The following is a 288,358-nucleotide window of genomic DNA, read 5'->3' on the forward strand; positions in this document are numbered from 1 at the left end:
TAAGTTTACAGGGAAAAAAGCTGCTGCTGCTGCTAAGTCACTTCAGTCGTGTCCGACTCTGTGCGACCCCATAGACGACAGCCCACCAGGCTCCCCCATCCCTGGGATTCTCCAGGCAAGAACACTGGAGTGGGTTGCCGTTTCCTTCTCCAATGCATGAAAGTGAAAACTGAAAGTGAAGTCGCTCAGTCGTGTCCGACACTTCAGGACCCCATGGACTGCAGCCTACCAGGCTCCTCCATCCATGGGATTTTCCAGGCAAGAATACTGGAGTGGGGTGCCATTGCCTTCTCCGGGGAAAAAAGCTAGTAAATCTTAAATTCACCTTTTATTCAAATTAAGTACTAATATTTGTCAATTTATAAAATGCATTTACATACTCTTTACAATATTATCTTTCCCCTAAATTTTTTTCATGTGTTGATTTGCATGAATCAATCTAATCTGTATACTTTTCCATTTTAGTGATTATATAATCTATTGGATTGTAAGAGCATCATGTGTTTATCTTGTTTCTTATTGTTTTCAGTTTTCCACTATAATTGAAAGTGCTAATATGAACACTTTTGTTTAAATATAGCCCCAACCTTTGAAGTTATTTCCTTGTAGCTTATTCTCCAGTATAGAATTATCAGGTCAGAAAAATATGAGTAATGATAGGTATTGTAAGTTATGTTTTCTCTGTGTGCTGGACACTGTTTTAGGTATTTCGGATATTACCAGATTTATCCTAAAGACGACCCTATGAGGTAGTTATTATTTTTATTATATTTTACCTACAGGCAGACTGGACTGAGAAAACTTGAGTGACTTACCCATGGTAATACAGAAAACAAGTGAAAAAATAGAAAAAAACAGAGCCAGAATTGAACCAGTTCCATATGGCTCCAAAGACCACGCTCATTCCAAAACACTTAGCAGTTCTCAAATGTTGTGACCTCAGGACCCCTTTCCACACTCTTAAAAAATCTTGAGTATTGTTAAATTGACTAATTGTGGTGATCATTTTGCAATGAACCCAAATTCCCTGACCAAGTTGAACACCTTGAGACTATGCTCAAAGGTACTGTGGGTAGGTGGTGTGGGCTTGTATATACAAGCTTGGAGATCAAACATGGCTGGACGTGACCCCTGCTTCACCTTAGGAAATAAATGCTATTCAGAGATGTGACCTGGTTGGAGTCCAAGATCACCAGATGTGAGGGGCAGATAAAGGGATGTTGTACATGTGAAACTAATATGATGTAACATCAATTATGTCTCAATTTTTTAAAAATTATTGAAGGGGGGGGCAAAAAAGAACAAATTTTCCAAATGGTGGAACATTTCCTTATGTAATATTTAAAAAATACATCCATTGTGCTTATGTGGATCTCTTTAGAATTAAATGTCATTTTCTTTCATGTCTCATAATGAAACAAGCTGACAATCACTGCTGATCTACACTACAGAACAGGATTAGTTTATATGGTATTGAGAAATTTTAAAAGCTTGAGTTAGGAAACATAAAGGTTTTACTGCTATGTGAAAACATAAACATCTTAAATAAAAATAAACAGCTTATGACAAATATTCATGTAAATATAGGCATGTGTGTGTGTGCTCAGTTGTGTCCCACTCTTTGCAACCCTGTGGACTGTAGCCCACCAGGCTTCTCTGTCCACGGTATTTCCTAGGCAAGGATACTGGAGTGGGTTGCCATATCCTACTCCAGGGGATCTTCCCCATTTGGGGATTGAACTCAAGCAAATCTTTGGCATCTCCTCAATTGGCAGGCAGATTCTTTACCACTGTGTCACCTGGGAAGCCCAAATATAGACATACGTCAGAGATATTGTGGGTTAGGGTTTCAGACCATTGAAATAAAGTGAATAGCAAAGCAAGTCACACAAATTTTTGGCTTCCCAGCACACATAAAAGTTATGTTTAAACTGTAATGTAGTCTATTAAGTGTGCAATAGCATTATGTCTAAAAAAACAAAGTACATACCCTAATTAGAAATACTTTATTGCTCAAGGATATATTGTACAATGCAGAGAATACAGCCAATATTTTATAACAACTATAACTTTTAAAAATTGCACCTTTAAATATTGCTCACCTGTAACTTATGTAATTATTGGTGTTGTTTAGTTGCTCAATCGTGTTCAACTCTTTTGCGACCTCATGGACTGTAGCCTGCCAGGCTCCTCTGTCCCTGGGGTTTCCTAGGCAAGAATACTGGAGTGGGTTCCCAGTTCTTTCTCCAGGGTATCTTCCTACCCAGAGGTCAAACTCACATCTCCTGTACTGCTGGCAGATTCTTTACTGTGAACCACTAGGGAAACCCCAACTTATATAATATTGTACATCAACTACACTTTAATATATATACTTTATTGCTGAAAAATAAAAATACATCACCATGGATCTCATTTTAAAAATTTTTACAGAGGAATTCCCTGACGATTCAATGGTTAGGACTTGGTGCTCTCACTGTTGAGGCCCTGGGTTCACTTCCTGGTCAAGGAACTGAGATCCCACAAGTTGTGCAATGTGGCCAAAAGAAAAAGAAAAAAAAAATCTTTCAGAATTAGCTCATGATGGTGGACAACATTTTTCAAATTCTAATACTCACTTGAAAGTTTGAAATTTATCATTGACAACAAACACTGTCTGGTGTTTTCCTTGAAGAAGCATGGCCACTGGGCATGGCCACCGCACAGGGTAGTAAACATTTGTTGCTCTATTTTGTTGCCCAGCATCTGAACCCTCTTATAAATATAAGTACTCTTTCATTTTATGAGTCTTTTGGGCAATCTTGCCACCTCCTATGAAAGTCAAGGAATAAGTACCCTGTGACCTTGAACCCTGCACATAATCTGGGAATAGCCAAATGTACATGCCTACCTGAGACTTTAGACCTTGAGCAAGTAATTTAAGATGAAGAGATTGTATTGGCTTGTTAGTTCAGCAGCAGTGGAGTATAGTGATAATAAAGGTGGTGGCATCCATGCCAAATACTTGTGTCTAGCCTGCAGGTTACCCTGCCCATTTCCAGGCTCCCCTCCATTTTGTAAGTCTCCATCACATCATTCGAAAAATTGTTTTTGTTATCCTCTTTAAAATAGTCAAATTTGTTTGAAAAGAATCATGGCTGATTCAGAAGTCTGAAATCTGACATTCGCCCTGATATAGCAATTGCCTTGTACACTGAAGACACTGACTGTGGGGTACAAGAACTCTTCAAGAGAAGAGAATTGCATGAGCAAAGGTGTTGGGGTGGAAAATTCACTCATTTAATCTTTCAGGGTGTATTTGCTGATTTTCCACTTTAGGTAAGACACCATTTGAGATACTGTGGATACAGTAGTGGACGACATGAGACATTATTAATAATTGGTTAGGGAAAGGGGGTGAAAAAAAAGGGTTGAAATGACAATTATATTACAGAAATGAAATTGGCAAGGCTTTGTTACTGACTGGATCTAGACAGTGAGGATAGCGAAGGGTTTTGCACCCAAATGACCAGGAAGACAGCGGTGTCTTTAGCATAAGGAGAACAGAGGAAGACAATTGCGTGGGGAAGATGACCATTTCCACTGTAGATTTAGTGAGTTTAAGGTTAAAAGCCTGGCTTGGAGAATCTTGAGCATGACTTTACTAGCGTGTGAGATGAGTGCAATTGTGCGGTAGTTTGAGCATTCTTTGGCATTGCCTTTCTTTGGGATTGGAATGAAGACTGACCTTTTCCAGTCCTGTGGCCACTGCTGAGTTTTCCAAATTTGCTGGCATGTTGAGTGCAGCACTTTCACAGCATCATCTTTCAAGATTTGAAATAGCTCAACTGGAATTCCACCACCTCCACTAGCTTTGTTCGTAGTGATGCTTTCTAAGGCCCACTTGACCTCACATTCCAAGATGTCTGGCTCTAGGTCAGTGATCACGTTATCGTGATTATCTTGGTCGTGAAGATCTTTTTTGTACAGTTCTTCTGTGTATTCTTGCCACCTCTTCTTAATATCTTCTGCTTCTGTTAGGTCCATACCATTTCTGTCCTTTATCGAGCCCATCTTTGCATGAAATGTTCCCTTGGAATCTCTAATTTTCTTGAAGAGATCTCTTGTTTTTCCTATTCTGTTGTTTTCCTCTATTTCTTTGCATTGATCGCTGAGGAAGGCTTTCTTATCTCTCCTTGCTATTCTTTGGAACTCTGCATTCAGATGCTTATATCTTTCCTTTTCTCCTTTGCTTTTCGCTTCTCTTCTTTTCACAGCTATTTGTAAGGCCTCCTCAGACAGCCATTTTGCTTTTTTGCATTTCTTTTCCATGGGGATGGTCTTGGTCCCTGTCTGCTGTACAGTGTCACGAACCTCCGTCCAGAGTTAATCAGGCACTCTATCTATCAGATCTAGTCCCTTAAATCTATTTCTCACTTCCACCAGATGTTCAAGCAGGTTTTAGAAAAGGCAGAGGCACCAGAGATCAAATTGCCAACATCCGCTGGATCATGGAGAAAGCAAGAGAGTTCCAGAAAAACACCTATTTCTGCTTCATTGACTATGCCAAAGCCTTTGACTGTGTGGATCACAGTAAACTGTGGAAAATTCTGAAAGAGATGGGAATCCCAGACCACCTGACCTGCCTCTTGAGAAACCTGTATGCAGGTCAGGAAGCAACAGTTAGAACTGGACATGGAACAACAGACTGGTTCCAAATAGGAAAAGGAGTACGTCAAGGCTGTATATTGTCACCTTGCTTATTTAACTTATATGCAGAGTACATCATGAGGAACGCTGGGCTGGAAGAAGCACAAGCTGGAATCAAGATTGCTGGGAGAAATATCAATAACCTCAGATATGCAGAAAGTGAAGAGGAACTCAAAAGCGTCTTGATGAAAGTGAAAGAGGAGAGTGAAAAGGTTGGCTTGAAGCTCAACATTCAGAAAATGAAGATCATGGCATCTGATCCCATCACTTCATGGGAAATAGATGGAAAAACAGTGGAAACAGTGTCAGACTTTATTTTTTTGGGCTCCAGAATCACTGCAGATGCTGATGGCAGCCAGGAAATAAAAAGACGCTTACCCCTTGGAAGGAAAGTTATGACCAACCTAGATAGCATATTAAAAAGCAGAGACAATACTTTGCCAACCAAGATCCGTCTAGTCAAGGCTATGGTTTTTCCCGTGGTCATGTATGGATGTGAGAGTTGGACTGTGAAGAAAGCTGATCGTCGAAGAATTGATGCTTTTGAACTGTGGTGTTGGAGAAGACTCTTGAGAGTCCCTTGGACTGCAAGGAGATCCAACCAGTCCATTCTAAAGGAGATCAATCCTGGGTGTTCATTGGAAGGACTGATGCTAAAGCTGAAACTGCAATACTTTGGCCACCTCATGCGACGAGTTGACTCACTGGAAAAGACTCTGATGCTGGGAAAGGTTGGGGGCGGGAGGAGAAGGGGACGACAGAGAATGAGATGGCTGGATGGCATCACTGACTCTGTGGACATGAGTTTGAGTGAACTCCGGGAGTTGGTGATGGACAGGGAGGCTTGGCGTGCTGTGATTCATGGGGTCGCAAAGAGTCAGACACGACTGAGCGACTGAACTGAACTGAACTGAAGGTTAAAAGGGGCAACTTGCTGCAGAAATCTCGGAGGCAGTCAGAAACGAGGGGCTGAAACTTGAGAGACCTGTAGGATGGAAGATGGGAGTAGAGATTTTGGAGTCATGTTCTTAGAGGTAAGAGAGAGCAAAGCAGTGGAGAAATGGCCATTGTGGAGGGATACGTGTTGTCTGAGTGTGTGAGGATACCGTACAGACTAGGAATACAGCGAGATGACTTATGTACAAAAATAACCATCGCATCATGCACAAATGGGAGTGCCTTAAGAGAAGCACGGATGGTCGTACAGGACCTTGTAAGAGAGAGATTGCTTCCAACTGAGAAGTTCAGGAAAGGCTTTGTTGAAGATGGATATATAAACTGTATCCTCTGATATGTAGGATTCGAACTTGAGGAGCCTTCAAACTTCTAGCCACTGGGTGGGAAGGAATGGGTGCTCAGTTCAGAGGGAATATTGTGAGCAGACGTGGCAAGAAAGGGCACGGTGCTTGTGGAAAGAACAGTGTAGAGTGCTAGAATGAGGGCTCTGAGGGTACCAGTCACTCCAAAGTCCTGTGTCCCGTGAGTTTCGCAGAAGCTGGAGCATTCTCTCCTCTCACTGTCATTTCTAGTCACTTATTTTCCAGAACAATTGGTATTTTTTTCTCTGATAACTTTTATTCATGCCTATGCAAAATATTTTTTATTTCTACTTGAGAATTTTCATCATTGCTGCATTTATTATAAGCCTGAAGAGTGTGATTTCATTTAAACGTGATGGATGAGGAGGGGCATCTTAGGTTTATTTGGCAAGTGAAACTCTCCACAGATTACGGAAAACATTCCCTCCAACTGAGGAAGACTTTCTCAGAGGAAGTCTTTCTTTATGAGGAAGACTTTCATGAGACTGAACTTTGTCTAACGTAAGAGCAACCTGTTCCTTGTGGCTTTGCTCCGGGGTTTTTTTTTTTGACCTTTGGTTGCTTTTACTTTTGTTTTTGTTTTGGGAGTTTGTTTTTTTTTTTTGTAAAGTGCTCCTTTGGTTTAAACCTTTTATTAATATTTTGTTTGGCTTTACAGATAATTGGTTCCTTTGTCTTCTCATGTCTATGCGTACTGCAGTCTACTTGTGCTGACTTGTGGACTGTATGTTTTATCATAATTACCAGTAGGGACATTTTGTTATTGTCGTTCAGCAGCTCAGTCGGGTCCAACTCTTTTGCAACTGCAGGGACTATAGCCCGCCTGTCCAAAGGATTTCCCAGGCAAGGATACTGGAGTGGGTTGCCATTTCCTTCTCCAGAGGATCTTCCCAACCCACGGATCGAACCCGCATCTCCTGTACTGCAGGTGGATTCTTTACCATTGAGCTACCAGGGAAGCCCAGTAGGGACATTGCAATTATAGTATTTTGCCTGCTGGCAAATACATTTCGTTTTCTAGAGTCAATGACCATTATTTCTAATTATATTCACTTATTCCCAAATGAACAGATGTCTCTTTAAAATTAGCTGAATTTTGAATACTGACTCCTTTTACTCTAAGAATTGTGAAGTTTTACTGCTGCTGCTGCTGCTAAGTCACTTCAGTCGTGTCCGACTCTGTGTGACTCCATAGACGGAAGCCCACCAGGCTCCCCCGTCCCTGGGACTCTCCAGGCAAGAACACTGGAGTGGGTTGCCATTTCCTTCTCCAATGTGTGAAAGTGAAAAGTGAAAGTGAAGTTGCTCAGTCATGTCCGACTCTTAGCAACCCCATGGACTGCAGCCTACCAGGCTCCTCCATCCATGGGATTTTCTAAGCAAGAGTACTGGAGTGGCTTGCCATTGCTTTCTCCGGTGAAGTTTTACTAATTCTTAGATAATATGAGATTTTTAAATACTATAAGTAGTATAGTATTATTATTTTGGTTGCATTTTAAAAACTGATTTGATACTGCTAACATACATAACATTTTTCTATACCTTATAAAAACTTAATTATATAAGTTGCTTACCTAAAAAAATTAATCCTGAGATTTTTCAGTAGCAATTTAATTCCTCAACTTTAGAGCTATTTTATTATTTTGCTATAAATAAGGTGTTCTAAATGGATGTTAACTAGTTGATTCAGAAACTCCGGCTGGTATCTGCTCTAAAGAAGTTTGGGGGAGGAGGGATTCCCTGGTGGTCCAGTTGTTAGAAGTTTGATGCCATGGGCCCAGGTTCAATCCCTGGTCAAGGAACTAAAACCCCACAGGCTGCATGGCATGGCCAAAAAAAAAAAAGTTCAGAGGATGTGAAAGAACCCCATGATTGTATGATATTTAACTTGAAAAGGGGATGGCATTTTTTAGGCTTAGATGGTTATCTATAAATTCGCTCTACATAAATTTGCATAGCAACACCTCCAAAGATGCTCAAAGGCACCACCATCTTTCTTTTGGGCTTTTTAAAAAGCTGTTTAATCCATCTCCTTGCTTCCACTTTTCATCTAGAAGCCATCATCTACAGAGCAGTCAGAGAGATCTTTAAAACATATAAATCAGAGAATATCACCTCTCTGATTAAACAAAAACGATAGAACATTCCAATGGCTTCCCATCACACTTAGAATAATATCCAAATCCTTAACCAGGCCTACACTGATTTGGTCTCATCTCCCTTCCCTGCTTCCCAATCACTGTGTTCTCTCTACATTGATTGCCCTTATTCATGTGCTAGGTGTTTATCCTGGTTCCCTCTATCAAGAAAGCTCTCTGTACTCACTAATCCTTGCCTAGCTTACTTCCTGACTTCATTCAAGACTCAGTTCAAATGTCATCGTTACAAAGATGCCTTTCATAAGTCTCTTTATACCAATTTTTATTACATTCCCTGTTTTATTTTTCTTCACACACCTAAAGCTAGCTTGTTATGTTGTGTTATGTATTTATCACTCTTCTCCATTAGAGTTTTCACTTCATTCAGACAGGACCTTTCTCTATCTTATCTCTATTGACCAGAGAAGGGCTTAACAGAAAGTAGTCACCCAACCACCATTTAGTGAATAAACAAATGAATGAAAAAACTAGAACTGAAAACATTTTCAAGGACCCTTTACCCCACCCCAAGTATTATAATTTTGATAAAAGCCCTGAATATTTGTTCCTAAGACTGCCACTCAAAGTCTCACAGACTGGGTGGCTAATGGTAAATTTTATGTTATGCTGTATACACTGGGTGGCTTAAAACAGGAGAAATCTATTCTCTCACAGTTCTGGGGACCAGAAGTCCAGAATCAAGGTGTCTGCAGAGCTGGTTCCTTCTAGTGCTCTGAGGAAGAATCTCTTTCATGTCTCCATACTAGGATGTTCCACGTCATCTGCCTAGGAATTCCTGGTGACAGCCAGTACCCCTCAGCATTCCTAGACTTGTAGAGGCATCTGTCCAGCCTCTGCCTCCATCTCACACAACTTTCTCCTTGTATCTGTGCCATTACATAACTGTCTTTTTTTTAATATGTATTTATATATTTGTCTGTACCAGGTCTTAGATCCAGTATATGAGATCTTCAGTTTATGGCATGTGGGATTCAGCTCCCCAACCAGAGATGGAATCCTGTCTCCTGCATTAGGAGTGCAGAGTTTGAACCACTGGACCACCAGGGAAGTCCCAACACATGGCTGTTTTCTTATAAAAACACCAGTAATAATGGATTAAGGGCCCATCCTAATTCATTATGACCTCATTTTAATTTAAATTTAACTGTATCTGTAATGACCTTGGGGATTCCTGGGTGGTGCAGTGGTAAAAATCTGCCTGCCAGTGCAGGAGACACAGGAAACAAAGGTTCGATCCCTGGGTCGGGAAGATCCCTTGGAGAAGGAAATGACAACCCATTCCAGTATTCTTGCCTGGAACATCTCATGGACAGAGAAGCCTGGCGGGCTACAGTCCCTGGGGTCACACAGAGTTGGACACAACTGAGCATGTATTGACCTAATTTCCCAATAAGATCACATTTTTGAGTTATTGGAGGTTACGATTCAATGTATTTTTTGAAGGAGAGGGGCAAAGAGGAGGGAGGAGCTGGAGAAACATTTTAGTTGGAGAAACATTTAGTAATTAATTTTCAAATCCACTTTAAAAGTTTGTGTGGCCAGTCACTCAGTTGTATTCACCTCTTTTGTGACCCCATGGACTGCAGCCTGCCAGCCTGCAGGAGGAGGCTTGCTGGGACTCTCCAGGCAAGACTACAGGAGCAGGTTGCCATTTCCTAGTCCAGGAGATCTTCCCAACCCAGGGATTGAATTTGTGTCTCCTGTGTCTCCTCCACTGGCAAGTGGATTCTTTACCACTTGAGTCACCTGGGAAGCCCCCAAAGAGTTTGCTGTTCTGAATAATATTCACTCCATTCAACATTTTACATTATTATTGTATGGGGTGTGAAGGAAAGGGACCTATTCTTTATAACTATTTTCCTTCAGAGATAGCAAGAGAGAATGGTAATATTTTAAAAAACAGAAAGTTAATCTCAGGGAGGCATACTCTTAAATATTTATATTGTAACTAGAGACCAAAATTTGTGCTTCACATTTGCCAGTGCTCCCACATCCCTTAATTGAACAGATGGGTTTTATACTGTGCCCTTAAAAAAAACCAAAAACCCCCAGCTAACTTGATTAGTTTTTTTTTTTTTTAACCTCAAGTGTGGACATGAACTTAGAAGAATTGGCCTTCTGTGAAACATCTCCTTCTCCAATTCAGGTACACAGAAGTTGAGGAACACAATTGTATTAGTTTCCTTCAGTTCAGTTCAGTTCAGTTCAGTTCAGTCGCTCAGTCATGTCCAACTCTTAGCGACCCCATGAACCACAGTACGCCAGGCCTCCCTGTCCATCACCAACTGCCGGAGTTCACTCAAACTCATGTCCATCGAGTCGGTGATGCCATCCAGCCACCTCATTCTCTGTCGTCCCCGTCTCCTCCTGCCCCCAACCTTTCCCAGCATCAGAGTCTTTTCCAGTGAGTCAACTTGTCGCATGAGGTGGCCAAAGTATTGCAGTTTCAGCTTTAGCATCAGTCCTTCCAATGAACACCCAGGATTGATCTCCTCTAGAATGGACTGGTTGGATCTCCTTGCAGTCCAAGGGACTCTCAAGAGTCTTCTCCAACACCACAGTTCAAAAGCATCAATTCTTCGGCAATCAGCTTTCTACACAGTCCAACTCTCACATCCATACATGACCACGGGAAAAACCATAGCCTTGACTAGACGGACCTTGGTTGGCAAAGTAATGTCTCTGCTTTTTAATATGCTATCCAGGCTGGTCATAAATTTCCTTCAAAGGAGTAAGCCTTAGGCTTCGATAAACTGTGTGACAAATTACCATAAACTGGGTGACTTAGAAAAGCAGAAACATATTCTTTCATAGTTTTGGGAGCTTGAAGTTCAAAATCAAGATGTTGGCGAAGCCGTGCTCCCTCTGAAGTCTCTGAAAGAAAATTTGTCTCATTCCTCTCTCTTAGCTTTTGGTGGTCGTTGGCAGTTCTCGGTGTTTCTTGGCTTGTAGATTTAACACTCCAATCTCCATGTCTGTCTTCACATGTCTTTCTTCCCTGTGGGCCTCCAAATCCTCCTCTTCTTATAAGGACACCAGTTGTCAGGAATCAGGCCCACCCTAATCCTGTATGACATTATCTTAACTAGATTACATATGCAAAGACTCTATTTCCAAATAAGTTCATGCATGCTAAGTTGCTTCAGTTCAGTTCAGTTCAGTTGCTCAGTCATGTCTGACTCTTTGCGACCCCATGGGCTGCAGCATGCCAGGCTTCCTGTCCATCACCAACTAAAACTCATGTCCATTGAGTCGGTGATGCCATTCAACCATCTCATCCTCTGTCATCCCCTTCTCCTCCCACCTTCAATCTTTCCCAGCCTCAGGGTCTTTTCCAATGAGTCATTTCTTTGTATCAGGTGGCCAAGGTATTAGAGTTTCAGCTTCTGCATCAATCCTTCCACTGAATATTCAAGACTGATTTCTTTTAGGATGGACTGGTTGGATCTCCTTGCAGTCCAAGGGACTCTCAAGAGTCTTCTCCAACACCACAGTTCAAAAGCATCAATTCTTCAGTGCTCAGCTTTCTTTACAGTCCAACTCTCACATCCATACATGACTACTGGAAAAAACCACAGCTTTGACTAGACAGACCTTTGTTGGCAAAGTAATGTCTCTGCTTTTTAATATGCTGTCTAGGTTCAGTGATCAATGCAAAGAAATAGAGGAAAACAACAGAATAGGAAAAACAAGAGATCTCTTCAAGAAAATTAGAGATTCCAAGGGAACATTTCATGCAAAGATGGGCTCAATAAAGGACAGAAATGGTAGGGACCTAACAGAAGCAGAAGATATTAAGAAGAGGTGACAAGAATACACAGAAGAACTGTACAAAAAAGATCTTCATGGCCCAGATAATCACGATAATGTGATCACTCACCTAGAGCCAGACATCTTGGAATGTGAAGTCAAGTGGGCCTTAGAAAGCATCACTATGAACAAAGCTAGTGGAGGTGATGGAATTCCAGTTGAGCTATTTCAAATCCTGAAAGATGATGCTGTGAAAGTGCTGCACTCAATATGCCAGCAAATTTGGAAAACTCAGCAGTGGCCACAGGACTGGAAAAGGTCAATCTTCATTCAAATCCCAAAGAAAGACAATACCAAAGAATGCTCAAACTACCACACAATTGCACTCATCTCACACGCTAGTAAAGTCATGCTCAAAATTCTCCAAGCCAGGCTTCAGCAATATGTGAACCGTGAACTCCCAGATGTTCAAGCAGGTTTTAGAAAAGGCAGAGTCACCAGAGATCAAATTGCCAACATCCGCTGGATCATGGAGAAAACAAGAGAGTTCTAGAAAAACATCTATTTCTGCTTCATTGACTATGCCAAAGCCTTTGACTGTGTGGATCGCAATAAACTGTAGAAAATTCTGAAAGAGATGGGAATACCAGACTACCTGACCTGCCTCTTGAGAAACCTGTATGCAGGTCAGGAAGCAACAGTTAGAACTGGACATGGAACAACAGACTGGTTCCAAATAGGAAAAGGAGTACGTCAAGGTTGTATATTTCACCCTGCTTATTTAACTTATATGCAGAGTACATCATGAGGAACGCTGGGCTGGAAGAAGCACAAGCTGGAATCAAGATTGCCGGGAGAAATATCAATAACCTCAGATATGCAGATGACACCACCCTTATGGCAGAAAGTGAAGAGGAACTCAAAAGCCTCTTGATGAAAGTGAAAGAGGAGAGTGAAAAGGTTGGCTTGAAGCTCAACATTCAGAAAACAAAGATCATGGCATCTGGTCCCATCACTTCATGGGAAATAGATGGGGAAACAGTGGAAACAGTGTCAGACTTTATTTTTTGGGCTCCAAAATCACTGCAGATGCTGATTGCAGCCATGAAATTAAAAGACGCTTACTCCTTGGAAGGAAAGTTATGACCAACCTAGATAGCATATTAAAAAGCAGACAACAAAGGTCCGTCTAGTCAAGGCTATGGTTTTTCCCATGGTCATGTATGGATGTGAGAGTTGGACTGTGAAGAAAGCTGATTGCCGAAGAATTGATGCTTTTGAACTGTGGTGTTGGAGAAGACTCTTGAGAGTCCCTTGGACTGCAAGGAGATCCAACCAGTCCATTCTAAAGGAGATCAATCCTGGGTGTTCATTGGAAGGACTGATGCTAAAGCTGAAACTCCAATCCTTTGGCCACCTCATGCGACGAGTTGACTCACTGGAAAAGACTCTGATGCTGGGAATGATTGGGGGTGGGAGGAGAAGGGGACAACAGAGAATGAGATGGCTGGATGGCATCACTGACTTGATGGACATGAGTTTGAGTGAACTCCGGGAGTTGGTGATGGACAGGGAGGCCTAGCTGTGATTCATGGTGTCACAAAGAGTCAGACATGACTGAGCTACTGAACTGAACTGAGGTTGGTCATAACTTTTCATCCAAGGAGCAAGCTTCTTTTTAATTTCATGGCTGCAGTCACCATTTGCAGTGATTTTGGAGCCCCCCCCCAAAGCAAAGTCTCCAACTGTTTCCATTGTTTCCCCATTTATTTGCCATGAAATGATGGGACCAGATGTCAAGATCTTAGTTTTCTGAATGCTGAGCTTTAAGTCAACTTTCTCACTCTCCTCTTTCACTTTCATCAAGAGGCTCTTTAGTTCTTCTTCACTTTCTGCCATAAGGGTGGTGTCATCTGCATATCTGAGGTTATTGATATTTCTCCCGGCAATCTTGATTCCAGCTTGTGCTTCATCCAGCCCAGCATTTCTCATGATGTATTCTGCATATAAGTTAAATAATCAGGGTGACAGTATACAGCCTTGACGTACTCCTTTTCCGATTTGGAACCAGTCTGTTCTTTCTGAGAAGGCAATTGCAACCCACTCCAGTACTCTTGCCTGGAAAATCCCATGGACAGAGGAGCCTGGGAGGCTGCAGTCCATGGGGTCGCAAAGAGTCAGACATGACTGAGCGACTTCACTTTCACTTTTCCCTTTCATGCATTGGAGAAGGAAATGGCAACCCACTCCAGTGTTCTTGCCTGGAGAATCCCAGGGATGGTGGGGCCTGGTGGGCTGCCATCTCTGGGGTCGCACAGAGTCGGACACGACTGAAGCGACTTAGCAGTAGCAGCAGCTATTGTTCTATGTCCAGTTCTAACTGTTGCTTCTTGACCTGCATACAGATTTCTCAAGAGGCAGGTCAGGTGGTCTGGTATTCAGTAAGTTGCTTCAGTTGTGTCTAACACTTTGCTACCCCATGGTCTGTAGCCCACCAGGCTCCTCTGTCCACAAGATTTCTCAGGCAAGAATACAGAGTGGGTTGCCATTTCCTTCTCTAGGGGATATTCCTGACCCAGGAATCAAACTTGGGTCTCTTACATCTCCTGCATTGGCCAGCAGGTTCTTTACCACTAGCGCAACCTTGGAAGCCCCAGGAAGGTCATAAGTACCAGGAGTTAGGGCTTCACATCTCTTTAGGGGAACATAGTTGAACTCACTATAATTATTTTAATTTTTAATGAGAAAAATAACGCATAGTTTCTAGAGTTCAGTAGTTCTACTATATTATAATAAACCTAGGAGCATACTGTTCCATCTCAGTATTCTACCAATTCCTGTTCTACTGAGGCAAGAATGTTTACTGTTTTAGATTGCTCCTTACAATATTTTAATATCTTAAATATTTAAATATTGTTAAAAATTGACATATTTTAATATTTTAAATTGCTCCTTACAGGCTTCCCTGGTGGCTCTGACTATAAAGAATCTACCTGCAATGTAGGAGACCCATCTCTGGGTCAGGAAGATCCCCTCGAGAAGGGAATGATTACCCACTCCAATATTCTTGCCTGGAGAATCCAATGGACAGAGAAACCTGCAGGCTATAGTTCATGGGGTCACAAAGAGTCAGAGATGACTGAGCGACTGACAGGCACCTACAATATTTAGCTCCCTGTTATTAGCTCACATCTCAATTTTAGATATTGTCTATTAATATTCTACTGTGAAAGATGAAAATTTATCTTTCTAATACCACCCAGATAAACACAATTCATCCCCTCCCATCCATCAGTGTAGTTATAACACCATATTTTTGTTAAGTCAGTATTCAGGGCCTATATTACTGTGAATATGTAACTATTATTTATAGAGGAGCCATATAGTATATGATGATTAAATCTTTATTCTCATACATTTTTTCCCTTGGTGTTAATAATTGTATTTTTCTTTTGCTTAGTGTTCTATGTAGTATTAATAAATTTATTCCAGAACTCTGCCAGAGCTTCTCTTGTCGTGTTCAGCCTCTTCAGGTCATCTCTTAGTTTCACTTTTATCTCAGAGCCCCTATACTCCTGCTCCTACATGGCCTGGTTTCTCTCTCGGCTCTCTCTTTGGGCTTCCCTGGTGGCTCAGATGGCAAAGAATCTGCCTGCAACTTGGGGAGACCCAGGTTTGATCCCTGGATCAGGAAGATACCCTGGAGAAGGGCTTGACTACCCACTCCAGTATCCTTGCCTGGAGAATCCCATGGACAGAGGAGTGTGGCGGGCTATAGTCCATGGGGTCAGAAAGAGTCGGACATGACTGAGCTACTAACACTTCACTTCAACACTTTCTCTTTGTTGAGATGGTCCTTTGTATATGACCTGCTTTTATTTTCATTCCCTGGAAGATTTTAAAATTTTATTTTTGTCCCCATTATATGAAATGTCACGATATACCTTGGTGTTGGTCTTTATCCATTCTTCTAGCTACAAATTTGGCTGCTTCCATCTGGAAATTCAGTTCAGGTAGATTTTCCTGAATTATTTCTTCCCTGTAATTTTCTCAATCATTTCTTCCTGACCATTTTTATTTTGGATGCTAAATATCCTGGATTGGGACTTCCATATTAATATCTTTTCTTACACTGTCTATGTCTTTTTTAAAAATGTATTTATTTTGGGCTGTCCTGGGTCTTTGTTGCTGCACTCAGGCTTTCTCTAGTTGTGGTGAGTGGGGGCTACTCTCTCCATTTGCGCTGCTGAGGGCTTGCCATTGCTGTGGCTTCTCTTGTTGTGGAGCACAGGCTCCAGGGGCACACGGGTGTTAGTAGTTTTGGCTTGTGGGCTCTAGAACCCGGGTTCATTTGTTGTGTTCATTTGTGAACACAGGCTCAGTTGCCCTGTGGCATGTGGGATCCTCCCGGACCAGGGAGCGAATCAGTGTCCCTTGCATTGCCAGGCAGATTCTTAACCACTGGACCACCAGGGAAGCCCCCATTAGCTCTTTAATTTTTTGTTTTACTTTTGGGAACCAGTGAACCTGTGAAGTTGCTCAGTCATGTCTGATTCTTTGTGACCCCATGGACTGTAGCCTACCAGGCTCCTCCAGCCATGGAATTTTCCAGGCAAGAGTACTGGAGTGGGTTGCCATTTCCTTCTCCAGGGGATCTTCTCGACCCAGGGATTAAATTCAGGTCTCCCGCTTTACAGGCAGATGCTTTACCATCTGAGCCACCAGGGAAGCTACTTTTGGGAAGATATCTTCAGTTTCTAAAACATCCATTAAATATTTAATTTTTCCTATTATAGTTTTTAATTTTAAAAATTATTCCAGTTTTTCTTTTATATCATATTTTTGTATATTATAAATCCTCATCTCTCTGGTGATATTATTGGGGTTTTTTTTGGAAAAAGGAGTCTCTATTGTTTCTGTTTCCTCTTGTTTGTTCATTTTTCATTTCATTCTCTCATTTTATGGGATTTATTTAAATTTTGATTGTGCTTGATTGTTCTTTCATATTTAAGAATGAGACACTGATATGTTATTTCTAACTCTACTTACACAGGAAGGATTTATCTTAGATTTATGTGCTGACCTACTTATTTTACTGGAAGACTCCAAACTGATAGAACCTGTAAAATTTTGCCTTCAATAGGTTCACTTTTCTTTTTCTCTAAAAAAAAAAAAAAAAATTGTTTGTTTGTTTACTTATTTATTTTGGCTGCAGTGGATCTTAGTTGCAGCACTTGGGATCTTTAGCTGTGGCATGCAAACTCTTAGTTGCAGCATGAGGGATCTAGTTCCCTGACCAGGAGTCAAACCCAGCCCCCCTGCATCTGGAACACATATTCTGAATCACTAGACCACCAGGGAAGTCCCAGATAGGTCCGATTTTCTAAAAGAGGAATCTCCCAACCCCTTGCCTCAAGGATATAAACTTAGCTGTCAACAAGTAGGCAGAGTCTCATTTATCCCACCACTTTTCATATGTCACTGTAACCCCACTCTCAGCTCTGCCTATGAACCCAAGTCCAGAAACTGTTTGGTTCAATTTATCTGCAAAGGCTGAGATAGTTGGCTGTTATTATTATTGTGTACAGATCATGATATACAGATCATGCTGATGGTTTATAACTACACTTTCCACTTTCTATAGGATTTTTTAAGAAAAATTTGGATCATAGATTTTATTTTTGTTTATTTATTGGCTGCACATGGGCTTTCTCTAGCTAGTGAGGGCTACTCTCTAGTTGCAGTGCATGGGCTTTACATTGCAGTGACTTCTCTTGTTGCAGAGCATGGGCTCTAGGGCTCACAGGCTTCAGTAGTTGCAGTGTGTGGGCTTAGTTGCCCCTTGACATGTGACTTTATTTTTATTTTTTTTTAATTATAAAAGTATGATAACACACTTATAGGAGACTTGCAAAATATAGAACAAGGTTGCATGTAGTTCCACTATATACTGCAATTATCTTTTAAGTAGATAAATTAAGATTTTTAGTTGGAGTCTCAATATCAAGCTCTCAAAAATCAATAGAATGAATATAGAAACAGAAGGATATAGTAGACCTGAAAAGTACTGTGAACCAATTTGACATAATTAAGATTTATATAATTTTCACACAACAGTAGGATATAAATTCTATTCAAGTTCCCACAGACTGTAAACTAGGAGACACTGGAACATATCCAGGGACATAAAACGAGGAAGGCGCACATAAATATAAGCTTGTGGGCTGATGGCCATCAGTCCTGTTACTACTATTAATACTTTGCCTCCTGTTTCTCAGCTTTCATAGAAGGCATCATGGGGAGCCCCCTATCTCCTACTGAGTGATAGAAGAAAAATATTTCACTTGGGATTGACTTACAAGTAGTTCTGTATTCTATGGTGCAGAAACGTGGATAGCTATAGCGCTATGATCACTCTTTGGGGATGGTCCTGAAGGTGGTGAAGAGAAATACTCCCAGTGGGAGAACTTGGAGCAGTGTACCTGGTTGTTCATTTTTTTTCCCCTGAAGAGAGAGAGCTAGATATACAGATCATACTGATGGGCAGTGTCTGACTGATAGGCTGTATGGTCTGAAATTTAGGAATATAATTAGACAATTGATTACAAGGAGGCCTGGGAAAGGGGTGTATGCATAGTGGATGGACTGGATGAGCAGGGTGTGAATATATTTGTGTCTCATGGGCTTCCAAAGAGGAATCTCATCAGAGGATAAGCATAATGATGGGAAATTCTGTGTACGTCAGTTACCCTTTTGCTTCATCCAACCCTGTTCCTGCCCAACAGACTCATGAACAACATGACCATGGTGGCAGGATGAGGGTTCGATGTGGGTTTAGCAGGATCAATTCCTACTTGACAAGGCCAGTCTGGCTACAGCAACTGCTAAGTGCTCCAGTTGCCAACAACAGAGTGTAAGACAAAGCTTTCATTTCCTGGAGGTACCACTTAGCCATCGAGTACATTGCACTGAGCCACTTCCATTATGGACGAAGCGGTCTTTGAATAGATACTTATTCTGAAAATGAATTTCCTCCCCTGATGGCAATACTTCTATCAAAACTGCTACATATGGACGTAACACAATTATGCTATTCCACACAGTATTACTTCTAACCAAGAAAACTCATTTTACAGAAAATAAAGCAATGGGTTCATGCTCATAGAATTTACTGGTCTTAATATGTTGCCTATTACCCTGAAGTAGCTGACTTAATAGGATGATCAAATGGCCTTTCTCTTTCTTGTGATAAAAATTTACAATTTTAAGCATTTTAAAATGTACAATGCAGTGGCATTAAGTACAGTTACAATGCTGTGCAACCGTCACCACTATCTAGCTCCAGAACTTTTTCATTACCCCAAAAGGAAACCCTATACCCGTTAGTCAGTCTCCCCATTCCTCCCTCTCTCCAGCCCCTGGCAAGTACTTATTAGCTTTCTGTCTCCATGGTTTGCCTGTTCTGGATAGCTCATATAAATGAAGTCGTACAATACTTAGCATTTCGTATCTGGCTTCCTTCACTTAGCATGTTTTAAGGTTCATTGGAATGGCCTTTTGAAGACTCAATAAGGTTCCGACTGGGTGGCAGCACTTCCTGTGGCTAGGATAATATTCTCCAGGTCTTGGCATATGTTCTAAATCAAAATGTATATCCATGATCCGGGAATCAAGGAGTGGGACTGGGAGTGGGAAGTTACTTTCAAGAAGTTACTTTTACCCCTAGTGCAAAATTTTGCTTTCCATTCCTGCAACTTTGGGCTCTCCTGGTCCAGAGGTCTTCATTCTCAAGGAAGAATGTTTGCATCGGGGTATACAGCAAGAGAAGTGGAGACTGCCCCTTGGCCATTTGGGGATCCTGGGGCTAGTTAACCAACAGGCGAAGAAACCTCATACTACTGCCTGGGGTGACTGACCCTGACTACTAAGCAGATTTTGAGTTGTTGCTACACAATGGGAGAAAGAAGGAATATGGCTGGAATGCAGGAGACTCTTTGGGATGTCTCTTAGTATTTAGTACTCCAATGCTCTGTGTTATGGCAATGGAAAACTACAACCCAAGAATACTTTTAGATAGAATTAGAACCTCTGATGGCCAGATCCTTTAGGAATGAAGGTTTGGTCACCCCAAACAAGGCCAGGAATCATTTTCAGCTGAGATTCTTGCTGAAGGCAAAGGGGATATGAGACAGGTAATGGGAGAAAATAGTTATACATAGTAATTATGATCATGTTGTCAGTTGCAGATACAAGGACTTTAAAAGTTCTGAGCATTTTTCCTAATTTTGATGTGAATTTGTGTATTTATTAACCAATTATTTTCTTTTCTCTCATTCCCTTCAGTTCAGTTCAGTTGCTCAGTCATGTTAGACTCTTTGCAACCCCATGGACCACAGCATGCCAGGCCTCCCTGTCCGTCACCAACTCCTGGAGTTTATTCAAACTCATGTCCATTTAGTCAGTGGTGCCATTCAACCATCTCATCCTCTGTCATCCCCTTCTCCTCCTGCCTTCAACCTTTCCTAGCATCAGGGTCTTTTCCAATGAGTCAGCTCTTTGCATCAGGTGGCTGAAATTTGGAGTTTCAGCTTCAACATCAGTCCTTCCAATGAACACTCAGGACTGATTTCCCTTAGGATGGACTGGTTGGATCTCCTTGCAGTCCAAGGGACTCTCAAGAGTCTTCTCCAGCACCACAGTTCAAAAGCATCAATTCTTTGGCACTCGGCTTTCTTTATAGTCCAACTCTCACATCCATACATGACCACTGGAAAAACCATAGCCTTGACTAGACGGACCTTGGTTGGCAAAGTAATGTCTCTGCTTTTTAATATGCTGTCTAGGTGGGTCATAACTTTTCTTCCAAGGAGTAAGCATCTTTTTATTTCATGGCTACAGTCACCATCTGCATTGATTTTGGAGCCCCCCCAAAATAAATTCAGCCACTGTTTCCCCATCTATTTGCCATGAAGTGATGGGACTGGATGCCATGATCTTAGTTTTCTGAATGTTGAGCTTTAAGCCAACTTTCTCACTCTCCTCTTTCACTTTCATCAAGAGGCTCTTTAGTTCTTCACTTTCTGCCATAAGGGTAGTGTCATCTGCATATCTGAGGTTATTGCTGTTTCTCCTGGCAGTCTTGATTCCAGCTTGTGCTTCATCCAGCCCAGTGTTACTCATGATGTACTCTGCATAAAAGTTAAATAAGTAGGGTGACAATATACGGCCTTGACGTTCTCCTTTTCCTATATGGAACCAGTCTGTTGTTCCATGTCCAGTTCTAACTGTTGCTTCCTGACCTGCATACAGATTTCTCAAGAGGCAAGTCGGGTGGCCTGGTATTCCCATCTCTTTGAGAATTTTCCAGTTTATTGTGATCCACACAGTCAAAGGCTTTGGCATAGTCAATAAAGCAGAAATAGATGTTTTTCTGGAACTCTCTTGCTTTCTCCATGATCCAGTGGATGTTGCCAATTTGATCTCTGGTTCCTCTGCCTTTTCTAAAACCAGCTTGAACATCTGGCAGTTCACTACCTAGGCCACCTCTCCATCATGACCTCAGGCCCCCTACCCTCACTCCATTTTAGGGACAGGCTGATGCCCCTCCCCCTCTCACCCAGGGAGCTAGCAAGGGGATCTGTTGCTAGTTTTCACTCCCTCCCGCAGTAGCATGAGGCCCAATAAAGCCTTACTTGAACTTTCCATCTGGCTCCTATCCATGAGTCCAAGGACGTCGGTTGGTTAAAGTTGCGCTAAAGGGAAGCTTCCACTTAGTGAAGACAAAAAAAAAATCCATGAAACCACACTGGAAGTGATGTCTTTTTAATAGTAGAAAGCGGACAAGTTGAAAAATACCCACAAAGACGTAGAAAGTTTTAAGTGATACACAAGAAACAGATGTCGTGGAAAGATGATAAAGTTTTGCAGACTTCTGTTGATTTATGGAATCATGAGTGTATGATATCTGATCTCATCCGAACGGGCTATGCAGTACGTTCAAAGACCTGCCACCTTGCCAGTGGCTGGTCATAGCACGTAAGTGGAAGGGTGGGTCCCCTGAGAGCAGAGCCCAAGCAATTTTGCCAACCGGGGAGAGCTGGTTTAGGCTAATGTCCTAGAGGCTGGAATGCACTTGAAACAAAGGGTTGCAGCTGAAAAGCTTTCATGGTTTGGGGAGAAACGTGACAAAATAAACCTGCACTCTACAACTCAGGTCAAGAGTTTTTTTCCTCCTGCCTTCTAATCGAAGCCAAGAAACAAAAACACGTTTGGTAAAAGAGCGTGAGCCTCTTTCCCCCCTTTGTCTTCTCATTTTCATTCTTCTCTTTTCTGTTTTTCCAGTGCATACTCTCACTTCTTCTTTCTCAGTCTCGGGTGTTTTCCCTCCAACCCGTCGCCCCCTCCTCACGCCCGCTTTACTGGGCTCTGCTCTCCGCCCCTCCACCCGGGACGGCCCCGGGGCCCGCACCTGCCAGGGGCGCGCTCGACCCCGACCCTCCCGCGGTGCTGGCAGTGACGTAGAGGGGAGTCCGGGGCCCCCGCGGCCCGCCGAGTCACTGCCGCAGCGGCCCCCAACGAACCCCAAGGGTGGGAATTCAAGGAGGGAAGCACGGCGGAGACCCCGCGGTCAGGGCTGAGCGCTGCGACTGGGCCGCGTGCTTGGGGTTTCCGAAGCGAAAAGGCCGGAATCGCGCCTCTCGCGTAGGCGGAGCCCACCCCACAACCTCAGCGCGCCCCAACGCCAGAGTTTAGCGATAAGGGGGAATGTCCCCACAGCGTGGGGCCTCGTGCGCACGCGCCTGGGCCGGGGTGGTGGATGCTGCAGGACCAGGACGGGTCGGGGAGGAGGGCAGCGGGAGGGGAGGGCGAGTGAGCCCCGAGGTGCGGCCCCGGGGGAGGGCGGCTCAACCCCACCGCCGCTAACCCGGCTCCCGGGCGCTGCGGCGGCGCGGGGCCTGCGGCGCGGCGTCGTGACGTCACGCTGGCGGCGGCCGTGGTTGGCGCAGGGTCCGCGGCTGCAAAGTGTGAATTACGCCGGGCTCGCGCCGGCGGCGGAGTGAAGTCAGGCTCCGGGGGAGGGGAGGGGAGGGGGCAGGACCGCGGCCGGAGCTGCTGCCTGCATCCGAGCCCCGCGCGCGCAGGCTCTCGCTGCTGACTCCAGCTGTGTGTTCTTGCACCGCTTTGCTCCGTTTTTGCTCCGCTCCTGCTCCGCTGCCCCCCCCAGCCCCCGCCCCGGACCCTCTCCTCTGGGCCGAACAGCCTGGGGACGCCGGGGTTCCCCCTCCGACTTGGCGGGTGCTGCCGTCGCTTGCACCCCGGGAGCCGGGCGCGCGCTGGTCTTCGTTTAACTGTCGCCGCGGCCGCCGCAGCGCCTTCCCGCCGGCGGCCCCGGCGGAGTCTTGGGGTGGGGGAGGCGTGAGCGCGGCTTCCCGGCCCGGGGTCGGCGCCCGCCCGCCCCGCCCCCGCCTCGGCCCGGCGCCCCGGAGCCGCGGCCCCTTCCCAGCGCAGGGGCCGGCGGCCGCGGCAGGGCGGGCGCCGCGCGGGGGCAGGGCGGGCGTATTCAATGGAAGTATGTTACCAGCTGCCGGTGCTGCCTCTGGACAGGCCGGTCCCCCAGCACGTCCTCAGCCGCCGAGGAGCCATCAGCTTCAGCTCCAGCTCCGCGCTCTTCGGCTGTCCCAATCCCCGGCAGCTCTCCCAGGTAAACGCCGCCGCCGGGGGCCCCACACTTGGGGGCTGCTCTTTTGTTCACCTCTTTCCACCTGGCTGCACCTCCGCGACCCCTACTCCTCGCCGTTCACCCCCCGACCAGCACTACCCGTTGTTTGGGGATGTCTAGGCTGACCCCCCCTCGATTCGAGAGGCTTTTCTTTGATCGTCGGGACTCAAGCCTCACCCCATCCCCGACCCCGGCCTGCTCGAGGCTGGACCCGGGTGGGCTCTGGGAGCCCCTTCGTACCCTCCCCAGGCGCGCTCCACTCTGTGCTCAGAGGCTTAAGGGTCTGGAATGACTTCAGTCGTCTTCCTTTTCTCGACGTCTCAGTCTGGAAGTTGGGCCTCTTTCTTCCTTACTTGTCCTGGGCACACCTGGCCACCCCTCACCCCTACACACCTGTGCTGCGTTTGCGCCTCCCGCGCGCCCCGCAGTGCTGGGATGGTCCTGCAGTTCTCCGAACAATAGGCCGATTCTCAGTTGCTCGTCTCCCTACTTATTCGATTCTGTGGATGGATCCTAAGTGAGGTCAGAGAAACAAGTATTCAGAGTGCCTCCTCAAAGCTTCGGTTTCCGGACAGTTGATAGCCAGGAATCAGTTTTGTTTTTAATTTGATAAGATTTTTAAGAGAAAGACTACTGATGGAGCACTCACAGGAAGACTTTGTTTTGAATGGTCCAGTACCAGTTGCTCCTGAGAATTTCGGTTTTTTGTTATTTTTTTCCCCTAGTGATGCTGTTGGCACAGCCTCTTATTTCTGGCTGATTTTGACTGCCAGATTTAAAACAGGGAGGACAAAAGAATTTTGTTTACATTTGAACTGATTGCCCTCCATTTCTGCTGCCAGAACGTTACATGTTCATGACCACATTTTAAGTCACATGTGTTTATTTTTCTTGTTGAGTAATATTAGCTTCTTTTATGGGAGCGTATCTCCCCCCCCACCCCCCGCCCCCCAGATATATTGTAAATAACTTGAGCCCGGTCTGTATTTCTTTTTGTTTTTTACTGGTACAGTGGATAGCACCCGATAGAGATTTCTTAGAGTAGGTGTGTCCAGTACATATTTGTCATTTGCTTCTTTGCCTAAATAGTTTGGAGAGAGAGAGCAGAAACCTATATTTGGGTTTCTCTGAATTGTTTTTATTTAAAATCAGACTTCTTTCACAGGACAAAGTGGTATGCTAATGAGGTCAGAGTCAACTTGTAAAGATTACTGTAAGTGACATTTAAAAATAATTTTATGTAGTTATTTTGAAAGAGGTCCATGTAGTTATTTTGAAAGAGGTCCATGTAGTTATTTTGAAAGAGGTCTTTACAGTACTGCTTAAAGCATTTTCAGGTTCCAAATTTAAAATTGAAAAGATACTGATGGATTAAAAAGGTTTTTAATGGTAGTAACTTTTTTTCCTTTCTTTCTCATATCAGCAGCGCATGACTAATACTCATTTCCGGTTCAGTCTAAATATTATAATGAAGGCAGTCAGTTATCACTTGTAAAATTATAAAAGGTGAATAAGGTTAGTTGTGCTCCCCAAGGAGAAAATGAATGATATCGGAGATTCCAAGGGAATAAATAAAGTAAGGCTGATGCCAGGGGTTTTACCTGTTGCTTTAATTAATCCTCAGAGACCAATTTTAAGAACCATTCCTTCTTAACTCATTTTCTAGCTTTAGATATAAATGGGTAATGGAATTTTAAAATTGATTGTGGCAGATAAAGCAAATATTGGATAGTTACACTGTAATGCCATGCCATGCTTAGTCGCTCAGTCATCTCTGACTCTTTGGCACCCTTTGGACTATAATCTGCCAGGCTCCTCTGTTCATAGGATTCTCCAGGCAACAATACTGGAGTGGGTTGCATTTTTCCTTCTCCAGGGGATCTTCCCGACCTAGGATCCAACCTGTGTGTCTTGCATTGCATGCATATTGTTTTACCTTCTGAATCATTCGGGAAGATGGCTATACTTTTAAAACTTTAAAAAAAAAAAAATTGTTTATACCCCAAAGTGACATGTATAGAAACTTCTGGTTTTCCTGAATTTTCAACTTAGCGATGCTCAACATTAAAATGACATTAAACTTACCATGGTGCTGAGTGGGTATGTTTATCATTTTCAAATTTTTTAATAATCATTTAATACTAAAACATACATCATAGTGATTTGTTTTGGGCCAATGGGAATTTGTAATAGACTGAAAAAGAGACAAATCTTGGAATCTTATTCAGAGCTCCTGAAGTAAATATTTGGTTAAATCAAAAGCTTCGTTTACGATTGCATCTTGAGTTTCTAAGTCTAGAGCTACAGGAATTATAAGAAGTTTAGGTGGTTTTGTAGTTTCATTGAAAAGACTTAAGGAAACCTGTTTTTGTTTTTTTCCCCCTTAGGTACTAAGTAGAAGTCATTTATTTTAGAGTACTTCTATTTTAAACTACTAGAAATCTTTTCATTTTTCAATTTTTACTTTAATATTGGAGCCCAGTTCATAGTAGGGACTTAGTAAATACTGGCTGAATGAGTGAATGGCTAATGAAGTTATCACTGACTGAGCCTCAGTTGAAAATAGGAAATCAACGTAAAGACTTTTATCCAGGTCTAGCAGTAACTCTTTTATCCAAAACTTGCTTTGGAGTTTGTAACTGTTGACTTTTTAACCGATTCAGGAAATCAGAAGACTCTGAGTAGCCAAAGGAGATTTGGAGATCCTCTGAGTTCTGAAACTCCTTTTCCAAGTAAGGGCACATTTGCAGGGGGCTTGGAGGCTTCTGGAGTCAGGTTTACACTGAGAGCAGCAGAAGTCGACAACTGACGCACCAGAAGCTCAAGACTGCAAGAAACACTCTTCAAAACCAGCAGCTTTTGAAAAGTTTGGCATCTTGAGTGTCTCCAGCACAATCATGTTTTTGACATTAGTCAAAATAGTATTTAATAGAATCTGTTTTTAAAAGTTTAAAGGTTGATACTGTTTAAAACAAACAAAACCTCCAGTTTGTGTTGGTGCTTAAATGGGCAAGCATGAGTTATCTGGAAAGTTCATTTATGTGGAGCACCAGCTCTCCCAAGGATGCCAAGTAAATGAAGCATTAACTTTTTGTTTTAAAACAGGTCATGTACTACTTTCTCGAATGGTTGATAATGAGTTTTCAAATATTTGAAAAATAAGGATAATGATTTTTTTATTTTTTGCCATTTTGGGGATATGTGTTTTTGTTAGCCGAGTTTAAACATTTCTCTCGCAGAATACTTTTGTTATTTGGAAGACAAAAATGTGAGAACAGAAATTATCTTGTTCACCCTGTGGCCACAGTGCTTTTCGTAGGTAGGTGCTTATTAAGTGTGGAAGTTGAGTTAGTATATTGGTAGCATGCCAAAACACCGCACGTGGGATTATTTCAGTCAGATTTTCTATGCACTGGAAACGAATCTTATTTGGGTGAGAAATCTGAGGTTTAGTTTTTTTTTTAATGATCATAAATCTATGGTATGTATTATTATTGAACAAAATTTGGGGCTCTAATGTGCAAACATATGTTTTTAGTAGTGTAATAAGCTAAATTTGGTTTCTAATTTAGCATCTGTATCTTTTTTATAGACTTAATTTTTTTAGAGCAGTTCTGTGTTCATGGCACAATTAAGTAGAATATGGAGAGATTTCCCATGTACCCCTCCCCTATTATCAGTATCTCCCACCTGTGAGATATTTTAACATTTGGTACAACTGCTGAACCTACCTCTGCACATCATTTATCACCCAGAGGTGCATCCTTTGCCATAGGGTTCATTATTGGTATCTTTTTTTTTTTTTTAATCCAGAAACTATTCCACAAATATTTACTGAACACCTTCTGTGAATGTGTTAGGTACTGAGAAAATGAAAAGAATTAGTTAAAAAAAAAATCATTTGTGAGACTGCCAGCCTCACCAGGTTTTTCTTTTTGAAGCCTTGCCGTCCTTATTCATAAACGTTTTTAACTTGTAGGCATAGTGTACATATCTGTCATCCTCAGCAGTGTTCTTGGTATAGGAAAGATTATCAGAGTCCTGTGTGTGCCAGAGCAGTTCAGAGCCCCTTGGAAAACAGTTGATTCCTCCTTGAAGAAGCTTACAGGATTTTGGTGAGGAAAATGAAATGGTTATATGTGATATACTTGTTGTAGTGGCTTTATCAAGGTGTCATGAGACTGTCAGAAGATAAGCTTCTCTTGGTAGTTTAAGCCTTAGGGTAAGGTTAAGAAGATGTTTCTAGGTAAATGGGTGCATCTCACACGCTAGTAAAATCATGCTCAAAATTCTCCAAGCCAGGCTTCAGCAATATGTGAACCATGAACTCCCAGATGTTCAAGCAGGTTTTAGAAAAGGCAGAGGCACCAGAGATCAAATTGCCAACATCCGCTGGATCATGGAGAAAGCAAGAGAGTTCCAGAAAAACATCTATTTCTGCTTCATTGACTATGCCAAAGCCTTTGACTGTGTCGATCACAATAAACTGTAGAAAATTCTGAAAGAGATGGGAATACCAGACCACCTGACTTGCCTCTTAAGAAACCTGTATGCAGGTCAGGAAGCAACAGTCAGAACTGGACATGGAACAACAGACTGGTTCCAAATAGGAAAAGGAGTACGTCAAGGCTGTATATTGTCACCTTGCTTATTTAACTTATATGCAGAGTACATCATGAGGAACGCTGGACTGGAAGAAGCACAAGCTGGAATCAAGATTGCTGGGAGAAATATCAGTAACCTCAGATATGCAGATGACACTACCCTTATGGCAGAAAGTGAAGAGGAACTCAAAAGCCTCTTGATGAAAGTGAAAGAGGAGAGTGAAAAGGTTGGCTTGAAGCTCAACATTCAGAAAACAAAGATCATGGCATCTGGTCCCATCACTTCATGGGAAATAGATGGAGAAACAGTGTCAGACTTTATTTTTTTGGGCTCCAAAATCACTGTGAATGCTGATTGCAGCCATGAAATTAAAAGATGCTTACTCCTTGGAAGGAAAGTTATGACCAACCTTGATAGTATATTAAAAAGCAGAGACATTACTTTGCCAACCAAGGTCCGTCTAGTCAAGGCTATGGTTTTTCCCGTGGGTCATGTATGGATGTGAGAGTTGGACTGTGAAGAAAGCTGATCGCCGAAGAATTGATGCTTTTGAACTGTGGTGTTGGAGAAGACTCTTGAGAGCCCCTTATACTGCAAGGAGATCCAACCAGTCCATTCTAAAGGAGATCAATCCTGGGTGTTCATTGGAAGGACTGATGCTAAAGCTGAAACTGCAATACTTTGGCCACCTCATGCGACGAGTTGACTCACTGGAAAAGACTGATGCTGGGAAGGATTGCGAGGTGGGAGGAGAAGGAGACGACGGAGAATGAGATGGCTGGATGGCGTCACTGACTTGATGGACATGAGTTTGAGTGAATTCCGGGAGTTGGTGATGGACAGGGAGGCCTGGCGTGTTGTGATTCATGGGGTCGCGGAGAGTTGGACACAACTGAGCGACTGAACTGACTGAAGGGAGGAGGAGAGACATGACACAGGCAGCTAAGTGGATTAATAGACTATCAGAAGTTTTTGTGATGATGGAGATGTTCTCTGTAGTATCTAATAGTTACCTGTCATATATCAGGGCTTCCCAGGTGGTGCTAATGGTAAAGAATCCACCTGCCAATGCAGGAGATGTGGGTTTGATCCCTGTGTCGGGAATATCCCCTGGAGAAGGAAATGGCAACCCACTCCAGTATTCTTACCTGGAAAATTCCATGGGAAGAGGAGCCTGGTGGAGTACAATCCGTGGGATCACAGTGAGTTGGACATGACTGAGCAACTGAGCACACACACAGAGCCAAGCATAGAGCTAGATGAGCACTTGAAATGTGGCTAGTTTTGACTGTGGAATTGAATTTTCAGTTGAGTTTTGTTTAAATAGCTGCATGTGGCTAGTGGCTCAGGTATGGGCAGGTGTGGTGTGTAGTTGTAGTTAGTGGTGGTTAGTGGTGATGTGATGTTGATCTGTCAGTAGCTCGTTCTCTGGATGCCAAATATAAGAACTCCTTACGGGCTGTTGCTGTTCTCTGCAAAACTTCATTTAGTACCTTCATGCAAGTTTGATCAAGTCTTTAGAGTGAAATCACTTGATTGGGTCAGGAGGTAGGAAAGCTTTTTGATTTTCTCGAATCTTCACTTTTATGGTTTAAAGATGAATGAGCATATCTCTTTCCAATTGTATAGTATGCAGTTGTGATACTATATGTTAGATAAGCATTTAAAATATTTTATGAACACTTATGTAAATGCTTTACTGCTTCAGTAGATGTGCTGTGGTACACTAAGTTTGTTTTCACTTGCAGTAAGCAAGAGTACACCTTCTGATATGTTTTTGCACATTTGCATTTCCTCTTTTGTGACATTTCCTTTGCTTCAGTTCAGTTCAGTCACTCAGTCGTGTCCGACTCTTTATGACCCCATAGACTGCAGCACACCAGGCTTCCCTGTCCATCACCAACTCCCGGAGCTTGCTCAAACTCAGTGTTCATCGAGTCAATGATGCCGTCCAACCATCTCATCCTTCGTCGTCCCCTTCTCCTGCCTTCAGTCTTTCCCAGCATCAAGGTTTTTTCAATTGAGTCAACTCTTCACATCAGTTGGCCAAAGTATTGGAGATTCAGCTTCACCATCAGTCCTTCCAATGAACACCCAGGACTGATCTCCTTTAGGATGGACTGGTTGGATCTCCTTGCAGTCCAAGAGACTCTCAAGAATCTTCTCCAACCCACAGTTCAAAAGCATCAATTCTTCGGTGATCAGTTTTCTTCACAGTCCAACTCTCACATCCATACATGACCACTGGGAAAACCACAGCTTTGACTAGATGGACCTCTGTTGGCAAAGTAATGTCTCTACTTTTTAATATGCTGTCTAGGTTGGTCATAACTTTTCTTCCAAGGAGGAAGCATCTTTTAATTTCATGGCTGCAATCACCATCTGCAGTGATTTTTGGAGCCCCCCAAAATAAAGTCCCTCCTTTGCATATCCTGTGCTTATTTATGGCTGCTGTTATCTACCTAACAGTTGGTAAAGGTGCACTGTTTCAGATATTAGCATAGCTGCAAGGCTCTTCACAAGCCTGTGTTCAGAAGCCAGTGGGGAGGATGGTGGAGGGGGAAGGGAGGGTCGTGTAGCCAGTGGTGAACCAGGGAGTGATTCTGTTTCTGAGACCTTCTTCCCTGCCCACTGCCAAGACACTCCTCTGGTAGGAACCTTGGTTTCATTGTTCTGTTTGCAGAAAGGGTTCATAATTTGACTTAAATTCAGTGCTTCCATGTTTGGGCTTTTACTTCAAAATAAACATATGTGTGTATATATATATATATATATATATTTACACTACAAATACATGCTCACACATAATATTAATGTAAATTTATAGTGTATTTGGACTGTAGTTTTGATTGAGGATTAAGGTGTTGAAATTGCTGGTTTATATGTTGTCATCAGGAGCATGTATCATCTGTGGGATGTGAAAGTTTGAGAGATTTTAGACCTTTGTCCAGATTTTGTGGCTTTGTTGCATTGCCTAGAGTTCTGTCATTTGTATATTCTGTATACTCAAAAATTCTTTTTTAAACACGGGAGCCCTGCTAGAGGTAAAATATTAAGCCCTTTACAGGAGTTAGGAAGATTAGGGGGCTCACTTTAGGTGGAAACAGGGAGGGGTGTGTACCATGCATTCTTTTTGAAGCAGTTTGATAAGACTTCTGCTAACACTTCCTTCCCTCCTCCCTCCCTCCTTCCCTTCATTCTTTTCAAAAAGGGTTAGAGCAGTTTTAGAGAATTGAATTCTTTTCTGAGGATGGATACAGAGACAAGCTCGGAAGAGGAGAGCTGAAGAAAGGGAAATAGACAAAGTTTAGCTTGACTCAGTTTTTGTCTATGATCGTTAATAGTTATAGAGACCCTAGGAAGTTTGAGATGATGAAGAGCCCTCATTGCATGCAGATACTCTTATGAATTTTTTTGTCTGTACTGCAGACTGTGTATCACATTTGCTGTGTTTCTGTAAAATCTTAATTTTTTAGAAATCTCCTGACTCATTGTTTTCACTCAGTATCTTTAGTCAAAGTTCTGGACCTTCTTACATTCCCTTTGACCGCTCCAGTTAACTTGAGCAATTAATTTTTATTCTTCTAATTAAAATTCAAAACCTATTTTTTGATGGCTACACATTGTTCATATTTTATCATTTGAATTGAGAGAAAATTCAGTGTTTATTCTCTTCCACATTTAAATGGTCTGTTTTTGCCTGAAATTAAGGTAAATTTTTACGTTGTTGACAAATACACCTTTCAAAAGATCATTCATAAATAAATGGTACTTTTGTATGGTTGCATTCAGGTATAAATGTTCATGTGATCAGGATATGGGGAAAGGAATAAAAATCATATTTGTAGATGAGCCTTCTAAGCATGCCAGGCTTCATTTTGTCTGCTGGCAGGAAACCTTCTGAAGGGACCAGTGCCACTGATCCTGTGATGGACACGAATCTCTCTTGCTTCTAATTTTGAATGGGAATTTAGGATTCTTGCTCCATGCCTCCACCTGCTGGTAGGGATTGGTGCTTCGTTTTCAGAAGATGGCTAGAGGGAGAAGGCCAAGAACAAAGGCAGGGAGGGCATAGTTTGGGAAAGAAAAATTGTTAATCAGATGACTGAATTTTGGCCATACCTACTCTTGTTTCTCGGAGTTTTGAGTAGACCAAACTCTGGCTCAAGATCATGTAAAGTACTCAGCAAGCAACATTTAATAAAGAGGCAGTAATCTCTGTTTAATATTAATTATAATTATTTGTTTTCACTTATTGAGTACCTCCTATATGCCAGATACTGTAATTGATGTTTTTTAATCATTATAAAAGATTGCTTTATGAGATAATTGGCAGTACTCCCATTTTTACTGACGAGTGAGTAAAAACTGAGCTTAGAGATGTTAAATCCCATAGTACATAGTTCAGTACTTGCACTTGGCTTGCTTGAAGCATCAGGCAAGATGTTAGAGAAGAGCCTTTCACGTTCCAGAGTCTTACTTTCAAACTGGTCTGCCTCATTGGTGAAGGTGAGTGGAACATCGTTAGACTTCTAGGTTTATGGGTTATAGATTTTGTTGACTCACAGATCTGTATAAAGAAAACATTTGATGATTTGAGACAATTGTTTGAAATGATAACCTTCAGTATGGTCTTCTCAACTCATATATGGAATATTTTGTCCTGGACGCCACGTTCTAGGGGGACAAGATTTAGCCAAGTCATACTGTGAAGACAGTGACTAGGGTGGTGAGGTGATTTGAAGCTGTATCGTTTGATATGTGACGGAGGAAATGGAAGACATTTAGTCTGGAAAAGAAAAGACTCAGAAGGGGGTGGGAATGGAGGTGGGTAGTGGCTGTTGAGATGTGATGGAGCATTGCAGTCTTCTAGTATTTGAATGATTGCCATGTGAATGAGAAGAAAAGGATTAATTTAGATTTTGCTTTGGTTGTATGTTCTCAATTGCAATGCCTTTTTCTTACTTTGTGAGGTTAGTTGCTAATATACAGGAGGAGACCCAAGCTTAAAGTTCTCTTGTCCAAGGCAACACAACCAGGTATTGAAAATAAATTCACCTCTGGGTCATTCTGACCCTTATAAGTCCATGCATTCTCTTCTACTTCCTCTTATTATATGGGAAAAAAAAATGTTACCTCAGAGGGTAGATAAGGAGCAATAGATAGAAACAATAGAAATAGAAAGGGCGCTCTTATATTTAACCATACTAGTAATAAAAGAAATGCATGTTAAAAGAATGATACTGATTTTTGTTTTCACTTTGACAACTTTTTAAAAAGTAAGTGTATAGCTTGAGGATTGTACTCATGCAGGTTGCTAGTAGGAGTCTAAATTGTTTTAAGTTTTCTGAAAAGTAATTGGACAATTGAATACAATTTATACTTTTGCCTGATAATTTCCTTTTCGGAATATGTACTGAGCAAATAACTAGAAATTTAGATAAAGGTTAGTGATCTTCAGGGATATTCATCATGTTATTTATCACTGAAAAGTTAAAAACCTAATTTACAATTGGTTAAATTATAGTATTTCTTCTTGTGAGTATGTGATATTTTTTACATTGTGTGACTACTAAAATGCATTGAATTTAAAGTATATATGGCAGAAAGTGAAGAGGAACTCAAAGGCCTCTTGATGAAAGTGAAAGTGGAGAGTGAAAAGGTTGGCTTGAAGCTCAACATTCAGAAAACGAAGATCATGGCATCTGGTCCCATCACTTCATGGAAAGTAGATGGGGAAACAGTGGAAACAGTGTCAGACTTTACTTTTTGGGCTCCAAAATCACTGCAGATGCTGATTGCAGCCATGAAATTAAAAGACGCTTGCTCCTTGGAAGGAAAGTTATGACCAGCCTAGATAGCATATTAAAAAGCAGAGACATTACTTTTCCAACCAAGGTCCGTCTAGTCAAGGCTATGGTTTTTCCCGTGGGTCATGTATGGATGTGAGAGTTGGACTGTGAAGAAAGCTGATCGCCGAAGAATTGATGCTTTTGAACTGTGGTGCTGGAGAAGACTCTTGAGTGTCCCTTGGACTGCAAGGAGATCCAACCAGTCCATTCTAGAGGAGATCAATCCTGGGTGTTCATTGGAAGGCCTGATGCTAAAGCTGAAACTGCAATACTTTGGCCACCTCATGTGAAGAGTTGACTCACTGGAAAAGACTCTGATGCTAGGAGGGATTGGGGGTGGGAGGAAATGGGGACGACAGAGAATGAGATGGCTGGATGGCATCACTGACTCGATGGACTTGAGTTTGAGTGAACTCCAGGAGTTGGTGATGGACAGGGAGGCCTGGCGTGCTGTGATTCATGGGGTCGCAAAGAGTCGGACATGACTGAGCAACTGAACTGAACAGTATAGTTTACAAATGGCTAAATAAATTTTAGTATTTCCCATTATTTCTGTATTACGTACCTACTTAAATACTTGGAAGAATTTGTAGATCATTTAATTGCATGAAAAATTGCTTATAGCAACATTAAGCTAGCAAACAAAACCTCAACGTTTTTTTAAAAAACTTTGTTTAAAAATAAATCACAAAACATAAACATTCACACACATTGTATGCTTGCAAGAGAGCTGGGGTTGGGGGGTGTGGAGCCAGTGTATATCCCAAAATGCTAATTGAAGCTATCTCTGGATGGTGAGATTATAAGTAACCTAACTTTTTGTTTAGAAGTTTATGTAATTTTACATGTTCTTTTAGCATGAATCTCTTTTTTTAAAGTTTATTTTTAATTGAAGGATAGTTGCTTTACAATGTTGTGTTGGTTTCTGCCATACATCAACATATACCAGCCATAGGTGTGTTTATGTCCCCTCCCTCTTGAACCTTCCTTCCACCTCCTACCCGGTCCCACCCCATCTAGGTCATCATGTTTGAAGTTCCTGCATCGTACAAATCTCCTTTTTAACTACAGTTATCCTGGAAAAAGTTAAATAAGTTGTATTTGGACTGGATCTATGATCGAGATGTCCAGAGAAGAACACCTCATGAACACTGCCTCGTGAGATTATAAATTCCCAAAAGATACTGGATGAAGTTCTTGTGTAGGGGTTTGACTTTTCTGATTCCCGCCGACTTCTTGATTCTGTGATTCTTTGGTAACTCAGTTGTGTGATTGACAGGTATATAGCTCTGGTAATGATAAAGTGGTTTCACTCTCCTTGGGAGGTGTTGGGAAGTACATTTAAGTATAGTTGTTGTTTTAAAGAAGAGCTATTTTTGATGACAGCCTTTGAGATTTTGAGCAGAGGTAGTGGTGGAAGGAATTAGAGTTAGGAGTTAGATCCTAGGACCTGATTGAGAGGTTAAAAACAAAAACTTTGCACCTTTTAAATTTGGGAGACCAAGTAGTTAGATCATGAGGCTAGTAACAAAAATACAAAAGAAGAGGCAGATTTTGTTTTTCTTCTTTTCCTCTTTTGTGTATGTGTGTGGAGGACTGGGCAAGGGTGGTGGAGTGCATTTTATGTTCACATTAAATATGTTGAGTTCAAGTGTTTGGAGAGCCATCCAGGTGAGGATGTCTAATAGGCAGTATCTTAGGATGAAGGTTAAGACTAACAACATATTTTGATTTTTACCACAAGGGTTTTCAAACCTTTTTTTGCTCACATCCCTTTGAAAAACTTGAAAAAACAAAAGACTGGCTCCCTTTTTACTCATCTAGAACTTTTCTTCTAAGTGTCAGTATTTGTTAGTGATGTAGATTTTGGCGTATTACTTAAACCACAGTATGAGCAATTTCTTAATTTCAAGTCAGAATTTTTATATTCTTTATTTTCCCCTTTGAGCTCATTTCTATTTGTTTCTGCTTATCCTTAAAATGCTTTCAAGTATAAAAGAATAATTATCAGTCACAGTATACTTTTCTACAACAAAAGCAAATCCATTCATTAATTTAACAGATGGAAATAGAAAATATTTTAGCAGTGTCACCATTTCTTCTGAGTTCTATGCAAAAACAATTATAATTTAAAACATTTGAAATTTTCTGTGTCTGTAAGGCTATGTCAAATTTATTTTGGCTTGAGTTGATACAATGATAGCCAGTAGACACTCAAAATAACATGTGAGTTATAAAATTTATAAGTATTAAATAGTAAACATTTAATGGGAAATGCAAATTTATTTTAATCATTTTATTAATATATTTTATCTATTTATAAAATTAGAAAAGATGAGGCTCTCCATTGATTTTCTTCTTTCTTACTTTAATAGTGGAAATATTGAGAAGTCTCGTTTATAGATTTAGCAAATGGACTTGATCTTCTTTCCATTTTCATGATAGTAGGAGCTGGTGACCCCTTGACTTGGGGGAAAAAAAAAATTGATACACAGTCCGGACAGCGATTAACCTTTTCACCATGAATGCTTTAAACTCTCCTTTGGGCTCCTCAGCTGTTGTCAGGCCCCAGCTCCGCAGGAAGTTTTAGGAAGTGTTGAGTTACCTCTGGTAGAAGAGGAGAGATGAAAGGGGAGAGGAGGTAAATGAAAAGTGTCAGTAGGATGGTTCCAGAACATTGTATATTTGGAAGCTGAGAACCTAGAAATCGGCGCCCTTGAAATGCCCCATGCCTCGGTGCTCCTCAGGATGTGTGTGCACGACCCGGCGTGTTAGCCGCTGTGTACTCTGTTTCACCACATTACCTTGATGCTGTATTTACTGTTCTCCATAGGAATACACAAGCTAATAATTTATTATATCGATAGGTTGGTCAGAAACGAGTTACTGGCATATAGTAGGTATTCAAAATGGTGTATTAAAATGGAGTTACAGTGGTGGTTTGATGTATGGAGGAATGCATTACATTGTTCATGGAAAAATGAAGGGAGTTTGGAGGCAGATAGTCTACAAAAAACATTTTGCCCGTTTCAGAGCTGAGAAGGTAAGTTTTCTGCTATAATATTTATGACTTGGAATCATAGAACATCAAAGTGAGAGGAGTCAGGGCAAGTCAGCCCCCAGCATCCAGCTGAGTAACTGGAACCAAGGGGTTAAGGACATGCTGGGCAATGTGAAGTCTCTTCAGCTGAACACCCTGATTTTGGCTACTCCGTTTTTGCTTGAACACGTTTGGAATAGAAGACTATTGCTTTTTAAGGCAATCCATTGCAGTGTTGAAAGATGTGATGGGTTGAATAGAGTCCACCGGAAATTCGTGTCTGTGTGGAAACTCAGAACGTGATCTTATTTGGAATGAGGAACTTTGTAGATGTGGTGAAGATGAGGTCATATGGGTTAGGGGACTGGAGTCTAAGAAGAGGCAAGGACCCAGAGAGCCTCTGACACACAAGAAAGAGAGCCATGAAGAGTGAGCAGAGACTGAACTCACGGCAGCTATGGGCCAGGAACTGCAGTGCCGGCCGGGCCACATGGGAAGCCACTACAGTGCTTGGGAGTGCTCCTCCCTCAAGCCTTCATTTATTCAGAGGAGCACAGCCCTGCCCACACCACCTTGATTTCAGACTGAGAATAAATATCTGTTATTGGAAGGCACTGTGTTGGTGGTCCTTTGTTACAGCAGCCCTAGGTAACTAATACAGCTTTGAATGTTTTAAAATGTGTTTGTTCCTTCTTGGAATCGTCAGGAGTTAATGGAGCACTTTTACTCTGCCAGGTACTTGGCTCGGTTTATCAAAGATAAATAAGACATGCTTCCTGCCTCCATTCTTAGAGTTTGTCCATCAGGAAAGACAGCTGTGTAAGGACATGATTGCAGTACTTGATTAGGATTGTGTGAAGTTCAAGGGTGGCACAGTGAAGCTGGGAGGACCATGGAAGGTTTAACAGGAGACCTTTATGCTTGCTTAGAAAGAAAGAGCTGAAACTCCACCTGTGTGGGAATTCTGTTTGATTCTGCCACTGCGAATGCTGTCAGTCCTACTAGTTCAAGGTATGTAGTATCCTGTTGCTAGAATTCTCTCTGGCCAGATCAGTCAAAAAATTTTTTTTTGGCTGCTCCTCTCGGCTTGCAGGATCTCCCTTCCCTGACCAGGGATTGAACCCAGGTCTCCACAGTGAAAGCGTCGAATCCTAACCACTGGACCACCAGGGGACGTCTCAGAGTAATTTTAAAAATGCAACCAGACCATGCTACTCTGCTGAAAAATCCCTGTTTCATGGTTTCTGTCACAGTGAAAATAAAATCCAAACTCCTTTTCATCATACAGCCCCATGAGATCTTAATCCCTCCTAACTTCAGTCTTGTTTCCTTGTGCAGTGGAAGAGTCTTCTTGCTGTCTGTGAACAGCGTCAGGTTTCTTCCCATCTTTGACCTTGCACCTACTCTGCCCCCAGACCCAAGGTCTTCTGTGCCTCTTCTTCCTTCAAGTCTCAGCTCACCCTCTGCAGAAGGGCCTTCCCTGACCACCCTATTTAAAAAGCACCCCTCCCCCATCTGTCTTATTACCTTGTTTTATTTATGGCACAGACCCACTAATTGGATTTGTCTACTTCTGTCTGGCTTCCACCCGGGCCTTACTTTCCATCCCTACCACCACAGAAGGTGTGGTCAGGAAGCATGAACCTTGTTCACACTATTGCCTGCTGTGTCCTTCCTATACAACACATAGGAAGTGTTCACTACAGAAGAAGGAAGACAGACTTCCTGCGCAGAGTCATGCTCATCATGTCATGTCATACATCAGCACGACTGTCTTTGGGATGAATCCCAAACCATACTCTTATATTGACAATTTCATTTTATAGTGCCAGACTTTTCCCTCCCCCACCCCCCAAAGTTCCAGCTTCTTTTTTATACCTTTTCTGAGCTGCCCTCTGTGGTATTGGAGCTATCTTAATCTCTAAGATTATGTAATCTTTTTTAAGATTGCATTGAGATTTAGAAAAATTACCCAGGGCAGCATAGCTGTAAACAGTGTTTCTAGGATTTGGATTTAGATCTCTTTCTGAGAGTGCCTTTCTGATTGTGCTTCTCTGAGTTTTTTTCGGTGAGTGGGAAGGGAAAATCCAGAATTAAAATAGGAGCCCTGTCCATTTGGACTGGGAATAGCAAACATAAGAGAGAGTTGGGTGATATTTGTTAAGAGGAATTCTAAAAAGTCACTTGAATTTTTTTTTTTTGGACCAAAGTTAATACACACTTGTTCTAAAGAAGAAAAGAAGCATCGTCTATAGTCTACCATCCAGAGATAACTGCTGTTAACATTTTAGACATTTTTATCCCATGTTTTTCTGTGCAGAAATAAAAGAATGTGCTATACACAGCTTTCTCTACATTTGGGGTTTCCTTAGGTTGGTTTTTATAGAACTGGGATTACTGGTTCAAAGAGTGTGAACACTTGAATACAATTTTTAATTTCTACATTGCTTTTCTAAAGCAACCATTTCAGTACTTTGGAGACTGACCAAAGGCCAATTGCATGAAACTTTGGAAAGTGTCATGCCGTTAAACTTGGAGTGAGAAAAATGAAAATCTGTGGAATTCTTGATTGGAGCTCCTCCCATTTCACCCCACTGTGTCCTGGCTTGCTTGGCATGAGGTTCTGCCAGCAGGAAGCAGGGCATACAGACTTCAGCTTGAAGAGGGTCAGCTCTTTGGAGTGATGGGTGATGTGCAGTGACGTTGTCTGTGGATGCGGATTTTCGGAAGTGTAGGGGAGGACCTGTGGTGAGCTCAAAGAGCCTGCAACTGCGGTGCTGTTTGGGGTAAACATGTTGCTGGATAAGGCGGATCATAAACACGGGAAAGACCTGAGAATGTCCTGAAGTTACATGCATGCTCCTGGGAGATATGAAAGGGCCCTGAGGAAAGGAAACCTGGGGCAAACTGGAACACAGACTTAACATCACACAAGCTCCCCTACCCATGCATGTACCCGTCAGCAGAGGAGGGAACCTCACTGGCTTGAGTTGAGTATGAAAGGGCCCTGAGGAAAGGAAACCTGGGGCAAACTGGAACACAGACTTAACATCACACAAGCTCCCCTACCCATGCATGTACCCGTCAGCAGAGGAGGGAACCTCACTGGCTTGAGTTGAGTATAACCTCTGTCCTGTCACAGGCTGACCATGAAGTTATGCAAAGCTACAGGCCCTGGGAAGTCAGGCTTGAAAATATAAAGATCTGTTTAAAACAAGACTGAGCAGAGACCTCAGTGATGCCATACCTCAGGGAGCCAGAGTTCACATATTTAGCCCAGGCATGATACCAGACAGAAAAGTAAAAAACAGCAACAATACCTGTAATGTGAAAAGAATCAGAGTCCAGAGTTGCTACTGCTGCTGCTAAGTAACTTCACTCGTGTCCGACTCTGTGTGACCCCATAGACGGCAGCCCACCAGGCTTCCCCGTCCCTGGGATTCTCCAGGCAAGAACACTGGAGTGGGTTGCCATTTCCTTCTCCAATGTATGAAAGTGAAAAGTGAAAGTGAAGTCGCTCAGTCATGTCTGACTCGTAGCGACCCCACGGACTACAGCCTACCAGGCTCCTCTGTCCATGGGATTTTCCAGGCAAGAGTACTGGAGTGGCTTGCCATTGCCTTCTCCGCCAGAGTTGCTACATTATATAAAATCCCAAGACTTAGCAATAGCACAATTACAAGCCATGGAAGAAAACAGAAAGTGTAACTAGTGCATGGGGGAAAAAAAACAGCAGCCCCCAAAATTGTGTCTGAATGTTCCCAAATGTTAGATTTAGTAGACTTCAACTATTGTAACTATGTTAAAAGGACCAAAGGAAACCGTATTTAAATATTTAAAGGAAAATATGACAATAGTACATCAACAAATGGAGATTCTCCAACAAATGGAGTGTAAAAATTATTTAAAAAAACAAACAAAAAGAAGCCTGTCCTTAATATGATGTGAAGATCTATAACCTGAGTCCAATCATGAGAAAACAGAGTGAAACTTGGGATCATGCTTACATGAGCACCTGACTGGTACTCTTGAAAACTGTCAAAGTCATGAGAAACAAATTATTACAGATTAGAGGAGACTAAGGAGACATAATGGCTAAATGCAATATGGTATTCTGCATTAGATCCTGTAACAGAAAAAAGACATTTGAGGGAAAACTGGTGAAATCTGAGTAAAGTCCACAGTTTTGCATCCATGTTACTTTCTTTTGATAAGTGTATCATGATTATATAAGACATTTAGGAGAAGCTAGGTGAAGCATATACAAGAGCTCTCTGTACTGTTTTTGCAACTTCTTTGCGAATAAATCTAGATGTATTCCAAAGTGAAACGTTGAAATGGAAATTCTAGACTTGAAGACTACAATACCCGAAATGAAAAATTCACCAGAGGTGCTCAGCAGCAGTTTTGGGATGCTAGTAAAAAGAGTCAGTGAATTTGAAGACAGACCAACAGATAGGATTCAGTCTGAAAAAGAGGAAAATGTACAGAGCCTCAGACTCGAGCATAAAACATATGTGTAATGGGAGTCTCAGAAGGAGAGAGAAAGGTGCAGAAAACAGCATTTTGGGAAACTTCCCAAATTTGACGAAGAGCTTTCCACATCCAGGAGCTCCGTGAATCTTGGTAGGATAAGTACAAAGAGACCTGGGCCTAGATGCAGCATAGACGATCTGTTGAAAGACAACACGGAAACCGTGAGAGCAGCACGACAAAAAGAATTCAGTTACCATCAGTGGCTGCCTTCTCCTCAGAAGCTCTGGAGGCAGTGGGGTGACATGCCTGAAGGGCTGGAAGAAAAAAAGCTGCTTGTGAATAATTCTACATTTAGCAAAGCTGTCATTCAGAAATGAGGGTGAAATAAATATGTTCCTATGCAGAGACAGAGAAATTTGTAGCAAGCAGACTGGCCTTAAAAGAAATACGAGAAGTTCTTAAGGTTGTCAGGAAGTGACACCAGATGGTAAATCAGATCCACAGGATAAGATGAAGACACTGGAAATCTAAATATGAAGGTTAATGTAAAAACTTTAAATATATTTTCCCCATTTCTTAACTTCTAAAGAAGGCATTAGATTAGATCTAAAATCAAGCTTAGTATCTGTAACATTTCATCCCCCAACCCCACCTCCACCACGTTATAATTCATCCTCAGTTCAGTTCAGTCATGTCCGACTCTGCGACCCCATGGACTGCAGCACAGCAGGCCTCCCTATCCATCACCAACTTGCCGAATTTACTCAAACTCATGTCCATTGAGTCGGTGATGCCATCCAGCCATCTCATCCTCTGTCGTCCCCTTCTCCTCCCGCCTTCAATCTTTCCCAACATCAGGGTCTTTTCAAATGAGTCAGTTCTTCTCATGAGGTGGCCAAAGTATTGAAGTTTCAGCTTCAGCATCAGTCCATCCAATGCATATTCAGGACTGACTTCCTTTAGGATGGACTGATTAGATCTCCTTGCAGTCCAAGGTACTCTCAAGAGTCTTCTCCAACACCACAGTTTAAAAGCATCAATTCTTCGGCGCTCAGCTTTCTTTATAGTCCAACTCTAACATCCATACATGACTACTGGAAAAACTATAGCTTTGACTAAATGGACCTTTGTTGGCAAGGTAATGTCTCTACTTTTTAATATGCTGTCTAGGTCGGTCATAACTTTCTTCCAAAGAGTAAGCATCTTTTAATTTCATGGCTGCAATCACCATCTGCAGTGATTTTGGAGCCCCCCCCCAAATAAAGTCTGTCACTGTTTCCACAGTTTCCCCATCTATTTGCCATGAAGTGATGGGACTGGATGCCATGGTCTTAGTTTTCTGAATGTTGAGTTTTAAGCCAACTTTTTCACTCTCCTCTTTCACTTTCATCAAGAGGTACTTTAGTTCCTCTTCACTTTCTGCCATAAGGGTGGTGTCATCTGCATATCTGAGGTTATTGATATTTCTCCTGGCAATCTTGATTCCAGCTTGTGCTTCATCCAGCCCAGTGTTACTCATGATGTACTCTGCATAAAAGTTAAATAAACAGGGTGACAATATACAGTCTTGATGTACTGCTTTCCCTGTTTGGAACCAGTTTGTTGTTCCATGTCCAGTTTTAACTGTTGCTTCCTGACCTGCATACAGGTTTCTCAAGAGGCAGGTCAGGTGGTCTGGTATTCCCATCTCTTTCAGAATTTTCCACAGTTTATTGTAATCCACACAGTCAAAGGCTTTGGCATAGTCAATGAAGCAGAAATAGATGTTTTTCTGGAACTCTCTTGCTTTTTTGATGATCCAGTGGATGTTGGCAGTTTGATCTCTGGTTCCTCTGCCTTTTCTAAATCCAACTTGAACATCTGGAAGTTAAATAAGCAGGGTGACAATATACAGCCTTGACATACCCCTTTCCTGTTTGGAACCAGTCTGTCATTCCATGTCCAGTTCTTTAACTCATTCATCCTAGCTGTACACAAATTGTTTCAGGCTGTTTGCCTTTTGGTCCTTACCATCTCAACTTTGCTGACAAAGATCCATCTAGTCAAAGCTGTGGTTTTTCCAGTAGTCATGTATGGGTGTAAGAGTTGGACTATAAAGAAAGCTGAGCACCCAAGAATTGATGCTTTTGAACTGTGGTGTTGGAGAAGACTCTTGAGAGTCCTTTGGAGTGCAATGAGATCCAACCAGTCAATCCTAAAGGAATATGCGTTGGAAGGACTGATGCTGAAGCTGAAACTCCATTTCTTTGGCCACCTGATGTGAAGAACTGACTCATTGGAAAAAGACCCTGAGTCTGGGAAAGATTGAAGGCAGGAGGAGAAGGGGACCACAGAGGATGAGGTGGTTGGATGGCATCACTGACTCGATGGATATGAGTTTGAGCAAGCTCCAGGAGTTGGTGATGGACAGGAAGCCTGGCGTGCTATAGTCCATGGGGTCGAAAAGAGTCGGACAATGACTGAGCGACTGAACTAGACTGATCTCAAAATTTTTGGTTTCAGGACCACTTTCCACTCTTAACAAAATGGGTAAAGATGCTAAAGAGGTTTTTTTAACTATGGGTTTTATCTACTGATATTTTTTTTGTATTACAAAGTAGAAAAATTCAAGTACTATTCATTTAACAATAACAGTAATACCAATTGTGTGTTAACATAATGTTTTTTATTTGTGGGGGGTGCCTTCCCTCATAGGAAATGGCAACCCATTCCAGTGTTCTTGCCTGGAGAATCCCAGGAATGGGGGAGCCTGGTGGGCTGCTGTCTATGGGGTCGCACAGAGTCGTACACAACTGAAGCGACTTAGCAGCAGCAGCAGCAGCAGCAGCCTTCCCTCATAGCTCAGTTGGTAAAGAATCTGCCTGCAGTGCAGGAGATCCCAGTTCGATTCCTGGATTCCTGGGTCAAGAAGGTCCGCTGGGGAAGGGACAGGCTACCACTCCAGTGTTCTTGGGCTTCCTTTGTGGCTCAGCTGGTAAAGAATCTGCCTGCGATGTGGGAGACTGCATTCGATCCCTGGGTTGGGAAGATCCCCTGGAGAAGGTTAAGACTACCCATTCCAGTATTCTGGCCTGGAGAAGTCCAGGAGTCCTGGAGTCACAAAGAGTCGGACGCGACTGAGTGACTGAACTGAACTGGTCTCAGAGTTTTTGGCTTCAGGACTACACTAATGAAATTGGTGAAGATGCTGAGCTCAGTTCAGTTCAGTCGCCCAGTCACGGTGTGATCACTCACCTAGAGCCAGACATCCTGGAGTGTGAAGTCAAGTGGGCCTCAGAAAGCATCACTGTGAACAAAGCTAGTGGAGGTGATGGAATTCCAGTTGAGCTATTTCAAATCCTGAAGATGCCAAAGAGCTTTTTTTTTAAATATGGATTTTATCTACTGATAATTTTTGTATTACAAAGTAGAAAAATTCAAATACTATTCACTTTAAAATAACAGTAATACCAATTGTGTTAACAAAATGTTTTTTAATGAAAAAAAATTCTGTATCTTCCAAAGCACAAAAGTTAATGAGTGTCATTGACTTACACTTTTCAGATCTCATTAGTTTTGGCTTAATGGAAGACAGTCTGCTTGGAACTTGTTTCAGTGTGTTGCTTTGGCTGAAGTATATGAAGAAAATCCGGCCCTGCTAGTTGGAAAAGAGTTGTGTTATAGTCGCCTTTCCTTTTAATGGTGGATATTTTTCTTTGATGTGATGCCAGAACTCAAGAAGTGGTAGTTTCTGAGAAGTTAGTTGCAATGTAGAATCTAAAACATATTGGTGAATTTTTTGATTCATTGTTAAACTTTGTTCCTTCAAAGCTCATTGTTCCTGTTTATCTCTCAAAGATAATGGAATAAAAAGTTTGCTGTCCGAAGTAATATATATTTGGGGAAAAAAACTATTAGGGTAATCAAGTATTGCGTAAGAATATCTTTTGAAAGGCTTTTCATTAACCAACTTTTGAGATTTCTAAATTTAATGCCTTCAGTAAGTTAGGACTTAGTTTAAACTCCTGGAAACTGGAATTACAGATTTTTCTGTATCATTACTAGGTACTTAATTTATAGCTTAGTTACAGCATCATCCATATGGCGCTAGTGGTAAAGAACCCTCTTGCCAGTGCAGGAGACATAAGAGACTCGGGCTGATCCCTGGGTTGGAAAGATCCCCTGGAGGAGGGCATGGCAACCCACTCCTGTATTCTTGCCTGGAGAATCCCATGGACAGAGGAGCCTGGCAGGCTACAGTCCGTGGGGTCGCAAAGAGTCGGACAAACTGAGCGACTCAGCACCCACACACAGCATACCCTTAGTGTCCTCATCACCATCATTATTGTAAAAGTAATACTTCTTTGTGGTGAAATTTAAAAATTCAGAAGGGTATTGAATGCAGTTAAGGAAACCTCTCCTTCCCAGTTCCCCAGAGATAAGTAGTGTTTGTAGTTTCTTAAAGGTTTTTTTTTTATTGCAACTTTGTTCACATACACATCTGGGTACATTTTATAGGTATATATATATAAATCTTTTTTAAGCACATGAAATCATAATAAGCATTATTCTATAAATACATAAATCTTGAGCATCTTTATATGAGTATAATAGGTATGTCATTCTCTTAGTGATTCCTTAGTGTCTATGTTCAATTCAGTTGCTCAGTCGTGTCCAACTCTTGTGAGCTCTTGGACTGCAGCACACCAGGCCTCCCTGTCCGTCACCAACTCCGGAGTTTACTCAAACTCATGTCCATCGAGTCAGTGATGGCCATCCAATCATCTCATCCTCGTCGTCCCCTTCTCCTCCTGCCTTCAGTCTTTCCCAGCATCAGGGTCTTGTATTTCCAGTGAATCAGTTATTCGCATCAGGTGGCCAGAGTATTGGAGTTTCAGCTTCAGCATCAGTTCTTCCAATGAATATTCAAGACTGATTTCCATTAGGATTCAGTGGTTTGATTTCCTTGCAGTCCAAGGGACTCTCAAGAGTCTTCTCCAACACCACAGTTCAAAAATACAAGTTCTTTGGTGCCCAGCTTTATGGTCCAACTCTCACATCTATACATGACTACTGGAAAAACCGTAGTTTTGACTAGATGGACCTTTGTCAGCAAAGTGTTATCTCTGCTTTTTAATATGCTGTCTAGGTTGGTCATAGCTTTTCTTCCAAGGAGCAAGCATCTTTAAATTTCATGGCTGCAGTCTCCATCTGCAGTGATTTTGGAGCCCCCCAAAATAAAGTCTGTCACTGTTTCCATTGTTTCCCCATCTGTTTGCCATGAAGTGTTGGGACTGGATTCCATGATCTTAGTGATTTGGATGTTGAGCCAACTTTTTCACTCTTCTCTTTCACTTTCATCAAGAGGTTCTTTAATTCTTCTTCACTTTCTGCCATAAGGGTGTTGTCATCTGCATATCTGCTGCTGCTGCTGCTAAGTCGCTTCAGTCATGTCCGACTCCGTGCAACCCCATAGATGGCAGACAACCAGGCTCCTCCGTCCCTGGGATTCTCCAGGCAAGAATACTGGAGTGGGATGCCATTTCCTTCTCCAATGCATGCATGCATGCTAAGTCACCTCAGTATTATCTGAGGTTATTGATATTTCTCCCGACAATCTTGATATCAGCTTGTGCCTTATCCAGCTTGGCCTTTCACATGATGTACTCTGCATGTAAGTTAAATAAACAGGGTGACAATATATGGCCTTGATGTACTCCTTTTTCAACTTGGAACCAGTCTGTGGTTTCATGTCCAGTTCTGACTGTTGCTTCTTGACCTGCATACAGATTTCTCAGGAGGCAGATAAGGTGGTCTGGTATTCCCGTCTCTTGAAAAATTTTCCCTAGTTTGTTGTGATCCACGCAGTCAAAGGCTTTGGCCTAGTCAATAAAGCAGATATTTTTCTTGAACTCTCTTGCTTTTTCTGTGATCAAACAGATGCTGGCAATTTGATCTGTTTTCTTTGCATAGATGTCTAGTATCTGTTACTAGATTGGTTGTTGGAAAAAAAATTTACCACTTTAAAAATTTATTCTCACTTAAATATTGCTCCGGGTCCATTATTGATATTTTTATTGGTCAAATACAATAAAATCAGTTGCAAACAAATTGCATATCTTGCAAAAAAGTATGCAGGTTTTCATGAAATTCATGTGTGTGACATTAAAGAATTCAAAGCTATTGATGGCCAACTGAAGGTCAAAGATAACACACTATTATAGATGTTTTTAAGGAAGCCTATTTGCAGTGACTTTTGATGCAAATAATTAAAGAGAGAACCTTAGGAAAAATGGATGAAGCCATTCAGTATTTTTGGAAAAGATGATCATCATGATTTGAGGAAGAAAACATAAAGGATATGTTACACATTTTTGTTGAAAAGGTTGCACTAAACAATTTTCAATACTTGATTCTTTTTTTATTCTTAGAATTTGTGCATAGTTAAAATTATAACCTAAATTTTGTTTTTATTTTTTTATTTTGCAAGTCAAAATCTTAGAAGTCAGTTATAATTTTTAATATTTACAATAATATTTTGGTTCTTAGTTTCACTAAGTGGTCTTTTCCCAGTATCAGTCATCTCTGGAAAACTGGGAACTCATGAGTTCATTGCATGAATATTCTTTAACTTTTATGTCCCTGTTGATTAAGATATTTAGGTTAGGAAATTTGCTGGGTCAGGAAGATCCCCTGGAGTGGGAAATGGCAACGCACTCCAGTAGTTTTGCTTGGGAAATCCCACAGACAGAGGAGTCTGGCGAGCTACAGTCCATAGAGGCCACAAAGAGTTGACACAACCGAGCATTTACATGTGTACGATTCCCTGGCAGGCCAGTGGTATCACTGCCAGGGCCTGGGTTCAATCCCTGATTGGGGAGCTAAGATCCCGCAAGCCACATGGTGTGGCCAAAAAAAAAAAAATTTTAGGCTAATAGTATTTTTGTTTGTGTGTCTCTTATAAACAGTGCTACAGTGAATATCCTACGCATGTATTTTCACACTCCCATGTGAGTGTATCCATGGTGTACATTTCTCGAAGTGGAAGAACTAGGGTCAAAATCTACATACATTTACAATTCTGTTAGCTCCAAAAGGGTTGCATCAATTGACATTCTTTCTGCAAAACTGTCTGTATACTTCACAGTGTGTTCCTTGTTGTTCATATCTTTTCTTAAATTAACGCAGAGTTTGTGCAGTGAGTTCAAATAGTGAGAGATGTGGTGTTACTGAAATCTGTTTAGTTCCTAAGACTTGGATGGCCAGAGTAGGGACAGTCTGTACAGTGAGGGGGCCATTTGAAAACTGATTGGGTGCTGGTTCCTGAGTTAGATGATGAGAGTTTGAATAACGCAGAATACCTGCGTTTCTTTCTTCTGTCATCGCCACATCCTCACTGGCACTGAGCAGTTGTTATAAATGTTTTTAATCGTCGACAGTGTGCTGGGTTAAAACGGTATCTACGTAGGTATGTTTTGCTTCTCTAGTTGTAAGTGATACTATGCACATTTTTATTTTAATGGCATTTATGTTTTTAAATAGCATGTAAAATGTCTTGTTGTATCATAAAAGTAGTGTCCCAGCATTAGGGAAGTAAATTCTTATTATAATGTTACTAGTATTTAGTCTCTTTTGACTTTTTATGGTAATTCTTTGTGTGTGGTAATTTAGTGAAGTGTATCATTTCACCCCTTTTTAAGGCTTCTGTCATACTTAGAGTCTTATCTGCTATGCCTCAAGATAACAGAGCTTTCTTGTATTCTTCCATAGTCTTTTACATTGGTAATTCTACTTCCACAGTTTGTTTTTCATGTTTTGATCTTTGCTCCTTCTGGAATTTATTGTGGTGTAAGAAATCAGGCACAAATCTAGCTTTTTTCCTTTACTTACTATCCAGTTTCCCCCAAACCATTTGTTAAATAGACAACTTTCCCCCCATGTATTTGAAATGCCACCTTTATCATGAGTGAAATTCTGGTATCTATTTGGTATATTGCTGTGCCCTATTCTCTCTTGAGTGAGCGGTCTGTTGATGTGCCAGGATTAAACTGTTGTGTTTATTATAGCTTAATAATACTTTAAAATATACGAGAGGACTGTTGTCCCCTCTTTTTTCCCCTACCTGGTTGGGCATGCATGTTTATTATTCCAGAAGTATTTATCATTAGTCAAAAACTCCCCTCCCCTCTCATACCCATAAAATATCCTGTTGGTATGTTTTACTGGGATTGTTCAAATTTGTTGTGTGGGCAAACTGCCATTCTTAGAATTCATCCAAACAACATGGTTAGAGCAGTGCCTATCATAGAGTAAGGAGTCAGAAGAGACAAGCTGCTGGGTCTTCTTTTTGCACCAACTCAGGAGGCTGACCTTTGTGGATTTCTTCAACGGGCTGTCTCTTGCCTCTGGCTTCTTGTTGGATGTGGGAGGGTTGACAGCAGATGGGCGGTGGGAGGAGGGAGAGGTCAAGGGTATATTTCTTAGCGCTGTTTGTCTCCTGAAGGTTCACCTTCTACCTGGTGTTTCCTCACCTATGGTGAGAGTCCTTGCTAGGATCTAGAAGTAACAGCTTCCAGCTACCGCCAGCTTCTGAGAGCTTCACCATGCCCAGACCTTAGTAAATATTTCTTTCTTCTCAGTTACTCCTTGAAGTGTATCATCAGTTTCCTGCCTGGAGCCTGACTGATAAAACTGCCCTCATTCCAATACTGAGCTTCATTCCAGTACTGAGTCTTTCTATTCCAGTCTTTTTTGAGATGCCTAAATAGAGATGAAAATTTTCTTTGCAGAGTCCTTTATCATTTTTGTTGTTCATTCCCGGGTTTACTTCTGTTCAGTTGCAGTTGTCATTGGAATCTTTTCTCTCATTGTGTTTTCTGTTTGTAAATTGTTCAGTTGCTTAGTTGTGTCTGACTCTTTGTGACCCCGTGGACTGCAGCACACCAGGCTTCCCTGTCCTTCACCATCTCCTGGAGTTTGCTCAAACTCATGTCCATTGAGTCGGTGATGTCATCCAGCCATCTTATCCTCTGTCACCCGCTTCTCCTCCTGCCGTCAATCTTTCCCAGCATCAGGGACTTTTCCAGTGAGTTGGCTTTTCGCATCAGGTTGCCAAAGTATTGGAGCTTCAGCTCCAGTCCGTCCAGTGAATATCCAGAATTGATTTCCTTTGGGATTGACTGGTTTGATCTTGCTGTCTGAGTAGACCAACTATTGATTTTTGTATTAATTTTGTCATCAGCTGCATACTGAATTTTCTTACTTTTTCTAATGGTTTTCCAGTACCTTGTTTATTTCATAATCACCTGCAAGTAATGCAGTATTTGCAAATAATGATAATTTTGCCCTTTTATCTTTACTTCATTGGGAGTATTTATTTGGGAACGGTTGTTTCTTTTATTTGTAAGCATTTGGGGCATCTGTTTGAGATGCGTAAGGTTTTTCACCTTTGACCCACTAATTTGGTGAATTATCCTAGTAAGTTCTAAAATTAGCTGTTACATTCCTAGAATGATTCTTACTTGGTTAAGGTATATTATTCCTTTAATGGTCCTACTTGCTAGTGTTTTGTTTAGGACTTTTGCAGCACTATACAGGAAATGATCTATAGCTTTCTCTCCCGTCCAATATTGTGTTGTGGTAACAGTACCCTATTGATAGCATTCTTATATTTTTTGAGGCAAGTCAAACACAGTAAGGCAGCAAGGAAAAGAGATTTTTTTTAATACAAAGCTTTTTAAAGCAGTGAGGAAGTTAACTTGTTACCAGGGAAACTAGCATCATACATTGTTAGCTATAACTGCTGTCTTTTGTATCAGAGTGGAACATAATACAGTTATGTATTAAAATGTGTCTGTAATGAAGTGGTGACATATAATACCGTCTTTCTCCTAATAGTTATTTTGTCTACCTTGTCTCAACCTGTGAAGAGAGATGGGAAGGTATTAGCCCCATTTGACAAGTGCAAAGGTTTAGATTCAGAGAGTTTTGCTGCTTGCCAGATCCTAGGGATAATAAGGTTGACCTCTAGCAACCAAATCTTTTGACACTTGACCTGTTCTCCTTTACTTCATTATCTTTAAGAATAGAATCAATGCAGTTTCATGGATCATATCACATGCATATTTCAAAATAGAGATTTTGGTTCAGATTTTATTTTCAAAGGATTATGTGAATTCAGCCACTCTTCTTATAATGCATATTGTAATTCAGTTTCTGCCTGCAACATCTTCTTGAGTGTCAGAGAACAGGGTTATGACTTTGTGCTATAGATAGTAGCACAGAATCACCCAGTTTAAAAACTGGAACTCTTTTCCTGCCTGCAGAGGATTGTATAGGCTCTACCTGGATACAAATGAAATAAAAAATAGTGTCTTCTCCTGTTCATGAACAAAAAAAACCTAAATTTCTTCCTTTTAAAAGGATGAGTTGTATTTTTCATCATTACTAAGGTAATACATGTTCGTGATGGAAATTTTAGGGGAAAAATAATCAGGCAAAAATAAACTCTACCACCCAGAGATGACAGCGTGAACATATTGGTGTTGAGCTGAGCTTTCCTGATAGCTCAGTTGGTAAAGAATATAACTGCAATGCAGGAGACCCCAGTCTGATTCCTGGGTCAGGAAGATCTGCTGGAGAAGGGATAGGGTACCTACTCCAGTATTCTTGGGCTTCCCTTGTGGCTAAGCTGGTAAAGAATCTGCCTGCAATGCGGGAGACCTGGGTTTGATCCCTGGGTTGGGAAAATCCCCTGGAGAAGGGAACGGCTACCCATTCCAGTATTCTGGCCTGGAGAATTCCGTGGACTACAGTCCATGGGATTGCAAAGAATCAGATACAACGGAGGGACTTTCGCTTCACTCAACAATCCTATTATCTATCCAAATATATTCTTTCTTTCTGGCTTTTACTGTGCATAATGTTTTATAATCTTTTAAAATTTACATTATCAGTAATTTTTCATTTGGAATATTTTATGGCAATATTTCAGGTACTTGAGATTTTTTTCTGAATAGTCTTATTAAAAACCCAAATATGTACAGTATTCTATTGGTAAACTTGGTAAATACTCATTTATAGTTTTATCATGGGAATGAAAAGGTTGATTTGATGAACAGAAAAATTTTTAATTGAGTTGTATCCAGAGGTGTGTTGGGAAGGGCTTAAAATGACTGGATCTCTGAGGGAAAAGTAACCCTGAGTTGTGTTGTGTGCCAGTTTCTGCCAGTGTACTTCCCTTACCATGGCTGATTATGACGCTGTCAACATAAGGTCAGTGAACAAATTATTGGGACAAGTGCACAGTTTGGTGCCTGGAGCTGCTGTGCACAGGCTCCCTCTCCCCACTCATTATACAGCTAGTTCTTAGTTGCAGGTAGCCAAAAACGAATTCCAGTTTCTGCAAACAAAAGCCTTAGCAAGAAGACTCAAGAGTGGCTCCAGGTTTAGTTGATTGATCAGCTCAGTATTGCCATTCCTGACCCAGGCGCTTTTTCTGTCTTTCCATTTTACTCTCTCTTTGGTATGATGCTGTATCCCTGCTGTGGCTGCACAGTTCTCTGTATCCAGACAGGACAACTTCCCGAGGAAGAAAGGGGCTGTCTTCCGTTTTATATCATGCTAAGTGCAAAGAAGCCCATCGCGTGAAACTTCCCACTGCAAACTTTGCATCACACCTGACTGCTTCACATGGCCATTTCTAACTCAGTCCCTGGCAAGAGAGATGGGCCCATCCTGATTTGGTGTGGACCAGTCAGAGCCCCTGTCCGGGTCTGAGGCTGCCCACACTCCTCTGATGCTCATGGCTGTCTACACACCTGAACAAAATGTTGCTTTAGAAAGGAAAGAAGGAGGGGTGGCTATTGAATATACAGCCAACATGTTGTCTACACAAGGTTGTGGATGACACTTCCAGTCAAATTTTCAGCTTCAGTATATATTTGTCTATTTTATTTTGATTGTGTAGTAAAAGTTTTCATTCATCAAGAGAAATTGTTAATAGTATTCTTCTTGGCTCATTCTATGAGTCCAATATTACCCTGATACCAGAACCCCACAAAGATAGTTGATCCTAATAACTTAGAATCAGAGACCTAATCTTAGAAACTGAAACTTTCACCATTAGAAGAAAACATAGGGTGAATCTTTATGCCCTTGGATTTGAAGAGGATTCTTTGGTGTGAAAAACATGAGCAACAGAAGAAAAAAATAGATTGGAGTTCATCAGAGTTGAGAACTTTTATACTTCAAAGTACACTCTCAGGAAAGTGAAGACTACCCACATAATGGAAGAAAATAATTGCACATCACATACCTAATAAGTCATATCTAGGATATAAAAGGACCTCATACAGCTCAATAATAAAAAGACAACACAATTAAAAAATGGACCAAAGGTCTGAATAGTCATTTCTCCTAAGAAGATTTACAAATGGCCAATAAGGACATGGAAGATGGTCCAACATCTTTTCCATCAGGGAATAGAAGTCAAGACCACAATGGGACATGACTTAAAAAATCAAGATAGTAAGTCTTAGCAAGGATGTGGAGAAATCAGAACCCTCATACAGTACTGGTGGGAATGTGAAATGGTGCAGTCACTTGGGAAATCTGTTTGGCAGTTCCTCAAACCCAAAGTGCAGAGTTGTGCTACAACCTGACCTAAGAGGGGAAAACAGGGCCACCCAAGAATCTGTACATGAATGTTTATAGCAGCATTATTAAATTGATAGCCATAATAGCCCAAATGTTCATTAGCTGATAGACTAAAGTGTTATATCCATAATCAGTTCAGTCCAGTTGCTCAGTCATGTCCGATTCTTTGCGACCCCATGGACTGCAGCATACCAGGCTGTTCATCACCAACTCCCAGAGCTTACTCAAACTCATGTCCATTGAGTCAGTAATGCCATCCAACCATCTCATCCCTCTGGCGTTCCCATCTCCTCCCGCCTTCAATCTTTCCCAGCATCAGCATCAGGGCCTTTTCCATGAGTCAGTTCTTCACATCAGGTGGCCAAAGTATTGGAGTTTCAGCATCAGCTTCCAATGAATATTCAGGACTGATTTCCATAATGGAGAAATATTATTCAACAATAAAAAAGATAAATTTCTGCTATGTGGTGCATCTTGGGTGAATCTTGAAAACATGCTGAGACAGAAAATAAGCCAGACACATTGAGCGGGATTCCACTTATATAAAATATTCAGGAAATGTGTTTCAATCAGGATAAAAAGATAGGTGGTTGCAGTGGGCTGGGGGAGGGAGAATGGGGACTAACTTCTTACAGCTGGGGATTCCTTTGGAGTGATGAAAATACTATTAACACTGGTGATGGGTGCATGAATTTGTCACTACACTATTGTAAAAACCATTGCATTGTATATTCAGATGGGGGAATTACATGATTTGTGAGCTGTAGCTCAAGAAAGCTGTTAAAAAAAATGTTAGTAGTATTTTATTTAAAGCTTCCCTTGCAGTTTCAGAATATTTTAAAATTAATGATCTGGAATTTTGAAGGAAAAATATTCGGAAATGTTTGCTTCAATGTAGAAGTCAGTCATAATATCTAAAGTTCTGTCTATCTTGTTGGTCATAAAGTCAGAAAAGTACGCCACAGTCACATCAAGCATTAAAAATTATAATATACAACCCCGGTGTGTTCTTGCATATTCATCTGTTAGTATAAAACTGCTTCATTTTAATGACAATATATGCTGAGCAGATGCATCTGAACTTTGCCTTGCATTTATTTGTGGAGCTTAGTTGCTTTGGTAGATCTAGCACAGTTTTACATGAGGAACCACACACAGGAGCAAATGAGAAAAAAGAAGGTTAATTCAGACTTTGCTAATCAATAGTACATATATGAAACAGATACATAAAGATGCCAGAGCTAGGAGTGCTGAAAGAGTTAAAAATATTAAATGTTCAAATATATGTATATTTTGAGAAATGACTCACATACCATGAAATTCACTCTTTTAAAATATGCAGCATGTTTTTTTCATATATCCACAAAGTTGTGGAATATTGCTCACCTTCACTACTAATTTCTGAACACTTTTTATCACCTAAAAGAGAAACCAGAGTCTCACTCATTTCTCCCCTCCCCAGTCGCTGCAGCTAGTCATCTACTTTCTGTCTGTGTGTATTTACATATAGAATATGTGCATTGTTTTTACTACAAATTTCAAGTAGTTAAAAGTATCTAGGAATTAAATCTTTTTGAAAATAGAACACTTATGTTGTATATCACTCACTGTAAAAGACTGTGGCTATTTCATATTTCACTTTAATAATTAACCAATCAATCCATTATGGTAGCTTCCTTAAAGATTATTTCCTAGAAGTGGTATGACTTATTAAAATGTTAGGTGTGGTTTAAAGCCTTCTAATAAACATTGCCAAACTACCCTCCAGAAAGTGTGTAATAATTTACACTCAGAAAGTAATGTAAGAATCACGTAAGTTGTGAAGTATACTAATGCCTTTCAATTAAGCATTTACTTGTCAAATTTTGAAAATCGTTTTCTGCTCAACACTTTAGAAACTTTTCAATGAACAGGAGTCATAATTTTTATATCAGTTATACTTGAAACATTGTCTTAAATTAGCAATGCAACTATATAGTACCATCTACTATTCCGAGTTCAAAACTAGAAATTCTCTAAATTCATCTTATTAATCAGTTGCAGATTGACTGAACTTTATATAACTGGCTCTTAGTTGTTCATACAATAAATCTTTAAGCTGTATTAAATTACCTATTTCAGTTCTTTTTAAATTTTTTTAAGCTTCCTCAGTAAATCTTGAAATTTGGCTGATAAAAATTTCTGACTTTTATTTTTCTCTTTACACAACCACACTGGAGGTGTTAAAACTGACATGACTTTCCCAAGTGGGAGGGAATGTATTCTAGATGGAGGAAGTGAATTGGGTACAGGTGTGGCCGTGGCCACATCCAGGCTCTGATCAGGAAAACGTGAGCAGATTACTTGGAGCAAGTATAGGGTGAAAAATGAGATAATGAGGTTAAATTTGTGCCATAAAAGACAAATATTAACTGATTTGCTATGTCTTCTTGGTAATAAAAATATCCTCCTACAGGGTAGGGAAGGGTGGATGATAAGGTGCTGTATGTGCAGCTTGGTGAGGGGGCTAAATACTTAGTGCTCGTGGGAGTGTCCCCCTTTTAACCTTGCCCGTATGTGTTTTTCTTATCAGTTTTTCTCATATCACCTTTACCTCCTCAGTTTTATCAGTTTTTTGGGTTTTTCTAGGTGATGTGGTGGTATATTGAATGGGACATACCTCTTTTAGAAGTGGGTGTCTTTGGGGTAGGGGGAGGGGAGGGGCATGCACGCACACACACCTGACCTCATGGTCCTCTGACAGATAGTTCCCAAAGATTGTGGCAGATCCCAGGAGAACGTGGGATTTTGGCAAGGGGTTCTTGAACCCACATGTATTTGAAATAGTAAATTTAAAATGTCATATATTTGTTGTTTTTGTTTACTCTCTTAAGTCGTGTCTGACTCTCTTCATGGGATTTCCCAGGCAAGAATACTGGAGAGGGGTATGGACTTCCCCAGTGGCTCAGTGGTAAAGAATCCACCTGCAGGAGACACGTGTTCCATCTCTGGATCAGGAAGATCCCTTGAAGGAGGAAATGGCAACCCACTCCACAGAGGAGTGGGCTACACAGTCCATGGGGTCACAAAAGCGTCATGACTTAGCTATTAAATTGTTTTTCCAATATAAGTAGATATACCTGTGATTAAATTCATTTCAACATAGCTGCAGTGTACATTGGGGTGCATATGTCTTTTTGAATTATTGTTTTCTTCAGGTATATGCCAGGTGTGGGATTGCTGGATCATGTATATGGTAGCCCTATTTTTAGTTTTTTCAATAACCTCCATACTGTTCTTAGTGGCTGTACCATTTTACATTCCCACCGACAGTGTAAGAGTTCCTTTTCTCTGCACCCTCTCCAGCATTTATTGTTTGCAGATTTTTTGATAATAGCCATTCTCACTGTGTAAGGTGATACCTTACTGTAGCTTTGATTCGCATTTCTGTAATAGTGTGATGTTGGGTATCTTTCCATGTGCCTTTTAGCCACAGTTAGAAGAAGGAAAGAAATGGTAAAGATGAGAGCACAGGGATTTTCCTGGCAGTCTAGTAGCTAACAGTCTGTGTTTCCTATGCAGAGGGTGTGAGTTTGATCCCTGGTCAGGAATCTGATGTCCTATATGTTGCATGGCATGGCTTTAAAAAAGAGAGAGAGAAAAAATAATAGCAAAGATAATGAAACTAAAAGCTGGTTCTTTGAGAAGATAAACTGATAAACCCTTAGCCAGACTCATCAAGAAAAAAAAGGACAGGACTCCAATCAGTAAAATTAGAAATGAAAACGGAGAAATCACAGCGGACAACACAGAAATACAAAGGATCCTAAGAGATGACTACAAGTAACTCTATGACAGTAAAATGGACAGTCTAGAAGTAATGGGCAAATTCTTAGGTACAGCCTTCCAAGACTGAACCAGGAACCGATAGAAAATATGAATAGACCAATCACAAGTAGTGAGATTGAAGTCGTGATTAAAAATCTTCCAACAAACAAAAGTCCAGGACCAGATGGCTTCACAGGCAGATTCTGTCAAACCTTTAGAGAAGAGTTAATGCCTACCTTTCTGAAACTCATCCCAGAAGTTGCAGAGGAAAGACTATACCCACGCTCATTCTGTGGGACCGCCATCACCCTGATAACCAAAGCCAGACAAAGTATCACAAAAAAAATTGCAGGCTACATCAGTGAACACAGATGCAGAAATCCTCAAAATATTGGTACTAGCAAACCGAATCCAGCAACACATTAAAAGGATCACATACTGTGATCAAATAGGATTTATCCCAGGGATACAAGGATTTTCCAGTATCCTCAATCAGTATGATACAGTACGTCACCAAATGGAAGAATAGAAACAGAGGTTTTTAGAGTGTGACTTGTAGCAAAACTGAACAATAAGGTTTGAACCCATGAGCACATGATCCAGAGTCTCTGCTCTCCTGGTCCAGCTTTAAGAAAATATAGGTTGGCATGAATTTCAAACTTAAGAGAATCCAAACTTTGAGGGAAATTAGATGAAAAAAATTTTTTTTGCCTATGTGTTTTTGAAATTGCTAAAATACACCTAAGATAAAACTTATTATTTTAACCACTTTTAGATGTACAATTCAGTGACGTTGAGTATATTTACCAGTGTGGGGCAAACATCACCTCTCCCGATTTGCCCAGCTTTCTCATTGGCCACACAGAGCTGGGTACCTGTTAAACGGTGATTGCTGGTCCCCTCTTTCCCAGCTGCTAGGAACCTCTATTCTACTTTTTGTCTCTATAGATAAAATTCCTTTTTAGTGAGACAGTTTCGTTGATGTTAGATAGTATAAATTAAGTTTTCTGTTTCTTTATAGAATGTTGATAATGAATGCATTTCTTCAAGAAGTATGATATACTTTGCCATAAATTAAAAGTTATTTTTGACTTTTTAATTCTTTGTCTGTTGTTTTTAACCAGAACATTGTAATTACATATGCTAACTACAGAAGCCTTTGTGTTCTTTTGATTTTATTAAATGTAAACAAATGGTATTAATGTAAGAGAAAATATTTCTTTTTTATTTTTAATTAATTAATTTATTTTTTATTGAAGGATAATTGCTTTACAGAATTTTGTTGTGTTCTGTCCAAACTCAACCTGAATCAGCCATAGGTATACATGTAATGTGTTTACTCCTGCTCATTGTATTCATTAGCAGTGTTTATTCAGAGGTGCTCTCGACTCTGGGCAGACCATGGACTTTACGCTTTTTGTTGTTCCATGTATTCAGGAGGCTGTGAGAAACCCAGAGTTCAGGTTCACTCACTTTACTTTGGCCTAAATGCTTGTTCCACGTACTCTGGAGGTTGTGAGAAACCCAGAGTTCAGGTTCACCCACTTTCAGTTCAGTTCAGTCGCTCAGTTGTGTCCGACTCTCCACGACCCCATGAATCACAGCACGCCAGGCCTCCCTGTCCATCACCAACTCCCGGAGTTCACTCAAACTCATGTCCACTTACTTTGGCCTAAATGCTAGAGCCAGCGTCAGTACTCTGCCTCTCTTTGTGCCTTCCTGCCTTTACTTAGTTTTTGCCCAGATATTCTTTATTACCAGCTCATGAATTTATTTCTGTAGATATTTTCTAGCATTTTCCGTTGTGTTCAGTGATAGAGTCCACTCTCTAAAGCAGTCCGTTGTTGAAGATGGAAGAAGTCTCAGAGGCTGAAGCCGATTCATTACTGCCACTGAGTAAATAATAATAGAAATTGGAACACAGGTTTTGTCTTAATTCACTGTTATTTATTCTTGGCTCCTTGTTCTAAATCAGTGTCTGTTACAGGACTGGATGGAAGAATTTTTAATATTATCCACTGTATCTCGCTTTCATTTTATAAAGGAACTAAGAGAGCCTGGATTGGAGGAAGGGTCTGAAACAAAAGTTCCTTCGCTAGCCTAGGAAGAAGCTATAAGCCCTGCCAGGGATGCAGTTAGAAATTTGTTGAGTGATGGCCTCCTTGTCACTTGCTTCTCGTATTACACTTAAAGCTGTTTCTTATTGGCTTTAATATGATATGAGGAAATGTGATTTGTATTCATGTGTGAAAGGAAAAAAAAAAAACTACATGGGGGTGTTGCTGGTTAGTTTGAATAGTTAACCATTTGCAAGTTTTGGTCTTTTGCCCTCATAGGCCTTTCCCGTTTGTAAGTCTAAAGATTTTGGTGTTAACTGTCTTATCTTTTCTCCTTGAGTAATCTGGTGATTCACTGTGGCTCAGATGGTAAAGAATCCTCCTGCAATGTGGGATACTTGGGTTGGGAAGACCCCTGGAGAAGGGAACAGCTACCCACTCCAGTATTCTGGCCTGGAGAATTCTATTGACTGTATAGTCCATGGGGTTGCAAAGAGTCGGAGACGACTGAGCGACTTTCACTTTCAGTCCTACTCACTACATGGTCTTCTTTTGGGGGGGATGCAATTATATCTATTATTATTTTTCTAACCTTTTCTTTTCCGTTGGAGTATAGCCAGTTAACATCGTTGTGATAGTTTCAGGTGAACGGTGAAGGAACTCAGCCATACACATACATGTATCCATTCTCCCCCAAACTCACTTCCCATCCAGGCTACCACAAAACATCGAGCAGCGTTCCATGTGCTATGTAGTGGGTCCTTGTTGCTTATCCATTTTTAAAATGGATAATAGCAGTGTGTACATGTTTGTCCCCAACTCCCTAACTGTTCCTTCCCCTCATCCTTACTCCTGGCAGCCATAAATTTGTTCTCTGACTCACCACATGGTCTTGAGTGATTACTCCCAGATCCCTTCTCTAGGTCAACAGAAGCCAGACTCCTAGATGGACACTTGTCCCTGGGGCACTGAGCCTTCTCCTGAAACACAGCAAATTAGTCCCCTGAGTCCTGTCACCTTTCTTCATTCCCATGGGTCATCCCTAATCTTGGCCATCATCTTATTCTGGATTTAGGCATCAGCCTTCTTACAGAGCTCCTGAAGACTGGTCTTCCACTGTATTAATCAGTTCCATCCCTTGGCATCAAAGTATTATTTTTTTCCCAAAATATGGTTATGCATCACTCTCCTAAAGCACACACATACTCTTAAATAGTGCTTCCCACGTAGTGCTAGTGGTAAAGAACTTGCCTGCCAATGCAGGAGACATAAGAGACATGGGTCTGATCTCTGGATTGGGAAGATCCCCATTTTTTCCAGGCAAAAATGCTAGAGTAGGTTGCCATTTCCTACTCCAAGGGGGTCTTCCTGACCCAGGGATTGAACCTGAGTCTCCTGCATTGACAGGTGGATTCTTTACCACTGAGCCACCAGGGAAGCCCATTTCACACTTAATAGACCAGAGTAAATAAACATAACTTTTTTATATACTGGGAAACAAAAGACTTCGGGGTGACTTGCTTTATTGTGGCTTTTGCTTTATTGCAGTGATCTATAACTGAACATTTACTGTCTCTTTGGGATGCTTATATTATGAATAAAGCTATGAACGTTCATGTTCAGATCATTTTGGGGGCATATGTTGCATTTACAGAGTTCTGATTGCTTCACATCCCAACGCTAGATGTTGTCAGCCTTTTTAATTTTAGCCGTTTTTGTTGGGTGTTTAATGGTATCTTATGATTTTGATTTTCATCTCTCCAGTGATTAAACACGATGAGCATCTCCCCATGTGTTTATCAGCTATTTATGTATCTTCCCATTGTATATATCTTCCCATTGTGAACTTGTCTGTTCAAGTCATTAGCCTGTGTTTTAAATTGAATTATTTTTCATTAAGATGAGTTTTTAGTATAATCTGGATCAAATCCTTGGTCAGATTTTTGTATTGCAAATATTTGAGTCAGTGGTTTGCTTTTTCATATCTTAACACTATCTTTGAAGGGAAGTTTTTAATTGTAATTAAGCATAGCTAAAATTTTTGTAACTAGTATTTTTGTATCTGGAAATCTTTAGTTAACCCCAAATCTTGAACATATTCTCATACTTTTTCTTAGAAATTTTGTTTTAGCCTTTATGTTTAGATATAAAGACCTGTGTTAATTTTTGGTATAGCAGGAGATTGCATGTTGGGATTTTTTAAGTTTATATAGTTTTTCCAGTGCCATCTGTTGAAAAGATTATACTTGCCCTTGAATTACTTTGGCACCTTTGTTGAGTATTGATTAATCACACAAGTGTGAGTCTGTTTCTGAATTCTCTATTCAGTTCTGATGCTCTACATCTGCCTTTATGTAAAAGCCACATTGTCTGGTTTACTGTAGTTTTAAAATAAGTCTTGAAATCAGGTAATGTAAGTCCTCCAATCTTCTTTATTCTTTTCAAAGATATTTAGACTCTCCTAGATCTTTTGTGCTTCCATAGAGATTTTAGAATTTCTTTTTTAAAGAAAGCATGCTGGAATTTTAATTGCAGTTGTGTTGGATTTATAGATTAATTTGAGAAAAATTGGAAATGACATCAAGCCTTCCATAAACATATATATTACTTTCCTAGGACTGCCAAGGCAAAGTATTACAAACTGTATGACTGAAAGAAACAGAAATTTATTCTCGTAGTCAGAAATTAAGGTGTCAGCAGGGGCATGCTCTCTGTGAAGGCTCTGGGAAAGGAATCCTTCCTTGTCTCCTCTAGCTTCGGGTGATTGCTGGCCATCCTTGGCATTTCTTGGCTTGTAGATCCAGTACTGTATAATCTCTGCCTCCCTGTGCACCTGATCTTCTCCTTTGTGCACATGATCTTCTCCTTTTGTATCTCCGTCCACATTTCTCTCTGCTTATGAGAACATGAATTATATTGGCTGTAGAGTCTGCTCTAACCCAGCATACCATTATTTTAACTTGATTACATATACAAGGAACCAAGTAAAGCCACACTTATGGGTACCAGGTTATGACCTTGGCAGCTCTCTTGGGGAAAACACAGTTTAGTATTATAACAACATGATACATTTCTCCATTTATTTAGGTCTTTAATTTCTCTGAAAAAGGTTTTATAATTTTCATTGTACAGATCTTGCTCATATTCTATAAAGTTTGTCTTCAGGTATTTCATGTTTGTGGGTACTATTGGAAATGCTATTTTTAAAATTCCATTTTTCAACCATTTTTTACTAATATATAAAAATGCACTTGACTTTTGCATATCAAATCTGTGTCCTGTAATGTTGCTATATTTTATGAATTTCAGTAATTCTTTTGTAGAGTCTTTAGGATTTTCTATATAGATAATTATGTTGTCTGCAAATAAAAGACAGTTTTTCTTCTTCCTTTCCAGTTTGGATGCCACATGTTTCTTTTTCTTGCCTTAATGCATGGGCTCTGACTGAAAATACCCTATTAAAGATATAGAGCAGACATCCTTGCCTTGTTCGTGATCTTAGGGCAAAAGCATGTAGTTTTTTTATTTTTAAATATGAGGTGGCTATAGGTTTTTTATAGATGTCCTTTGTCAGATGAGAGAGTGTCCTTTTATTCCTAGTAAAGAGTGTTTAGCATAAATGAGTGTTGAATTTTGTTACCAATTGAAATATAATTTGATTTTTTTATTCTAATATGTTGAATTACATTTACTGTTTTTTTAACAATAAACCAGTTTGAGTCCTGAGATAATATCCATGTAATCATAATGCATTTCCTTTTTATATATTATTGGATTTGATTTACAATTATTTTCTTACAGATCTTTGTGTCTTTGTTTATGAGTTATTTGGTCCATGATTTCCTTTTGTAATGTCTTTGTCTGGTTTGGACATCAGTTGTTTTTAGTAATTTTATTGTAATGTGTCTTGGTGTGGTTTTCTTGTGTTTCTCCTATTTGGGATTCATTGAGCTTCTTTGACATCTGGATTAATAGTTGTCATCAAATGTGGAAGATGTTTTAGAAGTATTTTTTAGTTGATCTCTTCTATAGCATTTCTTCTGCTGTTAAGCCCAACTGAATTTTTAACTTAGGTGTATTTTTCAGCTATCCCTTTTTTTTTAAGTTTCCATTTCTTTTTTCATAATGTACGTGTTTTCTTTTAAATAATTGTATATATTCACAGTAACGTTTTTAAAGTCCTTATCTACTAATTCCATCATCTTATTCATTTCTGAGTTGTTTTTATTGATACCCCCTACCCTGTGTGGGATCATGTTTTCTTGTTTATTCCCCTTATTTATAATATCTCACTTATTATCTTTAAAAGAGTGTTGGGTTTTGATCTGGTAAGCAGTCTAGTTACTTGTGGATCAGCCTGATCCTTTTCGGCATATTTAAGCTTTGTTAGTGTGGTTCCAGAACACTGCTGTCCAGGATAACTTTTTGTGTTGATGACTTTCAGTTGCCCTTCTCCTATGCAAGGCCATTTTTTGGGGTCTCTATGGGCAATGGCAACCCACTCCAGTACTCTTGCCTGGAAAATCCCATGGGCGGAGGAGCCTGGTAGGCTGCAGTCCATGGGGTCGCTAAGAGTCAGACACGACTGAGCAACTTCACTTTCACTTTTCACTTTCATGCATTGAAGAAGGAAATGGCAACCCACTCCAGTGTTCTTGCCTGGAGAAACCCAGGGACGGCGGAGCCTGGTGGGCTGCCGTCTGTGGAGTCGCACAGATTCGGACACGACTGAAGCAACTTAGCAGCAGCGTGGGACACTCCAGGTATCCTGTGAGAGCTCTTCACCATGGTTGGTTGGGTCCAAATGTCTCCCAGCTCCTCTGAGTTGTTCTTTCCGTGGAACTGTTCTTTTCCAAGCCCCATGGAAGCTCGTCCTACACATGCATAGCTTGGTATTAGGCCACAGACTCGAGGAGACCCCCTTTCAGACTTCTGGAGCCCGTTATCTTCACAGCTCTTCCTGTCCGGTACTCAGCTCTGCAAAAGCCAGTGTTGGACCCTCCCTGTGTTCTCAACTTTGTGAGACTTCTGGCTCTGCATGGTTACCCTGCTCTGCTTTGGGGTTTGGTAACTGCTTTCAAGAAAGCTGGGCAATTGTAGGATTCACCTAGTTTTTACCCCCTTGTCTCAGGGATCAAAGTCCTGTACTTCTTGCTCTCCAACATCTGAAAGCAGTATTTCATACAGAAAACCCAGCTCTCTAGTTCCTGATGGGAGTGCTCGTCCACTGTCAGCTGTCCTGTCATTTATTGAACCATGTTTAATATTCTTAGTTGGCCATGACTTTGCTTGCCTCTGATATTTGTACCTACTGCTTTCTCTATGCTTGGAACTCTTTCCCCTGCTGCTTGAATGACACTCACGAAATCATTGAAGTGTCGGATTACATGTCACTTTCCCCCGGTGGTCTTTCTGGCCACTACCAAATCCTGGATTAATGTCGTATTTGGTACTCATAGTTTAAGTACTCCTTTTGGTACCCATACTCATCTTACATTTGCTTGTAATTGTAGTTATTTGTTATTATGGTCATTTGTAGTCCCCACAAAACTCTGATTCACTTGAAGGCAAGGACTGTGTCCAGTTGTGTTGTATCCTTCGTGGCCAGCACTGTGGGACTCTCAGGATCTCTTCTGTGTCCTGTTCTGGCCTTTGCACTACTGTATGTGGAGATGAAGTAGGACTCAGTGTGCCTCAGGTATGCTTTAGAAATGTTTTATGCCTCTACTCCTATTGGTTTGGAGAGGGGAACAATTATTGACAGCTGCCATCCTTATTCAGAAGTTTCCTTTTAAAATTTCTGACCAATCTCTGTAGAGATCAGTAGTTTTTCTTTTTAGTATTTTGAACAGTTTTTTTTTTGTTTGTTTGTTTTATTTATTTTTGTGTTGCATCTTCATTTCTGCAGGGGCTTTTCTCTAGTTATGGAAGCAGGGCGTATTCTCTAGTTGTCGTGCTTGGATTTCTCTTTGCAGTGGCTCCTTTTGTTGTGGAGCATGGGCTCTGGGGCACGTGGGATTCAGTAGTTGCGGCTCGTGGGCTCTAGAGCACAGGCTCAATAGTTGTGACACACAGGCCTAGTTGCTGCGCGGCATGTGGGATCTTCCCAGGCCGGGGATCGAACCCGTGTCTCCTGCATTGACGGGCAGATTCTTTACCATTGAGCCACCAAGGAAGCTCTCTTTTTTAGTATTTATGTTGCAAATGTTTTGATACACATTTACCCACAAGTAGTGCTCCACTGGTAATATTATTTTTAGAGGTGAAGTTTTATTTTCTGTACCTGCAAATAGCTCTCATTTTAAAATTATCTTTTGAGATCAATACCAGTAACCACTTAATTGTTCTCGTAGCTTTGAGGGAATCACTATGGCTAGGTCTGTGGGGTGTGGTAAGGGATGTAGTTCCCATTGAAGAGCCTTTAATAACAGTAGCTTTCTTAGAAAGGCTTCTTTGAAAATGAAATTGAGTCAGGTGGCACTCCTGGTAAAGAACCCACCTGCCAATGCAGGAGACATAAGAGATGAGGGTTCAGTCCCTGGGTTGCAAAGATCCCCTGGAGAAGGACACAGCAACTCACTCCAGTATCTTTCCCTGGAGAATCCTCATGGAAGATAAGTCTGGCGGGCTACAGTCCATAGCATTGCAAAGAGTTGTACACAACTGAAGCGACCGAGCACACACGGTATTATGGAATCTTAATTGGCAGAGACCTTGAAGGTCATTTGTTCTTTTTGCCCGAAGTCTCCTTTACAGAGGCTAGTTTGAGGTAGTTTCTTTCAATTTCCATTATTCTGATGGCAGAAAGTTCTTAGAGACTATAGAAGGTTCTTAGAAAGTAATATTGAATCAATATTTCCACAAACTTCTGCGCATTGGGTCTGCTTCCACCTTTTATGATTTCATAGGCTGAAGCTAAATTCTTTAGCTTATTTTATCTCATAGCAGTTTACACCCTGTTTTTATTTCTTTGCCTAAAGCATCTCAGTTTATGCAACTATTGCTTATACATTATCCTAGGGAGTCAGCTCTTCGCATCAGGTGGCCAAAGTATTAGAGCTTCAGCATCAGTCCTTCCAGTGAATATTCAGGGTTGATTGCCTTTAGGATTGACTGGTTTGATGTCCTTGCTGTCCAAGGTACTCTCGAGTCTTCTCTGGCACCACAGTTTGAAAGCATCAATTCTTCAGCACTCAGCTTTCTTTATAGTCCAACTCTCAAATCTGTACATGACTACTGGAAAAACCATAGCTTTTACTATATGAACCTTTCTTGGCAAAGTGATGTCTCTGCTTCTTAATACACTAAGTTTGTCATATCCTTATGTGCTTTTAAAAATGTTACATATGAATGCATCTTCCAGTGTAATACTCAGAACTGAACTCAGTCTTATAAATGTGGCTTGTATTGAGACGAGAGGAGCATCCTTGATTTGGATACTATTAATATCTGACTCTTAGAGGAGGGCATGGCATACCACTCCAGTATTCTTGCCTGGAGAATCCCATGGATGGAGGAGCTTGGCACGCTACAGTCCATAGGGTCACAAAGAGTCGGACACAACTCAAGCTACTGAACATAATATCTGACCCTCAGTACTTCCTAAGATTGCCTTTACTTACTGCCTCCTATTAGAGTTTAAATATTCTGACTTTTTTTTTCAAAGGAAACTGTTTTCAACTCTGTTTTCACTGTTCTATATGCATGCAGTTTATCTTACATAAAAACACACACTCCATTCTCTTCAGGTTACTTTGTAATTAAATGTGGTTTACTCTTTGTTTTATGTGCAGATTTGATATACATTAGTCCGATCTGCTTCCTAATAACAAAACAAAGTCAGGGGACTTCCCTGGGGGTTCAGTGGCTGAGACCCCAAGGTCCCAATGCATGGGGCCCAGGTTCGATCCCTGTTCAGGGAGCTGGATCCCACATGTTGCTGTGAAGACTGAAGATCCCTCGTGCTGCAGCTAAGACCCAGTGTAGCCAGATGAATATATAGATAAATGAAATTTTAAAAAAAGAGAGAGTGATGTACTCACAGTGTGTATGGAAGAACCGTGCCCTTTAAAAAAAAAAAAAAAGAACTCTGGTTAAGTTTGCCCAGTCAGCTAGGAGTCAGCCTAACTGTGCTCTGCTTTCTTCTTACGGATGCATCCAGAGACTGTGCAGCCTTGTGGATATGAAGGTGGCTGATGTCTGTGACATGCTTTTATACTAGCAACTGAAGTCCAAATTCTACAGTTGTAGGAGCCACACCTTTGGGGTTTTTTTCCTTCTGGTAATTGTGGCCATTTCCACTTTTCCATAATTTTTTTTCCAACAAAAGTTCTCACGTTTATTACTGAGCCAAAGCATTAGTGCAGAAACACTGACACAAAGAGACAATGCATTTTCCCAATAAAACACATCCAGCTGTTAGGATGGTAGCAGTGTTCCCAGTGCAGTTGCCCTTGACTCAGATTCCATACATGTGCCACCTGTTGTACGAGGCTTCCTATAGACCCAACTTGGTTCTCCTCCGGCGTCTTCTCTTGGAGTTGTACCTGATTTTAGTACCAGTTTTCGTTCGAATCCATTGGGGAATAGGACTATTCTGCTTTTTGTTTTTTGGCCGGGAATCAGTTGATCCTGGAAATCTTGTGAGAAAATGTGGTGAGGAGCAGGATTCCCATAATTTTAAAAAATACTACAAACAACGGTTCAATAAGCAAATCTCATTTCTTTTCATATCATAAGATGTAGTTTCCTGGACCAGAAGACTTGAATGTTTGTAAACCGTCAGGGTGTTTTTATTACTTCCTTCATACTAGGACTAATCATGTATTCATTGCCATTAAATACTTAGATGACAAATATATAATAGAAAGCTTAATTCAGAGTGCTAACAAAGGTCTTAACTGATAGAAGTCCCATGTCACCATAGTTTTAAAATAATTTTTGTTACTTATCAAGGCTTAATTTTTCATCAGTTTCATAGATCTTGAAATTCATAACGTTTGAAAAATAATCAGCTCTGATGTGAGGTTTTTAGTAGAAGAAATATCAGTTAAAAAAAGCTCACCCTGATTTATTATTTGTTATTAAAATTGGCTGGAATTCAAAATGATAAGGGCACAGTTGGAAATTGTGACTATTGCATTCACATTTTTTCTACTATAAATTCGGTTATGGTTTCAACAGACACTACATTCGTATCAGGAACTCTGGGATAGACTATTCCTGTCAACATGATTCCAAAATTATAGACACTGATGTCAATGCAGATGAGGTTAGCCTAATTTGGTCAAGAGAAGGACATGCTGAGTCTCTGTATGGATAGCTAAAGGCTATTGCCAAGATTGACAGGTGTCCTGTGAGTGGCAGAGAGCCCCAGGGGTAAAATTTGTACTTGGATTACTTCTCTAAGACACAGTGATCAAAGTTGTACCTTTTCCTTCCATTGACTGTACTCCTAAAATAGTGAGATTTGCTTTTAATACTGTGACTATTCAGATAGTTTATAAGCCCCAGAAAGGTAAAGGATTTTATACTTTTTTTTTTCTTATGGTATCAAATTCTGTTTTCAAAAGCTTAACTGTATCCTGTGCATGAATTTTTCTAGTATAGTCAAGTGACCCTTTTTTGTTACCCTGTCATGTTTCACTCAGGCTTTGAGACAGGTGAGAAATGTTAATATAAAAGAATACATTTGTTATTATTGTAAAAGAGGCAACTATTTCTTTAGGGGATAATAATTTATATTTGGAGAGATTAATTTTTAAGATAATTTTCTAATAAATAATATAATATCATAGATGAGTATTAATAAAATTTGATAACAGCTTTTGTTTCTATTTCATCTTATTGAAATTTCTTTATTATTAAGAGAAGCTTTATAATTTGTCAAGATAAATTAGTAGTATTTACTATCTCAAAATAAAAAGTTTTGAAGCCGTTAGATTCATGCCATTAAAGAAAGGTAAATATACTGAGAAAAAACTGTATTGCCTGAGGTTTTTGTGAGATTTGTATGATGTACATGTGTCATCAGCAATGAAGGAGCTATGATTTTAGGCATAAACACAGTAGCTATTTCTATTGAAATTTTTTTGACCATGTGGCAAGATATGTGGGATGCTAGTTTCCTGACCAGGGATCGAACCTGCACCCCCTACATTGGAGGCACAGAGCCTTAACAACTGGACCACCAGAGAAGTCTCTGCTGTTTCTATTCAAATAGGAAATTTCCTGACCTGGGAGGATTGTGTCTTGATTATCTCTGTATTTCAGCGTCAGATGTGTAGTGGAAATTGAAGAAGGGGATGCTGGGGAACCACTGTAGGGAGCCAGCCTGTTGACTGGTGTGAAAAATTACCCTGGCCCTCCTAGGACTCAGAAAAGCATCTCTGGGTGCTGGGCAGGCACTGCATGTGTTCCCCTCCTGGACCATGTCGTTTCCGTTAAGCCCAGAATTGGGGTGTAGCTGGAGAGGTTAGGTCATTACCATGGTTAGGCCTTACTGATTTAATTTGGACTTGACACTTCATGGGAAATAGATGGGGAAACAGTGGAAACAGTGTCAGACTTTATTTTTGGGGGCTCCAAAATCACTGCAGATGGTGATTGCAGCCATGAAATTAAAAGATGTTTACTCCTTGGAAGGAAAGTTATGACCAACCTAGATGGCATATTAAAAAGCAGAGACATTACTTTGCCAATAAAGGTCTGTCTAGTCAAGGCTATGGTTTTTCCAGTGGTCATGTATGGATGTGAGAGTTGGACTGTGAAGAAAGCTGAGTGCCGAAGAATTGATGCTTTTGAACTGTGGTGTTGGAGAAGACTCTTGAGAGTCCCTTGGACTGCAAGGAGATCCACCCAGTCCATCCTAAAGGAGATCAGTCCTGGGTGTTCATTGGAAGGACTGATGCTGAAGCTGACACTCCAGTCCTTTGGCCACCTGATGTGAAGAGTTGACTCATTGGAAAAGACCCTGATGCTGGAAGGGATTGGGGGCAGGAGGAGAAGGGGACGACAGAGAATGAGATGGCTGGATGGCATCACCGACTCTATGGACATGAGTTTGAGTGAACTCCGGGAGTTGGTGATGGACAGGGAGGCCTGGCGTGTGATTCATGTTCTCGCAGAGTCGGACACAACTGAGCGACTGAACTGAACTGAAGTGTTTCTGAGAGCCTGCTTTGAGCAAGGTCTTCTTGCACAGATGTTGCTTAACTCCTGTGAAGGGCGGCGAGTAAGGTGGTGACTTGCCCAGGTTCACTCAACTCTTGGCAGCACATCTGGGAAGCAAACCCAGGCTCTTGACTCCAGACCCAGTGGAGTTTGGAGACGGTGGAATAATCTCAATGGAAGTTCCTTTCAATGAGAGAAGTTTTAGAACTGCCTTTCTTTTTCTCCCCTCCGTGTCTCAGTTCTGATCTTCCTCTTCCATTGTTCCATCCTTCCCTTTTAGACAAGACGCAAGTGCAGGTTGTTGACCTCACCGTTAACCTAGAAGACATACATCAAAATGTTGAAGTACTGTGTCAAAAATAGCGGTATCATATTTGCTTCTTAGAACTCAGCTTTTTGAGCAGCTGATTGGCAGGGCACGGTGAGGATAAGAAGTGTTTCTGGGCTGAGCGTGGGGGTAGCAGGCTCATTTGGTATATGTGAATGATGACCACCAGCAGTTCTCCTGGGAACGGGGCTGACTCCACTCAGCTGCTCTGTCCTTGTACTGGGCATCCTTTGAGAGTGCTGGCTGGACCCTTACTGCCCAAAGAGTAACCTGAGACCCTGACAGTCTCATGTCACACCTAGTTTCATGACTAAAAAAGTTGTCTCCGTGTGTGCAAGGATTAGCATCACAGCTTGTTCAGAAGAAAGAAGATATATATATATATATATATATAAGGTGTAATGAGAAATACATGGCCGTGTTTCATGTATAGGTTAAATTTAGAAAAATTTTGATTTGGACCTGTAATTTGAATTTATGCCTTGTTTTAACAAGTCAAGAATTAACTTTTTTTTTTTTAATGCCCTCTTTGTACTGAGGATTGGATAATGAAAACAGCACTGACATTTGAACTATTGGGGCTGTTTTCAGATATTTTAGAACGATCATGTGGGTCCCATCACCAGGCAGATGACTTTGTCTCGCTGGTGAACCATGGTCCCTGACGCAGTCCTGTTTTGAGTGTTTCCCAGCCTATCTACCTCTCTCCCCTTCCCCGCCCCCAGCCAGAGCTGTGATCCCCTCTTATCCCACCGAGCTGCACTTGACCAAAACCTCCGAAGTGTCCAGCAGGTTGGGATTAACTTTTAGAATGAAGACAAAAGAATCTCCCCTCTGGCCATCCCTTGACTTGCGTTCCAGCCTCGTCTGCTCTTCTTCCCGAATCTTCTGCTTGGTTTTGTCATGCATTGTCACATCCACACAGATCACCTTCCCATCCTTTTCACGTTCTTGCCCCTTCAGTTCAGCTTGGGGATATTTCAGGGCCCCTGGGAAGAAGCTCCTCACTTCCTAACCAGGTCAGACCCAAGCATCGTTGGCAATTCCCACTTCAGCCCATCACACTTATTTCAGTTGCAGTGTTGTGCTTATTTACAGTCTGATTCGTGTAGATTCTGATTAAACTGAAAGCGTCAGGAGGGCAGGAGCCAGCATCTGTTTCCACTTGGATACCCCTGGCATCTCACCAAGGGCCTGGTCCCTAATTGCTGCTTAAGAAATACGTGCATGAAAGTTTCATGAAAGGCTTTTCCTCTCATGCTGGCTGCTATGAGAGATCACAAAGATGGACAGAGGCCCACTTTGCTGTCACCGAGCCCCCGACTCATAGCCGAGAGAAGAGTGAGTCATGGAGCACAAGTATTATCATAGACGCTAGATTGCAATTAGGGCTTGGAAGTAATGTACTTGGTTGAAAACATGCAGATAGGCTGGCCTTTGTCAGTAAATCCAGAATGCGTGAATTATTATGTTATATAGCACAACATTGTCTATGAAAGCCCCTAACATTCATAAAGTAATCCTAGCTCCAAAGGAAAGAAAAAGTTGAACACATTCAGTACTAAAAGTTGAAAAGGGAGAATAAAATGCGTTAATATTTTTAAACGCCAGGACAAGTCTACCTGTGGAGCTGGTCTTTATGGAAGAAATGAGTACTTTTTTAGTGCTGCCAGACATTTGGGGGAAGGTTATTTGAAAGCAGTGCCGATGTTAAGGTTGTAGACGAACTTGGGGCCAGCCAGAGACCTGGTTTGCCTACGTTGTGTGGGACTGTTAGGTCGGCTGTCATGAAGGTTTTCCCTCTCCTCTTGCCCACGTCACTGACTCTCCCACCCCAGCCCTGGGCTGTGGCATTAACCACGCGCCGGTAGGAAGGCCGGCTGGCAGCGTGCTCTCAGAGTCATGTGACCCTTGTTTGAAGGCAGCTGTGTGAGGTTCAGGGCGGGCACTCCCCTCTCTTCTGCTTCGGGACAGCTGGTTATTGTCAGGTCTGACGAGTCTCCCTTGCTCTTTGCTCGCTGGGTGAGGAGGGAGGTTATGCGGCAGGGCTTTTCCTAGACCCAACGGGAATTACACTGATCTGGTGTCTGGCCTTGGTTCTCATCAAGTGGATCGCCTCTAAGGTAGGCCATCTTTATTTTTAGGATGGTGACATGAATCTTCAGTTTATACATTGGTAGGAATGGACTAGTTAGTGGAGTTCCTTCTCCTTTTGCTTCAGTTTTTGTTTCTCTGATTACAGGAGCTCTGCGGTTTTACCTGTCAGCTTCATTTTCATGTTATCGTCACGTTACTGTGTGTCATTTTCATTTTTCTCCCACCTTTTCCTCCTGAAGGGCTTTTTATGGATCATTTCTTGGTATCGAAGTAACTTTGCTCAGGATCATGCCTTTAAAGAAGTCTGGTTATTTTTTTCTCTCTTTTTTTTTTAACTAGTTAATGTCATGTCTATTTACTGTGCTAGGGTGATTAAGATGAAGTTATCCAAAAACTAGAGTGCCACTGGGCTGACAAACAAACTGGTCTTCGTTGCCATTAAAAATCAAGTTTTTATGCTTAAAGAAGTTCAGCTTCTAAGGTTATAAAATTACTGAACAGGTTAGGCTTTTGGTGTACGATATTTTAAACATTCTCTTCTGGAGATACCGAATTTATGTTAGTTATAAATTCAAAGTATACTTACTGGGGATTTCTAAGCAATTGTAAACTTTTTAAAAAAACTAAATACCACTTTCTAGCCTGTTCTCACTTAAGGTCTTGTTGCTACTGAAATATATGCCTTAGTTATAGTGAAAAAAGTAAGATTATTGTATTATGTATCTGTTGATCTTAAATTTGGATTCCAAAGACCAGGCTTAAGAAATGCTTGATAGAATGCTAGTCATTTGGTATCTGATTGAGAGTCTAAAGTAGGAAATACATAAGATTATACTACTTAAAATTATTTTGTCTGTACTTGTGTAAAAATGATTATATCTTTAACCCACCATGCAGCTTTTTTCTTCCTTTATTAAGAAAACTGAAAAGTATGAATGTAAACTTAAAATGTTTAAGACCAATACCATTTGCTAGTAAGCAACACAAAAACTTCTATAAAGTTAAATGTCTTTTTCAAGCAAGGTTTTAATCCCTGATAAGGTAGTGTTTTCACATTTAAGCATACTGTTTTAGGCATAGTTGTGTCTTTCTTGAAGCAGTCCTATTTTCTTACTGAACAGGACTGAAGAAATCTCTTAAAGAAAAACAATAGGCTCGGATCTTTTTAATCTTTGTCTTTTGTAAATTAATTTTGTCACACAGACACCAATTTACTCATTGTTTTTAAAGGATTAGCTTGCCAAGTTACTGAATGAAGGTCAAGTTAATAATGGATTAGTTGAATTGTAGATTTTTTTAAAGATACTTTTTACTTTGTTATAATAATAAAAAATTTATTAAAGTTTTTAAGCAACAGACTGCTGTTATTTTCAATGTGTAACTTTTAGAAGTATATAGTGAAGAAGAACTGGAAGATAGTGTTCAATGGATGGATGTGGGTCTGGGATAGTCACTCAGATAGGAAAGCTTTTCTGGCTTATGTAAGATGAATTGCTGTTGTTTGGTCACTAAGTTGTGTCCAACTCTTTGCAACCCCATGGACTTCAGCATGCCAGGCTTCCCTGTCCTTCACCAGCCCCCAGAGTTTGCTCAGATTTATGTCCACTGAGTCAGTGATACCATCTAACCATCTCATCTCATCGTCCGTCACCCACTTCTCCTGTCCTCAGTCTTTCCCATCATCAGGGTCTTTTCTAATGAGTCGGCTCTTCCCATCCAGGTGTAAGATGAAAACACTCTGAAAAAGCTCACTTTACTGTGTCAGAGAAAGCTTTCAGAACTTTGGGCTTCTTTATCTTTTGTATTGTGTTACCATTTTTTGTAATGTGACCCAGAAATGTATTCAGGGCTACTGTGTTTAGGCCCTGTGACGGAGCATATAATGATGGAGCGTATAGAACCTATACCTCTAGAGGTCTTGTTCAGTAAAGAGATTTTGTCTGAAAGCACCTGGAGCATTCCCTGGCACAGAGTAGGAGCACAGCAGAGAGTTAATGTGTCATTACTTTACTGTGTAAGGGAAATGCACACGCTTTTGCACAATAGGTTACTTTAGTGGGAAAGTTGAACAAGATAAAAACCACAGCACTTAAAATATCTTTCATGCTTGTGTTCAGTCCCTCAGTTGTGTCCAACTCTTTGTAACCTCATGAACTGTAGCCCACCAGGCTCCTCTGTCCATGGGATTCTCCAGGCAAGAATACTGGAGTGGATTGCCATTCCTTTCTCCAAGGGCTCTTCCCAACTCAGGGATCAAACACACGTCTCCTGCATTGGCAGGCCAATTCTCTATCCCTGAGCCACCTGGAAAGTCCCGTTAAAACACATCATCCTTGGGAATTCGCTGGAAGTTCAGTGGTTAGGAGTTCTCACAGTCACTGCTGGGGCCCTGGGTTCAATCCCTGGTCAGGAAACTGAAGTCCCACAAGACTCGCAACATTCCCTGCCCCCCAAAAAAAGCACACTACACAACATGTCTGTCTTTAAAAGTTACATCTTAACTAATATTGGGAACAACTTTTACGCCTTTTATCATCTACCTTCTAAGTCAGATCTTTTATGGATGAGCAGTTCACCCTGATTCAAGGCGAGTTCCTAGTCGGGCACTTAGAACTCCTGCTTTTGTGGCTGTAGATTCTTTGGAACCTTACTGTTTAACTTGTTTGTGCTGCTGCTGTCAGTTTCTGATTAGCTCAGCCGCGCCCGTGTTTTGACCTATACTAGTTTGCTTTACAGGCTGTTCCCAGGATGGCTAAATTAGAAAAGTCACGAGTAGGAGCGTCTCAGTTATTTCCATTCACTGGTGAGGTGAGCGGGAATGTGGATGATAGCTCACAGTGTTTTATGACTGACAGCGTGACTTGGGATTTTGGTTCAATTTGTTTTACTATCTTTATTAAAAAATAGAATTTTACAACTATATGGTTTATAAAATGATTATCTTTTAAAAAGATATATGTTAAGCCTGAGCTGCAGTCTTGGTATATAAAGCACATATAATTATTATTTTTTTAATTGGGCCTTCAGTATATGTAGGTCTTTTTAAAATATATTTTTATTTATTTATTTTGACCATGCTGTGTGGCATATGGGGTGGGATATTAGTTCCCCCCAACCGGAGATCAAAGCCTTGCCCCCTGCAGTGAAAGCTGGGAGTCTTAACCACTGGATGGTCAGGGAGGTCCCTATAATTATTTTTTAAAATAACACTTAACATGGAAATCACATTTTTATAATTCATAATGCATTTTTCCAAAAGGAGTTCCTAGATTGCTTAGTGAAACAAATTTGATATTCATTTTAAGCTTCATCTGTGAGGCAAGTAAATGAGTAAATTATCACTCAGAATGTATTCGATGATGGTTCACATTTTTAAGTCCATTCTTAAAAAATTTCCTTTTGTCACATTTAGATTTATTTCATAAGAGTTATGTCTTATGGTTTAGGGTAGAATTTTAAGTATTTACGGACCAGACTTACTTAAATTAGTAATAAATCAAATTAAATGAATACTTTGCACATCCTTAAGTAATTTGTTAAAATATATTTAAAATTAAGTTCTACCCGTTTTGCCAAGTTTTAAAAATGATTAAGATAGACTCTACCATTTTAATATCTAAACTGGTGCCTCTATAAATAAGTCTAAAGTGAATACCTTAAAATAAGTTTAGTATGTCATAGTTATAATCTAGATTATGTTCATTACCCAGTTTTTCTGAAGAAGGGAATAGCAACCCACTCCAGTATGCTTGCCTGGGAAATCCCCTAAACAGAGGAGCCTGGTGGCCTACAGTCCCTTGGGGACACAAAAGAATTGGACACGACTTAGCCACTAAACAGATCAGTTTTTCACTTACACTGTTTTAACAGCTGGTATTAGTCTTTATCAGTCCTTAGAGTGATGAGATTTTACCTCTCTAATTAGTGGCTCTTTTAGTAAATACCCTTCCCTACACTTGAAAAAAAAGGCAAAGTCCTGAAGAGGACTGTTAGAGATAACAGGTTACAATTTGTTTTAACAAGCTGTTTACTCAAGTTTTATTGGATATGAGTGGGTTGATAGGTTCTGACCATGACAGACTATTACACAATCATACCTGTGGTTTCGTGAATCTGATTTGGCCGGTTCAGTTCAGTTCAGTTCAGTTGCTCTTTGCAACCCCATGAATCACAGCACACCAGGCCTCCCTGTCCATCACCAACTCCAAGAGTTCACTCAAACTCATGTCCACAGAGTCGGTGATGCCATCCAGCCATCTTATTCTCTGTTGTCCCCTTCTCCTCCTGCTCCCAATCCCTCCCAGCATCAGAGTCTTTTCCAGTGAGTCAACTCGTCGCATGAGGTGGCCAAAGTATTGGAGTTTCAGCTTTAGCATCAGTCCTTCCAATGCACACCCAGGACTGATCTCCTTTAGAATGGACTGGTTGGATCTCCTTGCAGTCCAAGGGACTCTCAAGAGTCTTCTCCAGCACCACAGTTCAAAAGCATCAATTCTTCGGCGATCAGCTTTCTTCACAGTCCAACTCTCACATCCATACATGACCACTGGAAAAACCATAACCTTGACTAGACGGACCTTGGTTGGCAAAGTAATGTCTCTGCTTTTTAATATACTATCTAGGTGGGTCATCGGAGAAGGCAATGGCAAGCCACTCCAGTACTGTTGCCTAGAAAATCCCATGGACGGAGGAGCCTGGTGGGCTGCAGTCCATGGGACCTCGAAGAGTCGGACGCAACTGAGCGACTTCACTTTCACTTTTCACTTTCACACATTGGAGAAGGAAATGGCAACCCACTCCAGTGTTCTTGCCTGGAGAATCCCAGGGACGGGGGAGCCTGGTGGGCTGCCGTCTATGGGGTCGCACAGAGTCGGACACGACTGAAGTGACTTAGCAGCAGCAGGTGGGTCATAACTTTCCTTCCAAGGAGTAAGCGTCTTTTAATTTCATGGCTGCAATCATCATCCACAGTGATTTTGGAGCCCCTGAAAAATAAAGTCTGACACTGTTCTCACTGTTTCCCCATCTTTGTGCTCTTCATACTACTAGATTTTCCTCTTTTATGGTGGTATTAAGGGGAGGCTTGAAATCTAATAAGCTAAATATCTTGGGGTGGGGATGTGAACAGCAGGTGTGAGTTATACCTTATAATACCAAGTAATTACAATGACTGTTTGCTCCCGAATAAGTAGTTTATGATGAGACACTGCAGGAAGCTTAGGGTCTTCTGTTGGTGGAAGACACTTTAACTTGGTTAACCATGATGCTGCCAGGGATGTGTTCTCTATGATTTAGTCCCTTAAAATTTGAGATCATCCACTTCTTTGTAGGTTTATTTGTAGTAGATTCTTACTGTATTTTTTATTTGATTTATTCTGTGAATATATAATAATTATGTGCAAACATGCTCAGTCGTATCTGACTCTTTGAGACCCCTTGAATTCAGGCTCCTTTGTCCAGGGGATTTCCCAGGCAAGAATACTGGCGTTGGGTTGCCATTCCCTTCTCTAGGAGGTTGGAGATCTTCTCAACCAGGGATCATACGCGGATCTCCTGCATTGGCAGGTGAATTCTTTACCACTGAGTCACCTGAGAAGCCCACATGCTACAAAATTCAAAAGATATTCATCGGTAATTTCTCCTCCTATCTTTGTGTCCTTCAGCCTCCTTGGAGGCAGCCAGTGTCAAAAATTAGAATTTTATTTTTGCTTGTAACTTGTGTTCCTTTTATATTTCATGAACTGTTGGAAGTTTTTGCTTGTTTGTTTACATCTTCATTAAATCATGCATGACTTTAATTGATGTTTTTCTCTTAAATAATAGGGCTTCTCAGGTGGCGCTAGTGGTAAAGAACCCGCCTGCCAATGCAGGAGTCATAAGAGACGCTGGTTTGATCCCCGGGTTGGGCACAGCCCCTGGAGAAGGGCGTGGCAACCCACTCCAGTATTGCCTGGAGAATTCCGTGGACAGAGGAACCTGGCAGGCTACAGTCCATGGGGTGGAGAAAAGTCGGACACAGCTGAAGTGACTGAGCATGCATGCGTTAAGGGGATAAAACCAATGATTTGGGGAACTGTTTCCTTGGTGGATCAGATGATAAAGAATCTGCCTCATTTCAGGAGACCTGGGTTTGATACCTGGGTCTAGAAGATCCCCTGGAGTAGGGGTGACAATCCCACTCCACTATTCTTGCCTGGAGAATCCCATGGACAGAGGAGCCCGGTGTGTCTATGGGGTTGCAAGAAGTTGGACACCACTGAGCAACTAATACTTTCCATGCTAAATCCAAATGAGGGTTTTAAATGCAATAAAATTTCTTTATAATAATAGTAAAAAGCATGGTTATTTTTCCTTGAGATTTTTAGGTATATCTTAAAGAGCTGTAAATTTCATGCCAGAGTTTAGTGAGGACAGAATATCATTAATCTAATATGTTAAAATACCATCTCATTTCCTTAACATGTATTTCTTTCATTAATGAAGTCAAGCATCTTTTCTTGTGTTTATTCCTTTATTATTTCTTTTCCTTGAGTAATATATTTATGTCCTGCCTGTTTTTATACACTGTTATTCATTATTTGCTAACTGATTTGTGAGGCTTTTTTATTTTTTCCTTTTATTTTTAGCTTAGCAGGGAAAAATCAGCCCTTTGTCGTAACTGTTCAACTTAATTTTCGTGATTTGGGGTTTGTCTTTTGCCTATTATATATTTTGCCTTGCATATTTTAACTTTTTGTGGTCAAATTGATTTGTTTTTCATGACTTCTGGATTTTATAGAACAATTAGGTCTTTCCTATTAAAGATTTTTTTAGTGTTATTATTTAAATTAAAAATTTTTTATTGACATATGACTGATTTACAGTGTTGTGTTTATTTCAGATGTACAGCAAAGTGTTTCATTATAGGTCCTTGTTGTTATTTAAAATTTTTTAAAATACAGTAGTGTTTTCCTCTAATACTTTCATGCTTTTTTTTTTTAACATTAAAATTTTTGTTCCATGTGTAATTTATTTTGGAGTAGATAGAAAGGTAATAATACAGCTTTATGTTTTACAAATAGTAAATTAGATAACTAATATTTTCCCCACAGATTTTTAAATCCTTTAGCATAAATAAAATTACTGTATATTATTGGATTTGATTATAGATTCTCTATTAAGAATTTGCTTGCCTGTTTATTCAGCTAATATTATTGATTTCTTTCAGTGTGCTAGGCACTATTCTAAATGCTGGGATTTATTCTATATCCAGGGATACAGCGTTGAACAAAGTCCCTGCCCCCGCAGAGATTAGATTCTAGCAGGAGGCTCGGTTAATTTTATCTTCTAGATGTTTAATTTGTCTTCATCTCAGTTGTTATTCATCAGTTTGCTCATCAAATTTATTCATCAACTTAATCTGTAAAAAGTTATTCACTAACTTATTTACAATAAATACACTCAATCATGAATTTACCAGGTATTTATTTAGCATCTACTAAATAATAGTAGTTTTAGAGGCTAAGCCTACAGCAGTGAATAAGTCAGACAGGGTTCCAGCTCTTGTGGCACTTTTGTTTTGAAACAAGTAAACAAGAATAGGTTGGCCAAGTGCTGGATGGCGGGTGAAGGTTAGGGGGACCTCTACCTTCAGGAGTAGTGAGGGGGTCTCTCAGGTGACCTTAGGTTTGGTAGCCTGGGGATGGCTCTCTGAAGAGATGACCTTTCATCTGGAACCTGAGAGAGAGGAAGGAAACGGTGCTGCTGTGGTCCTGTACAGAACAGCACGTAGCACAGCTGTGTGTTTGGTGTGGTTGAGGGGATGCAAGGAGGCCAGGGTGGCTGGGTTTCTCTGGTAAACAGAGAGTTGTGGTAGAACTGAGGGGTAGGCAGGTCATGGAGAGCTTGGTCTGTGGACTCCATTTGAAGTATTTGGGGGCCATTAGAGGACTTTGAGCAGTAGCTGGAAGCAAGTTCACTCTTGCTGCTTGTGTGTGAGGGTCTGGGGGTCAAGGGATGTAGCAGGAAAGGCAGGCAGCAGCCCATCAAGGAGCCCCAGTGAGAAATGCTGTGTCTGAGACAGAACAAGGAAAGGAGATTGAGGAGGGGAGACGACTGTGGACGTGGAGTTGGCAGAACTTGCTGAGGGTGTTTCAGCTCTTACAAAGGTTTTTTTTTTTTCCTTTTTGTAATTATATTTAAAATATTTGCAATACTGGCTATTTTTATAATAACTATATTGATGTATAATTCACATTCCATACAATTCACCCATTTAAAGTATACAGTTCCCAATTCCATGATTTTCAGTGTGTTCACAGAGTTGTTCTGTCATTACCGTGGTTTCTTTGAGAACATTCTCATCATTGCAGATTGAAGCTCTGTACCCATTAGCATTCACTTCCATTTCCCACCACCGCTCCCAACTCTTGGCAGCCACCAGTCTATTTCTAATTCTGTGGATTTGCCTATTTGGGATATTTCACATAAATGGAACCATAGGCTCTGTGGTCCCTCATGACTAGCTCCTTTCAGTCGACATTGTTTTCAAGGCTCAACCATGATGTAGCATGCATCAGTACTTCAGTCATTTCTGCAACTGAGTAACACCGAATGATATCTTGTATGGCTGTACCACAGTTTGTTTACACGTTCATTAGTTGGTGGATATTTGGATTATTTGCCCTCCGGGGCTGTTAGGAATAATGTTGCTTTTTATATCTGTTTATTTTTAAGCTCAAAATGTATTTTTAAATCTGTTCTCTTTCAGTGGCACTCCATTTTTTTTTTTTTTTTTTGGTGTAATAGATGGCAGCGTCTTCTCACATTTCTTTGAGTACACTCATTAACTTTTTTAATGAGTCTTGCTAGCTTCTGGGCCATTTGGTTTTTCATGTTGTTTCATTGATTTCTAGCTAAAGGGTTTGTTCACATGTCTGATGATTCTCATTTTCTTATTCATTCGTGTTTAATTGAAAAGAAGAGTGAGGTCATTGAACTGTATCTCTCTGTTAGTTCTGGCTAACTGCAGAAACTCTGTGCTCAGGTGGGCTTGTATGATCTCTGACATTAAATTTCCGTCTGCCTATCCACTTTGATGGTCATGCTTTATCACATTATAATTTGTCTGCATCACAACTATAGATATCAAGAGCAAATTCCATTTTTTTTTAATGGAAAATAGGACACGTATTGCAGTACAGTTCAGTCAGTCAGTCATGTCTGACTCTTTGGCACCCCATGGACTGCAGCACACCAGGCCTCCCTGTCCGTCTCCAACTCCTGGAGTTTTCCCAAATGCATGTCCATCAAGTCAGTGATACCATCCAGCCATCTCATCTTCTGTTGTTCCCTTTTCCTTCTGCCTTCAATCTTTCCCAGCATCAGGGTCTTTTCACGTTCTTTGCATCATGTGGCCAGAGTATTGGAGTCTGAGCTTCAGCATTAGTCCTTCCAATGAATATTCAGGACTGATTTCCTTTAGGATGGATTGGATGGATCTTCTTGCAGTCCAGGGGACCCTCAAGAGTCTTCTCCAACACCACAGTTCAAAAGCATCAATTCCTTATAGTTCAACTCTCACATCCATACATGACTACTGGAAAAACCATAGCTTTGAATAGACGGACCTTTGTTGGCAAAGTAATGTCTCTGCTTTTTAATATGCTGTCTAGGTTGGTCATAGCTTTTCTTCCAAGGAGCAAGCGTGTTAATTTCGTGGCTGCCGTCACCATCTGCAGTGATTTTGGAGCCCCAAAAAATAGAATCTGTCACTGTTTCCACTGTCTCCCCATCTATTTCCCATGGAGTGATGGGACCAGATGCCATGATCTTAGTTTTCTGAATGTTGAGTTTAAAGCCAACATTTTCATTCTCCTCTTTCACTTTGATCAAGAGGCTTTTGAGTTCCTCTTCACTTTCTGCCATAAGGGTGGTGTCATCTGCATATCTGAGGTTATTGCTGGATATTTCTCCCAGCAATCTTTATTCCAGCTTGTGCTTCTTCCAGCCCAGCGTTCCTCATGATGTACTCTGCATATAAGTTAAATAAGCAGGGTGATAATGTACAGCCTTGACATATTCCTTTTCCTATTTGGAACCAGTCTGTTGTTCCATGTCCAGTTCTAACTGTTGCTTCTTGACCTGAGTACAAATTTCTCAAGATGCAGGTCAGGTGGTCTGGTATTCTCATCTCTTGAAGAATTTTCCAGATTTTGTTGTGGTCCACACAGTCAAAGGCTTTGGCATAGTCAGTAAAGCAGAAGTAGATGTTTTTCTGGAACTCTCTTGCTTTTTCGATGGTCCAGTGGATGTTGGCAATTTGATGTCTGGTTCCTCTGCCTTTTCTAAATCCAGCGTGAACATCTGGAAGTTCACGGTTCACGTACTGTTGAAGCCTAGCTTGGAGAATTTTGAGCATTACTTTACTAGCGTGTGAGATGAGTGCAATTGTGCGGTAGTTTGAGCATTCTTTGGGATTGAAATGAAGACTGATCTTTTCCAGTCCTGTGGCCACTGCTGAGTTTTCCAAATTTGCTGGCATATTGAGTGCAGCACTTTCATGGCATCATCTTTTAGGATTTGAAATAGCTCACCTGAAATTCCATCACCTCCACTAGCTTTGTTCATAGTGATGCTTCCTAAGGCCCTCTTGACTTTGCATTCCAGGAACATGTATTTGGTACCCAACAAATGCAAGTCAGATATACAGTTACACAAAATAAGCATTAAGATAAGCAAATACTTCACTCAGACTTTTGAAACATATTACTTGTGAGTATATCTTACTAACGGGCTTCATTGATAGCTCAGTTGGTAAAGAATCCACCTGCAGTGCAGGAGAGCCCAGTTCGATTCCTGGGTTCGGAAGATCTGCTAGAGAAGGGATAGGCTACCCACTCCAGTGTTGTTGGGCTTCCCTTTTGGCTCAGCTGGAAAAGAATCCGCCTGCAGTGCAGGAGACCTGGGTTTGATCCCTGGATTGGGAAGAACCCTGGAGAAGAGAAAGGCTACCCACTCCAGTATTCTGACCTGGAAAATTCCATGGACTGTATAGTCCATGGGGTTGCAAAAAGTTGGACATGACTGAGCGACTTTAATGTCTTCAGTTCAGTTCAGTTCAGTCGCTCAGTCGTGTCCGACTCTCCGCGACCCCATGAATCACAGCACGCCAGGCCTCCCTGTCCATCACCAACTCCCGGAGTTCACTCAAACTCATGTCCACAGAGTTGGTGATGCCATCCAGCCATCTCATTCTCGGTCGTCCCCTTCTCCTCCCGCCCCCAACCTTTCCCAGCATCAGAGTCTTTTCCAGTGAGTCAACTCGTCGCATGAGATGGCCAAAGTATTGCAGTTTCAGCTTTAGCATCAGACCTTCCAATGAACACCCAGGATCGATCTCCCTTAGAATGAACTGGTTGGATCTCCTTGCAGTATAAGGGACTCTCAAGAGTCTTCTTACTAACATGAAAATGAAATCCAATGAATAGATATGCAATAGACACTGTAAACAGTGGGCCAAAGTTTTGAACGCACCAAAAAGAAAATATGTACCTTGAAAAGTGATCACTTTTGGCCTGAACACAGAGGATTGAAACTGCCTACCCTGATTTACCTACATTTGTTAGTCTGCTTGGACTACTCTAACATATGCCACTGATGGGGTGGCTTAAAGAACAGAAACTCAGAGTGGGGAGGCAAGGTCAGAATTTATTGAAAAGTTCTGGACACTGGAAGTCTGAGACAAAGGTGTCAGCAGGACTGGCAAATGCCATATTTAATTTCATATTGTGTATCCCAGCTTCTCTTCCAAGTGCATCACAGAAAATAGCAAATACGTATATGTTGAATTGAACTGGTCATCACATACTAAATTGTCTGCATTAAAATGTGTGTGTTTTTTCTTCTAGAGGCGTGGAGCTATCTCCTATGACAGCTCGGATCAGACTGCTCTGTACATTCGTATGCTAGGTAAGAATTCTTTATTTTGCATTTTGTTATCCAGTGACTAAGTTGTGTCCAACTCTGCAACCCCATGAACTACAGCATGCCAGGCTTCCCTGTCCTTCACTGTCTCCTTTAGTTTCTCAAATTCATGTGCATTGAGTCAGTGATGCTGTCTAACCATCTCATCCTCTGTCACCCACCCACTTCTCCTCCCTTCAGTCTTTCCCAGCATCAGAGCCTTTTCCGGTGAGTGGGCTCTTCGCATCAGGTGGCCAAGGTATTGGAACTTCAGCTTCAGCATCAGTCCTTCCAGTGAATATTCAGGATTGATTTCCTTTAGGATTGACTGGTTTGATATCCTTTCTGTCCAAAGGATTCTCAAGAGTCTTCTTTAGCACTGCTAATCAAAAAATCAAGTTTGCACTCAGTTCAGTTAGTATAAGTTAATTTTGTTATTTACTGTTACTCAGGACTGAGATATCTTTCATTAGGTAGCTTTTCATCACTGTTTGCAGCATAAATGTCTGTTACTTTGAAGTTGACTCTAGAAACCAAAATTAATGTGATGTGAAAAAGAGGGGCATCTTAAGAGTTATAGGTAATTAAGAAATCTCTAGCTTTATAACTGAGGCTCTGTTACCAGTACACAGTTTTAAGGTGCATCCTGATGATTCTTCATGAAAAATCTTAGATCTGCAGAGTTGCTAAATACTAAACAGATGTCCACTGTAACATGAAAAGAGACGAGACCATGAAAAATACCTGATCTCATAGTGCTGTCACTGGGTGTGTTTTCTCAGTTGGCTGGTGAGAAGGCTGTGTGTCTTCTCCTAGTCTAGGTTCTTAAATCTTTAGTGTATTACTCAAGTCCAGAGGGTAAATGAATTTGATGTGTGTGTGTATACTTTTCTTTCTCACTCCCTCTCTTTGCCAGATTTTCTCCCTTCATCCACACACTCTTCGATCCCTTGTACTTTAGTTCATAATATTAAAAATGTACTATTAAGAGTCCAGGGACTTCCCTGGTGGTCTAGTGGTTAAGATTCCATGTTGCCAATGCAGGGGGGATGTAAGTTCAATCCCTGGTGCAGGAGCTAAGATGCCACATGCTACATGGAGTGGCCAAAAAATTTTCAGTAAATAAATAATCTGTTTTAAAAGATTCCAGTGGGCACCTTTCCTCATCTTTTCTTACTGTCTTTTCTGTTCTCATGCTCAGAATTCCTTGCTCAGTTTCTGCAATATTGAATCATCCTTATTCTTCGACTGCTTCTGGGATGACTTTTATTTTCCCCCCATTTCACTAACTCCTTCTCCTCCTAAGCCCACGTGTTCTCCAACACCCCCGTTTGTGTCATCTTCCCTTTTTTCCCTCCTTAATTTACTTCGAGTAGCATATCTGCCTAGTACTCTAGCACATATTTCCCCCAGGAATATGGAGCCTTTTCTTCCTTGCCATCTCCATCTCTCTGCAGAGATGTCCGCATTCTGCTCTTCTTAAAGCAAAGCTTAGACTCCTGTCTTCTTCACTCTGTAGAATATCTCCACGTGGATGTGCCAGGGGCACCTCACATTTAACAGATCTGTTAAAATACTTCTATTCCCCAAGTCTGTGCATTTGATATTCTTTTACCATCTCGGAAAAAGGAACTTGAATCTTCTCTTGTCAGATCAGTAACCTTGGCATCGTTCTTTTTTTCTTTTTAAATTTATTTTTAATTGGAGAATAATTGCTTTACAGTGTTGTGTTGGATTCTGCTGTACAATTCGTGATTCAGCCATAAGTGTACATATAACGCCTCCCTCTGGAGCCTTCCTCCCAACCCCACCCCCAGCCCTCTAGGTCGTCACGGAGCACCGAGCTGAGCTCCCTGTGCTGTAATGCAGCTTCCCATGAGCTCTCTGCTTGCCACGTGGCAGTGTGTGTATGTCAGTCCTGCTTTCTGAGTTTGTTTCACCCTCTCCTTCCCCCACTGTGTCCACAAGTCCATTCGCTACGTCTGCATCCCTATTCCTGCCCTGTGAATAGGTTATTCAGTACCATTTTTCTAGATTCCATATATATGCGTTGACGTTCAGTGTTTGTTTTTTCTTTCTGACACAGTTCACTCTGTGTGACGGATTCTAGGTTCATCGGCATCAGCCTTGACTTGTTTCTCACTTAGTCTGTGTCTGCTTCATCAGCAAATCCTCTTGACTGATCCCTTCAAAGTACATCCAGAATTTCACCACGCCAGTGCTGTTACCATCCCATCCTGAACCACACTCACGCAGTCTTTTATTGGTAGCTGTCGTCACATTGTTGTACATAAGATCTCCAGAACTTACCATGTGTAATCGAAACTTTATTTTATCCTCGACCAGCATCTGCCCATAATCACTTCCCCCCAGGCCACAGCTGTTGCCTCGATGAATGCACTCACATTCCTCCCTGGCCCTCCCTCCCTACCTGTGTCTCTACTTGACTCTCTGTACAACCGGTAAACCTTTTCACTCCTCTGTTCTGAATCTTCCAGTAGTTTTCATCCTTAGAGTGACAGCCAAAGCTATTATAATGGCCCATGAAGGTCCAGCATGATCTAGCCCGACTGTTTCTCTGACCCCACCTTCTGTCACTTTCCTTCGTTTGCCTCATTCCAGCCATGCTGGCCTCTCTGCTTGATTTTGAACATGCCAAGCGAGCTCCCATCTCAGGATATTCATGCTTGCTCTTCCTTACATCTAGAACCCTCTCTGCCCAGGTGGCCATGAGGCTCGCTGCTTCCCTGCCTTGAGGTCCCTGCTCGGATACTCTCTTTTCACTGAGGTCTCTAACCACATCATGACTAGCTTCCCAACCCGGCCACCCTCACTTCCCTCCCTTTTCATTTTTCCTTGCTTTCCTTTCTCCATTTTACTATGACCGTCTTCCATAGAGTGAAATTATTTATTTGCTTTATCATTGGTCTCACTGCATGACAGGACACGCTTCGTGGAGACAGGGACTTTGTGTATTTTGCTCACTGCTCTGTTTCATGACGTGTAGCAAGTGCTCAGTAAACATTTGATCCAGAGTGAAGGCATTGCCACCTGAGAGAAGTGATTGATCATTGTAGGACAGACTCACAGTGGCTGACCGGCCCCTTGAAATGAAGCATAAGCAGGAAGGTGTTCCGGGCAGGTGGAATTGCAAGCAGGTGTAGGCACTGAAGACCTAAAGGTTATGAACTTGGAGGCTGTGGAAGTGTAATGGGGAAGTTCCTGCCTTTGGAGCTCACAGAGTTAGTTTTCGATCTCGACTCTGCTTTATACCAGCTTTGTGGCCTGTATGTGCTCTTTAACATCTAGAAATCTCAGTTACTGGATCTGAAAATGGGGGTTAAGATTCCTATCTCTTGGGACTTCCCTGCTGGTCCAGTGGCCAAGACTCTGTAACCCCAATGTAGGGGATTTGATCTCTGGTCAGGGAACTATTAATAGATCCCACATGCTGCAACTGAGACCTGTTGCAACCAAATAAATAAATATTAAAAGGAAAAAGACTCCTATCTGTCAGAGTTGCTTAGAGAATTAAATAAAAGGATGTCTTCAAAGTGCAGAAAGAGTACCTGGCACAAGACTGCAGTGGTTATGTTACTGTGGATCCAGGAGTCACTCGGGTACAAGAGTCACATACTGAGCTTATCAACAACAAAGTTTACAACCGAAGACCTTGACTATACCCACTTCCAGTGAGAAAAGAGGTTGATCAAATTAAACGTCTCAGGCGAAATATTTAACGTTTTAATTTTCTATACCTTTCAAAAAATGTAAGCTGCTCGAGAATAGGTAATACATTTTCTATTTCTTTATATCCCATATAGCCTATAGTATAGTGCTCTCCAGAGTAGACACTTGGTAAATATTTGCTTCTCACTGTGGCTTTTTAAAGTTTCCCTGCTCAGGATTTTTTTAACTCCATGGGAGTAATAAGATATGAGTTTGGATTATCATATAGTTGAGTCATCTTTCAGAAGGTGACACTAAAATAAAGTTTATAATTACTGTAGGGGAGGTTAAAAAAAAAAAACTGTTTATCCAGCCTTACAACTCAGTGCTGAAAATTTGTAAACCCCTTCAAATAAATCAGCTCTTCACTACCTATTCCATTTATATCATTAGTAGGCTATTCCTTATGAGTATGATACCACCGAGACCTTTGTTGCGTGTGGGAGCTTCTTCCTGAATAACAGCTGTCTCAACTTTCGTTTTTTCCCTGATTCTGTTTAGGAGATGTACGTGTAAGGAGTCGAGCAGGATTTGAATCAGAAAGACGAGGTTCTCATCCATATATTGATTTCCGTATTTTTCACGGTAAGTGTTGGCAGATATACTATTTCTCTCAGACTTCCAGTAAACTTCGGGTCTTCATAAAATGATGTAGTTTTCTGGAATGCAAGAAAAAACATGTTCAAAATGTTTTCAAAACATTAGGTCATGATAAATGACACTTTATTCCTAAATAATGTTCATAAATGTTTAGAGGCAGGTAGAGTTGGAAATTTTAAAAATATGAAAGCTGATAATATTCTAATTTAAATATGAAATTACTTTGGTACATTCTTTTCTTTTTAAAAGTTGCATTTTCAAAACAGTTTCATTCTAAATGTTTTGTCTTCACTACAGTAGATAAAATGTTTCTGTGCAAATGATATGTTATAAAGGTATTTCATCGCAAGAAGGTGTATCCTTTGAATTTATTTTAAAAAATACATATAACCTTGAAAGATGTTTTTGAAAACATTGTTTGGTTGCAGCGCATGATGAAGAAAAAGGAAAAGAAAGAACTTGTAAGACCCTTGAATATTACATATTAAATCTGTTTTTGGAGGAGTTCCACTTTTGGTAACACTGGATAGATCATTCGTAGTAACACTCCAATTAAAAACATTAAGAAAACTGGACAGAATATAAAAGACTATGTATTTGAGTATGTGAGAGTACCATCGAGGCAGGGATGAGCCTGGCATTTCAGCTGACTTTTCCCCTAGTGGCATCTGCTGATGCTGGGAAAGTGAGTGAGAAGCTGAGCAGAGCTTTTTGTTGGACACCTGAAGCTAGAAAAACAAAAACATGTTTATAGCTCACCGGGGCTGGCGGATTGTCCTGGTAAACTCTCTGTGCTTAAGTTAGAAATTCCAAGTGCTGTGTGTTAGAAATAAGTCTCAGCTTTAAAGTATCTCAGTCAGTGATTAGATTAAGGTGATCTGTGGTTTTTTTTTTAGAGCCTCTAAGTCACCTGCCAGAAGTCAATGTTAAACCTCTTTGGAGGAAGGAGACTCTTGGATTTGGCTTGGGAATATTTTATTGAGAATTTTTGCATTTATGTGCATGAGAGAGAATGGTCTGTAGTTTTCTTTTCTATATATAATGTCTCTTTAGAGTGAGTTAGGAAGTGTTGCCTCTGCTTCTAGCCTCTGAAAGGGATTGTCAAGAATTGGTATATTTTTTCCTTAAATAATTCACCAGTAAAACCCATCTAGGCCTCGTGTTTTCTGTTTTGGAAGGTTACTGATTAATGATTCAGATTCTTTAGTATTAATAGATATAAGCCTTTTCAGATTGGCTAATTCTTCCTCTGTGAGTTTTGTGGGATTAACCTGGTCAGGCTCCTGGAGGTAAATCTCACAAGCTTCTTCCTGTACTCAGCCCATGCCTATATTTCCCTGAAGATTTTAATTCTCAGGGAACCCTCCAGAAGCTCACCAGTTATGTTCAGGTACCTGTGCCCCAGCACTGGCTCCCAAGGAGGTTTCTGTTTGCGAGTCTCTGCACCAATAAGTTATCTCTGTTCACCCGTCTCTCCCACCTTGGGGCAGTGAGTCGGATCCCACCTCTTCAGCGGATCCTGGAAGAGTTGTTGACTTTTCAGTCTATTCAGCTTCTTGTGTGTTGTTAGGACAGAATGGCAACTTCTCAGCTCCTTCTATGCAGTTCTAGAAACCAGAAATCCTATCATGTTACTTTTAAATGAAACGATACAGTAAGTATTTTGAATTTCTGTTCTAGTTCCTATCATGGAAAATATCACTGGATATAATTGTCATAAACTAAAGCTCTCTGGGGCAGTTAGTAATTTTAAGAGTGTAAAAGAGTTCCGGGATCAACATGTTGTAGAACATTACAGTTACCTCTCTAAAAGCATGACGTCCTGAGGTTTTACAGCAAATTATTCAAGATCTTTAAAAGACTGATTATTGGCTTCCTTGGTGGCTCAGATGGTAAAGAATCTGCCTGCCATTGCAGGAGACACAGGTTTGATCCCTGGGTCAGGAAGATTCCCTGAGAAGGAACTGACAACCCACTCCAATATTCTTGCCTGGAGAATTCCATGGACAGAGGAGCCTGGTGGGCTACGGTCCATGTGGTCACAAAGAGTTGGACACAACTTAGGGACTAAACAACAATTAGTTTCACAGCTCTTTAAATTCTTTCAGATTAAAAAAAGGAATCATTCAGAGTTATTTCTGTGTAGAGCAAATACAGTATTCAAGAGGCACATATAATACTCTGTAAATATCTACAAAAAAATCTTTGGAAACAAATATTAGTAGAAAGAATATGAATAGCATAAACGAATACTCCAAGCTTAGGTGGTTTCTCTGGGAAAGGAAGAGTACTTTTTCTTTGTAACAGTACATTAGAACTTGGTAACATTGGTTGCCTCCAGGAGGGAAACCGGGGTGGCTTGAGGACATGAGAAAGAAAATTTTTGTTGTCCACCCTTTTGAATTCTGGTTCATGTGAACATATTACCCACTGAAACGTTTAGATAAAATTCTTTGTCAATATTGTAATATTACAAAAATTGGCTCTGAGTAAGAATATCAGTAAAATGGTGAAGTCTACATATTGACCTAAGGAAAAACGCAGTTGCATTGTGAGTCCCTAGGCTACCCCTTGTCTTTAACTGAATTTAGTGAAATAGAGGATTTGAATATTGTAATTGTTAAAAGGTGTTGGAAATCTTAAATAGACATAACGGGACTTTTTGGTGGGAGAGGAAAGTTAGAAATGGTCACATAGTTGGAAGTAATCTTTCATGGAATTAAAATAGGATGTTTATCTTCTAAGTCACTATGAAACCAGGAGCAAAGAATGTAAAATCTAAAGACAAAAATATGATCAAAAATATCAGTGATTGCAGTAAAGGTAAATGGATGAAATAAATACTCCTTCTCAGAGATAAAGATGCCCAGATTGGGTGAAAAATGAAACCTAGTGACAAGAAATGGTCAGAGGCAATGTGAAGCAGTGCCAGACTTGAGGAGGTTCCTCAGGTTTGGGGACCTGGGCCTGCACCCTGACCTCCTGATGTGGAGCCTCTGTGGTCTGGCATCTCAGAGGAGTCCACACAGCTTCCGAGGACTGAGGATTCTCTTCCTGACCCCATCGTGACAAATGTCCTAGACTCTGGGCCACAGTTGAAAATTGTCACTGTGAAACTGATCCTGTAGTTATTTCAAAACAGGAGTGTCTCTCTAAGCCAAGATGATCATTTAATTTGGAGGGGTTTTTAAGATGGAGAAAAGTGAGTCATTCTTTCCTGCTGGTATAGTAGGCTCTATTTATCACACCACTCAGAATTCTGAAAATAAAAAGTTTTAATCTGGCGTATTTTGTGAAGTGTGATCTTTAAAAGATTTCTTAGTACGTAAGAAACGGTGTTTGGGTTTACCATATCAAGGTGCATTCTCTTCTAGCTATTTAGCCGGTTAGGGAACAATTACAGGCTCCAAGTTAACAAGTGGAACCTCAGTAATAATTTTATTACATAGATATCACATAATCTGCCTTGAGTTTCTGTGGTTTGGATTATCCTTTGTCATAAATCATTATTTTTGTTTTCATGAGGCCTGTAAATAGATTTTCACAATAGAATTTGCCATGAGCATTATCACGCAGTGAGTTCTGACTTTGAATCTTTCTAGAAGTGTATAAGGAGGCAAAAGAAGAAAATTAGCTGAACATGGAAATACATTAAATACAGAAGCAGTGTTCAGCCTCACTCTTAAAAGACAAATTCCTGTCAGATGTATCAAGTTAAGCAGATGAGCTACTAACGTGCTAGTGATAGAAGTTCACATTATTACAAACTATGCATCAACAATTTTAAACATGTTTTTTGCTCTTTGATTTCAACACTAGAAATGTATGCAAAGGGAATAATCTTATACAAATGTGAATGTAGGTGCGAAGACATTCATGTTGGTCTTATTTACAATAGGAGCATGTATTAATTAGGTTGTGGTGTTACTCACTGAAGTATTTGAGGGTAAACACCAGAATATTTAAAACCTACCCTCAGATGTCCAGAATAGAACCAGGTCACATACCACACAATGCATGTGCAAACATGCGCACACACACGCATGCACATACATAGTACAAAATGGTAAAACAGGTGAAATAAAGTGTTAACAATGGCAAATCTGAGTAAAGAGATATGTGATAAAGAGTATTCCTTGTACTATTTGGCTTTGTAACTTTTTGTGATCTCCAAACAAAAAGCTTTAAAAGCATTATAGTTAAATTGTGCATTTATGAAGAATCAGGGGTTTATACTCAGAATACAAATTTATTAACCAATATTAGATCAGATTGGTGGATGTTATAAAGAAGGGAGAGAGATCAGACTTTGGGAGGACATTTTGAAACTACCCTGTATTCGTGATTACAGAGGGTGGAGGGATTTTTATGAACATGAATCCTCTTTGCTAGAAGTGTTTTCCCAAATAACCTGGTGTGTTGTAAATCTGCAGTCAGGGTTAGTCTGTTGCAGGTTTTGATCTGTTGAAGATCAGTTTGTTGCATATTCTGCTTTAGAAGTTAAATCTTCCCTCAACTAATGGATGTATCCTATGGAAGCTTTCATTCTTAGCTAGGTTTTGTTGTTTGGGGAGATTTGTTTGGTTGGTTGTGTCTTGCTCTCTAATGCTTTAAGTAGACTGCTCATGCTAGCTCCTTTGTGAACTTATCAGGTGTTATTATCTTGATTCTATGGGACAAGAAAACAAAAAATTTTCCCAGGTATCATTGCTCACTAAAGAAATTTTATCAAGCCTTCTTTTACCTCTGTTGTGTTCTTATTACCTTATAGTGCAAAAGATAACGTCTGTCATACACATTTGCATGGTTTGAGAAAGGGATTTTTTCATGTGGGGAGGCCATTGTTGCCTTATTTTGGGGTGCTCAGACACACTCCTTGAGGTGCTGCCGTGTGCTAACACTTTCTCTGCTGGGTGTTGGTGATTGAGTCGCCATGTCATGTCTGACTCTTGAGACCCTACGGACTGTAGCGCCAGGCTCCTCCGTCCATGGCAAGAGTGCTGGAGTGGGTTACCATCTCCTTCTCTAGGGGATCTTCCTGACCCAGGAATCAAACCCAGGTCTCCTGCATTACAGGCAGATTCTTTACCAACTGAGCTACAAGGAAAGCCCTCCAATTTTGCAATTTAGACAGAACTTATATATCAGTGGGAATTACATGATGGGTTGTGTTTACTAAGAAATTTGGAAGATCTTAACTTATTAAAGATACTGCTGAAATTTTCAGATGCTCACATTAGTCAGAAATTTTTATTCAGCCCAAAAAGAGATGTAAGATTGCTTACTGATTGAGAGCAGTTTCTGGTGATGCTATTTAAAAGTGTCAGAACAACCCAAGAGTATTCACAGTATGCTAATCACTAATTACTTGTTTAGATAGCAAAGAGCTAACATTGGTGCTTCTTACGTAATCTCTTTGTCCCTTGTCTGTCCCCCAAAGCTACACATGGAATCCTGTAATGACGCTGAAACCTGTAGGATTATTAGCAGATAAAGCAGTTGACTTTTCTAATTGTGTGATCATTTTATAATATACACCTTTTTTTTTAAAGGCTTGGTGCACTTTCTCAATAGGCAACTGATCAGTTTCTGGCAAATATTTCAGCTTGGGTGTTAGCATTGACACTTCTTTGACAGCTACTGAAAAACTGTGACATTCATCCCATTCTTAGAAGATCCCCAACCTTCAGACCTGCTGTGTCTTAGGAATTAGTTCCACTTAGGTCCAGATTTCTGGTCCTCTGGCATTTATAAACTGATTCTTGATGTCCCTCATTCAACTAATTTTTAAACTGTGTAGTCTCCTTACCTTATGTTGTGAAGACTGACGGTTTTGAAGCACCTGATTATAATGAGCAATATGTACAAAAAGAAAAATGGGGCGGAAAAAGTAATGGGGGGAGAGAAGAAGGCTGAGGAGAGAGAAATTGATTGATTGGCGAGAGCAAGAGAGTGGCAAAGATGTTAGGCTGGTGGCTGAGTGGTGTGAGCTGAAGGGCCCCGAGCTGGCTCTGCCTGATGCAGCTTCTCCGCTCCTGGGCGTCACAGCGCATCACCAGGCTTTCAAGGAGCCTCCCTTCTGTCAGCGTCCTTCTTTCGAGTAAGTTGGCTTTAGTGATCAGCTTTCTGTAGGCTGGATTAAGAGCCCTAAATATGCCTACAAATATTTTTCTATGTCCAATTGACAGTACACCTGGTCTCTTGAAATATAATATTTTGGACTCTGAAATTAGTTGGACTTAATGGGTTCCATGTTGAGTTTTTTCAAAATTCATGTTTGTTCTAAATTTAATGTCCCTACATTTAATAAATTATTTTTAGTTACGCATTCTCTTTAGCTTCTATAGTAACAAATTTGAATCTCTTTAAACATAAAAGAATTATGATAATTTTGCTCCACATGTGCACTTAGAAAATCTAAGATCTTTCTTTGAAAGATTCCGACATCATTATTAAATAGTAACCGAAGCTGTCAGCTTGACAGTTCCCTCTTGTCATGGAATTCACCAAAGCTCATTGACGTCCTCCAGACTGGAAGCCCTGCTCTCTCTGCCAACATTGGGCAAGATGTAATATGTTTCTTTCATGTCCACAGAAATGCAGTTTTCCGTTTTCTTTTAGCTCCTGACACATGGTACTGTTCCATTCTATGTAAATGTGTTTTGCCCATTATCGTGAGTCTTTGTGTTCACTTTAGCACTTTATTCCACCGCATACCAAGGGAACCTTTCAAGGTATTTACATCATAGCCTCAAAGGCTTTTAGCCTTACTCATCGTTTTATTTCTGTTTTTTGGCAACCTATGGCTCATTTTGGTTGTTCAGTCGCTCAGTCGTGTCCAACTCTGTGACCTCACAAACCGCAACATACCAGGCTTCCCTTCATTATCTCACGGAGTTTGCTCAAACTCATGTCCACTGAGTCAATGATGCCATCCAACCATCACATCCTCTGTCACCCCCTTCTCCTTCTGCCCTCATTCTTTCCCAGGATCAGGGTCTTTTCCAATGAGTCAGCTCTTTGCATCAGGTGGCCAAAGTATTAGAGCTTCAGCTTCAGCATCAGTCCTTCCAATGAACATTGAGGGTCGATTTCCTTTAGGATTGACTGGTTTGATGTCTTTGCAGTCCAAGGGACTCTCAGGAGTCTTCTCCAGCACCACAGTTTGAGAGCATCATTTCTTTGGTGCTCAGTCTTCTTCATGGTTCGTTATAAAGATTGAATATAACTTGTTGCATCAAGTTGACTAAACTGGGTGTCTTCTACCAGTTAGACTTTATAAGGCCTGGTTTGTGTTTCTCCAAGTCTGCTCTGTGTCAGCCATAAACCGCATGCAGGCAGGCCAGTGCCCTTGCGTTGAATCAGATGTCTCACGTTGTCTTTATTGTGGTGACCTACAGTGACAACAGACAAAACTCCTTAAATGTTGCCTTAGAGCCTCATGTGCATTTGGGTTGTTTTTTATCTTCCTAACAGGGCCCTGTTAGACTTGGGTACCTTTTTTTTTTTTAGGTACCTTTTTGATACTTAGTGATACGAACAGAAAGAACATCTGTTTCTGTGTTTATTTTGAGCTTAAAAGCTTATGTCATACTGATTTTATTGTCTTGGATTATCTTAAGTCTTTAGTATACAGGAGAAGGCAATGGCAAGCCACTCCAGTACTATTGCCTAGAAAATCCCATGGATGGAGGAGCCTGGTGGGCTGCAGTCCGTGGGGTCGCTAAGGGTCGGACACGACTGAGAGACTTCACTTTCACTTTTCACTTTCACACATTGGAGAAGGAAATGGCAACCCACTCCGGTGTTCTTGCCTGGAGAATCCCAGGGATGGGGGAGCCTGGTGGGCTTCCGTCTATGGGGTCACACAGAGTCGGACACGACTGAAGTGACTCAGCAGCAGCAGCAGCAGCAACTCCCACGCAAACGCAGACCCTTTTTACCGCTTCTTCCCTTTAAGAATGGAAGTTGTTGCATGGCGTTTCCCTCAGCTATGATAAGGAAGCCTGACTTTGCTGCAGTCCATGGAGTTCCAAAGAGTCAGACACGGCTTAATGACTAAGCAAGGACTTTGTTGTTGTTACATTGTTTTTCTTACTCTCTTTCATACTGTACTATCTGGTCGTTACTTTCCTATTTACAAGGAAATAGGAAATTTGAAATTACATTTGAAATTTAAAATTACAAATATAGTTTCTCCTATTATATATCTTTTAACAGTATTTGTTCAACCTGCAAAGATGGCTGTTCCATCATTTGTAAATAAACTGAGGTTCGGTTCGGTAACTTCAATAACATTCCTGATGTCACAAAACTAGTAGAAGTGGCAGACCTGGGATTCAAACCCAGATGTATGACTCCAGAGCTCGTGTGTTTATTCGCCTTGCTGCACTGCCGCTCAGTATCAGTACAGGCTACTCCTTAAAGACCATCATGCTCAGCACCTCGCTGCTTTTCCCCCTTTATCCATGCATGCTGAATGTAAAAATTCTTCCAAGAAAACTTGAATTTAGAACTAAATGTATTTATTCTAAATGTATGTAACTAAATGTATTTATTCAGTATTTAACAGTAGGCTTCCTGATATGGCTCCTATTCTTTGTTAAGGAAAATTAGAGATTAGAACATAGAATATCTTAATTTTTTTTTACTCAATTATCATTCAGTATGACCTTGCTTTAGTCTAGAGTTAAAACCTTGCAGCACTGAATTTTTTAAACAATCTCCAAGGGGAACTCCTGCTAACATCCATCTAAATGATTGTCATGGTGTTAAGGTAGCAGATAATAGTGACTGCAGGGCACCCTCTTGTAGATGATTAAAGCAGGTAGTGATCAAGTCTCAAAATCCAAAAGCATTTTCTGTGAAAAATCTCTTTTGTCTAATAACTAAATGCCGGTGATGTTTCTGCTGTGCTATTTGTTTGACAGAGAAGAGGGTCTGTGGGAGTCCTGGGCATGATACTGCTCAGGGTATGTCGATTTTCCAGCTCGTCTGTTTCCTTAACCTATTGCCTAGATTTCTTTTTTCACTTCACTTTCTAGTATGAAGGAGAAAAGCAAGAGAAAAACATGGCTTCTGAATTTACTGCTGTCCCACGTTTCATTGCTGGCTCTGAGAAGCCAAGGGTGGGTGACTGGAAGTAACGCCCATAATCATTAAGTAACAAGGCTCACTTAGTTTTGGTGAAGGCTGATTAGTTCGTTTGTGGTCACACAGTGAGGTAATGTGATATTTTAAAAGAGAACCAGCAGCGCCAACCGTTCTTAATAGTAACTTGATTAAGTCACTGAGCCCCGTCGGCTTTCTAAGCTGGACTGGAATGTAGGTAACCATGTAAACTAGAACAAGCCTAGGACTTAAATAGTCCCAGCCTGGTGGAAGCTGGGCTTTAATAAAGACACCTTTAACCTGTTGTCTGTTATGCTGTGAAATAAATAATGGCATGTCTCATGTCGCAAAATGAGTTCATGAGAATATTGGCAATAGGGTCAGATTTTATGTAATATGGTGTGAGGTGAGCTTTTTTAGTAATTGTCTGAATGGGAGTACTAGTTAAGTTCTCATGATCACTGTCTTTAAAAAAAAAAAAAAATATGTATATATATATATAATTTTTTCTTCTGCATTTGTTTTTGTCCACACTGCACATGTATATATATGATATATATATTATATATATAATAATACAATATATATTTTTTCTTTTGCATTTTTGTCCATGCCGCACATGTATATGTATTATATATATAATAATATAATATATATATAATAATATAATATATATATTTTTTTCTTTTGCATTTGTTTTTGCCCACGCCGCACATGCGGCTTGCAGGATCTTAGTTTCCTGGCCAGGGATTTAACCCCTCACCCTGCATTGGGAGCGTGCCGTCTTAGCCACTGGACCACCAGGGAAACCCCTGATCACTCATTCTTGTCCGCAGTTCCCCGTGTGTCCTCTTCTTTCCATTCCTCATTCAGCTTGATATCTTCTCCTTAGTGGCCTCCACTTGCTTGTTCCAATATAGAGACTTTATTGTTTCTCATTATGGGGAATCGGTGTGTGTGAGTGGAGGAAGGATAGGGCGGGTGAAGCAAACCTGAAGAAACTGAACTTTTCCACCTTAAAATGATCTCATCATGCTTCATCCTTGAGTGATAGTATCTGATTCCCTCTTCTTCCATCATACTTTGGAAGCTGTCCTAGGACAATTCTGGAAATTTCTCTATCATTTTCTTTTAGAAAACCTGTTCTCCACTGCACTGTGCTCCCGTGTGCTTGTTTTACTTCTGAGGGTCTGTTCTAAGGGAATCAGGATGGGTGCCAAGATTTAGTCACAAGAATGCTTATTACAGAATTGCTGGTAAGAAATGTGAAAGTTAGGAACAGCAAAAAGATTTAGTAAATGATGATGATTTCCATACTTTCTATTTGGCTAGGAAAAATGATAGCACATGTAAATTCCATTTACTGACTTGAAGAGATAGTCATGAATTTTTAAGTTAAACTGTGACCTGTGTGGGATAAAAGAGAAACTTTATGTATGTGTGTATATGGGAAATAGTTCATTGAAAACTGCCTTGAGGGCCAGACCATTGATAGCTGTTGTTTCTGGGCTACTAAGCCTTCCTGTGCAGCTTGTCCCCATTCTCAAACCCAGGTTGAGGAGAGGAGGAGGCTTAGGGCAGCTCCTCCCAGAAGGGACTGGGAAAAACATACCTTTTAAAAGAAAGTGACGGTGTGCCTCAAAATAACAGGGTTGGAAGCTCCAGGGGTTGATCTCTCCATCAAAACAACCGCTGTAAAGGGGGGAGGGCAGAATTCACTATTTCAGGACTCCAGGCGCTGGCTGGCCACTGACAGCGACTGCTTGCTGAGGGAGGGGCTGCTGCTCTTCAGTGTGTTGGGCACAGACCCGTGATCGTCACTCACTCCTCGGCCCCTCAGCCTGTGGGAACTCTGTTCCGGTCATGGCTTGGTGAAGCCAGGGTAGGGAGTGGGGATCTAGTCCTGCGAAAATTTGGAGTTGCAACTTTAAGTCAGTCTGGCAGATTCCGAGGCATGGGCACTGATGTTTGCCTGGGTTTCATCCATTTTTAGCTGCAGAGGCTTTGGCCAGCAGCATCTACCACAAGAGTTAAGGAATCAGTACTGCTGTCACCCCCTGGCCTTTGGAGCCAGACATTTAAGGAAATCTGTGCTGGGTCACCAACTGACTTCAGTGATACTGTAATAGGAGCTTCAGTGACCACACACAACAAGGAATAAACAAAGTCAAGTAGATATGCAAAGGCCAGTTTGGAAAAATCACAAAACAGTTGGCTTCAGCCCACAACAAGTAAAAATAAACAGTCCTGGAAGAGTGAGAGATTAGATTTCCAGTTCCCCAAGTATAATTCACACAATGTCCAGTTCTCAGTGAAAATCTATAGAACATAAAAAGAAATTGGAAACTATGACCCATACATATGACAAAAGAATGTCACAGCAGCCACCCTGAGGAAGCCCACACCTGGGAACAGCTAATCAAAGAGGTTAACTCAACTGTCTTTAATGCTCAATGAGCTAAAGCAAACCAAGGCAGAGAATGAGAGGAAATCAGGAAGGCGCTGTGTGAACAAAATCTGAATCTCAATAAATAGGAATTATAAAAAAGAACCCAACAAGTTCTAGAGCTGATAAGTATGATAACTGAAATGAGAAATTCACTAGAGGGATTCAGCAGCAGATTTGAGTGAGCAGAAGAATAGATCAGCAAACTTGAAGATAAGAACATTGAAATAATCCAAACTGAGAAGCAGAAAGGAAAAGGAATGAAGAAAAATTATCAGAGCGCAAGAAACCCGTTGAGGAGTCCTCATGTGTACCGCATGTGACTCAAAGGAGGCCCAGCAGGAGAAAGATGAGAGAGGGCGGAAAAAACTAAATGTGGAAAACTTCCTGCAGCTGATGGAGACTGGATATACACATCGAAGAAGCTCAGTGAACTCAAAGGAGGGTGAACATGTGGTGCACATCAACAGTGGAGTGTTACTCAGCCATAGAAAAGATCAAAACAGGGCCATTTGCAGATACATGGATAGACCTAGAGACTGTCATACGGAATGAAATTAAGTCAGAAAGAGAAAAATAAATATTGTATAAAACGCTTAAATGTGGAATCTAGAAAAACGGTACAGATGAGTTTATTTGCAAGGCAGAAATAGAGACAGATGTAGAGAACAAAGTTATGGATGGAAGGGTGGAAGTGGGGGGATGAATTGGGAGTTTGGGATTGATAAATATATATACACACACACTATTGATACTATGTGTAAAGGGCTTCCCTGGTGGCTCACTGAAAAATCTGCCTGCAATGTGGGAGACCCGGGTTCAATCCCTGGGTTGGGAAGAATGCTTGGAGAAGGGAATGGCACCCCATTCCAGTATTTGTGCCTGGAGAATTCCATGGACAGAAGAGCCTGGTGGGCTACAGTCCATGAGGTTGCCAAGAGTCGGACACAACTGAGTGACTCACACACTGTGTATAAAATAGGTAACTAATGAAAACCTGTTGCATAGGTCAGGGAACTCTACTCAATATTCTGTGGCGACCTAAATGGGAAGGAAATCTAAAAAAGGGGATATATGTGTATATATAACTGATTCACTTTGCTGTACAGCAGAAACTAAACACAACATTGTAAAGCAACTATAGTCTGATAAAAATAAGAAAACAAAACGCCAAATTGTTGAAACCCAAAGACAAAGATAACTGGGGAAGCCATGGTAAAAGGATCTGAATATTTAATTCCAGAGCTGAACTAAAATGAAAATGGGGGTTGGAATGAAAAGGGGGGGACAGCACTCTGACAACTAACAGACATTGGAAGAGGAAAAGGGAAAGAAGAGGGGATAGAGAATGTAATAACAACATTAAAAGGTGACATCTAAGGTAGCAGACAAAACAAGTCACAGAAACATAAGTATACTTAGTAAAACAGAGGTATTTTTTAATTTGTGGAGTTGTAGCAATGTCCTTCAGTAGAGGATTAGATAAATAGATTATGGTCTATCCATATGGTGGAATACTTTACAGCCTCAAAATGAGGACTGTCTCTGTGTACTGATAGGGAAAGAGCTTACAGAAAAATTTGAAGACAAGGTACAAAACAGAAGTGTGATAAGCTACCATTTACTTAAAAGAAGTAGAGACGTGGTATATAACAGTGTTTCCATATGTTTGATCCAAAAACTCAGGAAGCGTACCCACAAAACTTTTCAGATAAAAAATGATCATTTTAGGGGAGAGTCTGGCAGTTGATTGGATTGGGAACGGGCTAGGGGTAAGGTTTTATTGCTGTGTTCTTTTCTCCCTCCCTCTTTCCCTCCTTGATTTTTATTTTTAAAACATGAGTGCAGGACATTTGAAAAAATGTAATGAGAAAAAAGTACCACTCCTTCTCCCAATCCAGTCCTATATTAAGTCTCAGGCAAAGCTTTGAGGTAGTTTGCATTGCTATCTCTGCAAAGTCTCGTGGAATTTTCTGTTCTTTCTAGAACGTAATCTTAGGTATAGGCTCCCTGTCCACTCAGTTCAGTTGCTCAGTCGTGTCCAACTCTTTGCGACCCCATGAATCACAGGATTCCAGGCCTCCCTGTCCATCACCAGCTCCCAGAGTTCACTCAAACTCATGTCCATCGAGTCGATGATGCCATCCAGCCATCTCATCCTCTGTTGTCCCCTTCTCCTGCCCCCAATCCCAGAGTCTTTTCCATTGAGTCGACTCGTCGCATGAGGTGGCCAAAGTATTGGAGTTTCAGCTTTAGCATCAGTCCTTCCAGTGAATACCCAGGACTGATCTCCCTTAGGATGGACTGGTTGGATCTCCTTGCAGCCCAAGGGACTCTCAAGAGTCTTCTCCAGCACCACAGTTCAAAAGCATCAATTCTTCAGTGATCAGCTTTCTTCACAGTTCAACTGTAACATCCATACATGACCACTGGAAAAAACCATAGCCTTGACTAGATGGACCTCTGTTGACAAAGTAATGTCTCTGCTTTTTAATATGGTATCTAGGTTGCTAGGTGAACAAAATTCTTTTCCCTGGATGATTTGCCATTTGGACAGCTACTCCGGCCTTTCTTAGATTGTCTGTGAAATAATCAGTAATTGTTAGAGCTGGTTTTGTCATTAAGTGAAGGTCTTGTTTCTTACCCTGTTGTAAATATTACTTGCGGGCCTGGTCTTGCTGGAATGCATTGGGCTTCTATGATGAGTGAGCTTTTCCCCTTGAGCTAATATCTAATATTCATGCTCAATATGGTCAAAACAGAATTCTTGATAATGAGTCCCAACTTCACGGCTCTGTAGGAAAAAAAGGACATGAATTAGTTATTAGTTAGTTTTCTGGGTTTTTTTTGTTTTTGTGTTTTCCAGTTAAGGGAAGTGAGACATCAAGAAGTTGTGACTTGTGAGAAGTCACCTAGAAAATAGGAGTAAAGGCAGGGAGAGGTCCAGCCATGGTCTCAGAGTGCTGACTCCTGGGCGATGCCTTCTGTCTTTACATTGATGGTGCAGATCCCAGCGTGTTGTTGCACACAGTTAGCACAGTGTTGGAGAAGGCAATGGCACCCCACTCCAGTACTCTTGCCTGGAAAATCCCATGGGCAGAGGAGCCTGGTAGGCTGCAGTCCATGGGGTCACTAAGAGTCGGACATGACGGAGCAACCTCCCTTTCACTTTTCACTTTCATGCATTGGAGAAGGAAATGGCAACCCACTCCAGTGTTCTTGCCTGGAGAATCCCGGGGACGGGGGAGCCTGGTGGGCTTCCATCTATGGGGTCGCACAGAGTCGGACACGACTGAAGCAACTTAACAGCAGCAGCAGCACAGTGTGAATTGAACCCTTCCAAGGAGCCTCATTCAATTTTTGGACCTTATGTAATTATCCTCCCAAAGAGACTCTCAAGTTTACTTCAAGGATGGGTTAGTTTGGACGTGTAATTTGGGAGCAGTGATCCTTCTGTCAGTGTCTGGATGCAGAGTGATTGCAGTGATGAAACTGTTACCTTCTCTGTGTGATTTAAGATACTGAATAGAAGGGAATGCTCATGAAGTCATGCTTATGACCTTGAACTCTTTTAGATTACTTGTGCATAATCAATAGAATATGTGTCTAATGCAGCATTTTTTAGACGTTTTCTTAAATGTATTGGCTCTAATGCGTTAATTATATGGCATTTCTACGTTGGTTTCTGGGGTTATATTTGTAAAATGGGGATGATAATCTTTACCATCTTCACAGGATTGTTGTAATTGCTAAACGGGATCACAGATGTGAACGTACTCTTGTAAAACTGTAAAGTGCCTTGTAAATACAGAGGTGGCAGTACTAGTATTAATTAGATCTCATCTGGTCCCCATATGTTCGTGTCATCCCACTCTGTCCCTTCCAGGTCCAGTCTTTTCTAGGAGTAACGTTAGAAGGGTCGCATTAGATACTTGTATTTCTGTATGTTAGCTTTTTCCCATATGTCTTTCTTTTTGTACATAATTCCGTCTAAATAAGGACAATTTTGAATGATGGTGTATGCAGAATTTTGTCATAAACTGTCAGTAAACCATCTGGTAAAAAAATAAACCACATGGTAGATTTGAAGTAAGAAATTTGTGAGTAATACTGTGGACACAGGATTTGTAAGCAGATCTGTGTTTTAAAATCTAGTCACCCTGTATTGACTGTGTGACCTTATATATAATCTCGTATAGATTCAGTGCTTTCATGTAGAAAGTAGAAGATGATAATAGTCATTTTTTGACACTGTAGAGGGCTAAATGAGATACTTTTTTTAAGCACATGGAACATTTTCTGAACTTAAACTAACCTCATTCCTCAAACATTAGCCACTTGATATTTAATAGTGTTTCCATTTTGGTTCCAATCCTTTTTATGTAAGTCATGTTGATAAAGATCAAAAGGTAACTCCACAATTGTTCTAGATACTCTTTATTTTAGAATCACTGAGATGAAAAATGAAAAAACCACATAACTGTGTGTTGTTTCTGGCTGATATGAGTATATGGGAACCTCAGAACTCATCAGTTACTTCACAAACAGTATGCACTTATTCAGGGAGGGCATCGCGGCCCACTCCAGCATTATCGCCTGGAGAACCCCGTGGACAGAGGAGCTTGGTGGGCTACAGTCCGTAGGGTCACAGAGAGCTGGACGTGAGTGAAGCGACTTAGCATGTGCACACACGCAGTTACTCCTTCATTCCTTCAGTGCACGCTATGCATGCCTCCGTGGCACTGTTACTAGGCTTTGAAATACAGAGGTGAGAAAGTAGTTTGTGCCTGTACTGGAGGTCATCGCTCGTTGAAGTAGACAGAGAAATAAGCAGTCTTGTCCAGTATCAGAAGTAGTCTGACTGGTGTCTGCCCAGGTAGCCTTGAGAACCCAGAGGAGGTGCCCTCATGTCTCCTGGCTGTTGGGGAGGTGCATGTAGCTGCCCAGGTGTGCTTCCCAGGGAAGGTGTCACGGGAGTCGAGTCTGGAGAGAGCCAGCACCTGGAAAATGAGGCCTTTCCATCGAGGACAAGGAGACGGAATTTACTTTGAAATGCTGACAGACCAACGAACACTTTTATTTAGAGCAACATGGACAGGTTTGGAACTTGGAATGATTACCGAGAGGCATTCCTCCCTCCTAAGCAGCGGCGTCAACATCAGTTTTATCACCATCTTCACTGGCACCATTTCTTTGAAACCTGTTCTATATCTGACCCGTGTCTATATTATCTCATTTAATCCAACACTGTTTGAATGAGATATCATTGCCATTATTTTATAGATGAGAGAACACTGGGTAAGAGAGGTTGATAGAGTTAGTGATGGGACACACACTAGAGAATGTGTTTGATTGCCTGTCACTCGGCCTTTGCAGAGTTAATGGAAGTTAAAATGAGAGATGCTGACTTGTTGATCCTTAGCCTTCATTTGCATGTTTTATATTGTGAACATTTCGCTGAATTTAATTGGTTTCTAGAATTTGAAGACTTCATTCTCTACATGATAGCTTTTAACCAAAGTCTGTTATTTCGTCTGGTGCCCCAGAAACTTTGGTTCCTTCTCACACTGCAGAGAAACATGACGGTTAGACTCATGGAAAGAAGACATGTCAGTGTCCAAACTACGTTATTCTCCATTCTGTCTCCTTTGCCTCTAAATAAAGTTGTCATAAAGAAATCTGAAATGATACCTCGTTAGGATTTGAGATGCTTGAGTTCTAAGTCTCATGTGTAACTGGGGACCTGGTTTCTCAATGTGAAGGATGATTTGTCTTGCTGCTCCGTAGTGTTTGTATAGTGTATTGAAGCAATAGAGTGAGAGGTGATCATTCTTGGAAGTTTAAAAAAAGAAAAAACTGATGATTAATCCAACCACCCTCCTGATTATGTTTCTAAGTGCTGATAAAATTGGTCATTTATCCATTCTTAGCTGTTTAATTGAAAATCAAATAAAGTACCTCTTCTTTCCTAGAAATGTGGCATGACAGTTGACCAATTTTAAGAAATATTTGCCTGTAACTAGAATGGGCTCTTAATAGGTTATGTGCAGTTTTGACTTTCTCTACTCACCTTTTTTACTTCTTTCATTTCAGCTCAATCTGAAATTGAAGTTTCTGTGTCTGCAAGGAATATCAGAAGGTTACTAAGTTTCCAGCGGTATCTTAGATCTTCACGCTTTTTTCGTGGTACTACTGTTTCAAATTCTCTGAACATTTTAGATGATGATTATAATGGACAAGCCAAGGTGTGTATAGCTTTCTTCAAGAAAACATTGATTCATACATAAGTTTAACGAAGCCTTGTTTCTCTCATATGGTACTGATTTTATATAGCCTTTTTTTGGTATGTGAAATCAGTTGAACTCAATTTTTATTATAGGTTTTTCCTTTAGAGCAGCTGTTCATCTTATGATTAAGTTATTACAGAGCACGGAACTAAAATAATGAAAAGGTTTTTGTGCATTATAGCATTACAGCATTTATTGTAACAGCAGGTAGATCAATGGCACATTAAACTAAGGTCACAAGGTCACAGGGATCCTAATGCTGGAAAGAATATTATGGATTGTCTGATGTGATTTCTCTATACTGTAGTTAAGAAGGGACTTGGTTGCTCTCTTCCAGTTGTTTAAAAGTAAACTCAGCACAGGGAGTCTCATGACTTTCAGTCACACTTTTCATAATCTCTTGTATGAGTGAGATATTTGGAAGATTTAAATGTTTTTTTTAAATTTGGTGATTGTGAGCATTGTTTTTTTTATACATAGTTTAAAAGAAATATCTTAATGGAGGTGGAAATTGGCCGAGGTTGTTTTTTTTACTAAATGAGGATTTTTTAATAATCTCACATTTCTAACATTTGTAAAAGTATTCTTTGACTTAATACTTACGGGTTAGATGTTGTAGGTTTGTGTAGATGGGGCCAGGGTACCCAGTCTACGATTACATTAAAGTGAAAACATTTGCTTCCCTGTTTGATAAAACAAATCAATGGAAAAGCACTGATACTTTCTTTAAATTTAAAAAAGTTCACAAGTTCTGCTTTTTCAAATGAGAATATTGGTCTGTGTGTCATTGGTTGCTAGGACTATTATCTCTCCTGGTAATACCTAGTATTGCTTATGCTGATTTAGCCATATATGTATATATGACAGTGAACTTTTGGGTACAAAATACAAATTTTTTCTTGAAAATAAAGTCCACTAAATTTTCAGGTTACAAAGACATGGTGTAAAAATATCTGTTTGATTTTTAGGGTTGTTGTGGGGCTTATTTCCTTGGCAGAAATAACCATCAACCTAAAAATTATGTAGTAAATGCTATGGACTATTTTATTAGGATATTTAAAGAATATTAATAAATAAATTGGGAATGTGTTTTAAGAAGACAAATAACAAATAATTTAAGTATAGTGTATACTACAGGTGTCTGGTACCTGGATTCCAGAGTCCGATCGCCTGACTTAAGACCCAGCTCTGTGACTCTCTCCTCGCTGAGCCAAGTTAATGACTCTTTCCCTCTTTTCCCATCTATAAATGAGGGTTGAAAACAATGCCTACATGACAGTGTTGGTGTGAATAGTAAGAATGTGTCAAAAATAAGGCATTTTTAATAGTACCTGGAATGTAGCAAGTATTCAACTATTACAACTTCTGTTAGATTTTTAAAATCTAGTTTCTAGACCATTCAGTGTGTGAACTACACTTCTGTGATGGGTATTGGAATTCATGAGAGCATAAAAATAAGTCAAAAGGAACACCAGCCTTACCTATACATTTATCAATTGAGAAAACATTAATTGTTTTTCAAATGGAATCTATCCCTTTGGACATATTTTGGAGTTGTTTGGAAAGGTCATGGTTAAGGAGAGTGTTAATTAGCATTTCTTAAAGTTGACCCCTTTCTGTTTTTGTTAGCTTCGTTATGGACTATCTACAAAAGACAGAGAAAGTTACTGAGATTAAATTACAGTAGGAATGTTTGGTTTTCATTTCAGTGTATGCTGGAAAAAGTTGGAAATTGGAATTTTGATATCTTTCTATTTGATAGACTAACAAATGGTAAGTGAAGACTTTGACTTACTCTAATGTATTCTCAGGGTTGCTGCATTGATGGGATTGCCGCTGCTTTCATTTATGGAGTATAGGCGCCCTCTGCTGGCTGAGGGAGCATCATTTTGTTCCTTCTTCAGTGACTGATCTGCAAGCCTAGAGCATCCATCTAAAATTTTACTTTTTGATTATCACTCTTAGTAGTAATCAAAAGTAATCACTGTCATCGTCACTTGGGTATCTCTAATTAAACCTACTTCTGTTCATCAGAGGCTTCTCAGCTGGTTCAGTTGGTAAAGAATTCACTTGCCGATGCAAGAGACGTGGTTTCGATCCCTGAATCAAGAAGATTCCCCTGGAGGAGGGCATGGCAACCCACTCCAGTATTCTTGCCTGGAGAATCCCATGGACAGAGGAGCCTGGCGGGCCACAGTCCACAGGGCCGCAGAGTAAAACACAACTGAGCACATACTTCTATTCTTCTTTTCTCTTGCTATTAATAACCCAGTGTGAACATTACTATCTCATGGTTCTTGACGTTTCCTTTTTGGGTTTTTATGTGCTGTAGCCATGTACGGTGACATCCTCCAATCTTGTATTCCAGTTTTGATAGCCCGAGATGTGTGGTAGATTGACGCCCTTTGCAGAGATGGCTTTTCTTCTCGCTCTGGTTCTCAGGCTCTCTTTCTCTACACACTTTAGAGAGATGGTGTGTTCTGACACTGCTTCTCCCTGGCAGGGTGGGGTGGGGGAGAGCTTGGAGCTAATCACTATCTATGGAAAGTATGAGTACATTGGGAAAAAAAAAAAAAGGTGATTCTGATTTGTTTACCTCTCTCTGAGTTTTGTTTTCCTTTGGCTGAAAGTGAAAAAAGTGTTGGCTGCTCAGTCATGTCCGACTCGTTGAGGGGACCCCATGGACTGTAGCCCACCAGGCTCCTCTGTCCAGGGGATTCTCCAGGCCAGAATACTATGGTGGGTAGCTATGCCCTCCTCCAGGGGATCTTCCCAACCCAGGGATTGAACCCAGGTCTCCTGCATTGCAGGAAGATTCTTTTCTTTAACAGCTGAGCCAAGGTTCATTTTTCTTTATTATCTTTGGGCACAGGAACAAAATTCTCTTTGGGAATCATGTTTCGTTTAGTATGAGATTTTTGACGTAAAAAATTGGTGGTACCTATATAGTCCAACTAGACTTTGTCCCTTTTGCCTTTTAAATAAATGAAGCAAAGTGGGAAGTTCACTGAGAGGAAGTTCTCACTGTTGAGAATGAAATAAATACGTGGCTCCCTGCTATACTTTGAAACTACCTTTTCCCCCCCTAATTTTACGTTGGAATAAAGTTCCTTTTTACAAGGAAACCAAATATGGAAACCATCTTGAGAATAGCATGGGCCCAACTCAAGGGACGTGATTTTGAGGAAACTCTGGGAGATGGTGAAGGACAGGGAAGCCTGGTGTGCTGCAGTCCATGGGGTCACAGAGTCAGACACGACTGAGCGACTGAACAATAACGAAGAAGCTTTTTAGTATCACATCATCGTTCCCTCTGAGCTGTGTGGGCCAGGCATAGTGAGGACAACTTTGTGATCACGTTCTAGTTGTCTGTGTCTGTCATCAGAAAATAAACTAGACCATCCTCGGCACGAGTGTGAGGACAGGAAAGGTCACCTCGGCGGTGGAACCTCCCTCCCACTTCCCCGCCGTCTGTTTCTCTTCTTCTGTCTTCCTGTTCTCTCTCTCTGCCGTCTGGTGACCAGTCTCTTCCCCTCCCAGGCCCCCACTCGGGCCTGTCCTCATAGAAAGGACTCTAATCGCATTTACACAGCTGTCCCTCCATGTGGCCTTCCCTCTTTGAAAATATAGGTGCCTCAGCTTCTTCCAGATCTGGGAAACTCTCCTTTCCTAACGCAACACAAATATTCCTTTAGTCCTTATCTCAGGATAAATATAGATAATACAGTGCCGCCCTTAACACCTTCAAGGTCTAACCTCACATAACACTTACCAGCTCATAGCCTATTCTTAGTCCCCTGGACACTTTGTCACTTACATAAATAGTTGATTGTTTTTCCCTAGATTTTATTTTTAAAAAGAATGTATCCTGCCAACCAGGGGGCGTGGCGATGGAAGTGGAATGAGGGTGGCAGAGTAAGATGGGCAGAAGTTCTAGTCACTGGTCCACGTGAGTTAATAACTTAGGTAGCACTTGGCTTGCCTGTAGGCTTCCCTTGTGGCTCAGATGGTAAAGAATCTTCCTGCAGTTCAGGAGACCCGGATTTGATCCCTGAGTTGGGAAGATCCCCTGGAGAAGGAAATGGCTACCCACTCCAGTATTCTTGCCTGGAGAATCTCATGGACAGAGGAGCCCGGTGGGTTCCAGTTCATGGGGTTGCAAAGAGTCAGACACGACTGAGCAACTAACACCAGCTCTTCTTTAATCATCTCACCTCTTTTTTGTGGAAAAGGTGGCCAGATGATTTCTTCTTAGAGTTGTTAGGGGTTAGTGGAAACCATCCGTGGTTAGCTGCCCAGTTGTTCCTTTACAGATGGTGACCTATTAATACATATTCAGTTCACTGCTGCTGCTGCTGCTAAGTTGCTTCAGTCGTGTCCGACTCTGTGCGACCCCATAGATGGCAGCCTACCAGGCTCCCCCATCCCTGGGATTCTCCAGGCAAGAACACTGGAGTGGGTTGCCATTTCCTTCTTCAATGCATGAAAGGGAAAAGTGAAAGTCAAGTCGCTCAGTCAAATCCGACTCTTTGCGACCCCATGGACTGCAGCCTACCAGGCTCCTCCGTCCACGGGATTTTCCAGGCAAGAGTACTGGAGTGGGGTGCCATTGCCTTCTCCAATTCAGTTCACTACAGTCACCCAAAAGTTAAGGAATTCTATACAGGAAGAAAGATTATTGGGAAACAAGTGGGCAGAAGAAAGTTCCTTTTTAACTTGCATTATTTAATTGGATCTGCTTTCCTTTCAAAGCCGCCTAGCCTGGAATGAATCCTGGATGATACATGTACTTGGTATCCAAGTGTATAGTTTTCGCTTCTTGCTCATTGGGCCGGTGTGCCCTGTGTTTCTTCTTGTGGCAATTTTTCAAGTGATACTGTGAGGAGGGCAGGGAAGAAACACAGCTCTGATTCCCACCAAGACAAATGACTCCTGGCTTGTCCACTGCAAGGTGGAAAGTAGTTATTTTCTGGTAGGATATATTTGGGCTTCCTTGGTGGCTCAGAGGATAAAGAATCTGCCAGCAATACAGGAGAGCCAGGTTGGATCCCTGTGTCAGTAAGATGCGCTGGAGAAGGGAATGCCAACCCACTGTCTTATTCTTGCCTGCAGAGTCCCATGGACACAGGAGCCTGGCGAGCTGCAGTCTGTGGGGTCGTAAAGAGTCCGACGTGACTGAGCAACTAACATACACACACACACACAGAATATATTAGATGTTGGTTTTTCAGGAAAGAGTTAAGTTACATGAGATAGCAAGATAAGGTTTGTCACCCTTGAAGGTCACCTGGCACATGAGGGCCCTTGTTGCTAGGCCCGTGTGGTCGCCTCAGCCCAGTCCTTACATGTAGGGTCCCATCCTGAAACCTGTTGAGAGCCATAACACCTTAGGCAGGCCTGTCCTTTGGTATGTCTTTATATAGGGTAACTTTTCTCTAAGTTATAAAATTTATTTTCCAAGAAAGCGTTTGTTTCCATTTTCATATAAAATAATTTCTTCATTGCCTACCTCTTGTTGTAACATATCAACTAAGCATCACTTGCTTCGAAATAATAAATTTCATTGACTTGTGTTCTTACTCACTGGTATTAAGTCAGTTGGTATCTTATGAACTGAAAAATGAGAAAAAATGTTGCATGCAGTTTTTCATTCTGGTATGGGTGGTGCACTTTGACAGATTGGTTCTTGACAGATTCCTCAGAGGTTCTTGGAGAGAAGACATTAGCATGCCTTTCTTAATGCCATTTGCTTGAATTCCAGATGAGGGTATTTTACAATTGGATTGCAGCTTCTTTAAAACTTATTCTAGACCCTAGAGATCAGTCATTTATTTCATTAGGTTTGGGAAACAATTTTGGGGAAAACCTTTGATTACCTAAATATAGAGAATGAATATACAGCCTTTTTTTAAATTGAAGTGTAATTGACATATAACATATTAGCTTCAAGTGTACAGCACAGTGATTTCCTGTTTGTATACACTGTGAAATAATCACCTCAGGGGTCCACTCACCACAAACACAAGTTACATCTTTTTATTATGATGAGAATGTTTAAGATCTGTTATTTTGGCAATATTCAAATATGCAGTACAGTTTGTCCACCTCCCCATAGCCTCACCTCTGGCAGCCGCCGATCTGCTCTCTGTGTCTGTGAGCACAGGGCTTTGTTGTTAGATCACACGTAGAGGTGAAATCATACGGCATCTGCCTTTCTCTTTCACTCAGCACAGTTCCTCAGACTCCATCCGCTTGTCACATGAGGCAAGATTTCCTGCTGCTCATGCCCGAGTAATATTCCATTGCCTGTATATCACATTTTCTTTATCCAGTCATCCTCCTCTGGGCCCTTAGGTTGATGCCATGTCTTGGCTATTGTAAGTAATGCTTCAGTGAAGACGGGGGTACAGGTACCTTTTAGAGATAGTGACTCCAGTTCCTTCAGATATGTACCCCAAAGAGGAATTGCTCAATCCTATGGTGGTTCTATTTCAAATTTTTTAAGGAATCTCCGTTGTTTTCCATAGTGACTACACCAGCTTAAGAATCCCACCAACAGTTCACCAAGGTAGGGGGGGGTCCCTTTTCTTCACACTCTCACCAACACCTGTTATCTCTTATCTTTTTGATAATAGCCATTCTGACAGGTGCAAGGTAATCCCTCGTTGTGGTTTTAATTTGCATTTCCCTGGTGATCAGTGAACAGCTTTTCATATACCTGTTGGCCACTTGCATGTCTTATTTGGAAAACCATTGATTCAGATCCTCTGCTCATTTTTTAAAAATCCGAGTTTTTTTTATGCATTCTGAATTATCTATGTATCTGTCCCAAGAAAAGTTGGTTGTTATAGCAGTAAAAATAGCCCACTTCTTCACCTGATTCTAGACCACATGGGCTCATATTTGCACCAGTAGAGTGTTACCAAAATTTGAATACATTTTAACTTTCTATTTCTTAAAGGTAGAAGATTTGAAATGGGTTTTTTCTTTCTGTTTGAAGATGATAAGTGAGTTGGTGTTTAAGAGGGCTCTCTTGGTAGCCACATCCTTTCCCGTGTTGCTCATGCAAACATTGTTCCAATTAATTTCCTTTTTTTCCTCAGCCATGGGCTTCTCAACAGTTACTCTGGCAGTTTTGGATAATCAGTTTAGCCCAGTAGTCCTTTATCATTCTTTGTAAATATTATTACTACAAACTTTCATTGTGGAACAAGTTGGGTCTTATTTATATATATGTTTGTAAGAATCATAGATTTGAAAATACAGAATCATGTGTTATGTTATTGTCTGAACGCTGGCAGTAATATATGAGCTCACATATCTTTAAATATAGAGTCTATTTAATTGTTAAATAATACAGCGTTTGCAGTCAAGATGCTTTGCTCTGGGACACACTTGCTCAGTTAGTGGGGGCTGACTGCAAGGAGGTTTTAGGTGCTTTGGGAAATTGAATTAAACTTACTCAGTGTAGATAATTTTCAAAGTTTTCTATCAGTTCTAATTATTTATCATCTATTTTTTTGGTTTTTGAAAAATAAAACCCAAAAAAGGTTTTTTCTTAGAATGGAAAAAAAAGATGTGATATTTAAAATTCAAAACTGTTAAAAAAAAGGATGTAAATTTTAGATGGAAAACAAGTAGGACTTAGTACCCTTATGTTGTATATTCAAACCCTTATTTGGAAGCAGTTATGTTATTAATAAGTGCAGTTATGTTATTAATATCGTGTATTCCTACTAATGTCTCCTCTCCTTTCTTTTTAGGAAATAGTCTAGTAAGTTTAACCTTTCATTTATTTAGTCTCCATGGATTAATTGAGTACTTCCATTTAGACATGATGAAACTTCGTAGATTTTTAGGTAAGTGATTCTAACCCATTTAAGAGTAATATTTATACGGGAACTTGTTACCTTTTCTCTCGGTTATGGAGCCCTGAGTCTCTGGGCTGCTCCTGGTCTGGCTGAGCTTGTTTGTGTCCCTGCCCTGGACACCGGATGAGCCACGTGGCAGCTTCGCGGGCCTGGCTGGGTCCTCCCCAGGGGCACCGGGCCTGACCCAGCTCAGCTCTGCATGGTCTGCTAGTAAATTAAAGGGAGGCAGAGGAGTCTGGCACCATGACAGACACATTAAAATCAAAAAACAGGAACTTCCCTGGTGGTCCAGTGGCTAAGACTCAGCACTCCCAATGCAGAAGGCCTGGGTTTGATCCCTGGTCAGGGAACTAGATCCTGCATGCCGCAGCTAAGATCCAATGCAGCGAGATAAATAAAATAATTTTTACCGGTATTTATTTACTGGCCAGAGCCGGTCAGAGAGGGTCACCTCTGGGTGGGGAAGCTGTGAGGGCCTAGTGCCATGGGAGGGGGCACCAGGGGCCTGGTGAACTGAAGCCCCTTTGCCCACAGTCTCCCATATCAGCCACAAATTTCTCACAGAGACAACACGACTTCTGTCCTTTCCTTACCTCTTGAAGATTAAAACCTTAAATGATCAGGTACATGGCACTTGGATGTGCTCTTATCCTGATCCCTGAAATCTCTTGACATCTACCTCCAATGATTATTTTGACTATGTTTTAATGTGCAGAGTGATATTTAAGAGCACTCTGCCAGGAAACAAATTGGGGTCTTTCACCAGATAAATGTGTTAGAAGGAAATTTAGCATAAGGATTCTTCCTTATTTTTTTAAGAAAGAAGAGAATACTTTCTGTCATCTTAAGTAGCTAACTAAGAGAAGATATCTAGGACTTTTTGAGAGACTTCTAATGCGTATTTATTTATAAATTGTATGTCTGTAATATGTACTAATAAATTATAAAAGCACATACAAAAATCGACATTAACGAGAGTATTTAAAAAGCTATTTTAAAGGATGGAATCAGAGTCAGTACGGAGTTCCAACGCTCTTCGCCCCTCACCTGTGTGTCCTAGTTTACCACTTCGGGGCTGGCTCACTGTTCCAGGCACCACTGGACTGAGTGCAGGGCTGCTGGGGCCATGGTGCAGGTTTGATGGTGGCGGGTTTGGCTGGGCCCCTCGTCATCACTACTTTTTCACGGCTAGCGTAACTGACACTGAGCAGAGGAGGCAGATGAACAGGCCATCCTTCCCGCACTCCTAAAAAGCTAATTCTAGATCCAAAACTCACCTCACTGATACAGCGTCCTGGAATCCACACACATTCCCCAACATCTGTACTGGTATTGCATCAAAGATTTTTGTTCTCTGATGAATTCATTCATAGTTCCTGGAACAGCACCCTAGCACAATACGTATTTGTTGAATGAATTATACTTCTTTTATTTAACTAAAATTCTTTTTAAAGTAAACGACAGTCAAAGGAGTTTGGCACAATGAGATTGACATTTTAAAAGAGAAGAAGAAAAAAATAATTTTATAAATTTGAGATGAATACCTTCTCATTTTAAAAGTTTCAAACGAGTTAGTCACAGTGGTGGTCATGTGAGTTCTGAAGTGGTTATCATCTCTCTGAATTGAACAGTTAGCTGATAGCCACATGAGTAGGGTAAGTGGGAAATACATAACTGTTGCAATTTTTGCACTTGTAAATGCCTTCTGTTTGCAGTTAAATTCGGGGTCTTTTTTCCTTTGATGCAGTGATGATTCAAGAAGATTACCACAGTCAGAACCCTTACCACAATGCAGTCCACGCTGCCGATGTTACTCAGGCCATGCACTGTTACCTAAAAGAACCTAAGGTAAGATGCTGACGTTTACAGTCAGCCAAAGCCCTGAGAAAATTCTCTTGATTTAATTTCAAACACTTCCTTAAGTTAGTGATTTTGTTGTTGTTTAGTCACTCGTCATGTCCGCCTCTTTGTGACCCGGTGAACCTACCAGGCTCCTCTGTCCGTGGAATTCTCCAGGCAAGAATACTGGAGTGGGTTGCCATTTCCTCCTCCAGGGGATCTTTCCGACCCAGGGATCGAACCCACATCTCCTGCATTGGCAGGCGGATTTTTTTTTTAACCACTGAGCCGCCTGGGAAGCCCTAAATTGGTGATTTAATCAAACTCAGAAGCTTCCTTCTCAGGAATGAGATGTAGCTGGATCAAGTTTCCAAATGTGGCTGTATTTTTAATCACACTTTAAGCTAGAGAATCAAGGTGATTGTTGAGAGCAAGGCTGCAAAAGCCCAAGCGAGGGCCAAGCCATCCGGCTTCTCCATGCTAGTCATCTGGCGATTACACTGAGCTCTGTGAGGGCAGGGATGGCATTGGTGTTGTGCCCAGTGATGAACAGGGAGCTGTGGGAGTGAAGTGGGAGACTTTACAGAACTGTCCTTGCTGTGGAGGGAGAACAAAGCAGACAGGACCAGCACCCGAGCCGCTGCCCGGGCAGGAGAGAGGTGGGCGGTTGGTGAGGTCTTTAGAAATCAGAATGGAGGAGGATGTGGTGTCTGGATGCTTCTGCGGGGTGAAGTAAGAAGAGGGGTGGGTGGACACCGCCCTGAGCAGCTGAGGGGCAGGTGGGAATCGCTGTGAGGGAGAGAAGGCAGAAGCGGGGAGAGGGCCGGGGAGATGGTGAGCTCCATTGTGGATGTATGCGGTTATCTGTGTCCCTGCCGTATCCAAGTGGAGGGGTCTAGTGAAGAGGTGGATAGGAGTCTGCAGTAAAACAAAGAAGGCAGAGCTGGGGGTCATCAGCCATAGATGTAATGGAAGGCGTGTTGCTCATGGACGTTTCCTGTTCTAGAGCTGGTGAAATTACATCCGCCTACCCTTAGGCCTGCTTCTAGACTCCTCTCCCTTGGGGTCTTAGTTCCGGCTAGATGTTGGGAGGGAAGCAGGCTGACAGGGCCAGTTTGTGCCAGTTGATGCCAACTCCGAGAATACAGCCATGTGAGTGCCACTCTTCTGATTTTTCAAGAGATCGTGGAATATGTGAAAATACCCCAATTAAAAAACACCAATTTTATTGTAGCATCATTCATATACAGTGATAAAATGGATATGTTTTATGCATGTACAGCCAGCTGCCCCAATTTTTAAATTAAACTGTAACAAAATACTCTGGAGGAAAAAAAAAAAACTCGGCCAAGCCTAAAGTTTCTCTTTGACAGTCTTGTGGGAGAAATTGGTACTTCGTCACCACACAGCCAGGGAAGTGAACCGATGAACCAGGGAAGTGCTGCATTCCAGGGGACCCGAGCGGGTGCGGGGGTAAACCTAGTCCACAGGCTGTGGGGCCTCACCCTCCCACTGGCCACGCCCAGCCGGACACCAGGGCTGGGGAGTGGAGGGGAGCAAGAGGACGGCGTGGGGAGTGACCACAGGTGCAGACGCCACCTTTAGCCCGTGCGTGGCTGGCAGTGGTGATGTGAGACACTTCTTGCCGGTGTAGCCCTGATCATCCTTATTTTAAACACTTTTCACTGTGAACATACTCAGAAAGGTTGGTTTATACTTTAGCTGTCATCTTAGTTAACGCTTGTTTCAAATGAAGAGTGTAAGGGTGAGCCAGGTCCATGACCTCCCCGTGGGCAAGGGACTGCATCATACCATGCCTCCCACCAGGGGTGTGAGTGGACAGCATGTGGCAGGCACGCCTTGGCCTGGACGGACAGTCAGAGAAACATGAGGGTAAGGGACCATGGAGAGTCTCATTCGGGGCTGATTTAGAATAGCTGTTGTCATGGTACAGTTTGTTGCAGACACGTCTGTAATCAGTTATTCCTCGCCACCATCTAGCTTGCCAACTCTGTAACTCCTTGGGACGTCTTGCTGAGCTTAATTGCAGCTGCCACTCATGATCTGGATCATCCAGGTGTTAATCAACCTTTCCTCATTAAAACTAACCATTACCTGGCAACTTTATACAAGGTGAGTGCAAACTCTTCCTCAAAGTTTAATATTCTTGTATTTTAGAAAATGGGTCACGTTTTAAAGAAGTCAAAGTAAATCGGTTCTCAATGAATGTTAGAATTTTAACCAGCTTGATATTACTTAGAAATATTGCTTTATGTTCAGAGAAAGAATTACTCTTTGCTAATTCAGATCTGCCCATTTTTTATTTTTATTTTTTTGGTAGAATACCTCAGTTCTGGAAAATCACCACTGGAGATCTGCAGTGGGGTTATTGAGAGAATCTGGTTTATTCTCACATATGCCATTAGAAAGCAGGTAGGTTAAGACAAAATTAATTAGTTATTAACTGTGGATATTAAGTTGGAAAAACAGTTATTTAAAGTTTTTAAGATTATGTTGTTATATTCAAGGTATTCCACAATTTGGGGGTGAAAATGAATGTCGCTTAGCTGTGTCTCTTTGCAACCCCATGACCTGTAGCCCACCAGGCTCCTCTGTCCATGGGATTCTCCAGGCAAGAATACTGGAGTGGGTTGCCGTGCCCTCCTCCAGGGGATCTTCCTGACCCAGGGATTGAACCCAGGTCCACATTGCAGGCGGACTCTTCACTATCTGTGCCACCAGGGAAGCCCCAATTTGGGGGTAAATTATTTTATAAGTTTGCATCAAAATTTTAGTAATTTACACCTATTCTGAAATACAGTCAGTAGCATTTCTTATTCAGTGAATTTTTATGAAGGATCAATCCACAGATACTACAAAATGCACTCTAGATACACAGTGGCTCAGTCATGTTTACCACTTATAATGTAAATAGAATTACATATTTCCATTTTATACTCTTGAATAAAACTTTAATGTAAAGGTAAATTGGATAGAAAGTAAACAATCTGTATAAGAAATAGATTCATTAAAATCTGTTTTAGGAAAAATAATAAAGAGAAAGAATGGAAAACCTAATTTTTTTTTTTTTAGACATCAGTGTCATTTGATGTCAAGCAGACCATTTGAGCGGGGCTTCCCAGGTGGCTCAGTGGTAAAGAACCCACCTGCCAATGCAGGAGACACAGGTTTGATCCCTGGGTCAGGAAGGTCCCCTGTAGGAGAAAATGGCAACCCACTCTAGTATTCTTGCCTGAAGAATTCGACAGACAGAGGAGCCTCAAGGGCTATATAGTCCAGTCCGTAGGCTCTCAAAGAGTCGGACACGACTGAATGAATGAATAACTAACACACACACACCACACACCCCCCATTTGAAAAGCTAACAAAAAGCACTAACGTAAAGGAGCCCAATATGGTGGTATTGTCAACAGAAACCGTCATTGGTCCACCAGCAAAAGCTTTTAATGGTGTCTCATCCCGAGAAGGTGACCTGGGGAAACGATGTCAGTGGATATCAGCTGCCTAATTCTAGAGAAAGGGGAACATAAAAATGTGTTAGGATGTCAAGGTTTAAGTTACTGTCACTGCTCTTCCCTTTTTCTTTCCCTTTCTCAATTTAAAAGAACTTTATAAAAGAACGGTTTTTGGTAATGATCATAAGAAAAAAGGTGGACTTTAAAAAAATTTTTTAAGTCTGTATTCATGGCTACCATTTGGAGTTTGACAGTACTTCTGGAAGGAAAATTATTTCTTGTTGTCGTACAAATATATAAAAACTATTTAAACCACCATATACTAACTAGTGTTAGTATATATAAATGCTCTTTTTCTTGAATAAGATGGATTAAATTGTTCACGTTATTATTCCCTTTTTATCCTGTTTTGCATTTGATGTTAACCCTGTTGAATTCTCATATTTATTTCAAATAAAAACAAAATCAGCAATACTACACGGGTAGTTGCATCCTTTTATGTCTTCTTTCTTTAGGGCTTTATTTAATATTCAGTATTGTGAGCTACTTTTTAATCTATAATGATCAGCTCTTTACTCTTCCTATTTGACTTGGGATAGCTTTTTAGATGATATATTTGTTACCTGTATTAACATGTTACATTTTCCCTTCCAGAAAATTTGAATAGTCTTAGAGACTATTGATTCTCGAATTTGGCTCTGAAAATATAATTGAATCTAAACTTTATTACATTGCTTGGTGGAGCTTCATTAGGGTTTACTCAGACATATTTTCTCATGTCTGCAGAAGTCAGTAGTTGAATAGTCCGTTCCTCCTCCATCTGACCCTCCTCCTGCATCTCAGGCACCAACAGAGAATCCAAAGTTGTTCCCTACATCACAGCAAAAAATTTTCTCAAGCAACATGTCAACTGTACATAGACTTTTTTAAGGCATATAATTGCACCTTAAGGCCTTCCTTTCGGAGTGTTTGCCTAGTGGTATTTTCCTTAAAGCTGTCTTGGTCTTGGTTTGACCATTTTAGTAGGTTTTTAAAATGCATTCCTTAAAACCCATGTTTTGTGGTAGGTTAAAAGTTGAATGGCAGAATATCTTAGAGCTAAGCTTTCTGAGTATTAAGGGAAAAATAATTAAGAAGTAGCTATTCAACTGAAAGCCTTGTGTTTCTCTGTTTCTCTACTTTCAGACAACAGATGGAGGCTCAGATAGGCGCTCTGATACTGGCCACAGACATCAGCCGCCAGAATGAATACTTGTCCTTGTTTCGGGCCCATCTGGACAAGGGCGATCTACATCTGGAAGATGCCAGGCATAGGCATTTGGTCTTACAGGTAAAATGTGGCCTGGAAAAATTCTAGGGCAGATCGTTAGAATAAAAATGAAATGTTCTCTGAGTAGTTAAATCTTGAGAGCAAGCTGTGGTCTGCAAAGCATCGCAGAAGGCTGCGCAGGAAAGGGCCATCACTTTTGTCTTTTTCACACTTCAGATTTCTAAAAAAAAAACAAAACAGTGTTTACAAGATGCGGTACCAGTCAACAGTAGCAGCTTTTTTTTTGTTGTTACATTTTTTGAATGTGCTCCATAGCACACAGGACCTTAGTTTCCTGACCAGGAATTGAACCTGTGCCCCCTGCATTGGACGCACAGAGTCTTAACCACTGGATGGCCAGGGAAGTCCCAAACAGCATTTTATTTTAACAAGTTCTCACATATGAAAAATGAGAAATGACTGATTGGTTTGTAGCTTTTTGATTAATACAGTTCTGTATTAGCTCTCTGGAATTATCAAGCATGTTCAATTTTGTTAGCAGGCTTTCAGCACCTCTATAAAATGATTGCTATAACTAACAGTATCATAAACTCAGTGTGAAAATGAAAGTTGCTCAGTTGTACCCCAACTCTTTTCATCCCCATGGACAGAGGAGCCTGGGATTCTTCAAGCAAGAACATTGGAGTGGGTTGCCATTTCCTTCTCCAGGGGATCTTCCTGATCCAGGGATCGAATCTGCTGCAGACTCGCGTCAGCTGCATTGGAAGCAGATTCTTTACCATCTGAGCCACCAGGAAAGCCCCAAATTCAGTGTAAAGGATAATAGATGTCCCATTGCAACATTTTTTTTTTCTTTTTTAAGGTGTTCTTTCCCCCACTATTAGAGTATATCTGGTCCCATCACTTCATGGGAAATAGACGGGGAAACAGTGGAAACAGTGTCAGACTTTATTTTTTTGGGCTCCAAAATCACTGCGGATGCTGATTGCAGCCATGAAAATAAAAGATGCTTACTCCTTGATAGGAAAGTTATGACCAACCTAGATAGCATATTAAAAGGCAGAGACATTACTTTGCCAACAAAGGTCCGTCTAGTCAAGGCTATGGTTTTTCCAGTGGTCATGTATGGATGTGAGTGTTGGACTGTGAAGAAGGCTGATCGCCGAAGAATTGATGCTTTTGAACTATGGTGCTGGAGAAGACTTTTGAGAGTCCCTTGGACTGCAAGGAGATCCAACCAGTCCATTCTAAAAGAGATCAATCCTGGGTGTTCATTGGAAGGACTGATGCTAAAGCTGAAACTGCAATACTTTGGCCACCTCATGCGACGAGTTGACTCACTGGAAAAGACTCTGATGCTGGAAGGGATTGGGGGCAGGAGGAGAAGGGGACGACAGAGAATGAGATGGCTGGATGGCATCACCGACTCGATGGACATGAGTTTGCGTGAACTCTGGGAGTTGGTGATGAACAGGGAGGCCTGGCGTGCTGTGATTCATGGGGTCGCAAAGAGTCGGACACGACTGAGCAACTGAACTGAACTGAAGGTGTTCTTTTCCCCACTATTAGAGTATATTTAAACTTAGTACATTTGAAATTTTACTTTTTTTCTTAAGACAGTTTCAATATTTTGCTTGCTAGATGGCTTTGAAGTGTGCCGATATTTGTAACCCATGTCGGACCTGGGAATTAAGCAAGCAATGGAGTGAAAAAGTAACAGAGGAATTCTTCCATCAAGGCAAGTTACAGTATTGAGTATTGAGTGATCATCTGTTCATTTCATTTTTTAGCATCATATGAGTAAAATAACTTAGACAATTAAAATAACTTAGACAAAATAACTGCTAGACAACTATAGGGTCTAGCAGCAGATGCCTGATAGTTTTAGTGACAGTTCACGGTAGATGGACGTAGAACCAATAATGCACAAATTGAGGACCTGTTTTGAAAAAATCAGCAGTTATCTTTTGAAATGATCTGCTGTGTGTGCATATATGAATAGACATAGAGCAAGTCTGGAAGTTTTGCTGCACAGAAAGATTGTCCCGCCCTTGCTCCATCCTTGTCCCATGTGACCATAGGACATATTTTGTGAATTAAAGATAGAAAGATAAAGATCTTCATTCCATGCATTTTCCTTTTAGAAATCTTAAGTTTTAAATTAAAATGCTGTGACAGAATTACAGTCCTGGGATAACATCTAGTTAAGTTTTCCACCCTCTCCATTTGAAATAGGTTATCAGCTTGGCAACCTTTTCTATGTGTGAATAAATTAAAATTTAAAAAAGAACTAATTTAGAAGGCATCCTCTAATGAGGATTAAATATGTTACATTTTTCCTAAGGAATTTACAGGTAAGATGAAGACTTTAATTATAATTTTAACCAATAAGGTATATTCCACATAAAGAATTCTCTTTCTCTTTTTTAAATTTCTAGGAGATATAGAAAAAAAGTATCATTTGGGTGTGAGTCCACTCTGCGATCGTCAGACTGAATCAATTGCCAACATCCAGATTGGTAACTATACATACTCAGATATAACTGGTTTTTAAAATGCCATTGACTTTAATTTTGTCAGAAAGGGAGGTACATCTGAAATATAAATATTAAAATGCTTATTTCTAATTTTTAAATAATTTAAGAAATCTTATTCCTGGATTTTTTTTTTGACCCTTATAATTTACTCTCATTTGATTTTAATTGATAAAAAGCAGAGCAGGGCTTCCTGGATGGTCCCGTGGTTAAGAATCTGCCTTCCACTGCAGGGGACACAGATTTGATCCCTGGTTGGGAAAGATCCCATGCCATGGGGTGGCTAGGCCTGTGTGCCACAACCACTGAGCCCTAAGTGCCACAACCACTGAAGCCGGTGTGCCTGGAGCCCGTGCTCTGCAATAACGGAAGTCATTGCAGTGAGAAGCCTGTGCACCACAGCTAGAGAAAGCCCATGCGCAGCGAAGAAGACCCAGCACAGCCAGAAATTAAACAGTTAAAAAAGAAGCAGAGCAGGTTGCAGTAACTTTCTGTTCTCAAATGGAAAGAATAGGAACTTCCCTGGTGGTCCAGTGGTTAAGAATCTGCCTGCCAATGTAGGGGACACAGGTTTGATCCCTGTTCCAGGAAGATCCCACATGCTGTGGGGCAGCAGAGCCCATGCGCCTGCTCCCTGCACCTAGAGAAAAGCCCATGCACAGCAATGGAGATCCAGTGCAGCATCCCTCTCCCCACCCCCCCAACCCCAAAGAAAAAGAAACTGTCATTCTGGAACCAGTAGACCCCATTGCCAGTGTACACGCACGCCCTCAGGCTCTTTGGCGCCACCTGCTGGTTGAAGCTGACTCTGCAGCACTGAGCACAGGCCCCTGTAACCTGGCCTCAAGTCGTCTCCCAGCAACCCCCCCCCATTTACCTTCAGCAACTTGGGGCCTCACCGGGCTCTTCACAGCCACAACCATGTGAAGGCAGGAGTCCCAGGCACATGGGCTGTCCTGGGACAGTTAAGTGGACTCACAAGTGGTTGGGCAGCTCCTGACTCACAGCCACCTAAGACAAGCCCTGCTAGGCACCTCTTCTTCCAGTTTGCCCAGTTTATACAGTTAGCAGGTGTTGGTCTTTGCGACCTCAAATCCTAAGGGAAAGTGGGGCTTGGAAAGATTCTCCTTCTAGGGTAAGTCCGGGAACTGTTAGAATAAACTCTGTGCTAAGCAGCAGTTACTGGAGCCAGCGTGTGGTCAGTAAGCAGAAGTCATGTTGAGCTGATAGGTTTTCTTCTGTGATGGGAGCCCTGGGTCTGTCGTGTACTTGCTGAGAGTGAGGCGCGTGACCCAGTGCGCAGCAGTGTCTGGGACAAGAAGAGAGAGGGGCACGTGGACAGGAACAGTTAAGTGGATTCAACAAGTGGTTGGACTGCTCCTGAGTCCAGGGTGCCTCCTGGCTGTGTCTGTAGCGCCGGCCTGGGTACTGTTACTGGGTGCTTAAGACCTCAAAGAATCCCGGGGAACAGAGCCTGGAGAGACTGCTAGTCTGTTGAATGGGAAAAACAGGATTCAGATGCTCTCAGCTGGTTGGAACGGTGGGAGAATCAGAGAACAGGGATCCAGGCCTTCCAGTGGTTAAGAATTTGCCTGCAAGTGCAACAGGAGAAGCCACTGCAATAAAGAAAAGCCTGTACAGCAATGAAGACCCAGCACAGCCGCAAATTTGGTTTTTTAAAAAAATATTTTTTAAAGGCTGAATGCTATTCCATTTTTTAAAAAGAAAATGGATCCTGTGAAACCAGGGGTAATAAGGTCCTACATTTGGGTACAAGACCCCGGCTGCTCATGACATGACTGCGGCACCTGGAAAAGATGGGGCTCGGGCGCAGGGTCACCCAGACCGGGGGTGTGAGGGTGGCTGCTGCCAGTGGCCGAAATGCTCTCTGACCACAGTGGTGATGTTTTCTCGTGTCCTGTCTCTCCTCACCAGAACATTCCTCGTGGCAGGCACAGCTCGACTATTCACTGCTGAGCCCTGGCCAGCCCAGAGCAGTGCCTGGCGTAGAGTAGGTTCTCAGTTAACACATGTGGAGGAGATGGGAGACACGGAAGAAAGCCGTGTTTCCAATATCGTCACTGCTACTGCAGGGACCAGAATCGGTACACTTAAAATTCAACCATCAGACCATATATGACTTTTCTGATTAAAAGTAGTGGGTGCTAAGTGCTTTATTTCCATGACATTAAAAATATATATATAATTTGACTGCACCGGGTCTTAATTGTGGGATCTTCAGTCTTCATTGCAACCGGTCTTAATTGTGGGATCTTTACTTGCACCGTGCAAATTGGTTGTGGCGCGTGGGATCTACTTCCCTGAGCAGGGCTCGAAGCCAGGCCTCCTGCATTGGGAGCACGGACCAGCAGGGAAGTCCCACCAGTGAGACTTTCTTGTTGTTGGCTGTGTGAGACTTTTTTGTTGTTGGTCATGTGTAGTTTGTGGTCCATAGAGTCTTTCCCTGAGAAGAAAATTTTAGAGATAAAAAAAAATTTTTAACTGTTTACAGTGATAGAATTTGAATATATATTTTCATGTCCTTGATCAAAAGTTTAGGAAGATAATGTTATATTTGCTTTTGTTAAGGTGTTTCCTAGGAGGTTTCTTTCACCCTGTGTAAGATACTGTGTAGTAGTATTAAGTCAGATGCAGTGTGAGCTCGAGTACTGTGTAACCCAGAGATGCAGACTGTCCTGAAATCAGCTTTCCTTTTCTGACTCTGAATTAAGGGAGATTGGTTGTATGAGCTGTCCATAAAATAGGCCCTAGTACACTTCCAGTATTCACTTTAGTAATGGTTTAAATTAATCTTTGTTTTTCTTAGACTTGTACTTGGTGTCATGTTGTTGTTTAGTTGCTAAGTAGTGTCTGACTCTTTGTGACCCTATGGACTGTAACATGCCAGGCTCCTTTGTCCATGGGATTTCCCAGGCAAGGATACTGGAGCGGGTTGCCATTTCTTCCTTCAGGGGATCTTCCCAACCCAGGTCTCCTGCATTGGCAGGCAGATTGTTTATCACCAAGCCACCAGGGAAGCCATGGTGTTGTGAGTTTTGGCTTTATAAATTCTGAGGTATCAATACATAAAAGCCCCCCTGTGCTCCTAACGAGGGGTGATGATCACCCCCTACTGATGGCAGAGCTGCTGCACCTCGGTTCCAATCTCATCACCCGCAGCCCAGGAGACCCCCTTAGCTCTAGTGGTCTTGCGGGAACCAGCCCTCGGACCCCCTGAGCCCTGCTCCAGAGCCAACACGGTTTTGCTGAAACATTAATAGAAGGATGTGGTTCGAGCTGCTGAGAGGAATCATCAGAAGAGATGTGCTGCGTTTGTCAGCTCACCTTCACTTCAAGTTTCATTACGTTGCTTACATAGATTCTTCGAGAAGGTATGTAAATTTTCACACACGTCTAGAAAAATAAGAGCTAGATAGTACTGGAACAGGAGTTGAGAGAGTAAACTCTGTATTGACATTTGACAAGTTTCAGAACACAGAGGCCTTTTCTCCTTGTTTTCTCAGGTTTTATGACCTATCTCGTGGAGCCTCTGTTCACGGAATGGGCCCGGTTCTCCAATACCAGGCTGTCCCAGACGATGCTCGGACACGTGGGACTGAACAAAGCCAGCTGGAAGGGGCTGCAGAGGGAACAGTCCAGCAGTGAGGACACTGATGCTGCGTTCGAGGAGTTGAGCTCACAGTTATTACCTCAGGAAAACCGGTTATCCTAACCCCCAGAACCAGTGGACAGATGCCTCCTAGAGGTTGTTAGAAATGTGAAATGGGGTCTTGAGGTGAGAGAACTTACTCTTGACTGCCAAGGGAAATGAATGATGCCAGCATTATTTATTTCCAAGATTTCCTCTGTTGGATCATTTGAACCCACTTGTTAAGGACAAGACCCGAACCTACAGCAATATGCATTTGGCTTTTCGTGGGAGACCTTGAAGAGGCAGCGCCTGGCAGGAGCAAAAGGAGGGAATAAGCGAGGAAGCTTTTGCAGGAAGTATTGCGGTGGCCCTTGTGCTCTTCGAAGCATCATCATGAAGCTTGAACTGAAGCCTTCAGCAGAAATCTTCGGAATTTAACCAGCCTGATGCAAACAGTGTGTATCTGTACCTTCCACTGATTCTCTCGGAGAAAATGGAAATGTGAAGTGCCCAGTGTCTGCACCTCTGGCAGGACTCAATGTTTACAAACCAACTCTTGAAATATTGGTTCTCAATTTGCCTTGGAGCATGATTGTGAAGGAACCACTAAGAATTCTGAAGATCAAACCTAGAACTGCAGTTCTTTCTCCCCCTCCCCCAGTTTGCCTTTTTTTCCTTCGGATGCCACCAAAGCCTCCCATTTGCTCTGGTTTTATTTCATGCACTGGAAACTGAGCATTTATCATAGAGTGCCGCCGAGCTTTCACTCCAGTGCTGTTTGGCAATGCAGTTTTTTTCTAACTCTTGTTTTTCATTTGGGGCGGGCGGGGCAGAACCCGTGTCCTGGCTGTATTATGATTCCGCGGTGACGACATTGCATGTTGTTCTCACTACTGTACACTTGACCTGCACATGCAAGAAAAAAAAAAAAGGTGGAATGTTTAAAACACCATAATCAGCTCAGGGTATTGCCAATCTGAAATAAAGTGGGATGGGCCAGTTGTCCTTCAGAGCAAGGGTACTAAAGTCCCTCTCGCTGCAGGGAGTGAGAGGTATGTTGTGTGTGTGTGGATGTGTGTTTGGGGCACGCTCGTGCATGTGTGACTGTGCATGTGTTCTATTTATCCACGTGGCAAGGATTGGAGACGTCGGCTTTTATTTATTATTGTAGAATGTGACGTAGTGAGCAGCCACACGTGGGAGGGGAAGGGAGGTCAGCCGTGAGAGATGATGGCTCCAGATGCCAGATGCCTTAACTATGCACCAAGCTAAGTGACCAAACTTCTTGTTTTGATTTGAAAAAAAGTGCATTGTTTTCTCGTCCCTCCCTTTGACGAAACGTTCCCCTTCGACGGGCCTTTTGATGTGAACAGATGTTTTCTAGGACAAAAAAAAAAAAATCTAAGGACTAATTTTAAATTTAACAAACATTCCACTTTTGTAATTTGTTTTAAATTGTTTTATGTATAGTAAGCACAACTGTAATCTAGTTTTAAGAGAAACCGGTGCTTTCTTTTAGTTCAATTGTATTTCCCTTGTTACTGTAAAAGACTGTTTATTAATTATGTTTACAGTTTGTTGCAACAGCCATTTTCTTGGGAGAAAGCTTGAGTGTAAAGCCATTTGTAAAAGGCTTTGCCAGACTCATTTTAATATGTGCCTGTTGCTGTTCACTTTTGATGAATAAAACCTATCTTTTCACATTTTTATCTTTGATATTTACCTTCTAAGTCAGTCCGTGGGAAAGGATAAGGCAAAGTTACCAGGAAAACTAAGCATCAACTTCTTGATTCTAGCACTGGCTCACAGGACACTTGTTCAGGTGTCGCTGGGTGCAGACATCATCCTGTGGGCGCTCCTGTCACCTGCAGCTCACAGGTGAGACGCTGAGGCCCGGGCAGAGATGGCTGAGTCCTGACAGCCCGGGGAAGTCGGCTCTGAGCCCAGTCTCTGGTCTCCACAGCGCTTTGCTCCCACAGTGGGAACCTCAGGCCCTCGTGCAGGTGCCAGAACACCACTTGCGTTGGCCTTTTTAAAGTCAAGTAATAGGAAATGGCCACTTGATTCTGCTTGACTGGTTTCCTCGGTCTCCCCAAGTCCGTTTCATTGGAAGGGATAAGTGTAAACTCTGAACGCAAACATACTGTCGTCATTTGCATGGAAGAGTGAGGACCAGTAGAAATACAGCATGAGCCGAGGAAGTGATTGTCAATTCTGGAGTAATCACATTTTTTTAAAAAAAGATGAAATTTATTCCAGCATGTCCAGAATATTCTATCATTTAGATATGTAGCCACAAAACAAGAGAAAGAAAAAATAGGTAGCCGTTGTAAAAAAAGCGACTGTTGAGATGTTTTACATTATTTTCTCTGTTACCAAGTCTCTGAAATCTGGCGTGTCCTTGGCGCTTACGGCACATCTCAGTTTGGGCCAGCCGTGCCTCAGGTGCCCAGTCTCCACCTGTGGCTTGTGGCCACCACACTGGACCGCTGGGTGCTGAAGTCTGATGGAGGCGAATCTGACACACCCCGTGTGATGAGGAAACTTCAGACTCACAGACCTAGTATGTCAGCACGTGGAGAGCAGAGCTGTCTCATGGCAAACTCACTATAACCAAACTCACGGAAACTGCTTTTCCCCCATTAGTAGTTTAATTTACAGTGAGCAAGGTAACTATCAATCGTTCTCTCATTTTAGGCAGATCTCCTTGGGAAGCTAAATTACAATCAGCCGGTTACTTGAGCATGGATTCCGAGCCAGGGAAGCAAGGTCCCTCACGCATCCTACAAGGAGGTGCCTGCTGATGCTCGTGCTTGGGTGGACCGTGGTTCCCCTGGACGAGGCTAGAGACTGAATGCCAGGAGCTGCGTCTCCACACCCACTTGACTGGCATGTCTAGTAGGTACATCAGACCCTCAGCTTTGCATCAGCTGAGGCTGCCTGGGCTTCACCTGCCAGGCTGTGCTTGCTGCTGCTGCTCTGACTTGTATTTGATATTCAGAGGATTGTCTTATTTCCATTCTCGAGGGGGAGACAACTGAGTGTGCTCCCGTTTCCTGCCTGCAGGTAAGTAAACCCACAGCAAAGATACGTGTTGTTACACATGTGTGGGATGAGCATTGACAGCCCTGTTTCATAGTACCTGTGTATTCTTGGAACATTGATTTTTCTAGAAAAAATTGAGGAAACAAGAATTTAGAAGACTACATTTTTAAATAAGGAAGTAGTATGAAAAAAGAATGCAAAGTTCATATGAATTTTTAAGATAAAGCGGGAGACTTCAAAGAATTGTCGAGCATTATAGCAGCTTGCTGGGGCCCTGGGGCAACCTTTAGTGCTGGGGGAAGCACCTCTGCTGTAGGCTCCAGGTCCTCAGAGAGAACATTTTGGTAAGCCTTAGCTTAACAGAACCAAACAAGCTGGTTCCTGGTCAGTATATTAATATATTTGTGCTTTAGGTACAGGTACGAGACTTCCCTGGTGGCTCAGACGGTACAGCGTCTGCCTACAGTATGGGAGACCCGGGTTCAATCCCTGGGTCGGGAAGATCTCCTGGAGAAGGAAATGGCAATCCACTCCAGTATTCTTGCCTGGAAAATCCCATGGATGGAGGAGCCTGGTAGGCTACAGTCCATGGGGTCGCAAAGAGTTGGACACGACTGAGCGACTTCACTTTACTTCACTTAGGTACAGGTTAGAGGTGCTGGTAACTCTTTGAAGATTCCTGTAATGGCCTCTCTTTCCAAAAAGCGTTCTTGCCTCTTAAGGTTTCAATTTTTTTTAATTTTCTCATCAGAGGTTCACAGTGTTTTCATGTGTACTTTTTTTTAAAGTGTAAATATTTTGTTTAAATCTTTTCCCAGTTAATGTCTTCTTCTTGGGACAGTGACCAATGGCTAATACGCATTCAGTAATGTTTTTAAATAAATGTGACGTTAATCACCATGCTATCAGCATATATTTGAAACACATAGTTGTCCAGATACGTGCAGGACTTAGCCTGAGCCGTTCCTTGTTGGCTAAGGCTTTGCCTGTGTCTTCTGGAAGGCGCCCAGTGGTCTGTGGTCTCCAGTGGGGTCGGCCTCTGCTTGGAGTGGACGGCCTGGTGCATGCAGCTGCCTCCTCCACCTTCTTGTCTCTTGTGATCAGCATCAGTTCAGTGGCTCAGTTGTGTCTGACCCTGCAACCCCATGGACTGCAGCACTGCAGGCTTCTCTGTCCTTCACCAACTCCCGGAGCTTCCTCAAACCCATGTCCATCGAGTCGGTGATGCCATCCAGCCATCTCATCCTCTGTGGTCCCCTTCTCCTCCTGCCCTCAGTCTTTCCCAGCATCAGGGTCTTTGCTGATGAGTCAGTCATGTGCTCAGCATAGGACTGACTGGCATAAACTGTGCCATCAGAGAATGTTGAACAGATGATTAATAATAACTTGGTATCGTGTTTCCTTTTTAGCTCTCAGCCTGTCGTTGCGCAGTGTTGTTGACACTAATCTGTGCTGCGGTCTGTGGTCACAGCACCAGACTTCCTGTTGTGTGCTGGGCGCTGCACTGGATGTAGTAAAGGCATTAAGTGACAGAGCTGGTCCCCGTTCTCAGAGTGTTTAGGTGACAGTGTGTGGAAAGCATCTGTTGTATGACATGGGGGGTTTCTGTCTTGTACAAAACAAATGGTTTCATTGGGTAATGATGAAAATGATACCATTTCTAGTAATTACTGAATGTTATTAACATCCATGACTGGTAAAATTAGTTTTCAAATTTAATTCTAAAATATGTCTTAGATGTTCAGTAGGATACTTTTAGTAGAATTCTAGCTTTTATCACAATATCTTTTGTTTTTTACTTTCATAGCTGCGTTAAATTGTCGTGAACCTATTTTAAAGTCAGGTAGGTTGTAGGGGAAAGAGAAACACCCATTTTTAATATTAGATTCTTTTTTAGCTCTAATTTAAAACTGAAGCGCAGCAAACTTACTAGTCTATTGCAAGTTTTACCAGTCCCATCAATAGTCTTGTGAAGAAAGTGCATCTTGTATTGAATTTATGTTTAAGCTGTGCATTATTTGAGATTTTTGAGTGTAAATTTGAAGTGTTTCTTTATTGTTGAGCCATAAAGCAGTGGTCCCCAACCTTTTTGGCACCAGGGTCCAGTTTCATGGAAGACAGTTTTTCCACGGACCGGGGTTGGTGGTGGTGGGGTGGTTTCAGGATGATTCAAGTGCGTAACATTTACTGTGCACTTTATTACTATTACATCAGCTCCACCTCGGATAATCAGGTATCAGACCCCGGAGGTTGAGGACCCCTACTATAAAGACTCAGGAGGATGCATGATATCCCAAGGTGCTTTTTATCTTTTGAAGAAAGTATCATAAAGGAATGTGATAAAATTCCTAGCTGAACATTTGCAGAACTTTTAAATTTCCATCTAAGAATCATCACAGGACAGGGGTTAACTTTTTCCACTGTAGGGAACAGTCTCAGGTCAGTTCAGTTGAGTTCAGTCGCTCAGTCGTGTCCGACTCTTTGCGACCCCATGAATCACAGCACGCCAGGCCTCCCTGTCCATCACCAACTCCCAGAGTTCACGCAAACTTATGTCCATTGAGTCGGTGATGCCACCCAGCCATCTCATTCTCTGTGGTCCTTGTCTCCTCCCGCCCCCAATCCCTCCCAGCACCAGACTCTTTTCCAGTGAGTCAACTCGTCATATGAGGTGGCCAAAGTATTGGAGTTTCAGCTTTAGCATCAGTCCTTCCAATGAACACCCAGGATCGATCTCCTTTAGAATGGACTGGTTGGATCTCCTTGCAGTCCAAGGGACTCTCAAGAGTCTTCTCCAGCACCACAGTTCAAAAGCATCAATTCTTCGGCGATCAGCTTTCTTCACAGTCCAACTCTCACATCCAAACATGACCACGGGAAAAACCATAGCCTTGACTAGACGGACCTTGGCTGGCAAAGTAATATCTCTGCTTTTTAATATGCTATCTAGGTTGGTCATAACTTTCCTTCCAAGGAGTAAGCGTCTTTTAATTTCCTGGCTGCAGTCAGCATCTGCAGTGATTTTGGAGCCCAAAAAAATAAAGTCTGACACTGTTTCCCCATCTATTTTCCATGAAGTGATGGTCACTGCGGGTTAACTGGAGCTTTATATTGAGGATTCGTGTTCATGAGACAGACTAATCAGTTAAGTGTAGCTTTTTGCTGCACCTGCTTCTTGCCACTCCTGCCTCTCTTCCAGCCTCTTCTCTACCTTGGAGTGTCTGCTTGGAAAGGCAGTAAACATTTTTAAAGCATTGTCTTTATGGCTAGATAGACTAGGTTTAGTCTTCTGTCCCCTCCTCTTTTGAGTGGCTCTCTAACCTGTAGAATGTGTGTCTCTTAAAAAATGCACTGACACACAGTTCAGGCCGCGCCGTTGTCCTTGTCGTTTCCTCATTGTGTTTTGTATAAGCTGCTCATGGGTACAGCTGTTCCTGTGACCTGCTTGCTTGAGCTCTGAGTACCAAATGCACCCCTCGCTCTCCAGGTTTGCTGTTCACATTCCCGAGGGATAGCCTGGACCAACTCAGGAAGGCTGATCCTGGCCCCGACCAGCCCCTGGCCTTAGCGGGTGCTCCCCTTGCAGAGGGCCGTCTGCTCCTGGTCGAGGTTAGAGATGCGACGGTCTCGCGTGCTCTCCACCCTCCCTCACTGTGAGCACCAGGTTACACAGCAACGTGCTGCCACACCTGCTTCTTACCGTCTCTCATCTTCTGATAGCAGGCGTGGCTGGCCAATGAAGAGGGGCGGCTCCTAAGCCACGTGAATGGAAGGCTGTTCATACCTCTGGTAAAATCACTGTTGTGAAGGATGTCATTCCTCCCCCAGATTAAGGCTTTTGCCAGCTTAGAAGAGAGCAGCTGGGAGGGATGGGACTGCCCTGTAGCAGCCACAACTCTTTGGGATGGAATGGGAGGCACTATATGGATCATCTTAATTACCTTCTTGATCATGTCTGAATTCCACCTGTGTTACTCTCAGTTTTGCGGAAGGAGCTCTCTGATCTTTCGAAGAGGCTGGAGAACCTCCCGCCAGAGGAACAGTAAGGTGTCCAGTCCTTACAAAGCAGACTAAGGACAGCAGTCTTGGAGGGAAATACCTAAGATTTCTGGACCCTTCCTCAGGTATGCTGTGTTTATTTCTTATCCTCAAGTGATTGTTCGGGTATCAACGAAGAACTAGCCTGCTTACAAGATGTAGAAGAAAAAACTAAAACGAATGTTAAGAAACAGGCTCAATGGAGTAGCACAGAATACGGACATCAGCATGAGGAGAGGAGAGAGGACTCAGGAGAGGCTGAAGGTCATGGGGAAGACTGTTGGTAACAGGCAGTAACAATGATGCTGGCTAAAACCAAGTGAACCGCCTCCTGCCTGGCGACCCCGGAGCTGTTGCGCTGCTGGGTTCACGCCTGAAAGTTTATACTTTTATCTGCCAGATCTAATCCAGAGAGAACTCTTTTCAGAGAAGTTACCAGAGGATGGTTTTTCCAGCTATGTGTTTCCAGTAGTTGTTACCTCGTGTTTTCTTCCTTCCCCACCAAGATGCAGACTCACAGGAATCCATACAGCAAGAGGATGGGAGGCTTCTGCAGAAGGGCCTGCGACTGGGCAGACAACCAGGACTGAAGACCTACCCCCCACCCTGGCCGGCACACAGGGACTTGTCTCCTAGGAGAAAACTGTCTGCTGGAACCTTGTGTAAAATAATGTAAGAACTTACTTAGTACTCCGCAATTCACAGAAAGTGTTCAGAATGCTGCTTTTAACCCTCATAATTTCCTGAACTGAGCATTATTCCCATTTTAAGAACAGAGATGTGCCTGGGCCAGGATCACATATACATATCGTGTTTTGACTCACATTATGTATACAGCTGACCCTAGAACACGGGTTTGGACTGTGTGGGTCCACATATACATGGACTTCTTTCAGTATAAATACAGTACCTGTATTTATATTTTACAGATTTTAAGTACGGAGAGAAGCTTGCGTTTGACCAGAGGTCACAAACTTTGGAATCAGAAACTAAAGGTTTGAGCCTTGATTCTTTCCCAGCTGTTCCAGGTTCCTACTCACACTTGGGTGAGTTGTTTTTCAGTTCTTTTGCTATTGAGGCAGAGATACCAGTATGGTCTAGGGGAGGTGGAAAGAGAGTCTCAGAGGTGGGTTCTAGGCTCAAGAATCCTGAAGAAACTCACACGCCTTTCTCTTTTAATGCTGAAGATGAATGGAAAAGGTGACACGTTTTAAGCACTTGGAAAATGCAGAAAGCAAATTATTCTAAAGTTGCATGTACAACACAGAAGAAGGTTGCCCACTGTGGAAAGAAAAAGCATTTATATAGGCATGATGGTCCAAGGAAAAGAAAAGTTGCTTTATTTCAAAACAGTAACTTTCTTATTTTGGAGCACTGGCTAAAAATTCAATTATTGATACAAATATAAATATTTCTTAGGAGGTCAAAATAAGTATATCAGGTGAAATTTCCTGAATTTATTTTAAAGGCAGAATTTTTAAACCATAGAAAACAAATGTATGTCAACAACATGTGTAAAACTAAGCCACAGTTCAAATTTAAGCTAAACAGCCAAACCATGAAAATTACCTCAACTAGTATTAGCTGCTATCTTTTAGAACATTGCACATAGTTTCAATAACTTAAAAGTGACTGTATCTTCTTCATATCTCCTAATCGCCCTGGGAAGTGGAACTTTTTTCCCCACTAGATTAAATAAGTCACAACTATTTAGTCATGGTAGGAGATTCTGGATAACTGGAGCTGAGTTTAACAGAAGTACAGAAAATCATGAAGCTGCATGAAGCATTTAGAAATGACGACTTCCTCAGAAGTCCTTGATGAGAAAGGCGGGGTTCTCCACCTCCTGACAGCACCTCCAGGTTATGCTGCTACATGGTGGAACTCAGCAGAACAGCAGTCTGACCAATGATGAGTAACTCACAGGAAGTTCTGTCGCCTATTCAGTGTTTCATTATAAAGCTACTATTTTGACCAGTATTAAAAGAAAAATTTTTAACTCCATTATGCTGACATTTCCAGAAGTGTTAACTTAGCAACAAGTCATCTTTATGATATGCCATTTTATTAAAATGAAAGAAAAAGATGGTACATTCTAGTTTTGACTTTAAAAGAGATTTAATAGTTTGATTGCTCACTATTGAAAACTACATTTTCTTCCTCAGAATTGGACGGCACTGAGGTGGAAACAGTTTTCATGATCGTTGACTTCCCTCTAAAGGGAAGTATTACGGAATTTCAGCAGCGAACATTATCTGGTTCCTACTCAAACCCCATCTCCAAGAAAACGTGAGAGAGAATCTAAAAGTTGTGTTCAAGGCAAGAAGAAATTCCAAACTCGAACATTTCACTCCAACAGTTTGGATATACCAGCTGCTCCATCACTGGGTAGGAATGATTACCAGCAGCCTTGTCACTGCCATTGCTAAATCTTATGTCCTGTTGTATATCCAAATAAATGCACATAAAATATGTGTACAGATAAATTAGTGTTAATTAAAAACTCACATCTACAAAATGTCCTTCCTTTGTTCTGAAATCTATGTAATTGTTTTCCAGACTGGAAACCTAAACATCTTGGCTACACATTAAAAACATGCTGGAATGTACATATGCTATGGAAAACTTCAGAACTGACCTTCTCTTAAAAGCAAACAAACTTAGAGCGCTTTTGTTATATAGCATCATCCTCTAATGAGACCTAAAAGGAGACCACTAGTACTAAATGCAGATATTTACCAAACAAACAGTGTTGATATCTACTAGCCGAACAGCCCTAATAAGCCAACAGCTGAACTTCAGATAGTCTTTCCCAGCTCTTTGTCTATTAAGAAGTTGAAGCATTTTCAATTAAAGTCTTCATTTTTCCAGTAGACTTCAACATGTGTGGCCCAAACTAGAAAAGAAACAAAAAAGATATGGGTTCACGTAACAGCAGTGACAGCCCCCTCCCAACCATGGACCACAAGGTATGTTCATGAAAAACCAAGCAGCTCGATAGTATTAACACTGTTTTAACAACCTGCCGATTCATGTCAAAAGTGAGAAAGATAGCAAAATTACTCCCTATCAAACTGTAGTCATCATTGCAGACCCTAGCTTAGTCCAATTTTACTTCTTTTAATAAAAGAAGGAAGATACAGAGTTTGCTCTTCAATTTCTAGAGTTTCAAAGATGCTAGAATTTCTAAGATATCTACCTCTCTTCAACAGATAAACACAGCTCCCCAGTGACAGGAACTTGAGGAAGGGAAGGTCTAAACTAATGCTTCAGAGCTTCCATGAAGTCTGCCCAGTCTCACCGCCGCAGGGCCCACAGCCGGCAAGGCCCTGGTCAGATCCCTTTCCCCTTCATAAGAATTTCATAGGTGCCCTAAGAGAATGACCTTTCCTTTCTACATCACAACATTTACACTGTCCTTAGGTGTAAATTTTATTGTAACGAATTTCACTTCATTGTGCTTAAATATAAACAAACAGCATGGAAAATTTAACATGGGAGATACCCAGGGTTAGCTCTTAACTTACAGAAGAGCATCAAGAGGGCTGACGGGAAGGACTGAACCCCACAGCGCATCCTTTTGCGTCTTGCAGACAGGCCAGCTGAGTGTCTCGTGCAGCAGTGGACTGGACCACAGGCTGCACTAGGAGAGAGGTCTGCCTGGTACTCACCAACACTTTCTCGGAGGTGGCCTCTGATTCAGACTTTGGGATGCCTTTCTCAGCTTCATCTTGACTATCGCTTCGATACCGATAAGCAAACTTCTTTTTCAGTGCCTCTGCTATGAGGGCAGTAGGGTCAGCAGCATCTGCTGGCTTGGGCTTTGTGTCTTGTTCTGACCTTTGAGAAGTGAAGAGAAATCAAGGGGGCATTGCAGTGCTGACAGCACGGCGCTAGCAGCAGAGACACCTGATAAGACACTGATGCAGTGAGGTAGAAGCCCTAGATTTACGGCTTGACAAAATAGCACAAAGGTGCCCAGGCAGTAGTCCCTCAGTTCCTCTAAGGAGCAGAGACTGCAGGCTCCTTCAGGGCAGTCAGGGTTCCCTCCTCCACAAGCCTGGCCCCTACCCTAGCAGGCACACAGCACAGCCTGAGGGAAGAATGACTGCACAGGCAATGGGGGAGAAATGGGAGTAGCCTGCGAGTGTGTGTCCTGCTCTCAGGTAACTGCATACAAGAGCTCCTGTGGGCTCACCCTTTTTAAATTAAAAAGAGCTATTCCAGTAGTCATGTTATAAAACAAAGTTCTCAAGAAGCTTAGTATATGTTATAAAACAAAGTTCTCAAGAAGCTTAGTATATGTCTGTGCTCAGTCGTGTCTGACTCTTTGTGACCCTATGGTCTGTAGCCTGCCAGGCTCCTCTGTCCATGGGATTCTCCAGGCCAGAATACTGGAGTGGGTTGCCACTTCCCCCTCCAAAGCAGCTTAGTAGTTGCTTATAAAAGGCATAGGAAACCAAGGGAAGTGGGAGAGAAGGCAGACGTCTCCTCACCTTTTTACTGATCGCAGTTTCACGCTGTTCATGTCTTTTAGGATCTCCAGCATGTTGGGCAGGTCTGTTTTCTTTGGACTGTTCTTGACCAGGGTCTTTCCAGCAGAGGCGTTTTTCTCTCTTCGCTCTTTTATCAGATCAATAGCAGAAGTGCTCTGCTGGAGCCCTGGCGGTGGGAGGGGAGGCGGCGGAGGAGGGGGCGGCAACGGGGGCACTGGCGGGACCGAGGGTGGTGCTGTGGCAGCAGGCCTGGTGGATTCTAAGTCACCTACAGAAAAAAGGGAAAATCAATTTAATCCTGGTGGTAAGAGCCATGAAATTAAAAGACACTTACTCCTTGGAAGGAAAGTTATGACCAACCTGCTGCTGCTGCTGCTAAGTCACTTCAGTCGTGTCCAACTCTGTGTGACCCCATAGGCGGAAGCCCACCAGGCTCCCCCGTCCCTGGGATTCTCCAGGCAAGAACACTGGAGTGGGTTGCCATTTCCTTCTCCAATGTGTGAAAGTGAAAGTGAAGTTGCTCAGTCGTGTCTGACTCGTAGCGACCCCATGGACTGCAGCCTACCAGGCTCCTCTGTCCATGGGATTTTCTAGGCAAGAGTACTGGAGTGGCTTGCCATTGCCTTCTCCAATGACCAACCTAGACAGTATATTAAAAACCAGAGACATTACTTTGCCAACAAAGATCCGTCTAGTCAAGTCTATGGTTTTTCCCGTGGTCATGTATGGATGTGAGAGTTGGACTGTGAAGAAGGCTGATCGCCGAAGAATTGATGCTTTTGAACTGTGGTGCTGGAGAAGACTTGAGAGTCCCTTGGGACTGCAAGGAGATCCAACCAGTCCATTCTGGGGGAAATCAATCCTGGGTGTTCATTGGAAGGACTGATGCTAAAGGTGAAACTCCAATACTTTGGCCACCTCATGCAAAGAGTTGACTCACTGGAAAAGACTCTGATGCTGGGAAGGATTGGGGGCGGGAGGAGAAGGGGATGACAGAGAATGAGATGGCTGGATGGCAAGACTGACTCGATGGACATGAGTTTGAGTGAACTCTGGGAGTTGGTGATGGACAGGGAGGCCTGGCGTGCTGTGGTTCATGGGGTCGCAAAGAGTCGGACACGATTGAGCAACTGAACTGAACTGAAGAAGCAAAAGTAGAGTTATATTAAGGACTTTATACCTGAAAGCAGCAACCTTGAAAAGAATCTCAGTCACAAGTAAAAAGTTTCAGTTACTTGCTTGGAATCTAAATGCCTGAATTTCAGTCACGGTATCATTTAATCCCAGTCTCCAGATGGAAATGTTCCATTTAACTTAACAGGGTGCTTTTGTGATATCAAATGTTCAGGTCTGACTGCTTCACAGTGTGCAGCTACTTCTAAATGAAACAGCATCTGGACTGCACACAGAACTACCTCCAGTGGGCAGTCTGACAGTTTTAGTACTGAATAACTATCGGATACCTCTGTGGTTCATTTTAAGTATATTTACATAGAAGGTAAACATGAACTAGAGAATGTAGATTGACCAGAATGAGTTTAAAAGAAAAGTTTTAGATTTATTGAAAAAATTGAGAAAAAAAATTATAGTTAACTCCCCAAAAGAATGGCTCAGAGGTTAATGCGTCTGCCTCCAATACGGGAGACCCGGGTTCGATCCCTGGGTCGGGAAGATCCCCTGGAGAAGGAAATGGTAACCCACTCCAGTATTCTTGCCTGGAGAATCCCATGGATGGAGAAGCCTGGTAGGCTACAGTCCACGGGGTCGCAAAGAGTCGGACACGACTGAGTGACTGAACAGAACAGAACAGAACAGAACTAAGAGTTAAAGCGGTTCTAAAATAAGGACCTAAAAATCCATCTTTCTGTATAACTGGATATTTAGAGAGTTGTTTGGGCGTGAACTATATTGATTAGTTTATCCAAGGGAGTGGGGTTGTAAATAGAACATCTAACAGAAATTCCCAGACGACCTCACAATTTACAGCAGCTTTCCTAGTCTGCCAGAAGAGGGAGGTAAAGCCAAAGAGAAATGTATCAGTAACTTACAGGTTAAACAGAAAAGGGGCAGGACTTTGGGTTTTCAAAAGTCACCTGTAGATTTCACTGAAGTTAACACCAGGTGCCTGGAGTACATTCACCCTGCCCATCGTGGCCTGACCCAGGTCTGAGGAGGTTTCCGTGTAGGTTACATTAAACTATAGGACCACAAGCTAAGTGACTCAGAGGTGGAATAACTGTCTTTTACCCTTTCAGTTCAGTTGCTCAGTTGTGTCCGACTCTTTGCGACCCCATGAATCACAGCACACCAGGCCTCTCTGTCCATCACCAACTTTAGAGCTGGCTTATACTGAATCTCGTCAAGACTCAGGAACACTAGGAAAACAACCGCTCCTTGCCAGGAGATTAATAAGCTAGGATTTCAAGGCTATGGTTTCTTCTCCAAAGTGACAATGCCACAAAAATAAAAGCAACAGTATTAGTCCAGAGTCAGAGGCCCTGAATTCAGTTTCCACTCTGGGCAACAGAGAGAGAAATGAATAGTAACAGCTGCTTTGCACTAAAGATACTATTATAGTTTCCACATTTACTCCCACAGTAACTCCACAACCTAAGTAACTACTATCCCAGGTACAGAGTAGGAAAGCGAGGCCTTATGCTTGCCTCAGGACACAGGTAACTAAACACACTCAACCCTGTCAGGGCTGTTTTGCACTTACCTCCTCCAGTCGGGTGTGAATGGTGCCATTATCACAGACAGTGAAGTTCCCACAGCAGACACATGAGGAGTGTTCACCTTTATCAGTGGATGTATATTTTGTGTTTCCCAAATACACTCATCATCCTCTGACAGCATTAAGATTGTTCAAAACAAACGAAAACCACTTAAACTTGCCTGGGTCCTGTACTGGACCGTGCAGGGGACAGACCCCTAGTTTTCTAGAAAGCCCAACAGCTGTTACTAATTAACTTTTTAAATTTTATTGTAATACAGTTGATTTCTAATGTGTTAGTTCTAGGTGTACAGCATACTGATTCAGTTATGTATATGTATGCACACTGGGGCTTCGCAGGTGGCTCAGTAGGTAAAGAATCCGCCTGCAGTGCAGGAGACACAGGGTTGAGAAGATCCCCTGGAAGAGGACATGGTAACCCACTCCAGTATTCCTGCCTGGAGAATCCCAGGGACAGAGACGAACCTAGAGGGCTATAGTCCATGGCGTTGCAAAGAGTCGGACATGACTGAAGAGATAGAGCCCACAAATATATATGCTATATATATATAAAATATTTTTTCCCAAGTGAGTGGTATTCCCCCCGCCCCCCACCCCCATTTTCTGACTGACAGCTGGAGTACTCACAGACCTGCACTGAGGTTCTTCTGTTCCTGGAGGGTCACGATCTTGGCAATCTGAGCTCTGAGGGCAGCAAGCTCACTTTCAAGGGCACAGATCTTCTGCAACGCTTCCTCATTGGCCAGCGTTGAGGTCTGCAGCAGAGGCTCTTCTGGAGACAGCGTGGGTAAGGACAGCTGCCTGCTGTGGGGCTTCTCAAAGAAAGGAAGATCATCCTGAAGGGCTGGCCTTGACCGGACCTCTATCCTGCAAGGAGGACAGAAGCTGGCTGTCACAGGCTTTGAGAGGGGCTATGAAAAATCGTCGGTTCAAAGTTAATCAGAACATGGTAGAAGAGAACATCTGAGAGCCACTTGTCAGGCTGACCTTACATAAAACCCCCACTGTAAGTTTCAAAGCAACAAAGCACTTGTCAACCTGATGTAGATCCACACCAGGCCAGCTTGCTTGTTGCCATCACTCTTAATCTTTATCTCTACATTTTATATTCAAGCCAATACTATCAGGAGGCATCACAGGTTCCAGAGGTGTTTTTGCTAATTCATGTTTTGTTTTGGTGGCCTGAACTAAGATGATGCAACTTTTAATGCTCTTAAGAATGGTAAACTAATTATTGGTTATAAATGACAACCAAAGCAGTAAGTAGTCCATTAACCCTTCCTCAAGGTCTATGTTTCCGCATTTGCATGTCAGTGTTTTCCATATGTGATAAAATATACCAAACTATAAGACACACTGTAACAATATGAGCCAAACTACAGCATTAGACACTAAAAGGAGGGGGGAAATGATTATAATTGAACTCATGCAGTAATTATACAGATGGTCTCATTTTCACTTAAAGGTATTCTAACATGCACTGCACTGTAGCTCCATATGGAAGTCTTCTGGGGTTGAGAACAACATTCAGATTTCTTTTCAATTGTCAATTTGTATATTTATCCATTTCCTCCTATTTTCTACAATTGGGTTTTTCTGGCCTCTAAGCCCTTTTCTCTCTTTTACTGAGAAATCACTCAGGCTTTACTGAGGAATCACTGACAGATATTGTATGTATATAAATACTGTACAGCGTGATAATCTGATCATGTGTATACACTCTGAAATAACCACCACACCCAAGTTAAGTACATCCCAATATCCCTCAGTCTCATGTGGTCATGTTACTGAGTTTTGGCTAACTGGATCATGGGCCACCTAGGAAGGCTGCTTGGAGAGCAATGACTTGATTCCACAAGAAAAGAAGGCCTTTCATCTCTAGCCCCACCCCTTATTCCTTCTCTCCTGAGAGCCTTGAGTCACCAAGCCCAGAAGCTAATGCTGACAGGAAACCCAAAGCTGAGGATGGCCAAGAGCCTGGCTGGTGGTTCCTGAGCACACAGTGGAGCGAGCCACTGGCAGCTTCAGACTGTCCACTCAGGGGTGTTTCTGACTTGAGAGGAAAATAAACTTCCATCACCATTATTTTGGACTTCTCTGTTTTGTGTAGTCAAACTTAATCTTCTTGTAACGTTCACCAACATTATATCCTATTTTAAAATAGTTCCTTTAACTGAATATTGATGTTTTTGCCTGAGAAATGAAACAATTCATTCTTGTGTTTGAATGAGTAAATTCTTGGACCTTCAGCATTTGGTATTTTGCCCTAAATTCAGGTGGTTTTCTTCATACCTAATCTTGATTATACCCTGTTAAACTACCACATATACAGAATGGTTGCAAATTGTTTTTTATAGTATTTTTTACAATATTATATAAAATATTTGGAGAATAAATGTCTTAGTTACTACCTAGCCCTACTTTAGCTTATCTAGTAATCAACTTTAATAATACTAACCTTGTTCACTTTCATTTGGCGTATTTTTGGGGTAGGGAAATATATTTGGTTTGCAGAAAGCTTTAGTTACCATTTCCTTTCTAAGCCCTACACTGGGAAGAAACATGTGATAAAATGTTTTAAAAAGTAATGATGATTAAACAAACAAAAAATTTAAAAGAAACAATACCAATGCTCTGATTAAATACATTAATAGGTTCTTTGAAAGATTATAAATTAGAGATTAGATGCAAGCATTCTAACCACCTTCAATAAAAGAATTTTGACATTAAATTTTTAAAAAATCATTGTGGCTTTTTGTTGACGGGAGAATTCTGATTTCTACCTACTTTTCATAAAGAAGGTCAGATTTTGTTATCCATCTCTATACAGTAAATTACAAGAATATAGAAATTATTCTGTCTACTGAATGAAGTTTTTTAGGGGGAGGATACTTAGAGTAATTTCATTTAATCAGTACAATGTCAAATACTCTAATAGGCTTCCTCAACTATATTCTTGACAACTCGTTAATGTTTTTAATAAAACATTTTAAAACTGTTTTAAAATACTACTTCTTGAAATAACTAAGGAAACCATTGATAGGTAGGATATTGGCAGAGACATAATTTTAGTCTTGAGAACAGATGTGAGTAAAATATAGAAATCTCAAATATACAATTAAAGTATCATACTTGTTCAAAACAACAGTGGAGAAATAGGGAAGACTAGTAGGAATAGAGACTGAGAGTTTAAAGCAGGAGACCAGAAGCAGAGTGTTCTCCGAACAGAGGACAGACACCCGTGCCACAGGCATCAGGGCGGCGTACCTGAAGGGGTACAAGTGGACAAAAGTAGAACTGAGGAGATAGCACGCCTGCAGGGGAAGACTCAAGTCCACCCTTGACCATCTCCCATGAAAGTTATATTCTGCTTTATTAAAACTTACCTAAATGAATGAACATTTTATTACGAATGGAAGTGAGGATGATGGTTTGTTTTCACATTATGTGTGAGAGCAGAGATTTCATAAAGTTTGTATCATAATAGCAAATAGAGATAAATTTTGAATGCCAGAATCTTGAGTACTACACTAAGCAAAAAAATGTAATAGCTCTTTTAAGGAACTAGTAGTCACTTCAGTAGTGAATATACCCTCCTAGATCACAGGACTCAAAAGTATTACATGCTTTTAAGTTTATTTGAAAATGTTACCATTCAAGTAAGCCAATCGTCAAATCCCATGAACATTTCAATACCCAGAACTGGAACCAGATAACATGACAATTTGGATTAAGAGCAACTACAAGGCCAAACAGTTTCCTTTAAAAAGATATCTTCCGGGCAAGATACAGTCAGAGAGAATTAACAAATACTGAACAGCAAATGACAGTGTTTAAGAAAAACAATTAAGCATCTACTTCTCCCAGTAATTCCTACAGATGAATTTAATCCTTCTGTTTCTCCATCTACTAAGGGTCCGTCTCGTCAAGGCTATGGTTTTTCCAGTGGTCATGTATGCATGTGAGAGTCGGACTGTGAAGAAAGCTGATCACCGAAGAATTGATGCTTTTGAACTGTGGTGCTGGAGAAGACTCTTGAGAGTCCCTTGGACTGCAAGGAGATCCAGCCAGTCCATCCTAAAGGAGATCAGTCCTGGATGTTCATTGGAAGGACTGATGCTAAAGCTGAAACTTCAATACTTTGGCCACCTCATGCGAAGAGTTGACTCACTGGAAAAGACTGATGCTGGGAGGGGTTGGGGGCAGGAGACAGGGACGACAGAGAATGAGATGGCTGGATGGCATTACCGACTCAACAGACATGAGTTTGAGTGAACTCCAGGAGTTGGTGATGGACAGGGAGGCCTGGCGTGCTGTGATTCATGGGGTCGCAAAGAGTCGGACACGACTGAGCGACTGAACTGAACTGAACCTTAAAAACCAGTGTGTCAGGCTGAAAGAAAAAAGTTTAGGACCTTTAGGAAGACTATTTAAGTAACAGTGTCAGATCATCTATATTTTATGTGTCTATACTATTTTTATAACTTTGGTATACTCTCTACATTTATTTTGTGAAATACTGTAGACAGCTATAGGTTCAGACAAAATAATTATAGGAAATGTGGAAGTTTAAGTGTGGATTTTTAGAAGCTAAAAAAGGAAAATAATCCTGAAATGATCATATCCTCTTGAAGACACAGTAAGATTCAACATACAGAGAAGCCTGAAAACCAAAGACATAAAAAAAGTTCCTCTGTAATATTCTTGTATATGGAAAACCGTAGGTTTTATGAAAATTCTGACAAGTCCCTGACTTTAAAATTATAAACACACACACCTTTTTCCTACAGACATGTTTTTATAAGAGAGTCGACAAATAACTCATTCTTGGAACCAATCTGTTTTGCCATCCTTCAGAAGAGAAGGCTATTGAGAAATACTGAGGAAAAAGTAATTCAAACTAAGAAACTAAGGGCTTTCTAAGCTCTACTAATCAAAGAAAATTCTCGATTAAATATAATGTACCTCTACAATCCTTTCCCCTTATCCAGCAGTGAAAGCTCAGAATCTGAGATTTTTTTCAAATTAACCCAGTGGTATTCCCCAGATGACTTTTACTGAGCCTCCCTCACTGTTTTGAGAGAACAGTATCAGTTCAGTTCAGTTGCTCAGTCCTGTCTGACTCTCTGCGACCCCGTGAACCACAGGATGCCAGTATAGAAAAGTACAAAAACATACTCTTCTCTCAACAGGATACAGGGGGTAGAGATGGGAAGCTGACAATTTAGTTCACTGAAAACACACAGTTCGGTAGAAAGAAAACAATATTTACCAAGTGAGCATAGAGTTGGAAGACAACTGGACCTATTTAAAAAAAAAAAAAAAAAAAAAAGGCAACTGGACCAGGGACATTATTCCAAAGGAAGTAATCCGTGAAAGGACTTACAGTGGAAGACAGGCATGACTACTGTGGGGCTACAGACAGATGACTCAGTTTAGTTCAGTCGCTCAGTCGTGTCCGACTCTTTGTGACCCCGTGAACCACAGGATGCCACCTCATCCTCTGTCATCCCCTTCTCCTGCCCTCAATCTTTCCCAGCATCAGGGTCTTTTCCAATGAGTCAGCTCCTCGCATCAGGTGGCCAAAGTACTGGAGTTTCAGCTTCAGCATCAGTCCTTCCAATGAACAACCAGGACTGATCTCCTTTAGGATGGGCTGGTTGGATCTCCTTGCAGTCCAAGGGACTCTCAAGAGTCTTCTCCAACACTACTGTTCAAAAGCATCAATTCTTCAGCACTCAGCTTTCTTTATTGTCCAACTCTCACATCCATACATGACTACTGGAAAAACCACAGCCTTGACTAGATGGACCTTTGTTGGCAAAGTAATGTCTCTGCTTTTTAATATGCTATCTAGGTTGGTCATAACTTTCCTTCCAAGGAGTAAGTGTCTTTTAATTTCATGGCTGTAGTCACCATCCGCAGTGATTCTGGAGCCCAAAAAAATAGTCAGCCACTGTTTCCACTGTTTCCCCATCTATTTCCCATGAAGTGATGAGACCAGATGCCATGATCTTTGTTTTCTGAATGCTGAGCTTTAAGCCAACTTTTTCATAATCCTCTTTCACTTTCACCAAAAGGCTCTTTAGTTCTTCTTCACTTTCTGCCATAAGGGTGGTGTCATCTGCCTATCTGAAGTTACTGATATTTCTCCCGGCAATCTTGATTCCAGCTTGTGCTTCTTCCAGCCCAGCGTTCCTCATGATGTACTCTGCATATAAGTTAAATAAGCATGGTGACAATATACAGCCTTGACGTACTCCTTTTCCTATTTGGAACCAGTCTGTTGTTCCATGTCCAGTTCTAACTTGCTTCCTGACCTGCATACAGGTTTCTCAAGAAGCAGGTCAGGTGGTCTGGTATTTCCATCTTTTCCAGAATTTTCTACACTTTGTGGTGATCCACACAGTCAAAGGCTTTGTCATAGTTAATAAAACAGAAATAGATGTTTTTCTGGAACTCTCTTGCTTTCTCCATGATCCAGCGGATGGTGGCAATTTTTTCTCTGGTTCCTCTGCCTTTTCTAAAACGAGTGTGAACACCTGGAAGTTCACGGTTCACGTACTATTGAAGCCTGGCTTGGAGAATTTTGAGCATGACTTTACTAGCGTGTGAGATAAGTGCAATTGTGCAGTAGTTTGAACATTCTTTGGCATTGCCTTTTTTGGGATTGGAATGAAAACTGACCTTTTCCGGTCCTGTGGCCACTGCTGAGTTTTCCAAATATGCTGACATATTGAGTGCAGCACTTTCACAGCATCATCTTTTAGGATCTAAAATAGTTCAACTGGAATTCCATCACCTCCACTATCTTTGTTCATAGTGATTCTTCCTAAGGCCCACTTGACTTCACATTCCAGGATGTCTGGCTCTAGGTGAGTGATCACACCATTGTGATTATCTGGGTCGTGAAGATCTTTTTTGTACAGTTCTGTGTATTCTTGCCACCTCTTAATATCTTCTGCTTCTGTTAGGTCCATACCATTTCTGTCCTTTATTGAGCCCATCTTTGCATGAAATGTTCCCTTGGTATCTCTAATTTTCTTGAAGAGATCTCTAGTCTTTCCCATTCTGTTGTTTTCCTCTATTTCTCTGCACTGATTGCTGAGGAAGGCTTTCTTATCTCTCCTTACTATTCTTTGGAACTCTGCGTTCAGATGCTTATATCTTTCCTTTTCTGCTTTTTGCTTCTGTTCTTACTAGACAGATGACTTCTTCTCACTAGACAGATGACTATTGGGATTTATCACCTATTCTTGATTCTGTTCAACAAAATCCTCTCGTATTTTAAAAGCTAGATCTTCCTATAAGTGATATTTAGCAGAAATTACCCTTGACCACAGTACTTTATTGATATACATTATAGTTAATGACTAGTACTAAATAATTTGATATTGTTCATAAACAGTATGAAAAGGCAAAAAGATGACACTGGAAGATGAACCCTCCAGGTTGGTAGATGTCCAGTATTCTACTGGGAAAGAGCAGAGAAATAGCTCCAGAAAGAAGGAAGTGGCAGGCCCAAAGCAGAAACAATGCTCAGGTGTGGATGTGTCTGGTGGTATAAAAGTCAAGTCCTATGCCGTAAAGAATAACACTGCATAGAAACCTGGAATGTTAGGTCCATGAATCAAGGTAAATTGGACATGGTCAAGCAGGAGATAGCAAGAGTGAACATCGACCTTTTAGGAATCAGTGAACGAAAATGGACAGGAATGAACGAATTTAATTGAGAAAACCATTGTATCTACTACTGTGGGGCAAGAATCCCTTAGAAGAAACGGAGTAGCCCTCATAGTCAACAAGAGTCTGAAATGCAGTATTTAGGCACAATCTCGAAAACAACAGAATGATCTCGGTTTGTTTCCAAAGCAAACCATCCATTATCACAGTAATCCAAGTCTATGCTCAAACCACTAATGTTGAAGAAGTTGAAGTATGTAGATCTATGAAGATCTACAAGACCTACAAAAATGGAAGTGTTGGTCACTCGGTCATGTTCAACTCTTTGTGACCCAATGACTGGAGCCTGCTGGGCTCCTCCATCCATGGGATTCTTGAGGCAAGTATAGTGGAGTGGGTTGCCATTCCCTTCTTCAGTCGATCTTCTCGACCCAGGGAAACTTGGGTCTCCCACATTGCAGGCAGATTCTTTACCATTTGAGCCACCAGGGAAGCCCCAGTACAAGACCTTCTAGAACTAACATCAAGAAAGATGTCCTTTTCATCATAGGGGAATGGAATGCAAAAGCTGTAAGTCAAGGAATACCTGCAGTAACAGGCAAATTTGATCTTAAAGTACAAAATGAATCAGGGCAAAGGCTAACAGTTTTTCCAAGAGATACGCACTGGTCATAGCAAACACCCTTTTTCAACAACACAAGAGATGATTCTACATACGGACATCACTGGATAGTAAACACAAAAATCAGATTGATTACATTTTTTGCAGTGGAAGATGGAGAAGCACTACCCAGTTAGCAAAAACAAGATGTGGAGCTGACTGTGGCTCAGATCATCAGCTCCTTATTGAAAAATTCAGGCTTATATTGAAGGAAGGAAGTAAAACTACAAGGGTATTCAGGTGTGACCTAAATCAAATCCCTTATGATTATACAACGGAGGTGACAAACAGATTCAAGGGATTAGATCTCATAGAGTGCCTGAAGAACTATGGACGGATGTTTGTAATACTGTATAGGAGGGTGGCTCAGAGGTTAAAGTGTCTGCCTGCAATGCAGGAGACCTGGGTTCAATCCCTGGGTCGGAAAGATCCCCTGGAGAAGGAAATGGCAACCCATTCCAGTATTCTTGCCTGGACAATCCCATAGACGGAGAAGCCTGGTGGGCTATAGTCCACGGGGTCACAAAGAATCGGACATGACTGAGTGACTTAACTTCATAACTTCATAGGAGGTGGTGACCAAAACCAACCCCAAGAAAAAGAAATGCACAAAGGCAAAGCGGTTGTCTGAGGAGGCCTTAAAAATAGCTGAGAAAAGAAGCAAAAGTCAAAGGAGAAAGGGAAAGATACACCCAACTGAATGCAGAATTCCAGAGAATAGCAAAGGGAGATAAGAAAGCCTTCTTAAGTGAACAATGCAAAGAATGTTCAAACTATTGCACAATTGTATTCACTGCACATGCTAGCAAAGTAATGCTCAAAATCTTCCTGGTCAGGCTCCAACAGTATGTGAACCTAGAACTTCCAGATGTGTAAGCTGGATTTAGAAAAGGCAGAGGAACCAGAGATCAAATTGCCAACATCCATCATAGAAAAAGCAACGGAATTCCAAAAAAATACCTACTACTGTTTCATTGACTATGCTAAAGTCTTTGACTGTGTAGACCACAACAAACAGGAAAATTCTTAAGAGAGATGGGAATACAAGACCACCTTTCCTGCCTCCTGAGAAACCTGTATGCATGTCAGGAAGGAACAGTTAGAACCCAACATGAAACAATGGACTGGTTCAAAATTGGGAAAGGAATATGTCAAGGCTGTATATTGTCACCCTGCTTATTTAACTTACATACAGAGTACATCATGTGAAATGCGGTGCTGGATGAAGCACAAGCTGGAATCAAGATTGCTGGGAGAAATAGAACAACCTCAGATATGCAGATGACACCACTCTAATGGCAGAAAGCGAAGAGAAACCAAGAGCTTTCTTGATGAAGTTGAAAGAGGAGAGTGAAAAAGTTGGCTTAAAATTCAACATTCAAAAAATGAAGATCATGGCATCCAATCCCATCACTTCATGGCAAATAGACGGGGAAAATGTGGTAACAGTGACAGACTATTTTCCTGGGCTCCAAAATCACTGCAGATAGCGATTACAGCCATGAAATTAAAAGATGCTTGCTCCTTCAAAGAAAAGCTATGACAAACCTAGACAGCATATTAAAAAAGCAGAGATATCACTTTGCCAACAAAGGTCCATCTAGTCAAAGCTGTGGTTTCTCCAGTAGTCATGTACAGATGTGAGAGGTGGACCATAAAGGCGGAGCGCCAAAGAATTGATGCTTTCGAATCATGGTGCTGCACTCTACAGAGGCTGTTGAACAGCAAGGAGATCAAACCAGTCAATCCTAAAGAAAATAAACCCTGAATATTCACTGGAAAGACTGATGCTGAAGCGCCAATACTCTGATCACCTGATGCGAAGAGCCAACTCATTAGAAAAGACCCTAATGCTGGGCAAGATTGAAGGCAGGAGGAGGAGAAGGATTCAAGACAGAGGACAAGATGGTTGGATGGCATCACCAACTCAATGAACCTGAGTTTGAGCAAACGCTGGGAAATAGTGAAGGACAGGGAAGACTGGCACTGCCTCAGTTCAGGGGGTCACAAAGAGTTGGACAAGCTTAGCAACTGAACAACCACCAAATACTTAAGATGGCAATGAATAACATCTGCTGTCCATTGTGCTGTGAGTGGGAAACTATCTCGCTCTGAACCATTATGTCTCCTGGCCTACATTCTCACTATGGAGCTTCAGCAAGCCACCCTGCTTGCCTGCCTTTGGAGTCCTGTTACCCACTATCATCCTCTGAGATCAGGATTCTTCCCCAATACTGCTTTAAAAAGAACAGCACATTCCATTTTATACTTGATATTGTTAGTCAAAGTCTTCACTCTCACTTTATTCACTGTTTTTGTCAGGTTTTTGTAAATATGTTCCTCTTAGTCACTGGATTACAAACACTCTGGTAATGTATTAAGAAGAGCTACCTCAAATACTTTCAAATCCTGTGAATTTATAAATTTTTATTTAATACATACTTAGTTTGATATGAATGTGGGCAATCAGATACAACTGGAAATTAACATATTAATAAAAAATGAACAAACTGAAATTAACCTTGAAACATTTAGATATTCTTTACATAATGTTCTACTCCAGGGAGAAAACATGCAAATGATGGGACCGACAAGGGCTTAACTTCCAAAATGTACCAACAGCTCATGCAACTCAACAACAAAAACACAAGGCAATTAAAAAATAGGCAGAAGGGACTTCCCTGGTGGTCCCTGGCTAAGACCCCATGCTCCCAACTCAGGGGACCTAGGTTTGATCCCTGGTCAAGAAATTAAATCCCACATGCTGCAACTAATCCCTGGCTATTATATAAAAATTTTTAAAAAAGGCCAGAAGATCTACACAGACATTTCTTCAAAGAGGACAGACAGACGGCCAACAGGCACATGGAAAGTGTTCAACATTGCTTATTGCTTATCATTAGAGAAATGCAAACCAAAACTACAATGAGATACCATCTCCCTTGGGTCAAGATGGCCATCATTAAAAAGAGTACAAATAACAAATGCTGGAGAGGGTGTGGGGAAAAGAGAACCCTCCTGCACTGTTGGTGGAAATGTAAATTGGTGCACCTACTATGGAAAACGATACGGAAGGTTCCTTATAAAACTAAAAATAGTTACCATATAATCCAGCAATGCTACTCCTGGGCATATATGCAGACAAAACTATAAATCAAAAAGATACATGCACCTCAATGTTCACAGCAGCACTATTTACAACAGCCATATGAAAACAATGTAAATGCCAGCAGACAAATGGATAAAGAAAATGTGGTACATATATACAATGGAATCCTACTCAGCCATTAAAAAAAATGATATAATGTCATTTGCAGCAACGTGAATGGACCTAGAGATTATCATACTAAGTGAAGTAAGTCAGAAAGAGAAAGACAAATATATGATACCACTTAAACACTGAATCTGAAAGATGACACAAATGAACTTATCTGTGAAACAGAAACAGAGAACAGACCTGCAGTTTTGAGGTGGGAGAGGGATTAAGGAAGGAATGGAGTGAGAATTTGGAGTTAGCAGATGGCAATCATTATGATGACTTCCCTGGTGGCTCAGATGGTAAAAGCATCTGCCTACAATATGGGTTAGATCCTTGAGTCAGGAAGATCCCATGGAGAAGGAAATGGCAACCCACTCCAGTACTCTTGCCTGGAAAAATCACATGGATGAAGGAGCCTGGTAGGCTACAGTCCTTGGGGTCTCAAAGAGTCAGACACGACTGAGCGACTTCATACATAGGATGAATAAACAACAAGGTCCTACTGTATACCACAGGGAACTGTATTCAATATCCTGGTACTAACCATAATGAAAAAGAATATAAAAAACAATGTGTGTATATGTATAACTGAATCACTTCACTGTATAGCAGAAGCAGGACAGCAAAGAGATCAAACCAGTCAATCCTAAAGGAAATCAACCCTGAATATTCATTGGAAGGACTGACTGCTGAAGTTGAAACTCCAATACTTTGGCCACCTGATGGAAAGAGCCAATTCACTGGAAAAGACCCTGATGCTGGGAAAGACTGAAGGCAAAAGGAGAAGAGGGTGGCAGAGCATGAGATGGTTAGATAGCATCACCAGCTCAATGGACTTAGCTTGAGCAAACAACAGGGAAGCCTGGCGTGCTGCAGTCAATGGAATCACAATGAACAACAATTAAACAATAAAATTTACAACTGCTCTACTCCAAAAGCAATCAGACCCTTGATAACAATGCCTATGATGTCTGCAAGAAGCCACAGAGATTATAGTCTTTAATTTCACCACACAGAGAACAAATGTTAGGCTGTGTGTCTACATCCAAAGACCACAGTCTCCAGAAACTATTATTATGAAAGAGAACAACTTAATTATCTGAGAAAGACTATCAGTTATATTGACTCTAAGAATCTCAATGCTTCTTATAAAAATGAAGATTTCTTTTCAATTCTGAGGCTATTCTCTTAATTCAAAGGGAAATGAAAATGTGTAAAGAGAGAAAAAAAGACTTGCATTGTACGTGCCACTGTGCTATATAAGTTTTCTCATGTTGTCCTTCAAAATTCTCTCAATGTAAGTATTAGCACTTTCCATTTAGAGGTGAAAAACTCAAGTTCAGAGTATTTAGAAAAAAAATTCAGTTGTACAATAATTCACGCTTATGCCATTTTCCCAGAGATAGAATACCATAACACTGTAACCAACTGTTATAGAAATGCCATCAACATAAATTTCGAGGGAGAAATAATTATATATTGAACAGCTTTGACTTTCATATAAATGTGACAGGCAGAGAAACACTCAAATGGCTATATATGAATTTTAGAGGTACTCTATTTCCTGTTTATAAGTTAAGTTTTAAGTTTAAGCTATAAAAAGCTCCCACAGAAATGCAGTTAATATCAAAGTGACAGATGAAAAAAGACTCAAACGGCCTGGTAAAAGAATCAGCATTAAGTAATTGTCAAGACAAAGTAAAATTCCATCAGCTCTCATACTTCTATTTTGTCCTACTGATTAAAATACATTCTATGGTAAATTTGCTATGTTATCAATCTGTAAAAAAACACTTGATCTGGTATATGAAACTGACCAAATAGAACCTCCTCAAAGCTCCCTTCTGTGGGAAGATGGTGAGACTTTGTCAGCCTATTTATTAGGATATCAGCTTCCTGATAGCTCAGTTGGTAAATAATCCACCTGCAATGCAGGAAACCCCAGTTCCATTCCTGGGTCAGGAAGAGCCCCCTGGAGACGGGATAAGATACCCACTCCAGTATTCTGGCCTGGAGAATTCCATGGACTGTACTGTCCATGGGGTTGCAAAGATCTGGACACAACTGAGTGAGTTTCACTTTCTTTTCCGCCACAGGAAAATAACAGTACCTTCCCCCCAGACATCTAGATTTATACACATGAAGCACCAATACTTTGGCCATCTGATACAAAGAGCTGACTCTAGAAAAGACCCTGATGCTGGGAAAGATTGAAGGCAGAAGGGGACGACAGAGGATGAGATGGCTGGATGGCATCACCGACTCAACGGACATGAGTTTGAGCAAGCTCCAGGAGTTGGTGAAGGACAGGGAAGCCTGGCGTGCTGCAGGCCGTGGGGTCGTAAAGAGTTGGACATGACTTAGTGACTAAACAACAGTAACAACGACAGTTAATCGCAACTAATGCAAAAAGTGATATAGCACCACATTGAAAAACAAAGTCCACCCACTTTCCAAGTCATGTGGGCCATGTCACTAACCTTGGAAGTCTGGGACCACTTCCCACCTGTGTGTCTACTTCCTCCTCTGGAGCACCAGGCAGATCCAGCGGATCTCTTCTGTTTCCTTCTCACTTTGTTCACAATCAGATGATCTTTGCCTCGAATACTTGCAGGCACCTTTTCAAAGATCCTTTAGCCAGTTACTTTCAACATCATAGACAAAATCCATCATCCAGATCCATTATACCAACTCAATTACTCTACAACCACAATCCCCATAATAGCTACCCTATAATGTCACATCAAGTACAAACATGACATTTGTGTTAAAAGCCCTTTAGAGACTTATCTTGAGGAAGATGGAGCATTAAATGAACCTTTCACTATTTTTCATCCTCACTACAACTAAAATCTCTGGATATCATATATACAACAAATGTAAGATGACTCTCAGGTGGAGAGAAGGCAGACTGGGTGGGACCTGAAATCCAAAAAAAAGTCATAGGAATGAGTTCCCTGAGTTTTCTTTTTGCCTTATATATGGCAGACTGGGTGCTCGAGTAACCCAGAAATGCCAAGAGATACAGGGAAGAAAATAAAAGCCTCAACAAAAGCCTGCTCTTTAGCCAAAGCACCAAGAAAGGGGCAGCCTCCCATGATAGATAACTTATAAATAAAACAGTGGCTCTGCTCCAGCCAAACATCACAGGAAACACTGTAGCCCTACCTCCACCATGCCACAAAGACTTAACTTCCCTCCTTTTCAGGCTGCAGTGAGTTGCCTGAATCCCTACAAGGTAGTGTCGAAGAAAGTCAGGACTTACCCTACCTCCCTGTGGGTGCCTATGTACTAAGTCGCTTCAGTCTCTTTGCAACCCCATGGACTGTAGCCTGCCAGGCTCCTCTGTCCATAGGATTCTCCAGGCAAGAACACTGGAGTGGGTTGCCATGCCCTTCTCCAGGGGATCTTTCCGACCAGGGATCAAACCCTTGTCTCTTGTGTCTCCTGCACTGGCAGGCAGGTTCTTTACCACTAGTGCCACCTGGGAAGCCTTTTTGTACAGTGAAAGGCATTTCCTCTATCAGACAGTCCTTTTGTGTGCACATCATCCAGAGGACCATTTCTGTTTACTTCCAAGGTGAACAAGCAATGTGTGGGTGTGTGCTAAGTTGCTTCAGTCGTGTCCAACTCTGTGCAGCCCTATGAGCTGTAACCTTCCAGGCTTCTCTGTCCATGGGATTCTCCAGGCAAGGACACTGGAGTGGGTTGCCATGCCCTTCTCTAGAGGATCTTCCTGACCCGGGGATTGAACCCGTGTCTCTTAAGTCTCCTGCATTGGCAGGCAAGTTCTTCACTGCAAGCGCCACCTGGGAAGCCCTGTAGGGTAGTGGAGACAATTTGGAGAGCCCAGAATTACACCTGATCCAGCAGTAATGAGGCATCCTCCCATCTGCTAGGATTGTGTTCCAGGTGGCTTCCTGAAGAGCTGGAGCACCCACCGCTGCCCAGTGAAAATAAGGACCACTGCCCTCAGGGTGAATGGAGGCTGAGTGGGAAACCTGGACTTCTGCTCCCACTTGGGAGTAACAAAGTGGCACCCACGCTTCCCTTGCTATTAGTAAAAGTTTAAATGATCTAAGGTCTCAGATACTCAAAATATCTGGATTTCAATAAAATCACTTCTCATGACAATAACCAGAAAGAACACAAACCGAATGAAGAGAGACAACTGACAAGGCAACTGAAAAGATGCCAACTCTGAGACGACGAGGTGCGAGAGCCACCTGAGCGACTTCAAAGCGGCTACAATAAACATGCTTCAGTGGACATCCACCAGCACTCGAAACAAACGAAGGAAAAAAAGGAGTCTCAGCATAAAAACAGGGCGGGAGGGAAGCCAAATAAAAGTTTTAGAGCTAATACCACAATGGATAGGATCAAAAGCAGAGAGAAAACGACAGAGGGAATTAACAGTGAATTTAGAGACAGAACAATAGAAATTACCTAATCAGGAAAACAAAAAATGAACCAACTAGGAAAAAAACATGAGCAGAGTCTCAGTGACCTGCAACAACAGAAGATCTAACATCTGTTATCATCGGGGTCCTAGGAGGGGAGAAGTAAAAAGGCAAGGCTGAAAAAGTACTCAAAAAAATAATGGCAGGACTTCCCTGGTGGTGCAGTGGGAAAGAATCTGCCTGCCAAAGCAGGGGACACAGGATTGATCCCTGGTCTGGGAAGACTCCACATGCTGCAGGGCAACTAAAGCCTGTGCACCACAACCGCTGAGCCCTCACTCCAGAGCCTGTGAGCTGCAGCTACCAAGCCTGTGTGCTGCAGCTACTGAAGCCCACACACAACTACCGAGCCTGTGCTCTAGAGCCACAACAAGAGACTCCACCGCGATGAGAGAAGCCCATGCACCACGATGAAAAGCAGCCCCCACTTGGTACAACTAGAGAAAGACCACACAAAGCAATGAACACATAACACAGCAAAAAGTATTAAAAGTGAAAGTTGCTCAGTTGTGTCTGACTCTTTGTGACCCCAGGGACTGTAGAGTCTGTGGAATTCTTCAAGCCAGAATACTATTAATAGGTAACCGTTCCCTTCTTCAAGGGATCTTCCCAACCCAGGGATCAAACCCAGGTCTCCAACATTGCAGGGGGATTCTTTACCAACTGAACCACCAGGGAAGCCCAAGAATACTGGAGTGGGTAGGGTAGCCTATCCCTTCTCCAGTGGATCTTCCTGACCCAGGAACTGAACCAGGGTCTCCTGCGTTGCAGGCAGATTCTTTACCAGCTGAGCTACCAGGGAAGCCCCATTAAAAGTAATAATGGCAAAAGAATTGTAAATGACTTAATATTCCTTTTCTGAGGAAGGGGAAGAGAAGTGACAAGCTCTTATAGTAAGGCACATCTATTTTATACGTGAATTTGAATTGTGCAACTTTAGTAAAAAGAATAAGGATATCTCTACATAGTATTTCCCCACCACTATGGTTTTCCCCGTGGTCATGTATGGATGTTACAGTTGGACTGTGAAGAAAGCTGATCGCCAAAGAATTGATGCTTTTGAACTGTGGTGCTGGAGAAGACTCTTGAGAGTCCCTTGGACTGAAAGGAGATCCAACCAGTCCATTTTAAAGGAGATCAGTCCTGGGTGTTCATTGGAAGGACTGATGCTAAAGCTGAAACTGCAATACTTTGGCCACCTCATGCGATGAGTTGACTCACTGGAAAAGAGTCTGATGCTGGGAGGGATTGGGGGTGGGAGGAAACGGGGACGACAGAGAATGAGATGGCTGGATGGCATCACGGACTCGATGGACATGAGTTTGAGTGAGCTCCGGGAGTTGCTGATGGACAGGGAGGCCTGCCGTGCTGTGGTTCATGGGGTCGCAAAGAGTCGGACACAACTGAGCGACTGAACTGAACTGAAACACAGATAAATTAGAACTATTTCTCAGTCTTGATAATTTACATGCCTTATTTAAATTAGGATACAGTTTGGTTTGCCAGCTCCCCAAATGCTATTAGGAACTCTTGAAAAAAATCAGTTTATAAGTTAAATAAAACTGTCCATTTTATTTTAGAGGAGGTTGTTTCATGAACATGCCCTCAGACATTGTTTAAGGCTTTTGTCAGAAAGTATTCTCAAAAGTGTGAGACAAATTTTTTTAATTTAAATTTTGTTAATTTTTTAAACCAACAGAAATAAAAGAAGAAAAATTTTAAGCAACTAGAGAAAGTTTTTCCCTAATAGGAAAGGGGTCCTATTTGAAGGACAGAGGTTTTCTCAACTGAAACCATGGAGGCTTGAAGAAACTGGCACATTTTTCAAGTACTAAAAGAAAATTGAATGAAATTCTAACCTTATATCCAGCAAAAGCATATCCTTCAAGACTGGGAAAATCAATAATTCTCAAATTAATAAAAAGAATTTATTGCAAGCAGAACCTACCCAAAAAGAATGGCTCAAAGAAATTCTCTAAACAGAAACAAAGCAATAAAAAAAGAACTCTGCATCAGACAGAAAGAAAAATAATAATTTAAAATTTTCCTCTTGAGAAAATAAACTATTAATTTCAAATATTATATTATGTCATTCAAAGTGTCTGCAGAGAAGTTTTTTAAGAAATTATAAGCCCTAACATAATAATTTTATGTGTGCTCAGTCGCTCTGTCACGCTACCCCGTGAACTGTAGCCCTCCAGGCTTCTTTGTCCATGGCGTTTTCCAGGCAAGAATTCTGGAGTGGGTTGCCATTTCCCACCCTTCGGTATCTTCCTGACCCAGGGATTGAGCCTGTGTCTCTTGAGTTTCCTGCACTGCAGGTGGATTCTTTACCACTGTGCCAAAATAATAATTACATAAATGTAAATAGTTTATATACAAAAATTAAGACAGATTAGCAGAATAAATTAAAAAATATGACCCAACAATAGTCTATAAGAAACTCACTTCAAAGGCAGGATGAAAGTAGAAAGAAAAAGATGTATTATGCAAACATCAACCAAAAAAACCCAGTTGTGACTATATTACATTAAATGGACTTAAGAGCAAAGAAAATTAGCAGGGGCAGAGAGTGACATTATATAAGAGTAAGAAAATAAAAGACACAGCTATCCTAAATATGTATGTACCAAACAATAAAATTCCAAAATATGAAAATCAAAAGCTGATAGAACAGAAAGGAGAAATCCACAAATACCATTGGAGACTTCAACACCTCCTCCACAGTAACTGTCAGAATAAACGGAAAATCAAGAAGGATACAGAAGAATTTAGGAATACCATCAACCAACAGGATCTATTTGACATTTACAGGACATTCCATTAACAACAATACACATTCTTTTCTAGTACTCACGCAGCATAAACCAAAATGACCTGTATCTTGGACCATTAAAAAAATTCTCAAATTTTAAAGGGATGAAAATACAACTAACCCTTGAACAAGAGAGGATTTAGGGGCTCCAACCCTCACCAAAGTCCAAAATATCATATAAGTTAGAGTCTGCCCTCCATACCTGCAGTTCCTCTGCATCCACAGTGCCTCAGATTCTGTAGACAACCACCCTTGGATTGTACAGGACTATACTACTTACAACGGAAAAAACCTGTATACAAATAGCCCCCCACAGTCCAAACTTGTGTTATTCAAGGGACAACTGAATACAGTTGTGTCCTCTGATCACAACAGAATCAAACAGGAAATCAGTAACTGAAAAATAGCAAAATTTCCAACATTTGGAAACTGAACAACAAACTTCTAACTTCAACAGTTAAAAGAGGTTGTCTCAAGGGAAATTAAAAAAATACAATGAACTGGATTACAATATAAATACAATGTACCAAAACTTGTGGAATGCAGATAAAAGCAGTGTTGAGAAGTTTATAGCACTAAATGCTTACATTAGAAAAAAGAAAGTTTCAATAATATCAACTCTCACCTAAAAAACCTAGGGGAAAAAAGCAGAATAAACTCAAAGCAAGCAGAAGGAAGAAAATAATAGGAGCAGAAATCAATAAAATTGAAAAAAAAGAAAAAAAACAATAAAAGTGAAGTCTTGTTCTTTGAAAAGATTAATACATGGACAAATATTTTAAAAAGAGAAGACATAAATGACTAATATCAGGAATGAAACAGGGGACAGATTTCTAGAGACCTCAGAAGTAAAAATACAATCTACTACATCTCTTCCAATATGAAATTCATAAAATAGTCACATAACTTTATTAAGGAACTTGAACTCATAATTCTAAAACTCACCAAAACTCAACTACACCTATGGCCAATTAATCTACGTCAAAAGAGGCAAGGCTATAAAATGGAGGAAAGACAAGTCTCTTCAGTAAATGGTGCTGGGAAACTGGACAGCCACATGTAGAAGAATGAAATTAAACACTCTTTAACATGATACACACAAAGATAAACTCGAAATGGATTAAAGACCTAACTTTAAGACCAGATAGGCAGAAGACCCTTTGACATAAATCACAGCAGTATCTTTTTCAATTTGTCTCCCAGAGTAATGGAAATAAAAACAAAAACAAACAAATGGAACCTAAACAAATTAAACTCAAAAGCATTTGCACAACAAAGTAAACCATAAACAAAATGAAAAAAACAAACCACAGAATGGTATAAAATATTTGCAAATGATGCAACCAACGTGGGATTAGTCACCAAAATTTACATACAACTCATACAGCTCAGTATTAAAAAATAAAAATAAAAAAATGCACAGAAGACCTAAGAAGACATTTCTCCAAAGAAGACATACAGACAGCCAAGGAGCACATGAAAGATGATCAATGCCACTAATTATTAGAGAAATGCAAATCAAACTACAATAAAATATGACCTCACACCAGTCAAAATGGTCCTCATCAAAAAATACGCAAAACATAAATGCTGGAAAACGTGTGGAGAAAAGGGATCCCTCTTTTCTTACATTCATGGGAATATAAACTGGCATAATCACTATAAAGAACAGTAGGAAGGTTCCTTAAAACCTAAAACCAGAACTACCATATGATCCAGCAGTCCCCCTTTCGGGCATATATCTGGAGAAAAACATGGTTTGAAAGGATACATCCACCCAGTGTTCACTGCACCACTGTTTACAATAAGCCAAGACATGGAACATCTAAATGTCCATCCACAGATGAATGGATAAAGAAAATATGGTAAATATATAAAATGGAACATTACTCAGAAAGAATGAAATAATGCCATCTGCAGAAACTCAGATGGACCTGGAGATTATCAGACTAAGTAAGTCAGAGAAAGACATATATCACAGAAATAGCTTATATGCAGAATCTAAAATGATATAAATGAATTTACTTACAAAAACAGAAACAGACTCTCAGACTTAGAGAATGAACTTATGGTTACCAGAGAGGAAGAGTAGAAGGGAAGGATAGACTGGGAATTTGGGATTGACAGGTACACACTGCTGTGTTTAAAATAAAATGCCTTTCCATGAAAAAAATCAATCAATGTCACCAAAAAGAAATCTCCAGATCCAGATGGCTCACAGGATAACTCTTCTAAATGTTTAAAGAATTAATGCCAGTTCTACACAATCTCTTCAGAAAATAGATAACCTTCATTTTTTGAAACTTGTTATTACCCTGATACCAAAACCAGACAAAGGATCAGAGACTTAACTGTAAAACATAAAACTATAAGCTTGAAAAAACAAAAAACAGGAGAAAATCTGAAGGATCTTAACACTAGGTACAGATTTCTTATATTGACAATAAAAGTATGATCCACAAAAGGAAAAAGGAATGAATTAAAATTTAAAAGTTCTGCTCTGTGAAAGACTCTGTTAACAGAGGAAAAGACAAGCTTTCACTTGTCCTACTTTACTTGTGCTACTTTCCCTACATTTGAGAGAAAATGTTTACAAAACACATATCTGAAAAATGACTCATATCTAGCATATACAAAGAACTCTCAAAAGAAAACCCAATTAGAAAATGGGCAAAAGACATGAAGAGACGTTCTATGAAAAAGCATATGAAGAGAGCAAACAAATGGAAAATGTTCATCATTAGCCATTAAGGAAATACAAATTAAAATCCTAAGATGCACAATATACACCTATTAGAATGGCAAAAAATAAAAAAGGAAAAAAGAGTGAAATCATAAAATGGTGAGGAAGCATAGAAACTAGCTGGTGAGAATGTAGATTCTGCCAGTTTCTTAAAAAAATAAACACGCAACCACCTTGTGACTCACATGAAGCACTCCACTCACGGGCATTTATCCCAGAGAAAGGAAAAATAATGCTGGTTCAAACTCCTGTACACATTTACATTAACTTTACTTAGAGAAGCCAAGAACTGGAATCAATCCAGATGTCCATCAGCCAGTGCATGGTTAAACAAACTGTGGTCCCTCCATACCAAGGAATGCTATTAAGCACTAAAAAAAAAAGTACAAACTGCTGTTACACATAGCAATCTGGATGCATCACTAGAGATTATGCTTAGTGAGAAAAGCCAGTCCCAAAAGACTGTATATTGTATGACTTGATTTATACAACTATCTTGAAATGACAAAACTGTGAAAATGGAAAACCGGTACATGGTTGCCATTAATTAAGGAGGGATTGGAGATGTGAGGGAAGTGACTGTGGCTGTAACAGGGGGCCAACATGAGGGATTCTTGTAATACAGAAATATTCTGCATCTTGACTATAGCAGTGTCTGACCCTGGCTATGATAATGCACCATGTTTTCTAGGACATTACCACTGGAGATTAAAGGGTATGGAGAATGCTTCTGTACCCTTATAACGTCTGTGCTTCTGTACTTCTTATAACTCCATGTGAAGAATCTATGCTGCTGCTGCTGCTAAGTCACTTCAGTTGTGCCCAACTGTGCAACCCCATAGACAGCAGCCCACCAGGCTCTTCTGTCCATGGGATTCATTCTCCAGGCAAGAATACTGGAGTGGGTTGCCATTTCCTTCTCCAGTGCATGCATGCATGCTAAGTCACTTCAGTCGTGCCCGACTCTGTGCGACCCTATGGACAGCAGCCCACCAGGCCCCTCTGTCCATGGGATTCTCTAGGCAAGAATACTGGAGTGGGTTGCCATTCCTTCTCCAAAAGAATCTATAATTATCTCAAAATTAAGTTTATAAAAAAATAAACATCTTAAAAAAGAAAGGCTCTTTACCTGCTAATCCTGCAATAACCTGGTCTGTTCATCTAATGCTATGGCCCCTCTCCAACCTATCATTCAAATCAAATTCCTTCTTTGCTATTGGATTATTTAGTCCTTATTTTATTCAGCAAATAGCACTCAAATAAAATTACTCTTACTAAAGTCATCTTTCAACTACAAAACAAAATGGAAACTTGCTAGTGTTTTGGTTTCCTCACCTCTAAGTATCTGACACTGATGGCAGTTTACTCCACTTCCCTGAAGCTCTCCTACCTCTCCTTCCATGACAACACTCTCTGTTGGTTTTCCTGCCTCTTGAGCTGCCTCTGGCGGGTAGAAAGTCCCCTCTTCTCTTCCCCTTATTTACTCCCAAATGCTAGCTTTATTCAGCTACCATTTCTTGTCTTATATATGCTCCTTGAATATTCTGGGTATCAGCCATTCCATCCACATGTCCTTACCAATATCTAACTACATAAACAACCTCCAGAGCAAGTGTCCCACAGGACACTCAAGCACAGTGTAGTCCACACTGGACTACCTCCTATTCCTGTCCACCAAAAAGAAATCTGTTTTCTTATATTCTTATTAATTGTTACCCCATTCTCATACTATCCTATTCAGAAACCTAGGACTTTTCCTAGACTCTTCCTTTCTCAACCCCAATACCTAAAAAGTTTCGAAGTCTTTTAAATTCTTCTAAGTATCCCTTGATTTTTATCCTTTTTCTCATGTGTTCTGTCAGTTTCTTAGTTTAGTCAAACTTATCATCTCTTATTTAGCCTATTTCCTCGCCTGGCTCCCCTCCACTGTTTATACTGTTTACAGGAAATTTTAACTAAAATAAAAATTTGGTAATATTACAATGGTGCTTCAACTTCTTCCAAGGCTCCACACTGCTTTCAAGAAAAAGTATAAATTTCTTACCCTAATGCATATGAGCGTTTAAACCTCAACCTACTTTCCATATTCATCTCCTACAGCTTACCCTTCTCTGCTACTCTCTAGCCTCACAGAGTCATCTGGAGTTTCCTGAACATGCCACGTGGGCTTCTGATGAGTACTTGTAATCATGTTCACTTTCCCTGTAATACAGCCTTCCCAGGTGAATGGCTCCTATTGCACCTCAGCACTCAGCTCTGGCATCCCCTCCCTGAGAAAACCTGCTGAACCTCCCATCCCCAGTGGCCTGCTGTATTTATTTAGTAGTCTTTCCAGTATTGCTACTATTGATTTCCTCTTGTAATCTCCTCTAGCAAATATTTCCAAGTATTCCTGGAAAGCCACAACTGTGTCTTACTTTATCTCTGTATCCTTGATACCTAATAAGGATGAAGAGTTGAATAAGTGTTTATTAGATTGAACAGAAGTCAATAATTGATTCAGGCTCTACTAAATCAATGAAAGCACTTCTCTCTTACACTGTCTCCTTTGAATCAAAACTCATCTTGACTATACATACAAATCTTCTAATATGATCCACAGTGATGCCTTTGCTCTAATAAGACCATTATATTTACTCTACTTATCTAAACACATTTATGATAAGGTCTTTCTGGTTTCATTTTAGAATGCAAACTTCTGAAGGGCAAGGGATTCTGTCATTCTTAAGGACCTAGAATAGCAATATGTCTCTAAGAACTTTACAAATACTAGCTGAGTCCTTAAAATGAACAGAAAAGATGACTACCCCACCCTCCCCCCAAAAAAAGGACAAAAAAGAGAACTGAATTACTAGAGATCATATTAGGCTACTAAAAGGAAATACTGCAGGGACTTCCCTGGTGGTCCAGTGGCTGGGACTCTGTGCTCCCACTGTAGGGGACCTGGGTTTGATTGCTGGGCAAGGAATGCAGATAATACCACTCTTAATGGCAGAAAGTAAAGAAGAACTAAAGAACTTCTTGATGAGGGTGAAAGAGGAGAGTGAAAAAGCTGGCTTGAAACTCAACATTAAAAAAACTAAGATCATGGGATCCAGTTCTATCACTTCATGGCAAATAGAAGGGGGAAAAGTGGAAGAAGTCACAGAGTTTATCTTCTTGGGCTCCAAACTCACTATGGATGGTGCCTGCAGCCATGAAATCAGAAGACTTCTGCTCCTTGGAAGGAAAGTTATGACAAACCTAGACAGCATACTAAAAGCAGAGACATCACCTTGCGGACAATGGTCTGTCTTCGTCAAAGCTATGGTTTTTCCAGTAGTCATGTATGGATGCGAGAATCGGACCATAAGACTGGTTTAATCTCCTTGCTCTCTAAGGGACTCTCAAGAGTCTTCTCCAGAACCACAGTTCGAAAGTATCAGTTCTTTGGTGCTCATCAGAGTCCCTTGGAGAGCAAGGAGATTAAACCAGTCAATCCTAAAGGAAATCAACCCTGAATATTGACTAGAAAGACTAGAAAGACTGGTGCTAAAGTTGAAGCTCTAATACTTGGCCCTGATGCGAAGAGCCGACTCACTGGAAAAGACCCTGATGTTGGGAAAGATTAAAGACAAAAGGAGAAGGGAGCAGCAGAGAATGAGATGGTTAGATAGCATCAACCACTCAGTGGACATGAATCTGAGCAAACTCTGGGAGACAGTGAAGGACAGAGGAGCCTGGAGTGCTCTGTCACAGAGAGTTGGGTCACAAAGAGCTGGACACGAGTTAGGGACTGAACAACGGGGAACTATGAATAGACTCCACATGCTGCAAATAAGTGTTCAAATACCACAAGTAAAAGATCCGTGTGCTGCAACTAAAACAAGTTTTTAAAAAGTTTTAAGTTTAAAAATAAGGAAATACTGCAAATGTATCATCTTAAAATAACGTATACTGCATCTCAGGCCAGACAGTCACCCAAACTAACCTTTGTCTTGTTGAACACTCTCCTTCATCTTCAGCTACCCATCCCACATCAGCAAAAGACACCACTGCATCCTCTCCCAGGGGGCTGGAGCTCCATTCTGTCGTAGGGCTGGTCAGCTGTAAGTTACAAATAGGGAAAATTCTTCATCTGGCACCAAAATGGTAGAATAAAACATTTAATTACCTAAAGGAAAAGCTTCAGCTCTAGCATTACAAACACACAGGCAGCTTCTCACATTTCCACTGAAGGTCTCCACAAAAGGGACCTTTATTTATGTCATACTGTTGTTTAATAATGCATGCAATCTCTGAATTATAATTTAACTTATTCAGTTTTTATTTTACAGATCAAATGAGACTGACTAAAAAAAAAACAAAGCTCTGTTCATCCTCAAACATTAAGAAAATTTTTAGAATCAATTCTTTTCGGAAGAGTTGTAGTAAAAAGTATAGGAACAGGAATAAACAAACGACCTTGCTTTGTGCTAAATCTGGTAATATTTTCTAATGGATATTGCTGTTATAACAATGAAAATACATTTTAAAATGTCATTAAATCTCTTGATTTTTAAATAAAAGTATTAACTAAAGAACTGAAAATACAAATAGTAGTAGAGTAGACTTCCCTACTGAACCTTAAACACAGAGATGAAGGAACAGAATATTCTGAAATAAATATAACAAAGAAAAAGCATGTAATTTCTGAAATTTACCTTCAAAACATGGAAAAAGAACTTAAAGTTTTGTAATATGAATAGCTTCAAGGCCAGAAGGACAATGAAAAATAATTTTAGAATAGTTATCAGATTAACATAGTATTTCCTATAGGGTTTAAATAAAGAAAATGCAGACTTTTTAATTTACCTTGAAAAAACTGGAAAAAGAGTTAAATTTAATTTTTGTTGTGGAATAATGCCTCAAAGCAAAAAGGCCAAAAAATAATAACTTAAAAATAGTTATCAGATTAATATGATACTTCCTATAGGGTTTAAATAAAAAAGAAAATGCTAACTTAATTGAAGAAAAAAGCTTAAAAGGCCAAAGAGAGAGATTTACATATTTACGTGTTTATCAGAAAGTTTCTACTGTAACCCATGCATAGTTTGAACCTTCTTACTATCATTGCAGATGAAGCTTTTGGAAGCTACACTGAATTAATACTTCTTCCTCAACTGTAAAATATACCATACAAACACATAATACTAATATGGTTAAAAATTTTAAATACCTTTAGGTGCTAGTTCATGAAGATCAGTTTGGTTACATAATTCTTTGTTTAGAAAATAAATTTTGTTCTAATACAGTTACTAGTTGATAGGAAGAAAGGTATATTTATGATAAATCGAGTTTTGACCTGAAGACTTCTTCCCTCCACAAAGGTTACAAAAATTGCTGTTTTCGCCTGAGATAGTTTTATTCATAAAAGGAAGCAAATTGATACTCTTCTAAGAATCAGTTCAGTTCAGTCATTCAGTCGTGTCTGACTCTTTGCGACCCCATGAATCACAGCACGCCAGGCCTCCCTGTCCATCACCAACTCCTGGAGTTCACTCAAACTCACCTCCATCGAGTCGGTGATGCCATCCAGCCATCTCATTCTCTGTCGTCCCCTTCTCCTCCTGCCCCCAATCCCTCCCAGCATCAGAGTCTTCTCCAGTGAGTCAACTCGTCGTATGAGGTGAGGTGGCCAAAGTATTGGAGCTTCAGCTTTAGCATCAGTCCTTCCAATGAACACCCAGAACTGATCTCCTTTAGAATGGACTGGTTGGATCTCCTTGCAGTCCAAGGGACTCTCAAGAGTCTTCTCCAACACCACACTTCAAAAGCATCAATTCTTCGGCGATCAGCTTTCTTCACAGTCCAACTCTCACATCCATACATGACCACGGGAAAAACCATAGCCTTGACTAGATGGACCTTGGCTGGCAAAGTAATGTCTCTGCTTTTTAATATACTATCTAGGTTGGTCATAACTTTCCTTCTAAGGAGTAAGCGTCTTTTAATTTCGTGGCTGCAATCAGCATCCACAGTGATTATGGAGCCCCAAAAAATAAAGTCTGACACTGTTTCCACTGTTTCCCCATCTATTCCCATGAAGTGATGGGACCAGATGTCATGATCTTAGTTTTCTGAATGTGGAGCTTCAAGCCAACTTTTTCACTCTCCTCTTTCACTTTCATCAAGAGGCTTTTTAGTTCCTCTTCACTTTCTGCCATAAGGGTGGTGTCATCTGCATATCTGAGGTTATTGATATTTCTCCCGGCAATCTTGATTCCAGCCTTTGCTTCTTCCAGCCCAGCGTTCCTCATGATGTACTCTGCATATAAGTTAAATAAGCAGGGTGACAATATACAACCTTGACGTACTCCTTTTCCTATTTGGAACCAGTCTGTTGTTCCATGTCCAGTTCTAACTGTTGCTTCCCGACCTGCATACAGGTTTCTCAAGAGGCAGGTCAGGTGGTCTGGTATTCCCATCTCTTTTAGAACTCAAAGATATAAGTTTTGTGACAGCTTGTCAGAGTATTTTATAATGTAAAGATCATACAATACTTCTCAATTTTACATCTGTAATACTTCATATATTAAAAAGAAAATGCTCCTTTTTGCACAAACTTTTAAAGAAAATTATTCCATGGACTTAGTTTGTAATCTTACTAAACACTGATTAAATGTAATCACTGAAATAATACGTCTACAACATGTACTCAATGAAATGAAAATGTTAATGACACTGTCAAGCACCAACTCCAGAATTAATATCTGTATCATCTCTAGTTGACATCCTGCCCCACAAAATAAAGCAGTTTAAATATTTAAGTTACATATCTAGATTATAACAGTGATTTACGCCACCAAAAATGCCTGACAAAGTCCCTGGGGAAACCAAACTCATACTAAAAAATAAAACCGAAAAAACAGTAATACTAATCTTTTTTTAAAAGGCCTCGTCCGCTGTTGCTGAAATGTGCATTCAGTAGCATAAGCATGAAATGACGAAGACAATTCACTCAGTAAAGTACTAGTGTAGGTAAGGTCAGCATAGGCACAGGGTCTGAGGGCACGGGATTCTAGCAAGTGTGATGCAGACGCCACTACTGACATGCATGGATGACTGATGGGAAGTGTGAAAAAAGTAAAGGTCAACTTACTGAAGGTTCCAGCAAGGTCCTGTCCTATCACAGCTATTGTTAGTAGGGGGAAAAACAAAACAACAACGGTGAAGGGATAGAAAAATTTTCTTTTTCAAAATCAAGGGGATTATAAAATTTAAAATTAGTGTTTATCAGTAGCCAAAGTCTTTTCAGAAAGCATGAAAAGCATTTCATTCAGAGCAAGATTTAGTAGCACTATATTTTTTACTGAATTTAAGAAAGTCAAATCAACATTTGGTACAATTTAAATTATCCAAGATTATTTTAAGAATTTTACCAAAGTAATTTTAGGTGATTTAAAACATTCTGATAATGTCAAACTATACTAAAGAAACTTATTTATTAAATAAAATACATAAAAGAAAAATGTAAAGTACTGAAATACTTAAAATATTAGAAGAACTCAGCATGTAATCATGGGACTTTTCATAAAATAAACACACTGGTCCCAGGAACCAGGATTCTCCGTTTCTTGCCAAAAATGGTGTAACAGTAAATATACTCAGTCTATTTTACCACCAGTTGTTTATAGCTAAATGCAAAATATGTATTCTTCAAAGCAATACTGTAAAATATTGATAACAACATCTAGCTTTTTTATTTAGATTTAATTATTCCTCTTTTTCTACCAATTCCTGTCATAGTTAAAACATTAAAGCAGAATTTCTGCATTTTAATATAGTGACACCAATAGGCCACAGGACCTGCCTGTGTAAAGAACATCAAATACTCTAGCTAAAAGGTAGGCACTAACACTGCTGAGTGATGTGGTCACTTAAAAAAACCAAACTGAGCATTTATTAACACTTTCTATTCGTGACACACCTAGAATGGGGGAGGGAAGAAGGTGAGGGAAAACAGGGAGAAGGAAAAAAGACCTGAGAGTTGAGAGGGAGAGAAATGTGTTTCTCTCTCAAAATAACCCAGAAAGGTAAGTAACAGTATCCCCAGTGGAGAAAGAAACAAGTCTCTAAGAAGTCAATTACTGAGAAAGAATAAAATATCATAAACGTTATTTACAGAGCTGGGCTTCAAATTACTATGCCAGGCTACATACAACATAACACTTGTAATCTTGATTCGGTTATCCTTCAGTTCAGTTCAGTTCAGTTGCTCAGTCGTGTCTGACTCTTTGCGACCCCATGAATCACAGCCAGGCCTCCCTGTCCATCACCAACTCCCGGAGTTCACTCAAACTCATGTCCATCGAGTCGGTGATGCCATCCAGCCATCTCATTCTCTGTCGTCCCCTTCTCCTCCCGCCCCCAATCCTTCCCAGCATCAGTCTTTTACAGTGAGTCGACTCGTCGCATGGCCATCTTATAGCAAAAATATTAAGAAATGGACATCACACACAGTATGACATCTCATGCTAGCATACCACAGATTATCAGAAAGTAATGGATAATGCTGAAGGGCAGGTCCCTGCTAGTCATGGCCTGATAAGAAGTGGTCCACTGGAGAAGGTAATGGCAAACCACGTCAGTATTCTTGCCTTGAGAATCCCATTAACATTAATGAAAAGGCAAAAAGATAGGACACTGAAAGATGAGCCCCCCAGGTCAGTAGGTGTCCAATATGCTACTGGGGAAGAACAGAGAAATAGCTTCAGAAAGAATGAAGAGGCTGAGGCAAGGCAGAATGATGCCCAGTTGTGGATGTGTCTGGTGGTGAAAGTAAAGTCCAATGCTGTAAAGAACAATATTGCATAGGAACGTGGACTGTTAGGTTCATCAGTCAAGGTAAAATGGAAGGGAACGGGCAAATTTAATACAGATGACCATTATATCTACTACCGTGGGCAAGAATCCCTTAGAAGCAATGGAGTAGCCCTCAAAGTCAACAAAAGGGTCTGAAATGCAGTACTTGGGTGCAATCTGAAAATGTCAGAATGATCTTGGTTCATTTCCCAAGGCAAACTATTGAACATCACAATAATCCAAGTCTATGACCCAACCAATAAAGACGAAGAAGATGAAGTTGAATGATTCTATGAAGACCTACAAAGCTTCCTAGAACAAACACCAAAAAACGACGTCCTTTTCATCACAGGAGACTGGAATGCAAAAGTAGGAAATCAAGAGATATCTGGAGTTAACAGGAAAGTTTGGCCTTGGATACAAAATGAAGCAGGGAATAGGCTAACAGAGTTTTGTCAAGAGAATGAAATGGTCATAACGAACACCCTCTTCCAACAACACAGGAGATGACTCTACACATGGACGTCACCAGATAGTCAATACCAAAATCAGATTGATTATATTCCTTGTAGCCAAACATGGAGAAGCACTATATAGTCAGCAAACACAAGACCTGGAGCTGACTGTGGGTCAGATCATCAGCTCCTTATTACAAAATTCAACCTCTAATTGAACAAAGTAGGGAAAACCACTGACCATTCAGGCATGACCTAAACCAAATCCCTTATGATTATCCAATGGAAGTGATGAATAGATTCAAGGGACTAGATCCAATAAATCTAAATCTGGAAAACTCAGCAGTGACCACAGGACTGGAAAAGGTCAGTTTTTATTCCAATCCCAAAGAAAGGCAACATCAAAGAATGTTCAAACTACCTCACAATTGTGCTCATTTCACATGCTAGCAAAGTAATGCTCAAAATCCTCCAGGCCAGGCTTCAACAATATGTGAACCTAGAACTTCCATATGTATAAGCTGGATTTAGAAAAAGCACAAGAACCAGAGATCAAATTGCCAACATCCATTGGATCATTGAAAAAGCAAGAGAGTTCCAGAAAAACATCTACTTCTGCTTCATTGACTACACTAAAGCCTTTGACTATGTGGATCACAACAAACTGCAGAAAATTCTTAAAGAGATGGGAATACCATACCACCTGAGAAACCTGTATACAGGTCAAAAAGCAATAGTTAGAACCAGAGATGGAACAACAGACTGGTTCCAAATTGGGAAAAGAAGATGTCAAGACTGCATATTGTCACCCTGCTTATTTAACTTAAATGCAGAGTATATCATGTGAAATGCAGGCTGGATGAAGACCAAGCTGGAATCATGATTGCCGGGAGAATCATCAACAACCTCAGATATGCAGATGGTACCACATTAACGGTGCTTCCCTTGTGGCTCAGCTGGTAAAGAATCCACCTGCAATGCGGCAGACCTGGGTTCAATCCCTGGGTTGGGAAGATCCCCTGGAGAAGGGAAAGGCTACCCACTCCAGTATTCTGGCCTGGAGAATTCCATGGACAGTCACAGGGTCGCAAAGAGTCGGGCACGACTGCGTGACTTTCACTTTCACCACTGTAATGGCAAAGAGCAAAGAGGAACTAAAGAGCCTCTTGATGAAGGTGAAAGAGGAGAGTGAAAGAGCTGGCTTAAAAGTCAACATTCAAAAAACAAAGTTCATGGCATCTGGTCCCATCACTTCATGGCAAATAGATGGGGGGGAAAAGTGGAAACAGTGACAGATTTCATTCTGGGGGACTCCAAAATCACTGCAGATGGTGACTGCAGCCACAAAATTAAAAGACGCTTGCTCCTTGGAAGAAAAGCTATGACAAACCTAGACAGTATATTAAAAAGCAGAGACATCACTTTGCTGACAAAGGTGCATATAGTCAATGCTATGGTTTTTCCAGCAGTCATGTATGGATGTGAGAGTTGCACCATAAAGTAGACTGAGTACCAAAGAACTGATGCTTTCAAACTGTGGTGCTGGAGAAGACTCTTGAGAGTCCCTTGGACGGCAAGGAGATCCAACCAGTCAATCCTAAAGGAAATCAACCCTGAATATTCACTGGAAGGATTGTTGCTGAAGCTGAAACCCCAATACTTTGGCCACCTGCTGGGAAAAGCTGACCCATCGGAAAAGACCCTGATGCTGGGAAAGATTGAAGGCAGGAGGAGAAGTGGGTGACAAAGGTGAGATGGTTGGATGGCATCACCAACTCAATGGGCATGAGTTTGAGCAAACTCCGGGAGATAGTGAAGGATAGGGAAGCCTGGCGTACTGCAGTTCATGGGGTCACAAAGAGTCGGACATGACTTAGTGACTGAACACCACCAGCAACAACAAACTGGGGAAAATGTTAAGATTAACCAGGATTCTTAGTATGAACCCAGGTACTCACCCTCAGAAGGCTCAGACAGCAAAGACTGTGACATACACTGTGTCTCCCCCGCCCCCCGCCCTGTTCCTGACAGAGGGGCCTGGTCTCAGTTCCCCACACAGCAACTTCAGTCTTGCCTCAGGGCCTCTGCAGTACTGTTCTCAGCCAACACCGCTCCCACCTCATTCCTTTCCCCAGCTATCTGCAGGGCTGGCTCTTTCTAATCTTTAGTCATCATTCCTCCTGGACCACCTGTTAGTCTTCCCATGCTACACTAATTTTTCCTTCAGGGCACTCAGCATACATTTATTAGCTTATTTCCTTGTTTAATCTCTCTCCTCTGAACTATATCCCAGTAAGGGTGAAGGTCATGACTGGCTCATCGCTGACCAATAATACCTAACGTAATACATGGATCTCAGGTTTATTTGCTACATGCCATGTGGCAGGTGGTTGTTTTCCTTCCAGATTTAGTGACAGTGTGAGAATTGTAGTGAGAATCTTATCATTACTTGTTTAGTTACCGAACATTCCCTTCTCCACCAATTCCAACAATCACTCTTAGCCACCCCAGAAACTAGCCTGGGGCAGAGTTTCCACAGGAAAAAAAAGGTAGTCCAGGTAAAATTACCCAGAGGTCTGCAGGGATTCAAACTCTCAGAGCACAGGGCCAAGTCCCCACCTATCCCTTTATCTGACAGCATGCAAGATCACTTTTTTGTTGCCTTAGGTTTTTTAAGTGTAGTATTTATTACCCCTAAAATGCCACACTTAAATTCCATGTGTTAAACTTATAAAATTTTAAATTTATAAAAATGACCCTAAAGGTGCCTGAGTGACTACTTTCATATTTACCAACAGATAGGCATATTACTGATTTAAACTTTCTTCAGCAAAATATGAAAACACAACCTGTAAATGAAGTCCTCAATCCCAGCTGCAAAAGCTCCTGAAGAGGTTTTAAAAAACAAATGTGAGAAAGAAAGTAAAATATATGAAATTCAGATTTAGTAAGCTTTGAATGACATCTATATTCTTTATAAGCCCTGTTAAGCGTTTCTGTGAGAGGGGGTGGAGCCTTGAGGGTGGAGCCCAAGCATGTAAGTTTTACTTTTTAAAGCTCCTGGTGATTTAAATATGCACCTAGTATTGAGAACCACTGTAAATCAAAACCTCTGAACCCCATTCCAACAAATAATATAGCAAAAATATACTGAGTGTGCTTTTACATGCTTCTTTACATTCATTATCTCATTTTATTCCCAGCACAATATTCCCTGTGAATGTTAACTGGATGCAGGTGTAAATAAACATGTTGATCTATGTTCTAATTTGTGACCCTACAAATACACAGAAATCAAATTTGTAAAATCACAGAGTTCACTGAGTGAGCCAAATAAGTTTAATTTGCTAATCTGCTGTAAAGTGGCAATAATGATAAAATCCCACCACTGGCATCCTTTTATTATGCACTAATTATGTACCAGTTATGATACTCAGAGTTAGATTATCCTAACCCTCACATCACAAAGTAACATTCCTCTCTTGCCCCTCATTTATGTGAGAGTCTTACTTGTCCAGATAATGGGTCAGCTGACAACAGTGAAGAGATGGTGTGATCTAGAAGGAACATACTGAGGTGTAAGAGTTCAAAGGTGAAAACTGTTGAGGGTGACACAGTTGAGTCAAGGGAAGGAATAGAAGTGAAAGCCAACAAGAGTAGAGGAAGTAAAGAAAATACGGAACTGTTTCCAAAGACACTGAAATCACCCAGGACAACAAAGAACTGGCTTTGATGCTCCTTCTGAATTGACCCATAAATGCTTCATTCTCATGTTTAATCTATTTCAACTTTGTCTCCCAAATAGGGCCCCATAATGGGGTCTACTCCCCTTGGGTCTAATAGTGGCCTCCCAGTTTCAGACTTCCTATAGTCATGTTGGAGTCCTAGACAGTCCAAAAATATTCCATATCAATCAAACCCCCAATGAGTCAGAAAAATAGCAAAAATGATTGTCAATTTTATTACTCTAAACTGCATCCCTTATATTTTTCAAAGATTCTCCATTTTTAAACTTTCTGACAGACTTAGTAAAAACAAAACAAAAATACCAGAGGATACAGAGGAAAAATACCACACAAATTATCTAACTAGCAGATAAAACACTTTAAGATTGATTTTGAATCTGAAAAGAAGCAGCATGCTACAAAGCTGCCTAGAAGTAAAAATCTCACTTTAAACAAATGTCTTCTGTTTTCTACTCCACTCTCAAGTAGGTCACCAGTATTTCTCATACCTTATTCCTCTCTCCTTATGTTAATCTCTTTTCAAATGTAGCTCCTGTACTAAACCTAAAATTATTTTTCTGCTCAGATCCTTCTAAGTAACTAATAACATTTAGAAAGAGGCTCCTTCCAAGAAAATGAACTTGGCCCTAGTACCTCAGTCCACTGACTGTCAAGGCAGATTTGGGCTGCTACCAGAAAATGCTAGATTATCTTCATTGCTTTCATTCACATTTAGCTAGGTAAACACAAACGCTGAAGCAAGTTCTCCTGCAACTAGGTTAAGCAGATTGATAAACAGAATTTAAATGGAACAGTGCAATCAGAAGAAAGTCTTGGTTAAAACAATAGTTATTTGAAGGAAATTGGCAAATAAAGCAATCAACAACTGGTGTCTAACTGAACTGAATTCTCAGATATTGTGCCTGACAGAATTACTACCATAGGTTTCTCCATTTTATGTTTTTTTAATTTGATAAAATTTATCATTTTGTATCATTTGATAAAAATTACTTCTGGAAAGTTCCAATTTGTCAATGCCTAGATTGATGCACAAGGGTTTTGCCAGTCAATCTGCTAGTGGGCACAACAATGACCAACCTTGTTAGTCAATCTGAACAAATGCTAATTTCTACCACTTACTGAGGAACACACTGTTAACTGTCTCTACAAGGAGAAGTAATTTTTAAGTAAGACGTAATATCTAGTAAGCTCACAAGAGCACTTCTGAATTATGAATTAAATATATATCTTCCACATTTCACATGCTAATCTATTATTTAAAATTAGTATAAATATCTGCTGAACTTTATATTATACTTAAATGTTGAACTGAAAGGTTTTGTCTTATTACTGTTGTAGAGAATTACTGAAAAACAAGAACAAAGCTATGTGATACATGTCTAACACTAAAACAACAGTAAGGAACAAAAGCCCAGATCAAAAAAATACGACCTTTATGTCCAAGCAAAGAGGTGAGTGGTTCCTGATCTGGTGCTAGAAGACAATGTCCAAGGTCACCTGGGAATTAACTGCTTGGCTTACTACATGCTTCTAAGTCTTGAAATATGTATTCTTAAGGATAAATGTCTTAAAGAGCTTGAATAATCACTTCACAGAGGAACTAAAATTAGAAAGACTTTACTGTGGCTTTTATCCTCTTATTTTATTGATAGTGGCATCAATGGGAGGAGAGGTTCAAAAAGTACTTTTAAAGCTGCCTTGCCTATTTACATTACCAATGAGCATATTAATAGAAAATCTGAAGTATATAAAATACAGTACCTGAAACTGAACTCTTGGACACTGGATCAGAGATAAATTGGTACCAATTTTCCTTACAATACTCCGAGATGACCCATATGGCTTCCCAGACCAAAGAACCTGAGGAAGTAGGAAAGACCAAAATTTCAATGACAAGACTTACAGAACTGTTCATACAAAACCATCGGACAATTAATTGCATGACAAGCTGACACATTAATTATGGAATCAGATTGCTCTATGTTACAGGAAATGAGCTAATATTTTTCAATTAAAAATATAATAATATATATAGCAGGCTGTTATTAATCAGTAAAGCTTAATGTAAGGCATCATATAAAAATGTAAAGAACAATTAGTGGGAGTTGCTTAGAGGTTCAACCCCTGGTCAGGGATCTGATCCGACAAGCTGGCATGTCCCCACCCCAAAAAAAATACTACGAGTAATTGTAAATTAATATTATATTTGGAATAAAAACTCTCATCTATTTTCATTAGGCTTCCATACTATTCTGCAAAGGAAGCTATTTTATCTCCTCTGCTTTATTTTTATAATTTTATATATGCGTAAGTCTCTCAAAACTACAAGCTGCTTTTGTTACAACAGGCTTTCAAAACAAATACAAATCAGTACAAAGTTCAGAATCTGAATCTGTACCATGCACGATGCTTCATTTTGTTTGCTTATACAAGAAGGCCCAGCCAAGGGTGAGTGGAGGCCAAAATTCAGTTGTACTACATTTTCTCATGAGGCCCTGTCTAGGGGGAAAGGTACCTTTTTCTAATTTATACAAAGGTACTAAACAGGCTAGTGATAACCCTAATGAGCAGAACTTTTCAGATGAAATCATAATACAGAGGACATTATGCTATGCTTAAAGCAAAAACAAACATAAACCTCCAAAGCAAAAAGCAAACAAAAAATGCATGTTAAATGTCAAATCATTATGACATGTACCTTGAAACTTCGCCCCAAGTATATGCTCTTTCCTTAAAGAGAAAATCTATCCATCTGTTTTCAGTGCTATACCTGAAAGCCTGGACAGAAGAGGTAAAGAGGTAGTATGCTATTAAAAAGCAATTTTAAAGACAAGAGGGAGAATGATGTGACTATTTACTTAATTCATTCAACTTAAATATTCAACTATATCCTAACATAAATAATGCATTCTAAGCCATGGACACTGACCCCTTTTTAAAGTCACTCCATGCCCATTCTAATCTGAATAATGGAATTAGTTTGACCAAGCAGTGTTTGTGTAAAGAGCCATGGCTTCCACACATAATCCTAACCAGACCTCTAGACCATTCTAAAAGCATGCATAACTTGTAAAACAAACAGAGGAGCAGTCTGATCTCTTATATTTTAGCAATCAAATCCAATTTAAGGTTAACAGTATAAGTCAAAGTGAGGATCACTTTGTGAGGGTGAGGGTATATATATATACCCTGCTCGTGTAATTGTCATCATCAATATGTTCAAAGTTTCAGAAAAATAACAAGGACCCTGTGTGCAGCACAGGGAACTATATTCAACATCTTGCAATAACCTATAATAGAAAAGAATCTGAAACAGAACAGATATTTTCCTATATATGTTTAACTGAATCACCCTGCTGTACATGTGAAGCTCACACAACACTGCAGATTAACTATACCTCAATTGTTTTTTTATGCATTAAAAACAATGTTCAATGTTTCACTGATGATTTTACCTGGGAGAGTTCCAGAAAGTACTAACAACCTAACACTTCAACCAACAAAAAATATATTAACTCCTGCTTTAGAGACACAAATATTTTTTAAGAAATATAAAAGGATGATACAGATTGGAAAATTGGTCAGTGGAAAGACATCAATACTGAAATAAGAACATTAAACAAAGAATACAAGAGAGGAAGCTATGTGAAGCTTAGAAGAGAATTACGTGGAGGTGAGAAAATTATCCACACCAATGATCATACAGAGGATCATTACATGAATAGTATTAATAACACATGAGAACTAAGAGCAGGAAAATCACCTGAACAGAGGAAAAAGGGAAGAATCACAGACTTACAAACTCAACGTAAGAGGCCAAGAAAAAATAAGGACAAGTAATTCTAAAATGGACAGTATTTAAGCACTCTCTTTACCTTATACATGTTAATAGACATGGATCTTTAAAGAAAAAAAAAATCCATAGGGCAATAGTAACTACACCAGTCAACCATTTCTGGTGTCTTCTATTTAGCCACAAGTGAAAACTCTTCTATGATGCACAAGTAGAACACTATTTATGCATCATAATGTGAGTTACACAGCCTAATGTGAAACCTTTCGTCCTCCAGTAAGCAAAGATCTTAACTGCATATGGAAAGGACAAAAAAGCTCACAAAGTTCAGAGAGGACTTGCCAAGGTCAGGACTAAGATTTCTGCCAGCTTTTAGCTTTCCTTGCTATGCATGTTTCAGGACCAAGTTTCAACTACTATCTTCCCATCTGCTTAATATCAGAAGGAAAGACTTAGCAGGTGCCTTCCACAAAGAAGGTGGCCAAAGACTCAGTTTTTACTTGCAAGGAATAAGTAGACTATTTAGGACTTTTGTACAAAGTGGAAATGAGTTTGAGTGAACTCCGGGAGCTGGTGATGGACAGGGAGGCCTGGCGTGCTGTGATTCATGGGGTCGCAGAGTCAGACACGACTGAGCAACTGAACTGAAGGAAAGTAAAAGAACAGATTGCTTTATATGATTATTTTTTTAAGTATACATAGTGGACTAACATAATGTGGTTCTTCTGTTACTTGTGAACTACATAGCATTTAGCATCAAAAAATATGAAGCAAGGGTCTAAATGAGCTAGTGACTGGGATATTCAGAAAGAGGAGGAGCTGTAACTTTACTGGATTGGAGAAAAAGTTAGAGGAAGGAGCAGCTAACTTCCAGGAACTCTAAAACTGGGTCTGACTCTATTTTTTTCTATTCAGTCCTCATGGAGGGGGCGAAGTCGTAAATGGCTGTGAAGAAATAATGAACAGATGGTATGGAAAGTCACCATCTGCGCACGATGGGAGGCTACACGGCCCAAGCACCTCTCTTGTCCTAACTGGTGGCTGAACTGGCTTGTCAGGATACTTGTTTGGAGAAGGAAAGGCTTCCTCTAAAGATAAACTGTCATTAATATTTTCAGATGTTAGAGACAGGTCAGGGAGAAAACTGTCATCACTAGACAATTCCATTTCATTAAGAAACAAGAATTCAATTCCATTAAGGAATAATTAATGTAATTATTAAACAAAAAACTGTTTTGCTTTATTCATAAGAACTACTGATAAATAATGTAATAATGAATCAGGAGTGGGGGTGTTTGCATTTCTGAGTCTAGTAATGAAAGTCCATAACATTTAGCAAGAAAAGTGATGACAGCAAGGCAGGAGGATGACAACAGGAAAGCTATTTGTCCTTTTTTAACAATGTGCAATGCTATTGTCACAGTGCTGAAGTGTGAGGTTGGAATCTGAAGCTGTCCTCTATCTCCATGACGACTGCTCTCAAGCTTTATATGTTTATTCGTTTGTTATAGCCTAGTTTAACCTGTATTTCTATTTGAGAGTCACCACTTAGCAAGAGAAAGGTATAAACTTAATTCTAAATAAATTTTTTTTTCTCTAGAAAAACTATGTAATACTAACCCAAGGTTCTTATTCTGAGGTTCACATATCCCTGAAATTATATGCAAAATTATGTGTATACACAACATTTTTCTGGGAAGAAAGGCCATACTATTAATCAAATTTTTAGGGAGTCTAGGACCCAACAAGGTATAAATTCTTAATTCCAAGGGAAACCAGAGTGTGTGTTGGGGAGAAAGGAGTAAAGATATGAAGATGAAATTCGGTAACAATTTTGAACTCCCCAACTGAAGATAACCCTTGCCTCAGTTCTCTTCCTCCTTATCTAAACTCCCAGCCGCATTCACATGCTTCCTCCACAGCACAAGAGGAAAACAAGGGTACAATTCTTAAGTATTACTGGAAATACATTACTAATTCAAATTAGATATTTGCTATAACTTTTCAACGTAAAATACTGAGATTAACTAGAATCACATTAGATTCATAGCTTGCTTTCTCTAGTTTAAAAACATTTTTACTTAAGGGCAAAAATATAGTAACAATACACTGAGGAGAAAGTTTGGACAAATGTGAGTACAGCAGACCCCTGAACAACACTGAGGTTTGGGGCACCAAGCACTGCCCCACTTTCCCGTCAAAATCCACATGTAACTTTACAGTTGCCCCCAATATCCAGTTTCACATCCCCAGATTCAACCAACCATGGATCCTGGAGTACTGTAGTATTTAGTACTGAAAAACATCTTCATATCAGTGGATGTGAGCAGTTCAAATCCACATTGTTCAAGGGTCAGCTGTATATAGTTTTAAAGTCAAATATTGAGGCCAAATGGAAGGCAATGAAGAGAAAACAGAGGCCTCAGCAGCATGTAGGACTGGCTTTAAAAGCCAGGATTAAATAAAGAAACAAAAGGCACTACCACTTACTGTCTGACAAGTCATTGATCCCTCTATATGTCCCTTTCCTCATTGATAAAATGGGGACCTCATACCTACGAGCATTAAATGAGTTAAAAGATTTAAGTATGTATTTAATAAATACTGTCATCTTCCCCTATTATAAGGGTAGCAAAGTACACTAACAAACAAAAAAGGATTTTGGAATCAGAATTGGGTTCATATTATAGCTCTGCCACTTATTAGTCAGGTAACTTTAGACAACTCGGTTAAACACTCTTGAACTTCAGGTTCCTCATCTGTTTAAAAAACAAATCATTGTCCTAGTGAACACAGATAACATGCATAAAGGAACTGGGTATACTAAACCAATGAATGATAGCTATTATGATGGCACTGATTTGTGTGATAAAATACAAATAGGTTATCATCACCAAAAACAAAATCCTGATTTCAGACTTGCACCTTTTTTTTTAGGTAGATAAAAATATGTAAAGAATGAAAGCAGTTTTTGTTCTTGAATACATTCAAACACAGTACTTAGTTCATTTGTATACCAAAACAGTGAGAAAGATGTATTTTATCATTGAAAAATGGAACTAAAAAGTGGTGGTTTTATTTTCAGATTACTCTTAGGTAGCAGGCTGAGAGATCCAGGAAACAAAGATAGAAAATAACTCCAAAGGGTCATACTGCTTCATGTTAGGAGATGTTAGCTAGATGTTAGTTAGATGGCTTCATGTTAGGAGAAAATTTATTTTTATATAGACTCAGGTAACTGAGGTGATGATCATATGTTACATGAAAAAAAAATGGTATTTCCATCTGCCATTAGTAAAAAGAGCTGTCAGTTTTTATTACAATATTGGGAACAAGTGAATGCTCTCTTACCTGGTCCATTCTTTGATGAAAGGCACCGTTTTAGAGTTCAAAATGAATAAAGCTATATAAGCAAATTAAACTAAGTAAAGCGTGTTATCTGTTCCTGAAACAAAATTCCGCACTTTGGCCTCAATCAGCCCTGGTCACATTGCCCGACTTTGGGCGGGGGCAGGAGGATGACAGAGCAAAATGGTAGGAAGTTCACCATCACTGACTATACCTACGCTACGTACAAGCCACTGATAGGCATTGTACATACCCTGCCATTTAATCCACAGGCTCACTGTGCAGCAGCAGTTCTTCCCATCTGTACTCTGCAGTTGAAGAAAGTAACTGGCAGAAATAAATTCCAGACCGAGGTGTGTGTGAGTCCAAGACCTATATATGATCTTTCCACTAAACTACACTTCTTACTAAAACTGCAAATGAAAAGGAATCACAAACTGTAAAGCTTCACTTTGGGGGAATCATTAACAACAAAAGCTTCCTGACTTTCCGAATGGAAAAGAAATTCTCTTGCTGTCAGTACTGAAATGTTCATCTGCCCCAGGTAGCCAAATAGTGGTAAGCGGCAAACAAGAAAGGTGGTATAGCTGCACCATGTGAGGTTGGAAACGTGAGAAGATGTAACTGAAAAAGACGGAAGTATTAACTTTACAAACCATTTTCCCATTGCTTATCCTCAAGATGATAATCTCAAAATTATGCAACTATAAAAAATGGTAATTTTATTTGGTTCTTTGCTTTTTATCTCCAAAGAAAATAGATATTAACTTTGGGAGCCTAGGGGAAATAAAAGTTCAACCTTCTCAACATGAAGAGACACAAAATAAAAACAAAACATAAAAGCAGTGCAATTAAAAGTATACTCAAATTATGTAACTTGCCTATATCTTTTAAGAAAACAGCTTAATTCCATGTCACCAATAACACCAAATTTGAAAATGATATATGTTCCACAAAATATGCTTGGTACAACTATTGTTCTAATAACTTTACACTGGGTCTGAAAAAAAATTATGTATCAGTAGAATATATTTTTTAAATGTTAAGATTAGAGCGTCTTTAGCATAGAATAACCATATTACACTAATTTTTTCTTTGTATCTGTAGTTGTATTTTAGCAGATATGACTTTTATTGTAAACAGTTGTGTGATAAACCACATTATAAAAGCATTCAATATTTCAATATTAACAGTTCTACAACACTGAGTTGTCAAGCATTAGTCAAACATATTTTATTCAGTGGTTTATATACATATATATATATATATGTATTTAAGCCTTTTCCTCACTAATAACAAATTCATTGCTTTTAACAGTCACATGAATATTGGATAAGTTTTCAATGTAACCCATCCCTTAGGATGCTGGATAAAGATTCACGTCCATGATTTACATAGCAAGCAAATTAAACAGTACATATGTTGGCCATACATACGATTCATTTTTCCCAGAAAAAAATTATCAACGTCTGGATTTTAAAAATGAATTTTGAGCACTCACCGACTGCATGCTTCCAACCTGTTGAAAAATCATCCTAATTAGGCGTTTAATCCAGCCAAGCATTTAGATGGCAAAGTCTCTCCAAATTTGCATTTCAAGTACTTCAGGCATACATAGCAGCACATGGTCCATAAAGCACACTGAAATTCGAAAATGCAAATACTAAAGTGAAATTATTATTATTTAGAATCTTTCTACAACATGTCTCACAAAGTCAGTCTAGTCTACATCTTAAATCTTTGTGCGTGTGTGTAAATTAAAAAATTTTTTTGCTTGTGATCAGCTTTATATAAACTAGTATTACAATTGTTTTTCTAACTATTTTTTAACTTTCCCAGTCAGGGTTCTATTTTGAAAGTGATGAAAACCTACTGTGGCTGACTTAAGCAGAAAATATATTTATAGAAAAATACCCAGTAGGTAACAATCTTAGAAGAAACTTAGAGGCTACACAACAAGGAAAGACATCCAAAATTACAGCAAAACTGTCTTGGGAGACACCTCTGCAGTTGCTACTGTGACTACTGATGGAACAGAATCTACCGGGTCCCACTTCTCTGTCTCACTGGCTCCTAAGTTGCTGTCCTACTAGTGGCATTTGTTTGGTCAAATCTACCTGGCTACAGGGTTTCCCAGGTGGTGCAGTGGTAAAGAATCTGCCTGTCAGGAGATGTGGGCTCGATCCCTGGGTCAGAAGATTTCCCTGGAGGAGGAAATGGCAACCCATGCCAGTATTCTTGCCTGGGAAATTCCATGGACAGAGGAACCTGGCAGGCTACAGTCCATGAGGTCACAGAGTCGGACATGACTGACAGACTGAGCATGCACCTGGCTATAGTTAAAGCAGATTCTACCTTCCACCAAAATCATAAAGGAATTCCATAAATATAAGGCTTCAGATGCTAGGAGGTCAAAAAAATCACAAAGTTCTTCCATACTCACTGGCGCTATGACCCTGCCACTCATCCTCCTCCTTTCCCCATCAATATACTGTATATCTGACACAATTATGAACTAATATGGCATAAACCAGTTTACTGGAAGAGCTGGTCTCTAAAGTGACAAGGACTGTACACCAGACTATAAATCAATGTGCTGCATTCTTCTCAAGGAAGCCTTTAAAAAACTGTACTTTGTGATATATTTGATTCACATTCTGATAGAAGCTTATCCTCTTGTGGACCAGAAATAAAGTTTGTCGCCTACACTTTGAGAAGAACTTGATGAACAATTATAAAGAATGGAGGGGAGTGGAGTAGAATAAAGATGCCATAAATATGCCAGATTCTGGGTGAAACATGAACTAGAAAGAGACCAGCTCTAATGACAGATCAAAGTATGTAATGAAAGAGAAAGCACTAACAGGAACATATAATTTACTGGTAACTAAGAAACGGTCACAACTGCAACAGTGGTGAGATAGTAATATATTTTAATATTACCCGCATCTATAATTGCTTATAAGAATGAATACTCTGAGAGGTAATGGGAATAAAAAGTGCAGAAGGCCAAAAATAAGCTGGAGATGACTGGCCAAAAAAAAAAAAAACTGATCAGAGAAAAAGGATGGTTTTATGTAGGATTTGAAAACCTATCACCGTTTTCTGGTTTTTTTTTTTTTTTGGCCATGCCTCGAGGCTTGTGGGATCCTAGTTCCCTAACCAGGGATTGAACTTGAGTCCTCAGCAGTAAAGCACCAAGTCCTAACCACTGGATAGCCAGGGAATTCCCCTTACCGCTTTTTTAGAAATTGAGATATAACTCACACAGCAAAGTGCACAAATTTTAAGTGTGTCCAGGTATAAACCTGTAGAACCTCCATCCAAACCAAAATATAAAACACTTAAAGAACGCCAAGAGCTCCTGTGAGCCTCCACCCAGTCAATACCCATGCTTCATCCATTTAAACCGTGCTCTAACTTTTGCAGTCTATCACATCTGCAGGCTGTACGTACTCTTTTGGGACTGACTTCTTTCACTCAACATTGCCTGCGAGATTTATTCCCGTGATTTGGGAATCAAAGTTCTTCACTAATGTGCAGTATTTTGCTATATGATACTCTACCACAATTTACTTACCCAATTTACTAGGGGTTTTTGCTTCTTGTTTTATTTTGTTTGAAGTATATAGTTAATTTACAATGTTGTATTACATGATTTACTGTTCCTGAACATTTGAGTTGTTTCCATTTTTAGCTGTTACAAATAAAGTTGCTGAAACAATTCATGCACATAACACAGCAAGGTACACATAAGAACTAATTTCTCTTGAGTTTATACCCAGGATTAAGACTGCTAGATCATAATATATACAGATACATAGCTAAATCTTTAACAGACACTAACTTTTCTGAGGTTGTTATACCAATTACACTTTCAAAAGCAGATAAATAAAAGAGCTCTAGCTGTCCAACAATCGCTGGTATTGTCAATGGTCAATACTTGGTACTGTCAGTCTTTTTAATTTTAGTAGGGGATTCTTCACCCACTTAGTGTTCTTGCCTGGAGAATCCCAGGGACGGGGGAGCCTGGTGGGCTGCCATCTATGGGGTCGCACAGAGTCGGACACGACTGAAGCGACTGAGCAGCAGCAGGGGATTCTTCAAAGGTTTGGGGGGCATATTTTGATACCTTCAATTGAGAAGTTTTTTGGCTCATATTTTAAGTGAAAAGTTTTTAAAAAATTATTCTTGTGAGGAAGAGAGTCTGCACTAGAGATAAAGATTAGGAAGTATGGCTTAGAAAATGCAACCTAAGAGTGAATATTAAAAAGCAGAGACATTACTTTGCCAACCAAGGTCCGTCTAGTCAAGGCAATGGTTTTTCCCGTGGTCATGTATGGATGTGAGAGTTGGACTGTGAAGAAAGCTGATCGCCGAAGAATCGATGCTTTTGAACTGTGGTGTTGGAGAAGACTCTTGAGAGTCCCTTATACTGCAAGGAGATCCAACCAGTCCATTCTAAAGGAGATCAATCCTGGATGTTCATTGGAGGGACTGATGCTAAAGCTGAAACTGCAATACTTTGGCCACCTCATGCGACGAGTTGACTCACTGGAAAAGACTCTGATGCTGGGAAAGGTTGGGGGCGGGAGGAGAAGGGGACGACGGAGAATGAGATGGCTGGATGGCATCACCGACTCTGTGGACATGAGTTTGAGTGTACTCTGGGAGTTGGTGATGGACAGGGAGGCCTGGCGTGCTGTGATTCATGGGGTCGCGGAGAGTCGGACACGACTGAGCGACTGAACTGAACTGAAGAGTGAATGCGCTAACTCATACAGAGTAAGAAATGAAGCCAGGATAGAAATCTCGGGAAATACCTGAAGATCAAGCAAAGGTCGGTGGGAAAAAAATATTCAAAAGAGGTAACGAAAAATGTGAGAGATTGTCACACACACAAAAAAGGAATTTTCAATAAGGGGAATGGTCCTTGCTAAACAGAAAACATGGAAGAGGGGTCACATAGCTGGGGGCCTCCTACAGCCTCCCTTTACTCCAGACCCCTCCACTGCGCTCTCTGGAAGCCTGTTGGAATGAAGGTAAGTGTTTCCTCCCTCACCGAACTGAAACCTGGCTCTCCCTGTAGGCCGCCGTGTCAGAGGGCCCAGTACTGGCTTATCCTCGCGCATTTACGTCCAGGCTGTTTCCAGTCAGTCACTGCTGTTTGTGGTGGTCGTGGTTTAGTTGCTTAGTCGTGCCCAACTCTTTGCGACCCCCAGAACCACAGCACGCCAGGCTTCCCTGTCCTTCACCATCTCCCAGAGTGTGTTCAAACTCACATCCATTGAGTCAGCGATGCTATCCAACCATCTCCAAATTACTGCTCTAAGTTCTTTTCAAAACGCTCCCTCAAAGGCAAAACTAGAGACGAGGGCAGATCAGGGGTCACCAGGGACTGTCAGAGGAGGAACAACAACTCCAACAGGGCACAAGACAAGCTTTGGAAACATGCACACAGTCTGTCTCTTGCTTGTGGTGGTGGTTACCTGACTGTGTTCAAAGAAATCTACCAGAAACAGTGAATTCTGCTGTGTGCAAACTGCGCCTTCATTTAAGAAACAAGCAAAAGCAGCTCTCCTTAGGAAGCACTGCCTGGCCACCCTGTTCCTCATGAGGACTGACTTAAGGACGCTTGAGCATTCCCTGTCATTCAACTCTGAGTCCTCTGAGTCCTCTCTTCTCCAAGCCCTTCCCCAAATGGAATTGTGCACTCTGGACTCAGCAGCACTAGTACATCATAAACACATATTCTTGCCAGTGCTGAGTGGTTATAATATTTACAATAATGCATCCAATACAGCACTGCTTGAGTCTATTTACATAAAGATCTAAGAGAGGTAAAACTAAACGCAAGCTAATCACAGATTATGAATTCTTTAAAAGTTGTTTTTCTAATTGTTGTGGAGACAGAGGTAGTGACTGATAGTAGGCCTGACTGAGGGATTTCAGTGGATGCTGGCCAAGCTGTATTTCTTGACAGACAGACAGTTGGATGTGTTTACTCTGGGAATGCTTATCAAGATGCTGCACATTTACATACTTTTTGTAATGTAAGTTACTCCTCAAATAAAACTTTTAAAAACACATATATCTTTTGATTAAGTTATGTAACTTTCAGGAATTTTTTGCAGAAATAAAAGCATTACACATAGAGAACATATATAAAGATATTTTCTGCAGTCTTCTTCTAGTCACAAAACTAGGATCAATTTTAAATGTTCATCAATAAAACACCTGTTAATTACAGTATATGCATATTACAGAGCTTTATGCATCTATTAAAAGTGAGTTACAGTCTATGTAATGACTTGATAGTATGATACAGGAGAGTAATATACTATGATTTCATTTCTGTAAAAGACAAATATCTTCAACCTTTTCATTTATAGAAAGATATACATCAAACTATTGACAGAGATTGGTTCAAGATGGCAGACGTGCATTCATCTCCTGCAAGACCACAGATATAGCTGTTGAACAACTATCAACAGAGGAGATGTAACCAACCAAAAAAAGGATACCCCACGTTCAGAGACAAAGGAGAAGCCGCAACAAGACAGCAGGAGGGGCACAATCATGATGAAATCAATCCCATACCCACCAGGTGGGTGACTCACAAAACTAGGAAACCATAATACCAAAGAAGTTCTCCCCCTGATGTGAAGGTTCTGAGCCTCACATCAGGCTTCCCGGCCAGGAGATCTGACAAAGAGATTGGAATCCCCGGGGTATCTGACCTTGAAGGCCAGTAGGATTTGACCGTGGGACTTCTACATGACTGGGGGAAACAGAGACTCCACTCTTGGAGGGCACATACAAAATCCTGTGTGTACCAGGACCCAGGGGAAAGGAGCAGTGACCCACAGGAGACCGAACCAGACCTACCTGCTAGTGTCGAAGGGTCTCCTGCAGAAACGTGAGATGGCAGCAGCCCACAGCAGGGACAGAGGCACGCAGGGGCAGTTCTGGGACGTGCCCATTGGCATGAACCCTCACTGTGGTCGCCATTAGCCCTATCACAAAGCCTATAGACTCTAGGGCTCGGTTGCTTCAGGCCAAACTAACAGGGAGGGAGTGCAGCCCCGCCCCTCAGCAGACAATTGGATTCAAGTTTTATTGAGAGTCCCAGGCAGGATAATCACCAAGGAGGAACACACCAAGACACATAGTAATCAAACTGACAAAAACTAAAGACAAAGAATATTAGAAGGAACAAGGAAAAAAATGACAACATATTAATACAAGGGAACTCCCTTAAGGTTTTCATCTGATTTGTCAACAAAAACTCTATAAGCCAGAAGGGAATGGCACAATATATTTAAAATGATGAAAGGGAAGAAACTACAACCCAGAATACTCTATCCAGTAAGACTCATTCAGATTTGATGAAGAAATCAAAAGCTTCACACACAAGCAAATGTTAAAGAGAATTCAGCACCACCCAACCAGCTTTACATCAGACTATTAAAACTGGCCAGAGCAGGGAGAAGTAAATTTTTCTTTGTATGGTTTGTGCTGCTTAGAACAATGCTACAAAGCATGCTTTACTTTTCATTTAAAAACAAAATCTAGAAGTTACAAAATCCAAATATCACAGCTTTCACTCAGACACTCCTTGCACCATATGGAGACCTTCAGTCTCCTTCCCCTGAACTTTCAGTCATCCTAGTCAGTCCCGTCCCACCTTCACTTTCCTCTGCCTCATGCAGCCCCACATCTGAATCACTGCTTTCCAGTATTTTCAGTCCCTTTTTCTACTGTTTTGTTTCTTCAACAGCCAGAACTTGGTAAGTACACCAGCCTACACTTCTGAAAATTGGGCTGTAGGAAAATGACTAAATCTCACATCTTGAAGTTGCTACAAATGTACTACCTCTAGTCTCAACTAGGCCTTTGGGGGCTTCCCTGGTAGCTTAGCTGGTAAAGAATCCGCCCGCAATGCAGGAAGCCCTAGTTCGATTCCTGGTTGAGGAAGATATCCTGGAGAAGGGATAGGCTATCCACTCCAGTATTCACGGGCTTCCCTGGTGGCTCAGACTGTAAAGAATTCACCAGCAATGTGGGAGACCTGGATTCGATCCCTGGGTCGGGAAGATCCCCTGGAGAAGGGCATAGCTACACATGCCAGTATTCTTGCCTGGAGAATCCCATGGACAGAGAAGCCTGGCAGTTCACGGGGTCACAAAGAGTCGGACATGGCTCAGGGATTGAATACAGCCAGGCCTGCACTGCCACCTCGCACTCAGGGCAGTCTTATTTTCCTGCTCTTCCCCTCCTCCATTCTCCAGGGCAGCTATTTCTAGCATTCTCCATGCTACCAACATCTCTCTAATTCTAGCTCCGTCATTTCCCAGATGACCAAACTTACTATTCAAACAAGAAAAGTCATCTGACAGGAAATCCCTCAATGACCTCACACTCCATATGCCGCAAGCGCAGCATCTCTGTGTCCACACCTGTTCTGTCCCCCTAAACCTGTTCGCCCACTCCCTCCTGTCCCTCCTTCCAACCAAGCGCTCAGGATCATACCCACCCCTCCACTCACAGGTCTCATGACATCAGCTATACCCTGTATTACGTGGATTCTTTTCCCTGTTAATGGCAATCACATGCTACCTTCTGGTTTCTCCCATTTTCTTTCAAACCAAAGAAAGCAAAAACTGAACATGTTAATTTTCCTCCTAAATGTGATCCCTACCTCAGACAATGGCACCCCTAGTTCTTCTTTCTTTGTTTCATTTCCTAGAAGCAAGTTCTATTTTCCCTTCTAAATATATCAAATTCCATTTCCATTGTTCTTGCTGCTCTTCTGAGTCTGTATATTGTAAAAAATCTAACTAGATTATGTGCACCACCCATTCCCCTGATTCTGCTATCCCTTTCTATCCATTCTCAATACCAAAGTATTTATGATTTGATCTGTTTCCCTATCCTGCATTTTTCATAATCTAATCTTTGATCCAGTCCCATAGATAATCTTAGAAATTCAACATGCTTCCTGGACTATGCTGGCTTTTACCAATCTTTTGTTTCAGTTTAGCTCTCACCTCCTCCAAGAGGGTTTTCCTGATCAACCAGTGATTCATGGGGTCACGGAGAGTCGGACACCACTGAGCGACTGAACTGAACTGTGTGTATTCTCCTACACAGCACATTAAAACAATGTAACTAAACTGCCCATCTCCTCCACAGCACTTTAATCACCTAAAGTGCAAAGACTAGCTTACTCATCACAAGACCCCAGCCAGCACTCAGCACACTATATAGAATACAACAGTTGCTCAGTTAATACTTAAATATTAAGAAAGGCATCTAAACCCCAAGCCAGTGCCTTTTCTATACTGTCTCAATCGTAAATAGATATCTTAAGAGAAATTTTACTTCTATTTATATGTGAACTAGGTTAACTTCAGACAAACTTTCCTCCTGCTGAGAACAAGTAAACTAGTGGAACAAAAAAAAATTTTTTTAAACTATTTAAAAGTATCAGAGAACTATCAAGGCAGAGAAATATCACCAGGCCAACAGCTGGTGCTTTGGTAAGAGTAGTAAAAAAAAAAAACTGACCTCTAAATCAGATTTACTGAGAGAAAAGGCACACGTTACCAGCAACAGGAACGAAAAAGGGGACATCACTATAGCTCTTAAAGGCATGCAGAAAATCATAAAAGGCAAAACAAACCCATAGTGTAAGGTGTTACATGGTGGTTACCTTTGGATGGGATGGGTAACAGGTGCAAGACAGCAAAAGGAGTTTCCCAGAGGGTGGGCAACTTTCTAGTTCTTAATCTGGGTGGTCACTGCACGGATGTTTGCTCTGTGATCATATATTGATTGAGCTGTATTAGTTATGTTTATCCATCTTCCTGTGTTACACTACGTGTTACACTTCACAATAAAAAAGGCTTAAAAAAGATGGCTAAGAATCAGGCTGCACTTTGTTTTGATTGGTTTGTTTTGTTCGGTTCTGTGTTTGTGTGTAAAATTTAACTTCGAGAATTATGTGATGATAGTATAGGCTTATAGTCTAATCTGGCTAGACTAGACATAGAAATACAGTGCAGTACTAGAGCAGGGTCGGGGGAGGATGAGAGCTGGCAGAAGAGAAAATCAGAACTGAATGAGAAATAGATAAACAATGAAAACAGACTTTTCCTTCCACAAATACTACAAAAATATATAATAGCACACAGGTAGAAGGAAATGGCAACCCACTCCAGTGTTCTTGCCTGGAGAATCCCAGGGACAGGGGAGCCTGGTAGGAGGCCGTCTATGGGGTCACACAGAGTCGGACACGACTGAAGTGACTTAGCAGCAGCAGACCAATTAAAAGTGAAGTGAAAGTGAAAATTGCTCAGTCTTGTCTGACTCTTTGCTACTCCACGGACTGTACAGTTCAGTTCAGTCGCTCAGTCGTGTACAACTCTTTGTGACCCCATGAACTGCAGCACGCCAGGCCTCCCTGTCCATCACCAACTCCTGGAGTCCACCCAAATCCATACCCATTGAGTCGGTGAGGCCATCCAACCATCTCATCCTCTGTCATCCCCTTCCCCTCCTGCCCTCAATCTTTCCCAGCATCAGGGTCTTTTCAAATGAGTTAGCTCTTCGAATCAGGTGGCCAAAGGTTTGGAGTTTCAGCTTCAACATCAGTCCTTCCAATGAACACCCAGGATTGATCTCCTTTAGGATGGACTGGTTGGATCTCCTTGCAGTCCAAGGGACTCTCCAGAGTCTTCTCCAACATCACACTTCAAAAGCATCAATTCTTCAGCGCTCAGCTTTCTTTATAGTCCAACTCTCACATCCATACATGACCACTGGAAAAACCATAGGCTTGACTAGATGGACCTTTGTTGGCAAAGTAATGTCTCTGCTTTTTAATATGCTATCTAGGTTGGTCATAACTTTCCTTCCAAGGAGTAAGCAAGCATATTTTAATTTCATGGCTGCAATCACCATCTGCAGTGATTCTGGAGCCCAGAAAAAAAAAGTCAGCCACTGTTTCCCCATCTATTTCCCATGAAGTGATGGAATTCCCAAGGCCAGAATACTGGAGTGGGTAGCCTTTCCCTTCTCCAGGGGATCTTCCCAACCCAGGGATCGAACCCAGGTCTCCCATGTTGCAGGTGGATTCTTTACCAGCTGAGCCACAAGGGAAGCTCAAGAATACTGGAGTGGGTAACCTATCCCTTCTCTAGCGGATCTTCCCCACCCAGGAATGGAACCAGGGTCTCCTGCACTTCAAGGGCATTCTTTACCAACTGCGCTATTAGGGAAGCCCACAAGCATTTCAAATAAAATTGTTACAACTAATGCAGTGTATGTTTTTGAGACAGTTATGACTTTTAAAAAAGTTATTAGCAATAGCTTCACAAGAAACCTGCTAGCAGGGATAACAAAGTCCTCAGTAAATTTAAAATGCTACAAACTTTAAAAGCTACAATAGTACATGGAGCTTATTTTTGTAAGATCTTTGTGAACTATTCACAGAAATGGCCACTTGATTCTCTTTACAATGTAACAGAAGAGTGTGACCACTTTATACTGGGAGTCTAAAAAGATCAACAGAACATTCTTAGTTATTCCACTAGCTAAATTACTGGAATGTTTCCTGTTTTCAGAAAACTAAGAAGTCAGGTAAACCAAATTAGTGCACCCCAAAGGACAGTCTACATTCCAGGTGCAAACAATGATGCAAAAGAAAAATAAGGGCCACGAAGTAAAAAACAAAAACTAAATCAATTTAAAATTACTGTCCTTTATTTTGATGGGAATTCCTTGGCAGTCCAAAGGTTAGAACTCAGTGTTTTCACTGTCGTGCCCTGGGTTCAATCCCTGGTTGGGGAACTAGGATCCCGCAAGTTATGCAGGGTACCCCCCCCCAAAAAAGTTACTGTCCTTTGAGAACATATCCTTCTTAGGTTTCCAGTGTGAAAATGCTTTTTCTTTTAGGACATGGGGACAGTAGATGAATGTTATTTGATTTTTTTTTTTTTTTTTTAATGCTTATTGAGCTTCCCTGGTAGCTCAGAGGTAAAGAATCACCTGCCAGTGCAGGAGACAAAGGTTTGATCCCTGGTTTGGGAAGATCCCACATATTGCAGAGCAACTAAGCCTGTGCCCCACAACTACTAAGCCAGCACTCGAGCGCCCAGGAGCCACAACTACTGAGCCCACTTGCCACAACAACTGAAGCCTCTGTGCCCTAAAGCCCACGCTCCACAAGAAAAGCCACTGCAATGAGAAGCCTGAGTACCACAATGAAGAGTAGCCCTCTTCCACTTGCTACAATGAGAGAAAAGCATGCCCAGCAATGAAGACCCAGCACAGCCAAAATTAAATAACTAAATATTTTTAAATTAAAAAATATATAAAATGCTTGTGTGTGCATGTTAATTCACTTCAGTCATGTCTGACTCTTTGCAATCCTATGAACTGCAGACCACCAGGCTCCTCTGTCCATGGAATTCTCCAGGCAAGAACACTGGAGTGGGTTGCCACGCCCTCCTCCAGGGGATATTCCCAACCTGGGGATCAAACCTTATCTCTCGTCTCCTGCATTTGCAGGAGGGTTCTTTACCACTAGAGCCACATGGGAAGCCCCCATGCTCCCCCAAAATGTTTATTTACCATAATAAAATGTTGTCTACCGTATGTTAACACCCTACCCTACTTTTTAGAAATTAAACTTGAAATTCAAGTCTAGTGACCACAGCTATAGACTTCACATCAGTCTGGGCTGAGACTAAATCAGAATACTTTACTACCACACTATTAAGTAATGACATAGTATTCAACCTATGGGTATGGAATTTACTGGCAGTATTTTATAACTAATATTCTATACTAGTCATACAAAATTAAATATACTGCTACATTCCCAGTACCCAACACAGAATCTGACATATAATAAGTTTAACTTTTTTCAGTCCACAAATGAATAAATCTCATGACCTGTACTACATCTTTCAATAACAAACTAGATAAGATGCCTAAGACCATTACCTAATTAAAACTTGATGAAAGTTTTTTCAAATTAAAAGAGCTTTACATATGAAACTAAACTTTTGAGGGACAGTTTCACTAACATTTTTAGAGGATGACTTTCTCTCTTTACGTTATAAGAGAGGTTAGAGGTAATTCTATGTTTCCATTTGAATTAAAGATGTGTCATTTTCATGTAACTCTGAGATATAACCCTATTGTGAATGACACAGGAATTTTCTTAAAGTGTTATTTTAAGCATTCCCATGCAAATGAATTAAGTATTCTGGCATCAGTTTTAAAATAATTTTTTGAAAAGACTGCTCAAGTATCTTAAGAGGTCCTGGACAGCAGTAGAAACAAACACATTACTTGGAAGTCAATAATATTTTTCACTAATTAAAACTGCTTCCCTGGGCCAAGCAGGTTGATTAGAATTCATTATAAAGGTGATTTTGATAAGCTGTGTAATTACTGTCCTTTACATATTATGTATATATAAAATTGCCTTATGGAAAAAGTCAGTAAACCATACTTTTTAAATTAAAGGTGTTTAGTTGTTTTTTTTTAATTAACAATACTTTTTATTGAAATATAGTTAATTTACAATGTTGTGATAGTTTCAAAAAAGATGTTGAGTTTTTAAAAGCTAGTAAGGGTAGTTATGACCAACCTTGATAGTATATTAAAAAGCAGAGACATTACTTTGCCAACCAAGGTCCGTCTAGTCAAGGCAATGGTTTTTCCCGTGGTCATGTATGGATGTGAGAGTTGGACTGTGAAGAAGGCTGACTGCCGAAGAATCGATGCTTTTGAACTGTGGTGTTGGAGAAGACTCTTGAGAGTCCCTTATACTGCAAGGAGATCCAACCAGTCCATTCTAGAGGAGATCAATCCTGGATGTTCATTGGAGGGACTGATGCTAAAGCTGAAACTGCAATACTTTGGCCACCTCATGCGACGAGTTGACTCACTGGAAAAGACTCTGATGCTGGGAAAGGTTGGGGGCGGGAGGAGAAGGGGACGACGGAGAATGAGATGGCTGGATGGCATCACCGACTCGATGGACATGAGTTTGAGTGAACTCCGGGAGTTGGTGATGGACAGGGAGGCCTGGCGTGCTGTGATTCATGGGGTCGCGGAGAGTCGGACACGACTGAGCGACTGAACTGAACTGAACTGAAGGGTAGTTGTGACCCCATAGACTGTAGCTCGCCAGGCTCCTCTGTCTATGGAATTCTCTAGGCAAGAATATTGGAGTGGGTTGCCATTCCCTTCTACAGGGGATCTTCCCAATCCAGGGATTAAACCCAGGTCTCCTGCCTTGCAGGCAGATTCTTTACCACTGTGCCATAAGGGAAGCCTAGTTACTGGAGTACTAGTTGTAGAAGAGAAACTCTAGAAGTAAACTAAATGTCCATCAGTAAGGAAATAGTTACATTCAACATACCCATTCTAAGTTTATGGCCATGAAAACAAAAAGAAAGGATATCTGATAAACATCTAAATGACTAACATATATGTGATTCTGTTTTTAAAAATAAAGCATAGAAATGGTGGTGAAACAAATACTTTATGCACACGCATACACAGAAAAAAAGATCTGAAAAGATACCAAAGCTTAACACTGCCTGTGTCTGAGGCGAGGTGATGGAATTTTCCACCTTTCTTCTGTATCATTACATAGTGAGATTACAGTGCCACATTTTGTTGCTTAAACTAAGTGGTGCAATTTGTATCAACAGTATATAATAAACATATAGAAGAACAGGTGAACAGCTGAGTGGTCAGCAATTCAAAAAGCAGCTATACGGTAATAATACTCATCACCAAGATTACCCAAGAAAACAAAGGAGTAGAAACGAAAGTTTACCTGGACTTCAGAACCTACTGCACCACTGCACCACACTGTCTCTTACTCTTTTACAGACTTTTTTTCCTCCATTTCTTTCCTTATGTCCATAAATTCACCAGTTAAGCCAAAATCTATTTCCTTTATAAATGTGTGCTTAGTCACTCAGCATATTACGGCAGCCCCAGAAAATTAATACACTGTGAGTCTTGCTTCATTGCCAGACTCGCCTAGAGCATGAACTTCCCCCTCCCTGCACAGCACTAGACAGAATGTATATCAGCCTTCCCTGTGCCATTTTGTATTGAGTTCCTTCTTCCTGACATTGAACAGGGCTCATGGATATTTGTTGTTTAGTTGCTTTAAGTCCTGTCCAATCTTTGGAGCCCCAGGATCTGTAGCCCACCAAGCTCCTTTGTCCTTCAGTTTTCCAGGCAAGAATACTGAAGTGGGTTACCACTTCCTACTCCAAGGGATCCTCCCAACCCAGACATCGAACCCAAGTCTCTTTCACTGCCAGGCAGATTCTCTGTCGCTAGAGAGACCTGGAAAGCCCATTTCTTTTATATTCACCAGGTCAAATCACTAACTGCTTCCACGTCCCAGGTGAAGCCATTTTTGACAGAGCCAGCTCATGATATTCCTAGGAGACTGTGATTATGTCATTTCTTTGCTCAAAATTCAAAGTTCTTAAATTTAGCACTCAAGTTCCTTCATGTGTGAATTTAACCTTACTTTTAGACTTCTGAATTACTCCCCTACAGTAGACTCCTAAACTCCAACTCAGCAAGTCTTCTCTACTGTCCTCTGAATAAGCCCAGCTGTCTCTCTCTCTAGTCCTTACTCTAAAACTATCGGGTTGGCCAAAAAGTTCATTTGGGTTTTTCCAAAGGCTGTTACAGAAAAACCCAGTTTTCAGCCAACTCAATACTTGGATGAGGATAAGAAATAGTGTAAAACTGAGAAGATGAGGGATACATATTGAAGAATCCAGTATACATACCTAGTATATGCTAACTGCCAAAAGAGGTAGAGACTATTCCTTGATATATTTTTTTCCCATTTCCCCTTTAACTGGCCATATCTATAGAAAAAAAAATTTAATTGTATCTATTGAACTACACTTGTATACTTTGCTCATAACTTTAAAATCAATTGTATTAACCTTTTATTGTTTCAAAGGGACAGAAAATACCTTACTATTGTATTCAAAATATCCAGGTGTATTTTTTTCCCATTATGGATTTGTAGCCCAACAGAAATTTCCACAGCAGTTAGGTTTACTCCACAATTCTTCAGTTCAGTTCAGTTCAGTCGCTCAGTCGTGTCCGACTCTCCGCGACCCCATGAATCACAGCACGCCAGGCCTCCCTGTCCATCACCAACTCCCGGAGTACACTCAAACTCATGTCAATTATGGTTTAAAAGAGCAAGAATTCTGCAGTGACCTGGATCAGCAAGCTAAATTACAGCCCCCTGCTTCATACATAGAGCTTCCCAGGTGGTTCAGCAGTAAAGAATCCTCCTGGGTTCCATTCCTGGAAAAGGAAATGGCAACCCACTCCAGTATCCTCACCTGTGAAAACTCAATAGAGGAGTCTGGCGGGCTACATGCAGTCCATGGGGTCGCAAAAGAGTTGGACAAAACTTAGGGACTAAACAACAACAACAAGCCCCTTACATCAGCCTGACCTCAGGCAAACTGCTTAACCTCTCTAAACCTCTTTTCCCCCTCACCTGTAAAATGGGATAATACCCATCAATACTTCATACAGCTGTTGTAAAAGTTAAATGAACTAACAGGTGAAAACAATTTCACAATGCTTCACACACATCAAGGACTCGGTAAACATAAAATTATCAATAGTAAAACAAAATTAAGTAAAAATCAAATATTACCACTCAAATGCAGTAAAGCTACTGACAAAACTAGATTATTTGGCACTTTGTTTTCAGGGATTGCGAAAACCTGAGCACCAGGTAATGAGACTGCACCGTTGGAAAACTGCCCAGATTCTCCTAACGCAAAATGCATTAGCGCCGCCCACGCCTTAAAGCGTGCCTTATTTTACTCAATCTCTCTGGGAAGCAAATGATTGGAAAAGGATGACTATTGATCCTAAGAGAGATACAACGTCTCAGATACACGTCAAAATAATTGGGGAGAGGGACAAGCCTAGCCATTTATTGATACTTGTTGAAACTGGGTGATGGGTACACCGAATTCTTGACGCTCAGTCTCTCAACCAGGTTTCCATAATATAACGTGTTTCTAAATGTTAAAAAAGGTCGATTCTTTCCCTTCCACCCCCACCTTTGGGACTAATGCAAGTCCTGGTCAAGAACACACGTTGGGAAAGTTCAAGGAGGCGAAAAGTGAAAACAGTAGAAAGCCGGCCAGCTGAGTTGCTTAGGCCCCCGGGCCGCTCCGGAGGCGTGCTGCCCCCTCCAGACGCCCGAGGCCTGGTGGGGAGGTGCGCCCGCCGATCCCGGGGGACGCGCAACACCCACGTAAGCCGCCGCCAGGGGCCTTCGGACACCGGACCGAAGACGGAGGAAGGCAGGGGGCCGCCGTGGGGTGACTGGGCGGGTGGGGGAGCCCCAGCCCTCGGGGCTAGCCGGCCGAAGTCCCTCCGCTCCGCCGAAGCTGCAGCCCCACCCAAGCCCTCAGCCACCCGGCGGCCCCAGAACCTCTCCCATCAGCCGCGGCGCAGGCACCCAACCGGCCGGCGGAACCCGCCCTCCTCCCGGCAACTCCGAACCGCGCTCCTCCAGCTCCCACGCTGACTGTCACCAGGGCTCCCCACCACCATCAGGCCCGGGGGCACGTCCTCGACCCCCAAGCCGACCGCTCTCCAGAGCCGACAGCCCCACTTTACCTTGGCCGCGCGGCAGCCAGGAGCCTGCTCCGGCCGCTCAGGCTTGGAGCTGGGCTGTCTCGGGGCGTTGCTGACAATCACCCAGTCTCCGCCCCGAGCACCGGCCAGCCTGACCAATCAGCGCCCGACCTGAAGGCGGGCACTGCGAGCCGGGAGCGGAAGGCGAGGTGACGGCGGGACGCGCCTGGGGCGGCATTTCGCAGAGTGCGCACGCGCGGGGCTCGGCCAGCGTGTGCGCTTCCTCGTGAACCTGGCTTTTTGTCTTCACTTCTTGCGCTGAGAAGTGCTTTGTAAACTTCAAGCTCTAGGTGTGTAGGAAGACCCACATGCTGATTGTGGCCACCAGTGTTGATGACCTTGAAAGAAGCTGTGAATCTTAAGCCCTTATTAAGCTAATAGATGTTGAGCTCTTTCTTACCACGCTGTAGGGACGTATCCTCACCCAGCCTATGTTGTGCCTGCATATCTCGGATGTGTTTGTCTTTAGGGGAAGTGAGGGTGTGGGGTTATGCAAAGTGCCTGATGGATGAGGATTTTACTGTCTTTAGTTCCAGCATCTTAATCTGATTCATTGGGACTGGTGTTTTTTCAATAGTTGAATATCCTAGGACACTGGATTTCAAATCATTGTTATGAAAATAGCATTATATTTACAGCTAACAATATATTAAGCTCGGTAACCTGTGTAGGACTGATAAAAGATTCATTTGTAGATTGAGAAAGCTGTCTATTTCTGTATGAGCTTTCAAGAGGCTGTTGGTGATTAGTTGTTTCTCTTACCCTCCCATTGTAATTGACCCCAGAGGTCAGTCATCAGAGCTTTGATGTTCTTATCACGGGTGCCTGAGTCTCTCCCTGGCGAGGGCTTCCCTCCTTCAACAAGAGCATCAATTCACTTACTCAACAAGGGATTGTTGGGGGCCCACTGTGACAGTACAAAGATTTTTAAAAGCTTTGAACCACGCCCTCTGAGCCTACAGGCTAACTATACACTTAACTTATGTAACCAAATGTTATAATGGAGGCATGGAGGGGGCCTGGAAGACCTACCTCAACCTGCCCTGGGTTCTCAGGGAGCCCAACAGAGAGGACTGAATGCTTGAGCTGGGACCTAATCTGATGAAAGAGCAGGAGCGCCTGAGCTGAAGAGGCAGGGGGCAAGCTTTGCACCGTTTCTGACAGCGTTCACCCGTTTCCTCTTAAGAGCTTTCCAGGGTGAATTTAGTGCTAAGCTAATAAATTTTGAGGGTTTCCCTGGTGGCCCAGTTGTAAAGCGTCCACCTGCCAATGCAGGAGATGCAGGTTTGATTCCTGAGTAGGGAAGTTCCCCTGGAGACAGGAATGGCAACCCACTTCAGTATTTTTGCCTGGAAAATCCTAAGGACAGAGGAGCCTGATGGGCTACATACAGTCCACGGGGTTGCAAAAGAGTTGGACATGACTTAACAACAGTGACAAATGAAGCTTCTGCCCAAACCCTGTGACTTGCACTGGCTCTTTCCAAGGCCCAAGGAGGGCATCTAGCACTGAGTTCACATGATCATATATACTTTCAACTCTTTAAAAGAAAGATTAAAGACCTCCTCAACGGGGATTGGTTAAGACTTTTTTCCATTCCAGTTTCCTTTCATTCACACTTTGCTTCATCCTAGATGCACTGCAGTGGCTCTGGACATTTAGGGAATCTGGGTGAGGGAAAAAGATGAATTTGAGTCACTTCCCTGAAAAGTTATTGCTGAGTCTCCCGATATTGGAATGGCTTCCAGGAAAGCTCCTGCTGCTGCTGCTAGGTCGCTTCAGTCGTGTCTGACTCTGTGCGACCCCATAGACGGCAGCCCACCAGGCTCCCCCGTCCCTGGGATTCTCTAGGCAAGAACACTGGAGTGGGTTGCCATTTCCTTCTCCAATGCATGAAAGTGAAAAGTGAAAGTGAAGTCGCTTAGTCATGTCCGACTCTTAGCGACCCCATGGATTGCAGCCTACCAGGCTCTTCCATCCATGGGATTTTCCAGGCAAGAGTACTGGAGTGGGGTGCCATTACCTTCTCCGGGAAAGTTCCTAACCAGGCTTTATTCTATCTCATAAATGGATATATCCTGTGGGACCTGTCATTAGAAATATGTAGCTGATGGAAGACAAAGAGAGTTTGAAGTGTGCTTGGCCAGAAGCTAATCTAGGGGGAAATTCTGCAGTCATGTTTTGAAAATTATAAGCAGAGTGCTTTATTTTTTGTTTTTAATCAACTTTATTTTGGAATAACTTTAGATTTACAGAAAAGGTTACAAAGATAGTACAAAAAGTTTCTGGGTGCTCCTCACCCAGTTTTCCCTAAGGCTAACATCTTCAGTTCAGTTCAGTTCAGTCGCTCAGTTGTGTCCGACCCTTTGCGACCCCATGAATCACAGCACGCCAGGCCTCCCTGTCCATCACCAACTCCTGGAGTTCACTTAAACTTATGTCCATCGAATCAGTGATGCCATCCAGCCATCTCATTCTCTGTCGTCTCCTTCTCCTCCTGCCCCTAATCCCTCCCAGCATCAGAGTCTTTTCCAGTGAGTCAGCTCTTCACATGAGGTGTCCAAAGTATTGGAGTTTCAGCTTTAGCATCAGTCCTTCCAATGAACACCCAGGATCGATCTCCTTTAGAATGGACTGATTGGATCTCCTTGCAGTCCAAGGGACTCTCAAGAGCCTTCTCCAACACCACAGTTCAAAAGCATCAATTCTTTGGTGATCAGCTTTCTTCACAGTCCAACTCTCATATCCATACATGACCACAGGAAAAACCATAGCCTTGACTAGACGGACCTTTGTTGGCAAAGTAATGTCTCTGCTTTTTAATATACTATCTAGGTTGGTCATAACTTTCCTTCCAAGGAGTAAGCGTCTTTTAATTTCATGGCTGCAATCAGCATCCACAGTGATTTTGGAGCCCCCAAAAATAAAGTCCGACACTGTTTCCACTGTTTCCCCATCTATTTCCCATGAAGTGATGGGACCAGATGCCATGATCTTTATTTTCTGAATGTTGAGCTTCAAGCCAACCTTTTCACTCTCCTCTTAAAATATTTATAAAACTGAGGAGCCAACACTGGTACAAATTCCAGACTTATTTCAGATTTTACTAACTCTTTTTCTGTCCCAGAATTCAATCCAAGGTGCCACATTGCATCTAGTTATCATGTCTTTTTAGGCTCCCTGGTCAGTTTCTCAATCTTTCCTTGTTTTTCATAACCTTGCTATGACCATGACAGTTTTGAGGAATCTGGTCAGATATTTTTTAAAATGTTCCTCAATTTGAATTTGTTGATTGTTTCTTTTTTTTTTTCTTCCTCATGATTAGACTGGGATTATAAGCTTTGGGAAAAATACCATATGGATTAGATGCTCTTCACATCCTATCATATGAGGGGTCCATGATGACTTAATTATGCTGATGTTAAATTAACCCTGACTGCCTAGACCACAGTAGTGTTTGCTACAGTGTCAACACTGTAAAGTAGATTTTTCCCCCTCTTTCCATATTGTCTGGAAGTAAGTCACAAAATCCAGCCCACACTGAAGGAGAGTAGGAGATTAAGCTTCACCTCCTGGAGTAGAATATTTATGCATATTATTGGGAATTTTTCTGTAAAGAAATTCGTCTCTTCCTCCTTCCCCCACTTATTTATATCCAATCATTTATTATAAATATGCATATATATTTATTTTATACTTCAGTTTATATTTTATATTATGATTTTAATTTTGTTGTTCAAATTTTTCCATCTTGACCATTGGAACCTTTGAGGTTGGCTCATGTGTCCTTTTTGTTTTTTGATCATCATCTTTTTTCTTGAACTACAAGAAGCTCCAGGCTGATCTTGTATTTTTCCTGCCCCAGCATTAGAGTCGCCATTTCTCCGTTTCTTCAAGGAGTACTGGAATGGTTTCTAGGAACCAAAATCTATATGCTGGGTGTACTTGTTGCCCTGAGGTATCACTGATACTAGCCTCTCTTAGTGGACATTTATTACTGCCTTGTTTTTTGATTCTTTGTTTACCTCTCTGTGATAGGCAACCTCTAAGTTGGCCCCCAAATATCCCTGCCTGGTATTCATGCTGTTGTGTCATTTCCTCTCCTGAGGGTGGGGTTGGACCTAGTGACTTCCTTCTAATGAATAGACTACAGCAAGAGTGATGCGATATCCCTTCCAAGATTAGGTTACAAAAGGACTGTGACTTGCTCGCTCTCTCTTGATCTCTCCTTCAGTCACTCTGAGAAACCAGCTGCCATAATGTGAGCTCTCTATGTGAGACCTCTATGAAGAGGTCCACGTGGCAAGAAACTGAGGGAGACTCTGACCACCTGTACATCAGCCTGTAAGAAACTGAATCCTCTAACAGCCACGTGAGAGAACTTGGAAAAAGATCCTCTCCACCTTGAGCCTTGATATGACTGCAGCCCCACTGACACCTTGATTACAGCTTCATGAGAAACCCTGAGCCAGAAACATCCAGCTGAGCCACACATGGGTTCTTCATGCACAGAAACTATAACAAATGATTATTGTGTTAAGTTGCTATGTTTTGAATAATTTGTTAGAAAGCAATAGATAACTAATACAATTTCTGATTCTTCCATAAGATCAGTGGTTCTTAAATTTCACTGTGGATTTTGGGGGTTTTTTTTGGCACATGGGATTTTAGTTCTCAGACCAGGGATCAAACCCATGCCACCCGCCATGGAAGTTTGGACAGTTCGTAGCGCCGGACTGCCAGGGAATTCCCAGAAATTTGTTTAAAAATGCATATACCTAAGCTCCTTTCCAGTTTCTTATGTGATTGCTCTGTATAGTTAAGTTTAAAACTGTAGAAGTTTACAGGGCAATCTATTTGGGCATTTTAGAAGAAAATAGACTTCTCTTTTTAATATATCTGATTCTTGAATTCTTGACCCCAACAAATGGCTTTGCTTTCTTGGCAGAATCCAGAATAACTGAAATTTCATCTCCTAGTTGAAGTATTTATTGAATAGAGGAGAAAAAAAAAGAGTTCATTCTTACTCAATGTGCAGCCTTGAAAAAGTACCTTGACCTTTACATGCCTCCAGATTCTTAACAGGAAATTAAAGGATTATAATGCCATTATTAAGGCAAGGAGATTTATCCTTATTAAGTGTATATTAGGAAATAAAAAAGTGACCAAGGCCAGTTGTGGGCCAGTTTCCATGTAGAGATTTAACAAGAAGTTAGGTTCCTATGTATTCACATTGGTTGACGGTAAGGCAGAATTCTGTTATATTGATAGAAAGACTGTGGGCTTCTAAGTCAGACAGACCTATATTCAAATATGCTCCTGGCACTACCAGCTATGGAGCATTGGGCAAGCCAGCCAGCTTCTGTGGGCCTCAATTCTTGACAGTGGGGAAAAGAGTCACCTTCAAAGGGTAGTCCTGAGGACTAATTGTGTAACGTTTGTAAAATACTAAGGGCAGGGCTTCTCTGGTGGTCTAGGGATAAAGAATCCCTTGCAATGCCAGGGACACCGGTTGGATCCCTGATTTGGGAAGATCTCACTTGCCGTGGAGCAACTAAACCCATGTGTCACAACTACAGAGCCCGCATGCCTGGAGCCCTCACTCTGCAACTAACTAAGCCACCAAAATGAGAAGCCCACGTGCTGTGATTAGAGAGTAGCCCCCACTTACTGCAATTAGAGAAAGCCTTCATTCAGCATCAAAGACCCTGTGCAGCCAAAAATACACGAATAAATAAATAAACAAGACCCTTTCTCTAGTTTTGCTTTTTGACAGCTCTGATTGCCTATCTATTAAAAAAATATATCACACTGAAATGGGCCTCAAAGAGTTCCTGACTTTAGAATCGAAGAAAACCTAGCTGGTAAAAGACCACTGGGTAAGACAGTGAAGTACCCATGATAGGGACACTTAAAAGAGAAAGGGCAGCTGATGTGTTTAGGAGAGGTGCAGCTACAGGACAGTTGCTTAAGGATGATTGATGGGATAGCATCATCTCACATGAGGGAAGAGTTGAAAGTTGCAGGTTAATGCCAGATAGTTCAGTACTCTTAGCTTCAAGGCTCTGGTCACCATGAAAGGCAGATATTGTTAGTAGAGAATAATGTTTCAAACAGCTTCCATCATGTAAATCTCAGTACAAATGAATGTGTTTTACCATGGTGCCCAAGGAAAAAATACTAAGCTATTTTGATTTAATCATATATTTTTGGATATATTTGGTTGTTCTGAGCCTTGAAACTATTTTTCTCAGATCAGTGTACAAACCCATCTGATGTATGGTATGTCCTAAAAGATGTATGTATATCCAAATAGATCAAAAAGTCACTGCCTTCCAGAAACTGTGATTGTGATATTTCTTTCTCTAAATGAGATTTGGGATAGACACTGACCCACAGAGTTTTTTTTTTTTATGTATTTAAATGATGCTTTGTTTTAAAAATTGTAATTATGGAAAATGTTGAATATGCACAAAAGTAAAAAGCATAGTACAATGAATCCTCAAATGTTTACCACACAGCTTCCCACTCCTATTGGTTTCATTTATACTCTTTCCTGGCCTCTTTGATTCATTTTTTTTTTTTTCGGAGGTTATGCCAGAGAATGAATCACAAGGCCTGATACAAGCAAACTCTTTGATTCTTTTGAAGCTAATCTCAGCCATGTCATTTCAACCATAAATATTTCTGTGAATATCACTAAAAGATAAGGAGTCTTTATTTTAATTTATTTTTGTTATTATATTTTTGGTCACACCACGTGGCTTATGGAATCTTAGTTCCCCCACCAGGGATAGAGCCAGGCCCCTGGCATTGAAAGCACTGGGGAAGTGTCTTTTTAAAAACAAATCTATACTATTATTGAGCCCAAGTGGCTCAATGGTAAAGAATCTGCCTGCAATGGAGAAGACACCGGTTCAATGACTGGGTCAGGAAGAAGCCCTAAAGAAGGAAATGGCAACCCACTCTAGTATTCTTGCCTGGAAAATCCTGTGGGCAGAGGAGCCTGGAGGGCTGCAGTCCATGGAGTCAAAAAGAGTTGGACATGACTGAGCGACTAACACATCTGTCTCCTTTAATTTTCTATAAACTGCTGATTAGATATAACGGCTTGATCTGATTCAGGTTCATTTATTTGGCCAGAATACTTCATTTGTGGCCATGTACACTTGCATCAGAAGCTACGTAATGTTCACGTGCTTCTTTTTTGAAACATTAACGGCTATTGATTATCATTGCCTAGATCCATGATCTCATTATAGTTTGCAAAAGGGTGATGACTGCTTCCCACATGGCTCAGTGGTAAAGAATCCACCTGTAATATAGGAGCCTAAGAGCCATGGGTTTGATTCCCAGGTTGTGAAGATCACCTGGAAAAGAAAATGGCAACTCACTGCAGTTTTCTTGCCTGGGAAATCCAGTGAACAGGAGAGCCTGACAGGTGACAGTCTGTTGGGGTTGCAAAAGAGTTGGACACAACTTAGTGACTAAACCACAATGACAATATGTTATCATCCCGTTTCATTTATTAACTAATTGGTTACCTTGAGGCATGTTTATAAAGAAAGGCAGATTAATGCTTGCTTCTTAATATCTACCAGTTTTCAGACTAATTATCTCACATCAGCTATTTTGTTTTCTAAAGGAGATCAATCCTGGGTGTTCATTGGAAGGACTGATGCTAAAGCTGAAACTGCAATACTTTGGCCACCTCATGTGACGAGTTGACTCACTGGAAAAGACTCTGATGCTGGGAAAGGTTGGGGGCGGGAAGAGAAGGGGACAACAGAGAATGAGATGGCTGGATGGCATCACCGACTCTGTGGACATGAGTTTGAGTGAACTCTGGGAGTTGGTGATGGACAGGGAGGCCTGGTGTGCTGTGATTCATGGGGTTGCGGAGAGTCGGACACGATTGAGCGACTGAACTGAACTGAAGTGTAGCATGTTTCCGAAAGGCAGGTTTAATGCTTGGCTTGATTTAATGCTTGTTTTAATTCTCTATAAAATGTAGTTTTCAGAAGAATGATTTGGTTTCTTCAAATTCTCCAAAGGTGACTAATGATGTTTCTTTTCCTTTTTCCCCCCTGTATTCAAGTACTCCTGGGACTTCTCTGGTGATACAGTGGCTTACTCCATGCTTCCAGTGCTGGGGACGTGGATTTGATCCCTGATCCAATGGGGAACCTGCATGCCACAGGCCATAGCCAAAACAAAACAAAAACAACAAACCAACCCCCGCCTCAAAACAAGCACTCCTGAATTTTTTGACCATAAATTAGCTTTTATCAGATCTTTTCTAGATAGTATATTTTTAAGAGAGACATGGGACTAAATGTACATTTACGGAATGTCTTCTAGATACTGGTCTAGGTGCACTGATGCATTCACTTATACTATTTTATCTGATTTCCATGGCAATCTTGGAAGGCAGGTGCCATGACCTCTGTTTTTCAGAAGAGACTGAGGCTCTCAGCAGCAAGGTGAGGAGTACAAAATCATACAGCCTGCATGTGGTCAAACTCAGATTTGTCTGAACCACTTGTTATCCTGTAGCATTTTTGAATGAGGTTGTACAGACACCGAGTCACTCAGTGGGGCTCACTGGTTGCCCCACTAGCCTCCGGCCTCTTGTGTGTCCTCCTCAGAAAGTTTGGTGACCTCCAGTTTGTTGCTGTCATACTCAAAAAAGTAGTTCACTGGAACTGCTAAATACCCCTCTGCCTTTTAACCTAACACATGCTGCTGCTAAGTCACTTCAGTCGTGTCCAACTCTGTGTGACCCCATAGACGGGAAGCACCCGTCCCTGGGATTCTCCAGGCAAGAACACTGGAGTGGGTTGCCATTTCCTTCTCCATAGTCATGAATTAGATATTATGATATAAAATTTACTAGTTTATAAAACAGTTGGACCGTTCTATAGGGGGTCAGCGGAGGGACCCCATAAACAATAAAAGGGCATAAGGAAGGAGAGTCACCCAGTCCCCGCCAGTCTCTATTGCCAATTTTGCCAATGTTTCCTTTAGGGTCCGATTCATCCTTTTTACTTGACCCGAGCTCTGGGGATTGTATTCACAGCGTAATTTTCATTTAATCTCCATAGCCAAAACCAATCCCTGAACAACTTTATCTTAGCCAAATTCCTTGGTCTCCGGGCAGCTGCTCGGAGGCCTGCCATAAGAGTCTGGCGCTACACTCGGAGATGCTCCCTACCTTCTGCGCGCTCAAAGTCCCACTGGGGCCGGGTCAATGGAAATCCCTCATCAATTAGGTTCGGCTGCAGGGTGGGCCTCCCATCCACACCCCGGACATGTTTCCGAGCTTCCGATAGAATCTGTTCCCATTCTTCCGTGGTGAAGAGCACCTGTAACAGCTACTGACAGTCATCCCAGGTGGGATTATGGGTGAAAAGGATAGAAACAAAAGGCTTTATCCATGCTGGTGGGTTTTCCACCAAATCTTGCCAGACCAGGATATAGGGCATTTGGTCCGGGTGGCCGGAAGGGCCGGGTATGAGAACCTTCCCCCAACAGCCCGGATGGTGGGCAGGCTGAAGGTTCCCTCTCTCGGCCACCCGACATTAAAAGTGGGCCACTCCGAGGAGCAGAGCGTCACCAGCTCATTCCTCTTCACTAGCAGAGACAAGTCTTGCGCCCTAGATTTAAAGTCAGAGAAATGATCCATCATGAGGGAGAGCGGGGTAGAGCTTCCTTGACCCACGACCACAGAATAGATTTGGGAGAGAAAGACACGGGAGAGAGACAGAAACAATGCCGGCACACAAGATAACACGACAAACGGAGGACAAATGGCGGCCGAAAACACACTACTAGGTCTCTGAGACCTCTGAGGCTTCCTGCAGTTTAAAGTAACCTTACCAAAGGGCGTCCACTGCCCACCAGATTCCGGATCGGGAGAGACCTCCTCTCTCCCGCAGAGCCAGCTGCCTTCCAGCGCGAATGCTGGGCCTCCGCCTTATGCCGGCTATGGCGATCAATTCGCCCCTGAACAGACCTTGCAGATCCAGCTGCCTTCCAGCGCGAATGCTGGGCCTCGGCCTTACGCTGGCTATGGCGATCGCCCCTGAACAGACCTTGCACCGGTGCTATAATCAGCCCTCCTCCGGGCTGATGAACCCCTTCTGCCGGGAGAGCGTTATTCTCCCCAGTCAGAGGGATCCCGGACGAGCCCCCAAATGTTATGCCCTGAGTCCGGTACCCCCATACTGGTAGAATAAGACACTCACAGCAATGCAAAAGCAAGAATGGGGTTTATTTCTAGCTCGAGCTAGGGCTCATTTCTCCTCCAGCGCAGTGGAGTGGGACAAGAGCACATAGATTTTTTTTTTCCAGGAACTTAAACTGATTTTTATTTTTTAAAAACTTTTATTGGAGTATAGTTGATTTACAGTGTTGTATTACGTTCATGTGTACAGTCCAACACATAGATTTTTGTTTGTGGCTGTTCAGTTGCTCAGTTGTGTCTGACTCTTTACGACCCCAAGGACTGCAGCATGCCATGCTTCCCTGTCCTTCACTGACTCCTGAGGTTTGCTCAAACTCATGTCCACTGAGTTGGCGATGCCGTCCAACCATCTCATGCTCTGTTGCTCCCTTCTCCTCCACTTTATTACAATATGATTTACTTACTGCAAATTTGTCACATTATATATAAAACTACACTTAACACCTGCCCCCAGTAAAGTTACTATATTATTATTTTTGGTTGTACCATGCGGTTTGTGAGATGCAAGTTTCCTGACCAGGGATCAAATCCAGGCCCCGCTGCAGTGTAAGTGCAGAGTCCTTACCACTGGACTGCCAGGGAATTCTGAAAATATGTATTATTTTTTATAGTAGACTTTTCTAGATCGAGTTCTAAAAGGCTGTGATAACTTACGTTTTCACAGCAATATCTGAGAGTCCTCTTCTTATCTATTATCTCCATCAGCAACTTTGTGTCATTTTGATTTTTGCTAGTCTGATCAGCATCAAGTGATTATTATCATTGTTAAATTAATTTCCTTTTCCTTTTTAAAAGTGGATTTCAATGTCTTTTTATGTTTATTGGCCACATGGATTTTCTCTTGATTAAATACCAATTTACATTCTTCACCCAATTTCTTTAAAAATTTTTTTTTATTGGAGGATAGTTGATTTACAATGTTGTATTAGTTTTAGGTGTATAGCAGAACAAATCAGTTATACATATATCCCTTCTTTTTTAGATTCTTTGCCCATGTAGGTCATTACAGAGTACTGAGTAGTTTCCTGTGCTATACATTATGTCATTATTAGTTATCTATTTTATATATAATAGTGTTTATGTGTCGATCCCAATCTTCCAATTTATCCCTCCCTGACACCCAATTTCAATAGGGTTGTTAACACCCTTCTTGACAATTGGTAATCAATTTTTGAATGTTACTCTCTATTTGCTCACCAAGTTACTCCCAAATTTCTTACCTATTGACCTTGCTTATGTATCTTTTTTCCATACAAAAAAGTTTTTAAAAACAAGTCAAATATGTCCATTTTTTCTTCTTCTTGTAAACTTCATGATTTCCATTCTTGTTTAAGGTCTCCCCCTACTTGTTCACTGTAGTCTCCAAGATTTTCCTAAGGGATTTTTAATATTTCATTTTTTACATTTGAGTTTTTAATCCATCTGGAATTTAGTTCTTTGGTAAATTATATATGGCAAACTCTTTTATGTTCATATAATTTTATATTTCAGTGCTTCTATTTATTTCTCATCCTTTAAACTTTTCTATTTTGACATGTTTTTAAGTCTTACATAGTAGTTTGATAGTGTGTGTATAGAATTTATAAATAAATCACTTACATATATCAGAGTTATGTACTCAAAAAAAAAAATAGTGCTTGATTGAAACGTTTTGGAAACCACTGCATTCGACCTTGAGCTCTTTGAGAGGATTGATTGTCCTCATCTCTGAATGCATTGCTCAGATTATCTCTGGCACCAAAGTGTTCCAAAAATGGTTGCTAATGAATCAAATGAATAAAACTGCCATTGTGTGAGTCAAGTCTTAAGCAACACAGCCATTGAGAAACCTGACATTCCAGCTGTGTCCTGTGGCAAGACATCTGAGGTTAAACACAAGCTATGACTCACAATGGCAGGTACTATAACTTCACTGGTGTTGAGTTCATGTTTAGCATGAGAACATAACTTCTTAAAATCTCAAAAGACATTCCTGTGGCTTATAGGATTATAGGTGCTTATGAAACTAATAATTGTTTTTTGTGAATACATTCCCTGCCTTTTAACGTCAGTCACCTACTGTCCATAATGGCAGTTCGCAAGGAAGAACTGGTCTTTTCCATACTATGAAATCAGAAGTATGATTTGAATTAGGTCAAAGACTCTATTAAACATTTTATTCTGGATGGTGCTAAAAACCTATGTTATCAATTACTAGTTGGGAATACCCCAAATGTCATTTCCCTTTCAAATATGCAAATTAATCTAGCAAAAATAGCAAGTTTCTTTTCCTGGGTTATTGTTTTTAATAACAATACCGAATGAAATTTCATCTACTCAATCAATGTTTAATCCGTTTGCTATGTTTAATCTGACTGCTGTTTGGACACATGTTTCTCACATCTTTCTACATTTACAATTCCTTTTTCCCCTTCTTTCTTTCTTTTTCTGTTCTAACTGTTAATTGGTCTGGCTGATTGTTACAAATGAGGCTGGTGCTTCTGCCACCGGACATTATACACCTTTTTTTTGTTTCCTTTGTATTTTAGACTCAGTATTCACTTACTGGGGCTTCCCAGGTGGCGCTAGTGGTAAAGAGCCTGCTGCCAATGCAGGAGACATAAGAGATCCCCTGGAGGAGAAAATGGCAACCCATTCCAATATTCTTGCCTGGAAAATTCTGTGGGTAGAGATGCCTGGTGGGTAACAGTCCATGGGGCCGCAAAGAGTCAGACACCACTGAGCACAACAACATAACAATATTTACTTACTACCACCACTCCCTCTTGTGACTTTGGGAATCAGAAACCAGCCAAACATGTTTTTGTATTTTTGATATAGGTTAAATGGTGTGAAAGAGAACTTTTCTACTCAACCTTGCTCCTTTTGCTCAAATTAATTAGGAGGAAGAAAAGAATAACCAAGGATGCGTGCATGTGTGTTAAATCACTTCAGTTGTATCCGACTCTTTGGAATCCTATAGACTGTAGCCCACCAGGCTCCTCTTGTCTATTGGATTCTCCAGGCAGGACTACTGGGGTGGATTGCCATGCCCTCCTCCAGGAGATCTTTCCCACCCAGGGATCGAACTTGGGTCTCTTATGACTCCTGCATTGGCAGGTAGATTCTTTACCACTAGTGCCACCTGGGAGGCCCTAACCAAAGCTGGAATCAAGATTGCCAGGAGAAATATCAATAACCTCAGATATGCAGATGACACCACCCTTATGGCAGAAAGTGAAGAGGAACTCAAAAGCCTCTTGATGAAAGTGAAAGAGGAGAGTGAAAAGGTTGCCTTGAAGCTCAACATTCAGAAAACAGAGATCATGGCATCTGGTCCCAACACTTCATGGGAAATAGATGGGGAAACAGTGGAAACAGTGTCGGACTTTATTTTTTGGGGCTCCAAAATCACTGTGGATGCTGATTTGCAGCCATGAAATTAAAAGACGCTTACTCCTTGGAAGGAAAGTTATGACCAAGCTAGATAGTATATTAAAAAGCAGAGACATTACTTTGCCAGCCAAGGTCCATCTAGTCAAGGCTATGGTTTTTCCCGTGGTCATGTATGGATGTGAGAGTTTGACTGTGAAGAAGGCTGCTTGCCGAAGAATTGATGCTTTTGAACTGTGGTGCTGGAGAAGACTCTTGAGAGTCCCTTGGACTGCAAGGAGATCCAACCAGTCCATTCTAGAGATCAATCCTGGGTGTTCATTGGAAGGACTGATGCTAAAGCTGAAACTCCAATACTTTGGCCACCTCATGCGACGAGTTGACTCACTGGAAAAGACTCTGATGTTGGGAGGGATTGCGGGCAGGAGGAGAAGGGGACAACAGAGAATGAGATGGCTGGATGGCATCACCGAGTCGATGGACATGAGTTTGAGTGAACTCCGGGAGTTGGTGATGGACAGGGAGGCCTGGCGTGCTGTGATTCATGGGGTCACAAAGAGTCCGACGTGACTGAGCGACTGAACTGAACTGAACCAAAGATAAGAGAAGGCAAAAAAATTTGAGCAGAAGTATCTATTTTGCTTTTAAATTTACGTATAGACGAATCAAATTTTGGAGGCGTTAGCGGAGACTACAGCTTGGGATATTTATTTTCACTCATACTTTCTCCATTAGAGGCCAGTCAAATTCCTTTGAACTTTAATATATTTAGTACGTGGCAGAATGAAACTGTGAAAGAGAATTCAGAATTTATTCAATGAGGTTATTCAGTGCAATGCAATCATTATACTTAGACTGGCCTGTGGGATTTAAATTATGCTTAGAGAAATATTTAAAAATATAAAATCTATAGACAAAAATGTCACTGACCGCCATGAATTAAACAAGTATTTAAATCCTTACTTTGATAAACTAAATAGAAAAAAATGTTTAAAAAAATACTTCCTCAAGAATTGGGGAAAATTATCTCACCATTAGTCTCTTTTTCCTTACCCCCCCCCCCCAAAAAAAATCGTTCCAAAAAGAAGCTTCCATTTAAAACAAAACAAAACAAAAAAACCTGTCCTTTGCAACCTTTGCGCTAAGAAGCCAGTGCAAATGTTCTTAGGCAAAAACAAAAAAATTTGAACAGATTCTGAATTAAGACCCACAGAAGCGAATAAAGTATCACAAAACTGCTTTACTGGAACCGAATGAGTTGTTTGAGAAGTAAATCTCAATTTGAATTGCTGAAGAAAGGGGCGGAGAGGGGCCTCAAGCGCCGGAACTCTGGGAATTGTAGTCGGGAAACTGCGAGGGTTTCTCCTGGGGAGTGAAGTTTCTTTGCTTAGCGCTTAATAGACGGAGAGTCGTTTGGGCCAATTCACTCTTTCTGGGGTTCTCGTTGGATCCTCCGGTTTAACACTTTGGGTATTTCCCTTGGTCACCAATGAACGCTTTAGTCTAAGAAGGCAGTTTCTGATTGGATAGCTTTATCCTCGCTTTGGAATGGTCTCAGCCAATAGGAGGGCAGAAACGGCGGAGGTGTTTGGGTCATGAGGGAGAGTCCGTAGAGCTTTTCCCCGCCAGCGTCCTCGCTTCTAGGCTTCAGAAGTCAGCTTGGTCGTTTGTCGTCGCTCACCCTGCCACGCGCCTCTGGGTTCCTCTACCTCATCGTCGATGTGGCCCTAATGGTGCGGCAGGCTGTGGATTCCTAGAGCGCTGGAGTGGTATGTAGTGTCCGGGGAAGGCAGACAAAGCGGTGGGGCCGGGAAGGCCGCAGAATGCGGGCCCCTGCACCCAGGCGGCGAATCTTCCTGGGCGAGGGTGCTCTGCCCACCTTCAGGTCAGGCAGGACCCAGAAGTGCGTCCCTCCAGGCTCTGTAGTGTCCTGCTCCCACGTGTCCTGTGAAAATGATCGCTTTGTTCACTTCCTCCCCGTCCTCTGCGCGCCAGTTTTTACAAACCCTAGTTTAATTACTATGATTATTTTGACCCTAGCAGCATTAATGGGTGTTGTCACTTCATCTCTCCAAGGTAATTCTTTGGCAACTTTCTATTAGTTTTGTGCCCACGCTTGTCTGTTAGGGACAGAAGGAGGTGGTTGTGTTCAGCTTCATTCAGGCGAGCCCAGCGTTCACTTCTCTGTATTTTAAAAGCTGTTCTTGGGGGCACTTGTGCATACAAGCAGCTCCTTTCGTGTGTGTACCCTGACACTTGGCCTTTGAGAATCCCCACAGGATCAAATACTGTTCTTGTTTGGCAGTTGCTGGTACTCATCACCATGCCGAGTTCTTATTTTCTTTGAACCTGACAACCACTCAGGATTATTATGAGAGGAAGCTGAGGCTCAAAGGTAGGAACCCAGCTTCTCGAATAGTTACAGTTAGGTGGTAGCAGAGGGAAAGCCAGATCTGATGTCAATGCCTGAGATTATTTAAAAAAAAAAAAAAATTAGCTGAATGTGGATTTAGGGTGTGGGTGTGTTTCTTCCACAGTTCTGTGTATTTATATTTAACTTTGCATATGAGAGTTAAATACATCTTCAAGTTGAGTGGTACATCTTGGCTGAAAGAAGACAGTCTTTCAGGCAGCTGCCTAGCTACAGGTGCTTCACATCTATCACCTAATTCCTGGTTTTTGTGGTTCCCTGACTAGCAGGGTAAAACTCACCTGGGAGAAATACAGATGTCAGGCCTCACCCCACCTACTGAATTGGCTTTTTTTAACATGGAATCAGACTGCTTGTTAAAGTTTGGGGTGCATTCACTGTCTTATGATGATTTGTTTGTCTGAATTGAACTAAATGAGAGAAAGGAAAAGGTATGCCTTGTGTTATTGCCTACCTTTTCCTGGGAAGATCCGAAAATTTGTGCCATCTCTTTATCGGTGGACTGATACGGTTGAAAGTCTTAACTCTTCTGATATTTTCCTTCATCTCAAAGGAATAGGGGAGGCTCACTGAAACTGAGTCATTCCCACTGAGTGGTTCTCTAAGTACTCTCTAGTTGAGAATGGAGGGTTCAGGTTCCAAGGCCAGTGTTGTACACCAGAGGCCATCACCCAGCATATTTGGTTCTTAAATGTGGTTTCTGGACCTTTGGTCCAATGGTTGGTTCTGCAGTTTTGGTTTTTGGATACGGTTTGTGCTGGTGACAGCACATAAAGCTCATTCGTAAGCTGATTTGTAAACAGGGATGTTCATGCTGTTGATAATAGAAGCACCTAAGAGGCAAACCCTTTAGTCTTATATGTATTCAGTCTATAGCTTTAAAAAAAAAAAGAAATTCTTTTTAAAATTGCCTGAGTCACTATATTTTCATTTTGAGAAAACTATCTGCCAAGTACTATCCTGTTAAGGCCTTGTTTTCTCTTAGTCTTATGTTTTGCATCTGCTTGCAAACTTCAGAAATTTGACTTATCAATTTTTTTTCTGGGGTATGATATTTTAACATATGTTAAGAGTTAAAGATCCTTAGCACTGGTTTAAAGTTGCTTAGAAGTTATGTCAGTACCATTTTTTGAATAACCGTATTTTTAAAAATTGATTTTTGACTCATTGTAACTTAAAACCATTATTTTTGTTGAGCATTTAGAGTGTGCTGAGTACTCTGAGCCTTTTAGTGTGTATTGTTATTTCATTTGGACAATATAGCATTTGCTCAAATTAATTTCATTTTACATATGAAGAAACTGAGACAAAGAGTTCAAGTCATCTGCCTAAAATCACATTTAACAATGGGTGGAGCCTGAGTATTGACTCACATAGAACCTGTGATTGGGTGTATAAATGGCTTTCTTGGGAGCAGTATCTCTTGACCACCGCCCCTCCGGCCCCTGCTATGGCTTTACTCTATATCTTTGTGTATTTCAATACTTTGGAAGGCTCTAGCTGTTTATTACCTTCCCTCTTCCCACCCCCGCCAGTCCCCAAATAACTTTAGTATGCTTTCTGGAGTTACAGAATAATTTTGTTCCCAGCCCACCTCCCCCACTTGGCATTGTTTTTGGAATTAGCATTAAACTAACTGATTAATTTGTGGTAAGTATTTACACCTTTATATTCCTCCTAATAAGAAATATACTGTGTAATTTGGTTAATGGAAGTTACTATTTTTAACTTTCTGGATCTGTGAAGATTATTCCTTGATATATTGTATTTTGGCTTGTATGTGTTTATCATGTTACATTATCTAGAAATCTTGTTTACTTTTGTGGGAAAAAAAGATATGCTGGGTTTCAAAGGAAGGTATGGGAAGTGGAAAGACCTGACCAGTTTAGGAGATAGTTATTGTTCAGTTGCTCAATCATGTCCAACTCTGACCCCATGGACTGCAGCACACCAGGCTTGCCTGCCCTTCACTATCTCCCAGAGTTTGCTCAAACTTGTGTCCTTTGAGTCAGTGATACCATCGAACCATCTCATCCTCTGTCACTCCCTTCTTCTCCTGTCTTCAGTCTTTCCCAGCATCAGGGACTTTTCCAGTGATTTGGCTCTTTGTGGCCAAAGTATAGGAGTTTTCAGCTTCAGCATCAGTCCTTCCAATGAACATTCAGGATTGATTTCCTTTAGGATGGACTGGTTTGATCTCCATGTTGTCTAAGGGACTCTCAAGAGTCTTCTCCAGCACCACAGTTCGAAAGCATCAATTCTTTGGTGCTTAGCCTACTTTATCGTTCAGTTCTCACATCTGTACATGACTACTGGAAAAATGATAGCTTTGACTAGATGTACCTTTGTTGGCAAAGTGATGTCTCTGTTTTTTAATACGCTGTCTTGGTTTGTTATAGCTTTTCTCCCAAGGAGCAAGCGTCTTTTAATTTCATGGCTGCAGTCATCGTCCATAGTGAATTTGGAGCCCAAGAAAATAAAGTGTGTTTCTGTTTCCATTATTTCCCCATCTATTTGCCATGAAATGTTGGGACTGGATGGCATGATCTTAGTTTTTGAATGTTTTAAGCCAGCTTTTTCACTCTCCTCTTTCACCTTCATCAAGAGGTTCTTTTAGTTTCTCTTTGCTCTCATTAATGTGGTACCATCTGCGTATCTGAGGTTATTGATATTTCTCCAGGCAGTCGTGATTCCAGCTTGGTTTTCATCAAGCCTAGATAAGATTTTAGCTCAGTTCTATACTAAGTAGCTTTTGTCACCTGGGGCAAATTATTTAAATTCTCGGAGACTATTTCCTTATCTGTCAAATGAATGACCTCACCTCAGATTCTGTTTCATTCTTCTGAGTATGGTCCACCCAGAGATGGACAGATGTGCTTGGATTTGGTTCAGATTCACCCTGATCTCCCCGGGCTTCCCTTGGGGCTCAGCTGGTAAAGAATCTGCCTGCAATACAGGAGACTAGGGTTCAGTCCCTGGGCTGGGAAGATCCCCTGGAGAAGGAAATGGCAACCCACTCCAGTATTCTTGCCTGGAGAATCCCATGGACAGAGGAGCCTGGCGGGCTACAGTCTATGGGGTCGAAAAGAGTTGGACACGATTGAGCGACTTTCACTTTCACTCTGATCTCCCAAACTCCACTGTTCTGAGGCACAGGGCACGGTACCCTTCTTGGTTTCTGTGTTTATGACCTTCTTTGACTCTCTTCTTTCCTTAGAGGATTTTATCTGCTGTGATCTCAGTAAGCTTGGTTTTGTTCACAGATGAATTAGAAAAACAGCTGTCAACTAGCAGCTTTTCCCTGAGACACTTAGGCTCCAGTAGTATCCTAGAGGAAGAAAACACTGGCAGTGTTACACTTAGCAAACTGTTTTCAGTTGCTGTTTTGTCTGAATCTTTGTGACCCCATGGACTGCAGCATGCCAGGCTCCTCAGTCTGCAACTATCTCCCTGAGTTTGCTGAAATTCATGTCCATTGAGTTGGTGATGCCATCTAACTGGGTCATCCTCTGCCGTCCCCTTCTCCTCTTGCTCTCAGTCTTCGCCAGCATCAGGGTCTTTTCCAGTGAATCGGCTCTTCACATCAGGTGGCCAAAGTATTGGCTTCAATATCAGCAGCTGTCCTTCCAGTGAATATTCAGGTTGATTTCCTTTAGGGTTGACTGGTTTGATCTCCTTGCAGTCCAAGGGACTCTCACGAGTCTTCTCTAGCACCAGAGTTTGAAAGCATCAGTTCTTCAGTGCTCCTTGAGAAGTGTAGGAAGGGTTATAAACTTGAACTGTAAAGATCTTATTTATTGTGACTTTGGTGTTAAAATATGTATTGCTAAAAAAGAATTTATTGGAATCATGAAAATGATATATGTTCTTTAAACATTGTGCACACATAAATAACTTTTTTTAAAAAAAGTTAGACTTTCTTATGTTCATTTGACTGTGTTCCAGACTGTGGAATTGCTAGTTCTTAAGTTTTTTGTATGGTTTAGAGACACCTATTTCTTTCTGAAGGTGTTGTGATTATGATGGTTTAATAAATGCTGTAAAACAGTAGCCTAGAAATGATTTTGCCAATCATTTCTACAGAACTTAAGAAGATTTTGTCCACGTGTATGGCATAGAAGATGAATTCGTCGTCCTCCACCATGAATGAGGAACCTGATGCTCTCTCTGTAGTTAACCAGCTCCGAGACCTAGCCGCAGATCCTTTAAACCGACGAGCCATTGTCCAGGATCAGGGATGTCTGCCCGGCCTTATTTTATTTATGGACCATCCCAACCCCCCTGTCGTCCACTCAGCTTTGCTCGTAAGTTGCCTACAGTAATTTTAGTCTCAGTGTTATAATTTTGCAGTTAAAGAAAATTTGGAAAAATAGCAGATGACATGGTAAGAAGTTAAAAAGTGTAGCAGATACTAGTGTGACTATGTTTCTGTATGTGCAAACATATGAATGTGTATAGTCCTCTTATGCAAATGGTAGGATATAATATTGTTTTTACTCTTGGCAAAAATGGTAGCATAGTACCTGCATGGAATGTTCTGCAACTTCCTTTTTTCAAGGAAGAGGAAGAAATCTTAAGGATTATATCAATACAGAAAGACACTCAAAGAGGCACTTAGGTTTTGTTTTTGTTTTGTAACAACTTTAAGATTAAATCACAGACCTTGCAGTTTACCTACTTAGAGTGTGCAGTTTGGTGGGTTTTACTGTATTCGTAGTTGCGGCCATCACTACGATTAATTCTAGAATGTTTTCATCATGTCGGAAAGAAGCTCTGCTCTTTCTCTGTTGCTCCTTAACCCCCCGCGCCCTTTCCCTAACAGCCACGACATTCTATTGTTTTCTGTTTGCAAATGTCTCTGGCAAAAGTGTGTGTATATTTTCTATATAAATAGAATCATAGAGTATGTGGTCTTTGTGACTTGTTTCTTTCACTGAGCATAATGTTTTCAGGGTTCATCCACATTGTACTATGTGTCAGTACTTCATTTTTTTTTTAAGCCTTTCAATTTTTTAAAATCAGTTTTTGGCTGCACTGGGTCTTTCTTTGCTGTGCACGGACTTTCTCTAGTTGCAGCAGGTGGGATTCTCCAGGCAAGAATACTGGAGTGGGTTGCCATGGCCTTCTCTAGGAGATCTTCCTGATCAAGGGATCAAACCCGTGTCTGTTATGTCTCTTGCATTGGCAGGCGGGTTCTTTACCATTAGTGTCACCTGGGAAGCCCAGTTTGGTGGGTGGGGCTGAAAGTTGCCACCCTCTAGTCGTTTGGTCTTTCTAGTGACTAGTCCTAGCCTGAGGCCATCAAGGGGCCCCAACTTCCCTCCCTTCTTCCACATAAACTGAACCAAGTATAGTCTAAAGGACCGCTTCAAACCCCTGTCGGAAAATTCCAAGGTTTTTAGGAGCTCTGTGCCAGAAACTAGATGAAGACCAAATGTATATTTTTAAATTATATTGTTTCATCCTAACCTCCCCAACTCTGCTCTCTGCCTGCCTAACTGGGCAAGACCACCGGCCTTCACTGGGCTCCCCTCGTCGTGCAAGTAAAAATCCAGGTAAAAGGAGTTATAGGAAAGATAGGAGATTGCAGTCAGAGCCAGGTTGCTGGGTTTGTGATTTCATGAATGGTACCATTCCTGGTGATGACCAAGCACTTCGGAGATGTTGTGGAGAGGACTGGTAGGAAATGTGAAGGTCAGTGGAGTGACAGGGCCCTTTTGGATGGTGTAGTCCACAGGGATATTCCCCTGCGACTCAGGTACTGAACTCTGCAGCACATGAGAGAGGAGGAGGTCTGTGGAGCAGCCCAGTCCCCCAATAATCAGCACGTGAAGGAAATGTGCAAAAATGTACTTCAAATCTTAAGAAAGAAGCATCCTAGAAAAGTGAAATTCACAAAATAGAAATCTGTGAGAGTGAGTTCATATTTGGCTTTTCAGTTAAAAACAGGAAGAAAAAAAAGGACGTTTTAAAAGTGAATTATAAAGCTAGAAACCACCCATTCCATAAAGGGGGTTGTATGTTTGGTCCCTCTTGGTAGTTGTTTTAATTAATATATAAAAAGCACCTAGGGCAATGATGGCTACTGGGACTGCTTTCTGAAATCAATTAATGGAATTTAGTTCCTTGTATCTTTGTTAGGATGAAGTGAAAATAAAACCGGAACATCCTGATTTTGACCTTGCAGATAAGTTGGGAACCTTTGTTTCTAAGAGCAGATTTAGCTCCGTCAGCTCAGAATTACTTCTTTTCCCCTAGAGGACTGCTCTGATGATCACAATTAAGAATTTCCAAACACTTCAAAACCAATTGATTCTAAAAACAAAAACCTATTTTTCACTTTCTTTCCTCTTGCAGTCAGTGAGCACAGGGTTTCACTTTGAGTTGTCTGGACACGTGAATTAACCTATTCCTGTTTTTGCTGTAGGCTCTTCGATACTTGGCAGAGTGCCGTGCCAACAGAGAAAAGATGAAAGGAGAGCTGGGAATGATGTTAAGCTTGCAAAATGTTATACAGAAGTAAGTACAGTAGGTAGTATCTCCTAGTGGCGTAGAGAAGTGGATCATGTTATTTTACTGAAATTGGTATTCTAAAATGAAGGCATAGCTTTGTAGGTTATGTGGGTTATATGTCCAAAACTGTTCTGATGGGCAGTGTTCTGATTATTCTTAAACACTGATATTAACAGTAGTCCTTACGAAAATGCCCAGATTTTATTTAAAATGTTGATAACACATTGTGCTTATGGATACTATTTCTTCTAAGAAGAGAAACTCCTACCTTATATGAGGTTTTGTGAAGTATTTATTGATTTGCTAGTAGAGCAACACAGTGACATTTGAAAATATGCAGTGTTTTAGTACGTAATTCTTCTGTTACTCCATCTAAGTCTTACTCAAAAGAACCTTGATCTGTATCATGACTGAAGGGGCTTTAGGTGAGATTTTCCTTAGCATCATTGAGAGGTCTCTTAGAGATTGAGAACCATTTAAAAAATTTTTTTTAACTTATTCGGCTGCACCAGGTCTTAGTTTTGGCGTGTAGACTCTTTAGTTGTGGTAATGTGAACTCTCTATTTGTGGCATATGAGATCTAGTTTCCTGACTAGGGATTGAATCCCTGCCCCCTGCATTGGGGTGTGGAGTCTTAGCCACTGGACCTCCAGAGAATTCTCAGAGCCATTTAATTTGAATTTTAGCAAATGGGTGTTTTTTTAAGTGTACCTTTCATCTTACAAAGATTTTCGTATTCATCATCTTATTTTGCTATTTGAAATGTGTTGGATAAATTTTATGGGTAAGAAAATTACAGAGAGGTCAAGTTTTTTATCTGTAGTCCTTCGGCTGTGTTGCCCCTGGGGATGTCCGGTTCTCAGGCCTCACTGATTTCCTTGTAAAAGGATAGAAATTGAAGATGAAGTGTTTTGATACTTCTAAGTGTCTGAAAGCAAAAAAACTATGTTTTCTGAGACTTTATCTTCATTTACTTTGTATCTTGATCTTACCTAAGACATGATTGTCTTTAAGACTGTAATAGGTAACCATTTAATTTACTGGCTTTTAAAATTTGCTATTTCTTTGGCTTGAGCATTCACAAAATTTCTGTAATGCTCACAAAATATCTGTAATTCCCAAACACTATTAAATTATATCAGTGGCAAATCTTCCAGACTGACTTCCAAGAAACTGCATATTTTTTCTTAGTGTTCTTGGCTTCTAGATAAATTTTATTTTATTAATAGTGTTTTTTTTAATCGAGCTACACTGAGAGGTACCTTGATCTTTGATAATGACAGATTAGAACCTGAAGGGTTTTTATTTATTCAGGTGATCAGTTAGAAATAAATATTAGAAAATATTGACTGGGATTAATTTTATTAATCATTGCCCTTGATTTGAGGTCAAAGTGCTTGAGGATTCAGTGGGATATCTGTATAAAAATGCTCTGTAAATTCTAAACTGTTATATAAAATACGAGGTTGTATTCTTGTTCCTAGTAGGCTTTAATTCCATATAATTAATTATTTTTAACTGGCATACTCTATGAAACAGTAAAAGGATTAAATGTAATACGAATGCTTCTGTACGATTATTTTATTCACACGATGAACTTAAGATTGTGTATTCTTTTACCAGGTTTGTTTATTGAAGCTGAAAATACATGGTACAAATTTTAAAAATGTAAGAAATGAAAATTTCTGTTTATTAAAGCATACTTCAAATTTGAATTTTAGAGCAAGATTTAGAGGCACCATAGATTTAACCTATAACAGTTTCTTAGCTTGGTTGGCTAAGGTTGTGATACGTATATATGTATGTGTGTATATGTAAATGAGAGATCCGTCTATATTTTTTATAAACATTCATTTGGCTTCATCGAGTCTTAGTTTGTGGCCTGCCAGATCTTGAGTCAACTCTTACTTGCAGAAAGTGGGATCTAGTCCCCTGACCGGGGATCAGTATCTGGGAGTGCTGAGTCTTAGCCACTGGACCACCAGGGAAGTCCCTACTAGTGTCTTTATAGGAGAAGAGTTGTGTCGGCTCAGGTTGTTATCTTGCAGTATCTTCTGGGAGGAGAAAGGGGCGACAGAGAATGAGATGGTTGGATGGCATCATCGACTGAATGGATGTGGGTTTGCGCAAACTTCGGGAGCTCGTGAAGGACAGGGCAGGGTGCTGCAGTCCACGGGGTGGCAGAGTCAGACATGATTGAGCGACTGAACAACAACAAATCATCTGGGAGGGAGATCTTGAGATGGAGTTAGAACTGGAAGAGCTTACTATGAGATACGGTCTGTAAAGATAGAAGGAAATGAAGAAGGATCCGACTGTTGTCTTTAGATCACAACGCAGACCTGACCTCTGTTAAAGGAAAGTGAAGAGGAAACTGAGTGGGACCAGAAGAGTCTCAGGCTGCAGTGCAGATCTGACAGAAAACTCTGGAGGGAGGTGCAAAGCCAGGGCCACCCTGTAGATGAGTCTTGCACTGGGCAGACCTGGCCAGGCCCTAGTGCGCCCACTGCTTGGGTCTCCCCGGGAGGGGTCAGGCCTTGGATGGTGTGCTAGATCTCAGGGCCACTGTTACTGGTGGCTCTACCACTCTGCTTCGTACAGCCGAAGGGCAGGCTTCTTAAAGGGAGATCCAAGCAGTGTGTCTTCATGGTTGCTACAAGCAGCTTCTATTTTTAATACAAATAAAAGTATACTTTTTTGGACAGTGTGGTGATCGTTGCTGGCTCCTCCAATAGTAAAACGAATGCACATTCATTGCATACGCCATTATAATTAAGTCCTATACCCTCTCAAAAGTGGAAATACAAGGTAATAATTTTTATATATGTTTTTCAGCTCATTTGGCCAGTGGAGATCGCAGATTTGAAGATTGCCTTTCAAGCTTTTTAAAAGTCACCTCTGCTTACTGAAATAATCATTTTAGAAGTTTATCAGTGAATGTTACCAGAAGGCTGATAAAACTGTGTTTTGGCCTGTCAACATGTAAGGCTGTGAAGTATTAGAATCAGGTTTTGGTTCAGCATGTTTCACTGTGGTGTAAACTATCTATCTCATGGCTTGAACATGATTCTCTCTTTTTTAAAATAGATTGCTTTGGCTTTTTATTTTCTCATTTACCTTTTTCTTTTTGGTACTTGTGTTAAATATTCTTAAGAAATCAAAGTGAAAAGTTTTTATCATATAGAGCAGGGTGAGTTTTATATATGCATAATTGTTTCGACATTGTAGACATATGTTCTTTAGACATTATTCTGCATTTTCATACCTGTGTTGCCAGATACAGATGACTGTCACTCTTCCATTCTTTTTTTTTTTTAATATTTATTTATTTTTGACTGTTCTGGGTCTTCATTTCTGTGCCAGGGCTTTCTCTAGTTGTGGTATGTGCAGGGTTCTCCCTGTGGAGCGCCAGCTCTAGGCATCGGAGCTTCAGTAGTTGCAGTGCGTGGGCTTGTGGGGCTAGTTGCCCTGAGGCATGTGGAATGTATTCAGAGCAGGGATTGAACCTCTGTCCCTTACATTGGCAGGTGGATTCTTAATCACTGGACCACCAGGGAAGCTCATTCTTCCTTCTTATATAGATCATCTTGGTGAGCCATAGCATAGGAGCACATATAATATAGATATCCTAATTGTTTTCATTGATGTGGCTGCCCTGTGACATCCAGGCAGTCAGGGTGGAATTCAGATCAGTTTCTCTCTGTTGAGCAATACTGAGTTAGGAGGAGATTGAGCTGTGATTCTGTGAATCTGTTTAATTCAGGAAGCGGCCGAAGGATCTCCTCATATCCCAGTAAGACCATGCAGAACAGAGATCTTTTGTGGCAAGCTGCTACTTCATACTGACCGAAGAGGAATCCTGTCTTAAGTGATCAAAGAGAAAACCAGAAGTCAGAAGAAGGTGGGGAGAGTAGAGGTTGTTCTTACCATGAGAATCAGGGAAGAATGTTTTATAAAATAGAGAAAATTATGCATCTTATAATTTCTGTCCTTTAATCACCAAATTATATTTTGCTACAGAATTTTGTGGAGATTTAACATGTTACTCAAAAGCAGGTTTGACTTGTGTTTAGGTCACTTTGGTGCTTAGAGATCAGCAGTTGGATTGGCTTCAGTCATTGTGTTCAGTTCTTCAGTTGTGAAGAGAATTTTAAGTTCTCTGTCACTCAAAATGAATCTGGTATTGTGTTCTAACTTTAATTCTCCATAAATGAAAACTCATCGTTAGTGGTTGGAACCTGTTTACATTTTATTTTTATTTTTTTAATTAAAAAATCTTTTTTACGTTTTATTTTTAACCCTGAATCTCTGTGAAGAAAATTTTCAGCATATCAGTTTAGGAGAACATCTAAATTCAGTTTAAGACATTTGTTAATTAGTATTTCAGGAGTAATACTTCTGATAGAAGATGGATTTTATAAAAGCATGTGTGAATATCTCACATGAAATATGCTATAAATAAGTCACTTTAATAAAACGTGGCATTTCAACGTCAAAGTATCTCATTTCATCTGGAGAACTTCCTAAAATTCTAGATTTTGAAACAGTGCCATAGTAATGGTGGACTATCCTTGCTAAAATCCTGGATGAAAAATATGTGCTTCATTTCTTTATGCTTTTTCCTGTGTTCTCTCTTTTTTTTTTAATATTATTTAAAAAAATTGAACAGGACAGGTGAACCAGATTCATGACTCACTTTTTGTTTTCTTGTGATTTTTGAAAATGCTGCTCCATTTTTGCCTTGATTTTTATGTGACTTGTACAGAACAGAGGCTGGCAAATTTTTCCTAAAAAAAGAAAAACCAGATAGTAGTAATTTTAGGCTTTGTTGGGCTCACAGTCTGTGTTGAGGTACTCACCTCTGCCCTTGTGAGTCAAAACAGCCAGAGAATGATACATGAGGGGCTGTTGCCTTAGGGTCATAGTTTTCATGCCTTTGGACTTCATTGTTACTAAACAGAGCCGTTGACTTTCTTCTTAGAAGCCTTAAGTTAGGATTGTTTCTGTGTCAAAAGATAGAGGATGGTTTTCTGAGTTGCCTAAATATTCCAAAAACAATTTTTCTTAGTGAGCAACACAGGAAAAAAATAGTAAAACCAACTCCTAAAGGAAAAGTTGTGAAGTTTTTCGAAAGATGATAGCAAGCCTTCTAATACTGAAATAGTATTTTCATTGCTTTCATGAAGTATATGGAAGTCTTATCTGGCTTTTATAGGTAATATAAAATGTTATTTGCAGCATCAAATCATCTGAATTGCTGTTTATGATCAATAAGGAAATATATCCAAAATGAAAATTATTTTTGATATATAATAAAGATCAGAGTTCACCTTTCAGTGTTTTATGAGTAACATTTTGAGTGTTTTTAATATAGATAACTATTTAGAAAAAGTGGTGAAGGATCAGTATACTGCATTATGGAATAGTAAATTACTGAGAGCAGAATTCCAGTTATTTGAAGTTTTTCAAGATGGTCTTTTTCTTGGATGTCCGATTTTAAAGACTGAAGAACTAAATCCAGGGCATTAATCAGCTCTTTCAGTTTTCACTTGTCTAAAAGATTAGGGCAATTAATACTTGTTTAATTATACAGTCTTTCTTACACTTATGGCCAAATGTACCACATAACTCTGGACTTCTTGTACGTGAATGTTTTAAATCATAGTATTTGAATGGTAATTTTTTTTTTTTAAAGACTAAATTACTTGCTTCCAAATCTGTAGATGATCTTGACTTTTTCTTTCTGGTTTTAAAAGCATTTTTTAAAAATAAGGGGAAAAAAGGAAAATATTCATAGTTTATTGAACAGCAACATACATATAGATATTTGTGATACTTTATATAGTGCCCAGATCAAGAAGTAACTTAATTTTTACTTCATTTTTGCTTATATGCTTTTGCAGAGTTCATTTTGCCTAAGACAGAATTTTACTCCGTTTTAAGAGAGTGTCTCTTAAACTGTGTCTCTTCAGACTGTGTCTGAAGAAACAGTCTGTAACTGTTTTATAGGAAGTGCAGCAATAAAATTAGTCCTATGAGGTATACCAGTAGAACAAGCTTCAAAACAAAGTGAGACCATCATGTTGATTTTATGATATTATTATTTTAAAATCTTTTGGTTTTAAGTAGATAGAAATTGAAAATCTTCCAGAAAGGAATTTATTACTATATGAAAATGATGAAACTTGAAACTATGAAATAAAGGAAGTTAAAAATGGTGGTGGGAGTATTTATTTTATACCAGCTTCTCAAAGGGGTTAGTAGAGCCATTTGTTTAAGAACTCATGCTATCTAGTTCTAGTTCCTGTTCTGCAGAACAGAAAGATAATAATTTGATATTAGTCTTTTAATGGTTTGGTCACTACTGGTTGGTTGCTGCTGCTACTGCTGCTAAGTCACTTCAGTCATGTCCGACTCTGTGTGACCCCATAGACGGCAGCCCACCAGGCTCCCCCGTCCCTGGGTTCTCCAGGCAAGAACACTGGGGTGGGTTGCCATTTCCTTCTCCAATGTGTGAAAGTGAAAAATGAAAGTGAAGTCTCTCAGTCATTTTCGACTCGTAGCGACCCCATGGACTGCAGCCTACCAGGCTCCTCCATCCATGGGATTTTCTAGGCAAAAGTACTGGAGTGGCTTGCCATTGCCTTCTCCGACTGGTTGGTTAGGAAGCACATAAAAAAGTTCTAGAATAGTGTGTGTTTAAAAAGTTTTATGAGATAGATCATTAGATAATCTCCTATAACATGTCATGATGATTCTCTTATTTGATGCAAATACGTAAAAACAGTATTCATGGTAGAGAGGAAAGACATTTTTTTAAAAAAATTTTAAATTCATGGTGCTTCTTACCCAGGTCCTTGAACTTTTTACAACTTCTGGTTGGCTAGTATTCAAAATACCTCACAACTGCAGTGACCTGTGAAACAGCTATCTGAAAAGTGCTGAGACATCTCCTAAAAAAATAGTCCTTTTGGTAGCTTCCTGGAATACAAAGCCAAAATCATTCAAGGTAATTGATCTCTATGGTCAATAGTAGCCCAGAAAAACACTTGGTATGGTAAGTTGGGACCCTAGAAAACTGCCAGAGTAGCACCCCAGGAGTTGATGGTCTGTGTAGCTGAAGTGTGTACAGTCTGAATATCAGGAATGAAGTATTCCCACTCATCCAGTAAACAGATGGATTACACAGAAGTTTGTTAGGCTCTGTGGAAGGGATGGAGAGAATATATCCCTGTTCTTGAAGAGAAATGGAAAATTTTGATCAGTAGTGTTAAGTACAAGCATAGTACTTTGGATGCAGAGGAATGAATATGGGTGCTGGGTTGAGGAGGCTTCATAAAGAAGACGGTGGTTGAGCTGAGCCTTCAGGGATACAGTCAAGGTGAAGCTCTTCTGGCTGATGTTGGTAAAGCTGAAAGGGGACAGATTGTAAAATCCTTGGGATGCATGTTACAGGGTTTGAAGTGAAGTGAAATGAAAGTTGCTCAGTTGTGTCTGACTCTTTGCTACCCCATGGTCTATATAGTCCATGGAATTCTCCAAGCCGAATACTGAAGTGGGTAGCCTTTCCCTTTTCCAGGGGATCTTCCCAACGCAGGGATTGAACCCAAGTTACAGGTGGATTCTTTACCAGCTGAGCCACAAGGGGAAACCCCCCTAATTGAGCCCAGGTATGGAGGGATTGGGGGCAGGAGTAGACGGGGACGACAGAGAATGAGATGGCTGGATGGCATCACCGACTCGATGGACATGAGTTTGAGTGAACTCCGGGAGTTGGTGATGGACAGGGACGCCTGGCGTGCTGTGATTCATGGAGTCGAAAAGAGTCGGATGCGACTGAGCGACTGAACTGAACTGAACTGATAGGTGAAATGAGGATTATTTTCTTAGTTATGTGTACTTACTGTTTATTCAATTTAATTAATAAGAACCATTAGATCTGTGCTTCCAGTTATGGTAACCACTTGCAGTGTGTGGCTATTTAATTAACAGTAAATAAAATTGTTTAGTTTTGCTTGCCACATTTCAAGTCCTCAGTAACCACAGGTGGTGAGTGGACATTTCTGTCAATGTCAAAAGTTGTGTCGGACAGAACGGCACTGGACATTTATGTGAGGAACCATAGTAGGATTGAAAATTTTATGAAAACTGTTGCCTGGGTTGTGGTTTAACGATATGTACTTGCTTTGTAAAAGGTACATAAAATTGTAAATTGAGAAATGGTGTTTGTTTTTACTCACAAATCCCTGTATTGAAATAACATATAAATGATCCTCTCCTATTTTGCTTTTTCCTTTTGGATTTTTAGGTGTTATATTTTTTTGAAAGTTAAACTGAGTGTTGAATGTTAGTGTTAATCCAGAGATATGTTCAATTCAGTTGCTCGGTCGTGTCCGACTCTTTGCGACCCCATGAATCACAGCACGCCAGGCCTCCCTGTCCATCACCAACTCAAACTCATGTCCATCGAGTCAGTGATGCCATCCAGCCATCTCATTCTCTGTCTTCCCCGTCTCCTCCCGCCCCCAATCCCTCCCAGCATCAGAGTCTTTTCCAGTGAGTCAGCTTGTTGCATGAGGTGGCCAAAGTATTGGAGTTTCAGCTTTAGCATCAGTCCTTCCAATGAAAACCCAGGATCGATCTCCTTTAGAATGGACTGGTTGGATCTCCTTGCAGTACAAGGGACTCTCAAGAGTCTTCTCCAGCACCACACCTCAAAAGCATCAATTCTTCGGCGATCAGCTTTCTTCACAGTCCAACTCTCACATCCATACGTGACCACTGGAAAAACCAAAGCCTTGACTAGATGGACCTTTGTTAGCAAAGTAATGTCTTAGCTTTTTAATATACTGTCTAGGTTGGTCATAACTTTCCTTCCAAGGAGTAAGTGTCTTTTAATTTCCTGGCTGTAATCAGCATCTGCAGTGTTTTTGGAGCCCCCCAAAATAAAGTCTGACACTATTTCCACTGTTTCCCCATCTATTTCCCATGAAGTGATGGGACCAGATGCCATGATCTTAGTTTTCTGAATGTTGAGCTTCAAGCCAACCTTTTCACTCTCCTCTTTCACTTTCATTAAGAGGCTTTTTAGTTCCTCTTCACTTTCTGCCATAAGGATATCCTGATTTTTTTTTAGTTGACTTCCTGTTTAACTAATGATTTGTTTAAATGTGTTTTTATACCACTCTAGTGATGAGTTTTAAATATTGATGAACCATGGGTTTAAATTGGAACTAGAAAACTATTATAGACTAGATGCTTTTTCTGCATTATTGATTATTCTGGGATTCACCAGTATTTCTTTCAGATTGAGCAAATCATCGGAATGAAGAAAATAAGGTTTTGCAAAGTTGAGGAATAAAATTACAGAATCAGTAAAAATGACAAGACTACTTTGCTAATTTACGTGTTTCTTTTCAAGGTCTACAACTCCAGGGGAAACAAAACTGCTAGCCTCTGAAATCTATGACATTCTTCAATCTTCCAATATGGCAGATGGGGATAGTTTCAATGAAATGAATTCACGTCGAAGGAAAGCTCAGTTTTTTCTGGGAACTACAAACAAACGTGCCAAAACAGTGGTTTTGCATATAGATGGTCTTGATGATACGGTAAGACTTGTATAAACATGGGATTCATAACATGGGAGAGAGAACTCATGTTAACTGGTTACCTCAGTGTCACCTGCTAACAATCTTCAAGAATAAGTCCCAATACCAGTATTTTATTCTGTTAACAAGGGGCATTTTATGCTTAAATGGGGGTCAATTAATCAAATATGTATGCCCAAGGGGTCAATTAATCAAATATGTATGCCCTAAGAATATGACTTCAAAATATGTGAAGCAAAAACTGACAAAAATGCAAGGAGAAATAATCAAGCTCCACCTAGAGCTGGAGACTTGAATACTACTCTCCCAGTGAATAGAACAAGTATACAGAGAATTATTAGGAACATAGAAAACTCAAATAACTCTAACAACCAACCTAACCTAATTGATATTTATAGGAAACCCTACTCAGCAGCACGATAGTGTTTATTCTCCTTATATGCACAGGAAACAGTGATGAAAACAGTCCATATTGTGTCACATGAAACAAGTCTTAAAAGAATTAGAACCAAGCAAAGTGTATTCCTTGCTCACAACGAAAAGCAAGTTAGAAATCAATCACAGGAAGATATCTGGAAAATCCCCCAAATATTTTAGGAGTTTAACGTTTCTAAAATAATCCATGGTTCAATGAATAAATGAAAAGAGAAACTCGGAAGTATTTTGAATTAATTAGAATTTGGGGGAAGCAGCTAAAGCAGAGTTTAGAAAGGAAATCATTAGCACCAGATGAATATTACATACAAAAAGGAAAAGGCCTCAGTGACTGAACCTTCTACCTTAAGAAACTAGAAAAAGAGCAAAGTAAATCCAAAGTAAGCAGAAGAAACAAAAAAAGCAGAAATCAGTGAAATGGAAAACCAGAGAAAAATCAGTGAAATCAAAAGCCAATCTTTGATATGATCAATTAAATTGATAAACCTCACTTATCATGAATAAAAGGTCACAGATTTATCAATATCAGAAGTGAAGGAACATTGCTATAGATCCTTTAATATAGACATTGAAAGAAAAATAAGTGAATTTTTGAATAACTTTATGCCAGTAAATTTGATAATACAGATGAAATCTTGAAAGACGGATTGCCAAAGCTCACTTAAAAAGAGATGGATAACCTGAATGAATAGCTCTGTGTCTGTCAAAGAAATTGACTTTGCAGTTAAAAACCTTCCTATAAAGATATTCTGGTCTCAGTGTCTTCATTGGTGAATTCTGTTAATACCAGATGTTTAAGGAAAATGTAATACCAGTTACACAGTTTTTAAAAGTACTGTTTAGTAGTTGTACACTGTTGATTTTTCTCAACTCCTTCTACCTTGTCGGCTTTTAATATTAGGTGCTCAAGGTTTCTTTTAATTATAGTGTGTATCTTCTATTTGTGTCTATATTTCACATGGACAGGCACTCTGTAGTTGGACCTTTTTAAATTTTAATTCTAAAAATTTCTACCTTTGATCAGGAGTGCTGGAGTCATTCACCATTCATATGGTTATTGGTGTGTGTGTGTGTTAATTGCTTCAGTCACCTCAGTTGTATCCAACTCTTTGCACCTCCTTTGGACTGAAGCCCACCAGGCTCCTCTGTCCGTGGGATTCTCCAGTCAAGAATATTGGAGTGGGTTGCCATGTTCTCCTCCAGGGGATCTTCCCGACCCAGGGATTGAACCGCTGTCTCTTAGGTCTCCAGCATTGGTAGACAGGTTCTTTACCACTAGTGCCACCTGGGAAGCCTGATTATTGCCGTTAGCACTCACTCCTTCTGGCCCCTGGTAACCACTGATCTACTTCTGTGTCTATGGATTTTCCTCTCCTGGACATTTCATGTAACTGGAATCATACAGGATGTGGCCTTTAATGTCAAGCTTTCCGTTAGCGTGATGTTGTCGGGGTTCCTCCCTGTTGTATCATGTGTCAGGGCATCATTCCTCCCTGTAATATTCCATTGTATATGGCATTTTGATTAATTCATCAATTGATGGATATTGGCCTATTTCCACCTTTTGTCTTTGTGAATAATTCTGCTGTGAACGTTCATGTACAAGTTTTTGTGTCAATAAATGTTTTCGGTACTCTTGGGTATATTCCTAAGGGTAGAATTGCTGGGTAATATGGGAGCTTTATGTTTAGGTTTTTGAGCAACTGCCCGACTGTTTTCCACGATGGCTGCTCCATTTTACACTCTCTCATCAGCAATGTATGAGGAATCCACTTTCTCCACATCCTCGCCAATATTTATTTTCCATTGTTAAAAAAAAAGCTATTCCAAGGGGTGTGAATGGTATTTTATTGTGCTTTTGATTTGCATTTCCCTAATAACAATGGTGCTATCTTTTCATTTGCCTATTGGCCATTTTTAGTGGTTGACTATACCACTAAGTAGTATTTAGTGTTTATTGTATGCATCTTTATTATAGATTTTCTCTTTTGGAAAAATATTCATTCTTTGCCCAATTTTTAAAAAAAATTAAATTCGTCTTTCTATTTTTGAGTTCTGTTAATATCGTGCATTATTACATCAGGTTTATTTTTGTGTATTGAACCAACAACTCTTCATTCCTAGTTCCTAGTTGGTCGTGGTGCAAAATCTTTTTAATATGGTTCTAGAGTCAGTTTGCTGGTGTTTTGTTGAGGTATTTTGCATCTGTATTCATAGAGGATATTGGTTTGTAGTCTTTTTTTTTCCCCATGGCTGTCTTTGTCTGGTTTTGGTATCAGTGTTATCCTGGCTTCATAAAATGAGTTGGGAAGTGTCTGGATGAGTTTGTGAAGGGTTGGTGTTGATCTTTAAACATTTGGTAGAATTCACCAGTAAAGCCATGTGGTTCTGGGCTTTTCTTTGTGGAAAATGTTCTGATTATAAATTCAGTCTCTTTAATTGTTCTGTACTTCATTCATACTTTCTTGTCACTTTACAGGGTTTTTTTTTTAAGATTTTTAAGGAATCTATCGTTTTGTTGAGGTTATCTAATGTGTTAGGCATACAGTTGTTTATAGTGTTTGCATATCCTTTTTTGGGTAAAGTTGGTCATAATTAATTCTTTCATTCCTGTTTTTAATAATTTGAGTCTTCTTTCTTTTCTTGGTCAGTCTAGCTAAAGTTTTATCAAGCTTTGTTACTCTTTCTGAAGAACCAACTTGTGATTTCATTGATTTTTCTCTATCCCTTCCCATTCTCTATTTCTTTTTTTCCCTACTCTAATCTTTATATTTCTTTTCTCTGTTTGCTTTGGGTTTAGTTTGCTCTTCTCTTGTTTCCTACAATGGAATATTAAGTAATTGGTTTGTGATTTTATTTTATTTTGATGTCATTATTATAGCTATAAATTTCCCTCTAGGCACTACTACTGTCTTTGCATCCCCTCAGATTTGGTATGTGGTGTTTCTTATCATTCATCTGAAAGTATTTTCTTATTTCTTTGGTGATTTCTTGCTTGACCGATTGGTTATTTAGCAGTTTAATTTCCATATATTTCTGAATTTTTCAAATTTCCTTCTGTTAAGGCCCATGTCTACCCCTTCTGCAAAGACCCTCAAGTTTTCCTAAACTTAACTAAAATACCACCCTTTATGTGCCTTTAAATATGCGATTGTAGAATTAAAATAGACACGTTTACTTTCCCTGTTCCCTACTTTCTCCCCAGTGTTACTTTATTCAGTGTTTGCTTTATTGCCATTCATTATTTTACACATTTTAATAATTGTTTGCCTTTACTTTTTCAGTCCCGGAGAAACCTGTGTGAAGAAGCCTTGTTAAAAATTAAAGGCGTTATTAGCTTTACTTTTCAAATGGCCGTTCAGAGATGTGTGGTACGAATCCGTTCAGATCTAAAAGCAGAGGTTGGTAACTCAAATGGCTAAAAACACTTGAGGTTATGGGTAAACACATCCATGTTCAAAAGTGTTGTCTTTTTATCCTGGCCTAGGCTTTGGCATCAGCAATAGCATCAACCAAGGTTATGAAGGCTCAGCAAGTTGTGAAGAGTGAAAGTGGAGAAGAGGTAAAAGCTCTATTTAGTTTGCTTTCTGCTTGACTCTTTCTCAACTATTCCTTGGGGCTGGCAGATGGCTAGTATTTCTTGACAAATAGCCGCTGAGTATGTCGGAATGTGGCAGAGTCAGATTATCTTGGTGTTTCTTGGTTAACAGTTAATACTTCTAGAAATATGGAGAGATATTTTGTAGATTTCAGACTATTCTTGATGTCAGTGGAGGTGTCTTGGTGATTGTATGTGGAAGGAAAGGATATGTGGTTTCTTTGCATTGGTTTTTAAATACTTTCTAACCTTAATTGGTTTTGCCAATCCAAAAAAATTAAGATCCAGTCCCATCATTGGGCAAGTATATTCAGTGAAAATCTTTGCCTCTTGCTGCTGTTCACTAGCTTTGTGATAAGGGAAAAGATTCTTTAGTTCACTTGAGTTCCCAAAGAAAGGGTGTTCATTGACCCTTTAGGGGCCCACTGCAGCCAGATGTTTGTTTTTGTCCTCTTGAAATCGACAGAAGTGTTAATCACTCAGGCGTGTCTGGCTCTTTGCAACCCCATGAACTGTATAGTGCCCCAGGCTCCTCTATCCATGCATGGGATTCTCCAGGCAGGAATACTGGAGTGGGTAGGCATTCCCTTTTCCAGAGGATTTTCCAAACCCAGTGATCGAATCCAAGTCTCCTGCATCTCCTGCATTGCAGGCAGATTCTTTACCATCTGAGACACCACAGAAGTTGAACATTTATTCCTGGAGCCTCAGGAGAAAAGCGTGAGAATTTTCACGTGCAGTTCTTCCTTCTGTGCCTACATAGTGCTCTTTAATTGGACTTACCTTCAGACAAGAAGAAGATACTTTGCAAAGGAATGTAGCCTCCGAGAATATGGTGATGAGAACGAGAAGTAAAGTTGACTTTCAGTGTGTGACATGCACTTCCATCAGTTAGGTCGATTTTGTAATAACTCTTCACGTGTTCTCTGTATCAGATGCTGGTCCCATTCCAGGACACGCCTGTGGAGGTAGAACAGAACACGGAGCTGCCTGACTACCTGCCCGAGGATGAGAGTCCCACGAAGGAGCAGGACAAGGCGGTGTCCCGGGTGGGCTCCCACCCGGAGGGCGGAGCTAGCTGGCTGAGCACAGCTGCAAACTTTTTATCCAGGTCGTTCTACTGGTGACTTCCCTTTGGGGCTCAAGGACTGTATAAGCGAACAAGGGGCCAGTTTTCCATTGTCATGGTGAACTGTCAAGTGCAATTTGCAGTAAGTTATCATGAAAAGTTTCTAGATCCCATGATTGAGAATGCTGCATTTTACATTCTACCGGACATTTTACCCCACTAAGTGGTAAAAGGGACAGAGGCGACAGGTGGAGTTGCTTTGTTAATGAAGGTATTTTGGTCTTGTTGTCCTTTGTTTAATTGCCTCACTTCTTTAAAAAAAAAAAAAAAAGGGTCCACTGTTAAACCAAACATGTATTTGTGCAGCTTTACATTTTATTTGACATGAAGCACGTGATTAGGAAAACTCGTTTTTCTCAAGCTTCAGGACCTAGAAGATAATTTTTTTTTCTTTTTAGCTCAAGTTGTGCATGAAGTACTGAACACTTTTCTCTGCCTTTTCTCGTGAAAGATACTTGCTTTGGTACTCTTCACTGAAAGTGGAAAGCATTTCTTGTTATTCCCCTTTTGTGCCTTTTTTTAATTTTGCCAACCATGTTTATGGACAAGATGTTACCAATGACATTTGTGAATCAAAACATATTCTTTGGAACATAGCAGTCCCCCTAAGACTACAACTCTATGAAAACTTTGCAATCTTACTTGTTAGTTTTTAAAGGTTAACACAAAATCCGTTGAGAAGGGAACATGTATATCAGCTAAGTGTTAGTGGAGACTATTTGAATGGGACCAAATATGGTTCTAGTTGAGTACTTCCTGCTCAAGTCTGGTTTATATCAGTTCTTGAGAATGATGTCCACCCTAATATTGGGAGTGACTGTGGATGGTTTCTAGGCCTTACTTTATGATTACGCACTATCCTCTGCTAGGGGGAAAAAAAAATTAGCGAAGAACTGACAGACTTGAAAAATGGCACGCCTATAATGCCACAGTGCTACTTGGTAGAGTCCAATCTTAAAACATGACTTGTTTGGCAGATGCCTGTTCATTAGGTGTTTCCTTATATTGCCTTTTGTGAATTTATTATGAACACGCAGTTTCTATTGAATGAAAAGAAAACAGACTCCAGTTACTGCTTATAAAGAAATAAAGCCAGCATTTGTCCGTCCACTAGGTTCTTATGTTCAGTCAGGAGAAAAAAAAAAAACAGCACTTCAGTGAAGATAAATGAATACAAATATATATACATATATATATATTTTTGGTAGATAAGAGCTAATTACATATATGTAACGCTTTAATTTCTGAAAATACTTGGCAACTAAAAATTTTCTTTGGGAAAGCCCACTGACTCCAGATAAATTTTAATGCTAATATAATTAAAAACTGAAGGAGAACTAGGAGGAAACTGAAAACTTTTTTCATCCATGTTATAGAGCTGCTATTTTACTACTTGGAGAATGTGATGTGAAAATTGGACCCTGAAGGGTGTCCTTGCATTTTCATTGCTTCTCTTTCAGAGAAAAAACTAAAAGCATCCAGTGTCACTGGAGAAAAAAATTGTAAAATAGTTCACCAACAAAATCTCAAGTTTAGGAATATTGTGACCTATGGAGGGAGGGGTGTTGAGGGTATGGAGAGGGATTACTTTTTTCATCTGGGCTCTGAGTTCAGGTGATGCACACAACTGAAAATATAAGCTTTCAGGGCATGTATTGCTCTAAATGCATATTACATCTTGCTGCCAGACCAGATGTGTTTAAAAAAAAAAACACACACAACAAAACCACCTCCTTTCTATAGCCATTGAAACAAAGTTTACTGTTCTAACCAGTCTGTATTTTATTTTGCATTGCCACACATCTGCTTATTTAAGAAACAACATCCCTTTGGTAGTAGTGGTTCAGCACAAGTAGGTATTACAGCTTGATGTGTGTGTTCTAATTCTCAGTGTTCTTTGATTCCAGGTCTTATAGAGCAGTTAAGGCAACTGTAATGGCATTTTTTGGAAATACATTGTAAAATAATAAAAGGTGACATAATTAAAATTGAATGGATGTTGCATTCGTGTGGTATAAGCATTACTGATTACTGCAAAGCCTGTTTGTATTCACAATGCCTGGCACCTTCTCCTAGTGCTCTGCAGGTGTGTTACCTGACTAATTCCCGGGCATCTTCCATTCATCTCCTTCTCAGCAGCACACCTGCCTTTCCCCGCATTTGGATCAGTGCTCTTGTCATATATGCATTGTAGTGTGTGTCACATTAGATTAAAATGGTGTGTACCAGTGTCTTTCCCCTTTGAGAACCAAGAAAGTCTGTAGAGGTACCTGGCTCGTATTTAGTGCTAAAATATTTATTTAAGAGAATGAACAAAGAACTTTTCAAATCAGTAAAACTAAATGGTTTCTTTTCTGGCTGTTTGCTTCTGACAGATTAATGTTAGGCACATTCCTTCATTTTATTTTGTTATTTGGTTTTTATTTTTTAATTGGGAGAGAAGTATAATGCTCTGTTGAATGAAGTTAAAATTAACATAACTTGATTTTTGTATTCTTACAGAATTACTCTAGGAGAATGTTAAATATAATAGTGATACAAATATAAGATGAAATTGTTGTTTAGTTGGTAAGTCACGTCTAACTCTTTGCGACGCCATGGACTATAACCCACCCAGCTCCTCTGTCCGTGGGATTTCCCAGACAAAAAACTGGAGTGGGTAGCTATTTCCTTCCCCAGTGTATCTTCCCAACCCAGGGATTGAACCTGTGTCTCCTGCATTGCAGACAAATTCTTTACTGCTGAGCCACCAGGTTAACGTGATTCTTTTCTTGTCCTTGATTCTCAAGTGAGACACCATACATTTTTTACATTTAAAAAAAATTTCTAGCTTTTAAAAAATTTTAATTGGAGGGTAATTGCTTTTCAATGTTGTGTTTCAACAAAGTGAATCAACTATACATATATTCCCTCCCTCTTGATTTTCCTCTCAACAGTATACCTTTCTAATCACACTTCATGTTACTTTTTTTTTTTTGAGGCTAAATCCTCAGCTGTTTGATTTTTGTCTAAATGTTGTCCTTTGAAGAACTCACCTCTTGTCTCCATGTCCCTTTGTGTGAATACCATCTAAGTCTCCCTTTATCATCACCTGAGACTCCCCTCTCCTTTGCTGTCTCTGTCTAATGTACAGTCAGAATTTTTATCCCTCTTAGAACTGAGCTCACGGTAGGCATGCAGTCAGTTTCACAGAGCCTAGTCCTGTGCCAGACACTGCACTCAGCGCTTTACAAATATTTGCTCATTTAATCCTTAACATTTATGAGGTAGGTAGTCGTGTCTCCATTTTATAGATGGGTGAAAATGAGACAGAAACTGAGTATTAGTTTTAAACTAATAACTCATTAGTCCCGAGTCACAGAACTAGTAATCAGTGAAGCCGGGACTAGACCGGGTGTCCTGGCTCCGGGCTCCGCCTCTTATGGGCGGTCTGTGTCTTGTGGCCCCTGCTGAGCCTTCTCTTCTCCCACTGTTCGAGTCCAGACCCTCCTCCAGCCTCGAGTCCAGTGACTTGAGTGTCTCTTAGCACAGATCACTTTCAAAGCTCATGCTTCCTGTTGCCCTGCCGCCTTCTTAAACCAAGCCCATATTGAAGCTTAGCGCTGTACCTCATTACCACTGGGTTCTGTGCCAGCCTATTTCCTGAGGTTCTTTTCTAACTGATTCTCTTCTGACAAGGACTTCAATGTGAAAAAAGTTGTGTAAGTACCCATTTTCTCATGTTTAAATATTCCAGGTGGGATGATAGTTTATTAGGGCACATTAAAAATAATTCTCAGTGTGTAGTCTGCAAACGAATATTCCAGTTATACTTTCAGTGGAAAAAGGAACCTTGTGATTGGTGAAGAAAGGAAAATTTTAGCCTAAGGTAAAGACAGTAGAAGACTGGTAGGTAAGAAAGTGGCATATAATGAATTTAAAATGGTAGTAGGAAATGAAAGAAGATGGAAAAAGAGGCGATACATGGAAACTCAGTCATTCTGACATCACCAATGAATGAAGAAATGGAGTGAAACCCCTAAGGCAGACTGAAAGAGTTGATCTAGAAAGCAGGATTCACTTTTAGGAGATACATTTTATGGGAAAAAGAATTATTACCTCTTGGTACAGAAGCAGCAGCAGTACAGAAACTCAGAGGAAAAGTGTACTGTTTTAAGGAAATTTGTATGTAAAAATAAAGCTTTGTAAAACAAAGTTTCCTATTTTTTAATGTATCAAGTTCCTCTAGTCATAGGTTGGTTGGTTGGTTTTTCAAATTAGATTCTCGTGACACATGGAATTAAAGCAAGATGTACTTAGGAGGGGTCTTCCTTGGTGGCTCAGATGGTAAATAATCTGCCTGCAATGTGGGAGACCTGGGTTTGATCCGTGGGTTGGGAAGATCCCTTGGAGGAGGGTATGGCAACCCACTCCAATCAATATTCTTGCCTGGAAAATCCCCACTGGCAGAGGAGCCTGGAGGGCTACAGTCCATGGGGTTGCAAAGAGACAGACATAACTGCAACTAAACACACACTCAACACACTCTCAGACCCTCTGGATGGGGAGGGCATGCAAACCCACTACAGTCAGGAAGATCCTCTGGATGGGGAGGGCATGCAAACCCACTACAATACTCTTGCCTGGAGAATCCCACAGACAGAGGAACCGGGTGGGTTACAGTCCATGGGGTCGCAAAGAGTCCAACACGACTGAAAGGATTTAGCATGCACCCATGTACTTAGGATAAGTCCAAGTGTTTAGAGTCCCTCGAGAGTCAAATTCAGTAGAAAACTAGTGTAAGGAAAATATACAACAGAGAGACACTCGTGGATGTAGACATGCGCAGGACGTGATGTGAAGGAGGCTGGTCTTCCTGGGACACAGTGTATGGTGAAACTCAGAGATGGCAACCTACAGGGATTTTTTTTCTCGTTCTGTGATTGCATAGAAAGTAGCAAGCGTACTTGAAAATTAAGGATTTCACCTTAATTCACAAATTAAGATCCTGATCACCAAGTTATGATACAGGAAGAGATAGACCAGCTTTTTTCCTTCAGTATGCTGTTCCCTCACTCGGTAAAGAATCTGCCTGAACTGCAGAAGACGTGGGTTCAATCCCTGGGTTGGGCAAGATTCCCTGGAGGAGGGCATGGCAACCCACTCCAGTATTCTTGCCTGGAGAATCCCTATGGACAGAGGAGCCTGGCAGGCTACAGTCCATGGGGTCGCAAAGAGTTGGACACGACTGAGCTACTAAGCACACATTACCATTCCCTAGTGTTGTTAGAGCAAAACATGGTTTGTCACCTCCATAAGTTATGTTAGAAATATAACCTTAATATTAGGGGGGGCAAAAAGATTCTTTCCTTACTCTTTATGTGTAGTGTTTCTGGTTGGTGAAACTCAGTGGGGATGTTGAATGTTGAGAATGAAATATTGGTGGAGGCCAGATAAAACAAGACTTTGCAGGCTCTTTGATTTGCTTGCTGAGTATCCCTTCCTCTCATAATGCAAGTAGTTTATTGCTTTTAAGTATTTGTACATTAATAAACTAAAAATGGCTTCCCACATGGTACAGTGGTAAAGAATCCACCTGCCAATGCAGGAGACACAAGAGTCTTGGGTTTGATACATGGGTTGGGAAGATCCCCTGGAGCAGGAAATGGCAACCTACTCCAGTCTTTTTGCCTGGGAAATCCCATGGACAGAGGAGCCTGACAGGCTACAGTCCATGGGATCGCAAAGAGTCAGACATGACTGACTAAACACATAAAATAGCTATCATTTATTATGCTTCACAGTTGCTATTAATAATTGCTTTTGTTTGGTATTCATTCAATCTTAACAATTCTAGGAGGTCTGTTAAAAGTGGACTTTACATGTGAAAAGAACTGAAGCACAAGTTTGATAATTGCTTAAGGTGAGGTTACCTAGGCCACAATGTGGAGAATGGGCCTGGGAGAAGAATGGCTCCAAGGAGACCAGATTATAAGGATATTATAGTTGCAGTGAGGGAAGATGGTGGCCTGGACTTGGGTAAGTAGCAGTGGGCATGGAGAGAGGTGACACAGAGAGGTTTTCTAATGCATTATCACAGAAGGACTTGGTGATTGCTTTTGAGAGGAGACTTCCAGCACCCTTAGTAGCTGCACTGATGGGCTTGTTGGACACTGAGCAAGGAGATGCTGGAAGAACAGGGATGTGGGTGAAGATGTTGATGAAGGATCTAGGGGTGTGTGTTTTAGGATAGGAGAAACTGATTTGCTTAAATGTTAGTGGGATGGATTTGAGAGAGGAAGATACAGAAAAGAGACATTTACTGTAGAATGAGAAGTGAGTAGTAATCCCAAGTGGAGTGGAAGGACTGGCCTCTCATAGATGAACTGTTCTGAGTCTCTAAGGCTGAACAGAGACTTGCTAGGTTGGCCTGTTAAGAAATTTCTTCTATTCCTATTCTTAAATTCCTAGTGGACTAAGGTGGCAAGTTGAATTAGTTTTAAGAGTATTTAAAATTAACCAGAATGAAGGCAGTTATACACCAGTTATCCCATGGACAGAGGAGCCTGGCAGACTACAGTCCATGGGGTTGCAAAGAGCCAGGCACAACTGAGCGCACGCACGCACACATATGCCAATAAAAAATAAAATATAATAGTAAAAAACTAACCAGAATGAGACTGTGCTCAGTCTCAATCTTATAGTCACTCATGTTTCTTATGTTGGCATGGGTGAGTTTATTTCCATGGAAGATCATCAGACTCCCAGATTACCATCTGCTTTCTCTGATCCTTTCGTTTGATCCTTGCATCTAGTTTATGGGTCTCAACCCTGTCTGTCCCCACCTGAGACACTTGAACCAGTCTTTGGGGATGGGGTAAGGGTGTGGGTGTTTTTTAACAACTTTGGGCTGATGCTAATAATATACAGCCAAGATTGAAGACCATGACTTAATTCTTGTACTTTCAAGATCTAAAGGCCTTGTGAGAGCTGTGACTTATTTCTCAGTTCAGGAAAGCCCCTTTCCTCCAGCCAACTGGTTTAGAAACTGCTCAAATTGAAGTTCTGAGCAAAAGCTTATATATAAGCTTGGCCAAAAACTTTGTTTGGGTTTCCCTGGAAGATGTAATGGAAAAGCCTGAATGAACTTTTTGGCTAACCCAATACAAAACGTTTGATTATTAGTTGAATATCTTTGCAGTTTTATTACTCAGTTTTGTATGGTTTTAGTGTAGTTGTTTTGCCCTTGGGCTTATTTTTAATGTGTTTTTTATATTCTTTATAGACTTCAAGTTTTTTTTTTCTCTTTTTAAAGCTTAGTATTAAATATTAAATATCTTTAGACTTCAAGTTTTTTAACCTTAAAATTCTTTTTAATTTCAGCCCCCAATAATATTACCTATTTTAAAATATTTCGACAACACATATACCCTCAAATGTTTGGATTCTCCAGATAGCTAGAATCTAGGGCATGATCCAGTAAAAAGATACTAAAAGGGTAAGAATATAATTCAAAATTTTCTCAAGGTTCTGCTGGGGAGAAGGTTTATAATTAATCAGTTGAATACTTAAAATGGACATAAACATTTTAGAGCTAGCAACTATTCAAAAGCATAAATGTTTTAGGATGAAAAAGCTTTTGATAGTTGTAATAAGCTTGAATTGTAATTTGGTACATGTTATAAATCACAGCTTCTATTATTACATAAACTTCTATTATGTTGGTTTGTGAGTCTTGGTTAATGGGTGTCACACATTTCCTGTATATTTATAACTTCTGCAAATTACAGATATTAATTCACAACTCTAGAAGCAAAAGTGTCATCAATAGAAAGGCAGCTATTTTATATGACTTTTTAGCAAGTTATGGCTGTTATTTTTCTTTACCTGTTTCTAAGGAAAGCATAGTGTGTTTTTATAAGTGGGTTCATGTGTAACATCTATTAGTACTTACTGCAGGGGAATGGTATCGACTGTTTAATTTCAGTTGTCTACATTTTCAAAACAATGAAGACATATGAAGACTATAAAATAGAAATAGCCCCCATTCGAAATAGTTGAACATTTATTTTATCATTTGCTCTACAGAAGCAATCTCATTATTAAAGTAAATATTGCCAGTTTATGTGCATATTGTAGATTCAGGGGTCTATAATGTACATTATAACTTGTAATTATCAAGTACACAAATGTAATGGATATTCTGGATTATTTTCAATACAGTTTTGTATAAAACAAAGATTCTGTGCCTGTGTGCTAAGGAGTGGTTTCAGTTTCAACTGAAGATTTGAAAGTTTTCTTATAAACTTTTACCTCCCTCTTTTTTGGCAGATGAACTATTCAAGAGAAAGGATGAAAGAAGATTGATTCTCTACCTACTTTTTAGATTTCAGATTCACCTGTGTTTTAATAGTTGCCTCCATGCAGTCTTATTCAGTTAAGATTTTCTGGTTTGTAGTTCTTATAATTGTACCAGGGCTCTGTAGTGTAATATATTTGTGAGATGTGCCTGCATAACAGTTTTCCAAAAGCACATCTAAAACTAATATATAAATGTGCTCTATAAAATCAGTGGTGGTGGTTTAGTCGCTAAGTCGTGTCCGACTCTTGGGACCCCATGGAATGTAGCCTGCCAGTCTCCTCTGAGGTTCTCCAGGCAAGAACACTGGAGTGGGTTGCCATTTCCTTCTCTAGGGGATCTTCCCAACCCAGGAACTGAATCTGGGTCTCCTCTATTGCAGGCAGATTCTTTACCATCTGAGCTATGAGGAATTGATTTAATGGTTTAGTAAATCTGATTTTCTTTTTTAAAAAAATCTTGTATGATATGTGAAGTTTATAAATAGAGGTACCCTGATTTTCCATTATATTTTTATTCTTTCAAGTTGAAGTCCAAGTCTTGTGTGGTGATTGGGGGTGGTATGGGGGGCACAGGAAGAGAGAAAGGTATAATTCCTGAATTTTGAGTTGTGACTCAGAACCCTTCTTTAACTTAAATGAACACAATTATCTACAGGAATAAAAAATACTCGTTATGCCTGTTCAGTATCACAGAGATGTATTACTCCAAAATTAAGCCAGCTCAATAGTGAAGAAGTCAGCAAGTCAAATTACGAGTTATAGAAAAATTTCTCAGCTATGTCTACCTTGAATACATATAGTCTTCTAAAAACCTCTTCCGAAGAACTGGCTACTTTGCCACCTTGGTCCAGGGCTGCTGTAATATCCATCATAGTGGTTCTTGAAGGGGAAGAGCAGAGTGGTATAGGGTTTTCAGAACGCTTGGGGGCATGTTTGTGATTAATGCCCACACTTTGTTGTGGTCATAGTAATGGCATGAACTGTTGGCACTTAGGGGCTTCCCAGGTGGCTCAGTGGTAAAGAATCTGCTTGCCAATGCAAGGAGACATAGGAGACAGGAGTTTGATCCCTGGGTTGGAAGATCCCCTGGAGGAGAGCATGGCAACCCACTCCAGTGTTCTTTCCTGGAGAATCCTATGGACAGAGGAGACTGGTGGGCTACAGTCCATGGGTTTGCAGAGTCAGAAACGACTGAGCACGCACACGCTGGCACTTCAGTGTGCTGGAGCCAGGGATGCTAAACATCTTCCACTGCTCAGCAAAGTCCCAAGTTGAGAGCCATCAATGCAACCCTGGGTATTCATTGGAAGGACTGATGCTGAAGCTGAAGCTTCAAAACTTTGGCCACCTGATGTGAAGATCCGACTCATTGGAAAAGACCCTGATGCTGGGTAAGATTGAGGTCAAGAAGAGAAGAGGGTGACAGAGGATGAGATGGTTAGATAGTATCACTAACTCAGTGGACATGAGTTGGAGCAAACTCCAGAAGATGGTAAAGGAAGGGAAGCCTGGCCTGCTGCAGTCTATGGGGTCATGAAGAGTCAGACATGACTTAGTGACTGAACAACAGGAACTCTTCAGGGATCAGAGGTGGTGATGGTGATGAAATGACCCAGTCAGCTTTCAGCTTGGGTTACTCAAAGCTAAAAAGCCCTGACAGATGACAGTGTGTCAGCATACTAGTACCATTAGTAATGCTGATAGAGCTTAAAAATAATCCATTTTCCTTTAGGTTTACCTGGGCATATTTCTTACTTGTAATCTGAGCAGAGTAATACAGAAACTGGTCCCAAGAATGGGATATGAAGAACCATTTTGAGCCCTTTATAGCATCAGTGTCTTCATGAACACAGGGGAGTCCCATCAGAGGCACATTCAAGTTTTATACATCCAACTGTATGTACTGGGCCAGAGAGAGAGAAAGAGGTTGAGAATTGAAGTCATGCAGTCGCTTGTGCCTATCATTTCTCTTATTACTCCCGAGACTAAGCGTTCAAAGGGAGACAGTAATCCACAACTCCCTAAGTTGGTCATAGATTCTTTGTGTCTTGTAGTGTGAGCTTCTCACGGTGCAGAGTGTGATTCTAGTGTTTAAAGATAAGTATTTTTTACACAAGATGGCCTCAAATGTAAGCCAACTACTTCATCTGGTGCTCACCCAAAGAATGAGCCATCTGTTTGAACACTGAAGGGAAAATTGGCTGTGTTGGACACATTGAGTCTGCCTCCAACATGGTCTGTAAATGTTGTGTACTGTATCTTTTAAAGGTGACTTTGATTTCCAAGCATAATTCTGACTCCATGAGGTTTTTTTTTTTCTTGTGTATATATCTGTGCATGAGATACAACTCCATCATAAATGCTGTTATCTTTCCAATTTTCCTCTGTTAACTGGATAACATATTTGCAACAGTTCTTCATCTTCCAAAGTATATGGAGACCTTTTAAGAAAGTCTTTTCATTCAAGGAATTAAAATAATGACCTGAATATAAAGCAGGGTTTTGAGCAAATATCTTTAGTTTATGCATGCACACATGCTCAGTTGTGTCCAACTCTTTTGCAACCCCACGGACTGTAGCCTGCCAGGCTCCTCTGTCCATGGGATTTCCCAGGCAAGAATACTGGGGTGAGTTGCCATTTCCTCCTCTAAGGGATCTTCCCAACCCAGGGTTCAAACCTGGGTCCCCTGTGTCTTCTGTACTGGCAGATGGATTCTTTACCACTGAGCCACCTGGGAAAGCCCTTTCTTTAGTCTATATGGAGTTGTAAATGACCCACACAAAGTCGAGATTATTATGAAATTTTATCAAATTGCATCTTTAGTGAAATAAGCCCCAGTCACAGCAACATCCTGATAGGATTGTCCTCTGTCCCGTCCAGTACATGATGTGATGGTTGATGAGGGTTAGACAATGATGCATTAGACCAGAGCTTTTTTTTTCTATAATTTTTTCTATAAAGCACTGAATAGTAAATTTTCTGTAAAAGACTAAAAAAGGCTTTGAAGGCCTGAAAGTTTATTGCAACTACTTGATCCTGCAGTTGTACCAAGAAAGCAGCTACAGACCACAAGAAAACAAATGAGGCAGCGTCACCATAAGACTATTTTTACAAAGAAATGACAGGCTCGAATGGGTGCATTGGATTCTCTGAACTAGAAAATGATGCCCAAGGCAGTGTTTCTCATATGTGATTCCCATATCAGCAGCCCTGACATCAGTGCAAACTGTTAGCAGTGCAAATTCTCAGATCCCCTCCTCCCTCCCAGTCATAGCTACTGAGTTAGAAGCTGAGGCTGAGGTCCAGCAATGAGGGTTTTAACCAGCTCTCCAAGAGGTCTGACACATGCACACTGAAGTGTGAGAATCACAGCTCTAAAGATCTAGACTCCTGGGACCTCCCTGGTGGTCCAGTGGTTAACAATCTGCTTGGGGGACACGGGTTGGATCCCTGGCGTGGGAAGATCCCACATGCTGTGAAGCAACTAAGCCCATGCACCACAACTGCTGAAGCCTGTGCACCTTGAGAATGGAGAACAAGAGAAGCCAGTGCAATGAGAAGCCTGTGCAACTAGAGAGCAGCCCTCGCGCGCCACAACTAAGAAACCCTCCACAGCAAAGAAGACCTAGCACAGCCAAAAATAAAATTGTACATGGGAGTGAATGATAATCCCTCAGTCATGTTTGACTCTCTGCAACCCCATGGAATGTGGCCTGCCAGGCTCCTTTGTCCATGAAATTCTCCAGGCAAGAATATTGAAGTGGGTTGCCATTTTCCTTCTCCAGGGGGATCATCCCGGCCCAGGGATTGAACCTGGGTCTCCTGCATTACAGGCAGATTCTTTGCCATCTGAGCCACCAGGGAAGCCTACTATTAAGAGACATTTTTAAGTGTAAAGACAGGTCAACTTAAAAAGTATCAGCAGATAAAATGCTTGACTTTATCTTATCATCTATAGATAATACATTAGAATATGTAATGAATCCATACACTTTTTGCAAAGGAATACCCGAGGTAGAAGTAGCATTAAAATTATAAATGATAATCATTAATCAGCTGAAATAATTTAGATGAAGCTTATCTTTCTCAAAGAGATGGGGACCAGGCAAGATTTTATATATGTATAAAGATCTAGATCCTTAAGGTGAAACCTAAAACTACTCCAAAAAGATGTTTTTGGTGGTGTTAGCCCTGGTGCACAAGACAGTAATGTGATTTGAGCACTGAAATAACTGTGAGAACTCTTGAGTCAGAAAGTAGTTTTATGCTTCTAGTAAGAAGATACTTGTTTTTCAATTGATGAAGTTGTCTTTTCTGTTTAATATGTTGGAGTGTATTCTAAATTTCTCTTGAGAATTTTCCCTTAAATTTGAGACCAGCTTTCCTTTGTGTTATCATCATATAGTACAGTTTACTGTGGTGGGATTCAATTTAGAGCAGAACCTAATAATGATGATCCCTTAGTTCCCTGACCAGGGATCGAACCCTGGGCCCTGGCATTGAGAGCGCCGAGTCCTAATCACTGGACTGCCAGGGAAGTCGCAGCTGCTTTATTTCTGATTGATTATCAGCTTGGCCTCCACCCATGAGTCTACAGTTTAATCACGTGGACTAGAGTTGTGCTGACTGTGAAGGGGCCTTGCATCACAGTCCTCTCTTCCTGTGGGCTCACCACGGAAGAGTGGCTCAGGAAGAGTGGCTTTCATGGTCAGGCTCTCCTCCTGTCTCTGTGGCCTCACCAGACAGTTCTGTGGCGAACATTACATTCCTGATTCTAGATTCTGTGTCCTGTAATCGCAGTGACCATCCTGTTTCACTGATTAATTTTTAGTGTGGCTTATAGATGGTGCTCATGAAACAAGTGAAATGTGACAGGCTTACAATCCATAAAGAAGCCGGAGTAAAAGCATCATTCTGTAGATGGTTAACTCTATTTGGGCCTTGGCACCAGGTTGATCTGAGGGTCCTGAAAGACTCACTAAGCTAACTCAGTCCTTTTCTGTTTTGTCTGACACTATGTGGCAGTTTGGGTCATATCCACTGTCCATAGTGGGTCAAATATTGGATCAAAAACATCCCGAGTGTCTACTTTTCCAGCATAAACTTTGGAGGTAACATCCTCTCAATGTGTAACATCTCATTCAGGGACTTCCCTGGCGGTCAAGTGCCTAAGACTCTGAGCTCCCAATGCAGGGGGTCCAAGTTCCATCCCAGGTCAGGGAACTAGATCCCACATGCTGCAAGAGTTCAGATCCCATGTGCTGCAACTAAAGACCCGGCATAGCCAAATAAACAGATACTAAAAAAAGAGAAACAGTACATTGATTAAAGTCTCAGAGTTGAATGTTTGTTTGTTTAATGTAATTCCTTTTGTCACCCAGTTGCTTCTGTGTTCATCAGTGTAGCTCTTCCTAGGTTGCCCTTTTGGTCTTCAGACAACTCTGATCTTGGGAAAGCTTCTGTTCTTGTTGCTTTGGCTTCTGCTCTCTGTTGCATCTACGGGTGTGCTCAATCGCTTGTGTCCGACTCTTTGTGATCCACTTACTAACACATTTTGATGCCTTGGTCTAGACACATGGCTATTTTTTCAAATTTCAATTGGAAGATAATTGCTTTACAGTGTTCTTAGCTTCTGCTGCACACTAGTGTGAGTCAGCAGTAAGTATACCTATATCCCCTCCCTCTTGAGTCTCCCTCCCACCCCACCTCCCTAGGTCCCGAGCAATGAGCTGAGCTCCCTGTTTGAAATGTCTTTTCATTGTACTCTGGATTAGTCTCATTGTTTTCAGATTCTGTTTTTGTTTTTTTTTTTCCATAAGGGTGTGTGTCAAAGGAGTCATCGCATCTTTATCAAACTTTGAATTTTTCCTTATGCTTGATTCTGCTGCTCTGAATGGTATCTTACTTTCAATTTTATTTTCTAATAGGTGAGTGCTGTTGTTGTTCTGGAGTCCCTCAGTTGTGTCTGACTCCTTTGTGACCCTATGGATTGGGATTTTCCAGGCAAGAATACTGGAGTGGGTTGCCATTTCCTTTCTCCAGGGAATTTTCCTGACCCAGGGATCAAACCCAGGTCTCCTGCCCGACTTTTCTGTATTGCAGATGGATTCTTTACCGCTGAGTCACCGGTTGAGTGTAGAATAATACTATTGAATAAATTTAACTTTTATCTAAGAGCTGTGCTCGATTCTCTTAGTTGACTGATTTGAAGATGAAATCACCTGCAAATAATCAGCCTTTTTCCTTCTACTTCTTATCTTTAAAAAGTCTTGAAGAGGAACTCAAAAGCCTCTTGATGAAAGTGAAAGAGGAGAGTGAAAAGGTTGGCTTGAAGCTCAACATTCAGAAAACAAAGATCATGGCATCTGGTCCCATCACTTCATGGGAAATAGATGGAAAAACAGTGGAAACAGTGTCAGACTTTGTTTTTTTGGGCTCCAAAATCACTGCAGATGCTGATTGCAGCCATGAAATTAAAAGACGCTTGCTCCTTGGAAGGAAAGTTATGACCAACCTTGATAGTATATTAAAAAGCAGAGACATTACTTTGCCGACCAAGGTCCGTCTAGTCAAGGCAATGGTTTTTCCCGTGGTCATGTATGGATGTGAGAGTTGGACTGTGAAGAAAGCTGATCGCCGAAGAATCGATGCTTTTGAACTGTGGTGTTGGAGAAGACTCTTGAGAGTCCCTTATACTGCAAGGAGATCCAACCAGTCCATTCTAAAGGAGATCAATCCTGGATGTTCATTGGAGGGACTGATGCTAAAGCTGAAACTCCAATACTTTGGCCACCTCATGAGACGAGTTGACTCACTGGAAAAGACTCTGATGCTGGGAAAGGTTGGGGGCGGGAGGAGAAGGGGACGACGGAGAATGAGATGGCTGGATGGCATCGCCGACTCTGTGGACATGAGTTTGAGTGTACTCCGGGAGTTGGTGATGGACAGGGAGGCCTGGCGTGCTGTGATTCATGGGGTCGCGGAGAGTCGGACACGACTGAGCGACTGAACTGAACTGACCCTTGGTCTGGATGCCCAGTACTGAATAATATAGATTGTAGCTCCATACCATTTTTTTCCTTTCAGTATTTAAGATATTGTCTTATTCAGGCATCCTGTTGAGAAATCTAGTATTACTTTGAATTCTATTGTAGGGAACCTGTTTTTACCCACTAGAATCTTTAGGATCTTCATTTTCCTTAGAATTTTGCAACTTTATAAGGATATACCCTGGTATAAATTTCTTTTTATTTATCATAGCATGGCTTTTCAGCCTGAAGACTTACATCTCTCTCTCTCTCTCTTTTTTTTCTTTTTGGCTATGTGTGGGGTCTTAGTTCCCTGACTGGGAATTGAACCTGGGCCTCATGCAGTGTCCTAACCACTGGACTCCCAGGGAATTCCCAGGACTTATGTCTTTTTAACTATAAAATTTGTCTTACCTTGTTGGCTCTTTCTCCCTCGCTGCCTGAATTCCTATTTGGCTACTATTGGACTTAGTTTAGTTTGCATTCTCCAACTTTTTTCTCATATTTTCCACTGCTTCACCTTTTTGGTTTACACTGTGGGATTTTTTTCAACTTTCTCTTCTAGGTTTCTGTAAAAATTTTATTTAAATCATAGTTTTGAGAATCCTTCTGGTTCTATGTCCCCTTTTCAGAGCATCATGCTTCAGTTATTGTCTCAGATATTCCTAAGTATACTAATTGTATCACGTTCTTTTATTGAAAATGATAGATTTAAACCTCATAAGGAGAGAGGTATTAATAACATACTGCTCACAAAACTAAAAAGTTCAGTGATAGGCTTACGTTAGATGTGGATTAGTTTGACTTGGGAGCTTATGTGATTCAGCTCAACAGAACAAAATAGGTTAAGCCAAAGATTAGGAGCCTTAGGCATAAAACAAATATTTTCTGCAATTGTATAGTTTAGAAAAGTTGGGAAGTTTTGAATATGAAGGGGCAAAAGGCAGATGAGTATTTTATTAAAACAAAGAGTAATGAATCAGGGACTGGCCTGTATGTATGTACTATAAAAATTGTCCATCTGGAACTTCCCTGGTTGTCCAGTAGTTAAGACTTCCTGCTCCCAGTGCAGGGGGCATGGGTGCGATCCCTCATGCTGTGGTCAAAAAAATAAAGAATTTGCTATTAGAACTGATGGCGGGGAGCAGAGAAAGAAGTTCTTAATGACTAAAAATACCTCTGTATTGATGCCTAAAATGTCATCAATTTTGTTAAAACAGGAAAATGTTGCTGGGTGGGTTCAGAAGATTAAAACCTGTTAATCATTTACATTTTAGTGGAATTGTCCTAATCCACTGTCCTAATCCATAAATTGTCCAGTTTTCCTATTTCTAGATGGGATCAGCCCATATTTATGTATATAGAGGAACATGGATGGTTATTGGGGAGACAAGGCAGGATTTTCCCAACATGACATTAAGGATGTCTTGAGAGGAGGATGTCCTAAGTAAAGGAGGATTTGAAGAAAGGGAAGTGAGAGGAACATGAACACGTACTCCATTACTTTGATGTAATTTTACCCTTTTCTCCCAGAGACTGAATCTCTGCTCTATTCTCTCTCCCCCTCCCTGCTTATTCTTTTAAATTAAAGTAACAAATAAAGGAAAGAAGGATTCTTGGCAGTAAATAACTAACTTCAGTAATTTATGTCAATTTCTACCCTCTTATCTGTGGCTTCCCAGGTGGCTCTAGTGGTAAAGAACCTGCCTGCCAATGCAGAAGACATAAGAGACTCAGGTTCAATTCCTGGGTCGGGAAGATCCCCTGGAGGAGGGTGTGGCAACCCACTCCAGTATTCTTGCCTGGAGAATTCCATGGACAGAGGAGATTGGCGGGCTACAGTCCGAGGGGTTGCAAAGAGTCAGACATGACTGAGCAACTAACACTTTTAGCAGATATTGTGTAGGTTTTAAAGTTAACCAAGAGCTAGTGCAGACAGCTCTGGTCTGTTTGCTTAAAATAAATCTCTTCACCTGATACACACACCTCCTGAGTGATGAGACCAGGTTCTGTGGGAGGCAGAAGAGATGCATGAGGTCTGTGCGTCCTCTGGATTCCTGCCTGCATCACTGGTGTACCACCTCCTCCCTCTACATCAGCGGTTCCCAGTCTTTTTGGCACCAGGGACTGGTTTCGTGGAAGACAATTTCTCCACGGACCTTGGTGGGGAGATGATTTGAGGATGATTCAAACGCATTACGTTTATTGTGCGTGTTGTTATTATTCCACCAGCTCCACCTCAGAGCATCAGGCATTAGGTCTTGGAGGTTGGAGACCCCAGATCTAGACGATGAGCCTGCTCTCTGTCTTCCTGGTGTCAGGCATGGTGCCTGCATGCAGTGGTACTTACTAAGTATCCAAACTACTGAACTGAATCATTCTCCCTGACATTCAATTTTCTCTGTAATTACAACCGTAATGTAATTTGCCTTACTTTTTCTCCCCATAATATTTGGAAAATTTGTTACTCAGTGTATTTCTTATGCTATTTTATATTAATAATTTAGAAATATTAGCTTTATGTTAAAAAGGAATTACCTTTCTCTCTAGTGGAGATGTCAATTTTTTTTTCCCCTTGGGGAAGGGAAAGATTAGGGTTGCTGTATACAATTCCTGATGCCTATTAGAAATTTGAATTTCAGATAAACAATGAATATATTTGTAATACTGGTATGTCCCAATTGCTTGTTTTTTTTTTCTTCAAACTTTAAACTTTTTATTTTGTATTGGAATATAATCAGTTAAGTGAAGAGGAATTAAAAAGCCTCTTGATGAAAGTGAAAGAGGAGAGTGAAAAGGTTGGCTTGAAGCTCAATATTCAGAAAACAAAGATCATGGCATCTGGTCCCATCACTTCATGGGAAATAGATGGGGAAACAGTGTCAGACTTTACTTTTTTTGGCTCCAATATCAGATGCTGATGCTGATTGAAGCCATGAAAATAAAAGATGCTTACTCTTACTCCTTGGAAGGAAAGTTATGATCAACCTAGATAGCATATTAAAAAGCAGAGACATTACTTTGCCAACAAAGGTCCATCTAGTCAAGGCTATGGTTTTTCCAGTGGTCATGTATGGATGTGAGAGTTGGACTGTGAAGAAAGCTGATTGCCGAAGAATCGATGCTTTTGAACTGTGGTGTTGGAGAAGACTCTTGAGAGTCCCTTGGACTGCAAGGAGATCCAACCAGTCCATTCTAGAGGAGATCAATCCTGGGTGTTCGTTGGAAGGAGTGATGCTAAAGCTGAAACTCTAATACTTTGGCCACCTCATGCGACGAGTTGACTCACTGGAAAAGACTCTGATGCTGGGAGGGATTGGGGGTGGGAGGAGAAGGGGACGACAGAGAATGAGATGGCTGGATGGCATCACCAACTCGATGGACGTGAGTTTGAGTGAACTCTGGGAGTTGGTGATGGACAGGGAGGTCTGGCGTGCTGTGATTCATGGGGTCGCAAAGGGTCGGACACGACTGAGTGACTGAACTGAACTGAACTGAACAATGTTGTGGTAGTTTCAGGTCAACAGCGAAGGGACTCAGCCATACACATGCATGTGTCTATTCTCCCCCAAACCCCCCTCCCATCTGGGCTGGCACGTAACACTGAGTAGAGTTCCATGTGTTATACAATAGGTCCCTGATTCTCCATTTCGAATGCAGCAGTGTGTATACATGACTTTCCCAAAGTCCTTAACTATCTCTTCCACCTGGCAACCATGAGTTCATTTTCTAAGTTTGTGAGCCTCTTTCTGTTTTGTAAGTAAATTCATTTGTATCATTGCTTTTTAGATTCCAGATATAAGGGATGTCATATGATAGTTCTCCTTCTTTGTCTGACTGACTTCATCCCCAATTGCTTGTTTTTTTAATCTGAAATTTTAATTTAATAGGGTATCTTTTTCTTCTCTGCTTAATTTAGTAACCCCAGGCTCTCCTGGTCAATCTACCTTTATATCTTGAAGGCCCAAAAGAAGATTCTAGAGAACCTAAAGGAGAAATAGCATTTCAGAGGCCAGGGCCTGACTCAGAAGCTATGATCTATCCGTCAGCACCCTTTTCTTCTCACACAACCATCTACATTAACCAGAGGTAAACAGAGACCCAACTGAGAGCAGGTGTGACTGCCCTGCTCCCCTCCTTCTACTGCAGTTACTGTGCACAGAGCCCCAGCCTGCTGAAAGGTGCTCTTCTGGCAGTGAGTGTCGAAATACAAGTACTTGATATTAATATAAATCAATATACAGGGGCCTCCCGGGTGGTCCAGTGGTTAAGAATCTGCCTGCCAATGCAGGGGACACAGATTCCTGGTCTGGGAAGATCCCACAGGCTGTCAGGCAATGAAGCCTGTGTGCCACAACTATGGAGCCTGTGTTCCAGAGCTGCAGCTACTGAAGCCTACACGCCCCAGAGCCCCTGCTTCACAATGAGACAAGCCACTGCAGTGAGACACCTAGGATCCACAACTAGAGTGGCCTCCACTGGCCACTACCAGAGAAAAGCTCGCGTGCAGCCACAAAGACCCAGTGTGGCCAAAAATACAAATAAAGAAATAAGTGAAAAAGAATATACAGCTCAGGAGCAGTCAGATGGCAGAGGGGCACAGCTCAAGGTGTGGGGAGAGGGTGCAGACCTTCATGTGTCTGTCCCAGCATCTCCACGTGTTCACCAACATGGAAGCCCTCCAAACCCTGTCCTTCTGAGTTTTTATGGAGGCTTCGCTAGGTGTGATTGATGAAATCACGGGCCATTGGCAGTGGATTCAACCACCAGTCCCTTACCTGGTTGGTTCCCTTGGCAACCAGTCCCCATCCTTAGGTGCAGCCCCAAAGTCATCTTATTAACGTAACAAAAGTCACCCTGATCACTCAGGAAATTCCAAGAGTTTTAGGAGCTCTTTACCAGGAAGGGGGCTTTCCTGGTAACTCAGAAGATAAAGAATCTGCCTGCAATGCAGGAGACTTAGGTTTGATTCCTGAGTGGGGAAGATCCCCTGGAGAAGGAAAGAACTACAATCCATGGGGTTGCAAAGAGTCAGACATGACTGAGCAACTAACACTTTCACTTTCTTTTGTCAGGAAGGAGATGAAGACCAAATGTATATTTGTTATTATAAATGACACGTCACCATACTGTTTCCTCCTTTCCTGCACTCATGTTTCCCTGCTCCAGGTTTTAGGGAGGGGGAACAGTTCTGTAGTTATACTTCTCGTTCACAGAGTAGAAATCAGGCTTCGGGTACTTCTGGTGGGTATTCCTAACTCTCCGGCATTGTCATACCACCAGAAGTTCACAGGTCCTCCCGGAGGTTTGGGCCCTTGGCTTTGAGATGGCTGGTGTTCACAGATGTGGGGGGAAGGTGCTCGGTGCTCAGAGAGCTCAGGCTCTGAATTCCCACTAAGACAAGTTAATTATTTTTTTAAAGATTTTTTTTTTAATGTGGATCATTTTAATAATCTGGATTGACTGTTACAATATTGCCTCTGTTTTATGGTTTTTTTGTTTGTTTGTTTCTTGGCCAGGAGGCATGTGGGATCTTAGCTCCCTCACCAGGGATCGAACCCTCACCCCCTGCACTGAAAGGTAAAGTCTTAACCACTGGGGCACCAGGGAGGTCCCCCCAAGTTAATTCCTGCTCTGTGTCTTGGAGTCATTTCCCAATGGCATGTGCATTTGGAGGAACTGGACCTGTAATTAGGCTAAAATGCCATGGATATTATCTTTTTAGACAGTAGATTTTACTTCCCCCCCCTAAATTTTAGTATTAGGTGGTAGAAATAATGTTAACAGTGTATATTAATAACTCATTTTAAAGGGATCATTGCCTTAACAGAGGATATTTATAATGTATTTTTTATAGTAATTTCTGCCTGTGAAAGTGTTAGTCACTCAGTCATGTCTGATTCTTTGCAACCCCCTGGACTGTAGCCTGCCAGGCAAGAATACAGGAATGGTAGCCATTCCCTTCTCCAGTGAATCTTCTAGACCCAGGGATTGAACCTGGGTCTCCCAAATTGCAGGTGGATTCTTTATCATCTAGCCACCAGGGAAGCCCGAATTATTGCCTGCTGCTGCTGCTAAGTCATTTCAGTCATGTCCGACTCTGTGCGACCCCATAGACGGAAGCCCACCAGGCTCCCCCGTCCCTGGGATTCTCCAGGCAAGAACACTGGAGTGGCAAAAAGTATTTTGTTTCTGTAACAAGGTAACAACATTTAAAACCTAAAATAAGTTAATATTAACCTGGTTCTTAGGAATAGGTTTAATTAGAAGTAGTATTCTATATACACCATTATGTTTGGTCTGTCAAGTATATGAATTTAAATAACCAGTAAGTCTTTTCATATCTGGTGTAATTGGGAAATTTGCCTGCTCCTGAGCTTTGACTGCATTACCTAGATAATCCACGAGATGGCAGCAGAGAAATAGTCATTTAAATTTATCATTCAGAGAGCTTGTTTTAAGTGTTAATAATTAACTGTAGACAAATCATTGTAATTTGGTCCTTTCTAAACAAAGAGTAGCCAGTGAGAGCTTCAGAGTGATTTCTCAGGTCTTTTAGGAAAGATATAATAAAAGTTTTATTTTCTTTACAGTCATTTATCATATTTTGCTATGAGAGTCACATCTAAATGCCAATCAGAGTATATACTGGTCTGTGTGTTTCCATCACAGCATTTCAACTAGTCATCCTAGGGAATCTGAGACCAACAGACTGTAGAATCTTACTTAGTGTGTTCTTTGTGGAAATTTATAACGTACTTGTACTATCACTTAAGAACAAGCAAGAAAGTGAAAGTGGTTTTGAGGCTGAGGCCTGAGCTTGTCTGGAGGAGTATGTGGTGGGTAGATTAAGGAAAGAGGGAGCCCAAGGAGAAAAGGAGATTTATATACAGATTTCAGTTTTCACCTAAATTTATACTATCTTACATTTTTGGCTTCATTTTTGCTTATTTGTTTCAATGGGTAATTGGACTTTTGAGTCAGAAAGAAAAAGAAGTTGTTTTCCTGTGAATGACCTCAGTTTTCTAGTTCTAGGTTCGTGTATTTCTTATAAAGTGATACAAAGTGTAAGTTTGTTCTACAGATATAATTAATAGGAAATTAATCATCACCACTGTGGATCTTTTTTTTTTTTGAATTTCATTATGCCCAAAGCTTGGTGAACTTTATACACATAAACACGAATGTGTTTTTGTTTATAGAAATAATAGATGCTTGCTGCAAACTTTTAAAGCAGACAGGAATATATGACACAGAAAATGAAGTCTCCCATAATCCTTTGAGGTAGTCTGTTAATATCCTCCTAGGTATTTATCTAGAAAACATTTGCATTTTAAATGAAATAAGATCATATAACACTGATGTTCAGGTGCATGCTCAGTCGTGTCTGACTCTTTGAGAACCCATGGACTGTTGCCCACCAGGCTCCTCTGTCCATGGACTTTTCCAGGCAAGAATACTGGAGTGGGTTGCCATTTCTTCCTCTAGGGGATCTTCTCAACCCAGGGATCCAACCAAAATCTCCTGCATTGGCAGGCAGATCTTTACCACCGATCTACCTGGGAAGCCTGTGATAAAACATATAAACAGGTAAAACTGTTGAATGTGCACTCCTGCTCTGTAGAGGCTGTGTTTCATATGTTCTGTATCTCTATGAACTTTTAGCAGTTGCAAGTGCAAAATATAATGTTTGCAGTGCATTGATGCTTTGATTTCATTTATTCAATAAGTTTACATTGAGTACCTTCCCAGGCACTGTTCTTGTTGGAAAAAAGATTTGCCCTTGGCATACTGAACTTTTAGTGGGTAGAGAGAGATAATAAGAGAATAGACTGACCTTATAATATTAGATGGTGATCAGTGCCAAGGACAAACAGAGATGAACGAAGCAGAGAAAGTAGTTGCATTTGTAACTGGGGCCGCCAGGGACGGCCCTACGAATAGGATGAATAAGATGACGTTTGAGCGCTGATTTGAAAGGATGGATAAGTGGGGAAAGAGTGCCCCGAAGAGGAGGAGGAGCGGATGCCTGGACCTCAAGATAGCAGCCTGCTGTGCAAGTGTGTGGTTGGAGTGCACTGACCAAGGGGGAGGGTAGGACATGAGGTCAGAGGGAAGAGGCCACACAACGTGGGGAGTACCTTTACCGAAGACACTGGTATCCGCTAATAGCACTACTGGCTATTGTTCTGGGCCCTGGTGTTGTAAGACCCTTACTGTAATCCTTGTTTCAGCTGGACTCTGAGTGTTCCCCTACATCCGCTGCTCTTTCCAGCTCTGAACTCTCACTGGGGTATTCCCACCTGAGCACCTTCTTGAAAATATCCCATCCCTTTCAAATGCTGCCTAATCCAGGAGACCTTGTGTCATCCCCACCAGTCTGGCCTCACACATATTTGACCTCCTTTAGTACTCTTTGTGTTCAGTGGACCTTCTCCATCACCACTAGCACATGCAGCCCTGGATGAAAAGTTCCTTCAGGTCAGGAATGATCTTATGCATATCTGTATCCACTCAGGGCTTAGCTCTATGCCTTACATGTAGTAGATGACCTTAAACGTTTGTGGAACTGAATTTGGTGAGGCAAGCCATTTCCTGTCTTACAGCTATAGAACAAGAGCGAATCCATAGCTGTAAAGGGTTCTGGATCATTGAATGAAAGCTGCTCCTTCAGCAGATCAGAATTGTGCAAAGCTGTTAAGTGTATACTTTTGAAGAGCAGGTTTTGCTGTGTTGCTGAGTTCATGTTACCATGACAACCTTAACTTTTGGCACTTTCTGAATTTTAGTGTCCTACTTAATTTCCTCTGTTGGGCTCTGAGAAACCAACTTGTTCTGTCCTCTTTGCTTATGTGAATTTTTGAACTGAAAATCATTTACAAATTTATTTTCCTTATTAGGTTATCAATTCCTTAAAATTGGGGGACTTGGTCTTACTGTCCTTATGATCCCTCATAGCACCAAAGTTTGCCCTATATATTTTAGACAGTGAATATAACAGTACACATTTTAGATGAATCGAGAAATTACTGATGTGGTATGTACATGGTAAGTCGCTTTAGTCGAGTTCAACTCTTTGTGACCCTATGGACCATAGCCCACCAGGCGCCACTGTCACGGGATTCTCCAGGCAAGAATATTGGAGTGGGTTGCCTGCCCTCCTCCAGGGAATCTTCCTGACCCAGGGATCGAACTTGAGTCTCTTACCTTCCTGCATTGGTGGGTGGGTTCTTTACCACTAGTGTCATCTGGGAAGCCCATTGATGTGGTAGGTAGGCTAAATATGGTTGCCTCAAAGACATCAAGTCCTAATTCTTGGAACTTGTGAGTATATCATCTCGTGTAGTAAAAGAGACTTTTGAAAATGTGATTAGATTAAGATTTATGTGATGGGGAGATGATCCTGGAGTATTCAGGTTGGGCCAGTGTAATCTCAAGGGTCTCCGTAGGAGGAAGGCAGGACCAGTTAGTAGTAGGAGGCACGGTGATGGAAGTGAGATGTTGGAATGATGTGGAAAAGGGACCAGAGCTAAGGAATGGAGGAGTTTCTAGAAGCTGAAAATGTCGAGAAAATAACCTAGTACTTTGGGACCAAGTGCATGGCTATTGGAAGCATAGTGTCACACACCCTGGCCCAGGTGGAACTTCTATGCAAAAGCAGCATTGATTCTGAGCAACTGGAAGAGACAGCAAATGAAGAAAGTCAACAGGAAGGCTAGACCTTTGTTAAAAAAGGTCTGTCCTTCATCTCACAAATCCTAGAATATTCTTTCAAAGAACCAGTGAACTTGTCATGTAACATTTTTCTTTTTTCAGCCATGCACAAGCAAAGCCATCACAAAAATCAGCAGGATTGTGTTCGATTAGGAAAAGGAATATTTAAGTTGGGACCACTGGAACTTGAGATAAGCATCTTCTTTTTGCTTCTAAAGTTATCTGTGTGTGTTTTGGTCCAAATCAACTTCCCAACTTCCCAGAATTATTATTGTTACTTTTTTTTGCAACACTGTGAGGTATGGGGGATCTTGGTTCCCACACTAGGGATTGAACCCATGCTCCCTGCAGTGGAAATGTGGAGTCTTAACCACTTGACCACCAGGGAAGTCCCTCAGACTTATTTTTTGTTAGAACTTTACTGATAAGTCATTTGCAGAAAACGAGCATGACATTTTAAGGTCTGCAACTAATGTTCCCTTCACCTGTAGCTCAGGCTCACAAGTTCACATGTTTGTTCTTTTGTTAGTATTACTGCCAAAAAGAGGGAACAGAGTTTGTATTTTTCCTTCTTGTCCTACAAGGACTAAAGTTTGAGATTCTTACTTTCTTGATAAGAAACGGTTTCATACTCTTTGTGACTGGGCTGCCCAAGGTTTCTGCTCACTTTTGTTTTAAGAGAGGAAGATCACTTTTGAAAAATGGAATCTTAGCTACTTCCATGGAGAAGGCAATGGCAACCCACTCCAGTACTCTTGCCTGGAAAATCCCATGGACGGAGGAGCCTGGAAGGCTGCAGTCCATGCGGCTATGAGTTGGACATGACTGAGCGACTTCACTTTCATTTTTCACTTTCATGCATTGGAGAAGGAAACGGCAACCCACTCCAGTGTTCTTGCCTGGAGAATCCCAGGGAAGGGGGAGCCTGGTGGGCTGCCGTCTATGGGGTCGCACAGAGTTGGACACGACTGAAGCGACTTAGCAGCAGCAGCAGCAGCTACTTCCATAGTGCAGGACCAAGAAAATCCAATGCGCATGCTTGTCACTGATTTATGAACAACCAGGTAAAACCGGGTGACCTCATGCATTAGGCACTCAGGTGAGCAGGCATGACAATTAGAGATAGTAAGCGTCTGTTGTGGGCTTCGTGGGGTAAACAAGGCAGCTTTTCTCCTCTCTCTCTCTGGCATTTGTAAAATGAGGTCACGCCACTAATCCAGCTCAGAGAGTAGATATGAGAAAAATGAATAAATTTAACATCATTGTTGGATCTTTGTATAAAATGCCTACATCCTGAGTTTTTAGACAGATTTATTGTTATTGTTAGAAACAAATGTCCATTAACATACTAGAAGATGCCTTTCATTAAAAGTTGGTAGGGAAATGAAAAACTTTATGTTTCAATAAAAGGTGCTGAAACAACTGGACATCCACACACACACAGAAATGAATCTAGACACAGATCTTACAGCCTTCATGGAAATGAACTTGAAGTGGATCAGCGGCAAAAGAATCCGCCTGCAGTGGGGGACACTGGGGTTCGATCCCTGGGTTGGGAAGATCCCCTGGAGGAGGGCATGGCAACCCACTCCAGTATTCTTGCCTGGAGAATCCCATGGACAGAGGAGCCTGGTGGGCTACAGTCCATGGGGTTGCAAAGAATTGGACACAATTGCGCAACTAAGCGCAGTAAGACTATAAAACTCCCAGAAGATAACATAGGAGACAAATCTAGATGACCTTGAGTTTGGCATGAATTTTTAGATACAGCACCATGAATCACTGATGATTGACAAACTGGACTTAATAAAAAATAGAGAATTTTGCTCTGCAAAAGTCACTGTCAAGAGAATGAGAAGACAAGCCACAGACTGGGAGGGAGGAAATATTTGCAAAAATATATCTGGTAAAGGACTGGTATCCAAAATATACCAAGACCTCTTTAGACTCCACAATAAGAAAACAAACAGCCCAATTAAAAATTTGGCCAAAGACCTTAATAGACACCTCACCAAATCTGCCAAGATACACAGATAGCAGATAAACATATAAAAAGATGCTCCACCTCAGATGTCATCAGAGACATGGAAATTGACACAACAGTGAGATGCCACCATGCACCTCTTATAGTGGCCAAGATCCAGAACGCATATAACACCAAATGCCAGTGAGGATGTGCGGCAACAGGAACTCTCACTCATTGCTGGTGGGAATGGAAAATGGTGCAGACCCCCTGGAAGATAGGTTTCTTACAAAAGTAAACATACTCTTCAGTGATCATGTGATAAGATCATATTACAGATGATTTGATCTTATCACGTGAAAACGATATGGTTATTCATTCCCAATCATTGCTGCCTGTGTTCCAGAAGCACTGGACTTATAAAGTTATGAAGAAAGTCATACTCTATATGATTTTCATGTATTTTCTCTGTTGATATGTGGTCTTACCCAAAACTCAGTAACGTGATTAGTGTCAAGATATGTAGGTCTGAACTGTGTGACTGTTTGCCACTTGCCCTTAATATGTGAATAACTTTTTCTTCAGTAGGTTTTCTTCACTTAGCTCTACCTCCTCACCTTCTTTCTTCACTGCTCCTGCCAAAATAATTTTCTCTGTTTACTGTTTGGAGTTGACAAATGTATTTGTCAGCTATGGCTGTACAACAAGTAACCACAAAATGAGAGGCTTAAAACAGCACCCAATTGGGACTTCCCTGGTGGTCCAGTGGTTAAGACTGCACTTCCACTACAGGGGCTGCAGGTTCCATCCCTCGTCAGGAAACTAAGATCCTGCACGCTGCACAGTGTGCCCCCCTCAAAGAAAAACCCATGAATATAAAAAGACCCCAGTACCCGTTCATTAGTCCATAATTCTATAGGTCAGAAGTCCAGCACACAGTAGGACTGGGTTCTCTGTTCAGGATGAACTCAAGACCGAAAGCAGGGTGTCACCAGACTGAGTTCTTACCTAAAGATTCTGAGAAGAAAAAAATCAACTTCTAAGTTCATGCTTGTTGTTGGCAGATTTCAGTTGTTTGCAGTTTGGGAACTAAGATTTATGTCTCTTGGCTGGTTGTCAGCAGGGACTTTCTATGGACAACTTGATTCCACTGTGTTGTGGCTCCTGTATCTTTAGGCCAGCCATGGTGAGTAGAATCCCTCTCACGCCCCAAATCTCTGAATTCCTCTTCTGCTTGCAGCCAGAGAAAACTCCCAGCTTTGAAAGGTTTCAGGCCATTAGGTTGTGTACATCTTGATAATCTTCCTTTCTTAAAGTGACCTGTGTCACATTGTGTAATCTGACCATGGGAGAAAAACTAAGATTATGGCATCCAGTCCCATCACTTCATGGCAAATAGAAGGGGAAAAAGTGGAAATAGTGACAGATTTTATCTTCTTGGACTGCAAAGTCACTGTGGACGGTGACTGCAGGCATGAAATTCAAAGACGCTTGCTCCTTTGAAAACTATGACAAATCTACTCACCATATTAAAAAGCAGAGACATTACTCTGCAGACAAAGTAATATAGTCAAAGCTATGGTGTTTTTTTTTCCTTTGTCTAGTCAAAGCTATGGTTTTTCCAGTAGTCATGTATGGATGTAAGAGTTGGACAATAAAGAAGGCTGAGCTCCAAAGAATTGATGCTTTTAAACTGTGGTTCTGGAGAAGAATCTTGAGAGTCCCTTAGCAAGGAGATCAAACTGGTCAATTCTAAAGGAAATGAACCCTGAATATTCACTGGAAGGACTTATGCTGAAGCTGAAGCTTCAATTCTTTGACCACTTGATATGAAGAGCTGATTCACTGGAAAGACTCTGATGCTGGGAAAGATTGAGGGCAAAAGGAGAAGGAGGCAACTGAGGATGAGAGGGTTGGATGGCATCACCAACTCAACGGACATGAATTTGAGCAAACTCCGGGAGATAGTGAAGGACAGGGAAGCCTGACGTGCTGCATGCAGTCCATGGAGTCACAAAGAGTCAGACATGACTTAACAACTGAAAAACAACAACAAAATATGGAGGACAAAAGCCATCAGATTCACAGTACAGAGGATCTGGCAGGGTGTGTATGGGGATGAGTGAAAGAGGCAGGGCTTCTTGGGGGTCCATCTTAGAGTCCTGCCTGCACTGCCCTCCTCCCCTCCCTAGAATCTCATAACAAATCAAATCTGTGAGCTTTAAAAGCCTTCTGCAGAGTCCTATGGACAACCCAGATTCCTTCTGTCCCCGTCTGCCTCTGTCACATGTCATTATCCTCCTATTGTCAATCCTCCCTCAAGGCAGCATCTCATGGCACAATTCCCAAATGTTCCCAAATGTTCCCAAATGCTCGCTGAGCTCCATCACACCAGTCCTCAGAAGCTCCAGCTGCTCAAAGCTTGATCCTTGGGGATCCTTGGCTTGTAAACAATCCATGTTGTCAGATATGGGGTGGGGAGTGGTAGGTGGGGGGGACACCCTGCTGATTTTCTCTGAGGACAGCCTATGAATATTAAGCTATGTTGCAGTTATTAAGGACAAAGCAAAAACAACCGCAAAATTGAAGAAAGCCTAATTCCCGAGCCTACAGAGCCTATAGTCACTTGACTGAATTACTTAAAATCTTTAGAGCTGACAGTCCTCAAATTTCTATCAAGAGACCAGAAATTAAGTTTTTGCAGTCTGCCATCTGGGCCTTGAATACAAGAGAAAATTGTATATAATCCTCAGTTCCAGTTTTGTTTGGAGACAAGAAATTTTTTAAAAAAGGTATTTGGCAGCAAAACCTGAGAAATGACATGATATCCTCTTTTACCTGCTCATTTGTCATGGCACCTGAGTGTCTTGGTGATAAGTACTGTACAAAATTATGGCTCAAAATGCTTTATTTAGTCTTTGACCTGGAACTTTTTTTTTTTAAATATAATTTTATTTATTTATTTTTGGCCATGCTGGGTCTTTGTTGCTCTGAAGCTTTTCTCTAGCTGTGGAGAGCAGGGGCTACTCTAGTAGTGGTACGAGGGCTTCTCACTGCAGTGGCTTCCTTTGTTGTGGAGTACAGGCTCTAGGGCACGAAGGCTTCAGTAGTTGCAGCTCGTGGGCTTAGTTCCTCTGAGGCATGTGGGATCCTCATGGATAAGGGATCAAACCCATGTCTCCTGCACTGGCAGATGGATTCTCTACCACTGAGCCATCAGGAAAGCCCTGACCTGGAACTTCTTGATTTATAAAATTACATATTGTTTTCTTTTTGATTTAGATTTTTAATAGGTATAAGTCCATTTTTTTCCCTGGATCTGTCAGTTAGTCCTTTTTAAATTGCTGCTGCAAATAACTAAAACCTGTCTCAAACCACATTAAACTTTAAAAAGGCTGATTTTTTAATGTCACTGAAAAATGCAAAGTTAAGTCAGGCTTTGGGGCTTCATTTAGAGCTCAATCATGTTACTAAAGCCATATTTTCCCTTCTCTCTATTCTGCTTTCTAAAATGTCAACTTTTATCCCAAGTCTGATTCCCTCTGGTAGTTGAAAAGTGACTTCCAATAACTCACAGCATAGGGTGCAGTTGTTTATGTTCAGTAGGAGAAAAAAATATGTCTCAATCAATATTCTGATTTTCATGTTTTCTGGATTTTTTTTTTTTTTGTCTACATGATGTGGCATGTGGAACTTCTACACAGGAACCTGTGTAGAATCTGTGCCCCCTGCAGTGGAAGTGCAGAGTCTTAACCATTGGACCACTAGGGAAGTCCCTGTTTACTGGATCTTGTTAAGGCCAATGCCTACCCCTGAACAGTGTCATAGCCAGGGAGAGTTGAATCATTGTAGGATAAGATACAGGCTTCCCTGGTGGCTCAGCAGTAAATATGAGCCAATGGAGACTCGGATTCAATCCCTAGCCAGGGAAGGTCCCTTGGAGAAAGAAATGGCAACCCACTCCAGTATTCTTGCCTGGGAAATCCCATGGACAGAGGAGCCTGGTGGGCTACAGTCCACAGGGTCCTAAAAGAATCAGACATGACTTAGAGACTAAACAGCAATAACAAGAACAAAGGATAAGATACCTGAGGAGGAGTAAGATACTGGAAAACAAATCCAAGTATTATATGCCCGATACCAGATACTTAAAGTCAAAATCTTCTGTATTTTAAGGAAATCTGTAAAAACCGTTTTCCCACATAATAGTCCCCCCTTATCTGTGTTTTCACTTTCTGTGATTTCAGTTATCCTAAGTCAACCAACGTGTGTTAAATGTACTAAGTGGGAAATCCCAGGAACAGACAACTCCTAAGTTAGAAATTTCTCACCCTCCTGAGTAGCGTGATGAAATCTTGCCTCCTCCGCGAGGTCCCCACCACTCCCATCCTCAGCCAATGATGCTCTCCTGATGTGGTGACTCAGGACCACGCCAAGCAGACAATCCTTCTTCTGATGTATCATCCCAAGGTCAACAGCAGTGAAACTGTGGGTTAAATCCATCAAGGTCATTTCAAGACTCACGTGTCCTGCATGTGGCAGGTAGCCTAAACAATAAAATGTTTGCCCGAGTTTTTTTTTCCCCCAGGAACCTGGAGTTTAAGCTGAGAGGAGAGTCAGCAGTCAGGAGCTGAGCTAGTTAAGACTCACAGGGGATCGTGGACCCTTCAACTGGGGACATGCAGAGTGTCGCCTTGGTGCTCTTTTGATGTCAGAGGGCCTAAAGCTCTGCCCTCTGAACGTGCCCGTGCAGAAAGTCTGCGCAGAACCTCCAATTCTTGTCCCTTTTTCCAATCCCTCTTCCCCACGCTCCTGGTCACCTGCTGCTTTATTCTTTATCCCATAAATTCCCCAAACCCTTTGCCTGTGGGGAGGTGGGCTTGAGATGTGTTCTTCCCTCCCTCGCTGGTCTTGCACATAAACCATCTCCTTGCTGCATATCTCTGCGTCCACGTTTAACTTGCTGAGTGGCCGAGTGAAAGGAAATAGCAGCAACCTCCCGCTAGATCACAACGCCTACGTCATCCACCTCCCATCATCTCATCATGCAGGTGTCGCATCATCACACGTCATCACATGAATGGTGAGCACAAGACAAGATCCGAGAAGGAGCGAGAGAGACCACATTCATACAACATTTATTGCAATGTAGTGTTATAATTGCTGTATTTTATCATTGCACTTGTATTTATCTGTTGTTCGTCTCTTAGCGTGCCTAATTTGTAAGTTAAACTTGATCATAGGTATGTATGTATAGTAAAAAACATAGCACATGTAGGGTTTGGTAGCATCTGTGGTTTCAGGCATCCACTGGGGGTCTTGGAGCATATTCCCCACAGGTGAGGTGGGATTCCTGTATTTCTAAGGATTTTGAAATGTCATCACTTCAGTTATATTTGGATGAACCACTTATTGGCATTTATGTACTTTTTATGATTTTCATATAGCTTAAACTTAAACTTTTAAGGAGTTTTATGGGCTTTGTTGTTGTTTAGTTGCTCAGTCCTTTGCAACCCCTTGGACTGCAGCCTGCCAGGGTCCTCTGTCCATGGGATTCTCCAGGCAAGAATACTGGAGTGGGTTCTCTTCTCTAGGGGATCCTCCTTCCTGACCTAGGGATTACAGTCACATCTCCTGCATTAGAGACTCCTAACCACTGAGACACCAGGGAAGCCCCTTATATGCTACCTGCCCATTTGACTGATTTTTTTTTTCCCCCAAAGAATTTAGAGATACCAAAATAGAGCAGGAGGCGCTTCCTCGCAGAGCCCCCGGGCTAACAGACGCGTGGCATCCTGATGGTCGGGGCGGCCAATCAGAAGCTGCGCTTGCTGAGCCGGACGCCCATCATACCAGCCCCTTTGGCCTGCCTCACCCGCTATTTAAAGAACCGCGCCGAGCCTCCTCGGCACGGTTCTCTGATCCCGGTCAGCGGACCTCAACCGTCATGGCCAACCACATCGCGCTCTACACCGTCGCCAAGATGCCCATCTTGGGGCTGGGCACCTGGAAGTCCCCTCCAGGCAAAGTGACGGAGGCTGTGAAGGTGGCGATTGACCTTGGGTACCGTCACATTGACTGTGCCCACGTATACCAGAACGAGAACGAGGTGGGTTTGGCCCTCCAGGCAAAGCTGCAGGAGAAGGTGGTGAAGCGTGAGGACCTCTTCATCGTCAGCAAGCTGTGGTGCACGTATCACGACAAGGACCTGGTGAAAGGTGCCTGCCAGAAGACGCTCGGCGACCTGAAGCTGGACTACCTGGACCTCTACCTCATCCACTGGCCCACGGGCTTCAAGCCTGGGAAAGACTTCTTCCCATTGGATGAGGATGGCAACGTGATTCCCAGTGAGAAAGATTTCGTGGATACCTGGACGGCCATGGAAGAGCTGGTGGACGAAGGGCTGGTGAAAGCTATTGGAGTCTCCAACTTCAACCATCTCCAAGTGGAGAAGATCTTAAACAAACCTGGCTTAAAATACAAGCCGGCAGTTAACCAGATCGAGTGCCACCCATACCTCACTCAGGAGAAGTTAATCCAGTACTGCAACTCCAAAGGCATAGTGGTGACTGCCTATAGTCCCCTCGGCTCTCCCGACAGGCCCTGGGCCAAGCCCGAGGACCCTTCCATACTGGAGGACCCCAGGATCAAAACGATTGCAGACAAGCACAATAAAACCACAGCCCAGGTACTGATCCGATTCCCCATGCAGAGGAACCTGATCGTGATCCCCAAGTCGGTTACGCCTGAACGCATTGCTGAGAACTTTCAGGTCTTTGACTTTGAACTGGACAAGGAGGATATGAACACCTTGCTCAGCTACAACAGGGACTGGAGAGCCTGTGCCTTGGTGAGCTGTGCCTCGCACAGGGATTACCCCTTTCACGAGGAGTTTTGAAGGAGTTTTGAAGCTGCGGGTGCCTGCTCTTGCCCAGGTGACCTGCCGTCTCTGCCTCACTTTTCTTGTGTGTAGCCTAATTTGGCCCGTGTCCCTCAGTGGTGGGTCAGCGACTTCTAGACAAACCAGTGAGGGCTCGGCCAGCTTGGTGTCGGGTCCAAAGAGCAGAATCAGTAGATTAGTAGAAGTCTCTTCAGTTTTCCTTTGCCCTTCTAGTCTGGGGAACTGGGGAACATGCAACCCAAATACTCTTTTCTAAATTGAATTTACAAAATCAGAATAGTGCCTCTAACAGTGGGGTTTTGATTGCTTGGAACTGTAATCCCTTCAGCTAGACTTTTCTTTGCCTCAAATAAAAAGTGCTCTTATGAGTTTAAAAAAAAAAGAGATACCAAAATATTACTGAAATAATTTCATTTTCCCTTAATTAGTAACGTGTAGATACTACCCGAGGAATATTCCAGAAGCTTTCTCATAAGAGGCTGAAACGCCTTTGGTCACTGGAAGCAAAGACATAGTGGATAGAGTGGAGGGGCTTGAAGTTGTTGGCAAGCCACAAAGAAGCCTGACAGTGGAGCCATTTTTGTCTAAATAAAGGATTTTTGGATTTTTTTCAGACTAATGCAAATAACAGTATCCTCAAAACATCTCGTTAATTCTAATCGCAGACTATAACTTTTAATAAGCAGGAGAAACAGTACATAATGTGTTTTGTGTAAGCTAGTTCCCGAAATGGCCATATTATGCCTTTTTAAATCCAGAAATAGAAGAAGAGATCCATTCCTGCTCTCAGGATTCTCATAACTTGGAGACTCAAATACTCTCCTGGCCTAGAGCATATATCTTAATAAAAAGAAGTCAGGATCTGAAATAGAGTTGAAGCAATGTATGTGTAAGGACCTTTCATGACAGCAGGTTTCTCTTGTTCTTCTGATTAGGGTACATTCTGAAGCCTTTAAACTATTCGGTGACACCTGACAATAAGCAAGACCTTTCATCCCTCTAAAACATATTTATCAATTCAAATATTAAAAAAATGTCAAACTAGTCTCACCTGCTCTTTACAAAGCTGCAGTAATCAGGGAATTTTTTCCCCAATTACCCCCAGTTTGGTGTGGCTATGGTTTCCCTCTAAATGACATCATCTCCTTCCTTCCTCTTTTGTGGCTCTGCTGTCCCCATCATGCTGTATCTTTCAGTGCAGCTTGGCGGCTTCTGAAGATGAAGAATGGCTGAGTGGGGCCGTGGCTAGGGCCCTACCCCTAGGGTTGACAACACCACAATGTCAAGGGTATGTGTTCTTGTGGGAAGATGATGTCTCAGCATGTTGCCTTCAATTGCTAGGACTTCCTCTTCCATACTTCTTGGAGGTCTTATAAAAGACTCGGTCTCATGTATTTCTTCCGGTGGGATATTTTATCTGGGTTATTATCACAACTATTTTGCTACGTGCGATGAAATTAGCAGTGACTCCATTTGTTGAAATCATATGTAGACGGCAGTGCTCTCTGCCTTATTACCAAATGAGTACAGCGTGCCCTTCAATAATTCTTTAAACTCTCAAATGCCTTGGAAATAATATGCTGGAATATTACTGAACTGTGACTGAAGCACCATTTGTGCTAAATATGACAGCACACAAATGATATTCCTCTATAAAAGTTCAAACTACATTAATCTTTTAGGGAGGTTCATTGACTAAGAAGATGACTTAGATATAAAATAAAGACACTGAGGGCTCACTGAGGAGAGCTTTCCTGGTCAGGATTTCTAGGAACAAACGTAAGGTAATGTCCACCATTAACCCCTTATGATTAAGGATGTGAACAAGAGTGTAATTCCAAAGGGGAAAGGTCAAAATGATAAAGCAGTTATTTCAATATGAGGAAAAACAGGGTTCTGTGTGTGAGAAATAGAAATTAAAGGATAGGTCTTAAAACAGTTGAGACAAACAGTATGGTTGTTGAAGGGAATCTGGAAAAAATGTGGAGAATTCCCAAGTTCCAGAGGTCGAACCCGTGCCCCTTACAGTGGAAGCTCAGAGTCCTAACCACTGGACAGTGAAGGAATTCCCTCCAAGTTGATGTTTATAGTCCTCCTTATCTGTCTAAGGATACATTTGGAGGCATGGCAGCATCTTGCTATGAAGTCTCTTCAATGCCATTTTGTAAATCTTTTCTTGTGTGTATGTGTTAGTTGCTCAGTGTGTCTGACTCTTTGCGATCCCATGGACATAGAAGTTCATGGAATTCTCCAGGCAAGAATACTGGAGTCTGGGGTGCCATTTCCTTCTTCAAAATCTTCTCTTAGAGCTGTACAAAAAGAAATGATTGCATAACTGTCTTATCCTGGGTTTCTCAATGTGACTAATTAGTCAGTAGGGGACTTATACAGATCAAGAGGTGAGAATGGGCAGGACACTTAATTAGCATTAGCAAAGGCAGTTTCAATGTAAATATGCCTTTGTATTAAGGGTTTAGTACTAGCTTTTATAAAATGTACGGAGTATATGAAAAATATTGCAGTTTTAAAAAACTATAAAAGCAATGTATATGCAATATACTCATTGTGTAGATTGCTTTTCACTCAACAATGTAATGCATTTCTCCATGTCAATAAATAAGTAGGGGGACTTCCCTGGTGGTCCAGTGGCAAGAACTCCATGCTTCCTCTGCAAGGGGCATGGGTTCGTTCAATCCCTAATCAGGGAACTACGATCCTGCATGCTATGTGGTGTGGCAAAAAAATGAAAAAACCAAACAAAAACAACAAAATGGAAAAAAGTAAGTAGGGTGAGGCTTCGTCCCTCAAATGAAAGCACTTATTGTTAGTGTATTATAAAAATAATTACAGCGAACCCTTGAATAAAAACATTTTACCCATTTGAGTGCAGAGTTCCAAAGAATAGCAAGGAGAGATAAGAAAGCATTCCTCAGGGATCAGTGCAAAGAAAAGAGGAAAGCAATAGAATAGGAAAGACTAGAGATCTCTTCAAGAAAATTAGAGATACCAAGGAAACATTTCATGTAAAGATGGGCACATCTTTATTGTCCTTTATTGGACAGAAATTGTGTGGACCTAGCAGAAGAAGGCAATGGCACCCCACTCTAGTACTCTTGCCTGGAAAGTCCCATGGGCAGAAGAGCCTGGTAGGCTGCAGTCCATGGGGTTACTAAGAGTCAGACATGACTGAGAGACTTCACTTTTCACTTTCATGCGTTGGAGAAGGAAATGGCAACCCAATCCAGTGTTCTTGCCTGGAGAATCCCAGGGACGGGGGAACCTGGTGGGCTGCCATCTATGGGGTTGCACAGAGTCAGACATGACTGAAGCGACTTAGCAGCAGCAGCAGAAGAAGAAGATATTAAGAAGAGGTGGCAAAAATATACAGAACGATACAAAAAAGATCTTCATGACCCAGATAATCATGATGGAATGATCACTCACCTAGAGCCACACATCCTGGAATGTGAAGTCAAGTGGGCCTCAGGAAGCCTCACTACGAAGAAAGCTAGTGGAGGTGGTGGAATTCCAGTTGAGCTACTTCAGCTCCTAAAAGATGATGCTGTGAAAGTGCTGCACTCAGTATGCCAGGTAACTTGAAAAACTCAACAGAGGGCCACAGGACTGGAAAGGGTCAGTTTTCATTCCAATCCCAAAGAAGGGCAATGCCAAAGACTGCTCAAACTACTGCACAATTGCACCCATCTCCCATGCTAGTAAGTTCAGTTCAGTCGCTCAGTTGTGTCCGACTCTTTGCAACTTCATGAACTGCAGCACGCCAGGCCTCCCTGTCCAACACCAACTCCCAGACTCATGTCCATTGAGTCAGTGATGCCATCCAACCATCTCATCCTCTGCCGTCCCCTTCTCCTCCGGCCCTTAATCTTTCTCAGCATCAGGGTCTTTTCAAATGAGTCAGCTCTTCCCATCAGGTGGCCAAAGTATTAGAGTTTCACCTTCAACATCAGTCCTTCCAATGAACACCCAGGACTGATCTCCTTTAGAATGGACTGGTTGGATCTCCTTGCAGTCCAAGGGACTCTCAATAGTCTTCTCCAACACCACAGTTCAAAGCACTCTTCTTCGGCACTCTGCTTTCTTTATAGTCCAACTCTCACATCCATACATGACCACTGGAAAAACCATAGCCTTGACTAGATGGACCTTTGTCGGCAAAGTAATGTCTCTGCTTTTTAATATGCTGTCTAGGTTGATCATAACTTTCATTCCAAGGAGTAAGCGTCTTTTAATTTCATGGCTGCAATCACCATCTGCAGTGATTTTGGAGTCCCCAGAATAAAGTCAGCCACTGTTTCCACTGTTTCCCCATCTATTTGCCATGAGGTGATGGGACCAGAAACCATGATCTTAGTTTACACGCTAGTAAAGTAATGCTCAAAATTCTCCAAGCCAAGCTTCAACAGTGCGTGAAACATGAACTTCTAGATGTTCAAGCTGGATTTAGAAAAGGCAGAGGAACCAGAGATCAAATTGCCAACATCTATCGGATCATTGAAAAAGCAAGAGAGTTCCAGAAAAATACCTACTTCTGCTTTATTGACTATGCCAAAGCCTTTCACTGTGTGGATCACAACAAACTGGAATATTCTTCAAGAGATGGGAATACCAGACCACCTGGCCTGCCTCTCTAGAAATTTGTATGCAGGTCAGGAAACAACAGTTAGAACTGGACATGGAACAACAGACTGGTTCCAAATAGGAAAAGGAGTACGTCAAGGCTGTATATTGTCACCCTGCTTATTTAACTTATATGCAGAGTACGTCATGAGAAATGCTGGTCTGGAGGAAGCAAAGCTGGAATCAAGATTGCCGGGGAGAAATATCAATAACTTCAGATATGCAGATGACACCACCCTTATGGCAGAAAGCAAAGAACTACAGAGCCTCTTGATGAAAGTGAAAGAGGAGAATGATAAAGTTGTCTTAAAACTCAACATTCAGAAAACAAAGATCATGGCATCTGGTCCCATCACTTCATGGGAGATAGATGGGGAAACAGTGGAAAGAGTGACAGACTTTATTTTTTTGGCTCCAAATACACTGTAGATGGTAACTGCAGCCATGAAATTAAAAGACTCTTGCTCCTTGGAAGAAAAGCTATGACAAACCTAGATAGCATATTAAAAAGCAGAGACATTACTTTGCCAGCAAAGGTTCGTCTAGTCAAGGCTATGGTTTTTCCAGTAGTCATGTATGGATGTGAGAGTTGGACTATAAAGAAAGCTGAGCGCCAAAGAATTGATGCTTTTGAACAGTGGTGTTGGAGAGGACTCTTGAGAGTCCCTTGGACTGCAAGGAGATCCAGTCAGTCCATCTAAAGGAGATCAGACCTGAATATTCATTGGAAGGACTGATGTTGAAGCTGAAACTCTAATACTTTGGCCACCTGATGGGAAAAGCTGACTCATTTGAAAAGACCCTGATGCTGTAAAAGATTGAAGGCCGGAGGAGAAGGGGATGGCAGAGGATGAGATGGTTGGATGGCATCACCGACTCAATGGAATGAGTTTGAGTAAACTCCTGGAGTTGGTGTTGGACAGCGAGGCCTGGTGTGCTGCAGTTCATGGGTTTGCAAAGAGTCGGACACGACTGAGTGACTGAACTGAACTGAACTGAACTCTGTAGGTCCACTTACACACAGGTTTTTTTCAGTAGTAAATACTATAATACCATGTGATTGAGGTTGGTTGAATCTATTGATACTGAGAAACCACATACACAGTTTGTAAGTTATACATGGTGGGTACCCTTGACCCCTATTGTTCAAGGGTCAGCTGTGCAATGTTTTCATAAAAATGCACTTTTCAAAAAAAATGGCAATATAGGAGAAGATCCTCTGGAATCCTATCAACTAGAGACAGCCTCAGTGGCCATGCTGAAAACCATTCTTTGAGATAGCCTTATCAGAATGATAAGCGCGTCTCCCCTCAAGCCCTTAGGAATTCCTGAAATTCACAGGAAAGCAGTAGGAAAACCAGTGGATTGGAAGATTAGACCTTCTTCCACAATCCCTGTGGGGAATGAGGATAATGTAAAATAAGACATCAGAAGAGGTAAAACCCTGTTCCTGAGGTGAAATCAACATAGCATATTGATAGAATGGGAGGAGATGGAGAAGGGACAGTTCTGGTGGCTCCTTCACTGCCCACTGGAGTGTGGCCTTGGGAAGAGTCCGAACTCACTTCTACTTCTCTACTCCTCGTCCACTCGGGTGAACCAACCAGGGCCTCCTTACCAGCTGGCTTGGGTCTTGGGTGCTGGCCACTGCCTCTGCCTGGCCTGCTTTCCCCACCCCATAGGTATCTGCTTCACCAACTCCTCCCCTTCCGCCAAGTCTCTGCTCCAGTTTTACCCTCTCTTCTCCACTGGACTCCCTGCCACATTGTCTAACAATGTTTCATACCTTCCCATGTTATTGTATCTATACTCCTCACCTCACTCTACCTTCTTTTTGTTTTTTTGTAGCACTTGTTACCTGGTGCCTGTATGTGCGTTCAGTCACTCGGTTGTGTCTTACCCTCATGACCCCATGGACTATATAGCCTGCCAGGCTCCTCTGTCCATGAAATTCTCCAGGCAAGAATACTGCAGTGGGTTGCCATTTCCTCCTTCAGGGGATCTTCCCAACCCAGAGATTGAACTTGCGTCTCCTGCTTTGGCAGGCAGATTTTTTACTGATGAGCCATTGGGGGGGCCCCTTATCACCTTTTAGTGTGTATAATTAACTTCTTGTGCTTCTTGTTTGTATATTTTCCCCAGTAGAATGTAAACTCCTTAAGCACGGGGAGTTTTGTATGTTTCGTTCACAAGTACCTAAAATAGTGGGCTTCTCTGGTTGCTCAGTGGTAAAGAATCTGCCTTCCAATGCAGGAGATGTGGATTTGATCCCTGGGTCAGGAAGATCCCCTGGAGAAGGGAATGGCAACCCACTCCAGTATTCTAGCCTGGGAAATCCCATGGACAGAGGAACCTGGCAGGCTACAGTTCATGGGGAAACAGAGTCGGACACAACTGAGCAACTGAGCACACACACGCACACCTAGAATAGTGCCTACTGCATATGTAGCTGCTCAGTTAATACATGTTAAATGAATGAATTAAAGCCTTGGAGGGTGTGGAGACTTTGTATTGAAGGGTGAGATAATGAGAGTAGGTATAGGTCAGAAGAGAGGAGGGGAAAGATCTGAGAGCTCTAACAGGGGTAGGCTCTGTAAGACCTAGAGGAGAAAATGAACCAGAGATGTCTCTATGACGTATGAAAGTGATTCTCTGACTTTTCACTGCTAAATTATCCTGTCAATTTTTTTTGTCTTTTCCTGATAACGTATAATCATACCTTACTCATAAAGAGAAGTTCATAGGACTGCGTCAAAAGAGTCTATCATTTTTAGGTTAAATATATATTGAATACTTGGAGCCAGAGTCAATTGACCTATTGATTTGAGAACTAAGACAGAAAGGCCATTTGTCTGCCAAGTTCTGATTTTCCAAGTCAGAAAGAATCCCTGCACTATTGATTAGCTGCTTCTGGGGACCGTCAGTATATTTCACCACTGGATGTTTCTAAATAAGGATTAAAGTGGAGACAGTGACTTTTAGATACCAATTAATGCAATGATAACAGAGATCAATATTGTCAATGAAGATCTTCTATTACATGAGCTTATGAGACAGGATGTTGCCTTTGCTGTTCAGCCTCATACATTAAGGGAAGTCATTGAATTTCCCCCCAAAACATTTCTGTTTGCCTTTGAGTCTTGCCTGTGGCACTAACATGGTAAAGAACATCTCTGCCTAAACTCTTCACTGTCAACGATATGTAATGTGACAGTGCTAATAAGCTACTTGATGATGGGTAAATATTTTGTAATTTTTTTCTGACTTGCATATCAAAGAATCTACTCAGCTTCAATCTGCAAGCTTCATTCTCTCTGCACCCACTGAAACCATTCATATTTGCACTTGGATGTTCAAAAAGCCAATAAGTCAAGCCTAAAATGTTCCTATCTATCGTAGTGAAGAGTCCCATATACCCAATACTGTGGTGTAGCTCTGACACTTGACACGCCTTTTTAGTTATCCAGTCAATAATATCTTAAGACTTTCCTTAAGAGCCTTGTTTTCTCTTTAAGCTTTCTGTTCACTCCGTGCCTGCTCTACATTTTCCGTGTCACACTAAAGGCATCGTATACTTCTGATTACTTACTTAAACCAGAAACATAACGTTTACCTTCACCTTCCATATCCTGTCCAACCAGGAACCATATTTCCAGATACCTTAACTCTTAACCTCTTCACGTCTCCACTGTGACCACTTTCATCTTCTAACTGCCTTTGTAGCTATGAAACAGAACTCAGTAGATACTTGCTATGTCAATGAATTGGCCTCATTTCCCAAGGAGCAGATCACTTGGAGTGATAAAACTGTTGTTTCTTTGGAAAGTATCCTTCAAAACACAGCCCACTGCCAGTGCTGTTGCTGCTGCTGCTAAGTCACTTCAGTCGTGTCCGACTCTGTGTGACCCCATAGACGGAAGCCCACCAGGCTCCCCCGTCCCTGGGATTCTCCAGGCAAGAACACTGGAGTGGGTTGCCATTTCCTTCTCCAATGTGTGAAAGTGAAAAGTGAAAGTGAAGTCGCTCAGTCGTGTCCGACCCTCAGCGACCCACGGACTGCAGCCCACCAGGCTCCTCCATCCATGGGATTTTCTAGGCAATAGTACTGGAGTGGCTTTCCATTGCCTTCTCTCGCCAGTGCTGTTACTGTTCCCAAATGTTGATAAGATCTGGAACGTCGTAGGACACATCCTTTAGCGATGTCAAGGCTCTACATGATGGGGTTGGTCACTAGTGCTCACCATGTGGATTTGCTAGTAGAGACATTTTGGCTTGAAGAGAAATTGATATTTGGACCTCGGATATATTTTGCATTCATAGTTTTTGAACTTCCTGACCATGCAGACATTTTGAGGAACATTCTTGTTAATACTGGTGGTGGTTGTTCAGTTGCTAAGTCGTGTCCAACTCCTTGCGACCCCATGAATTGCAGCATGCCAGGCTTTTCCTATTCCACTGTCTCCCGAAGTTTGCTCGGTTTCATGTCCATTGAGTGGGTGATGCCATCTAACCTGGTAGTAGTTCTCCAGCTACATGGACATATGCGCACCCCCTCCCACCAATATCTCTCAGTCTTGATCTCTCCCTCCTTTAAAGACACTATTATGGGGTTAAAAGAAGCAGCATATACATGAGGATTCTGAATCATTTTCTTTTGTAATCAAATGATTTCCTGCTTTGATAAGTTTGTGATTTGGCTTTGACCATATAAACAGCAATATACAATTCCTGGTTTGTATATTGTAATTCTGGGTTACCTCTGGCCGTACTTCAAACTGATCTCTTCCTGTTGTAAGACTGGGTTACATTTTTCTAAACAGCATTCTCTCATCCATGGTGTTTCACAGAAATGTATCTTAAAATGCGAGCATCTCAGCACATTTAGGTGAATTTGTCCATTGGCAGGGCAAAATAATCACTTTCTTTAATCTTTAAAACCAGCTGTTCACAGACATTAATTGCCATGTCATTTACAGTCCTTGAAACAGTATCATTCGACAAAGACACACATTTTAATTTGTCTGCTGCGTCTGGTTCTATTACCTTTGATATCGGGCCATTGTGTGTGGGGGGAGAGTGTCTCAGCAACTGTGGGTGGCTGCCCTTGTTGTGTGAAATGCAATGATTCCAAATAGGATATTTTGAGAATAATTACATTCATATGATATTAGTTTGGAATATAAGTCTTTTTTAGTTGAAGCTATCACATTTTCAGTGAGGGCACAAACTAACTCAGTGTTGACTTGATTGTTTTAAGCGTGGATGCATTTATTTGGAAGCCAGGTGGTATGTGGAGGGGTTTGTACCTTCACTGACCATAATGCACTGACATTTATATAGGAAAATAACTACTTGCATACTTAATACCTAGGTCATATTTTTTCAATTTATTTAAATATTTTTCAGTTTTTTTTCACTTCATTAAGATTTTAAGAATCATCCAAATAAAGCAAAGAGATGATTTATCATCAGCTATCATCTTTAAACACTTTCACATAAAAATGCATAATGTATGTAAACCTGTATCTCCTTGAAATACATGAGGATTCTGCAGAATGTCACGACTAATTAACTTATTTTTTTCATGTATTTATTTATTACACATTGATAAAATAGCTACTCTTTTTCAGGCACTGTTCTAGACTTCAGGGATATAAATAAAAACATCACATTTCTGTATATTATAACTTCAGAAACAAGAAGGAGAGAAACATTTGTAAAGATATAATTACCATACAGCAGTATTATTATATGAGGGACTCCTCTGGTGGTTCCATGGTTAAGATTTCACCTTCCAATGTGGGGAGTGTGTGTTGATCAATCACTGGTCAAGGAATTAAGATCCCATATGCCTCGTGGCCAAAAAATCAAAAACATAAACCAAAAGCAATATTATAACAAATTTAATAAAATCTTAAAAAATGGCCCACATTAAAAAAAATCATAAAAAAGTATTATGTGAACTTAGACTGTCTAATGATTCATTCTACCCAATGAATTCAAGGATTGACATAATGACAACCTCAGCAGTCAGAATCTGCTTTTTACTCATCAGGTAAAGAATCTGTCTGCAATGCAGGAGACCTGGGTTCGATAACTGGGTCAGTAAGATTCCTTGGAGAAGGAAATGACATCCGACTCCAGTATTCTTGCCTGGAGAATCCCATGGACAGAGGAGCCTGGCAGGCTATAGTCTGTGGAATCGCAAGAGTTGGACATGACTTAATGACTAAAGCATCACCACAGCAGTCAGAATCCAAAGTGTTGGTAACCTCTTCCTTCCTGCCTGACTCTGAAGACAGAAAAAATTTAACACTGAAAGTTGGTGACCTACATTGAGAGGTAGAGATTTAATCACCCTCTTGGCTTACCATAGCCAGAGACCTGGGTAGGACACAGGTAACTTCACTGTCTCACTTACACTGCAGCCTTGATTCCCATTTCCAGAGCCTTGGTTGTCAAATCCCATCCTCTTCATTCAAAGCTCATCACCATTTTCATCTCCTGTCACTTTCCTGGCCGATTCCTTTTCATTTTGGACTTATAGCTTCTCTTTTTCTTTAAAGTTTTTACTGGTGTATAGTGGCTTTATAGTGTTCTGGTAGTTTCTGCTGTACAGCAAAGTGAATCCGCTTTATGTATACAGGTATCCCCTCTGTTTTTAGATTTCTTTCCCATTTAGGTCACCACAGACCACTGAGTAGAATTCCCTGTGTTAACAGTAGTAGGTAAGTTATCTATTTTATACATAGTATCAATCGTGTATATGTGTCAGCCCCAGTCTCCCAATCCTTCCCACTCCCCTTTCTCCCTTTGGTATCCATATATTTGTTCTCTACATCTGTGTCTCTGTTTCTGCTTAGCTTATGAGTTCATCTGTACCATTTTCTAGATTCTACATATAAGCAATATTATGTTACCTTTTGGGCTTAGATAGCTTCTTCAGTGATACTTCCGCTGGCCCCCTAATCAAAGTGTTCTCCTCTCAAAATGTTCATCAAACTCTTAATTTTCCTCCATAGCCTTTATCACAGCTTCAGTTCAGTTCAGTTCAGTTCAGTTCAGTCGCTCAGTCGTGTCTGACTCTCCACGACCCCATGAATCACAGCACGCCAGGCCTCCCTGTCCATCACCAACTCCCGGAGTTCACTCAAACTCATATCCACAGAGTCGGTGATGCCATCCAGCCATCTCATTCTCTGTCGTCCCCTTCTCCTCCCGCCCAACCTTTCCCAGCATCAGAGACTTTTCCAGTGAGTCAACTCGTCGCATGAGGTGGCCAAAGTATTGCAGTTTCACTTTAGCATCAGTCCTTCCAATGAACACCCAGGATTGATCTCCTTTAGAATGGACTGGTTGGATCTCCTTGCAGTACAAGGGACTCTCAAGAGTCTTCTCCAACACCACAGTTCAAAAGCATCAATTCTTTGGCGATCAGCCTTCTTCACAGTCCTTAGGATCATAAATTTATTTGTGAGTCTGTTGACCTACGTGACATGGATTGTATCGGTTACTGTGTCCTAGGACTCTAGGAGAAGGTCGAGGAAGCAGTGGGGCAGAGCACAGAAAAGCAGTTAATATAATAGACACCTGCATTTTATTTACCTTTGTTCTCTTATGCTCATGTTAACAAAAGCAGGCAGATACATGGAATAGCACTTTTCAGTGAGACTCTGGCAGATGGATGTAGGGCTTGGTAAAGAAACCTTTGTAGGAGATACTTGACTGTCCAGAGAGATGGAGTGGAAACTAAACGAATTACCTGTGGTTTTTATTGTGCAGTACAAGTATAGATTTTCAGATATAGTCTAAGGATGGAGACTAATATATTATAAAATTCTGCAGAATAGTTGGTCAGTAATAGATAGAAATCAAATTCCATGAGGCTAGTATTGAGTAACTTTAAAGTGAGAGTTAAGATTTGCAATCTAAATTTTGTTATCATGGGAAATATAATGATTATGATTGAACATATCAGTACTGATGTGCAAATCCTGTGTGAGCTTTTCTAAGCTCTTACATGAAAAGTATATAAATTGGATTTTTATTATTTAGCCATGGATAAACCAAAAGCTAAACAGAGATTACATTTCATTCTCTAGATTTGACTAGTAGATTACTGGACTTTGTTGTTCAGTGTGGATAAAATAAGTTTATAGGGGCATTGGTGATACAGACAATTTTAGTGGGAGCTAAAGAACCTGAGAAGATGATCTCCTTGAGTGAAGTGTCTGCCCTTCAGTCTCCTCTGTGTCTCTCATTTGTTCTACGCTCCACTCACAACAATTACTCACCCTTCCATAAACAGACTTGTGCTCTGAAAGGGACGAAAGAAGCACAAGAATATGTTTTACTGATTAGCTTTCTCTTTCCTCTGTTTCTCTTTTCTCTATGACTCTCAACCACTCCAGTCTCTCTGATGATCATTCTCGAATCAGTTTCCTCAACCTCTCCCTCTCTTTCATGTTTCAGTTCCCAATTCTCACTTCCAGTTACCTCACACACCTCACACACAACATATTTAACATCAATTTAGTTTTTTTTCTCTGCTTCATCACCTTCCAAGTTCCTCCCATCTTAACATGTTAACGTGAAATTCCTTTAGCAAATTAAGGCTTTGCCATCCAGCAACTGGCTTCCCAGGTGGCTCAGTGGTAAAGAATCTGCCTGCCAATATAGGACATGCGGGAGATGCAGGTTCGATCCCTGGGTCAGGAAGTTTCCTTGGAGAATGGCAACCCAATTCAGTATTCTTGCCTGGAAAATCCCACGGACAGAAGAGTCTGGTGGGCTACAGTCCATGGGGTCACATAGAGTCAGACATGACTGAGCATGCACCCACCAACTCACTGTACATTCCCATCTGGAAAACTTTCTCTTATTTCCCATTTCGAATGGGTCTCAAGTCCAGTAAGTTTTTACATGGTCTTCTACCCAGGTTGGCTAACTGAGTTTAAATATCACCAGCGAACACTTAACAGAGATCATGTCATTTCTACATAAATCAATGAAAACTCCTGTGGTTGCCAACGTGTGGGAAATAACCGTGATCTGTCTTCAGTATTGTATAAGTTTTAAAGTGTGAGGGGTTCTCTGAGGAGGCAGGTGGAATGCTCCCATACCTGGGCCACCCAGGCAGTCACCTGGCTGAGGTATATTCTCTGGGAAGTAAATGTCCTGAGAGAGAGGTGGTAGACCTTACTGCCCAAGAGAGAAATATGTCAGGTTAGACAGAAGGGATAATCGACCTGAATGTGCCAGTTATAATTTAGCAGAAGCACACCTCCAAAGTCATTTACCTCCAAAATCAATGGAATGTCAACTGAGGCAAACATTTTTGTGTTCCTGAGCGTGGCCACTGCGAATAGAGTCACTGATGAGAGGGCGCGGAGGGGAGAGTCCTGGGCACAGGCCCTGCAGAAAAACTGCCGGGTGAGGACAGGTCTGGCCTCCAGGTTGATCTTAACAGAAAAAGAAGGTCTCTGGCCTGGTTAAATTAATATAATCTTATGTAGGTTGAAAAGAAATAAGTGTTAGTGACAGAACTGATGCTCTGGATGCTGTCAGAATCCTGTCCAGAGATGACAGGGAGGTCTTGTGACTGAGCCAGCAAGTGACTGTAACTGACGGGTGGGACAGTGTTTGGATACGAAAGACAGCTTTAAAGAAGGGCTAACCAGAGTCTATGAGAACAGACTTAGCATAAAGGGCTTGCAGTCTTCCTCTGTGATGACATTAATACTAAATGTCTTGTCAGTTTCCAAATAGTGGTTTAACCCTTAATGATGGGCAGAATTCTGTTTCTCAATTCCAGGCTCTCAGTACATCAACTTTACAGAAACCCCAATTGTTCAGGAATAGCTACAAAATTCGTTGGCGCCAGGAACCATCCTGCAGAACCTATATCCTGGGCTAAGGTGCTAATAGCTTAGTTAAGGTCTCCGTTGAGAATGTGTGTGTGTGCTCAGTCATGTCTGACTCCTTGTGACCCCATGAACTGTAGCCCACCAGGCTCCTCCGTCCATGGGATTTCCCAGGCAAGAATACTGGAGTGGGTTGCCATGCCCTCCTCCAGGGGATCTTCCCGACCCAGGGATCGAACCTGCGTCTCCTGCATTGGCAGGCAGATTCTTTAC

The 288,358-nt window shown here is 41.1% G+C and overlaps 4 protein-coding genes across 13 annotated transcripts; 3 read left to right on the top strand and 1 right to left on the bottom strand.

Moving 5' to 3' along the window:
- The first annotated feature begins 22,976 nt into the window (after window positions 1–22,976).
- On the top strand, window positions 22,977–138,069 carry PDE7A (phosphodiesterase 7A). Of its 9 annotated transcripts, XR_016039270.1 has the most exons (18): window positions 22,978–23,618; window positions 85,595–85,655; window positions 89,880–89,963; window positions 107,629–107,780; window positions 109,532–109,595; window positions 115,586–115,681; window positions 117,441–117,541; window positions 119,534–119,665; window positions 119,874–119,965; window positions 122,194–122,338; window positions 123,920–124,016; window positions 124,717–124,797; window positions 131,162–135,118; window positions 135,230–135,298; window positions 135,491–135,633; window positions 136,054–136,219; window positions 136,477–136,593; window positions 137,713–138,069. XR_016039270.1 is itself a non-coding variant. In XM_055431859.2 (13 exons), exons 1-13 carry the CDS (start codon window positions 23,481–23,483, stop codon window positions 128,543–128,545), a joined length of 1,452 nt encoding a protein of 483 aa, XP_055287834.1. In that variant the 5' UTR covers window positions 22,980–23,480; the 3' UTR covers window positions 128,546–130,167. The 9 variants fall into 9 exon arrangements, 3 of the variants coding, with proteins under 3 accessions (XP_055287834.1, XP_055287837.1, XP_055287836.2); XR_016039267.1 differs by having other exon boundaries at window positions 22,977–23,618; window positions 131,162–131,362; window positions 134,997–135,633; XR_016039268.1 differs by having other exon boundaries at window positions 131,162–135,298.
- MTFR1 (mitochondrial fission regulator 1) lies at window positions 136,865–202,369 on the bottom strand. Its single transcript, XM_055431863.2, has 8 exons — window positions 202,285–202,369; window positions 186,065–186,204; window positions 179,184–179,282; window positions 168,369–168,484; window positions 143,409–143,644; window positions 140,044–140,311; window positions 139,219–139,387; window positions 136,865–138,443 (listed from the first exon to the last, which is right to left on the bottom strand). The coding sequence occupies exons 2-8, from the start codon at window positions 186,125–186,127 to the stop codon at window positions 138,375–138,377; spliced, it is 1,020 nt and encodes a 339-aa protein (XP_055287838.2). The 5' UTR covers window positions 186,128–186,204; window positions 202,285–202,369; the 3' UTR covers window positions 136,865–138,374.
- A 15,136-nt stretch (window positions 202,370–217,505) lies between these two features.
- On the top strand, window positions 217,506–241,630 carry ARMC1 (armadillo repeat containing 1). Of its 2 annotated transcripts, XM_055432028.2 has the most exons (7): window positions 217,506–217,689; window positions 222,435–222,655; window positions 224,779–224,870; window positions 234,286–234,475; window positions 238,195–238,311; window positions 238,398–238,472; window positions 239,444–241,630. In XM_055432028.2, exons 2-7 carry the CDS (start codon window positions 222,473–222,475, stop codon window positions 239,633–239,635), a joined length of 849 nt encoding a protein of 282 aa, XP_055288003.1. In that variant the 5' UTR covers window positions 217,506–217,689; window positions 222,435–222,472; the 3' UTR covers window positions 239,636–241,630. The 2 variants fall into 2 exon arrangements, with proteins under 2 accessions (XP_055288003.1, XP_088700577.1); XM_088844451.1 differs by lacking the exons at window positions 217,506–217,689; window positions 234,286–234,475 and having other exon boundaries at window positions 222,443–222,655.
- A 30,951-nt stretch (window positions 241,631–272,581) lies between these two features.
- On the top strand, window positions 272,582–273,966 carry LOC129559930 (aldo-keto reductase family 1 member B1). The gene has a single exon (XM_055431875.2). The coding sequence runs from the start codon at window positions 272,631–272,633 to the stop codon at window positions 273,579–273,581; it is 951 nt and encodes a 316-aa protein (XP_055287850.2). The 5' UTR covers window positions 272,582–272,630; the 3' UTR covers window positions 273,582–273,966.
- The last annotated feature ends 14,392 nt before the right edge of the window (window positions 273,967–288,358 follow it).

Source organism: Moschus berezovskii, chromosome 16 (genome assembly GCF_049115385.1).
Source record: "Moschus berezovskii isolate FMDL1 chromosome 16, NW_MosBer_1.0, whole genome shotgun sequence".
NCBI lineage: Eukaryota > Metazoa > Chordata > Mammalia > Artiodactyla > Moschidae > Moschus > Moschus berezovskii.

Bases quoted from the DNA above. Each gene is read 5' to 3' on its own strand.
- LOC129559930 (XM_055431875.2), top strand. From the start codon at position 272,631: ATGGCCAACCACATCGCGCTCTACACCGTCGCCAAGATGCCCATCTTG.
- PDE7A (XM_055431859.2), top strand. From the start codon at position 23,481: ATGGAAGTATGTTACCAGCTGCCGGTGCTGCCTCTGGACAGGCCGGTC. The intron at 23,619-85,594 runs GTAAACGCCGCC...TTTTTCTTCTAG, and splicing joins ATCCCCGGCAGCTCTCCCAG to AGGCGTGGAGCTATCTCCTA. The intron at 117,542-119,533 runs GTAAGATGCTGA...GCCACCATCTAG, and splicing joins GTTACCTAAAAGAACCTAAG to CTTGCCAACTCTGTAACTCC.
- MTFR1 (XM_055431863.2), bottom strand. From the start codon at position 186,127: ATGCTTGGCTGGATTAAACGCCTAATTAGGATGATTTTTCAACAGGTT. The intron at 179,283-186,064 runs GTGAGTGCTCAA...CTACTTCCTCAG, and splicing joins AGGTTGGAAGCATGCAGTCG to GTTCTTTGGTCTGGGAAGCC. The intron at 143,645-168,368 runs GTTAGTTTGGGT...TCCTCCTTGCAG, and splicing joins GAGTGTTCAACAAGACAAAG to GATAGAGGTCCGGTCAAGGC.
- ARMC1 (XM_055432028.2), top strand. From the start codon at position 222,473: ATGAATTCGTCGTCCTCCACCATGAATGAGGAACCTGATGCTCTCTCT. The intron at 238,312-238,397 runs GTTGGTAACTCA...ATCCTGGCCTAG, and splicing joins GTTCAGATCTAAAAGCAGAG to GCTTTGGCATCAGCAATAGC. The intron at 238,473-239,443 runs GTAAAAGCTCTA...TCTCTGTATCAG, and splicing joins AGAGTGAAAGTGGAGAAGAG to ATGCTGGTCCCATTCCAGGA.